The 288,358-nt window shown below is 35.9% G+C and overlaps 2 protein-coding genes across 6 annotated transcripts; both read right to left on the bottom strand.

Annotated features, from left to right (window-relative positions):
- Window positions 1-52,203: 52,203 nt before the first annotated feature.
- Window positions 52,204-130,793, bottom strand: usp (retinoid X receptor ultraspiracle). Of its 4 annotated transcripts, none has more exons than XM_089107112.1 (8): window positions 130,663-130,793; window positions 121,657-121,769; window positions 114,329-114,475; window positions 74,604-74,769; window positions 69,437-69,583; window positions 62,502-62,625; window positions 58,180-58,404; window positions 52,204-56,517 (listed from the first exon to the last, which is right to left on the bottom strand). In XM_089107112.1, the coding sequence occupies exons 2-8, from the start codon at window positions 121,758-121,760 to the stop codon at window positions 56,264-56,266; spliced, it is 1,167 nt and encodes a 388-aa protein (XP_088963238.1). In that variant the 5' UTR covers window positions 121,761-121,769; window positions 130,663-130,793; the 3' UTR covers window positions 52,204-56,263. The 4 variants fall into 4 exon arrangements, with proteins under 4 accessions (XP_088963238.1, XP_088963240.1, XP_088963239.1 ...); XM_089107114.1 differs by lacking the exon at window positions 130,663-130,793 and adding an exon at window positions 130,549-130,585; XM_089107113.1 differs by lacking the exon at window positions 130,663-130,793 and adding an exon at window positions 127,721-127,818.
- Window positions 130,794-138,641: 7,848 nt separating this feature from the next.
- LOC148939330 (serine protease 33-like) lies at window positions 138,642-285,153 on the bottom strand. 2 transcript variants are annotated; one of them, XM_089107110.1, is made up of 9 exons: window positions 285,011-285,153; window positions 219,051-219,197; window positions 195,463-195,668; window positions 160,990-161,235; window positions 157,758-157,840; window positions 153,270-153,485; window positions 151,791-151,935; window positions 142,956-143,113; window positions 138,642-139,131 (listed from the first exon to the last, which is right to left on the bottom strand). In XM_089107110.1, exons 1-9 carry the CDS (start codon window positions 285,049-285,051, stop codon window positions 138,973-138,975), a joined length of 1,401 nt encoding a protein of 466 aa, XP_088963236.1. In that variant the 5' UTR covers window positions 285,052-285,153; the 3' UTR covers window positions 138,642-138,972. The 2 variants fall into 2 exon arrangements, with proteins under 2 accessions (XP_088963236.1, XP_088963237.1); XM_089107111.1 differs by lacking the exons at window positions 219,051-219,197; window positions 285,011-285,153 and adding an exon at window positions 213,270-213,399.
- Between the last annotated feature and the right edge of the window lie 3,205 nt (window positions 285,154-288,358).

Genomic DNA, 288,358 nt, shown 5'->3' with positions numbered 1-288,358 from the left:
TTAATTAGAGTTGAAGTTTAGTTTAGTTATAGTTAAGGGTTTAGAGTTGAAGTTTAGTTTAGTTATAGTTAAGAGTTTAGAGTTTTAGCCTAGAGTCATAGCTTAGAGTTTTAGTTAGAGTTCTAGGTTAGTTTAGTTTTAGTTAAGAGTTTAGAGTTTTAGCTTATAATCTTAGCTTAGAGTTTCAGTTAAAGTTGAAGTTTAATTTAGTTATAGTTAAGGGTTTAGTTATAGCTTAGAGTCTTAGCTTAGAGTCTAAGTTAGAGTTCTAGTTTAGTTTAGTTTTAGTTTAGAGTTTTAGCTTAGAGTCTTAGCTTAGAGTTTTTTTTAGAGTTCTAGTTTAGTTTAGTTTGAGTTAAGAGTTTGGTGTCTCACATTAGAGTAATAGCTTAGAGTTTTAGTTAGAGTTGAAGTTTTGTTTAGTTTTAGTTAAGAGTTTAGAGCTTTAGCTTAGAGTCTTAACTTAGACTTTTTTTTAGAGTTCTAGTTTAGTTTATTTTTAGTCTAGAGTTTAGAGTTTTAGCTTAGAGTCTTAGCTTAGAGTTTTAGTTAGAGTTGAAGTTTAGTTATAGTTAAGAGTTTGGAGTTTTAGCTTAGAGTTTTAGTTAGAGTCAAAGTTTAGTTTAGCTTTAGTTAAGAGTTTGGAGTTTTAGATTAGAGTTTTGTTAGAGTTCTAGTTTAGTTTATTTTAGTTAAGAATTTAGAGTTTTACCTTAGAGTTTTAGTCAGAGTTGAAGTTTAGTTTAGTTTAGTTAGTACTTTATAGTTTTAGCTTAGAGTCTTTGCTTAGAATTTTAGTTAGAGTTCTACTTTAGTTTAGTTTTAGTTAAGAGTTTAGAGTTTTAGCTTGGAGTCTTAGCTTAGAGTTTTTGCTAGAGTTCTAGTTTAGTTTAGTTCTAGTTAAGAGTTTAGACTTTTACCTTAGAGTCTTAGCTTAGAGTTTTAGTTAGAGTTCTAGTTTAAGTTAGTTTTAGTTAAGAGTTTTGAGCTTTATCTTGGAGTCTTAGCTTAGAGTTTTAGTTAAGTTTAGTTTTAGTTAAGAGTTTTACGTTAGCTAAAACTCTTAACTAAAACTAAACTAAACTAGAACTCTAACTAAAACTCTCAGCTAAGACTCTAGGCTAAAACTCTAAACTCTTAACTAAAACTAAACTAAACTTCAACTCTAACTAAAACTGTAAGCTAAGACTCTAATGTAAAACTCCAAACTCTTAACTAAAACTAAACTAAACTAGAACTCTAACAAAAGCTCTAAGCTAAGACTCTAAGCTAAATCTCTAAACTAAAACTAAACTAGAACTCTAACTAAAAACTCTAAGCTAAGACTCTAAGCTAAAACTAAGCTCTTAACTATAACTAAACTAAACTTCAACTCTAACTAAAACTCTAAGATAATATTCTCATTTAAAACTCTAAATAAAAACTAAAGTACAGTAGAACTATAACTAAACCAGCAGCCATTAATACAGTATAAAAACTATAAATTATTAAATGAAACCAAGTTAAAGTAGAAATCTAAATTAATACCTATGCTAAGACTCTGTTCTAAAAATTTAACTTATAATCTAAAACTAAAGTAAACTTCAACTCTAACTAAAACTCTAAGCTAAGACTCCAAGCTAAAACTATAAACTAAAACTAAACTAAACTAGAACTCCAACAAAAACTCTATGCTAAGTCACTAATGTAAAACTCTTAACTATAACTAAACTAAACTTTAACTCTAACTAAAACTCTAAGCTAAGACTCTAAGCTAAAACTCAAAACTATTAACTGTATCTAAACTAAAGTACAACTCTAACTAAACTCTAAGCTAAGACTTTAGGCTAAAACTCTCAACTCTTAACTATAACTAAAGTAAACTTCATCTCTAACTAAAACTATAAGCTAAGACTCTTAGCTAAAATTCTAAACTCTTAACTATATCTAAACTAAACTTCAACTATAACTAAAACTCTAAGCTAAGACTCTAAGCTAACACTATAAACTCTTAACTAAAACTAAACTAAACTAGAACTCTAAAAAAAACTCTATGCTAAGACTCTAGCCTAAAACTCTCAACTCTTAACTATAACTAAACTAAACTAGAACTCTAACTAAAACTCTAAGCTATGACTCTAAGCTAGAACTCTAAACTTTTAACTATAATTAGATTAAACTTCAACTCTAACTAAAACTCTAAGATAATACTCAAAGGTAAAACTCCAAAGTAAAAATAAACTAAACTAAACTTCAACTCTAACTAAAACTCTAAGCTAAGACTCAATGCTAAAACTGTAAAGTAAAAATAAACTAAACTAAACTTCAACTCTAACTAAAACTCTAAGCTAAGACTCTAAGCTAAAACTCTAATTTCTTAACTATAAATAAACTAAACTAGAACTCTAACAAAAACTCTAAGCTAAGACTCTAAGCTAAAAACTCTAAACTATTAACTATAACTAAACTAAACTTCAACTCTAACTAAAACTCTAAGCTATGACTCTATTCTAAAACTCTAGACTCTTAACTAAAACTAAACTAAACTAGAACTCTAACTAAAACTCTAAGCTATGACTCTATGCTAAAACTCTAAACTCTTAACTATAACTAAACTAAACTTCACCTCTAACTAAAACTCTAAGCTAAAACTCCAAGCTAAAACTATAAACTAAAACTAAGCTAAACTAGAACTCCAACTAAACACTCTATGCTAAGACTCTAAGGTAAAGCTCTAAACCCTTAACTATAACTAAACTAAACTTAAACTCTAACTAAAACTCTAAGCTAAGACTCTAAGGTAAAACTCTAAACTAAAACTAAACTAAACTTTAACTCTAACTAAAACTCTAAGCTAAGACTCTAAGCTAAAACTCAAAACTATTAACTGTATCTAAACTAAAGTACAACTCTAACTAAAATCTAAGCTAAGACTCTAGGCTAAAAGTCTCAACTCTTAACTATAACTAAACTAAACTTCAACTCTAACTAAAACTCTAAGCTAAGACTCTTAGCTAAAACTCTAAACTCTTAACTATAACTAAAACTAAACTTCAACCCTAACTAAAACTCTAAGCTAGGGCTCCAGGCTAACATTCTAAACTCTTAACTATAACTAAACTAAACTAGAACTCTAACAAAAACTCTAAGCTAAGACTCTAGACTAAATCTCTAATCTCTTGTCTAAAACTAAACTAAACTAGAAATCTAACTAAAACTCTAAGCTAAGACTCTAGGCTAAAACTCTAAACTCTTAACTAAAACTAGACTAAACTTCAACTCTAACTAAAACTCTAAGCTAATACTCAAAGCTAAAACTATAAAGTAAAAATAAACTAAACTAAACTTCAACTCTAACTAAAACTCTAAGCTAATACTCAAAGCTAAAACTGTAAAGTAAAAATAAACTAAACTAAACTTCAACTCTAACTAAAACTCGAAGCTAAGACTCTAAGCTAAAACTCTAATTTCTTAACTAAAACTAAACTAAACTAGAACTCTAACAAAAACTCTAAGATAAGACTCTAAGCTAAAAACTCTAAACTCTTAACTATAACTAAACTAAACTTCAACTCTAACTAAAATTCTAAGCTATGACTCTATGGTAAAACTCTAGACTCTTAACTAAAACTCTAAACTAGGACTCTAACTAAAACTCTAAGCTAAGACTCTAGGCTAAAACTCTAAACTCTTAACTAAAACTAAACTAATTTTCAACTCTAACTAAAACTCTGAGCTAAGACTCTAAGCTAAAACTATAAAGTAAAACTAAACTAAACTTCAACTCTAAGTAAAACTCTAAGCTAAGACTCTGAGGTAAAACTCTAAACTCTTAACTAAAAATAAACTAAACTAGAACCCTAAACTAGAAAGAATTGCCGGGGGTGGGGAGAGGGGGCCCTTTGCGGGCCCGGGGGATAGAGCCCTTTTGGGTTGGGGTAGGGGCCCTTTGGGGTTGGGGTAGGGGATCTCACAACATTGTTCAAATGGAATTTGTGTATTATAACGACTACAGAGTTTCACCCCAAATCATCTTCTAAAATGTCTCAAACGGTTTTGCCTAAATCATCTTCTAGAATGTCTCAAATGGTTTTGCCAAAATAATCCCCTAAGCGTGATTTCTGCGTGTTCCTTTGTTTTGGCATCCCTGCGCTGTCACATTTGAAATTCCCATGAAATCCTTTTCCGCGTTAATCTCTTCATCTCGAAGGTGTTCGTAGCTACACTATTATGGCTTTGATAGAATATCAATTTATCGCTCTGACCTAAAGATCGGAGAAGCCAGTAGAAAGCTATCTTATAGTCCGGTACGAACCACGTGGTTTATGGTTTTTCACACTGAGAATGAAAAAACAGGATTTTTCTCACTTGAAAAAACAGGAATTTTCTCACTTTTAAGGATGTTTCTTGGACAGTTATGAGTGTCGGTCAATTTATTTGTTGTTTTTCATGGATGTCAACATCAATTTATGTCTGTTTTATGGTTTTTGTCAGTGAGAATGAAAAAACAGGATTTTTCTCACTGTGATGGATGTTTTCTGGATTATTGAGTCTAACGGGGACAGAGTCAATGACACTTCTTTCAAGATCGATTTATTTGTTGTTGTTGTTTGGCCAAGTGCACACTAGGGGCAAATGTTAAGATCCAGGAATAGGAAACAGTTAGATCACGTGTTTCCTTCTTAACCAATCAGCGAGTCGGTTACATCTCCTTCTAGACCAATCAGAGGCTCGCTTACATATTAGCGGCGGAGGATTGCAGAGAATATGAGGAAAGGATTTTTGCTATAGTTTTATTAGTCTGTGAATAGAATTCAAAGGAGTGAGAAGAAGAACAGTTTGACTTTACTCATTTGGATATATATTTGTGTGTTGATGGCGAGGGAAATATTTACCCTATAAAAAGTTGATAGTGGAGCTGATGGCAATAATACAAGAGCACCAAACATGGCGGTGGAAATCACGAGAGGATCACGGCTTTGTCTGGAATGGGACGGAGTATATGCAAGATATGTGATATCATTGAGCAAATTTAAAATGGAGGATCAATTATGTTTCACTGCAAAAGTTGATATTGCACATGTGAATAGACTTCAATGTGCTTTAAGTGCATTAGTGAAACATATCGAAGACAATAAACTCTATCGCTAATTGTGCATGCTTAGTATTATTGTTGTTGTAATTATTCAATAAAATTGTTTCGAAATCGAAAATGTTCCCTTTCTGGTTTGGTTAGGTTAGGTTAGGGCTAACGAATCAGGGTATAGGCTGGGCAAAATACAAAATTTCATTTATTTTATGGGTTTGCCATTAGCCTTTTAAGCTGATTTATTAACAATAATTAGTTCTTAACATCAGTAGCTAATTTAACAAATACAACAACAGTATATTAACTAAGTTTTTTTAAATAGCTTAAGGCAAGACCTGTACTTTGTTATTTTAGGGGAAGGGACTGGGAAAAATTAAAAGTGTCTAATAGACCTCATCTCTTTGTATGGGTTAACTCATTTTACTGTTTTTTTTGTGTTTTCGCTTTATAGCAACAGTTCTAGAATCAAGTCTACTATTTAGCCTAGGGGTACCAATATAAATCTGAAGGTAGGGTCTGAGTACATTTAGAATGGTGGCAATTAGACTTTTTTAATAGCCTAGGGCAAAACCTATATCTTGCCATGTTAGGCTAAGGAGTGGGAACACATTAAAATATCAGTAATAATGACATTTAAAAATAGCTGTAAGTAAGAAATTAAATGGTATATTACATTTTTTCTTTTTTATTTCTTTTCTAGCTTAGAAACAAATTCACTAGCCTACTCAAAGGTGTGACTGCCAGAGTAGCCTGTCCCATGCAAGTCTATATATTTAGCTGCTATGTCCAATAAAGGCCTTTTTGTGCAGAACCTGGGCATTACTGTACATAACTAATAAACTAGTCTATATTTATTTTTAATTAGGCTAAACCATCTAAATTAGCAATTTATTCAACTTTTTTTTAATAGCCTAGGGCAAAACCTATATCTTGCCATGTTAGGCTAAGGAGTGGGAACACATTAAAAATATCAGTAATCATGACATTTAAAAATAACTGCAAGCAAGAAATCAAATGGTATTTTACATTTTTTCTTTGTGAGTTCTTTTCTAGCTCAGAAAGAAATTGACTAGCCTACTCAAAGGTGTGACTGCCAGAGTAGCCTGTCCCATGCAATTCTATATATTTAGCTGCTATGTCCAATAAAGGTCTTTTTGTGCAAAACCTGGGCTATACTGTACAAAACTAATAAACTAGTCTATATTTTTTTTAATTAGGCTAAACCATCTAAATTAGCAATTTATTCAACTTTTTTTTAATTTCCTAGGGCAAAACCTATATCTTGCCATGATAGGCTAAGGAGTGGGAACACATTAAAAATATCAGTTATCATGACATTTAAAAATAGCTTTAAGCAAGAAATCAAATGGTATTTTACATTTTTTCTTTGTGAGTTCTTTTCTAGCTCAGAAAAAAATTGACTAGCCTACTCAAAGGTGTGACTGCCAGAGTAGCCTGTCCCATGCAATTCTATATATTTAGGTGTTATGTCCAATAAAGGCCTTTTTGTGCAGAACCTGGGCTATACTGTACAAAACCAATAAACTAGTCTATATTTTTTTTAATTAGGCCAAACCATCTAAATTAGCAATTTATTCAATTTTTTTAATATCCTAGGGCAAAACCTATATCTTGCCATGATAGGCTAAGGAGTGGGAACACATTAAAAATATCAGTAATCATGACATTTAAAAATAGCTGTAAGCAAGAAATCAAATGGTATTTTACATTTTTTCTTTGTGACTTCTTTTTTTGCTGAGAAACAAATTGACTAGCCTACTCAAAAGTGTGACTGCCATAGTAGCCTGTCCCATGCAAGTCTATATATTTAGCTGCTATGTCCAATAAAGGCCTTTTTGTGCAGAACCTAGGCTATGCTGTACAAAACTAATAAACTAGTCAATATTTTTTTTTAATTAGGCCAAACCATCTAAATTAGCCTATTAATCTTACCTTCAACACCAATTTTTTCTGAGACTTTATCCCATGCTTTCATTACAAGCAACCTATTTTTATGGTTTTTATCAGCTTTAGAGTAGAGAACTTTGTTTACTATACAGCTTTTTTGGATACCTCAACACCAATCAATACCTTTCAAAAGGCATTTCAGAGCAAGTTCCTTTCTTAATCTCCCTCCTAAACCTATTTTCCAACTTGAAGTTCCCATCTTTCTCACCCACAACTTTACTTTACAGCTTTTTGGATACCTCAACACCAAGAAATACCTTTCAAAAGCCATTTCAGAGCAACTTCTTTTCTTTATGTCCCTTCTAAACCCATTTTCCAACTTGAAGTACCCATCCTTTTCACCCACAACTTTACTTTACAGTTTTTGGATACCTCAACACCAAGAAATACCTTTCAAAAGGCATTTCAGAGCAAGTTCCTTTCTTAATGTCCCTTCTAAACCCATTTTACAAGTTGAAGCATCCTTCCTTGTCACCCACAATTTTACTTTACAGCTTTTTGGATACCTCAAAACCAAGAAATACTTTTCAAAAGACATTTCAGAGCAAGTTCCTTTCTTAATGTCCATTCTAAACCCATTTTCCAACTTGAAGAATCCTTCCTTTTCACCCACAACCTTACAGCTTTTTGGATACCTCAACACCAAGAAATACTTTTCAAAAGACATTTCAGAGCAAGTTCCTTTCCTAATGTCCCTTCTAAACCCATTTTACAAGTTGAAGAATCCTTCCTTTTCACCCACAACTTTACTTTACAGCTTTTTGGATACCCCAGCACCAAGAAATACCTTTCAAAAGGCATTTCAGAGCCAATTCTTTTCTTTATGTCCATTCTTAACCCATTTTTACAAGTTGAGGTACCACTCCTTTCACCACAACTTTACTATAAGGATTTTGAATACCCCAACATCAAGCAATAGTTTTCAAAAGACATTTCAGAGCAACTTCTTTTCTTAATGTTCCCTTCTAAACCCATTTTCCAACTTGAAGTACCTGTCGTTTTCACCCACAACTTTACTTTACTGCTTTTTGGATACCTCAACACCAAGAAATACTTTTCAAAAGACATTTCAGAGCAATTTCCTTTCTTAATGTCTCTTCTAAACCCATTTTACAAGTTGTGTGGTAAAGCTTTCTAATTTAGTTAATTATTAATTGAGTAAAAATATATTAAGACGCAAAAACAAAGTTTCAAAATACCACTTTTTAAGATAAGGATACAAATCGTGAAATGTGTGGGCTTGAAGGAAACTTGCTCAATAACTAATTTCCTGGCTAAATGCGTCAATGTACCGGAAGGACGTGGTTGGTTTCTCATATATATACCCCGATTTTTGAGACTGAAGAGAGACCTTTAGACTTGCCGGGTGAACCTCTGTCCGTTTATTTTCTCATTAGAAATACCTTGGATTTTGTCGGATCATTGTAAGTGTCTATATCTTATTTATATATTATTGTTGTTTTTTAGACTTTTGGTCTACTTGGGACAGCCGGTTCCAGTAGAAAGTATATATCTGATTATTATTATATGTTAAATGAATAAAAGTATTGTATTTTAGACAACCTATCTACAATCTACCTTTAGCCCTCGAACATACCCAGTCGGTAGGGCTCAGTAGTTCGGTCACAGCCTAAGGCACGCTACCAAAGTTTAATTACCTTAGGGCCAGAGTTTATCTCCCCTATAAAGGGAGAATAAAGGCATCTACAACTAAAACACCCAAATACCACAAATAACACTTCACAACAACTGGTGGTCGCTGGAAAAACTGGGTCGAGAAGGCTAGATAAAAATAGTAGATTGAAATAAAATGGCTTTACCAGAAGGAAAAATGACTTCCCTATCAACAGTACTTGAAATTGCAAAAATTATACCAGAATACGTGGGAAATTCAGATGTAGATGAGTTTATCGAAAAATTAAAAATTTTCGACGAACTAACTGAATCATTTGAGGATAAGGTCAAAGAGCAATGCGTTGTAGTCAGATTAAAGGGAAGCACCCTTAAACATTTTGAGGCAATTAAGGAAAAAGAGCCCAAGGACCTCAGTACTCTAATTGAATCTTTTAAAACAAGATTCATAGAGACAAGCATCTCCGAAAGGCTAAGAACAGAGGTAGTCACATTCAATACCTCAGCTAGTATCAGGGAATATGCAGACAAAATTTGTAGATCCGTGTGTTTACAATTAGAGAAAGGAGGAAATGACGAGACAGTACAAAAAGTACAACTACACACTTTTACCCAAGGGTTCCTGAAAAAGTTATTAAGATTAATATTATCGCGGAAACCGTAAAATTCAGAGCAGGCTATAATACTAGTCGACACAGAGGTAAAAATTGACGAGGCTATGGAAAGGTTTGATCAGATTTCAATAAATAACACAGGAGCCCAAAAAAGTAAAAAATATGAAAGGGGACAGAAGAGGATGAACTTTTAGGAGCCGAATCATGAACCAAAAAGGCACGAGGAAGGCCAATCCTTCCCACAATGGACTGACTCCTCCACATTTGACGACCAATCCCATGGTATTAGATCTTTAATGACTTGGAATACCAAGTATTATGGACACCCACCTCCTCCTCCTGAGGAAAATTATAGAGCAAATGGTGGCAGGTCAAGAATATATAGAATTAGATATAGACCCGACGAGGAAGGGCAAATTACCAAGCAATATAGGAAAAGATTCAATTGCTATAAGTGTGGCAAACCAAATCACTATGCGGTAGATTGCTGGCATAAAATACCCAAAGAAGGCCAGACGTACAAAACAAAACGCCAGTTCAGAACGCAGGGGGACAGAAATTTAGAAAGGCAGGGAACAAATAATACTTGGCAAATACCTAATAATATTCCTCAATTTAGGCCTAGAAGGCAAACGGTTAACAATACCCAGGGTCAAAGTAGCAGCGCTGAAGAAAAGTGGGATAATCCCAGAAATTTTTGGCCAAACAGTGGGCATTTAAACGGAGAAACCAGCCTGTAAGGCTCGATAGAGCTTTTTCCTTACAAAGACCCTTATATAGTTTAGAATGTTGTGATACAAATGCAAATAATAATAATCTACCAATTCTGCGTTGTTTTAAAATTGAGTGTTTTCAAAATTTACCATGTTTACTAGATACAGGCGCATCTAAATCATTAATTCGAGAGGAAGCCATTAATAGGTTTCCTCCTAGTGTCAAAAATCGAGTAAGCAGATGCCAAAATACCCTAGCATCAGTGACAGGGCACAAGCTGACAATTTTGGGAGAATGTCCACTAAATTTAAAGCAGGGGATAAAGAAATAACAGTAATAGTAATAATATGCAAGCAGCTACCATTTCCTTGTATTCTAGGAGTAGATGCCATCAGAAAATATGGGATTGTAAGGGAACCCATATTCAATACAATCACAATAAACCAGACAAATGAAAGTAATAGGTAAATTTGCGTAACAACAAATAAAGAAAGTGAATATTCGAATTATAACCTAAAAACAAGCGGAAAAATCACAATAGAAGGGGGAACGACAGCTCAAGTTCTAGCTACTTTAAATGAAAAAGAAGGAAAGGTTAAAACGATGAATGCCGTGATAGGGGGGTACACCATAAAAGAATACCCAATGATTTTCGTGGAAAATCAAGTTATAAAAATTGAAAATGGTATAACATACTTAAAACTATCAAATCTAAGTAATGATAAAATAAAACTGAACCAGGTAGAATTTGGATCAGTAGAAAAGATTTCAAATTCAGAAATAAAATCTCTAAGCAGTCCAGAATTAAGCGTAAACTTCACTTCTAGCCACGAACATTTATCCTCATTAAAACCGCAACCACAAGAAGAATATGGAATGGCGAAAACAGATTTTTTGCAACAATTTGATTTAAAACATTTACCGGAAAACGTAAAAAATAGGGTGGAAAATATTCTTTGGGATTTTAAATGGACTTTTGCAAGACACACAGCAGATTACGGATTAACTCATTTAATCACGCACAAGATATCAACAGAGGGCCCTCCAATCAAAAAGTCACCGTATAAAACACCTTATCATTTAAAGCCATGGCTAGAAAGCAAAATAAAAGAAATGGAAGATCACGGTATAATTAAAGAAAGCATTAGTGATTGGTGCTTTCCATTAGTAAGTCAGAAAAAAGATAATACCTGAAGACTATGTATAGACTTTAGATTACTAAACGCCGTCACGATTAAAGACGTGTTGAAGGTACCAAGAATTGATTTGAATTCATATTTTTTAGGGGGTTCAATATATCATACTAGTTTTGATTAAATAGCAAGAAATTGGCAAATTACGGTAGATGCAGAAACTAAGCATAAGGCTACAGTAATCTTAGACGATGGGAGAACGTTCACATTTGAACGTGTGCCATTTGGCTTATCATTTAGTCCAAATTGTTTTAGTCGCCTAATGAACTTGGTGTTAAAAGATAACGAACCAGGGAAGGAAAAAAGATACCTTCGCTTATTTAGATGATGTAATTCTGTTTAATGAAAACTCGGAAGACCACTTGGTCCGACTTAGAAAAATACTGGAAAAGTTTGAAAAAGCAGGCTTAAAATTAAAACCAGAAAAGTTAAAAATAGTAGTACCAAAATTAGTATTTCTTTGACACCTGATAAACCAAGGTACTAGTTCACCAAATCCAGAAAAATTTACAGTCATAGAAAATTTACAGCCTCCTAAAGATCAAAAAAGCTGCAGATCAGTTTGTGGGTTGCTAAGCTATTTCAGACGATATATTAAAAATTATGCCACAATAGCACAACCTTTGACGAACCTTTCAAAGAAATCAGGTAAATTCGTATGTCCAGAGGACGCAAAACAAGCGCTAAATGAAATAAAAAGGCAATTATTCCTGGCACCAATACTAAAACTACCAGATTTGTCACAAGACTTCTGTTTGCAAACAGACGCTTCGGGGTACGGTATAGGGGCCATATTATTAAACATAAATTGTGAAGGAGTAGAATCAATAGTTCAATACACCAGTAGGTCACTGACGGAAGCAGAAAAAAAAATACTCGACAGTTAAAAGGGAGTGTTTAGCAGTCGTAGTATTTACAGAATATTTTCGACAATTCTTATTTGGAAAAAAATTTATTTTACGCGTTGACCAAAAATCATTAGTTTGGCCATATACGATGCAAAATACTTCAGCCCGGCTGACACGGTGGATACTACGTCTGCAAGCATATTCATATACCCCAATATATATAAAGGGCCGTACAAATATTTTACCAGACTATTTGTCTTGTAATCCAGATAAGGAAGAAAATGTAATAGCAACCATCCAGAACGAACTGGAAGGGGTAGAAATATTGTTTAATGAAAATATTTCGAAGCATCAAAATAAAGATGATTTTTGTTTAGCAATGAAATCCTTTTTATCAAAAGAAACGGAAGGGCCAAAGCACTTTAAACATTTTTTAAAGGACTTAGATAATTTTGATATGGACGAAAGTAAAAATCTTCTAGTAAGATACCATAGACCATCGCAAGAATATAGAAAAAATGACTTTAAAATTATTCCAGTAATTCCAAAATATCTGGAAGGAGAAGTCTTACAGATGGCACATGCAACGATTGGCTGTCACATGGGAGAAGCAAAAACTATGGGGAGACTGAAAGGAAATTTTAAGTTTCGAAAAATGTACTCAAAAGTAAAAGCTTTTTACAAAGCTACCACGAGTGCGTCAAACAAAAGTCGGCACAAAATACACCTAGGGCTAAATTAAGGAAATACCCCACCTCTTCAGGGGTAGGAAAATTAATGTCAATAAACGTTTGGTGAACCGGAGGACGTTTACCAGTTTCCAAGAAAGGAAAAAGGTGCGTACTAACCATAGTAGACCATTTTAATTCATATTTATACGCTTTCCAATTAAAGACGAAAAGACAAAAACCATTCCGAAAGTTTTGGTCAATCGCCTATTTCTGGAATACGGGATTTTCCCTAGAGTTTTACTTAGCGACAATGGGCCATGTTTTAGAGCCAAATGATTAGACGAAATTACAGACTATCTGAGGGTTAGACGATGGTTTACCTCGTCTTACCTGGCAGCAGCTAATGGAAAGGTTGAACGTAAACATAGGGAATTACCTTACATACTGGGAATACATGCAAGAGAGGAAAACGAAAATTGGGATGAACATTTACCATTTTTAGTCTTTGCAATAAATACGGCTTTTTCAAGTACCTTAAAAGAAACGCAATTTTTTTTGCAACATATAAGAGATCCCAAAATTTTTTTATATGAAATAAAAAATGACAGAATATATTACAACCGAGACCAATATAAGCAAGAGATGGTGATGCGAATGAAAAAAGCTATGGAACAAGTTAAAGACAATCTGGAAGATGCGAAAACAGAACAAAAAGAAAAATATGATAGAACTAGCAAAAATAAAACGAGTTACTATTTAGGAGATTTGGTTTATGTTTACAAAACAAATCTGGAAGGAACAAAAAAGTTAAAACCGAAATGGGAGGGACCCTATAGGATTATAAAAATTCTACCAAATAACTTAACATATGTTCTAAAGCATCAGCATAAGGAAAAGGAAGAAATAGTGCACCATAATAGAATGAAAAAGGGATATTTTTCAAAACCGTGGAAAACAGAGCCTATACTTTCAGAAGAAGAAATAGAAGACACGATCTCACCAGTATATATCAGAAGACCATACAAATTTTATAAACCTTTTTAACGACCACAACAGTTGGGAGAAGTGGAAGGAATATTTAGCCCAGTCTTGGCTACAAACGTTCCACAACAAACAAGAGAAAAAAAGAAAAGTTCAATATTCATCGGATACTGGCGATGAAAGCGACAGAGAAGAGCCTCAAACACAACCTACTGGTTTAAGACATAATAAACCAGAGGTTAGATCCAAAGAGGAAGAAAAATTGGAAGAAACCAAAGAATTATCTGATTTTCATACACTAGACTCACCTACAGTTGTAGCGCAAAAATGGCTCTTGGAACAAACGTCATCTACCAGACGCGAGCTAACAGAATGTGACACCGAAAATTCTTCGACAGAAACCGATATAGCTAAACCTGGGCCATCGTCAAGGAAACCTTCCTTGAGAGAAAAATTATGGAGAACAGTAAAGAAACCAAAGGGGCAGCAAGAAGTTCCTTTGTCAGCAGCACAAGTCACTAAAACACTTATGAAAAAGGCCAAACATCAAGAGAAACAACGATTAAAGATATTTGACGAGGCAACAAAACAGCACTTGGACTCAGAGCCTTGTAAGCCACACTATAGAAACCACGGGAAAACTTGCCAATATTATAAAGAAGAAAAGCAAAAATTTGGAGTCCAGAACTCGGACCAGGAAACGGAGAAAGGCAGAACAAGTGCAGCCCCCAGCAGATTAATATTTGAATAAAATAATAATAACAAAAAAAAACGAAGGAGGTTAGTTTACTGAAATAGGGTCATGGGAAGCTAGCAAATTTGGAGTTGAGCTCAACCACTGCTGGCCTCTCGTTGTTAAGTACATGCAATGCATCTACTGACCTTTGACTCTCTGAGGTGACACTTTCAGTCGAATTTGAAAAAAAAATTGTTTTTGAAGAATTTTAAAATAATTGTAATAGGAAAAACAGCAAGAGTTTACATTAAGTGCGCACTACATGTACAAGCTAGCTGTAGTCTTGTTATAAATAGTATAATATATAATAAATTAAACACTTACCAATAAGGAAAATATGTAAAAACAAGAAGCCGTAGATAAAATGGGTCACAATTTAAAAAGTATAGCACAATGTAAAGCAAAGTTTTTCTCGGGAATAATCAATTTCACATATTAAATAAAGCCACAACATACCATTAACAGAAATAACAGGACGACGACATTGCAGGTTAAAAACACCAATGACAGGATAATTGGCATTTGAAGACGAAACTGCTAAACGTCTTGTCATTGGGGGGATCCTCCAAGCTAATCAAATATATATCATAAATAAAAATCAAAATTTGGAGGAGGTTTGAGCTGAATGCTCGGCTTAGTTGTTGCACCATGGGAGAAGACATGATGCACTAACTCTGCCAATGCACTAAACCCATACACTGGTAGAACAGAGTAATAGTCAAAATATCACAAAAGGGACAAATTACACTCAATTACCTTATAAAACTAAGGCGCAAATTAAACTGAGGAAAATTCCTGACACAAATAATATAAAAAAAAATTATAAGGAAACCACAAAAAGATAACCCCTATTTATAAGTAACCTTTGGCACGACATAGGCACTATTTCTTGGTAAAAATACCACAGACATGGAATAGGTGTCTGCGATGAAAACCACACAATTTTGTGGGAATCAATTGAAAGTAAGGCACATAATAGCCTTAAGAATTTGAAGTTGAAACCTAACACAAGACCCCTAAAAGTGGGGAAGTTAAAGGGAAAATAGTCATGGTCACTTGTATGTCAAAAACAGAATTACTGTGTGCCATGAAGGCCAGGTATTTTCTGCAGAAGGGCCACTTTTTCTGGAAAAAGAATAGCCCAAGATAAAATTGTGCCACAAATTATTAAATAATTAATTATTTGGTGTGCAGGTTCATAATAGTCTTTTTAGCTGTATTTGATGACAAGAGAACTTAGAAACGTTATAGGAGCTACCAGAAGGCAACCCTGGTAAGCAAACCTTCAGGGTACGGGCACAAATCAATTGGTAGTGCCAAAACAGGTAAAAAGACGAATAGCTAAAATTTTTAGCTTATCGGATATAAGCTGTAAATAAAAGCCTTAAACCAAAAAGACATTAAAGCTGAAAAAAAGAGAGATTACAGACAAAAACGTTATAAAACTTTCTAAAGTACCTAGAAATTCGACAAGAATTGAAAAGTTTAAAAACCTGAATAGACAAACAGGCTTATAAGATAATGACAGTTAATGACACAAGTGGGTTCGAAGTAGAACCAAAATTTTAAAACAAAATGTATATAGTTGTATATGGGAAAAGTTATATGGTTGTAACAAATGTAATTGAGAAAAAATATACTATTATAAATATATTTCGGAAACCGTTTAGAAACAGAGAATTATATTAAAAAAAAAATTATTATAGAAATGTAAATAGAAAAGTTATGTTATATGAAATAATGCCAAGCCCTTATATAGAGGCTAATACATTTATTAGTTATAGTGCCTAAATCTATTTGTTGGAGTTGCTTTTGTTTTGTAAATATTTTAATTGCAGCTAGGACTTATCATATAAAAGTCTTGACGGACTTATTTAAAAGTTGTACAACGAATAAATATTGCAGTGATTAAATAAATTATGAAAGTACATAATTATTATTTGTTTTTAATAATTAAGTTATGTATCAACATAACTTTTGTTAATATATATATATATACTATATATATATATATATATATATATATATATATATATATATATATATATATATATATATATATATATATATATATATATATATATATATATCCTAAACTATCCATGTAAATAGAGTGAATTAAATGTTGAGTATTTGTGTTTATTTTTTATTTTTATATCACGCAAGAAGTATTCTACATTGATACTTCATAAACAATTGACAAAATAATAATTGGAATTAATTCCAATGTTTATCTATACCGGGTTTAATTTTTTTAATGCTTTAAGTTTTAAACAGTAGTTAAACATCCTATCTAGTTTTACGACTTAAATACTTGTGTAAGTTATTACACAATGCTTATTTATATATACGCTGTTTTAATTTACTTTAAATTTTAACTAGTGATGTAATGTTATATGTAAATGTTTGACCTCGAGTCAAAGTATTAATAATTTTTTTATTGTAAAATAATCTGTTTAGTATTAAGTTTGAAAGAATAATCCAGCAAGGAACATAATGTTTCGATTTAAGCGGGTTATTATTTTTGGAGTAATTAAAAAAGTGGAGAAAGTAATTAAAAGTAATTAACTTTCGAATGCATTGATATATACGAATATTAAGTGTTTCATTCTACTATGTATGTAAAGATACATGCTTTATATGCATACTAATGTGGATATTTATTTTAGATACAGACGTTGCTATTTTTTTGGAAATCAAATTTTTCGTAGCATCTTTTCGGATCCATTTTTATTTCAATCATAAATTGACACATTTTTGGGAAGTAACAAAATTTTGAACACACTTCAAATATATCCTGATACAAGCATCTCATACTCGATCAACTCACATTTTGGAAACTATAGCAGTAATACAGACTTTACTACAAGTTCGTCAAAAAGGGATATAAAATCAGAAGTTAATTTAGTTATAGAAAATGTGCTACATAGCCCAATGGCTTGTGTTATTAAAATAAGTAAAAATAAATTGTGGTGGAATAATTTGTGAAAATTTAAAGATGAAAATGTTATATGTAATTTATCAAGGCATTTCTAAAACGAAAAATAAACGGTATATCAACCACGTCACACTAATAAATTAAATTATTAAAGGGAATTAAATTTAAACTCAAATAATTCATAATCTCGTCTAATATAACTTGAAATCTAATTTTAGCAAAACCATTAATATTATGTTTAAGCCATTGGGGTCAAGTTAAAACGGAAGGTGCATATGAAGAGGGTAAAAGAGTAATTGTCAGTCCTAGAGACAGAGAAAAAGAGAAACAAGGATGAATTTCAAATTGAAATCCTTCGACAAAAAAAAGGAACATGGCCAATGACCAGAAACATAACCCTAAGGAAACCCATTGAGGGTAGATGCACATAATGACCCAAAGATGGCAGTATAATAGCTTTAAACAATACTAAATTGTTCTAAAAGTAAAATATTGAGAATTGGGACAATGCTTCTTTAAATGGGGAGTGTTGCGGTAAAGCTTTCTAATTTAGTTAATTATTAATTGAGTAAAAATAAATTAAGACGCAAAAACGAAGTTTCAAAATACCACTTTTTAAGATAAGGATACAAATCGTGAAATGTGTGGGCTTGAAGGGAACTTGCTGAATAATCAATTTCCTGGCTAAATGCGTCAATGTACCGGAAGGACGTGGTTGATTTCTCACATATATACCCCGATTTTTGAGACTGAAGGGAGACCTTTTGACTTGCCGGGTGAACCTCTGTCCGTTTATTTTCTCATTAGAAATACCTTGGATATTGTCGGAACATTGTAAGTGTCTGTATCTTATTTATATATTATTGTTGTTTTTGAGATTCGTGGTCTACTTGGGACAGCCGGTCCCAGTAGAAAGTATATATCTGATTATTATTATATGTTAAATGAATAAAAGTATTGTATTTTAGACAACCTATCTACAATCTACCTTTAGCCCTCGAACATACCCAGTCGGTACGGCTCATTAGTTCGGTCATAGCCTAAGGCACGCTACCAAAGTTTAATTACCTTAGGGCCAGAGTTTATCTCCCCCATAAAGGGAGAATAAAGGCATTAACGATTACAACCCCCAAATACCACAAATAACACTTCACAACAGTTGAAGCATCCTTCCTTTTCACCCACAACTTTACTTTACAGCTTTTTGGATACCTCAACACCAAGAAATACCTTTCAAAAGATATTTCAGAGCAAGTTCCTTTCTCAATGTCCCTCCTAAACCCATTTTACAAGTTGAAGCATCCTTCCTTTTCACCCACAACTTTACTTTGCAGCTTTTTGGATACCTCAACACCAGAAAATACCTTTCAAAAGGCATTTCAGAGCAACTTCTTTTCTTTATGTCCCTTCTAAACCCATTTTCCAACTTGAAGTACCCATCCTTTTCACCCACAACTTCACTTTACAGCTTCTTGGATACCTCAACACCAAGAAATACTTTTCAAAAGGCATTTCAGAGCAAGTTCTTTTCTTAATGTCCATCCTAAACCCATTTTACAAGTTGAAGCATCCATCCTTTTCACACAAAACTTTACTTAACAGGTTTTTGGATACCTCAACACAAAGAAATACTTTTCAAAAGACATTTCAGAGCAAGTTCATTTCTTTATGTCCCTTTTAAACCCATTTTCCAACTTGAAGAACCCATCATTTTCACCCAAAACTATACTTAACAGCTTTTTGGATCCCTCAACACCAAGCAATACCTTTCAAAAGGCATTTCAGAGCAACTACTTTTCTTAATATCCCTTCTAAACCCATTTTCCACCTTGAAGTACCCATCTTTTTCACCCAGAACTATACTTCACAGCTTTTTGGATACCTCAACACCAAGCAATACTTTTCAAAAGTCATTTCAGAGCAAGTTCCTTTCTTAATGTCTCTCCTATACCCATTTCACGAGTTGAAGCTTTTATCCTTTTCACCCAAAACTTTGATTTGTAACTTTTTTGCGTTACAAAATATCATTCAAGATTCCACATCAGTTCAGATTTTTCTCAAAGAGATGAAAAAATTTAAAATAATGCTCCAAATTTTTCATAGAAAATAGAAAGTTCAAGTTACCTTCTGAATTTTATCAAAGAACTTACAGTTCAATTTCAATTTCTCCAGAGAAAATAAAAATCTTCCACTTCAGTTCTTAATTTCACAAAGTCACAAGGAAATTTAAAGTTCTATTTGAAATTTTTCCGTAGAAGATAGAAAAAGCTATACCATACTTGTCAATATTTTCCAGGAAGATAAAATGTTCTACTTCAATTTTAAATTTTCTCAACGAAGTGAAGAAAAGTTCAAGTTCTAGTCTGAATTTTCTCAATGAAAAAGAAATTAGTTATTGATCAATTCAATTTTTTCCAAATAATGTAGAAAGGTTCCACTTCAGTTCAGATTTTTCTCAAAGAGATGAAAAAATTTAAAATACTGTTCCAAATTTTTCATAGAACATAGAAAAGTTCAAGTTCTTTTCTGAATTTTACCAAAGAACACACTTCAATTCTAATTTCTCCAGAGAAAATAAAAATCTTCCACTTCAATTATTTATTTCACAAAGACACAAAGAAATTTAAAGTTATATTCTAAATTTTTCCATAGAAGATAGAAAATTTATACCCTATTTGTTAATATTTTCCCGGAAGATTTTAAGTTAGGTTAGCTTAGGTTAACTTATCATGAGCGCTCATGATAAGTTAACCTAACCTTTTCCGGTGAGTATGGTTAGGTTAGGTTAGGCTAGATTAAGTTAGGTTAGAATAGGTTAGGTTACGTTAGCTTAGGTTAACCTACGTGCGCTTCACTTAGGTTAGATTAGATTAGGTGAGAGACAGGCAAAAAGTTAGGTGTATGGTTAGGTTAGGTTAGGTTAGATTATGTTAGGCTAATTTAGGTTAGTTTAGGTTAGCCTACGTACGCGCGCGTACGTAGGCTAACCTAGCCTAACCTAAATTAACCTAACATAATCTAACCTAACCTAACCATACACCTAACTTTTTGCCTGTCTCTCACCTAATCTAATCTAACCTAAGTGATGCGTACGTAGGTTAACCTAAGCTAACGTAACCTAACCTATTCTAACCTAACTTAATCTAGCCTAACCTAACCTAACCATACTCACCGGAAAAGGTTAGGTTAACTTATCATGAGCGCGCATGATAAGTTAACCTAAGCTAACCTAACTTAAATTCTTCCGGGAAAATATTCACAACTACGGTATAACTTGTCTATCTTCTATGGAAATATTTATAAAAGAACTTTAAACTTCTTTGTATCTTTATGAAATAAATAATTGAAGGGGAAGATTTTTGTTTTGTCTGGAGAAAATAGAATTGAAGTGTGCTCTTTGGTAAAGTTCAAAAAAGAACTTGAACTTCTCTATGTTCTAAGACAAATTTGGAACAATATTTTAAATTTTTTCATCTCTTTGAGAAAAATCTGAACTGAAGTGGAACCTTTTTACATTATTTGGAAAAAATAGAATTGATCAATAGCTAATTTCTTTTTCATTGAGAAAATTCAGACTAAAACTTGAACTTTTCTTTACTTCGTTGAGAAAATTTAAAATTGAAGTAGAACTTTTTATCTTCCTGGAAAATATTCACAAGTATGGTATAGTTTTTTCTATCTTCTACATAAAAATTTCAAATAGAACTTTAAATTTCCTTGTGTCTTTGTGAAATTAAGAACTGAAGTGGAAGATTTTTATTTTCTCTGGAGAAATTAAAATTGAACTGTAAGTTCTTTGATAAAATTCAGAAGATAACTTGAACTTTCTCTCTTCTATGAAAAATTTGGAACAGTATTTTAAATTTTTTCATCTGTTTGAAAAAAATCTGAACTGAAGTGGAATCTTGTATGACAATTTGTCGTGTAAAAAAGTTGTAAAGTAAAGTTGTGGGTGAAAAGGATGGATGCTTCAACTTGTGAAATGGGTTTAGGAGGGACATTAAGAAAGTAACTTGCTCTGAAATACCTTTTGAAAAGTATTGCTTGGTGTTGAGGTATCCAAAAAACTCTGAAGTATAGTTCTGGGTAAAAAAGATGGGCACTTCAAGTTGAAAAATGGGTTTAGAAGGGACATTAAGAAAAGTAGTTGCTCTGAAATGCCTTTTGAAAGGTATTTCTTGGTGTTGAGATATCCAAAAAGCTGTAAAGTAAAGTTGTGGGTGAAAAGGAAGGCTGCTTCAACTTGGAAAATGGGTCTAGGAGGGACGTTAAGAAAGAAACTTGCTCTGAAATGCCCTTTGAAAAGTATTTCTTGGTGTTGAGGTATCCAAAAAGCTGTAAAGTAAAGTTATGGGTGAAAAGGATGGGTAATTCAAGTTGGAAAATGGGTTTAGAAGGCACATTAAGAAAAGAAGTTGCTCTGAAATGCCTTTTGAAAGGTATTTCCTTGTGTTGAGGATTCCAAAAAGCTGTAAAGTAAAGTTGTGGGTGAAAAGGAAGGATGCTTCAACTTGTAAAACGAGTTTAGGAGGGATATTAAGAAAAGAACTTGATCTGAAATATCCTTTGAAAGGTATTTCTTGGTGTTGAGGTATCCAAAAAGCTGTAATGTAAAGTTGTGGGTGAAAAGGATGGTTACTTCAAGTTGAAAAATGGGTTTAGTAGGGACATTAAGAAAGGAACTTGCTCTGACATGCCATTTTAAAAGTATTTCCTGGTGTTAAGGTATCCAAAAAGCTGTAAAGTAAAGTTGTGGGTGTAAAGGATGTATGCTTTAACTTGTAAAATGGGTTTAGGAGGGACATTAAGAAAGGAACTTGCTATGAATTGTCTTCTGAAAAGTATTTCCGGGTGTTGGGGTATCCAAAAAGCTGTAAAGTAAAGTTTTGGTTGAAAAGAATGGGTACTTCAAGCTGGAAAATAGGTTTAGAAGGGACATTAAGAAAGGAACTTGCTCTGAACTGCCTTTTGAAGGGTATTTCTTGGTGTTGAGGTATCCAAAAATCTGTTAAGTAAAGTTGTGGGTGAAAAGGATGGATGCTTCAACTTGTAAAATGGGTTTAGGAGGGACATTAAGAAAGTAACTTGCTCTGAAATGTCTTTTGAACAGTATTTCTTAGTGTTGAGGTATCCAAAAAGTTTTAAAGTAAAGTTGTGGGTGAAAAGGATGGGTACTTCAACTTGTAAAATGGGTTTAGAAGGGACATTAAGAAAGGAACTTGCTCTGAAATGCCTTTTGAAAGGTATTTCTTGGTGTTGAGGTATCCAAAAAGCTGTAAAGTATAGTTGTGGGTGAAAAGGATGGATGCTTTAACTTGGAAAATGGGTCTAGAAGGGACATTAACAAAGGAACTTGCTCTGAAATGTCTTTTGAAAAGTATTTATTGGTGTTGGATCCAAAAAGTCGTAAAGTAAAGTTGTGGGTGAGAAGGATGGGAACTTCAACTTGTAAAATGGGTTTAGGAGGGATATTAAGAAAATAACTTGCTCTGAAATGTCTTTTGAAAAGTATTTCTTGGTGTTGAGGTATCCAAAAAGCTGTAAAGTATAGTTGTGGGTGAAAAGGATGGCTACTTCAAGTTCGAAAATGGGTTTAGAAGGGACATTAAGAAAGGAACTTGCTCTGAAATGTCATTTGAAAAGTATTTCTTGATGGTGAGCTATCCAAAAAGCAGAAAAATATAGTTTTTGGTGAAGAGGATGGATGCTTCTACCTGTAAAATGGTTTTAGACTGGACATTAAGAAATGAACTTGCTCTGAAATGCCTTTTGAAAAGTATTTCTTGGTGTTGAGGTATCCAAAAAGCTGTAAAGTATAGTTCTGGGTGAAAAGGATGGGTACTTCAAGTCGGAAAATGGGTTTAGAATGGACATAAAGAAAAGAAGTTGCTCTGAAATGCCTTTTAAAAGGTATTTCTTGGTGCTGGGGTATCCAAAAAGCTGTAAAGTTAAGTTTTGGGTGAAAATTTAGGACGCTTCAACTTGTAAAATTGGTTTAGAAGGGAAATTAAGAAAGGAACTTGATCTGAAATGTCTTTTGAAAACTATTTCTTGGTGTTGAGGTATCCAAAAAGCTCTAAAGTAAAGTTGTGGGTGAAAAGGACAGGTACTTCAAGCTGGAAAATGGGTTTAAAAGGGAACATTAAGAAAGGAACTTGCTCTGAAATGTCTTTTGAAAACTATTGCTTGATGTTGGGGTATTCGAAAAGCCTTATAGTAAAGTTGTGGTGAAAGGATTGGTACTTCAACTTGTAAAAATGGGTTGAGAATGGACATAAAGAAAAGAAGTTGCTCTGAAATGCCTTTTGAAAGGTATTTCTTGGTGTTGGGGTATCCAAAAAGCTGTAAAGTAAAGTTGTGGGTGAAAAGGAAGGACGCTTCAACTTGTAAAATGGGTTTAGAAGGGAAATTAAGAAAGGAACTTGCTCTGAAATGCCTTTTGAAAGGTATTGCTTGGTGTTGAGAGATCCAAAAGCTGAAAAGTATAGTTGTGGGTGAAAAGAATTGATACTTTAACTTTTTAAATGGGTTTAGAAGGGACATTAAGAAAGGAACTTGATCTGAAATGTCTTTGAAAGGTACTTATTGGTGTTGAGGTATCCAAAAAGCTCTAAAGTATAGTTGTGGGTGAAAAGGACAGGTACTTCATGTTGGAAAATGGGTTTAAAAGGGAGCATTAAGAAAAGAAGTTGCTCTGAAATGTCTTTTGAAAACTATTGCTTGATGTTGGGGTATTCGAAAAGCCTTATAGTAAAGTTGTGGTGAAAGGATTGGTACTTCAACTTGTAAAAATGGGTTAAGAATGGACATAAAGAAAAGAAGTTGCTCTGAAATGCCTTTTGAAAGGTATTTCTTGGTGTTGGGATATCCAAAAAGCTTTAAAGTAAAGTTGTGGGTGAAAAGGAAGGATGCTTCAACTTGTAAAATGGGTTTAGAAGGGACATTAAGAAAGGACCTTGCTCTGAAATGTCTTTTGAAAAGTATTTCTTGGTGTTGAGGTATCCAAAAGCTGTAAAGTAAAGTTGTGGGTGAAAAGGATGGGTACTTCAAGTTGAAAAATGGGTTTAGAAGGGACATTAAGAAAGGACCTTGCTCTGAAATGCCTTTTGAAAAGTATTTCCTGGTGTTGAGGTATCCAAAAAGCTGTAAAGTAAATATATGGGTGAAAAGGATGAATGCTTCAACTTGTAAAATGGGTTTAGAATGGCCATTAAGAAAAGAAATTGCTCTGAAATTCCATTTGAAAGGTATTTCTTGGTGTTGATGTATCCAAAAAGCTGTAAAGTATAGTTGTGGGTGAAACGGACGGATGCTTCAAGTTGTAAAACGGTTTTAGAAGGGACATTAAGAAAGGAACTTGCTCTGAAATGTCTTTTGAAAAGTATTTCTTGGTGTTGAGGTATCCAAAAAGCTGTAAAGTATAGTTGTGGGTGAGAAGGATGGGAACTTCAAGTTGGAAAATGGGTTTAGAATGGACATTAAGAAAACAACTTGTTCTGAAATGTCTTTTGAAAAGTATTTCTTTGTGTTGAGGTATCCAAAAAGCTGTAAAGTAAAGTTGTGGGTGAAAAGGATGGGAACTTCAAGTTGGAAAATGGGTTTAGAATTGAAATTAAGAAAGGAAGTTGCTATGAAATGCCTTTTGAAAGGTATTGCTTTGTTTGGGGGTATCAAAAAAGCTGTAAAGTAAAGTTGTGGGTGAAAAGGAAGGGTGCTTGAACTTGTAAAATGGGATTAGAAGGGACATTCAGACAGAAACCTGCTCTGAAATGTGTTTTGAAAAGTATTTCTTGGTGTTGAGGCATCCAAAAATCTGTAAAGTATAGTTCTGGGTAAAAAGGATGGGTTCTTAAACTTGGAAAATGGGTTTAGAAGGGATTTTAACAAAGGAACTTGCTCTGAAATGTCTTTTGAAAAGTATTTATTGGTGTTGGATCCAAAAAGTCGTAAAGTAAAGTTGTGGGTGAGAAGGATGGGAAGTTCAACTTGTAAAATGGGTTTAGGATGGACATTAAGAAAATAACTTGCTCTGAAATGTCTTTTGAAAAGTATTTCTTGGTGTTGAGGTATCCAAAAAGCTGTAAAGTAAAGTTGTGGGTGAAAAGGATGGCTACTTCAAGTTGGAAAATGGGTTTAGAAGGGACATTAAGAAAGGAACTTGCCCTGAAATGCCTTTTGAAAAGTATTTCTTGGTGTTGAGGTATCCAAAAAGCTGAAAAGTATAGTTGTGGGTGAAAAGGATGGATGCTTCAACTTGTAAAATGGTTTTAGAAGGGATTTAAGAAAGGAACTTGCTCTGAAATGCCTTTTGAAAGGTATTTCTTGGTGTTGAGGTATCCGAAAAGTTGTAATGTATAGTTCTGGGTGAAAAGGATGGGTACTTCAAGTCGGAAAATGGGTTTAGAATGGACATAAAGAAAAGAAGTTGCTCTGAAATGCCTTTTAAAAGGTATTTCTTGGTGCTGGGGTATCCAAAAAGCTGTAAAGTTAAGTTTTGGGTGAAAAGTTAGGACGCTTCAACTTGGAAAATGGGTTTAGGAGGGACAATATGTAAGTAACTTTATCTGATATGTACTTTAAAAGCTACTTCTCTTTGTTGAGGTATAAAAACATCACTATTTTAAAGTTTTTGGTGAAGACGCCAGTAACGTCACATTGGAAAACGGACTTGAAAGGGACCATTAAGAAAAGAAGTTGATCTGAAGTGTCTTATGAAAAGTATTTATTGGTGTTTAGGTATTCGAAAAGCCTTATAGTAAAGTTGTGGTGAAAGAATGGGAACTTCAACTCGTAAAAATGGGTTAAGAATGGACATAAAGAAAAGAAGTTGCTCTGAAATGCCTTTTGAAAGGTATTTCTTGGTGTTGAGGTATCCAAAAGCTGTAAAGTAAAGTTGTGGATGAAAAGGAAGGATACTTCAAGTTGTAAAATGGGCTTAGAAGGGACATAAAGAAAGGAACTTGCTCTGAAATGTCTTTTGAAAGGTATTTCTTGGTGTTGAGGCATCCAAAAAGTTGTAATGAATAGTTATGGGTGAAAAGGATTGGTACTTCAACTTGGAAAATGGGTTTAGAAGGGACATTAAGAAATGAACTTGCTCTGAAATGTCTTTTGAAATGTATTTCTTGGTGCTGAGGTATCCAAGAAGCTGTAAAGTAAAGTTGTGGGTGAAAAGGATAGGTACTTCATGTTGGAAAATTGGTTTAGAAGGGAACATTAAGAAAAGAAGTTGCTCTGAAATGTCTTTTGAAAACTATTGCTTGATGTTGGGGTATTCGAAAAGCCTTATAGTAAAGTTGTGGTGAAAGGATTGGTACTTCAACTTGTAAAAATGGGTTAAGAATGGACATAAAGAAAAGAAGTTGCTCTGAAATGCCTTTTGAAAGGTATTTCTTGGTGCTGGGGTATCCAAAAAGCTGTAAAGTAAAGTTGTGGGTGAAAAGGAAGGATACTTCAACTTGGAAAATAGATTTAGAAGGGACATTTAAAAAGGAACTTGCTCTGAAATGTCTTTTGAAAAGTATTTCTTTGTGTTGAGGTATCCAAAAAGCTGTGAAGTAAAGTTGTGAGTGAAAAGGATGGGTACTTCAAGTTGGAAAAATTGGTTTAAGAGAGACATTAACAAAGGACCTTGCTCTGAAATGCCTTTTGAAAAGTATTTCCTGGTGTTGAGGTATCCAAAAAGCTGTAAAGTAAAAATGTGGGTGAAAAGGAAGGATGCTTCAACTTGTAAAATGGGTTTAGAAGGGACATTAAGAAAGGAACTTGCTCTGAAATGCCTTTTGAAAGGTATTTCTTGGTGTTGAGGTATCCAAAGAAACTGTAAAGTAAAGTTGTGGGTGAAAAGGATGGGTACTTCAAGTTGGAAAATGGGTTTAGAAGTGACATTAAGAAAAGAACTTGCTCTGAAATGCCTTTTGAAAGGTATTTCTTGGTGTTGAGGTATCCAAAAAGCTGTAAAGTAAAGTTGTGGGTGAAAAGGATGGGTACTTCAACTTGTAAAATGGTTTTAGAAGGGACATTAAGAAAGGAACTTGCTCTGAAATGCCTTTTGAAAGGTATTTCTTGGTGTTGAGGTATCCAAAAAGCTGTAAAGTATAGTTGTGGGTGAGAAGGATGGGAACTTCAAGTTGGAAAATGGGTTTAGGATGGACATTAAGAAAACAACTTGTTCTGAAATGTCTTTTGAAAAGTATTTCTTGGTGTTGAGGTATCCAAAAAGCTGTAAAGTAAAGTTGTGGGTGAAAAGGATGGGTACTTCAAGTTGGAAAATGGGTTTAGAAGTGACATTAAGAAAGTAAGTTGCTCTGAAATGTCTTTTGAAAAGTATTTCTTGGTGTTGAGGTATCCAAAAACTGTAAAGTAAAGTTGTGGGTGAAAAGGATGGGTACTTCAAGTTGTAAAATGGGCTTAGAAGGGACATTAAGAAAGGAACTTGCTATGAAATGTTTCTTGAAAAGTATTTCTTGGTGTTGAGGTATCCAAAAAGCTGTAAAGTAAAGTTGTGGGTGAATAGGATGGATGCTTCAACTTGTAAAATGGTTTTAGAAGGGACATTAAGAAAGGAACTTGCTCTGAAATGCCTTTTGAAAGGTATTTCTTGGTGTTGAGGTATCTAAAAAAGCTGTAAAGTAAACAAAGTTCTCTACTCTAAAGCTGATAAAAACCATAAAAATAGGTTGCTTGTAATGAAAGCATGGGATAAAGTCTCATAAGAAGTTGGAGTTGAAGGTAAGATTAATAGGCTAATTTAGATGGTTTGGCCTAATTAAAAAAAAGTATAGACTAGTTTATTAGTTTTGTACAGTATAGCCCAGGTTCTGCACAAAAAGGCCTTTATTGGATATAGCAGCTAAATATATAGACTTGCATGGGACAGGCTACTATGGCAGTCACACCTTTGAGTTGGCTAGTCAATTTGTTTCTGAGCTAGAAAAGAACTCACAAAGAAAAAATTTAAAATACCATTTGATTTCTTGCTTACAGCTATTTTTAAATATCATGATTACTGATATTTTTAATGTGTTCCCACTCCTTAGCCTAACATGGCAAGATATAGGTTTTGCCCTAGGAAATTAAAAAAAAGTTGAATAAATTGCTAATTTAGATGGTTTAGCCTAATTGAAAAAAAAAATATAGACTAGTTTATTTGTTTTGTACAGTATAGCCCAGGTTCTGCACAAAAAGGCCTTTATTGGACATAGCAGCTAAATATATAGAATTGCATGGGACAGGCTACTCTGATAGTCACACCTTTGAGTAGGCTAGTCAATTTGTTTCTCAGCTAGAAAAGAACTCACAACGAAAAAATGTAAAATACCATTTTATTTCTTGCTTACAGTTATTTTTAAATGTCATGATTACTGATATTTTTAATGTGTTCCCACTCCTTAGTCTAACATGGCAAGATATAGGTTTTGCCCTAGGCTATTAAAAAAAAGGTTGAATAAATTGCTAATTTAGATGGTTTGGCCTAATTAAAAGAAATATAGACTAGTTTATTAGTTTTGTACAGTAGAGCCCAGGTTCTGCACAAAAAGGCCTTTAGTGGACATAGCAGCTAAATACATAGACCTGCATGGGAAAGGCTATTCTGGCAGTCAAACCTTTGAGCAGGCCAGTCAATTGGTTTCTGAGTTAGAAAAGAACTCACAAAGAAAAAATGTAAGATGCCATTTGATTTCTTGCCTACAGCTATTTTTCAATGTCAAGATAACTGATATTTTAATGTGTTCCCACTCCTTAGCCTAACATGGCAAGATATAGGTTTTGCCCTAGGCTATTAAAAAGTCTAATTGCCACCATTCTAAATGTACCCAGAACTTACCTTCAGATTTCGATTGGTACCCCTAGGCTAAATAGTAGAATTGATTCTAGAACTGTTGCTATAAAGCAAAAACAAAAAAAAACAGTAAAATAAGTTAACCCATGCAAAGAGATGAGGTCTATTGGACGCTTTTAATTTTTCCCAATCCCTTCCCCTAAAATAACAAAGTATAGGTCTTGCCTTAATCTATTAAAAAAGCTTAGTTAATATGCTGTTGTTGTATTTGTTAAATTAGCTTTACTGATGTTATGAACTAATTATTGTTAATAAATCAGCTTAAAAGGATAATGGCAAACCCATAAAATAAATGAAATTTTGTATTTTGCCAAGGCTAGACCCTGATTCGTTAGCTCTAACCTAACCTGATCAGAAAAGGAACATTTTCAATTTCAAAACAATTTTATTTAATAATTACAACAACAATAATACTAAGCATGTGCAATTATCGATAGAGTTTATTGCCTTTAATATGTTTCACCAATGCACTTAAAGCACATTGAAGTCTATTCATATGTGCTATATCAACTTTTGCAGCGAAACATAATTGATCCTCCATTTTAAATTTGCTCAATGATATCACATATCTTGCATATACTTCATCCCGTTCCAGACAAAGCCGTGATCCTCTCGTGATTTCCACCGCAATGTTTGGTGTTATTGTATTATTGCCGTCAACCCTTCTATCGACTTCTAGGAGGGTAAACATTCCACTCGCTATCATCAACTCACAAATATATATCCAAATAAGTAAAGTCAAACTGTTCTTCTTCTCACTCCTTTGAATTCTCTTCACAGACTAATAAAACTATAGCAAAAATGCTTTCCTCATATTCTCTGCAAACCTCCACCGGTAATATGTAAGCGAGCCTCTGATTGGTCTAGAAGGAGATGTAACCGACTCGCTGATTGGTTAAGAAGGAAACACGTGACCTAACTGTTTCCTATTGCTGGATCTTAGCATTTGACCCTAGCGAGCACTTGGCCAAACAACAACAACGACAAAACAAATCGATCTTGAAAGAAGTGTCATTGACTCTGTCTCCGTTAGACTCAATAATCAAGAAAACATCCTTCAAAGTGAGAAAAATCCTCTTTTTCCATTTTCAGTGACATAAACCATAAAACAGACATAAATTGATGTTGACATACATGAAAAACAACAAATAAATTGACCGAAACTCATAACCGTCCAAGAAACATTCATAAAAGTGAGAAAATTCTTGTTTTTTCCAGCGAGAAAAATCCTGTTTTTTCATTCTCAGTGAGAAAAACCATAAACCACGTGGTTAGTACGGGACTTTAAGATAGCTTTCTACTGAAGCAATATTTAAAAAGAGAATATCAACTTATCTCTGTCACTAAGGATCAGAGAAGCCATATTTAAAAATAGAATTTCTATCCCTTTAGAGTCCCGTATAATTCATAGGAAACAAGTTGTCATTTCTAAGTCCGATGGCTTTGATAGAATATTAAGGAATTTAGCACTAAGTCTAAAGAACAGAGAATAAATATTTAAAAATAGAGTTTATATCTCTTGAGAGTCCCTCATAAGTTCTAGGAAACAAGTGATGTCATTTCTAATTACTTTTGTTGATAAATAATTCCAATTATAAAAAAAAAATAAATTAACCATTCATTGATCAATAAATACCCATAGAAACAACTAATAAATTACCCTTTCGTGGATCAATACATTCCCTTTAGAAACAACAAATTAATTTCCCTTTCGTGAATCAATACATTTCCCACCGATTATGTAAATCAATTTCTCAGAAATCTTCCCCCTCGTGTTGTGGATCAATACATCTCTCCCCCGTTAATGCACATGTGCAAACTTCGCCCTGGAGTCATTACACCTACACGAACAACAACAAATAAATCGACCTTGACCCATAAGACTCGATCGATAATCCTTGAATAAATTATGTACGTACGGGAGTCATTAGGCCATTCCTACTTCCGGCGTCCCCTTCATAGTAATGTCCCTTCCCCCTTGAAAACTTCCTTCATGGAAAGATCCTTCCACATAACCCCGTTCCCCCAACTAACAGAAAAATCCCCCTTGAAAACAGTTCATAACTTTCAGCGCTCCCCCCAGGAACTTCAGGGGATTAAGTCATACTAAAAGACATACTTATAATATTTCCGAACATGGTGAAAGAAATGGTTATCTCAAAATTTTGATCGGGTGACTTTGGGGGAAAAAATAAGTGTGGGAGGGGGTCTTGTTGCCCTCCATTTTTTGGTCACTTAAAAAGGGAACTAGAACTTATAATTTCCATTCCAATGAGCCCTCTCACGAAATTCTTGGACTACTGGGTCGATACGATCACCCCTGGAAAAAAAACAACAAATAAACACGCATCCGTGATCTTTCTTGTGACAAAAAATGCAAAATTCCACATTTTTGCAGATAGGAGCTTGAAACCTCTACAGTAGGGTTCTCTGATATGCTGAATATGATGATGTGATTTTCATTAATGTTCTATAATTTTTAGGCGGTCTTTCTCACTTTTTTCGAAAATCAGCCAAATTTTCTCAGGCGCGTAACTTTTGATGGGTAGGACTAAATTTGATGAAACTTATACATTTGAAATTAGCATTAAAATCTGATTCTTTTGATGTATCAATTGGTAGCAAAATACCGTTTTCTAGAGTTTCGGCTACCATTAGCTGGGTCGCTCCTTACTCACAGTTCGTTAACACGAACTGTTTGATTACTCGAAATGAAGAACATATCAACCGAAACATAAACTCTGGAAATACAGTTTGTTTTTTTTCTCTGTGAAATGCAGAATTTCAAGTTGTGATACAAATTCTGTAGTTGCACTTCAAACTTGTCTACAAAATTAAATAATTTGTTTTTTAACTGAAAGTAAGGAACGACATTAAAACTTAAAACGATCAGAAATTATTCCGTATATGAAATGGGGTATCCCCTCCTCAACGCCTCGCCCTTTACGCTAAAGTTTTTTATTGTTTAAAAAAATAGAGTTGTGAGAAAGGGTCTAACTTCAGCGTAGAGAGCGAGGCGTTGTGGAGGGGACAGCCTCTTTCATATACAGAATAATTTCTGTTCGTTTTAAGTTTTAATGTCGCTCCTTACTTTCAGTTAAAAAAAATTGTTTTTTTAATTTAATTTTTGAACGTTTTTGAATTAATGCAGGTTTTGGTTTTGGCTCACCGTACATGAATTATTAAAGCAAAAGGTACACATTAATTTTACTTTTATTTGGTCAAATGGCTTTCTCGAAAGTTGTTCAATTTTATTTACGAATATTTTTATTAGTAATTAATGTACGTAACTTATGAATTAACATGCGTAACAAACTTCTATATTCAAATATTAGTAATACGTACATTAGTGGGTTCGACCCCAAGTCAATACCTCGCTCTTCACGCTAGATTTTGAATTTTGTTCCAATTCTTTAAAAATGACCCCTTAATCATAAAGGCCCCTAATTAGAATAAATAGCTCTTATAAAAGTACTAAAAAATCTTTGCCTTAAAGAGCAAGGTATTGATTAGAGGGTGAACCCAATCATATACGTAATAATTTATGTTCGTTTTAAGTTTTGATGTTTTTCCTTACTTTCAGTTGAAAATGTTTTTATTATTTAATTTCTGATCGTTCTTTAAATAATCCTGGGAAATCCGGCGCCCCCTTCATATTAATGTCCCTTCCCCCATGAAAAATTCTCTATGGAAAGATCCTCCCACATAACTCCTGACTCACCCCCCACTACCAGAAAAAATCTCCCCTGAAAACGTCTGTATACTTTCCAATAATCAATACTATAAGTAAACATGGGGTTTACATATAGTATTGAACAGATTCAATCAAAATTTTGGAGATAGCCACTTTGTTCAGCTTGGTTGAAAGTTTCAGTAAGTATGTCTGAGTATATCAACCCCTCTCCTCGCCCACAACCCTAAGGGCAAGGGTTGTAGGTTATGCATGTCCCCTTTGCATATAGTATTTTTTATTGAGAAAGCCAGGCATGTTTGACTTTTAGTATCCAAAAAGACGAAGGGCATTCAGGTGAACCTTTCAGAGAAGGTTGAGGGTAGTGTTGAATTAAATCAAAACACGTTATGTGAATACGGGTTGTCAAAAGGGCGTAACTCAAGAATGACTGAGTGTATTAATTTGGAACTTTCAGGAAATGATGAGGAGGATGATCGAAAAGGTAATATATGCAGGCCATTCCTGCTGTTACAACCAGGGCCGTCAAGTATGGGGGGAGCGGGACGTTCCCGCCCTAATGTTTTGGGTCTCTTGGTAAAAAAAATCAGTCGGTAAAATCGTGGCGCGAAGCTTCACGGTTTTTCAGACGCCGCTAAAATTCTTTGTTCAGTTCAATAAAGACCACGAGAATACTGACATTTCATCTACAGAAATTTTGAACTTTGTCGGTAACCGCAGCAGTTTTACCGACTCCTGTCCTGATTTTACGGCTGGTGCCACAATTTTCCATTTGGTTAAATAAACAGCATTAAAACAGTTACCGCTAGTAAAGCTATTACCGCTATCAGTAATATCTAAAACTGTTACCGCTAGTAAATCTCAGGCTACTGCTAGTAGAATGCTTCGTCTGGATTCTGAGACCGCCATAGCAATTTCTACATTATTCTATAGAAGCTCTTTACCTTTTCAAAGAGATTCAGAGCTCCCTCATATGGCCTAATACTTTGGGTAGACTATGCTCCATCTTGTGCTAGTTAGGAATTGCGTAATATGTTATGAAAGACAAGTTTTTCTGACATAAATTACATAGACTAGATTTCTACTTTATGATATATATATATATATATATATATATATATATATATATATATATATATATTGTATATATCTCTTCCGTGTCAGAAAACCAGCGCGTCTTGTTTAGCTGCCAATATATTCAATTATTTTTTGTATATAGTCTGGTTTAGTTTTTCAAAGAGAGTGAGTATTTGACATTTTTGCAAAAAGAGATTCGCAAATTGGACACTATGAACGATATTAATTAATGTTTTGAATAATAGGAGTGTGAATGATTCTAATTAGCGATTGGATTGTATGAAGGTGGAGAAAAAAAGGATTAAACTGATTAACAGTTAAGGCAACCCTGAAAGGGCTGTTAACTCAGGTAATTTGTTACAAATTTGAAACAACAGTCTATGAAAATGACTAACGATGATAGAATGACATTGTGAGTTGACCTAGCTTCACCTCTCCGATGTGGTCTGTATAATACACAAGTGATGTTTGATAAGTATTGTCAATTTAAAATAGGATCTAACGTTCCCTTCGTCACCCCATATCTGAGAGCTGGGGAGGGGGGATGTCGATTTTGGAGGGAAAACCAAAAATACTCAGAATCGAAAATAAACGGGAATCTGCCTCAAGGGGAAGGCTCAAAGACCCTTCGTTCCCACATTTTTGAGGGCAGGAGAGGGAGAGGGGGAGTCAATTTCAGAGGGAAAACCAAAAATACTCAGAATCGAAAATAAACAGGATCTGTCTCATGGGCAAAGCTCAGTGGTCCTCCGTTCCTCCATTTCTGAGGGGCTGGAGTGGGCGGGGTCAATTTTGGAGGGAAAACCAAAAATACTTAGAATCGAAAATAAACGGGATCTGCCTCAAGGGGAAGGCTCAAAGACCCTTCATTCCCACATCTCTGAGGGCAGGGGAGGGAGAGGGGGAAGTCAATTTCAGAGGGAAAACCAAAAATACTCAGAATCGTAAATAAACAGGATCTGTCTCATGGGCAAAGCTCAGAGGTCCTTCGTTCCTCCCTTTCTGAGGGGCAGGAGAGGGAGGGGGTCAATTTTGGAGGGAAAACCAAAAATACTCAGAATCGAAAATAAACGGGAATCTGCCTCAAAGGGAAGGCTCAGAGGCCCTTTGTTCCCCCATTTCTGAGGGGCAGGAGAGATGGGGGGTCAATTTTGGAGGGTAAACCAAAAATAATCAGAATCGAAAATAAATGAGATCTGCCTCAAGGAGAAGACTCAGAGGCCCTTCTTTCCCACATTTCTGAGGGTAGGGGAGGGAGAGGGGGAGCAAATTTCAGAGGGAAAACCAAAAATACTCAGAATCGAAAATAAACGGGATCTGCCTCAAGGGGAAGGCTCACAGACCCTTCGTTCCCACATTTCTGAGGGCAGGGGAGTGCGGGGGTCAGTTTTGGAGGGAAAACCAAAAATACTCAGAATCGAAAATAAAGCGTGATCTGCCTCAAGGGGAAGGCTCAGAGGCCCTTCGTTCCCCCATTTCTGAGGGGCAGGGGGGGTCAATTTTGGAGGGAAAACCAAAAATAATCAGAATCGAAAATAAATGAGATCTGCCTCAAGGGGAAGACTCAGAGGCCCTTCGTTCCCACATATCTGAGGGCAGGAAGGGGAGGGGAGTCAATTTCAGAGGAAAAACCAAAAATACTCAGAATCGAAAATAAACAGGATCTGTCTCATGGGCAAAGCTCAGAGGTCCTTGGTTCCTCCATTTCGGTGGGGCAGGTGAGGGATGGGGTCAATTTTGGAAAGAAAACCAAAAATACTCAGAATCGAAAATAAACGGGAATCTGCCTCAAGGGGAAGGCTCAGAGACCCTTCGTTCCCACATTTCCGAGGGCAGGGGGGAGAGGGGGAGTCAATTTCAGAGGGAAAACCAAAAATACTCAGAATTGAAAATAAACAGGATCTGTCTCATGGGCAAAGCTCAGAGGTCCTTCGTTCCTCCATTTCTGAGGGGCAGGAGAGGGAGGGGTCAATTTTGGAGGGAAAACCAAAAATACTCAGAATCGAAAATAAACGGGATCTGCCTCAAGGGGAAGGCTCAAAGACCCTTCGGTCCCACATTTCTGAGGGCAGAGGGGGAGAGGGGGAAGTCAATTTCAGAGGGAAAACCAAAAATACTCAGAATCGTAAATAAACAGGATCTGTCTCATGGGCAAGGCTCAGAGGTCCTTCGTTCCTCCATTTCTGAGGGGCAGGAGAGGGTGTGGGTCAATTTTGGAGGGAAAACAAAAAATACTCAGAATCGAATTTAAACGGGCATCTGCCTCAAAGGGAAGGCTCAGAGGTCCTTTGTTCCCCCATTTCTGAGGGGCAGGAGAGGTGGGGGGTCAATTTTGGAGGGTAAACCAAAAATAATCAGACTCGAAAATAAATGAGATCTGCCTCAAGGAGAAGACTCAGAGGCCCTTCTTTCCTACATTTCTGAGGGCAGGGGAGGGAGAGGGGGAGCAAATTTCAGAGGGAAAACCAAAAATACTCAGAATCGAAAATAAACGGGATCTGCCTCAAGGGGAAGGCTCAAAGACCCTTCGTTCCCACATTTCTGAGGGCAGGGGAGTGCGGGGGTCAGTTTTGGAGGGAAAACCAAAAATACTCAGAATCGAAAATAAAGCGTGATCTGCCTCAAGGGGAAGGCTCAGAGGCCCTTCGTTCCCCCATTTCTGAGGGGCAGGGGGGGGTCAATTTTGGAGGGAAAACCAAAAATAATCAGAATCGAAAATAAATGAGATCTGCCTCAAGGGGAAGACTCAGAGGCCCTTCGTTCCCATATATCTGAGGGCAGGAAGGGGGAGGGGGAGTCAATTTCAGAGGAAAAACCAAAAATACTCAGAATCGAAAATAAACAGGATCTGTCTCATGGGCGAAGCTCAGAGGTCCTTCGTTCCTCCATTTCTGAGGGGCAGGAGAGGGAGGGGCTCAATTTTGAAGGGAAAACCAAAAATACTCAGAATCGAAAATAAATTAGATCTGCCTCAAGGGGAAGGCTCAAAGGTCCTTCGTTCCCCCATTTCTGAGGGTATGGGAGGGGGGAGTCAATTTTGGAGGGAAAACCAAAAAATGCTCAGAATCGAAAATAATGCATGATCTGCCTCAAGGGGAAGTCCCAGAGGCCCTTCGTTCCCCTATTTCTGAGGGCAGGGGAGGGAGAGGGGGAAGTCAATTTCAGAGGGAAAATCAAAAATACTCAGAATCAAAAATAAACAGGATCTGTCTCATGGGCAAAGCTCAGAGGTCCTTCGTTCCTCCATTTCTGAGGGGCAGGAGAGGGAGGGGGTCAATTTTGGAGGGAAAACCAAAAATACTCAGAATCGAAAATAAATGAGATCTGCCTCAAGGGGAAGACTCTGAGGCCCTTCGTTCCCATATTTCTGAGGGCAGGAAGGGGGAGGGGGAGTCAATTTCAGAGGGAAAACCAAAAATACTCAGAATCGAAAATAAACGGGATCTGTCTCATGGGCAAGGCTCAGATGACGTTCGTTCCTCCATTTCTGTGGGGCAGGAGAGGGAGGGGTCAATTTTTGAAGGAAAAACAAAAATAATCAGAATCGAAAATAAATGAGATCTGCCTCACGGGGAAGACTCAGAGGCCCTTCGTGCCCACATTTCGGAGGGCAGGGGAGGGGGGAATTCAATTTTGGAGGGAAAACCAAAAAATGCTCAGAATCGAAAATAAAGCATGATCTGCCTCAAGGGGAAGCCCCAGAGGCCCTTCTTTCCCTATTTCTGAGGGCAGGGGAGGGAGAGGGGGAAGTTAATTTCAGAGGGAAAACCAAAAATACTCAGAATCGTAAATAAACAGGATCTGCCTCAAGGGGAAGGCTCAGTTGATTTTTTGTCGTGTTACTTATGTAATAATGGAACATTTAGTATTTTTTCTAATGTAAGTGTTTTCTTAAGAAAATGGCCCATCTTTAACAAATATAGCCTTAGCTAGTTAAAACTGCGCATAAATTCTTGATTTTTGTCTTGTTACTTAGGTAATAAAGGAACATTTAGTATTTCTTTTCTAATGTAAGTGTTTTTTTAAGAAAATGGCCCATCTTTAACAAATATAGCCTTAGCTAGTTAAAACTGCGCATAAATTCTTGATTTTTTTATCATGTTACTTAGGTAATAAAGGAACATTTAGTATTTTTTTCCAATGTAAGTGTTTTCTTAAGAAAATGGCCAATCTTTAACAAATATAGACTTAGCTAGTTAAAACTGAGCATAAATTATTGATTTTTTGTCTTTTTAATTATGTAATAATTGAACATTTAGTATTTTGTCTAATGTTAGTGTTTGTTCTTAAGAAAATGGTCTATCTTTAACTATTATAGCATTAACTTGTTAAAACTTCATATAAATACTTAATTCTTTGGATAAGATTTTTCTTAATAAAATGGCCTATCTTTTCAAAATATATACTAAGTTATTTTTTATATTGTAAGTGTTTTCTTAAGAAATTGATTCATCTTTAACAAATATTACCTTAGTTAATTAAAACTACGCATAAATTCCTCATTTCTTGTCGTGTTACTTAGGTAATTTTGGAACATTTAATATTTTTTCTAATGTAAGTGTTTTTCTTAAGAAATTCCCACTGGAGGTTTTATGACTCCTCCCCACAACGAATTCAGATGGTTTTAGGACTCGTCTCACTCGCCATAACTCCATTCAACCTTGAGCGAAGGTATATAAGTTTGATGAAGTATTTTTCCACTTAACAGCTACATTAATAGCCTCCAAGATGATAGGACTGTATGACACAGAATTTATTGGATTAAAAAAATCATCTTGTGGTGTTATATTTGAATGTGCTTTTTTGTTATTGTCTATGGATCTCGAAGAAATTGACTGTTATCATTGAATAGTGAACTATAATCTGTTTGAGTATGATAAAAGCTTGTGGAGTACTACATTACGTTATATAAACAGACTGGGATTCTATGATAGAGTGATTACACCACTTAATAATACTGGTCAGGAACTGAGAAATGTTCAGGAGGAAGTCAGTGAAATTTGCAGCTTTTTTGGGGTTGAAGCACTCTACGTAAAGGGTAATGTACCTACAGATAAAGTTTTAATTCAAAAGTGTGACCCTAGGATTCCACTTTTCAATCTAGAAGAGTTTAAGTTTCCTAAATTTGAAGGGGGTTATCACCATCCTGAAGACGAGGTTAGGTTCTTCGCGCAGTGCATACCTAAGGACATACCTGATCGTGATAAATCCATAAGACATGGTTAAGAAACCTATTCTATATCATGGGATCATCGTTTCTGGATGTTTAAGTTTGAGCTCTAAGTACTATTTTTATGTAAATATGTGGTGTTGTTTTTTTTTCTGAAAAAAAAATATGTTAATACGTTTAAGCAATAAATATCTTTAAGCTTAACCCGTCGTAAGAAGCAACTTCTTTCTTGAATTCGCCTCCTAGATAAATAAAAAAAGACATTTCATTCAAGAAATTATGACAATATTCTAAGTAAGCAACAAACTCTTTCTTGAAGTTACCTCATGGATACACAATGCAGAAATTTCATTTAAGAAATTATCAAAAATTGTAAGTAAGTAGCAAATTCTTTCAAAAATATATTAATACCTTTAAGCAATAAATATCTTTAAGCTTAACCTGTCTTTATTCTTTAGAATAGTTTTATTCATTTCATTAAATTATGAATAAATTGTAAGTAAGTAACAATAGCTTTCTTGAATTCGCTTCCTGGACACAATACAGATATTTAATTTTTAGAAATCATAATAAAATCGCAAGTAAGTAATAAAGTCTTTATTGTTTTCACCTATTGGATACACAATACTGAAATTTAATTCAAGAAATTATGACGGAACTGTAAATAGGTAACACACTCATTCTTGAAGTCACCTCTTGTATACAAAATGCAGAGATTTCATTTAAGAAATTATCAAAAATTGTAAGTAAGTAGCAAATTCTTTCTTGAATTCGCCTCCTGGGTAAATAAAAAAGACAGTTCATTAAAGAAATTATGACAAAATTCTAAGTAAGTAACAAACTCTTTCTTGAAGTTACCTCATGAATACACAATGCAGAAATTTCATTTCAGAAATTATGAAAAAATTGTAAGCAAGTAACAAACTCTTTCATGAAGTCACCTCGTGGATACACAATGCAGAAATTTCATTAAAGAAATTATGAAAAAATTGTAAGTAAGTAGAAAATTCTTTCTTGAATTCACCTGTTGGATAAACAAAAAAGACATTTCGTTCAAAAAATTATGACAAAATTCCAAGTAAGTAACAAACTCTTTATTGTTTTCATGACTTAGATACACAATGTAGAAATTTAATTCAAGAAATTATGAAAAAAATTCTCAGTAAGTAACATACGAAAATTTCATTTAAGAAATAATGAAAAAATTTTAAGCATGTAATAAACTCTTTCCTGAAGTCACCTCTTGGATACAGAATGCAGAAACTTCATTTAAGAAACTATGAAAAAATTTTAAGAAAGAAACAAATTCTTTCTTTAAGCCACCTCATGGATACATAATAAATAAATTTAATTAAAGAAATTAGGAAAAAATTTTAAGTAAGTAGCAAATTCTTTCTTGAATTCACCTGCTGGATAAACAAAAAGACATTTCGTTCAAGAAATTATGACAAAATTCTAAGTAAGTAACAAACTCTTTATTGTTTTCACGACTTAAATATACGATGTAGAAATTTAATTCAAGATATTATGAAAAAATTCTCAGTAAGTAACAATTTCTTTCTTGAAGTCAACTCTTGGATACACAATACGGAAATTTCATTCAAGAAATTATGAAAATATTTGTAAGTAAGTAACAAACTCTTTATCGATTTCACCTCTTGAATATACAGTACAGATACTTCATTCAAGAAATTATGAAGAAATCACAAGTAAGTAACTTGTTTTTTCTCTCTATCACAAACAATTTTCACTTAGCTACACGATGTAGAAATTTTATTCTGCAAAAAAGTGAGCAGTACGAAAACTCCACGTTTTCAACCAGACTGGTTTTTTAGACAACACCCATTTTTAGGGACCAATCAGAGACAGCGGAGTTTGCCCAATATACAATAACTTGATTGGTGATTGGTTACACACCGCGACGGCGCATACATAGTGAGAGAGACATGCAAAGTCGACATAGCTTTATTTCATTTTTTTAAGGTTAATTTAGACGAGGTTACGTGCGCGCACGTAACCTTGTCTAAATTAACCTTAAAAAAATGAAATAAAGCTATGTCGACTTTGCATGTCTCTCTCACTATGTATGCGCCGTCGCGGTGTGTAACCAATCACCAATCAAGTTATTGTATAATGAGTAACCTCCGCTGTCTCTGATTGGTCCCTAAAAAATGGGTGTTGTCTAAAAAACCAGCCTGGTTGAAAACGTGGAGTTTTTGTACTGCTCACATTTTTGCAGAATTAAATTTCTACATCGTGTAGCTAAGTGAAAATTGTTTGTGATAGAGAGAAAAAACAAGTTACTTACTTGCGATTTTTTCATAATTTCTTGAATGAAATATCTGTATTGTATATCCAAGAGGTGAAATCGATAAAGAGTTTGTTACTTACTTACAAATATTTTCATAATTTCTTGAATGAAATTTCCGTATTGTGTATCCAAGAGTTGACTTCAAGAAAGAAATTGTTACTTAATGAGAATTTTTTCATTATTTCTTGAATTAAATTTCTACATCGTATATCTAATTCGGGAAAATAATAAAGAGTTTGTTACTTACTTAGAATTTTGTCATAATTTCTTGAACGAAATGTCTTTGTTTATCCAGCAGGTGAATTCAAGAAAGAATTTGCTACTTACTTACAATTTTTTCATAATTTCTTTAATGAAATTTCTGTACTGTGTATCCGAGAGGTGAATTCAGGAAAGAGTTTGTTACTTGCTTACAATTTTTTCATAGTTTCTTAAATGAAGTTTCTGCATTGTGTATCCAAGAGGTGACTTCAGGAAAGAGTTTGTTACTTACTTATAATTTTTTCATAATTTCTTTAATGAAATTTCTGTATTGTGTATCCAAGAGTTGACTTGAAGAAAGAATTTATTACTTACTTACAATTTTTTTCATAATTTCTTGAATGAAATTTCTACATTGTGTATCTAAGTCATGAAAACAATAAAGAGTTTGTTACTTACTTGGAATTTTGTCATAATTTCTTGAACGAAATGTCTTTTTTGTTTATTCAACAGGTGAATTCAAGAAAGAATTTGCTACTTACTTACAATTTTTCATAATTTCTTCAATGAAATTTCTGCATTGTGTATTCACGAGGTGACTTCAGGAAAGAGTTTGTTACTTGCTTACAATTTTTTCATAATTTCTGAAATGAAAATTTCTGCATTGTGTATTCATGAGGTAACTTCAAGAAAGAGTTTGTTACTTACTTAGAATTTTGTCATAATTTCTTGAATGAAATGTCTGTTTTATTTACCCAGGAGGCGAATTCAAGAAAGAATTTACTACTTACTTACAATTTTTGATAATTTCTTAAATGAAATTTCTGCATTGTGTATCCATGAGGTAATTTCAAGAAAGAGTTTATTGCTTACTTAGAATTTTGTCAAAATTTCTTGAGTGAAATGTCTTTTTTATTTATCCAGGAGGTGAATTCAAAAAAGAATTTGCTACTTACTTACAATTTTTGATAATTTCTTAAATGAAATTTCTGTATTGTGTATACAAGAGGTGACCACAAGAATGAGTGTGTTACCTATTTAAAATTCCTTCATAATTTCTTGAATGAAATTTCAGTATTTTGTATCCAATAGGTTAAAACAATAAAGACTTTATTACTTACTTGCGATTTTATTATGATTTCTAAAAATTAAATATCTGTATTGTGTCCAGGAAGCGAATTCAATAAATATATTTTTACTTACTTACAATTTATTCATAATTTAATGAAATGTATAAAACTATTCTAAAGAATAAAGACGGGTTAAGCTTAAATATATTTATTGATTAAACGTATTAACATATTTTTGAAAGAATTTGCTACTTACTTACAATTTTTGATAATTTCTTAAAGGAAATTTCTGCATTGTGTATCCATGAGGTAACTTCAAGAAAGAGTTTGCTGCTTACTTAGAATATTGTCATAATTTCTTGAATGAAATGTCTTTTTTTATTTATCCAGGAGGCGAATTCAAGAAAGAATTTGCTACTTACGACGGGTTAAGCTTAAAGATATTTATTGCTTAAACATATTAACATATTTTTTTTTGAGAAAAAAAACACATATTTACATAAAAATAGTACTTAGAGTTCACACTTAAACATCCAGAAACGATGATCCCATGATATAGAATAGTTTTTTTTTACCATGTCTTATGGATTTATCACGATCAGGTATGTCCTTAGGTATCCACTGCGCGAAGAACCTAACCTCGTCTTCAGGACGGTGATAACCCCCTTCAAATTTAGGACACTTAAACTCTTCTAGATTGAAAATTGGAATCCTAGGGTCACAATTTGGAATTAAAACTTTATCTGTAGGTACATTATCCTTTACGTAGAGTGCTTCAACCCCGAAAAAGCTGCAAATTTCACTGACTTCCTCCTGAACATTTCTCAGTTCCTGACCAGTATTATTAAGTGGTGTAATCACTCTATCATAGAATCCCAGTCTGTTTATATAACGTAATATAGTACTCCACAAGCTTTTATCATACTCAAACAGATTATAGTTCACTATCCAATGATAACAGTCAATTTCTTCGAGATCCATAGACAATAATAAAAAAGCACATTCAAATATAACACCACAAGATGATTTTCTTAATCCGATAAATTCTGTGTCATACAGTCCTATCATCTTGGAGGCTATTAATGTAGTTGTTAAGTAGAGAAATACTTCATCAAACTTTTATACCTTCGCTCAAGGTTGAATGGAGTTATGGCTAGTGAGATGAGTCCTAAAACCATCTTAATTCGTTGTGGGGAGGAGTCATAAAACCTCCAGTGGGAATTTCTTAAGAAAAACACTTACATTATAAAAAATACTAAATTTTCCATTATTACCTAAATAACACGACAAAAATCAAGAATTTATGCGCAGTTTTAACTAGCTAAGGCTATATTTGTTAAAGATGGGCCATTTTCTTAAGAAAACACTTACATTAGAAAAAATAGCTAAGGCTATATTTGTTAAAGATGGGCGATTTTCTTAAGAAAACACTTACCAAAAAATCAAAAATTTATGCGCAGTTTTAACTAGCTAAGGCTATATTTATTAAAGATGGGCCATTTTCTTAAGAAAAACACTTACATTAGAAAAAATACTAAATGTTCCATTGTTACCTAAGTAACACGACAAATAATCAAGAATTTATGCGCAGTTTTAACTAGCTAAGGCTATATTTGTTAAAGATGGCCCATTTTCTTAAGAAAACACTTACATTAGAAAAAAACACTAAATTTTCCTTTATTACCTAAGTAACATGACAAAAAATCAAGAATTTATGCGCAGTTTTAACTAGCTAAGGCTATATTTGTTAAAGATGGGCCATTTTCTTAAAAAAACACTTACATTAGAAAAAAAAATACTAAATGTTACTTTATTACCTAAGTAACACGACAAAAAATCAAGAATTTATGCACAGTTTTAACTAGCTAAGGCTATATTTGTTAAAGATGGGCCATTTTCTAAAGAAAACACTTAAATTAGAAAAAAAAATACTAAATGTCTCATTATTACCTAAGTAACAAGACAAAAAATCAACTGAGCCTTCCCCTTGAGGCAGATCCTGTTTATTTACGATTCTGAGTATTTTTGATTTTCCCTCTGAAATTGACTTCCCCCTCTCCCCCTCTGCCCTCAGAAATTGGGGAACGAAGGGCCTCTGGGTCTTCCCCTTGAGGCAGATCATGCATTATTTTCGCTTCTGCGCATTTTTTGGTTTTCCCTCCACAATTGACCCCCCCCCTACCAAACCCTCAGAAATGTGGGAACGAAGGGCCTCTGAGTCTTCCCCTTGAGGCAGATCTCATTTATTTTCGATTCTGAGTATTTTTGGTTTTCCCTCCAAAATTAACCCCTTCTCTTGCCTGCCCCTCAGAAATGGAGGAACGAAGGACCTCTGAGCTTTGCCCATGAGACAGATCCTGTTTATTTTCGATTCTGAGTATTTTTGGTTTTCCCTCTGAAATTGACTTCCCCTTCTCCCTCCCCTGCCCTCAGAAATAGGGGAACGAAGGGCCTCTGGAGCTTCCCCTCGAGGCAGATCATGCTTTATTTTCGATTCTGCGCATTGTTTGATTTTCCCTCCAAAATTGACTTCCTCCCTCCCCTGCCCTCAAAAACGTGGGAAAGAAGGGCCTCTGAGTCTTCCCCTTGAGGAAGATCTCATTTATTTTCGATTCTGAGTATTTTTGGTTTTCCCTCCAAAATTGACCCCCTCCCTCTCCTGCCCCTCAGAAATGGAGGAACGAAGGACCTCTGAGCTTTACCCATGAGACAGATCCTGTTTATTTTCGATTCTGATTATTTTTGGTTTTCCCTCTGAAATTGACTCCTCACCTCTCCGCTCCCACAGTATTTGGGGAACTAAGGGCCTTCGAGCCGTCCCTTTGATGCATATTCCCGTTTATTTGCGGAACTGTGTATTATTGTTTTCCCTTATAAAATTGGGCCCCTCCCTCTCATTCCCCGCAGACAGGGGGGACAGACGGACCTCTCAGCTTTGACCAGTAGGCCGAGCCCGTTTATATACGATTGTGAGTATTTTTGGTTGTTCCTACTAATTAGACTTCCTCTTCTCCCTTCCTGAACCAAAGAGATATGTGACCAAAGGGCCTTTTGTACTTCCACTTTATGACGATTCCTGAGTATTTACGATTCTATGTCATGTTTGTTTTCCCTCCAAAATTGACCCCTCCCTCTCCTGCCCTTCAGAAATGGCGGACCGAAGGACCTATGAGCTTTGCCTATGAGATAGATCCTGTTTATTTTCGATTCTGAGTATTTTGGTTTTCCCTCCAAAATTGACCCCTCCCTCCCCTGCCCCTCAGAAATGGAGGAACGAAGGACCTCTGAGCGTTGCCCATGAGACAGATCCTTTTTATTTTCGATTCTGAGTATTTTTGGTTTTACCTCTGAAATTCACTTCCCCCACTCCCTCGCCGGCCCTCAGAAATGTGGGAACGAAGGGTCTTTGGGCCTTCCCCTTGAGGCAGATTCCTGTTTATTTTCGATTCTGAGTATTTTTGGTTTTCCCTCCAAAATCGACCTCCCCCCTCCCGTCAGAAAAACTTGTCCTTCATAACATATTATGTAACTAGCACAAGATGGAGAAGAGTCTACCCAAAGTATTAGGCCATGTGAGGGAGCTCTGAATCTCTTTGAAAAGGTGAAGAGCTTCTATAGAATAATGTAGAAATTGCTATGGCGGTCTCAGAATCAAGACGAAGCATTCTACTACTGCTATTAATTCTACAGCCACTGCTATTACTCCTGGGTACTTCTACTATTGCTACTTAAGTTAAGTGTATTAAGATGAAAATTTTGTGGTATGTTGAAACAGTGTTAAGCTAAATAAAAACACAATATGCGTATACAGTTTGTCAAGATGACCTATCAATTTGTCAAGATGAGTATTAAAGTTGAAAGTTTCAGCGTCTGTTAAGTGGGATGTTGGAAAAAAAACCAAAGGTACCATGTGCATACTACTATTACTACTACGACTATTGGTACTACTAAAGATAAGGGCATTGAGGCGAAGGTTTCAAGGAATGTTTAGGCTGATGCTGAACGAAAGAAAACGAAATATGAACATATAGATTTTCAAAAGTGTGTAACAGTTAGAGGGAGTTTCAATTAAACGTAAAGATGCTTGCAGTTTTTCAAAATAGCATATAAGCAGTATCATAGGCAGCGCAGCGCTATCACAGAAACTTTTAAAGGATTGCATTCATTTTTAGAGGCAACGCTATAGCGTTGCCTATAGTAAAGGCACCAATGTTTTATTATTTTTTTTTGTCCAAAGGCACTTCATATGGAAGGGGTCGTCGTAAAAACTTCAAAGGGTGCTCATTCGATTGGGAATCGAGATTTCTAGTGTCCTTCTTAAGGGTCAAAAGTGATTGGAAGCCAACGAACACCCCTTCCGCGCCCACCATTTCCCCAAACGCGTCCAATCATAATTTTGAGATAGCCAGTTTGTTCTAAGTAGTTGATTTCCAGATAGAAATTATATTTTTGAGGAGGACACTCCCCCACAGCCATCAGGGCAAGGGTTGTACGTTATGCCCTGTAGGCATATAAGGTTTTATAGAAAGCGTTGTCGTAGAAACTTCAAAAACGGCTCATTCTATTGGAAATTTAAATGGCTAGTGCCCTTTTTAATAATGGAAAGTAATTGGAACGCAACTAACACCCCTTCCACGTCCACCATTTCCCCAAACACATCGAATCAAAATGTTGATAGCCATTTTGTTCAACGTAGTTGAAAGTTCTGGAAATTATATCTTTGAGCATGACACTCCCCCCAAGGTCTTCAGGGCAAGGGTTATAAGTTATGCCCTGGGGGCATATATGGTTCTTATGGAAGGAATGCTCGTATAAACTTCAGAGAGGGCTCATTTGATAGGAAATTGAAAATTCTAGTTCATTTTTTAAGCGTCAAAAGATATTGGAGGGTAACCAGCCCCCCACGCCTTTTTGTTTGGGATACTCGTATAAACTTCAAAGAAGGCTCATTGGATTGGAAATTGAAAGTTCTAGTTCAATTTTTAAGAGTCAAAAGAGATTGGAGGGCACCTAGCCCCCAATTACTGTTTTAAAAAAAGTTCAAAGACCATATAACGAAAACTTCGGGGTCGACACAGCCCCCCAGGGCCCGAAGGCAGGCGTTGTAGGTTGCACCCTGGGGGAATATATGGTTCTTACGAAAGGGATACTCGTATAAACTTCAGAGGGCTCATTTGATTGGGAATTGGAAGTTCTAGTTCCCTTTTTAATAGTCAAAAGAGATCCGAAGGCAACTAGTCCCCCCCCCCCGCCTCCTTTTTCCAAACCCATCTGGGGAAAATTTTGAGATAGACATTTTGTTAAATAAAATAGTTCAAAGGTCGGATAAGAAAAAAAATCCAGTGTCAATACAATCCCCCAGGGCCCCGGAGAAGGCGTTCTAAGTTATGCCCTAAGGGCATGTATGGTTCTTATGAAAGAGATGCTCGTATAAACTTCATAGAGAGGTAATTTGACTCAAAATTGAATGTTTTAGTTACTATTTTAAGAGTTAAAAGAGTGAAGGGCACCTCGGCCCCCCCCCCCCATACCATTTTTCCCCAAGCCCGTCTACTACAAATTTTGAGATAGCCAGTATTTTAAAAAATTGCTCAAAAATTAAATATTAAAAATTCCGGTGTCAACAAAGCCCCCCAGGGCCCAGGGAGTCGGTGTTGTAAGTGTTGTACTGGGGGCGTCTATGGTTCTTATGAGAGGGATGCTTGTATAAACTTCGGAGAGGGTTCACTTGATTGGAAATTGAAAGTTCTCGTTCACTTTTTAAGAGTCAAAAGAGATTGGAGGGCAACTATTCCCCCCTCCATGCCGTAAATGCATCAGATAAAATTTTCTGATGACAATATGCCCTGGGGGCATATATGGTTCTTATGGAAGGGATGCTCGTATAAACTTCATAGAGGGCTCATTTGATTGGAAATTGAAAGTTGTAATTCACTTTTATGAGTAAAAAGTGATCAGAGGGCAGCTAGCCTCCCCCCACACTCCATTTATTTTTTTTCCCAAGACAAACTTCATATAGAAGGGGTCGTCGTATAAACTTCAAAGGGGGCAGACTTTTTTCACTTTGATATTGTTCCTTTGATACCAGTTGATTTCATTTTTTTTTTAAGTTTGATTTTGAAATAAGGAATTTTTAAAAACTTGAAACTTTTTGCAATCAAAAACGAACAAAAATTAATTACAAAAAACTTCCCGAAAAAAAAAGTTCTTCAAAGAACAGTAAAGGCCATTTTATACTTAAACTCAGCAGATACAAATACCTTTTAAAATTCAAACTCAAAACGACCAGAAATTACTATTAAAGAATAAATGAAACCCAAAACGAACAGAAATTAAATAAGTAATAATATAAGCGAATAAATAGATCTTAAACCCAGTAATGCTTAGACTGAATATGAAAATCAAGCTTAAAACGAAAAAAAATATTTCACTATTGAAGCATAAATGAAAACTTAAAACCAACAGAAATTAAATAAACAATCAACGCAAACAAACATACAATAGATATTAATGTAAATTAAGAAATAAATCTTAAGTGAAACTTAAATTGAATACACAAATCAAGCTTGAAACGAACAAAAATCACTACAAACAAGAGTTTGGGTAAAAGAGTTTCACTGTAAAAGTCTAAAACCTACTGCGTCATTGGCGCTTTACTCAAAACCTATATGCGTCTTGAACAGTCTTGGAAAGTATAAACAACATCAAATTGAATATTTGATATATAATGATATTAGTTGTTGAAAGATCCATCAGTTAACTAATTTTTTTCAATATAATTTTTTTTTTTTTTCAATGATTAAATAGCTGTAAAATATATTAATTTTAATATACTTCAGTTGCATTGAAACACCAGTGGCGTAGTAGACTTTTGGTTTATTTACAGTTAAGGAAGGGGGTAGTACCCAATTTCTCGTTTGCGGTGAAACTATATTCGTCTTGAACAACTTTAGAAAGAACTAATAAATTAAACTGAATATCTGGTATATAATGATATTAATTAAGCTCATCAGTTCAAAATTTTCCTATAATTTTATGTTTATTTTCAATATTAAGTACAAAAGAAAATATTTGTAATGAAATTGGTTTTCAGTAAAGCACCAATGACGCAGTAGATCTGACTTTTACAGTGAGAGAAGAAGGCGATACCCACTCTTGTTTGTAGAGATTTTTGTTCGTTTCAAGCTTGATTTGCACATTCAATTTAAGTTTCACTCGTTTTAACATTTATTTATTCACTTATATTAACATTTATTGTATGTTTGTTTGCATTGATTGTTTATTTAATTAAATTAAAAGTTCTATCGCCCTTTCTAAGAGTCAAAAGTGATTAGAGGGCAAGCTGCCTCATTCTCAAGCCCATTAATTCTCCAAACATATGTCAACCCCACACAGCCCTCAGAGCAAGGGCTGTAATCTATTCAATTTGTCAGTTGTTTGTATACAGTATTTATAATTGGGAAATAATAAATAATAAATATATTATTTATTATTGACCTTTGGTGTTCAAAAACACCAAGTGCATTCAAGTGAAGCTTTCATAAAATATTGAAGGAAGTGATGAACTAAATCAAAACGTGTTACGTGCATACAGGTTATCAAAAGGGAGAAACTCAGGAATGATCGAGCATTAAGTTGAAACTTTAAGGGAATGATGAGAGGGATAATCAATGGACTAAGGGCATGTTGAGGGGAATGTTGAAATAACCAAATGAAACTATGTACATTTTACTGCTATTGCTACTATTACGACTGATATGACTACTAACTCTACAGAGGTTAAGGGTATTAAGGTGAAACTTACAGGGAGCATTTAGAGGTTGTTAAAGTAAACCAAAACACAGTGTATGCATTCAGGTTACCAAAAAGATATATGAGCAATTTCTCAGGAAACGATTAGAATATTAAGTTGAAACTTTCAGTGAGTGTTGAGAGGGATGTCGAACTAACCAAAAGGCACTCTGGGCATACTGTTACAACTACTACTGCTTAAGCTATTACTAATATTATTTTACGACTACTACTACTGAGGCTAAGGGTAGGAAGTTGAATAATTTACAGAATGTTTAGGGGCATCTTGAGCTAAATAAAAACACACACTATACAAGCAGGCTGTCAATTTGTTCTTTTCTTAAATGAATCCAAAATTCTGATTAAGGATCGACGTTTCCTTCTCAGTCCTATCCTAAAAATCGCAAGTTGGAAAAAAAATATTTAATGCAACATATTAAAAAACAATAATATCTCACTTTTACAACAACAATATTAGGTAAAAATAAATTCCAACACCAGTACACAATTAAGTGAATAAAATTTAGAATAAATCAACGGATCTATAAACCGACTCCTTTAAAACAAAACGATGAAAAAATATATGCATTGAATATAAATGAACACAATCAAGGAAGCGTCGTATAGTTCCTGAACTATCACGAATAGGAAAAAGCTTGTGCAGAAAAATCTTAACAGTAGAAAAAGCGTTTAACAATACTGAACTATTTTGCAAAACGGTGTTCATTCCACTTTTTGAGGAAAATAAGTTAGAAAACGACACATATTTTTCTAGTTGGTATTATCCACGGTGCAGCAATTAAAGAGGGGGAAGAGACCAGCCTTTACAGGGACAAATACAAGTTGCTTTACCTCATCATTTTTTACCTCTATCCAAGCCCCCGTCCAGGTGGGGTTCTTCAGGGTCTGAAAAGTGTCTATTGGGTAATGGGTCATTAGCCAACAATCAAAAGTTTAGTCTTTAACATTAGCTTTAAAAAACAAGCTTGTTTACAAAATAATCTAGGTAATTATTGCTGAGAAATGGTACTCTTACGACGCACTAACCAGCCAAAAATTCATATAAAGTTTGTTATAGGAAGTCCTAGATTTTTCTCGGAGAAACTATTTTATCATACCCATCAGAGTTACTCAGGAATGAGGGCCAGCCAGCCACCGCCCCAAATAGCATGAACGAATTTTACGATTTCCATCCATATTTTCATAGAAATTGCCAGTTTTGTGTTATTCTGATCAATTAAAATTACGCATACATTGTACGTGCTGTCGTCTCATGGACGAAAATTGTGCATACCAGGCCGACACTCATAGTTACAAAAAGGACATACAACCCAGATTTTACAAACGTTCAGTATTACTTTTCCTTTTTAATTGGGTGTAAAATTGGTTTAGTAAACATAAATGTTTCATTCTGACTCATTACTATGGTAGGCGCCCCTATTAATTTTTCTCCCTCGTACACACTTCTAGTAATTTTTGTCCAACATTACTTTTTTATTGCTTCGGCCGACACGCACTAAGTTCATAAGCTACTATTTGAAGCAATAAAAAGGAAAAGAAAAGTTAGTATCCTAAATGTTCAAAAAACTGAAAAAAAATAAGAACAAACCGAGTGAAGACGCGATTAGTGGTAAGCACGTTTATGGTACTATTTAAAAGAATACGAGTAACTTACAAGAGTGGGAACTGCCGCTAGTATTGGCGAAGAAAACCTCAACACCATCTAACATTTGGTGCCACTTGGCATTTTTTTCAGTATTATTATAAGAATAACTAAATTAAATTGCATGCTTGGTTGAATTAGTGGATTAACACGTTTTTTTTTTTTTTTTTTTTTTTTTTTTTTTTTTTTTTTGCCGGCACTAGCACCCAGATTCCACTCTTATAAATTAACATTCGGTGCTACTAAACCAAGAAAACAAAAGGAAATTCAGGAAAAAAACAACTGAACGCTAAGAGATTTGTACTAATAATGAGCTAAATCAGCCTGAAATTTAGATTATGGTTGAAAATAAAGATAGCATAATTGGCAAACGAAAAAGCGAAATCTCAAACCTAAAAGTAAGAACACTCAGAAACAAGCACTCAAAATATCATTCGATTTCATTAAAATTGGCTCAGAGTCCACTGTTTACAACTTTAATGGTAGCTAGTAAATCAAACTGACAAGTATGTTGAATTCTCGAAATCAATGAAATGAAGAAACATAACTGCAATCCAGAAATTTAAAACAATAGTTTTTGTTCTATCAGTTGAATCTTAAATATCTTTTTCCTTTTTTTGCAATGCACCAGGCAATTTTTGACACAGCAAGCGTGGAAAGAGAGGGTGGGGGTCAAATTTCAAAACTAATTAAGAAATTAAATAATTGCGAAATTCTCTCACTACTGCTTTTCTAGCCAAGAGAAGTTTTTTGTCGGAACTCGCATTCAAAAAACGTATTTAAACTCAAATAGAAAACCGGACCATAGCACTATAGGGCATGGAATAGGAAATAATCAAAAACCAGCGTAGCAAGTCAAGCGCTCTTAAAGTGGTGTCTACCCCCGCCCTCAAACTCCTGGGCATTGAAGATAGAAATTCCAAAAACAACCAAAAAAATTTCTTTTTGACTATGATAAATTCAAAAAAGGTTTTAGTTTTTGAGCGAAGAGGTTTTTAGTTAAGTACTGTTTTGAGAAAGGAAAATTTTAGATTTAATTTGGCAGCATATACACTGCAATTGCTTTCTTTATGGACAGCAAATGTATTATTCGTAATATTTGCAACCGATCCATATAAAACAAAACAAAAATCTATTTGAAATCTTCTTAAGGTAGGAGGATTGAGAAAATACCACCTGACATCTTTTTGTATTTCAATTTATTAGTTTTTTAATTCAGAGTATGTTTCTACGTTACCGTTCAAATTTATAATCATAATCCAGAATCGGCAACGACTTGCAAGAAACTGATAAAATTTAACAGCTATGAAAGTATACAAAAAAATTGTTTTAAGTCTTAGAAATGCCACAAAAAAAAGTATGGATCATTCAACGAAAAAAGAGTAAATAAAACAATACGATAAAAATTAACGCTGAACAAATAAATTGAATAGTATAAGCAAAAAAAAACTTTGAAAACAATGGTAGAGGCACAAAATAAACGCATTACGTGGCAACACATTAAAACATTACGGGGGGAACAATCTTAGGAGAGGGAGTTCCTCTTACTCTCATTCCCTGTGTACCGGTTAAATGCAACGAATATATAACCATGGTAACTTCAGCACACACACAAAACATCTAAACCAAAAATCCGTAAGGATTATACCTCAGGGTTTTAACATCCTGAGGTCATTCAGCGTTCACCCGGGTCATTCAGCGTTTAACATCCTGACGCCAGAAACGTACTCAGGAATTTAGTTTGAGATTGGCTCAGAAGATATAAATACAATTTGATGTGTACTAACACCCCTCACCCTGTGTACGACCCGAGTTAACAAGTATATGTATTATATTGAATGTATTAATAAAAACAGAAATTCTGCAGCCACAACAAATAAATCCGCAAAAACTACTAAAGTACAGACAATTCTTTCATGAGCCAGGTAAAAAAGGGATATATACAAATGGTGAAACGAATAACAAATGTAAGCTCTTTCCAGTAGGAATATTACCTTTAGAGATATGCACAAGCAGGCACGTACACAAGGGGAAGGGGGTCTTCAGATATTACCCCCTCCTCACTGAAACCACAAGATTTTGAACGGTTTCTCTGATCTTTTGCATTATTTTTCAATTGTTTTGCCTACTTTGAATCTGTTTTTAGCTTTCTTATAAAACTATGGACGTCAGATAAGCACTTTAGTTAGGAGTCCGTCGATATTACTTCTCAAACAAGCGCTTAGTTTACTTCCATCATGAGTGACAAACCAGCATATGAACAAAAAAATGGTATCCTGCAAGCGCGGATCCAGGATTTTTTTTTTTTTTGGGGGGGGGGGGGGTACTAATTTTCGACTAATTGTACTGATTTTTACCTAAGTTTTACTAATTTTCAACTTATTTTCGACTCGGTCAAAAATTTCGGGGGGGGGAGGGGTTCAAACCGGGTAATCCCCCCCTCCCTGAATACGGCCTTGGTATCCTGAATGTATGTTTGCATTATAAATTCTTTGTCTCTCCATATCGCGGTCGTCACTTTTTCTATTGGCCACAAGTATGGGTTGTACTGACCACAAGTATTAGCCACAAGTTTCAGACATCGACACTTACTTTATCGACTTAAGTGATACAGAAACTTTTATTTTACAGATATTCTCTAGATTTTAATATTTGAGAGGAAAGCTGAAACTATCTGAAATTTAGCAGTTTTTATAACCCTTACCTTTGGTTCACGTTGATGGAATTTTTTTAACGCAAAACGGCTCACAGATAACGGATGCAGGAAAATCACAAAGTGTTCACACAGAAACGGTTCACTGCAGCCGTTGAAACGCATTATGAGATATTTAAAAGCATATACTTAGGAATAGGCTAAATCAAGTTCTAGAAGACAAGAAAAATATCCAAAGGATTAACCTGAATCAGCCTTGGCTAGCTATGCCTAATGAAAAATATAATTCTTATCTTCTAGGCTAATTTCCCTCAAAATACCCCCCCCCCCAGGCCTCAAGTATTAAATCTTGTATTAAAGAAACATGACCCTCATGTTTTTTGTCAAAAATTAATGGAAAACTTCTGATAAACATGGTTACTTTCTCAGGTACTTGCAATCTATGGTTCTATATAACGTTCAATTCAGAATAACGGATGCGCTTTTCAACGACTCAGTAGAAATATTTCAACGCAGTTGCCGAACCGTTATGACGCATAAAATGGCAGCAAAAAATGGAGGAAATTTCACGGGACACGCAAAAACGGCCGTTTTGCGCGAAATCACACCAGTGGGAATCCAAGGTTAAGTTTTAGAAAATGTCCTTTCTAGAGTAGGAATCTCCTCTCTTAAGAGAATGTGACCTATAGATATCTACCAGAACTCGGCACACTGTTAAATTATACCAAAATTCAGAAACAAAGGTTGATTTTCGTGTTATGCTGATCTCCAACTGACTGAAGGAGGTTTCTCTAAAATTCAGCTTAATTTTACTAACATTATTTCAAATTTAATCGAAACATGCCTAATTAAGTTTCGGGACTTGTCACCTGTAGCATATTTCTTAGCTTACCCAAATATATTCCAACAGTTTCGGGAAGCATTCGAAAATTAACGACAATACCCCTCATAATAAAAGAAAAAAATCACAATAAATTGGTAATGATTAAGACAGAGAAGGTACAAATACAAATTTTTCTAATCTATAAAAAAGATTTTTATTGGCAGATGCTTTTTCTTTATTTAGGTTTTACCATTCGAAGCGCCTTGAAAAGTTGAATATTTTGAACCTTTCAGTTATATTTTGCACAAATTGTCACATACACAAATTATTTAAGCGACGACCATAATATATTTTGAAGTAAACATAGAATAGCTTTAATTCAACTTTAGAACTTGAAATTCTGACGTAGACTTTGGACACTTAAAAACGAAGTTTTTCGCTACAAATACGTTTAAATCCTTCCATATGACAACGATGATATAGAGACAACAATAATAGCTATATATATACGTAATAAAAAAAAACTAAAATTTGCTACCGAACGTATCTACCCCATTGCAATTTAAAACAAATTAAAATAATTAAAAAATAAAAATAAACTTAAAACATCACGAATCCATAACAGGAGCCTCCAAGACCTCCATTAAAAACTGATCAATATTAGTTTGGGAAGACATATGGAAGAAAAACAGGTAATCTAAACACTTCAGACCAACAGATCTGAGTGACGGTAATCGAATAAGAAGTTTTGCAAATCGGCCAGGTTCTTCAGGGTGTGAGTTTCGACAGTACTCCTCCAGAGCTATGTAAATCTGCTCCCGAACTTTTTCCACCTTTTCAATGGCTTTCAGTCCTTTGGTATCTACAAGATGATAAATTATTTTTAAAATAAAAAACTGATTAATTTTAAATAATTTAATGTTATTTAAGTTCATTAATCAATATTAAAAGTAAGCTTTAAAAATTACAATTATTTTTAAAACGGCTGTGAAAATAACGCACACTGACATTTGAATTTTCCGGTTTCAGTGCAGACGATTGTAGTAGATCTTTAGCGAAATTTCACCGAGATCCATTTCCAAAAACGTATTTCTAGAGGGGTAGAGGACAAAAAAAAGCCATCAAGATAAACAACTCATAAGGGACTAGAATATGCTTGAATTAAGGAAAAATTCACTATTTGATTTATTTTTGTAAGATTTAAGTATTTTTATAGGACATAGGCAAAGTTATTAACCTTCAGTTATAGTTTTTTTTAAGTAGGTTGCGACATCTTTGTCAACCCAAGTGACCAGATCCGACTACAGCACTATTCTAGTGCATTTTCCAATTATAAACCTATGTTTGGATTAAGACTATAAACAATGGAGACTGAAATACATTGCGATATCTTTTGTTCATCTTTCGGAGATGTTTCTTCCCTACATAGGCGTCTGTATAAACCACAAGTCCAAGGCCGTATCAAGAGGGGTTGGGTTCAAAGTATGATTTCCCCCCCCCCTGAAATGTTGTCCAACTCGTGAAAACGCGACAAAAAAATGTTTGATACATTTAAGGTTTTTTTTTAAACCCCACCACCCCCGAAAAATACCCCCCCTCCCACCGAACAAAATCCTGAATACGCCCTTGATAAAGTCACAGCCTCACACAGATCGGCAACCTCATAGTCGGGAATTTTGTAAACCATATTATTAAAAATTTACTAACAGTATCTCCTTCAGTTAATAGTGAGTATGTTTTATGTTTTTGGGGCTTCTCAAGCCTAGTGGGATTTTCTTGATATTTCAGCTAAGCACTCAAAAGACTCAGTGTTGAACTAGAATAGGGGGGGGGGGCAACGATCTCATTTCAATTGCGTTCCTCAGATGACCACTTAAGGCAAATAGCTAGTGGTTTGGTGCCTAATGTTATTGGGTTATGTGAAGAATTTCTGGATCCCAGCAATTAAATGCTGTTTCAGGATGGAACTCTTGAGCCGATGGGGGATGACCGAAGGTGGTATTGCCGTGTAATTATCCAGAAACTTTCGGTATTCCTTTAATCTAAGCAGTAAAGTCAGTTTATGCGCTTCAATGTCCTCTTTCATGGAAGACAGTGCAGAGTGCGAGAATCAATGGAAAACGAATTTATCTTTCAAATCTAGACGGCCCAAGCCATGTTCACTTTATACAAAGAATTTGGATTCTCCTTCCAAGACCAAAGCACAAGGATCAATATCATGGTTTTCCCTATGTAGGCGAGCTACGAAATGCGAATAGAGTGCAAAAATGCGAATTAGAGTGCAAAAGTTACATATTACTACTCCTGCTAACAACTCACCGCAGCACAAAGACGCCTGAGGCCAACACAGCTACGCACACTCCTTCATCTTCATTCAAAGCCTCCCTCTTTACACCCTCCCAAGAAGTTCCATTTCCTTTAAATCTTTGTTTACGCACCCTCCCATCCCATTAGGGGACAATCTGTCCCTGATATTAAACCCGAAGAACAGGCCAGAACAAATGCCTAATGACGAAATACTTACCCGGATTCATCAAAACAATAGCTCTGAGGCATCCCAGCTCAACAAGGTCAAGTCTCATTTCTCTGAACTTAGCTACAAGTTCGCCAAGTATTCTTTCATAGATATTTTCGAAGCCAACTGAATGTGCAGATCTTCTATCGATAACAAGACCTGTGGCCAGAACGATTCCATCATTTAAAACAACAGATCGGTGAGATATTCCTGCTATTAATAGCTCATTCCAGCCTGAAAATAACAAATTCATTATACCATATGTTTTCAATGCTAAAACACAGTAAATGTGAATATTCAGCTTATACGTTTACAAAGACAAACAAAAGTAAGAAAGAGGACATATTTCGTTGCGTAAAGAAAAACAAAATGAAAAAGCGAAAATATTTCATGTGTGTGGGGCTAAACGGTGGTAGACCTACGTGATCCACGAGCGCCACTTTTAGTTAGAAGAATTGGAATTTCACAATTTTTGAACATTAAAACAGCATTGTCTGGTTGAAATAATTATTGGCCTGAAAAATACACAAATACGTGACCTTTCGGTACCGTCAGTCGACCCTCGATGGCTCGCAATCCTTGATATTCCAAATTATTTCCAATTCCCTTGGAAAAACCTGTCTACGTCAAAGAAAAAACCACGCATAACTTGAAATAATGTTGCGGTTATATTTTACCTCTGTAAGTCGAGGTGACCCGAAAATTACTTCTATAACTCGAAATTCAGTAGATAAGCCATTATTTAATTTTCGCTTTACCTCCACAAGTTAAGTTTACCTCTGTGTCTTGAAGTTTTTTCAATGGACCTCTGTTAGTTGAAACCCCGGTATGCAGGTTGCAACGTTTAAACTTTGATGTGTATTAATTGTATTTAACATATTTTAGAATCAGATTCTGTTAATGTTCAGGTGTCTATCTCGTAGCAAACTAAATTTATAATTGATATTTGAAAGCTAAGTCTTGACATTTGAAAGTCAAGCCTTGATATGTCAAGTCTATAACACAATAATAACGTTATTCTTAACTTTGTAGTGGCAGTAAGGATTAATAGCGATTTTATACCTCTTCAACTAGAATTTTCCTTTGGCTTACCTCTATAACTCGTTACCTTTTTAAGTCGAGTTTTATGTAGAATTACCTCTATAACTCGAACTATGCATAATTTAAACTATATAAAACTGGAAGAAAAATCGTCGTCCCATAAATTTCGAGCTAGCAAGAGTTGAGTGCATAGTCAATATATCGACGGTCAATAGAGCATTTTTTCTGTATTTCAAATCTGCATTTGCTGTCCTTTTTTTTCTTGCAATGCGCATCGGTTAATATTGCAAATTTCTGAGAGGGAAATCTCAAAGGCAGTTTTTACAGACAGTGTTTAAAAGATGCCCGAAAATACTTCATCGCCTGGGTTCTAATTTTGGCAGCATAAAATTATAAAGAGGACATTTTTATTCGAAATTTTTTTAACAATCTCTACTTTAGCCAACTTAGCTAGCTCGGGTGCGATGTTAATGCTAGCAACGGACAATCTGAATGGCACGTGGATTTCACAATGATGAGTGTTAAGTAACAGAAGATGTAATTGCCGAATGTCCATAACTCTCAGCCAATCACAAATCTTCAGCTCTGAAATCTGTTGAATCTGGCGTTACATAATAGATACTAGAAGCTAGGCGAGTATTTCTCATTATTCTACTGTCAGTTGATTTCATTGAATGTGAAAAATTCAAATTCATTTAATTCAAAAACAAGACATAGCTCTCGTGGGCAAAGCCCAAATATGATGTCTCTTAGTCATAAATAGCAAAGTAAAGTTTTCTGATAAAACTTCGTCAGGATAAATAAACTAAAGGACAAAAACAATGATTGAGAATAAAATTGTCTGATAAAACTTCGTCAGGAAAAAATAAACTAAACAATAAACACACTAGAGATCATTGTAATACTTCACAAAGCTTGGCACAAAGCTTTTACTGTAGCGTATGGTGTTACAGTGGACTGGGGTTAGTTTTGGAACCTTCTCAGCCACTTCCCTGGGGGGACGAGATCTTATAGGGATAAGAGGTTGGGGAAGGAAATATCGGTAGATGGGTTGTTGGAGGAGCAAAATCTCTGGCATAATTTTTCTCGGCGGGAAGAAAGGGATTCAAATTTAAATTCCTTGAGATAAAAGGATAAGGTAGAGGGGAACGGCTATAAATGATTTGCAGGGATCTCTCCTGAACTAGTTCTAATTTATCAGTTTCATCCTGGGTAAGGGCAAAGTGCCAAACCGGACAAGCATATACAACTAAGGGGCAGATGAAAGAGCAAAATATTAGTTTCAGCTTGTCCTTAGGAACGCGACATTTTTCATTGTTTTTAGTATTTGGATTGCGCCGTTAGCTTTTTTTACAATTGTCTTTGTATTCTCCCGCCATGAGAGGTCAGAAGAAATCACCACACCAAGTAAAGTTATTTTATGAATTATTAGCTCGGAAGCGATAGGAGGTTCGAAAGACGGTTGAGTATTCCGAAGAAAAGAAAATGTTGTGACCGAGCATTTGTCTTTATTCACGACCATGTTTTGTGCAGCCGCCTCTAAGGTAACTTGGTCGATGAAACCAGCAGCATTGCTCTTCGAATCCTCAGATACGACTTCCGTTAAGGACAAGTCATCAACGTATTTCCATCTGTCCCCCAGCTCAGCAGCAATTTCATTTATCATGAGGAGGAAGCCCAGCAGCCGGATCACAGTTCCTTGTGGAATTCTAAGAAAAACTGGCAGAGAAGTGGAAAATTGGTCTTTATACTTTACAGTTTGCTCTCTATTTGTTAAGAAGCTCTTGATGATTTTAATAATAAAGCTGGGTATATTTTTTGCCGCCATTTTATGTCTCACTGCTAGAATATCAAGTTAGAACTTTAAAAAATAATTAGTTGTTTTTCTTTTTCTGGAAAGAGGGAAAGGAAATCAGACTTATGAGTCTTAGGAAAGGAAGAAAAATATTGTTTCTCCAGTCCTTACAAAAGGGTATATATTACGGTTATATTTTCTGTTCTTTCAGACAGGCTTATTTTATTATTTTAAAAAATATTATTTATTTGACTATTATATTGTTATTTTATTTATTACTACACTATTATATTTTTCTTCGATAGGCTCTTTAGCTCGAATGTTCAAACGAAATGTTTCTAACTTCTTCTAAATTTTCAAAGAATTTTCCCAGGACAGTAATAACAAACACTTATGTTTAGTAAAAAAAATTCACAAAATCTAAAATTGGTTTTCGTACTCTTCAATGGGAATTTTTAATTACGTAAGTCACAATTAAAAAGCGGTTACAGTTAAAGCTTGAATACAGTGATAATAGACATTCGATAAATTGTAATTTGCAATTGACGTTGACACTTCAAGAAGAAAAATGGATTTGTTTTAAAATTCAACACTTAAAAAAATCCTCTAAAGAAGAATCTAAAAAAACTCCTCTAAAGAGAGAAATCTTACAAAAGGAAATAATTTTTGGCTTTCAGTTAGTTTCATTAGGAAACTAACTGAAAGTTAGAAAAACTAACTTTTTCTATTTATTTTCATTAGAAAATAAATAGAAATCGAGATGAATAGCATTTAAAAACATGACAAATTGCACTTGAAAGAAAATGTTTATGTTCAAAACAACTTTTAAAAAACTAGTAATTTTCCAAACAGAAATAGCCCAGTTAGTTTACAATCCTAACATTTGGGTTCTAGCGATATTGCCTTCTTCTAAAAAAAAGATGGCGGAAACAAAGCTTGTCGAAGAGACAATTGGAAATCCTGAACATATACTGACAAACATCCGAATTGAGCAGATGTTAACTTCAATTCGATGTAATCTGCGATGTAATTCCAATACAGCTATAACATAAGCACATGGCATTGGATCCTCTGCGGATGAAAATGTCATCTCAATGAATTGTTTGTACACCATGTCATTGGTGCCAGTTTGTACTTATTTCTCAAACTTATGTCGATAAAAGTCTGATTTGGGTGACAGAATTTTTCAAACTATATACAACAAAAACAAACAAGTGCGAAGCAGTATATTTGCTAGGTTAACTATGAAAGGTTTCGTCGCCTAGTAAGAGTTCTACCAACATAATTTCGGAAAATTAGACGTATGTTGAAAACTTTACATAAACACTTTATACTCAACACCTTGACATAGAGCATCCGATTTTTTCGTCTTCGGAACTAAAGTTGTTTTTTTTTCTTTTTTTTACTATTGCAACGACATAGGATTTCACGAGGTTCCCTCAAAATCCTACTGAATTTTCATTCTCAAGGGTTAATGGCATAAAAGAAAGCTTACCACTTTTAAGCAGAAGGACTTGATCTTCAATAGACAAATCAGAAAAATGAGGAATATGTTTGGCCCAGTCAACCAGGAGATATAATTGTTTATCAGATGTTTGAACCAAATCAGTGTTGCCATTCTAAAAGGAAAAGAAAATTGTATCGACACATGGAAGGAACAAAATGCAAGCTAGGAGAAATTAGATATAAACCTCATCATGGTTTTATAAACAAAACTCAAACAGAAATAGCAGGATTTCATTTTTTAAACTGGACAAGACTTAAGATTTAATCCTTACCAAAAATGTTAAGGATTAGTTACTAAGCATGATTTTCCTTTTTTCGGGAGGGAGGGGGGATAATTTTTTGTCCCTGTCCCCTTTTTAGTGTATCGGCTAGAGCTAGGTCTAACCCGCTTCCCCCCTTTCATTTTGTTTCTTCCCTGTGTTATTTGTATAATACACTACACTAATTTGTTCTTACTTAATCAATTCGATTTTAAAAGAGTTTTGGACTATATTTAAAACATGAAGGTTAAAATAGGAGACAGGCATGAAAATTTACAGAAATTAGGTTCGAACCTAAATAGCATGGGAGAGGAGTACAGGGAAGATTTCACGATTTTTAAGAACTCTGCCTTAATTTCCCAGACCTGGGGAATAATTGACCTGATGTTTGCGGTATTTTTTAAAGTTGTTCCACCCACTTATGTAAGATCCTCTCGATCCATATTCCCCAAATCTTATATTGTTTTTGTTCTTAAAAATGGAATTGAAAGGACTTGATGAGGGGAAAAAAGGTGCCCAAATACTTATTGCGAAAAAATGCTTCCATTGCTCTTCAATTGTATGTGCAAATTAATAGCTCAATATTAAAATGCATTTGTCACGGCTTAGTTATTATGACCACATGGCACTACTGCTCCATTCATACCCCCAGGAATAGAGTTTCATATACTTGCACATTTTAAAAACATTTTCGCATGTTGACCAATAGGTCTGCGTAACGCACGTACCAATCTCCCGATTCACTGTCTTCGGCCGGGGTACAATTCGTGGCTAGGACCAAATCACCCGGCCCTCCCTGTGTTTTATCCCCATGTTTCTCCAACCACCATTTTGAGCTGGGTCGACTCTGACTGAGCTTACAGAGCCAAACCGCTAACTCCCGTTCAAACCAAATGAACAGCTACATCAGGACTCAAACTCCTGTCCATACGGACAAAGGATTTAATAATAATAATTTATTTATAGCCCACTGCACAAACAATGTAATAAAAAGTGGAGTAAAGAGAAAAAAGAAGAAAATAAACACACACAGCACTTAAAGTAAAATAAACGAATAAAAAGAACATTTAGTTAAACAAACGAATAATAATAATATATTTCTTACCACTAACAAACAGAAAAAAAGTGAAGTACCAGGAAAGAAAACAAAAACTACAAATAAACAAAAAATACACAAAAAAGAAACAACAAATTAGCTAAACAGGCGGATAAGACGATGGTTAGGACCAAGACGGATTGGTGCATCATCAATTAATTTCGAATTTAATTTTTCAACTGAAAGAACAATATCTGTTGCCTGATACTGACTCATTAACTTCATGTTCTGGAATGATCGCAGTAAATACAGAAAAAACTTGCAACAGCGATAGTAATCAGTCTTGGCCCTTTTTACGTCACCTTTATTCAGAAGCATATACACAACAGAGTAATATAACACGGAATGGTCGCAGAAATTTGAGCACAGCTTTGTTAGCGCTTGTCGCCGGAAATGTCCACGATTTCCAACAATTTTAGAATATCCCAGTTTAAGCTTATTCTTAAAATTCACGAATTATCTGAAACCGAAAAGAACTTAGTAAATTGCAGACAGAGATCCCGAGCCATCGAAAAGAGGTGACTTGAGGTATAGAAAAAGGGATGCAATCCAAAGGATGAGACGAACTGATCCCATTAAAAATAAGATATTCATATTTATCAACATTAAGGAATAACCCAATACTTGCAACGGCGACGGATCGGACAGAACGCGCTAAACCAAACTCAGTTCGGCTAATAAGAAGCAAATCGTCAGCATAAGCTAAGTATGATACGTCTGTGAATCCCGTAAGGCAAGAACTACGTATACCAGACAAAACATGTTCAGGCAATAAAGATATGGGGAAAGAGAACTCCTCCCTGCCTAACTCCACACTTAACTGGTATATGTCCGAAGAAATCCCCACTTCCTGACTTTAATCTTAGATATGATTTTGAATACCAAAACTTTAGAACAAGAATCACAGAAGCATTCACACCGAGTTGACTAAGAGCATAGAAAGCTTGGGCATGGCAAATACTATCGAATGCTTTAGATATATCAAGGGTACAAAAATGAAGACTATAACTATTTCGAGTGGCTTCCTTAATAAGCTGCGCTAAAACGCGGTGAGCATGTTGACAACTCAAACCTGACCTGAATCCAAATTGGTTAGCCTCATAATTTGCAAATTCACCAATGTGTGGAAGCAATACATACTCAAATAATTTACTTAGAGTACAGGCGACAGTAATCGGCATATACGAATTACATGAATGTAGATCCTTTCCTTTTTTTAGTATAGAAGTAACGCTGCTACATAAAAATGAATCAGGGACAATAGACCTAGAAAGGCACATTTGAAATAACAACTGGAGATGCGATACAAGTTCAGTGGAACGCGGATCAAGATGAGCCGCACAAATACTATCAAGGTCACAAACCTTTGACTTCAACCGTCGAAGAGATTTATCAATATTAGATTTTTCAACAGGAATAATATGTCTTTGGCTCACCCTATTAGGAAGAACCTTTGCCAGTAAAGCAGAAAAACGGCCATGAACAGCATAATCAATCCCGGAAAAGAAGCATGTATAGTGATTCACGACAATCTTGGAATAATATCACCGGAGAAAGAATCTTCGAGTTTTGACGCATTCAGCACACTTTTCCACTGTTTACCATTAGACGGGAATTCAGCAACCGCAAACCGAACTGCACGAAGATGACGCTTATAAGCCGGTTTTGTTTTCTGCTTGATACTAAAAACTTGCCCACTAGAAGGTCTATCACAAGCAATCCACAACTTTAACCAAAACTTGGCTTGGTTCTTAACTTTCTTAAGTTCCGGATCACAGTTCCAAAAAGTCTTGCGGATGTTAAGTCGCACGCGAATAAACGGAACAGCTATCGCTTCAGCTTGTTTAATTGAAGAGATGATGTTTCTATAATAAGCATTTAGCTGACCACGGACATCATTGACAAAATAACTGGCACCAAGAAGATGAAAAGACACAGATATACTGGATAGCAGCAAAGCGAGAGTCGAAAGATAGAGTGACCAATTTGCATTACCCCAATCACGTTTGCAAGTCCATTTTTGAGGCTTAGGAGGAGCACTGAAGCTAATTGTAGAGCTAATAAATAGATCAAAAATAAGAGGTAGGTGGTCATAGTCTCCCTCCTCATCGTCGACATGAACATCAGAGGAATGAAGAAGGGGCGAACACACACAATGGCCTAAATCAGAAACTGCACCAATATTGTGGATATATGAGAAGCTGCAATCTTTATTTATAATCCTATGTGCAGCTGGTAGAGCATTTAGCAGGGTATCAGAACGACAGGATGGTAAGTGAATGTTGCAATTCAGATCACCAACAAGTAGCCATGAGTAGCCAAGAGATTTGATGCCATTAATTAGACCTTGTAGCTTATCACAAGACTTGGCAAAGCTCGAGAACGACTGTACCGACTTTTTATCATGCGGCAGGTAAGCATTTATTAGGACATTGTCACCAAGTCTTACAGCTAGAAAGGGCTCAGATGAGTGGTGGCACAGCGCGGATAAATCTGCAAGAGTCCGTCTGATATAACACGCGAAACCACCAGAAGGCCTACCCCGAGTCCGTCTAGCGTTGGTACTAACGACAATGTGATCACGATTCCTTCGCAAAAAGTTCACGCTACAGGCAGGACGCAAATGTTCCTGCAGGAAAAGGACATCAAGATGGCTTAACTTTTCTTCCAGGCTTGGCACTTTACCTTTAGTCCCGTTAATGTTAAACGAACACACAGAGATTTTGCGACAGTTCATTTATGAAGGCACCCAGTAACGTTCTTAACAAGAGCTTGAAGACGGGGACAGCGAAAACTAAATGCCACACGATCACCTCCACAATTTGAACATTTTATGGGATTTGTACAAGGGGTTTCCTTGCAGTACTCATGAGGACCGGAGCATCTGGAACATTTATGAGAGGTACTGGGACAGTTAGCTATTAGATGTTCAGGAGACTGGCATTTTCTACAGCATCTTGGGATTTTCTTAAATTCATAGACACGGATCAGTTCATATTCAACTTTCAGTTCCAATCTACGAGTCGAAATAAGAGATCCTTGATCACTAAAAGCAATCTTGAAATACAGTGAATTGCCAATCCGGGTGGCTTCAATAACCCCAGAACGGTTCTTGAACAGAGATAAATCAAACGAATCGCCAATCCCTTTCGCGATTCCGTACAACTTCTTTTCCACAACCTTAACATCCGATCCGCGCAAGACCAAAAGGGCTGAATCGGAAAAGCCACGACACTGTCAATATTCACTATTATTCTGTCCCCCAAGGCGCGAATATTCTCAAAACATTCATGTCCGTTAATTTTATGAATCACAGCTTTTCGTTTCGACGGATTGTCAAGATCACGCGGTGTCTTCGTGATAACGATTGTCGCTTTATTCGTTTCAACTGGAATAGGAGCACCATCGTCCCTTGGTAACCCATGGAAATGTAGGTCATAAGCAGTCACCTTGTCTTTAATTTGCAGCAAAGTCTATTGAAGGGTATTCATTTTTGCCGTGGGCCTAGAATAGACTACTGTAGGTAAAGATGGAACCTCTGTGGGGGAACGTATCATAAAAACGAGCAGGATAGGATTAGACCCAGTTTTCATTCTCTGAATCAGTTCTAGCATGTCCTTCAGGTGATTAATTGGAGCATTTGGTCCAGTACGTTTAGGACAAGCCTCCGAAATCAACAGCTTTTCCCACAGCAATTTCTTCCCTTTCGCAATGTCGGTCAGCTCAAAAAAGTCTACAGCTGATTTCAAAATAACTGCATCTTCTGCTCCTGTCTCCAAATTATAGTGAAGAAAGTTCAGAACAGGGGAATACACTAAACAGTCCGATGGTCCAAAATCAAAGTCCATTTTCCGTACAAATTTGTTAATCCAAAAGAGTAATAAGTTTATCCGTAAAACAAAGCGTCTACTAACGTCTAATTTCTTGCTAAAAACTAGTCAGACAAGTTTCACACAATACCGCTATAAGCGACCTTCATTTGTTGACTGATTATAAAATAAGTTCATTTAAAATCCAGAGAAGTTATTCGTTGTTCACTGAATGAATTATTTTTTTTTTAAGTCTAGCGAGCTTACCTCTCGGCTAGTACGACTCAGTTCATATACAATTGTTGGAAATAACTAAATTTAAAAAGGCGATTTTTGAGAAAGACTTTCCGGAGATTACAGCAATACTTATTCAAGTGCTATTCTTGCTCATGATCTACTGAAGTCTTTAAAATTTGAAGGACGGTCTTTAAAATTTGTAATAAACACATATACTAACTGGTTCAAACACACAAGAGCTTTTTGGGGGGGAGGGAAAAAGCATCAAAAACATCTAAAATAGGTGAATTCTAGGCAAAACCTAAGAAATCATGAGGCCCACAAATCTCAAGTAAAGAAGGGGGGGACATTATAGTACATACTTCCTGTGGAATGGAGCCAGGCAAGGATGCTCGGTTGGAGAGCCCGTGAGCCAGTGCTCTTTTGTACCAGAACTCACGACTTTTTACAATCTAACCACAATCTGTTGTATTTTCCATTCAATTCGACTTTATCCGAAAGGAAATTTTTCTTTATTTCCTTTTTTTACGAATTAGCACCTCCTCCTCAAAAATCAAATCCTGTGTAGAGGCCTAGGGCAACTCACTTCCTTCACTACGAAACGTGTTTGGCTCCAAATAGTCATGCTTTACGAAAAATTAGAGCTCATCGAGCCTTTTATCATCTAACTAGCTTCAACAATTCTAAAAAAGGTTTTTGTTTTCGTTTTTGTCTAATACACTAAGGCTGCCATCTACAGAAGATTTACCTCTGGGAATAATTTTGAGAGTAGATTCTTGGAAACAATGGTTTGTATTTTTATTGTATTCAAAATTTAAAAAAAAACAGAAGATAGATTAGCCATGTATCGAATAGTTAGGGAATAACAACTGGGGCAAATTTTTATTTCAATAACAGAAAAACCGACATATTTCCTGTGTATATTCTGCATAAAAGTTTACCATAGATTAAAAGAATTAGTTGCTGTAAAATCAAAACATTTCAACGTCAAAAAAATTATCTTAATTCATGTTATATTTGGTTAGACTGGGCTAGGCTAGCTTCAACAAAATTATACAAGTGGTTTTAGTTCTGTTTTTGACTTTATTTCAACAGCCAGGTTAGCGATACATCAATTCCTCAACAACATTCAACCAGCAATGTCAAATACACGATATCAATAATTAAATAATTAGGTGTTACGGTGGCAACTTTCTAGACAGTTCCAATTAAGTTTCAATGTACCCAGCACTCATTTGACTTCAAGCATTTTGTCTCAGAACGAAAGTAATAACAGAGACATTATATATATTTATTTTTACTCGATCTTCTACTCAATTTCATTGTTTTTACATTACTTATACTTAAACAACCAAGTATCTTGGGGCTTTAACTGTTTTAACTGCTGTTACCCATGAACCATATGATAGAGTTGTTGACTTTTGATTTGGGACAGCCTAGAACAGCTTAGCAAATACTCTTGTAACGTGTCAATTCCCCCTCCATTAAACAAAAGATAGGGTGTGCCATACAAAAATCAAACCTCAAAAGCAATTAATTGATCTTCTCTCCCTTCGCCTCGCTGTTCAGCCTCAATAATCCGATCAATAGGGACATCATATTGGTTGCCACTTGTTGATTCCACCTCATTGTCACCAATTCTATCGGCCCGATTTCTTTGCCTTTCCTCCTAAATTGTAAAATTACGCAATTAAAGCTGGAAATCACATATAATATTTTTTTCACAGACACAGAGTAAATACTTTTGGAATATTTTACTTTATAGCGAGCTTCAGATTTCGATGATTCACCATTGACAATTCCAACAAACAAGATTCAGGACTCCGATTCCAGAAATAACTGAACTTTTTGCAAAAAGAAACGAACTAAAGAGCATCTAGGCACGTACACATGAGTTTTTTCGGCGGATGGAGGGTAATTTCAAAAAGGCCGAGAATAGGCAAATTATAGAGAATTATATTAGAAGACATTGAAAAAATCAATAAACCTTGTAATTTTGAGGGAGAAGGCAAAGACGTGCGAGCGTGCTAAAACTATTATTCTCAAAAAAACTAGATGTTATAAAATTGTTTTTTCCCTTCTAAATACTTTTCCCAAAATATCTATAATATATAAAAACAAGTAATTATCCTAGTCAGGGCGTTATGTTGTTCATTCTTTCATTGAACTGTTGCGCCACATGCTAACCATTTTAAAAAGAGCTTTTATTCTGGAAAAAAAACTGAGAACGAAATAAAAGAAGATTTTCAGATCAGTTGTGTTTATCATACGTAAAAAATAACGAACAGACATTTCACAGAAATTTTGCTCACAGAAAAGGAAAAACCACTGAAAGAACCAAACAAAAAGACCAGATTGAATGCTAAAAATAAACAGTCCAAAATAAATGAAAACTATTACAAAGGGATAGCAATCAATAGTTTCAATAACATGAGAGAGAAATTCATTTAATTTAATTTTAATTAAAATTCTTTAATTTAATTAAAGACCAATATTCACAAAAAAATCATATCAAACAGACCTACCACGTGAAAATGTATAGAGATTTGTTTGTGGCATGACTCAATATTTTACTCACTTACTACAAATATATTAGAAAAAAAAAATGCAATTTTATAAATAAATAAAAAATAAAACTCGTGGGAACCGTGAACCATAACCTACAGAAGAACCAATACCTAACAACAGAATATTACGAACGAATCAGTAGTTTTGCAGAAAATTACGAAAGAAATCTCTTACAGATCTCTATATTGCAAACAGAGGAGGTGAATGCTCAGCTTATGAATTTCTTTCCTTTGACTAGGACCTTGTTAAGCTCTAAAAAACGTCTATATGTCCATAAAAAATCACCAAATAATGTCGCAACACAAGCACGTCATCGTGGTATATTCGCTATCTTACCGAGTAGTGGTAAAACATTTAAGAGTTGCATAAGGTTAGCCCCTTATCTTATGGTAAGCTTATATCAAAATACTCTGTTTTAAATAAGCAATTAAACACCACGGAATGTTAAAAACTTGTAAGCCTTGAATGGAGCTGCAACAACTCAGAAAATGAAGCAGAAAACTTGTGAAGTTTCCTGCTTATTGTTTGTACCTAAAATAATGATAAAGTTCTGTTTATATTAGTGGTGTTATACTGGATACACTTAAGTCAAGGTCAATCTAAACAATGTCAAAGATAGCCTATCTATTTCATGCAAAAACCAATTATTTAGCATCCATTTTCTTTTTCATTCCATTGGAATTTAAAGAAAATGTGTGGTCGTTTTACGTGATCCTTAGTAAAACGCACGATCACAAATTCCCCACGTTGATCCTAAAATCTACGATTTTTGACCGTAGATTTTCACCAGGGACAAGGAATACAATACTCTTCAGCTCAAGACTGAAACAAATGTGAATATACATTTGGCTGAGGGACATCAAATTTAGCACCCAAGCAAAATTCAGCTCTAGTCAAAATTTGACTTGACTTGCTTTATTTCCTACAAATTACAAAATAAACTATATACAAGCAACCGCCGGGGGAAGGCTCTAAAAGCCTGATGAAGGACGGCTGCAATCCTTTAATTCTCAACCATTTACAAAATTCCTTTTAAAAAATAAGACCTGAACACTCTCTCTCTCAATTAACCAATAATATCAAAATCTACACAAAAAAAAAAAAAAAAAAAAAAAAAAAAAAAAAAAAAAAAAAAAAAACTGAGACATTAAGAATAAAAATGACAATAATAATAAATTATCTCCCCTCTCCCAATAAATGTTTTTTTATTTTTACTTTAAACGACCCAATGTGTTCAGCTTCCCGAACGCCAACTGGGATATCATTCCAAATAGCCGGAGCCAAATACCGAATTCCAAAACCTGCACGTGTGGTGTCTCTATACTCAACCGTAAAATTTTCCGCCTCTCTAGTCGCATACCTGTGGAGTGAACTATTTACGCGAAAAAAATTTGTAAAAACTGGAGGACATACATCATTCCAACATCTATAGGCAAAAATAGCAGCTTGGTTATCGCGAATCTGACCAATGTTAAGCACACTTAATTCTTTAAAACATGACGCGGTATCATTCACATTTTCTATAAAATTCCCGAGAAGACGTACTGTTTAAAATTAAGTTGTATGCTGTTTTATCAAGAAAACGGCGGAACGGATAAAACGAGACTTATAGCTCCAAACTGAGGCTATATTAAAGCGTAAATTTCAGCTGAAACCAGTTTTGGAAATAAGCTTTCCCAGAGTCCCAATACTTGTAACTCAAAGTCTTTTGCTAATATACCGTCAATTAAGTGGCTTTTTGAGGTTTCACCTTTTCTTTTTACGCAAACGGTTTATTTAATCATTACTTCCTCCTTTCTTAACTACGCTTAAGATCAAATAAGTTGGACATTGATATTTTGACATGCTTCTTCCATTTTATTCAGTTTGGTTTTATTAGTAAAATTTCCTCTTTTTGACTTATTTTTAAACCTCGGTATTGCTTGATTTATTTGAAAAAAAAAAAAATGTATATCACCTTTCCTATGTTTCTCAAACCATCGAATATAGTTCACTCGACTTCAAAGGCCCCTGTAGAGGAAGCAGGATATTCAAATTAAAACCTGCATATATGTCCCACATTATGAAGCCCGTGTGCCCTCCTTTACGGTTGTGAGACTTGGCCTCTGAAAGCAACAGAGGTATACGCACTGAATGCCTTTGATCATAGATACCTAAGGCAAATACCTGGCTTCCAAGTTGGTGGGCGATATTCAAACGACTTGGTCCGTTAACGTTGTGAGATGAAGCTTAACATCAGAATTGCGCTGCTCGCCGTCATCTACTCTGGTTTGTCTACATCAGGTCAAGACTAGACAAAACGCTGGCGAACAAAAAATAATGCTGCTAGCCACTTTCAGGGTGGAAGAAGCGTAAGGGCAAACAACTCAAGAGATGGATAAACAGTGTCGAGACAGACGTCAAATCTATCGGTGGTTTCTGTCGTCACGGCCGCTGGTGCGACCCTGATAGCAAGAAATAGTCAGCCCACAGACCCACAATGAAGAAAAGGGGAATCTAACCGTCAGCAACGTCTTCGAGCCAGGCAGAGCTGCCGCCCAGCTCGTGTCTAATTCAAGTATAAAGAAAATAAGTGTTAAATATTTATAGAGGGACAAACAGACAAGGATTTGTGGGACCTGCTTTTGTCTTTCCTGACATCAAAGGGCTTTGGTGGCTGATTTTGCTCATGATCAAAATCCTTTAAAGCAAAAAAATTGAAACAGAGTCCGACAGCCCGAGTCAATGAAGGATGTGCATTTTTTCCTGTATGTTTGTTTAATAGCTCTATGATTTCGAAACCTAAATGTAGCAATTTTTAAATTACACGAAATGTTCTTTCCCAAGACGGTCCATTTTATTTTTAGATTTCATTATTTCAAAACAATTCTCACTTTTCTCACCCAAAATCCGATCAGAAAGTCGCACGACATCACGTCAAAAAGAAAAAAATGAACATCAAGTATATGCTATCAGCCCTCAAAATACGTAGAAAATCATCTCTTACTGTGTTGGCTCCATAGATCGTTTTTCCTTGAACACAGAAGTAATAGAATGAATCACAAAGGAATAATTTTTTGACTGTGTTAAGGTTGCTTCCGACGAAACGTTTACGTCCTTCAGTTGCTCATAAATGTGATCTTAAAGACGATCACTTTTGCTTTAACTCGGAATCCATGTCCATTCAAGCCTAAGGAGATAAAAAAAAAAGGCCAGAAGAGGGCCAACATTTTCTATACTGTTTAGGCTTAATTTTGTCGTATAGCTTTTTTAATTTTTAGGAAAAAACTTTTCATCAAATTTCCTTTAATGATTTAACTAAGGCAAGAACCAGGAGCGTGTTTGTATACAGTAGGGCTTGGAATATCTTATAAAGGAGTATGTGTCTTATGCATGGGCAACTGCGCCTACTAATCTCCCTTTACCCTGGAATTTTATCCATAAAATAGTTGAACCATAAATTAAATTATATCTGACAACAGCCCTTTGAAAAGTATTGGCAGGATACAAATTTTAGTCGTGATTCACAGTTTTAAAATTAGCTCTACAGAAGTCTACATTATTGTATTGTTGTTTCTATACTTTTTCTGCAGAAAAACCAGAAGCAATGAGTCTGATAAGCAGTGTAAATTTTTTAACCTGGTAAATTTTTTAACCTGGTAAATTTTTTGAAGGTTGTCATCTGTAAAAGCGAGAATATGTGGACAGATTTTTTTTTCTGGACGTCACTTGACAGCTCTATTCAATTGACGATAAAATAAAAAGTTCAAAATAGGGATAAAATCCTTTTTAATAGACAGTGTATAATAAATTTCACAAAAAAATACCAGATATTTCGGTCACATATACAGGACCGTCATCAGCAGTAAAACTGACTACTGATGTCAGTTTTACTACTGATGACGGTCACTGTATATGTGACCGAAATATCTGGTATTTTTTGTGAAATTTAGTATACACTGTCTATTAAAAAGGATTTTATCCCTATTTTGAACTTTTTATTTTATCGTCATGGAAAGACAGTGTGGTCTCCGAAATTATCTATTCAATTGAAAGTAAGACTAAGAAGCTCTTAAGATCTAGAGCCCCATCAAGAATGTCAAATCTAGAGGATAAGCAGTACTCATGCATTTTAACATTACCTGTACAGCTTCCCTCTTCATTCCCATTTCTAGACATTTCTGATACCGACAATACTGGCATCTATTCCTCTGTCTTTTATCAATTGTGCATTGACGATCTTCACGGCAGGCATAGGTCAAGTCTTTCCGAACTGTTCGCTTGAAAAATCCTTTACATCCTTCACAACTGAAAAAAAAGAGACGAAATTATATTAATTCTTAGCAGTTAATAGCTGTTCGTTCTGGTAAGGTCAAACTGTTCGATGCCATGACCGTGACTGTCACCACCAAGACAATATTTACGTTAAAAAATAACCTAAAACCAATAAGTAATATAAGACCCTTGAGGGCGATATTAGATGTCAAACCTTAACATAGGATAAGAAAAATACAAATACGTACATTTTAGACAAATTTTCGCAGAAGGCGGGAGATGATCCTTTAAACCACTTTCAGGGGGGGGGTCCCTCTGGCATCTAATCTAATAAAATTATCAGACTCAAGATTTAAAAATCCGACATTATCCCTTCCACAAAAGTTCTAATTCCTCGTGTCCTGTTTTATCAACGTTCTTCTGAATGTATAGGATATGTTCGTCTGTCCTATATGCAAAAGCGCAACATTTCGTTTTATCCAATATTTCTACGGAATCTACTCATAGTTTTACTGACAGATCATCTTTTTACAAAGCTACCTGAGGCCAACACACGGAAGAACTCTGTCAGTTTTCGGGGTATATTTACTTGAAGAGTCGCCACTCTTTGAGAGATAGAGAGAGAGAGAGAGAGAGAGGGGGAGAGAGAGAGAGGAGAGAGAGAGAGAGAGAGAGACCCAATGCATAAAACATACATATTAAAAACACCCATACAACAAACATACATATTAAAAATACATGTGTTTTAAACTCCTCGGTGACTCAGTTCAGAGCTGAGAGCTTCGGCACAGAACATTTTTAAACGATGGAAGCATTTTTACTAAAGTAGGGTCAAAATTGAAAAATATATTTAGAAGCCAGTAGGTGGTCCTGGGGGGAAATTTTCCTCTCTGTATTACCCTGGAATGAAGATATGGTACCCAGTACGTTGCATCATAAATTAATGCGTTCCGATAAACGTTTCACTGCCTTCCCTATAGAGCCAAAGCTTCAATTTTTGTCCTGTTTAATTATTTTTAAACATTTTTTGTAAGAAGGTAAAGATCGCCGTTGAAAGTTAAACGACCCCAAGTTACCTTGAATAAAAAGGAGGCAGTTGCCCATTCGTTTTTTACACTAAAGTTTTATTTATCCCCATATAGTTTGCCCGTCGTGCGATGCTGCGATTTCATATGAAAGGAAATTCAATGAAAATCCCCCCTCCTTAGAAAATTCTCCCCAATAGACCACAATCCCGTATATTAATAACGACTGTATTTTTAAATATAAAAAGTATTTGAAAAATTCCCCCCGCGAACTCCTTCCCCACAGAAAATTCCCCCATATGGAGAATACACCCCTGTGGAAAACTCATTCTCCACCCCTGCCCCATTGAAAAATACCCCCGATAATTCCTCCACTCGAAAATTTTCCCACATGTAAAATAACGATCTTATTTTAAATTTAAGAGTACTTAAAAAACTAGGTTAGGACTTACCCGTCGGGCGTTGTTGGATATTTAATAACTAGAAAATGCAAGTAATGTGAACATAAACAATCGTCAAGTATTTGTGTTCAGGGGTCTCTAATATCAGTCAGCGAGAAAAGTATTAAAAGATTAAGAGGGTCTTAAGCAGGGGGGGGGGGGAGCGAAAACATGTTTATACCTAAAACCTTCACAAGAGGACTCAACAACTTCTTAGAGTTTCACGGCGATCTGATGAACAGTGTAGTAATGCAAACAGGGCATATTGATATACATTCGATTTCATATATGTAGATTGACAGTGGGAATAAAGTCTATAATATGTTAACATTTATTAGCGAAAACAATAGATGGCTTAAGGGATGGGTTCCCCCATCATATTTAGAGAAATTTAATCAATGATTCTGTGATCCTGATTACAATTATATTCGTAAGCATTGGACATCAATTCCATGAAAAATTTTCATCATTTTTTTTCTTCTTTTTTTTTGTAAAAACGTTCATGTTCTTGTAAAAATGTAAGTAAATAGCCCTCATTCTAAAGCACTGAAGTACCGAATTGGACATGAACTCTCGTACATCTTATCACATTTTTTTAAGAGACACAACGGGGGGGGGGGGGTATCCCCTTACTCTTCAGGGAAGACAGAAAAACTTCATAAACATCGTTTGTCAAGACACAGCTATGTCAGGTTATGGTACGGGTCGAGATCCCCCCCCCCCCGATGAGTTATCACGATTTTGGCATTTGTAAAATATTGTAAAATATTGTAAATACAAATAAGTTAGTTTAAGCTGCGTTTCTTTCTTCTTTGATTTTTAAGCTCAAGAAATCAGCTGAAGAAATATTTCAGTTACCGAAAAACAATATGTTAAAATAGGATGAAAAGCTAAGGTCTCCGGGAGAAATCAAGCAAATTTGTTTCAAACATTCGCGGAAAAAAGTACATTTCGTTCCCTATGCTTAAAGAAAACAAAGAAAAAACCTTTAAAACTACAGCAGGGATATATTAAACTCAATCGACCACACATCGAAGTGGAAAGGATAGTAGGCGCAAGCCAAAAGCTAAAAAAATGACAAAAAATTATGTCAAAGGTGAAAAAATGTCGTAAAAATGGGACAGGAAAAAGCTTTTTACGCATTATGGACCCTCTCACCTCCCCTCTAACTTAACCCTCGATGACAATTGTGTTATCTATTTTTGCCATCACTTAGATTTTTGCGAAAGTCACAAAAATAAATCCAAAGGCTAAACAATGTACTTTCAGCAGTCATTTAGATAGATGACACATAAAACAGCGGTTAGCCAAAATAAAAACACATTAAATTCGTTTTTGTTTAAGTTTTAAATTAAATCTATAATATACTATTGTCAATTGATCAAGAATTAGAAGCGTGTTATAGTTTCCGTCTTTTCAGTAGATTCCAATTCAAACCAAATTGTGCCATCCTTTTCTATACAAGCTCAGTTAATGCTAGTTAGATTTAATGGAAAATAAAAAAAAGCGTAAAATAACCAAATTTGAGCATTTTCAACAATTAAAATCCTTATACGACAATATACATTCCTTTCATTTTTCATAGTTTGATTAGGATACACAATATATCAGTATCGACCTTGCTGTACCGATTGGTGGAGTTTGAAAATCCACAACACGTCTCGTTTTCAGTTTATCACAAGGTGAAGCATAACAAGTCCCATTATTTGTTTAGAATTAATTAATCAGTTAATTTTCTATACAACTCGGCACGTTCACTAAAAAATGGCTTTTACATCATGTGTTTTGCTATCGAGTCGATGACCATTTAATAAAAAAGCTACTCACAGAACATAGCCTGTAGGTACGATCATAGCTAAAACCTCCGATGTCACCTAGTTCTAATAGAAAACTGAAAGGAAAAAGGCCTGGGGCTGAACTGAAACCTGAGGTCAGTACTCCCGATTCTAATAGCCAAGATAAAATTTTATCACATGTCTGACGTCGAGGCAGATAGATACTCTTTTCTCACAATTCTTTGCTTCTCTCTCTTTGATTGAGGTTTTTTAATTGAATTCCAGAGGTGCATTGACCTATTGAGAGAGAAAATCCTAACTTTAGAAGAAGAGATTAGAGTGAAAGGGATTTGACAGATTCGATTTACATGTTATTTCTCTTTTCTTTCTTCTTCTTTCATTAGAGAGTAAACAAAACAAAATATATAGTATACAGTCAAATAATTATACACAAGAACAATTTCTTTGCAATAATCCTAACTGCAGATCACGTCTAGATAGTTTAAACAACTAAATTTGTGTATGGGAGAGGGGTAGGGCTCATTTTGCAGAAAAGATATCTGACGTCGTATACCTGATGCAGAATTTTTGAGACTTTTATTACCATTTTTATTAAGATTTATGATTGGGTGCCAAGTTTGCATTGCCCTGTGAAAAGAGAAAATCTTAGCTCTGGAGAAAGATTCCACCCAAAAGAAATTAAAGTACGGAGTGATTGGTGAGATGTAATTTCACGAGTTGTGTTCTTTCTTTTTTTTCAAAAACTTACAAAGCCACCATAAAAATTGAGGGGGACTCACTGGCGCCTTAAGATATAAAAGAGTACGCGCCTCCAGCCCTGTTCCCTTTGTTCCATATGATGTACACAAAAGTGTCCAGTAAGTCCCCTCTCAGTCGAAAAAAAAAATAAGCTAAAACATTGGTTTCTAAACAATGTCCATCATAGATCACGCATTGTTTAAGTAATTTGAATTAAGAGGGATACGGTGGGGAGATGGGGGAGGTGCTGAGACACATAATCATCAGAAATAGACCGCGTATGACGTCACATGTCTGACGTTGAAAAGGTGCATACTCTTTTCTCTTCAATTGAAGTTTTTATTTCGATGCCAACAGTACATTGACCTATTGACGGAGAAAATCATATCTTTAGAACGTTTCACATAAAAGATACTAAAATGAAAACATATTGTGAGATAAGATTTTATAGCCATTTTTTTCTTTTTAAAAAATTAAATTGATAGTTCAAAGTTCCAAACAACTGTTTTAAAACAATATCCATTTTAGATCTTCCATTTTAAACACTTTTTATTGTTTTTTTTAGGTTGGCCTCCACCTCGGTTGTGTAATGCCAAATTTTTTTTCTTTCTCGATCAGCATTAAATTTCATGAGCTTCTTATTCTGATGTGGTAGCCCACCAGAAGAAATTAAGTAATACAGCCTTTGAACTTTCTAATACAGCCTATGAAGTAAATACGGTGTGAAACAACTTGGAACAACTTAGATTAGGATTAATCAGGTTAGCTTCACACAGAGACAAACTGTCTCAGATCTTTTTTTAGGTTTGTAAGAAACGAATTTATCACTTTGATCTAAACTCTTGGATATAATTCCATACTGGATAACCGCAGGGGAAAGAGAGAAGTTGGCTAATTCAATATATTGTGTGAGTAAAGGGGCGCCTGACCTTGCATATTTACATAGAATTATATAAGTCCATCTGTTTCTCTTTCTGCGCAGTTTTTATTTGAACTCAAAAAATAAATTGAACTACTAAAAAATAAAAAAGAGAATCCTAGCTCTGAAAAAAATTGCGTAAAACTTCAATCAGAATACAGTTAAGTTCCAATATAATAGCATGTGACGACTTTTTTCTTCCGTTTTCAACTCTTTTAGTAGGATAAGGTTAGTGGCTTTCAAACTAAATTCAGTTTAAATCTTCCAACCTAGTCTTGACACTTGTACCGTCTACCTTGTGCAAGATTATATAGAGGGAGTATATTCTCCGTGGAAGAGGGAAGCATTAGACGTCGGAGTATAGCGAAATTACTTTTTTCCGTTGTTTGAAGTTTTGTATTTGGATTCCGAGAGCACATTGACCTATTGAAAGAGTTCTGTCTGGAAAATATGCTATTCTGAGCAGGTCTGCTTAGAAATAACTTAGATAACATTTTATGGCTAGAATTGATTCAGTTTCAAAAACATTTTTAAGAGAAAAGGGTAGTAGAGAATTCACCAACTATATACAAAACCAAGTTTTTACATAGTTTTTTACCCTGATTTTAACATTTGTAGCAGCGTGGGACGAAGAGGCAAGAGGGTTGAGACAGTGGCGGACCCAGGGGAGGGGCGAGGGGGCGCGCACCGCTCCTCCCTAACGTAGTCTAAAGTATTGTAATTTACTTAATTAACGCAATATTGCGTTAATTAAACTTGTTCCTAACGCAAGTTTATCGGATCAACGTTTTTTGCCCCCCCCCCTAAGCAATTCCTGGATCTACCCTGGGTTGAGAAATATGCATGTCAGAGCTAGGGGGATGCGTCTGGCACTGAAGCAAATAAAGACTATTTCCATGTGGATTTCTTTCTCGCTTTAATCCAGATTTAATTGGATGCCGAGCGTTCACTGACCTATAGAAGGATAAAAATCGTTCCTCTGTGGAAAACACTCCATTTGAGAAATAATAACGAACGAGATTTGAAAGATAATACTCATTGCGTAGGCGGGAGGATATCAATTTTTATCTGAGACCAATACGTATTCTCCTTATTTTAGTCCTGATTCCGATCCTTGACAGATTTAAAATGTATTAATGTCTGTAATTCCCAATCGCAAAATTTTCCGCCGGTTAACTGCTAATTATATGCTTTGTAACTTTACTTTAAAAAAGTAAGCAATTAATCTTGTCTATTTGAAAGGTATGTGTTTTGGAGGTAAGGTGAATTATAGGGTAGTTCAAAGGGAGTTACTAATTCAATTTCAGGTCTCAATTTTCATGAATTTAGCAGGGGGGATCTCGGAGGGAATCCCTCTTGTGTTCAGGTGGCGGTTCATCCTCTAGATTAGCTGATTCGTCTTTACTGTTTGAAAAATAATTTGCTTTCGAAAAGGAAGATTCACGCTTTCTTTTACGGTTAACAAGAGCGATAGCTAAACTGATTCCATATATGAGTAGAGAGGGGTCAGGAGGCGCGATCACGCACCCCTGCTGCCACCTATAACTTTTTTTTACAGAATTCATGGATGGTTATGTGTGTCAGTCGATTTATTTGATGTTTTTCATGGATGTTTAATGGTTTTTGTCAGTGAGAATTTGAAAAACAGGAACTTTGTCACATTTATGGATGTCAACAGCAATTCCTGTCTGTTATATGGTTTTCTCAGTGAGAATGAAAAAACAGGAATTTTCTCACTTGGCAAAACAGGAACTTTCCCACTTGGAAAACCATAAACCACGTGGTCCTGTCACGAGTAGCGCCTGAGAACTTGATTTACATAATCGCTAGGGGAAATTATTGATTCACGAAGGGGAGAATTAAGAAACATTAAGGCTTCTTTAATCTTAGGTCTGAGGGATAAACGTTCTTTAGGTCAGAGAGAAAAATTAATATTCTATTTTTAAATAGGGCTTCATTGATCTTTAGTGTCAGGAATTATAATTGACATCACTTGTTATCTTGGAATTATGCGGGAGTCTAAAGAAATAGAAATTCTATTTTTAAATACGGCTTCACGGAGCTTTAAGTCGGAGAGATAAATTGATATTCTAACGAAACCCTAATAGTTTAGCTAGGAAAATTTATGAGATGAAGAGATTAACGTAGGAAAGGGTTTCCTAGAAATTTGAAATGCGTTAGCGCAGAGATGCCAAACAAAAGGAACACGCTGAAATTACGTTTAGGGATTATTTGGGCGAAACCGTTTTATCCATTTTATGGGATTATTTCGGCGAAACAGTTAGAGACATTTTGAAAGAAGATTTTAGGAAAGGTTTTAGAAGAGAATTTGAGGGTGAAACTCTCTGGTCGTTATAATACACAAGTTCCATTTGAACAGTGTTGTGAGGTCCTCTACCACTACCCCAACGGGTTCCAATCCCCCACCCAACCCCGAAGGAAGCCCTCCGGTACTCAAAGGTCCCCCAAGCTCCCATAGAGCCCCAACCCCCCAAACGCCCTCCTCAGACCCTCAAAGGCCCTCCTCTGGTCCTCAAAGGGCCCCCCGGACCCCCAAAGGGCACCCCGGACCCCAAAGGCCCTCCCCCCGGTCCTCAAAGTTCCCCGGGCTCCCAAAGAGCCACCGGCGCCCCCAAAGGCCCACCCAGACCCTCAAAGGCCATCCCCGGGCCTCCCAAAGGCCCATCGAGCACCCAAAGGACCAACGGGGGCCCAAAGGCCCGCCACCTGGCCCCAAATGGCCCCCAGGCCCCCACCTGTCCCCCCCGGCCCCCAAAGGTCCACCCCCGGCCCCCAAAGGGCCAACCGGCTCCCAAAGGACCAATCGATCCTCAAGTGTCCCCCAGACACCCAAAGGCCCCCCTGTGCCCCAAAGGCCCTCCCCCGGTCCCCAAAGGTCCCCCGGGCCAGAGAAGCGCCGCCGGGATGCGCCTTGGGCCAGGAAAGCGCCGCAGGATGTGCCGCAGGGATGCGCCGCGGGTCAGGAAAGCGCCGCGGGGGATGCGCCGCAGGGAGGCACCGCAGGAAAGCGCCGCAGGATGTGCCGCAGGGATGCGCCGCAAAAAAGTAAACTAAAAAGTAAAAATTTCGAAATGTTATCCCCCAAACGCCCACCGCAGACCCCCCAAGGCCCTCCCCAGGTCCTCCAAGGTCCCACGGGCTCCCAAAGGGGTAACCGGCCCCCCCAAGGGTCCCCCAAACACCCTCCCTGGGCCCCCCAAAGAGTCCCCACTCCATTTTTTTAATACTTTTTTATGGCTTTATTATATCTTTTCTGAACAAGATCCATTCATAATGTCATTCCTAAGCCCATTTTCCAACCTCAAAGAGTCCCCTCCCCAATTCGTAAATACTTTCTTGAATTTTTTAACATGGTATTTTTTTAACTTTTTTACGTATCTTAAAATGACATGAAATATGCTTACGGCTCTACCAATCATACTCTGTGTTTGTTCATGGACACGACGTGGCTTTCCCATTGGTACTCTATGGCAGGTTATTGACACTACCTAGTTTATTGCATGCATTAAATCAGTATTTTTTACGCAGTGGAAGGATAAACACACAATTCATATCTGTAAAAAAGTGAGGATGAATTATTCGATGAACGTATGTGCACATGATAAAATCATTGTCGTATTGAATGCTGACAAGGAGAAATACCTGAACTATGAAACGAGTGCAAGCGGTAACACTATTGGAAATGTATGCATGCGTTGTCATGACAGCGAGAAGTTAGATTTCTTTGGAGTACACAAGAATTTCAATAGTGTAAACGATGGATATTAAAGAGCATCATTACCAGAGAACTTAGTGCTCAAAGAAAATGCAAACTTAAAAATAATTGGCGATGATCGGGGACAACTCCTTGCTAGGGTTTTCTGGTAACACATTACCTGTTGATAAATCCTATCATCATCTTTCCGGTATTAGCATTTTAAAGAGAACAAGAAGGAGAAGACAAGCATACTCCTGCAATAATGTCATTAATCATATCTTGTCAATATGCCAAAACTGGCATCTATGTAAAAATAATGTGACAGTAGCCAGTGAAATCACAGGCAGAATAAAAAGGACATTAGCAGACAATATCATCAATGAATATAAAGATGAATTGACGGAAAGTGAAGCGCAAGTGTACTAATAATGTGTAATAATGCATTTAACGTATTTTTATATTAATATTCTACATCTCATTATTTCATTAAAAATATTTTATGCGTTATTTTGTTAATTGTTCATTATTTTAGGGTATGCTAGAACTTCAAACGTTAAGAATATCTATTAAAAAGGTCAGAGATGAAAGAAAAATAATTTTTAGAGATAAAGATACTACTAGCAGGCTCAATGTTTCATAGAAGACAGAAAAGTTCAAGATCTCTTCTGAATTTTACCAAAGAACACAATTCACTTCTAATTTCACCAGAGAAAATAAAATTCTTCCTCTTCAGTCTTAAGTTCACCGAGACATAAAAAATTTAAAGTTAACCTATAAATATTTCTTTAGAAGATAGGAAAAGTTATGCTATGATTATGATTATTTTCCATGAAGATAAAAAGTTTCACTTTAATTCTAAATTTTCTTAAATTCAATTCCGACCTTTCTTAAAGAGTCAAATTTAAAGTTCTGTTCTAAATATTTCCCCGGAAGACGAAAAGTTCAACTTCGATTCTGAAATTTTCTCAATGAAAATGAAATAAGCTATTGATCATTTCTATTTTCCCAAAATAATATAAAAATTTTCCACTTCAGTTCAGATTTTTCTCAAACAGATGAAAAAATTTAAGATACTGTTCCAAATTTTTCATATAAGATAGAAAAGTTCAACTTCTCTTCAGAATTTTATCAATAAAAATGAAATAAGTTACTGATCAATTCTAATTCCACCAGAGAAAATAAAAAGCTTCCACGTCAGTTTTAAGTTCACCAAGACATACAAATTTTTAAGTTCAATTCTAAATTTTTCTGCAGAAGATAGGAAAAGTTATCCTATGATTGTGTTTATTTTCCAGGAAGATAAAAAGTTTCACTTTAATTCTAAATTTTCTTAAATTCAATTCCACCCTTTCTCAAAGAGTCAAATTTAAAGTTCTGTTCTAAATATTTCCCCGGGAGAAGAAAAGTTCAACTTCGATTCTGAATTTTCTCAATGAAAATGAAATAAGATATTGATAATTTCTATTTTCCCAAAATAAATATAAAAATTTTCCACTTCAGTTCAGATTTTTATCAAACAGATGAAAAAATTTAAAATAATGTTTCAAATTTTTAATAGAATATAGAAAAGTTAAATTTATCTTATTAATTTTAATACAGAACACAATTCATTTCTAATTTAACCAGATAGATAAAAAGCGTACACATCGGATTTAAGTTCACCAAGACATATAAAATTTTATGTTCAATTAATAATTTTTCCGAAAAAGAAAGAACAAGCTCTCCTATGATTGTGATTATTTTCCATGAAGATGAAAATTTTCACTTTAATTCTAAATTATCTTCAATTCAGTTCCGTTCTTTCTCGAAGAGTCAAATTTAAAGTTCTATTCTAAATATTTTTCTGGGAGAAGAAAAGTTCAACTTCGATTCTGAATTTTCTCAATGAAAATGAAATAAGTTATTGATCATTTCTATTTTCCCAAAATAAATATAAAAATTTTCCACTTCAGTTCAGATTTTTCTCAAGCATATTAAAAAATTTAAAATACTGTTCCAAATTTTTAATAGAAGTTAAAAAATTACAATTTCTATTCTGAATTTTACCAAAGAACACATTTAAATTATATTTTCACCAGAGAAAATAAAAAGTTTACACGTCAGTTCTTTATTTCACAAAGACATAAAGAAATTTAAAGTTCAATTCTATATTTTTCGGTGGAAGATAGGAAAAGTTATACTATGATTGTAATTATTTTCCATGAAGATGAAAAGTTTCACTTTAATTCTAATTATCTTAAATCCTGAAATGACATGAAATATGCTTACGGCTCTGCCAATCGTACTCTGTGCTTGTTCATGGACACGACGCGGCTTTCCCACTGGTACTCTATGGTAGGTTATCGACACTACCTAGTTTATTGCATGCATTAAATCAGTATTTTTTACGCAGTGGAAGGATAAACACCCAATTCATATCTGTAAAAAAGTGAGGATGAATTATTCGACGAACGTATGTGCACATGATAAAATCATTGTCATATTGAATGCTGACAAGGAGAAATACCTGAACTATGAAACGAGTGCAAGCGGTAACACTATTGGAAATGTATGCATGCGTTGTCATGACAGCGAGAAGTTAGATTTCTTTGGACTATCGAAATCATTCAAAATTGCTCAAGGTGGATATGCGAGAGTGAGAGCACCAGAGATGATAGTGCTAAAGGAGAATGCCAACTTAAAAATAATTGTCGATGATTGGGGACAACTTCTTGCTTACAGTTCTGGTAGCACGATACCTATTGATAGATCCTATTCCCATCGTTCTGGTATTACTATTCAAATGAAAGCAAAGAAGAAAAGAAAGGCCTACTGCTGCACGAATGTAAGAAATCATATCATGTCTACCTGCCAGAACTGCCATCTATGTAAAAATAATGTGAGAATAGACAGTGAAATCACAGGCAGAATAAAAAGGACATTAGCAGACAATATCATCAATGAATATAAAGATGAATTGACGGAAAGTGAAGCGCAAGTGTACTAATAATGTGTAATAATGTATTTAACGTATTTATATATTAAAATTCTACATCTCATTATTTCATTAAAAATATTTTATGCATTATTTTGTTAAGTGTTCATTATTTTAGGGTATGCTAGAACGTCAAACACTCAGAATATCTATTAAAAATGTCAGAGATGAAAGAAAAAGAATTTTTAGAGATAAAGATACTACTAGCAGACTCAATGTTTCATAGAAGATAGAAAAGTTCAAGATCTCTTCTGAATTTTACCAAAGAACACGATTCAATTCTAATTTCACCAGAGAAAACAAAAATCTTCCACTTAAGTTCATTATTTCACAAAGACATAAAGAAATTTAAAGTTCAATTCTAAATTTTTCTGCAGAAGATAGGAAAAGTTATGCTATGATTGTGATTATTTTCCATGGAGATAAAAAGTTTCACTATAATTCTAAATTTTCTTAAATTCAATCCCGACCTATCTCAAAGATTCAAATTTAAAGTTCTGTTCCAAAAGTTTACCCTAAAAGGTTAAAGAATTTATCTGAAATTATCTTAAGCCTGATACGTTTTTATTATTTAGAATATTACTTACCCGCGAAAAATATGGATTAATATTCAAAATTTCAGGGCACACAAATTAAAGTTCGAAATGTTTGAGAACCCTAATTAGTCATCCAAAAAAAAATAAGTTAACCCGAATAGGTTAAAGAATTTTTCTGAAATTACTCTTTCAGATCCAGTATGTCAGGGAACACACTTTCAGGTTCAGCATGTAGGAGAACCCTAAATGCTCATCCCTAAAAAGGTAAGTTAGCCCTAAATGGTTAAAGAATTTCTCTATTTATGTAGAGTTTCAACTAGCTATGGCTAAGTTTGTTAAAGACAAACTATTTTCTTGCGAAAACACACAAAATCAGAAAAAATGTTCAATGTTCCTTTAGTACCTACGCAATTAGGCTTAAATGAAGATATTTATGCAGTTTCAACTAGCTATGGCTACGTTTGCTAAAGACAAGCTATTTTCTTGCGAAAACACACAAAATCAGAAAAAATGTTCAATGTTCCTTTAGTACCTACGCAACTAAACTAAAAATGGAGATATCTATTAAGCGTTTCATCTAAGTTTGAGTGAGTTTGCTAAAGACAAGCTATTTTAGTCCGAAAAAACACAAAATCAGAAAAAAATGTTAGAAACTCCTTTAGTACATACGCACCTAGGCTTAAAATGAAGATATCTATGCAGAGTTTCAACTAGCTATTTTCTTGTTGATAAAGACAAGCTATTTTCTTGTGAAAACACACAAAATCAGAAAAATGTTCAATTTTCAATTAGTACCTACGCAATTAGACTAAAAATGAAGATATTTATGTAGAGTTTCAACTATCTATGGCTAAGTTTGCTAAAGACAAGCTATTTTCTAGTGAAAACACACAAAATCAGAAAAAATGTTCAATGTTCCTTTAGTACCTACACAATTAGACTAAAAATGAAGATATTTATGCAGAGTTTCAACTAACTATGGCTAAGTTTACTAAAGACAAGCTATTTTCTTATGAAAACACACAAAATCAGAAAAAATGATCAATGTTCCTTTAGTACCTACGCAATTAGACTTAAATGAAGATATTTATGCAGAGTTTCAACGAGCTATGGCTAAGTTTGCTAAAGACAAGCTATTTTCTTGTGAAAACACACAAAATCAGAAAAAATTATCAATGTTCCTTTACTACCTACGCAATTAGACTAAAAATGAAGATATCTATGCAGAGTTTCAACTATCTTCAGCTAAGTTTACTAAAGACAAGCTATTTTCTTGTGAAAACACACAAAATAAGAAAAAATGATCAATGTTCATTTAGTACATCCGCATTAATACTCCACATGAAGATAAATCTGAAGAGTGTCAACTAGAGATGGATAAATTTGATAAAGAAAAGCTATTTTCTTGTGAAAACACACAAAATCAGAAAAAATGTTCAATGTTCCTTTAGTACCTACGCAATTAGACTAAAAATGAAGATGTCTATTCAGAGTCTTAACTATCTGTGGCTAATTTTGCTAAAAACAAGCTATTTTCTTGCTAAAACACACAAAATCAGAAGAAATGTTCAATGTTCCTTTAGTACCTACACACGTAGACTTAAAATGAAGATATCTATGAAGAATATCAACTAGCTATGGATAAGTTTACTAAAGACATGCCATTTTCTTGCGAAAACTCACAAAATCAGAAAAAATGTTCAATGTTCCTTTAGTACCTACACAATTAGACTAAAATGAAGATATCTATGCAGAGTTTCAACTATCTATGGCTAAGTTTTCTAAAGACAAGCTATTTTCTTGCGAAAACACACAAACTCAGAAAATATGTTCAATGTTCCTTTAGTACCTACGCAATTATTATTAAATGAATATATTTATGCAGAGTTTCAACTATCTATGGCTAAGTTTTCTAAAGACAATCTATTTTCTTGCAAAAACACAAAATAAGAAAAAAAAAATGTTCATTTTTCCTCTAGTACCTAAGCAATTAGGCTGACATGAGGATATATATGCAGCGTTTAAACTAGCTTTGGCTTATTTTTCTAAATACAAACTATTTTATTGCGAATACACACAAAATCAGAAAAAATATCGTTAGGTTAGGTTAAGTTAGATTAGGTTAGGTTAGCCTCCGTACGCGCGCATATAGGTGAGGTTATACTAGGTTGGATTAAGTTAGGTTAGGTTAAGCTAGGTTAGGTTAGATTAAGTTAGGTTAGGTTAAGTTAGGTTAGGATAGGTTAGATTAAGTTAGGTTAGGCTAAGTTAGGTTAGGCTAGGTTAGCCTACGTACGCGCGCGTACGTAGGCTAACCTAGCCTAATCTAACCTATCCTAACCTAACTTAATCTAACCTATCCTAACCTAACTTAATCTAACCTAACCTAACTTAACCTAACTTAATCCAACCTAACCTAACCTAACCTATATGCGCGCGTACGTAGGCTAACCTAACCTAATCTAACTTAATCTAACCTAACAATATTTTTTCTGATTTTGTATGTTTTCGCAAGAAAATAGCTTGTCTTTAGCAAACTTAGCCATAGCTAGTTGAAACTCTGCATATATATCTTCATTTCAGCCTAATTGCGTAGGTACTAGAGGAACATTGAACATTTTTTTTTCTGATTTTGTGTGTTTTCGCAAGAAAAAAACTTGTCTTTAGCAAACTTAGCCATAGCTAGTTGAAACTCTGCATAAATATCTTCATTTAAGCCTAATTGCGTCGGTACTAAAGGAACATTGAAAATTTTTTGTGAGTTTGTGTGTTTTCGCAAGAAAATAGCTTGTCTTTAGTAAACTTAGCCATAGTTAGTTGAAACTCTGCATAGATATCTTCATTTTTAGTCTAATTGTATAGGTACTAATGGAACATTGAACATTTTTTCTGATTTTGTGGGTTTTCGCAAGAAAATAGCTTGTCTTTAGCAAACTTAGCTATAGCTAGTTGAAACTCTGCATAAATATCTTCATTTTTAGTCTAATTGCGTAGGTACTAATGGAACATTGATCATTTTTTCTGATTTTGTGTGTTTTCACAAGAAAATAGCTTGTCTTTAGCAAACTTAGCCATAGCTAGTTGAAAATCTCCATACATATCTTCATTTAAAGTCTCAGTGAGTAGGTCCTAAAGGAACATTGAACATTTTTTCTGAGTTTGTGTGTTTTCACAAGAAAATAGCTTGTCTTTAGCAAACTTAGCCATAGCTAGTTGAAACTCTGCATATATATCTTCATTTTTAGTCTAATTGCGTAGGTACTAAAGGAACATTGATCATTTTTTCTGATTTTCTGTGTTTTCACAAGAAAATATATAGTCTTTATCAAAATTAGCCATAGCTAGATGAAACTATGCAAAAAAATAAACATAGATAGTCTAAGTGATTAGGTACTAAATTAACATAGATAATATTTTCTGATTGTTTGTTTTTTCACAAGAAAATATCTTGTCTTTATAAAACTTAGCCATAGCTAGTTGAAACTCTGCATAAATATCTTCATTTAAGTCTAATTGCGTAGGTACTAAAGGAACATTGAACATTTTTTCTGATTATGTGTGTTTTCACAAGAAAATAGCTTGTCTTTAGTAAACTTAGCCATAGTTAGTTGAAACTCTGCATAAATATCTTCATTTTTAGTCTAATTGTGTAGGTACTAAAGGAACATTGAACATTTTTTCTGATTTTGTGTGTTTTCACAAGAAAATAGCTTGTCTTTAGCAAACTTAGCCATAGATAGTTGAAACTCTACATAAATATCTTCATTTTTAGTCTAATTGCGTAGGTACTAATGGAACATTGAACATTTTTCTGATTTTGTGTGTTTTCACAAGAAAATAGCTTGTCTTTATCAACAAGAAAATAGCTAGTTGAAACTCTGCATAGATATCTTCATTTTTAGTCTAATTGCGTAGGTACTAAAGGAACATTGAACATTTTTTTTCTGATTTTGTGTGTTTTCACAAGAAAATAGCTTGTCTTTAGCAAACTTAGCCATAGCTAGTTGAAACTCTGCATAAATATCTTCATTTTAAGTCTAATTGCGTAGGTACTAAAGGAACATTGATCATTTTTTCTGAGTTTGTGTGTTTTCGCAAGATAATAGCTTGTCTTTAGCAAACTTAGCCATAGCTAGTTGAAACTCTGCATAAATATCTTCATTTAAGCCTAATTGCGTAGGTACTAAAGGAATATTGAACATTTTTTCTGATTTTGTGTGTTTTCGCAAGAGAATAGTTTGTCTTTAACAAACTTAGACATAGCTAGTTGAAACTCTACATAAATAGAGAAATTCTTTAACCATTTAGGGTTAACTTCCCTTTTTAGGGATGAGCATTTAGGGTTCTCCTACATGCTGAACCTGAAATTGTGTTTCCTGACATACTGGATCTGAAAGTGTAATTTCAGAAAAAATCTTTAACCTTTTAGGGTTAACTTACCTTTTTATGGATGACTATTTAGGGTTCTCCAACATGTTGAACTTGAATGTGTGTTCCCTGACATGTTGAATTTTAATGTATAATTTTCGCGGCTATGGACTATTCTAAAGAATAAAAACGTCTCAGGCTTAAGATAATTTCAGAAAAATTTTTTAACCTTTTAGGGTTAACTTTTGGAACAGAACTTTAAATTTGAATCTTTGAGATAGGTCGTGATTGAATTTAAGAAAATTTAGAATTAAAGTGAAACTTTTTATCTCCATGGAAAATAATCACAGTCATAGCATAACTTTTCCTATCTTCTGCGGACAAATTTAGAATTGAACTTTAAATTTCTTTATGTCTTTGTGAAATAATGAACTAAAGTGGAAGATTTTTGTTTTCTCTGGTGAAATTAGAATTGAATTGTTTTTTGGTAAAATTCAGAAGAGATCTTGAAATTTTCTATCTTCTATGAAACATTGAGCCTGCTAGTAGTATCTTTATCTCTAAAAATTCTTTTTCTTTCATCTCTGACCTTTTTAATAGATATTCTGAGCGTTTGACGTTCTAGCATACCCTAAAATATTGAACACTTAACAAAATAATGCCTAAAATATTTTTAATGAAATAATGAGATGTAGAATATTAATATATAAGTACGTTAAATACATTATTACACATTATTAGTACACTTGCGCTTCACTTTCCGTCAATTCATCTTTATATTCATTGATGATATTGTCTGCTAATGCCCTTTTTATTCTGCCTGTGATTTCACTGTCTATTCTCACATTATTTTTACATAGATGGCAGTTCTGGCAGGTAGACATGATATGATTTCTTACACTAGTGCAGCAGTAGGCCTTTCTTTTCTTCTTTGCTTTCATTTGAATAGTAATACCAGAACGATGGGAATAGGATCTATCAATAGGTATCGTGCTACCAGAACTGTAAGCAAGAAGTTGTCCCCGATCATCGATAATTATTTTTAAGTTGGCATTCTCCTTTAGCACTATCATCTCTGGTGCTCTCACTCTCGCATACCCACCTTGAGCAATTTTGAATGATTTCGATAGTGCAAAGAAATCTAACTTCTCGCTGTCATGACAACGCATGCATACATTTCCAATAGTGTTACCGCTGGCACTCGTTTCATAGCTCAGGTATTTATCCTTGTCAGCATTCAATACGAAAATGATTTTTTAATGTGCACATAAGATCTTCGAATAATTCATCCTCACTATTTTAAATATATGAATTGTGTGTTTATCCTTCCACTGCGTAAAAAATACTGATTTAATGCATGCAATAAACTAGGTAGTGTCGATAACCTGCCATAGAGTACCAGTGGGAAAGCCGCGTCGTGTCCATGAACAAGCACAGAGTACGATTGGCAGAGCCGTAAGCATATTTCATGTCATTTCAGGATTTAAGAAAATTAGAATTAAAGTGAAACTTTTCATCTTCATGGAAAATAATTACAATCATAGGATAACTTTTCCTATCTTCCACCGAAAAATTTAAAATTGAACTTTAAATTTCTTTATGTCTTTGTGAAATAAATAACTGACGTGGAAGATTTTTGTTTTCTTTGGTGAAATTAGAATTGAATTGTGTTTTTTGGTAAAATTCTGAAGAGAACTTGAACATTTTTAACTTCTATGAAAAATTTGGAACAGTATTTTAAATTTTTTTATCTGTTTGAGAAAAATCTGAACTGAAGTGGAAAATTTTTATATTTATTTTGGGAAAATAGAAATGATCAATAACTTATTTAATTTTCATTGAGAAAATTCAGAATCGAAGTTGAACTTTTCTTCTCCCAGAAAAATATTTAGAACAGAACTTTAAATTTGACTCTTCGAGAAAGAATGGAACTGAATTGAAGATAATTTAGAATTAAAGTGAAAATTTTTATCTTCATGGAAAATAATCACAATCATAGGATAACTTTTCCTATCTTCTACGGAAAAATTTAGAATTGAACTTAAAATTTTTTATGTCTTGGTGAACTTAAAACTGATGTGTACGCTTTTTATTTCTCTGGTTAAATTAGAATTGAATTGTGTTCTTTAGTAAAATTCAGAAGACAACTTTAACTTTTCTATCTTCTATGAAAAATTTGAAACAGTATTTTCAATTGTTTCATCTGTTTGAGAAAAATCTTATCTGAAGTGGAAAATTTTTACATTTATTTTGGGAAAATAGAAATGATCAATAACTTATTTCATGTTCATTGAGAAAATTCAGAATCGGAGTTGAAATTTTCTTCTCCCGTGGAAATATTTAGAACATAACTGTAAATTTGACTCTTTGAGAAAGGTTGGAATTGAATCTAAGAAAATTTAGAATTAAAGTGAAACTTTTTATCTTCATGGAAAATAAACACAATCATAGGATAACTTTTCCTATCTTCTACTGAAAAATTTAGAAGTGAACTTAAAATTTTTTATGTCTTGGTGAACTTAAAACTGACGTGGAAGCTTTTTATTTTCTATTGTGAAATTAGAATTGATCAGTAACTTATTTCATTTTTATTGATAAAATTCAGAAGAGAACTTGAACTTTTCAATCTTTTATGAAAAATTTGAAATAGTATTTTAAATTTTTTCATCTGTTTGAGAAAAATCTGAACTGAAGGGGAAAATTTTTTTATTATTTTGGGAAAATAGAAATGATCAATAGATTATTTCATTTTCATTGAGATAATTTCAGAATCGAAGTTGAACTTTTCGTCTTCCGGGGAAATATTTAGAACAGAACTTTAAATTTGACTCTTTAAGAAAGGTCGGAATTGAATTTAAGAAAATTTAGAATTAAAGTGAAACTTTTTATCTTCATGGAAAATAATCATAATCATAGCATAACTTTTCCTATCTTCTACAGAAAAATTTAGAGGTTAACTTTAAATTTTTTATGTCTCGGTGAACTTAAGACTGAAGTGGAAGCATTTTATTTTCTCTGGTGAAATTAGAAGTGAATTGTGTTCTTTGGTAAAATTCAGAAGAGATCTTGAACTTTTCTATCTTCTATGAAACATTGAGCCTGCTAGTAGTATCTTTATCTGTAAAAATTCTTTTTCTTTCATCTCTGACCTTTTTAATAGATATTCTGAACGTTTGACGTTCTAGCATACCCTAAAATAATGAACACTTAACAAAATAATGCATAAAATATTTTTAATGAAATAATGACATGTAGAATATTAATATAAAAATACGTTAAATACATTATTACACATTATTAGTACACTTGCGCGTCACTTTCCGTCAATTCATCTTTATATTCATTGATGATATTGTCTGCTAATGTCCTTTTTATTCTGCCTGTGATTTCACTGTCTACTGTCACATTCTTTTTACATAGATGCCAGTTTTGGCATATTGACAAGATATGATTAATGACATTATTGCAGGAGTATGCTTGTCTTCTCCTTCTTGTTCTCTTTAAAATGCTAAGACCGGAAAGATGATGATAGGATTTATCAACAGGTAATGTGTTACCAGAAAACCCTAGCAAGGAGTTGTCCCCGATCATCGACAATTATTTTTAAGTTTGCATTTTCTTTGAGCACTAATTTCTCTGGTAATGATACTCTTGAATATCCACCGTTTACACGATTGAAATTCTTGGGTACTCCAAAGAAATCTAACTTCTCGCTGTCATGACCACTCATGCATACATTTCCAATAGTGTTACCGCTTGCACTCGTTTCATAGTTCAGGTATTTCTCCTTGTCAGCATTCAATACGACAATGATTTTTTCATGTGCACATACGTTCATTGAATAATTCATCCTCACTTTTTTACAGATATGAATTGTGTGTTTATCCTTCCACTGCGTAAAAAATGCTGATTTAATGCATGCAATAAACTAGGTAGTGTCGATAACCTGCCATAGAGTACCAGTGGGAAAGCCACGTCGTTTCCATAAACAAGCACAGATTATGATTTTTAGATGCTTAAGAATATTTACTGTGATTTTAGGATACATAAAAAATTTAAAAAAATACCATGTTTAGAAATTCAAGAAAGTATTTACGAATTGGGTAGGGGACTCTTTGAGGTTGGAAAAGGGGTTTAGGAATGACATTATGAATGGAACTTGTTCAGAAAAGATATAATAAAGCCATAAAAAAGTATTAAAAAAATGGAGTGGACTCTTTGGGGGGCCCCGGGCGGGTGTTTGGGGGCCCCTGGGAGGGCCGGTTGGCCCTTTGGGAGCCCGCGGGACCTTTGAGGCCCAGGGGAGGGCGTTTGGGGGTCTGAGGAGTGCGTTTTGGGGATAACATTTCGAAATTTTTACTTTTTAGTTTACTTTTTTTTTGCGGCGCATCCCTGCGGCGCATCCTGCGGCGCTTTCCTGCGGAGCCTCCCAGCGCCGCATCCCCGCGGCGCATCCCTGCGGCCCATCCTGCGGCACTTTCCTGGCCCACGGCACATCCCGGCGGCGCTTCTCTGGCCTGGGGGACCTTTGGGGACCAGGGGAGGGCCTTTGGGGCACAGGGGGCCTTTGGGAGTCTGGGGGACACTTGAGGATCGATTGGTCCTTTGGGAGCCGGTTGGCCCTTTGGGGGCCCGGGGAGGGCCTTGGGGGGTCGGGGGGGCCCGTGGGGGCCGTGGGGCACATTGGGGGACCGGTGGAGGGCCTTTGGGACCCCGTTGGTCCTTTGGGAGCTCGATGGGCCTTTGGGGGGCCCGGGGATGGCCTTTGGAGGTCTGGGTGGGCCTTTGGGGGCGCCGGTGGCTCTTTGGGAGCCCGGGGGACTTTGAGGAACGGGGGGAGGGCCTTTGAGGTCCGGGGTGCCCTTTGGGGGTCCGGGGGGCCCTTTGAGGACCAGAGGAGGGCCTTTGAGGGTCTGAGGAGGGCGTTTGGGGGGTTGGGGCTCTATGGGAGCTTGGGGGACCTTTGAGTACCGGGGGCTTCCTTCGGGGTTGGGGTGGGGGATCGGAAACCTTTGGGGTTGGGGTAGAGGACCTCACAACACTGTTCAAATGGAACTTGTGTATTATAACGACCACAGAGTTTCACCCTCAAATTCTCTTCTAAAACCTTTCCTAAAATCTTCTTTCAAAATGTCTCTAACTGTTTCGCCGAAATAATCCCATAAAATGGATAAAACGGTTTCGCCCAAATAATCCCTAAACGTAATTTCAGCGTGTTCCTTTTGTTTGGCATCTCTGCGCTAACGCATTTCAAATTTCTAGGAAACCCTTTCCTACGTTAAACTCTTCATCTCATAAATTTTCCTAGCTAAACTATTAGGGTTTCGTTAGAATATCAATTTATCTCTCCGACTTAAAGCTCCGTGAAGCCGTATTTAAAAATAGAATTTCTATCTCTTTAGACTCCCGCATAATTCCAAGATAACAAGTGATGTCAATTATAATTCCTGACACTAAAGATCAATGAAGCCCTATTTAAAAATAGAATATTAATTTTTCTCTCTGACCTAAAGAACGTTTATCCCTCAGACCTAAGATTAAAGAAGCCTTAATGTTTCTTAATTCTCCCCTTCGTGAATCAATAAATTCCCCTAGCGATTATGTAAATCAAGTTCTCAGGCGCTATTCGTGACAGGACCAAGGGGTGTATGGTTTTACAAGTGTGAAATTTGCTGTTTTGCCAAGTGAGAAAATTCCTGTTTTTTCATTCTCACTGAGAAAACCATATAACAGACATGAATTGCTGTTGACATCCATATATGTGACATAGTTCCTGTTTTTCAAATTCTCACTGACAAAAACCATTAAACATTCATGAAAAACATCAAATAAATCGACCGACACACATAACCATCCATGAATTATGTAAAAAAAGTTATAGGTGGCAGCAGGGGTGCGTGATCGCGCCTTCTGACCCCTCTCTACTTATATGGACACATATAGACTCCTTGTCCATATTTGTACATATATATGATCCAAAAAACAAATCTCAAGATTGTTACCACCCTTACTGTTTTCTATACGACTTGTCTCTTTTAGCCGAACTTGGACCCATGCCGGACTAAAACCATGCTTAGGTGCCTGCCTGTATGTGTAAATGCATGTCAACTAGATTTCTATATTAAAAATATGATATTTTATTCTTTAATATGTAACGGCTTTTACCTGTTTTGGCTTTTAATCGTTCCTTCATTTAAATAAATATGAGAAAAAACAATTTCTTGAAAAGCAAAGATCAAACTTAAAGCGAGAAAAGATCAAATTTAAAGCTAGCAAAAATTGACCTAGATAGTAGATAAAACAGTTCGTAGTCACGAACTGTAGGTAAGGAGCGACTCGGCTCAATTGTAACCTAAACTCTAAAAAATGGAATTTGGTACCACTAGATATAACAAAAGAATTGGTTTTTTATGTTGATTCCAAATATATAAGATTCATTAAGTTTACTGTTAATCATCTAAAGCTACGAGCCTGAGAAGATGTGCCTGATTTTCGTAAAGGAGGCAAATATCCCCAAAAAATCATAGAATCTTAATGAAAATTGCACCATCAGATCTCCAATAATGTGGAATCTTGTATTTTTTTTTGCCAGAACAAAAATCACGAATAAGGGTTTTTGCAAGGGCGATCGTATCGAACCAACGGTCCAAAAATATCGGGAGAGGGCGTATTCTAACCAAAATTAATAGTTCTAGTGTCCTTTTTACGCGATTAAAAAGATTGGAGAGCAAATATCCGCTCCCACACCCCTTCTCCCCCAAAGTCAAACTGTTTGTTCTGTTTGCTTCGTGTCTGACATCTTATAAAAGCTCACTTCTGCTGGTTTTATGTTTTTTTTTTCGGTTCGGATTTAAGTTGGCCAATATTTATGAATATTTTAACGTAGCAATATTGGCTTCAACTTGCGACCGAATGGGTCCTTACCCAAGTTTCTGCAAACCTAAGTTCTATGTGATGTGGCCGGATGACACATCATGATAGACACATCGTTCTACACTTAACTAATTAAACGCTAACGTATGGACTACCGTATTTAATGTTTTACAAAAAAAAAGTGGGAATGGAGGCATGCAGTGGCTCCTTAGAAGTTACCAAAATTTACATCAAGGCAATTAATAGAAAACCACAAAAACATTTTGCGTTTAAATTATATATTTTATTCGGCATAATCTGTATAAATATATTAAAAGTCGTAATATTGGCCAGTAAGCTTTTATTAATAATAGCTTGTATTTTTCTATAATCGTGGCGACTAATGTTAACTGACAGTAGACACCTGGTAGTAGGAGTGTTAGTAAAAGTGGTCATTGTAGGAGTAGTCAGACAATGATTTAACCTTCTATATTGTTCTGTCTCATATTGTTCTGTCTCTGTCTATATTGTTCAGCCTCAGCTTTGAAATCCATAGCTCAAAAATCCTTATTTATCAACTTTGGTAGAAACCATACACTTACTTGTGAAATCGGTACTCAACACGCATAGCATACACATTTTTATATTGGAATTTTACATTGTGATACTAGTCTCATGTTTATACTGATTTCACAAGTCCTCAAATACTAACTCTGGTGAGTACAAAACACTATTTGTGAAACATGTACTTAGTTTGTTAAGAATTCGAACTTCTATATTGCAGCATTAACCCCAGACCTCTAATCAACACGCTCAAAATCCTCAAAATACCGACTTCGGAAAAAAAATTTTTTTTACATCAAATTGAAAACCAGATTAATTAAAACTCTTGAAATACTATTAAGAATTAAGAATACGATTAAGAAAAAAATTACTTCATATCCAAAATGTATCCTATTGAGATTAATTTTCCGATGGGACTACAATTAAACAAAACGTATTAGTCTTCTTTTTCACCCCCAAATGTCAAAATGTTCCGCATATCTCGCAACTATGCACTTCTTGCACATTTTTCCATTGTAAGCAGGGGCAAGGGAATAAACCAATCCTTTTCCTCTATTGTGGGTTCCTCTATCACCTTAAAATAACAACCTCGATATTCTTTACTATAAATATTTGCATTGCATACTGAACCTTCAACCTTCCGGTCGTATCTCAATTCTCAAGTGATTTTGTTCAGAGAATTTGAGTGGTTTATTCGTATTGAATACCATTGAGGCGCCGCAGATAGTGCGGCCACATTTGACGCCCCCGAGACAATTATACGACCAAAAACACCAAAAGTTGGCGTTGCTCACCATATGGAAGTAGAGGATCAGAAAAGAAGCATAGTTTGTCGCTATAAGAGCTGATGCGATCAATTAGGATTTCAAAATCAGATAACCATAGAAACCGAACTGGTTGAAAAATTATAGTGTTTCGCAATGAACACAACTTTAAGGAGAAAAGCAGGGCAGCATTTGGTAGACACTGCGACGAGGCCTTAGATGGCGTACAAGTGACAGAGGCTCTTGGTCAACATTCCCGAGACTCTACGCAGGCATGCCTTTCCAAAAACTAACAAACAAGTACGTGTCCAATAAGACAGTCATGCATACTCCTGCCACTTACCCGTGCCCTAGCCATTTAAACATTTGCCTCTCAATTACTTGGACTATCTGTCTTGGCTATTCTCTGTCTACAATTAGCCGTGTCTTGATGCAACCTATGCAACCTACTGCAAATTACTTTATAACTTCAATTCAAAATCAACGGTACAAACAATCAATTCAAAAGTACAAACATATCAGAAATTCCCCCAAAAATCAAAATTTCAGTCAAAAACAACGGTATCCCCGGAAATCCAGCGGCATATAAATATGTAGCCTACCAGTCGTCCAAAAAGGAAAAAAAAACATGTAGCCTTGTTTTCTCCTATTTTCTTCAAGGGATGCTTTATAGCCAGCAATACCTGTACACGACTTGGCGCGTCCAAATGTGTTCTTAAGCCACTTCGTTTCTGTTTTAGGGTCTCTTGTGCAGGCTACAATAGCTGTCCTATTAATTACCCTCTTTTCGTATCATCAGATTCACTAATTAGGGCCATCAGTAGCATTGCATTGATGGATGATGTCTGATAAACCGCTACGTCTCTTTTTGTCCATTTGCCAAATTTCAGCACATAACGTGCATCATCTTTGCTTTGAGTAAGAAACTGCATATGCGTAAAGGTCTGCTGTATCGATTAATGATGTCCGAGAATACCCTATATGTCTCACTGTCAATTTGTACCAATTCAAAGCAGTATATACATCAGATTAGAATTAACTCGGACACACCATATATGACAGGGGGTCTTCTGTATCGATTTGTAGGATCTGAGGTACTACTAGATCTCCTTTGTCAATTTGCCCTGGTTCAAAACAGAATGTGACTTACTGGTTTAGGCTCTGAAACCATCCTAGGTCTGAGATATATCTAAGAGGCCGCCAGATCTCTCACTGTCATGTTTTTTCCGTTCAAAATGCAATACCACATGTAGGTATACCACATACATAATATATATACCCAGCTGTATCGATTGATGATGTCAAAGAAACATCAATATACATCTTTTTTCATTTGTTTCAGTTCAAACACAATATATATCATCATTTTTCACCTAACCTGTTTTTCACCTTTTTGGTTTCACCTAACTTGTCTGGGCCACTTATTTATTATGGATATTTACAACGTAGACAATAAAATAGGTCACAGTTCTGTTGACACTACATTTTAAAACATTTGTTTTCATTATTCCTTTAAGCTGGCTTGCATCCCAATAAGAGACCGATTCAACTGTTTATAGTGTCTGGATATCCTTTTTCCAAAAAAAAATGGTCTCCGTAAATTTAAGAAATTGGAGAGGTCAATGAACCCAAAACGCTAGAAATTTATTTCTGGCTTCAGGTGATAAACGCCAATTATAGAACGGAAATGAAAAAATGAAACGCATTGAAGGGATTAATAAAAGGGATAAAGAGACACGTGATTCGGGCACCCCTCGTTAGCTTTCTCAATTACAAATCCAGATAATCTACAGTCTAGAGGACTACGCCCTAACCAAGGGTGAACACACAGCAACATCTTCTATTTTCCCAAGAAATACCAAAAACACACATAGAGTAAAAATATTTACACAATTTGCAAAAAAAGGGACTTTTCAAGCAACAAGACTGTTTTTAGAACTAACCTTAATAAGACGTTTCTCCAGCCCCTCGCCCCCCCCCCACCGGGAAGATGTCTCTGTAAGTTCTTGTACAAGACATTATGCATGACATTTCTCGACTAAAGAGGTACAACCCAAAAGAAACGTACAGTAGACAAAATAATGTATGGGATTATTGAATTCTATTAAAATTACTAGTGTTGAGGAGTTGAGGGAGAAATTTGGAAAATAATGATTAAAAATTACAATATTAAAGAGGCAGAAAAAGTGAAACAGCAGAAGTCTTTCGCGTGACGCAGGTCTTTTAATTTTTATTCGGTTCAATTACACAGAATACACCCAGGGAGGGTTTAAGCCACGGACGCTGAACTGGGCGAAAGGTTGGAGGCACAGCCAAGGTACACATTTTCTCATAGAACACTTACAGAGTAGCTTATATTTTCTACTTACTTAATATTTTCCATTAGAAAGTATCAACTCTTTTTTATGCTCTTAGGGATACCCCTAATACTGTCGTTATCGTGTCTTAAGCCAAAATGGGCTAGTTTCTATCAAAAATATTCCTTCCACGAATTCAGGATTCTGTTCTTTATTACAGTTAAAACACAGTCGCTTGACGAGAAAATAATCTGGATTATTGAAACTAGACACCCTTGACAATCGAACCAGGGAAGAGCCTTATTTTATGGATTTCTACAAACAAATATTCACGCACAAGAAGCAATAGACCACAGTGAACCTTTGAATTTAGTCGTGCTATGACTTTTGGTGATGTAAATTAAGAATAATAACATAAAAAGGCCTCATTGCTTAAGTTTCTATTTAATCGACGCTTCCTATATCGAAGTCCATGAATTTTTACTTGTCAAGTGTTTTTTTGCTTAAATTTTACTTGACAAGTGTTCCATGAATTCCGTTGTGGTTTCTGGTACACAATCCAAATTAGCCTCGATAGATACAAAATCCAAGGTCCTCAAAGTAATCTAGATTTTAAATGCTGGTTTAAGGCTATTTAAGCTTTTTGAGTAACCTTTGTGGCGATCTTTCCGATCTGCCATGTGTTACGCTATTTCTCGTTTAAAAATGAAACCTGACTTCGCAAAAACTCGACCAAAGCATGTTTCTAGGTACTTTTTTAAATTGTCATTTTTTAAAGCGTGTGTCTGGGGAAATTTTGGTGCTTCTCTAAAAAAATTTTATGATCACCGTTTGATCTATTTATACCTGCTTTGAGATTTTGTGTGTTTTTTTGCTCCGTCGAGCGATGAACTGGATGCACAAAACCGAATTAACAGCTTTACCAAATTCTGTGTCTGGATGTAATACAGAATAGAGGCAGGTCTAAAAATGGTAACCCTAAGGTAGTTTAATGCACTTGGCAAAGAATCACCATAGATGGAACTGAAGCTGAAATCACTTGTATTCTAGGGTTAGTAAGTTTCCAAACCTTCATAACGTTGAAACTATGAGCGACGGTAAAATCAAAATTGCCCTTTTGAACTCAAACTAGGATTTCCATCTCGATAAAATGACAGGTATAAATAGATAAAACGGTGATCATAAAATCTTTTAGAGAAGCACCAAAATTTCCCCAGACACACGCTTTAACAAATGGAAATTTTAAAAATAGCCTTTACAGACATAATGACAAACACAAAATTTAATTGTCAAAAGAATAAAAATCTCCCAAAATTAAGCAAACTTTAAATTCAAACAATCCACGAATACAATGACAGGTATTAATAGATAAAAAGCGATCATAAAGATCTTTTAGAGACGCACCAAAATTTCCCAAAACACATGCTTAAAAATGACAATTTAAAAAATAATTTCAAATCAAAGTAATAGAAGCTAAATTTAATTGTCAAAAGAATGAAAATCACCTAAAATAAAGCGAACTTTAAATTTCAAACAATATTTACAAAGGTTCTTAACATTTTTACACAAAAATTGTACTTGACAAAAAAATTATTTACACTTTTGTTTCTATTGAATTCACATATTACAATCCCAGATACAAAAAGCTAATATACAAAAAGCTCGAATTTTTAATTGGGGCCATTAATTAACCTAATTCGGCTAAAGCTAGTCGAAAAGAGTCTTAAAAAAACAGTAGAGCGGAAAAACTGGAAAATTTCACATGCTCTACGATTCTTCCATTTTTCCTAGGAAATCGTGGGCCAATTGTGGTCTTTTTCGATATTTAATTATGTTAAATAAGAAAACAAGTTTTTTTTTCAACTGAAGGTAAGGAGCAACATTAAAACTTAAAATGAACAGAAATTATTACGTATATGAAGGGGTTCGCCCCCTAGTCAATACCTCGTTCTTTACGCTAACGCCCAAATTTTGTTCCTTTATGAAAATTCTTTAGGAATGACCCCTGAATCACCAAGGCCGTTTAATTAGAATAAATAGCTCTTTTGGAAGTACTAAGAAAACTTTATCGTAAAGAGCGAGGTATTGACTAGGGGGCGAACCCCCTCATATACGCAATAATTTCTATTCGTTTTAAATTTTAATGTTGCTCCTTACTTTCAATTCTCAGGCTCGTAACTTTTGATGGGTAAGACTAAACTTGATGAAACTTGTATATTTGAAATGAACATAAAAATCCGAAAATTTTAATGTATCTATTGGTATCAGAATTCCGTTTTTTAGAGTTTCGGTTACTATTGAGCTGGGTCGCTCCTTACTGATAGTTCATTACCACACTGTTTGAAAATTGACTGCGTTATATGATTACGATGCAAACACATCATTCTGAAATGCCATCGTCACTTTACAACTCAATTGTTGTGCAAAATGCGTGTCCATAAACGTAAAAACTAACTCAATTTAAAATTTTAAAGGTGTTTTAAAATCCTGCCAAAATTGCCCTACTTGACTTCCCTGTAAATTATGCTCAAATACTCGTGTTTTGTTCAAAACATGCAAGTTTTAAGGCATTAATTAAAAAAAAAATTTGCCACGAAATAAGCTTTTCAAAGAAAAGTAAAGAACTCCATTAAACAAAAATGAGCAAAAATAAAATCAAATAATCTACCAAGCTCGAAGCTACCATAAATCAGCATCGATCAATAAATGAAACCCAAAACGAACAGAAATTACAATAAATAACTGAGTCAAACTCAAAACGAGCAGAAATTAACATAATTTGGGCGCAAAACTCCTATGCCTTCTCAAGGCCAGAACAAAATTTGCACTTTACTGAAAAAAAATAAACGTTTTTACTTTTATAACTTTAATAAATCAAATTAATTTTAACATTTTGATTACTAAATATAAATACATGTATATTAAACTGACAATGCACATTCATTTGCATTTTTTCAGTAAAGTGCAAATTTTGTTCTGGCCTTGGGAAGGCATAGGGGTTTTGCGCTAAACTTATGTTAATTTCTGCTCGTTTTGAGTTTGACTCGGTTATTTATTGTAATTTCTGTTCGTTTTGGGTTTCATTTATTTATCGATGCTGATTTGTAGTAGTTTCGAGCTAGGTAGATTATTTGATTTTATTTTTGCTCATTTTTTGTTTAATGGAGTTCTTTACTCTTCTTTGAAACACTTATTTTGTGGAAAAAGTTTTTTTAATTAATTTCTGTTCGTTTTATGTTGACATAGTCTTTTCAGGGAAAAAGAAAATAATACCTTAAATCTTTTCGTTTTTTAAGACATTATAGTTTGGCCTGCAATTTGTATGTTGGAGAAAAATTTTCAGCAATTTTTAACAACGTACACCATTTTAAAAATCTGGACACAAACAGTACTGTTTAACTTAGTTTCATACCTCCTCTAGTTGACCTGAAATGGAAAACTTGATACCATTCGCAAAAAATCTGTTTAGTTTCTTTGATAGCTTGGATACACTTAAACTATTTTGATTTGGTTAAATTTTAAGAGCAGAGGTAGCCTCGAAAGTTTGAACATAATACCCTCATTCGTTCTTGGGATACTGCTGAGATGCCTTATTGGGAATTAGCATTATCACAGTGCATTTTCATTTAATCTTAAGGCAACAACTAGTTTTTAAACATAATGGGCAAATGGGAGGGTGGGAGTGGAAAGGGGATTAGTTGCCCTCCAGTCACTTTCGACTATTAAAAAGAGCTTCAGCCCTTTCTATTTTCAATCAAATGAGCCCCTTTCGAAGTTCCCACGACAACTCCTTCGATACGAAGTGCCCTGGTCTAAACAACAACAACAACAAAAAATATTACTAATCACTTTCGAATGTTAAAAAGGGCACTAGCCTTTGAATTTCCAATCAAATTAGCCTTTTTTGAAGTTTCTACGACAACACCTTCTATAAAAACCTTATATGCGCCCAGGGCTAAACTTAAAACTCTTGCCCTGAGAGTTGTGGGGGAATGTCCTTCTCAAAACCATATTTTCTATCTGGAAATCAACTAGCCTATGCTAAACAAAATAGCTATCTCAAAATTTGGATTGGATGAGTTTGGGTGAATGATGGACGCGGGGGGGAGGCTAGTTTCCCTCCAATCACTTTCGAATATCAAAAAGGTCCCTAGCTCTTTAAATTCCTAATCACATAAGCCTCTTTTGAAGTTTTTAAGACAACACCTTCTATAAAAACTTTATATACCCCAGGACATAACTTAAAACCCTTGCCCTGAGGGTTGTTGGGAAATTTCCTCCTCAAAAACATATTTTCTATCTGGAAATCAACTACGCTGAACAAATGGGCTATCTCTAATTTTTGATTGGATGTGTTTGGGGGAATGATGGGCGTGGGGCAGGGCAAGTTCCCCTCCAATCACTTTCGACTATTAAGAAGGGAACTAGCCCTTTCAATTTCCAATCGAATGAGCCTGTTTTGAAGTTTCTACGACAACACCTTCTTATAAATCCTTATATGCCCCCAGGGCATAACTTAAAACCCTTGCCCTGAGGGTTGTGGCGGAGTGTCCTCTGGGGGAGTGTCCTCCTAAAAAACTTATTTTCTATCTGGAAATCAACTAGCCTACGCTGAACAAAATGGTTATCTCAAAATTCTGATTGGATGTGTTTGGGGGAATGATAGGCGTGGGGGGCTAGTTGCCCTCCAATCACTTTCATCTATTAAAAAGGGCATTAGCCCTTTGAATTCCCAAGCGAATGATCCTGTTTCGAAGTTTCTATGACAACGCCTTCTGTAAAAACCTTATATGCACCCAGGCCATAACTTAAAACCCTTGCCCCGAGGGTTGTGGGGGAGTGTCCTCCTAAAAAACAAATTTTCCAGCTGGAAATAACCTACGATGACAAAATGACTATCTAAAAATTTTGATGGGCTGGGTTGGGGGGAATGAGGGGCGGGGGGGGGGGGCTAGTTGCCCTCCAATCCCTTTCGACTATTAAAAAGGGCACTGGCCCTTTGAATTTCCAATCGAAGGAGTCTTTTTTATAAAAGCCTTATAGGCCTTCTGGGCATAGCTTAAAACTCTTGCCCTGAGGGTTGTGGGGGAGTGTCCTACTCCAAAACCTATTTTCTATCTGGAAATCAACTACGTTGAACAAAATGGCTATCTCACAATTTTGATTGGATGTTTTTGGGGGAAAGATGGGCGAAGGGGGGGGGCTAGTTGCCCTCCAATCACTTTCGACTATTAAAAAGGGCACTAGCCCTTTGAATTTTCAATTAAATGAGCCTTTTTTGAAGTTTCTACGACAACGCCTTCTATAAAAACCTTATATGCCCCCAGGGCATAACTTAAAACCCTTGCCCTGAGGGTTGTGGGGGAGTGTCCTACTCAGAAACCTATTTTCTATCTGGAAATCAACTACGCTGAACAAAAAGGCTACCTCAAAATTTTGATTGGATGTGATTGGGGGAATGATGGGCGTGGGGGAGACTAGTTACCCTCCAATCCCTTTCGACTATTAAAAAGGGCACTAGCCCTTTGAATTTCCAATCGAATGAGCCTTTTTTGAAGTTTCTACGACAACGCCTTCTATAAAAACCTTATATGCCCCCAGGCCATAACTTAAAACACTTGCCCTGAGGGTTGTGGGGGAGCCTCCTCCTCAAAAACATATTTGCTATGTGGAAATCAACTACGCTGAACAAAATGGCTATCTCACAATTTTGATTGGATGTGTTTGGGCGAATGATGGGCGTGAGGGGGGGGGGCTAGTTGCCCTCCAATCACTTCGACTATTAAAAAGGGCACGAGCCCTCGGAATGTCCAATCGAATGAGCCTGTTTTGAAGTTTCTACGCCTTCTACACAAACCTCATATGCCCCCAGGGCATAGCTTAAAACCCTTGCCCTGAGGGTTGTGGGGGAGTGTCCTCCTCAAAAACATATTTTCTATCTGTAAATCAACTACGCTGAACAAAATGGCAATCTCAAATTTCGATTGGATGTGTTTGGGGAATGATTGGCGTGAGGGGGGGGGGGGGGGCTAGTTGCCCTCCAATCACTTTCGACTATTAAAAAGGGCACTTGAACTCTCAATTTCTAATCGAATGAGCCCCTTTTGAAGTTATTACGGTAGTTCATACTACAAACACCATAAATGCCCTCAGGTAATAAAGTAAAACTATTTCCCCGTGCATTGTGGGGGATTCTCCTCCTAAAAAAGATATTTTCTATCAGAAAATCAGCAAAGATGAACAAAATGTCTGTTTCAAACTTTTAATTAGATGTGGTTGGGGGACCGAAGGGCGGGGGGGGGGCTAGTTGCCCTCCAATCACTTTCGACTATTAAAAAGGGCACTAGGCACTCCGATTTCCAATCGAATGAGCCCTTTTCGAAATTTCTACAACAACTCCTTCCATACGAAGTTCCCGGGTATGGAGAAAAAACCAAAAACACAGTGCCCACATCGTTCTTTACTTAGGCAGCGCTGGCGCGCTGCCTATGTAAATGTGGAACGTGGAACTTGGTGGAGTTTGGAAAAAAATAATACTATAATACTGATTAATAATACTGAAGCATGAAAAGAAAGAGGATTGAGGAGGGCATTAGTCTACAGGAACAACTCCTTTTCCCAGCAGTGATCCCTGCTAGTTCTAATTAAGTTTTATGTAACCTTGAATGACACTTGGACAGGAACCTTAGACAAAAATCGAAATAAGTACCTCTTTAACTGGTTGTAACACGTTTTAAACAAATATATCCTGACCAAGAAAGAGTGACTCAAAGAAAAATAAAGAGCTTTTTTAACATATTAAATAAAAAAAAGAAGTTTTTTTACTGAAAGTAAGGAGCGACATTAAAACTTAAAACCAACAGAAATTATTCCGTATATGAAAAGGGCTGTCCCCTCCTCAACATTTCGCTCTTTACTCTAAAGTTTTTTATTGTTTTAAAAAATAGAGTTGCGAGACAGAGTCAAACTTTAGCGCAAAGAGCTAGGCGTTGAGGAGGGGACAAAAACTTCTTGAAAACGTCTGTATACTTCCAAATAACCAATACTATATGTAAACAAAGGGCAAAGTTCAAAACTTGCAGCCCTTCCCCCGGGAACTGTGTGGGATGAAGTCATCCTCAAAGACATATTTATAATATTTTCAACTATGCTCAACAAAATGGCTATCTCAAAATTTTGATCAGGTGACATCGGGAAAAAATTGGCGTGGAAGGGGGCCTAGTTGCCCTCTAATCTTTCTGGTCATTTAAAAAGGGCGCTAGAACTTTTAATTTTTGTTTGAATGAGTTCTGTCACTATATTCTAGGACCACTTGTTCGATACGATTACCCCTGGAAAAAAAAAAAAAAAAAAAAAAAAACACGCACAAATAAACACGCATCCGTGATCTTTGTTCTGGCAAAAAAAATCCACTTTTTTGCAGGTAGGAACTTGAAACCTCTAGCAGGGTTTCCTGATATACTTAATCTGATGGGATGATTTTCATTAAGATTCTACCACTTTTAGGGGGTTGTTTCCCTCTTTTTTTCGAAAATAAGGCATAATTTTTCAGGCGCGTAACTATTGATGGGTAAGACTAAACTTGATGAAACTTATATATTTGAAATCAGCATAAAAGTCCAATGCTTTTGATGTATCTACTGGTATCGAAAATCCGTTATTTAGAGTTTCGATTAGCTTACTATTGAGCCGTGTCGATCCTCACTTACAGTTCGTTCCCACGAACTGTTTGATGGAGACACCGAACTTAAATACTTCTTTTTATTCTGTCATACACAGATCACAGATCCGCACGTCCATAATAGAAGACAAGAATACAGTTCGCTTCATCGCTTGCTAAAATTTGCCCTTGACAGTGTCACATCGAATGGGTACCCTTTCTCTGACGATATAACAACCCATATTAAAACACGAAACAATGTAAGGCCAGCAAATTCAGTTGGGAGCTTCTGGCTATCACATTAAGGATGCAGGCTTAAACGAATGCGCTGCAAGTTAATGCAAGAAAGACAATAGTTTTTTTATAACTAGAGGAAGACGAGTGAGGGATAACACATATTTCGTTTTTGAAGGCGAACGTATTGTTAGGGATAAATCCTAATGTCTTATAAGGTTTGATAGGTTCTTAACGTCTGTCCTGGTAAACATTTGTCCTTGAAATAAAAGTGAAACCATCACAATCTAGAAAAGTGGCCGTTATTGTGCCTTGCAAAGACTTTATTCTAGATAATTCTGTTCAATCATTTTACACTTCTTGCACCAGATTCATAATTTAGCATACTCTTCCTCTTTTCCCTGGGGCACCAGCTCCACCGGAATGTCCGTAAAATTGAGAAATATGAGTATCAACCTCGGGCGATAATCGTCTAAGGTCCCTTCCTAGCTTCAGAAGCATCTTAACGTGGCAGCTGCGTCGCTATTCTGCAAGTATAAGTTTTATCCTCGTTCTGAGGCTATTTCCAACATAATCTCTACCAGAATCGAGATGAAGAAAATAAATCGCCGTAAGCTCACTCGGACTGATTACCATACCAGGAAACATGTAGAGAGGAATACCAGAAAGCTTTATGTGACGTTAAGTTAGATGTCACGTGGAACAAACTCCTAGCAGGCGTAATCTACAGAAAGTCATTTCTAAACTTCTTCGCCAACGGTTTCAACCGTTCTATACGGTGAGTTAAGCTTAATGCGACAATTCCAACGAAGATAGTCTGAGATTCCAAGTCTTCTTCTATATAATCGAAGCATAAATACTAGCAAACAAGTCTCCGTACCCAGTAAAAGCAGAAGAGAAAGACTTTACGGACGAAGAAAAACTCCTATTTCTTTTATAGAAGAAATAGAGCTTAGTGCGAAAATGTATCGTCTACAAGTAAAATTCTACAACTTTGATTAACAAACTTTTTTTATGGGCTTTTGGGGAAATTTTACCAAAACCTCACTGATTATTACCGAGTATGGTAAACTTTCACCGAAACTAATCAGTAAATGAAACAAGAAAAGAAATATCAGTTACTTGTTGTAAAAAAAAACTTCGCTTTTTGACCCTAGAGGGGATGGGGAAAATAAATTACGTTATACTTTCTAAAACATAAAGAAAAAGGATGAAAATTACAAGAATTTCAATTGGCAGTAAAATCTAGCGAAAACTAATTCATTTGCAGATTAAAACATTAAACTGAGAACAAGAAGTTGTTTCTTCTGAACTACAAATGCTTTTATTTTCTACTAATGGTAATGAAACTCAAAAGAGATTCGCACAATAGTATTTCCTTATTTGAGATTTTGTTTTTTAAGTAGCCTTTGGAAAATGTTGAAACAAAATAACGTATAATTCACCGGAACTTTTAGACTCTAAAGTTCAAGCTTTATTTTGAATAGAACATAAACATATCTAGGATATAAGCACAGTTTGCTTATCTTGAAATGAAATCTTCTGCGTAATGTTTTCCAATTTCGAAGTCTATTCAACACAAAAATCCATTAGACACAGTTTCAAAAGTTTTGTTTCCAACACTTCATTTTCTAAGACCACATTATTGACGTCTGCTTAGAGCATAAGCTATTTTAGAAACCTCTCTGCTTAAACTAAAAGAGAACTATTATTGCATTGTCAACGCCCACCCAACGTTATGTCATTCAACCTTATCTCTGGTACCAGCCTTTATACTAACATACAGGAGGAGGAAGGGGGCGGGGGCTCCTTCTCTCGGAGAAGTTTGAAAATAACACCAGCTTAAATGTAATCTAATTAATTTTAGATCCCCTAAAAATTTTATCTAATGTTATTTGTTCTATTTTGGCTGTTCTGCGCCTCTGCCAGCCTCACCACAATGAAGATTACAATTTGTGAACTATTAAAAATTAAATTATTTGGAATTACTCGTAAACTGCTCAATTTGCCTTGTCAACCTTTTTCTTCTTAGTCGATTTACATAGATTAACATAGACGATTTAACTTTTCTTCTCTTGAAGTAGATCACATTTAGTACCTTAGACTCACAGAGTAAGAGAAAAAAAAAGAGAGGGATTTACAAAATTGTTCCAAGAAGTGTTGAGCATTAGAGATTCCCATTTAGCCTTTTAGCACCAACAGGTTACCAAGGGGTGAGGGCATTGATCGGTACGGGTACTTTAGGGGTACCCCAGTTTCGTAATTGCACAGTGGAGGTCAAGAATTTTCTTTTTCGTCCTTGCTGCACCAATTATTTTCCGGTTTCCTCTTCTTTGTTTTAACACTATTCATGGATAATGTGAACTTTAAGTGGCGTACAATGATATATTGCGTTTCCTGCATAAGCTGCCTCGTTATGTTAGTGCTACTGAGTTGTGTGCTGATTTTCATTTGCCAACATTTAACCAGATACACGTATTCACTCGCTTTTTGTTACGTGAGCGTCTTTTAGCATCAGATAATGAGCTTATTGACCCATTATATGCCCCTTTTTTACGCCTTTCATTGTCAATATGACAAAAACTATATGATCCTGATGATTCTGGCTAGGCTATTTTTTTCTGCATTTTACTTATTCTAATTTTCTTGTGTTACTTTTCATAGGTGTTTCGCTGGAGTAAAATTACTGAATTGAATTCCTGGCTTATAGTAAGGAGTGGGCGGATTAGAAAATTTCTTCTGAGACTGCTGAGGAGGATTGTACACTCAAAAGTGCACATTTTTGGTTTTGAAAAAAAAAATCTTTTGAAAGGAAATTAGTCACAGAGAAGTATGAAAACTTGTTTCACACAACTGTGACAAACACGTTAAGAGTGCATTTCACGCTGTTTTTGTATTATGCAAAGAAATTCACTATCCACGGGCTGATGTTTCCATAGAGGTCTTTCCAGACGAATCTACTTATTCCCGTCCCCCAAAGGTCCCTTCACACAGCGATGACACCACAGCAGGTACGTAAAAAGGAATGTGTATCAGGGAATTACAATCTGGGGGAGGGGGACAAGTTCCTCAAGAAAACAATTCAAGCAAGTTATATGGAAGTGAAACTTACTCATGAAGAAAATCGTCAACACCCTGTAATATCAGAGGGATATGAAAAACTTCTCCCACGTACGTGCCAATGCCGTGATTACATATTTATTGTTTATCTAGACGAGTTCCAGTCTTAAATTTTATTATTAACCCAAAATCCCCAACAAGAACTAATGTATGAAAGATTATGGTTGAAAATAAAACTCCGAGGACTAGAATTAATAAATAATTATTTTTGGTCATAAAGCTTTGCTTTCTTGGCAAAATTCTTATGCAAAACAGTCAAAGATCTTATTACAAAATATGACGATAAGGAATTTTACATGATAGAATTACAAATAGATTTAATCTAGTGCCTATATAAATTAAAGCTGAAGGAAAACAGGAGAAAAGGAAAACAGGAGAAAAGGAGAAAAGGAAAACAGGAGAAAAGGAAAAAAGAAACTCGAGACATAGGGGTCTATGATTGCATTTTTAATTATTTTAATCCCCGCCTCCCTCTTGATGATTAAAACTATGTACATCAATACTTAAGGCTTAGGTGGACCAATCCAACAGCTCTTTTATTTTAAGATTCCTTATACCATCAAGGGAGAGCAAAGCCAAATCAACAGTTACATTGCGTCTGGCTTTTTTCAGAGGCCGCAAAGATTAGAGACGTTCAATACTATTGGATGGCAATAACGTATAGACACAAGAAGAGTCGTTAGACGACTGTCAACTGCGGCGAGCTATTAGTAACAGTAGTTTATCATCATTCTGGGTTCAAGTTCACACATCTGCCATATTTTTTTTATGAATATAATAAGATGTTACACAAAATTGTAAAATCAAGCAAAAATTGTTCCTAATTCCACAGCAAATTTATTTCGTCACAGCTATTCGTGAAAAAAGTCGAATTATTTCTCTTAAATATTTATCCTGCAAAGAAGTTGTACTTTTATTTCATTGGCATAGCCTTGATCCCAATAAATGCCAGGCTAGTCCAATTCAGTCTCGTGTTCTTGTCGAATTTTCTCGAATGTCTCCTTCTATGCTTTTATAGTTATCCATCCTTTCTCGTAATATTCACCTCTTTTGACTCTGGGATTGGTTCTGACACTTTGGGAATAAAAATTTTGAATGGTCAGGTTTTTTTCCCAGCAAGTTCACATCCTTCCCCTTCTTGTTAACTGTTTTAATTCACCTAGTTCAAAGACTATCTGGCATAATGTTTATATTTTTTCCGGCAAGTTAACACCCCCTCCCCTGTTCTTAACTGTTTCAATACGTCTAGTTTATAAATTATATGGCATGATTTTATACCTTTTATTCGAAAAACTAGTTACATTATGCATCTACAAACTGAAATTCTTGTTTTTTTTTATTTTTTCAAACATAAGCAGCTACTTCAGGGGCGGTGAATTCGAAAAAATGTGAGGTTGGTATCATATTCGAACAGGCTCAGTGGTAAATTGAATCAATCAATTCAATCAATTTATTCAATCAATAAACTTAACAAAATACACTTCAATATAAACTCCCCCGTAAGGCTCTATGGCCAGGAAAAAAAAGGGGAGAATCTACTCAATTATAACACTTTCAATGAAATATAAAAGAATCGCAGAGGATTACCTATAAACTCCGTAATGTTTGCCACTAGCTCGATCTCCACATATAGAGCACAAATGTTTCGATCCAGAAAGAGGATGATTTGGAGGGAAAGCTGGATTTGTCTGACCAAAAGTATTATGGGGAAGCCCAAAAGGCGATGGTGCTAAGCTATAAAAAGAAAGAGAATTATTATAATACATAAAATTAGTTGCAACACTGTATTGAAATTAAGGGGAATGCAGAGGAGTTTTAGTAGGACTGCAACACTGATATTTCATTAGTCTTTGCTCATATTAGTCTTTGGTTGCATATACTAGAGAATGAATTTTTTCTGTCTGGCCATTCAATATCCCACCCAGTCTTTCAGTTTTTTTTTTTTTTTTTTTTTTTTACAATCGTAGCTATCAAATAGATATTTTTTTAAGTTTTGAAGAAACAACCATCTCCAATGCACTGAAAAGTAAAAACAAATAATTTTTTCCTACTAACCAGAAAACCTAAAAATTTTTACAACCAAAAATGAAATCATGGGGCGTTAGTGACATAAAAATTGTCCTCGAAAAGTTTTAAACAAATTTTGAATGTCCTACGCTTACTTATTTTTTTACTGTTTACTGCATTTGGAGATACGAGCATTTTTTAAATACTTTCGTTATACTCATTTCTAATTTATGGCAAACCTTGCAATAAAATTTCGACCTCAATATTCCACAATAGCAAATCATACTTCACACAAACGGCATTGTAAAACTTGATCTCGAGACCTACCTCTCCTTCAAAACAACCAATAGCCATACCGTTGTCTGTAACGGTTCTCGATGTTCAAGGTTTGACCATCTTAACCGAAACCGACGAAACTAATTAAAAATACTTCGAAAGCTGAGCAATCACTATTATAATTGAACTAGAAATTTAGAATACCTTCCTGAAATTTTGCATAGGATCTGCTGAGCTAAGCAGCTAATGTTATCGATATTAACACATTGATTGACCTCTAAACAAGTAGAATTATTGCTGAAAATTAGACTTATTACAAGCATGAGTTATAACTAAATAATTTCTCAGTTTTCAAAATCAAATAGTGCATAATATTTTGAATGTTTTGGCTCCACTAGCGTCCACTAGAACCAAAAATATACTGAAATACTGACTGCAATATTCACTCTCTAGAAATCCAGGTTATTACTGATACTATTAACGTTGGTGTGTGAGCCACTTGCATCTAATTTTTTTTTTCAGCTATCCAATAGTGGTTTTCAAGCATGCCTTTTGTGACCCAGACCACTCCCCACTCCACCATTGAAATCTTGATATTTGTATTTACATCACAATCTTTATAACCTTCATATATTGTTTTAATAATTTGCTTTCTTTTCGTTTCTTCTATATTTCTCCCTGTCCCCTTGAAGGAAATATCCGTGTAAGGGGCTTGGTATCTTCAATCGTTGGTAAATATGAGATATCCAAATAAATTATGTTTTTAGTCCTTCCCCTATACACTTTAACTCTTAGTTTAACTTGCCTAAATTAGCCTCTAACTAAAAAAATAAATAACAAATGACTATGAATGCCAGATAAGATTTAAAAACGTATAAATAGTTTTCGAAGGTTGTGCCCAGGGGCGTTGCCAGCCAATTTTTTTTTTTGGGGGGGGGGGCGAGAGATTTCACCGACTGACTGGTCCTTTATACCGACTGATTTTTTATCAATAATTAGCATAATGTCCAGTTTGAATACGGAACTTGACAACAAAGCTTAGCCAAAAGAATCGTATAGCCTGAAGAAGATTAGCATCTTAGTTCAGTTTCTCATAAGAATCATGCGTACAACTACTTGGTGATCTAGTGGAGAAATGAGTAATACAAGAGGAATAAAGCGATAATATGATTTATACAAACAAAACTCAGAAGTGAGAAACTGACAATTTCAATTAAAACATACGGATTAAGCACAGGATGAAGGCAATTTAACAACAAAACTTCAGTTAAAAAGTCAAACGTCTTGGTTCGGTAACCTCAAAGCACATCACGACGAGGTGATCGAAACGGTCATCGTCCATCGTAGTACGTAAACATGTCATGACCAGTTTGAGTTTGCTGAAACTTCTTTTCACCATGGTCAAAGGTGCTGATGCTTTCACAATCCACTGGAAAGCTGACCAGATAGTCGGGAACACAGTTTATAGAATTATCCAGTAAGTTTATCGCAGATCATTTCTGGTCTTCATTCTCGGTGCGAACAAAAAGCTCCTCCCACTTAATTCTGCATTAGCGGGTTAGTGTGTTTTCGTCAATCAATGAGAAATGGTTACAAAGTGCATTGTTCGTAATTGCGAAAGCAGAAAAAAACTTGGTGAGCCAGCCAAGTGGTTGGCAAGTTTCCCATCTCACAATTATTAATTAATTTATATAAAAATTATTACTTATTATATTATTTACATACTGTTGATTCAACTGTTTGGCCTATTTAGTATTTTAAAAAAAATAAAGAGGGGTGGGGGGTTGATGAAATTTATGAAAATAAGGAATTTTTTCTTCTTCTAATAACTGGTGGAATAGGTGTGATGGTTTCAGGAGCGGATCCAGGATTTTTTTTTTTTGGGGGGGGGGGGCGCTAAATAAGTTGATATGATAAAATTTCGTTAGGAGCAAATTTAATTATTGCAAAATTGCGTTAATTAGGTAAATTACACTACTTTAGACTACTATAGGGGGGGGGGGGGCAACCCTCGCCCCCCCTCTGGATCCGCCACTAGATGGTTTATCATTTTTTTTCACGTCGTGATGTTTATTTTCTACGATATTTCTTTTCTAGATAAGACTACTTTCGTTTTCAATCAATGTTTTCATATGAAATGGGCAGACCTTTCCTGAACTTTAAACAATAAACACCTCTGTTTGAAAATCTTTGCACTTTGTGAATTTAGATAGCAATAAGGGTTCCTGATTGAGACCAATTTTAGGACTTGGATTCTAATTATTAGTTGCTGTGGTAAAAGTTGCCATAATAGCCCTATCCAAGAAAATACCAAACGTCTGTTAAGAAGTGTTTTTCGTAAAATTCTTAGGGAACTTTCAGAAAAATTTATTTCTACTGATCTTAAGTTTAATATGGCCTTTACTTTTCTTTAAAAAAAACTTTCTTTTTCGTAAAGTTTTCGTAGTGTATGTATATATATATATATATATATATATATATATATATATATATATATATATATATATATATATATATATATATATATATATATATATATATATATATATATATATATATATATATATATATATATATATATATATATATATATATATATATATATATATATATATATTATATATATATATATATATATATATAAATATATATATAATATATTATATATATATTATATATATATATATATTATATATATATATATATATATATATATATATATATATATATATATATATATATATATATATATATATATATATATATATATATATTTGATCTGCCGTCAGCGGTCCAATTACCCTGGAACACGTATTTTGGCAGAAACTTTCTCAAAATGCCTTTGAAACCAACTTGAGACTTCGAAACCTATTTTTAATTCCTAAAAACATCTAATAATAACATTGCACTACTAACTACCGATTTTCATGTATGTATTGGAATAAATTAATTTAAAATTAGTTTCTTCAAAATTAGTGTTCCAACGTTGAAGCCAAGTTTCGCGTCCAAGAGAAATCTGACTTATCTACCCGTAAAAAGATCTGATGCCGCTTTTGTTTTTATCTGCAAAAACGATCTCTGGAGCACTTAAGACCTGGTTCGGGTTTTTATAATGGGTGAGATAGGGAATGATCATACTGCTAATTCTATAAACTGTGGTCGGGAATATCAATTTAACCGCATAAATTTCACAGAATTACAAGGATGGTATGATCAATGACTTTATAGCTTTCGACCTCAGTCCTCGCTAATAGCTCTAGCATGAGTTCCGCGGGATCTAGGTCTTTTCCTGGAAAAATCTTCGTGGCTTCGGAAAGGCTTTCATAGCTCTCGTCCATTTTGCCCAGTAGACTTCGGTAGGCTAGATCCAGAGAAAAGGAGTTAACGTGGATTGCATCGTCCAATCTACTGATTAGGGCTCTATGGCCGCCGCAGAGTTCCTTGGCATAGAACAATTTCCAGTCATCCAGCGGTCGGCTCCAGGATTAGAGATTGCCTCTGAATAACGAGAAGCTGGACGCCTAGGATATCGTTTAAGTTGGGACTTATTTTTGGCTAGTGAACCAACTTTTTTCCACTCCTGCTTTTGTTGCCTCGGTTTCCCTCACTATCGGATCAGTCTTGGAGGAGAGCATAAAAGGTGTCACGTGTCGCCCTGAGTCTTGGACTTGCAATCAACAAATCAAGTTATTCAGTCTGAAGCTTTTCTGCAAGGATCTTCGTCTTAAACAGGACTTAGCGTATGAACATAATAATCAGAAAAGAAATCAAAGCAGGTAATGTGGCGATACAGAAGTTGGACTTTTTCTTTTATTATCTTGTCTTTGTTCAGTTCTATCAGCTCCTTGAGGACTTCAACAATAGTGTCAAATCTAATCCAAAACACTGTCAAACTCTCTGGCTTGGACGTCCATCTTCTCACTGACAGATTCTTAGGCTTCAGTGTTGATTCAGCCTTCTCAATTGCTCGTTTCTAAGCACTCACTCGTTTCATTCGACCCGTAAAGAAGACGTACAATTCCTGTAAGATTTTAAACATTTTGGGACTATGAAGCAGTTGCTGCAAGCGTGTTCCTTGCTGAGATTCTCTCAATGAACCATGGATAGAATTTAGCGTACTCCTCTTCCCACTTCGGCCCATATGTGTTCTTGGACACCCCGTCGAATACCAGACACAATGCTTGTATAATCACAGCTTTGAAACATAAGTAGATCTTTGCTTGCGCCTTCCTTTTCTAAGACTTCTAGAATTTTTTCGGCAGTAATACACGGCCAATTTGATTTTTTTGGTTGCTTATGTGGCAAATGGGTCGCTGACAATCTGCTCAACAGCTAAAATCCATTTAGGCTCGGTTTTTTTTAGAATGGTATTGATCCGTTTACGATAGTCTCAGTCGAATATATTCATGCACCCCAACACTTTATTTTTACCCGGTTTGTTTTTAAACTAAGCATATCTAATTCCTTTCATTAATCTATTCCTTTGCACTTGATATCGATCATCCAACTCGCGTAATTTGTGAATTTTGAAATTGACATGTCGTTGCCTTGTATGGACGTCGCTCTCTTTACCACCCAAAGCTCTTAATCTACTAACCACCAAACCTGTTTTAAAACGTTACTGCAACCTTAATGCCCTGCAAGTAACTGGTACTAGTTTCTACCAAATGAGGTTTCCACCCACTCTTTCCATTCAGTAAAACTGCTGCATTTACCGACCAAAATTGAGATTTTTTTAGATGTCATGTCATTATTTTCCTATTCTTTATTTAACTAAATAGAAAATGGTGGTGTTATCCGTAAAATCACTAAATGAGTTGGAAAGCTGCTACATTTACCGACCAAGATCATAATTATGGTACACGTCATGTCATTATTTTCATGTTCTTTATTTAACTGGATGAAAAATTTTGGCACCGTCCGTAAAGTCATGACACGAGTCGGTAAAATCGCTGCATTTACCGACCTAGATTGAGATTTCATTAGATGTCATGTCAGTATTTTCACGTTCTTTATTTTACCGAATGGAAAACTGTGGAGTCATCCGTAAAATCACTGCCCGAGTCCCTAAAACCTCTGCATTTACCAACCGAGATTGAGATTTCGGTATATGTCATGTCAATATTTTCATGGTTTTGATTTAACCAAATGGGAAATAGTGGCACCATTAATAAAATTACGGCAGGAGTCAGTAAAACTGCTGCGTTTACCGACCAAGTTTGAGATTTCTGTAGATGACATGGTCAGTATTTTCGTGGCCTTGATTTAACCGAATAAAAAATTTTGGTGGCGTCAGAAAAATCGTGGCGAAAGGCGCCACGATATTAACGACTCTTTTTTTACCGCATGGCTAAAATATTACCCCCCCCCCCATTCGTGACGGCCTTGGTTGCGCCACTCTTGACAAATATTGTAATTATCATGGAGCAAAACTGGAATACATACACTTAAGGCTGTTCTTGGGATGCCATTATTCAGTAAAACTAATTGCTATGAAGTGCATTCCTAATATGCTTTAGTTTCGGGTTCCCTGGTTCAGGTTCATACAATAACAAACTACACTAATCCCCACAAAGGTTCCCTGGCCTATAAAGCAAGAGGAAGATATACAAGTCACTTACCCAGAGAAAAAAGTCACTTACAGAGAAAAAAATATATAGAACATATAAATTAAAACCAAATAGATCTTATAAATTATGTAAGTTAAATAGACTACAATGAATCCTGCGCAAAAAAAAAAGAAAGAAAAAATAGCTTCAAAAAGCCAAAAATAAGCCAATAGGCAAGAAGTCAATCCCCAGTGTAAATAATGAGTTTATTAGTCTTATTTTGAACATCACCTTTTTTTTATATTTGCATTATTTTTCTGATTAGAAGAAAAAGAAAAAAAAATTATTTTCTCTCGGATACTTTTTTAAAATACAAGTAGTCTATTGAAAAAAAAGCAACAAAAAAACATGAGAAACTGAAACTACACTGGCTGTTACAATAGAACTGACTTTCTACCCTACAAAATGAAGAAAATGAGAAGAAGAAAAACGGGAGCAAATGAAATGGAGAAGAGTCATGTCAAGAAGAATTGTAGAAGAGTCTTGTCAAGCTTCTCTTTTTTGGCAGAATTAGCCCAAACTTTGGCCGTCGTCTTTTTTACCCTCGTTTTATTATTTTTTTCATTTAAGATAAGATTTATTAACCAACACACAAAAAAAAGAAACAAAACGTCCAACGTGGTAGACACCAGCTGGGGTATTGCTATATTTTAACTCTATAATATCTGGTAGCTAATTACGTAAAAAATACATAGTCAAAGCAAACAGATATAGAGCATAACGTAGCCCTTTTCTCTCTATATAATATTACCAAGCCAAAAAGGTGCTTCACCTCTCCTTATACATTCCACAGATTAAAATCAGATTTTACAGGAACAATTAAAAAATAAAAATATACAAAAAAAAAGCAATTCATATATGTTTGTGTCATTTAATATATCAGCATTTGATATAACTGCATATAAGTAAAGGGGTCATAAAATACATTTCATTTGTGATTTTACCCCATCTCAACTAGGAAAAATCTTCGTCCTCCTACGATAGGTCAAATCATTGAGCACCTATAATTTAATAAAAGCTTACCTAGGACTATCAGGGCCACCATTTTTCAGTCCATTTGCATACGAAAGGAGAGTTGCAGTGTCTGGCTTTATTTCCAATGGTGATTGTGGCCCTATACTTGACATACTTCAAAACTGAAAAAAGGTAAGTAATTATCACAGTGAACAACAGTAAGATTTTTTAATCTTACTAAATAATATCTATGTTGGACTGAACATATCTATATCTATGTAACGTTTATATAGCAGAAAGATACAGTAACTAAGGGTCTCTCTCATAGGATTGGTCAAAGGATATTACCTACCCCAACTAGAGAATTTGAAAATTATGAGATGAGCTTTTTTTACCTCAGGCATACAGAAACGCTTTCTTGCAGCTCTTAAAAGAGGAAAAGGTTATAATGGCATGTCATATCTATTTTAAATTTCTAGTAAATGTGTGAAATTTTCTTTCTACTCAAAGTAAAAAAAAATTCAAATTTTCACTCAAACTTATTTCAAAACAAAACTATTGTTTATAGTGGGGCTATTAAGCATAAGAATCATGCACTTCTGGCAAACAGCATGAAAATTGGTGGGAATATAGATTAAAGCACGGGAAATCTAATGATGACAGGAAGCACGTCGAGCGGACGCTCTAAAGCAAATTTACAAGCACACAAAGCGCTATAAAATGCGCAAGTTTACCAGCTGAATTTACATTTTAAGATATTGCAATTCCAATGGCCACTATATAAAAAGCAAAGAATCGCTCTGAAGCGCGCAATAGAGCGCTAAAAAAGCGTGTAAAGCGCAAAATAGGAGCACTTATCCCATGTAATACCTAAACAGGCAAAAATATAGTCTAGATTACTAGATGTCCAAAGATTACAAGCAGCAGCTCGAGTCTGCGCGTCAAAGCGCAAATTTGTGCACTCAAAAGCAAAGAAGCATGGTATGGTATTCCCCATACAAAGTATGGGGGACCCAATAATCACAGGTAGAAAGTCAGGCGATTGCTTTATAGCACCTTTACAATGGCTCAAAAGAGCGCTAAAAGCGCAAAACTCATCTGCTTGTTACAGAATGTTCAGATTTGGTTGAAACACAGTTTAAAATACCAAGTGTCAGGTAGTGTTGAAAAGAAGGTGAATCTATAAGCCAGAATCTGGTCCTGGCATGTCTTAATGCCCGCTTCAAGTGCAAAAATAGAAAGATTTACAAAACATTAGTTTCTTAAAACAAGTGATAATTTGAAATGGCATCAAACATGCAATAACAAAGCGTGATTTAGAGCATCCAGCAGAGCCCACAATGCTTAATGACATGAAAAGAACAAAGGATTTCGGACCCACATAGAGACCTACATGGCACTTTTTCAGAGATGCACAATCAAAAAGCCATTTCTGTTTGCTATTTTAGCTAACTTGTCTTGATTGTCACTGTTATTGGAAAATGGAGCACAAAATAAAGCAATAATTATCACATAATAAGATACTTTGCTGTGATATCAGATCACATGTTGAACAACTGAGATTCTAAGTTAGGCTTAAGCCTTAAAAGGGACACCAAAATACATAATACATAAAAATTGATTATGCTTGGCAGGACCCGTGGCAAGAACATAACTCAGTGCACGCAAGTGAGCTGCTCTTGCAGTTGCAGCACCCAGAGCATTACTTTTTGCACCTGCATTGCACAAACTCTCAACAGGTGACAGAAGCTTGGGGCTTGGTTGACCATTGCGGAGCCCAAAACCCATTGCTAGTCTTTCCCCATCTGTAGTCATTGGGGTTCTTTTCGGGAATAATGACAAGATGAGAACTGGACCATACCTGGACTTGAATGTAACCATGCCAAATGGTCTGGTTTAGCACATCCTGGATTGGTGGAAATCTGTCCATAGATGATCCTTTTTTTGTGAACAGATACTTCCTCAACTTGTTTACCAACTCTCTACCCCTGGATATGTCATATACAAGCACAATGAACTTTACAATCTATACAAAGTTGTTTTCAGTGAGCTCTTGAACAGGAGAAGACAGGCGGTTGAAGACTGGTGTTATGGCACTGCGTGCTTCCCATGCTTTCCAAAACCCTCCTTTGCCATGCTACAGGAGTGCAGACACAGTGTCGCCGCCACTTAGAGCATGGGGAAAAAAGCAGTGACTGCACCTTCTCTTCGCCAAGTGCAGTTGCTATGTCATGAACAGGAATGTAGCAGAAACTCTTCCCTTGGCCACAGGCTACATACAGTTGATCATCCTCAATAAAAAAGTACTTTGCAATGAGCAGAACAACAATATCTAAATCAACCATTATGACAGTGACGAATTTCATGTTGCAGCATGCTTGATGAAGGCAGTGCAGGACTATCCTGCTATCTCTCTCCTTGTGGTTGCTAGGATGAATTTGAGCCAAGTCAGTTGGAATTGTACTTCTTTCACTATCACCAGAAGTCACAAAAGCCAAATAAATGGTAACAGTGTTGTATATCTTTTTGGCCATGAACTCAAATAGGCCCTGCTTGTTTTCTGAACACTAAAAGAAACTAGTCCTATTTTTGGAATTGGCTTTCTTTCTTCAACCTTTATCCAATACATAGCCTTGCTGCACTTTTCTCATGTAGAAGTTTTCAAGCTGTCAGACTTAAAAACACCAAAGATGATGTCAACTCACTGTGTTTCACTACTGAACTGCTTACAAAGGTATTGGCAGATTTCTTCTGTAACATATTCGGCAAGCGTCTTGCTTTTTAGCTTTATAAAGTGGACTAGGACAGCACCATCAGAAGCCTTGGACAGTGTGAGGTTTCTTGGTCACAACTTCAGAAGAATAAGCTGTGAGCAGCGTTACAATATCTGACTTCGTGCCAGATCTCAGATTACCCTGATCAGAGATTGAAGGGGGGGGGGGAAGGCTGGTTCTTGTTTTTGAAAAACTCTTCCAAGTCAGTGCCTCTGATGTTGCAGTCAATGCAGAGTTTGGCAAATAGGGCTGAATCTGACTTGGCCATCTGAAGGATCGATTTTGACTTTGGTATCAATGATGAGCACCCCCAACTGCATTACAGGAACAGTTAACTGCATATGAGAAGGACTTACCAGAGATTGAAGGAGTTGTGACCATTTGTCTCACCAGTGTCAAAACTTATCCAGCTCCCTCCACTGTCAAAGAGAAAGGCTACAAATTGGAAGGGAAGTAGTATGCAGTCAAAGGTACTTAAATCTACGTTGTGAAAGATGCTATTCAGTTTCCAGAAACTGAAAGGAGACTGAAACAAAGGTGGAGGGAGCCAAATATGAAAGAACAAAACTATTTCACAAGAAGGCAAAGAAACAAGCCAAAAGAAAGGTCTGGGTATCTCACTATCAGCCAAGAGCCTAGCCAACTATACCTGCACACAGAGCACAGAAATAGATATATATCATCTTATATTTGAACTCCTTGAGTCAAAAGATCTACTGAAAGATATCTGAGAATATCTAATAAATAAGAGACAACCAAGACAGTAGCTCTGTAGCCCACAGAGTGAAGCAAAAAGAAAAGGGCTAAATAGTACCAACTGAATAGCCCACCTGCTGTGAGTTAGAAGAAGAAGGGTAAAAAAAAATACTTGCCCTCATTGATAATAGTAAAAAGGAGCATGATTTTGTTCATAACAATAACTTAGAAGACTCTTTTGGATCTGAATATCCACAGGATGCTATGGAAATAAACAAGACAGATGCAATAAAACCTGACAATTTTGTTTTGGTAGAATGAAAATGCAAAGGGTTCAAAATTTCACACTGCTGAGGTCCTAGAGAAAATAGGAGATGGTTACTTTGTCAACTTCCTGAAAAGGCAACTCTCATCTTGGAAGTTTGTGTTCCCTAGTGAACAAGATAAGGCTTTTGTGGATGTTATAGAGGTTAAATTAGTGTATCTTACTTCCTAGGCTCTGTGGTGGGACTTAAGGAAGATAGTTTTAAATACTAATGTATCTACATTTGTGGTTGAATGGCAGAAACTGGCAAAATTATGTTACTTTTGCACCAACATTTCTGACTCATTAAAAAAAGGTTGAAATATATAATTTCTCTTAATAACTGGTAATAATTTTCAATTTAAAACTATGTCCCAACAGTCCACTTCTTGGTGTTTAATTCTTTTTTTTTCTTTCCTCTTTGTAAAATATAAGTTTTGCTTTCTTTTGTGTTCTTTAAATAGCCTTCCTTTCTTCTCCTTTATTAAGGTCCTAAGTTTAAGCATTTAGCTTCCTAAAGCTTTGTTTATGAGCCTTATTTCTTAGTTTTATTGAACTTTGTTAAGCTACTTAAGACTAATAAATGAATGAAGGGTTTTCTAATGTGATGTTATGAGACATTACTGTTGAAATATTTGAGTCTCTTACTTAAAATTAATGTTGAAACATTTGAACCTCTTACTTATATCATTAATTTATCAGTAACTTCTAGTTGGTGTACTTTTGGATGGAAAAGGGCTCTGATGAAGCCAAAGTACAAGAAAGGGTTTAAACTGGATTTTAATAGAAATTGGCAGTTTTAATTATATCAATATTTTGTATTTAAAGACATTTTTTAGGCTGAATTCAAAGGCAATTGATGATGATAAGCACTGGAACCCTAAACATGGTTATTGTAAGCAAGTATCTTGAGGTTGTTTTGGATTTCCAGTATTTTTCTTATTTGGGTGTTGTTTTTGATTCCATGTACATTTAATTTTTTAAGGCATTTGAGGCCCCAGAACTTAGCAAGTTGTAGTTGGCAGAAGTGTCTCTCTCTCAGTTGATGTTTTGAGTAGGGTTTGTCAGCATAGTTGCCTATACTATTTTGTCTTTTTATTATTGACCTACCTTCTTCAATTACAAATTCTGCTTTAACAATATTAGCTGAAATATAAAAGCTTACTTATATGTAAAAAAGGTGTGTGGTTTGGTGATATTACAAAATGCCTTTAATTTCTTTACTAAATAGTGTGATGGTAATTCAAAGTTTTAAACACATCCAAATATGTTGTACTTCACTTTGGATGTGTTTCATTGCCTGATTATTTTATTTTTTCTGGCAAAAAGATATCTTTAAAAGAGACAATCCCAGATTTGAGTTTGTATTTTCCTAGCTGTTTAAAACTTGGTAAAGATGTTTCTGAAGCTATGAAAACTACCAATTTTGTTCTTGTCTCCAAAAACATAATTTAAGAAGCTTAATATTCATGATTTCCTTACACTTTATAAAACTACTGTGCAATATCATTTAGAGCATAACCCTTTAATTTTGATTCCAATTACATTACAGATGAACACAAAGTTGGAAAAATACAGAGGCAGGCTAATAAATCAATCCCTTATTTTTCTAATCTCCTATGCTCCCAAATGCTTTCTTGGCTCCAATCCCTTTGATTCAGTTCTACAAGAAATTTACTAATTAGTTAATAATTATAAAATTATCAAGGGGATTGATGATGTTCAGCTAAGTCATCTTTTATTTTTAACAATTCAACCCCCCCCTGGATATGGCCTTGCAACAAACTTTGGAAATATAGGGTAAGATACTCAGTAGCACTTCAACAGTTAAACCATTGTGAAATCTCTAAAAGTGAATTGTTCTACTATTGGATTTTTAAAATCTTCTTAATAAGTACATGATTAGCTTGAATATATTAACCATATGCAATACTCACAATTTTAAACATACTGATAGACAACAGTGGAACCTAATCTTAGAAACACATTTAAAGCTTAAGCCCAAAATTGGCCACAAGATCTTGAAGTTAGAGCAAAATCTAAAAATCATAGATAGAGTCAATCTTTAACAAATTAAGCAAAGATAAGTGTTATGAAACAGAATAATTGCATTTAAATAGGCTAGGCTGTAGGGGTTACTTTTCTCTAAATTCAAATGCTGAAAAAACAGAAGTTTCCTAAGATTGTAGTCAGCCAATTTCAACCAGTCCAGTCATAACTATTTGCAAATCAGGATTTGTCCAGGATAAGAGATCTGGGTATAAGCCTAGAATTTTGTCCAGGATTAGAGACCTGGGTATAGCCTAAGCCTAGGGTTTTACTGATACATAAGGAAATGTGTTAAGAAAACAATTCTTACTTCAGAATATCCAGAATAATCTCAGGTAACACATTTGCAGAGGGAGAACCATTATCTTCACTTCTTTCACTGTTGTACATTTTTTTTTTTAACAAATTCTGAAAAATAAACATTGATTCAATGCATTTTTCCATTTTTAAATAATCTATATATGTAATTAAACACCATCAGTGACCAGGGGTATCCCAAGACTCATTTCATTGGAGGGGCAATCTTCATAAATTTTACCAAATTGCTACCTGATTTATGCTGAATTTTCTGCAGGAATCAAGAATCTTGCTAAATTTCAGGCAATTTTGCAAATTTTTGCCTTTGCAAAAATTTTACCAAATGCCAAAAACGTTGGAAGGGTGACGCGCCCCTCCCTGCCCCCCTCGGGACGCCCCTGTCAGTGACATCTATAAAATTCCCATAAAAAGAAATTAATAGACAAATACTGATAAATTAGGTTAGTTAGATGGGGGTTGGGTGTTTGTTTATTCATGATTTTCATAGAGAACAGACATGAATATTTTAAAATGTGACAGAAAAACTGAAAATACAAGGAAAATAGTGAAGATAAAGGTTTTTCCCTCTGAAAAATATGTTAACTAGGATTATTCTGCATATTATGAAGTGAGAATTGTTTTCTTAACATATGTCCTTATGCACTGGTAAAAACCTAGGCTTATACCAAAACCTGTTGTCTATGTATAGGAAAAAGATCTTTTATTCAGGATATCTGTCTGAGAGTAGACACTGCAACCAGAGCAGTTCCTATGGTTGGTGGTGCCCATACAAAAATTAATTACAGTGCCTGCCCCCCAACTCAAATATATGCAAAAAAGCTTAAGCAGAGTGAAAATTTTGATTAAACTGGACAACCCTCCAGCTGCCGCACCCCCTCCTCCAGCCACAGCAACCAGGGCAGCCACCCCAGTTGCCTTCTCCCCCTTTGAATTTAACATCATTAGTGGAGGCTAGTCAGGATAAATTGCAACAGCAGTGATTATTGTACTTGAAAAGAGCATTGAAAAAAACATCTACAGCCATACTCAACTAGCTTAAACCACCTACTTTCCATCCAGGAGTAGCAACCTGATGTCTATATTTATAAACAATATAGCCTATTTTGACCAAAATGTGGTAAAATTCTAGTTTAGCTACTTTTTGCTATCTTGGAAAGGGGTTAGGTTAGAAAAATCAAACTTTCAGTGACAAGTCCAGGTCTAAAAACATACTCTGGGAAGGTATTGCCAAGCTTCCATGTTAAACCTCTTTTGATTTCTAAATCTTAGAAATTTGCCTACTTGACAGGTCTATACCAATTAAAATTTTGACAAAACAACACTTTCCTTTAATTTTCAGTTGTCAGCTCCTTTTTCTGATGCTTTAGTTCTAAAAATACAATTCCTGTTATTTGAGTAGAATTTTAAGCCATATTAATGGGTCTTTTCTAAAATTAGGAAATGTATTTGCAGATCTTTAAACCTCATAAATTGGGATTGAGCAAAGTTGTGAAGCTGAAAACAATCTTGCTGTGTTTCATTTAAGCAGAAGATCTGTTAGCAAGGTTTCACTTTTATAACATGGAGATTTGGACACCAAAGGTCAGGGGCATATAGAGGGAAGGAGGTAGATAATTCAAATGCCTTCCTGGGATATACTTTAGACTGTAGACCCATCCCTGAAAGATTCATTTTCTTAACCTAACACCTTCCCAAGACAGCAAAAAGTAGCTAAACTAGAATTTTACCCAAAATATTTGTGAAGATTGGACATAAGTAGTCTAGGTCAATATATACCAAATCATATTATTGAGTTAGGACTAAAGTGAATACACCATTTGATGCCTTTTTTTATACTGATTACGAACATAATAAGCATTTCTATCAGAAATGAATTTCAGCCCCCCTATATATGCCAATTCAGGGTTATGTTAGGTTAAGCTAGGTATAGCCTATATAGGGGGGGCTGAAATTCATTTCCGATAGAAATGCTTATTATATTCGTAATCAGCATAAAAAAAGGCATCGAATGGTGTATTCACTTTATTTGAAACTCAATAATATGATTTGGTATATATTGATCATAGTCTATCCTAAAGGATTATTTCTCTCCTTTAAGCAAACTTAACATCTATATCTGGTGAATATCTTGCAAAAATAACAATAATAACCTCATTATATTGGGACCAGTGTTGAACAGGGGGTAAATTTTTACCAAATCATATTATTGAGTTTCAAACAAAGTGAATATACCATTTGATGCCTTTTTATGCTGTTTACAAATATAACAATCATTTCTATCGGAAATGAATTTTAGAAACCCCCCCCCCCCTATATATGTCAATTCAGGTAATCAGCATAAAATTTTTAATCAGCATAAAAAAGGCATCAAATGGTGTATTCACTTTATTCCTAACTCTATAATATGACTTGATAAAAATTTACCAAACAGGGAACTTTATTAGTAGCCTATTAGGTGACTGTCTTGTTACTAGGCTATAGCATTTAGCCTAGGCCTATTTTAGAAAGAGTGCCATGAACAAGAGTGCTGTTAATTGTCAGAAATAGTATTGAATAGTACATTTATTATTTTTTTTCTATTAGATTTTTGTCATAGAGCCTAGGCTACTGTAAATTTACTGACTTAGCCTAGCCTATCTCTATCAAAACCTAGGTCTGGTCTACACTCTTTTGAAGAGCTTTTCTCATAATAATTTCCTATCTAATCTCATGCAGAAACCCCATTATCAAAACTTACCACCCTCCATAGCACCTAGACTAAATCTGGGCAGACTAGCATAGGCTACTTGGAACTGAAAGGTGCAATAGTAGCCTACCAACCTCAATTAAATGACTTTGAAGCCCAGAATATGATCTTTCTGGAGAGTAGTTGTAATCTACTGCCAGCAAACAGAATAAAAATATGAAAAGCCTCCTTAGCCAAGCTTGACCTACTTTTTTAAAATTTTGATCTGTTGACAGGCAGTCTTCTTCTTCTATTTAACAGCAGGCGGGCTTTTCAGTATAACTATTTAGCCCTTTTCCTTTTGCTTCACTCTGTGGGCTACAGAGCTACTGGCTTGATTGCCTCATATTTATTAGATATATTCAGATATCTTTCAGCAGATCTTTCGACTCTAGGAGTTCAAATATAAGATGATAGATGTCGATTTCTATGCTCTGTGTGCAGATACAGTTGGCTAGGCTCTTGGCTGATAGTGGGATTTTGTGGTGTTTGAAGTATTTTAACAGTTTACAAAGCAAGGTATGTTGTGCAGACGTCAGCATATTACATTCAAATAGGCAATGGTCAATTGTTTCATTATTCATATTACAATGCCTGCAAAGAGGGGACAGGGGAATTGAACCACTTGAATTAGAAAGCTTATATGAGAATGCAAGGAAATTTAGTCCATTTGTTCCAGAACGAATTCTATGATAAATTTTAGAAAGATACTTATTGGGAAAGGGGGAAAGGATAGGATTAATCTTATTAAAATTAATATCTGATAGCCTCCATCGGTAAATATCTCTAATTGGGATTGGTCTCCCACTTGGCTGGTCAATATTTATAGCATTTTTTGCTATTTCATCAACCTGCTGATTACCACTTATGCCAGAGTGGCTAGGAATGTACTGAAAGTAAGTTTTTATGCCACTTGAAGCAAGATTATCAATAATACTGAGACAATGATAAGTGTCAATGTCCAACTTATATTTAGGAGCTGAGGCCAGCAACTCAAGGCTTGATAAAGAGTCGGAATAGATGATAATATTATTCGAATTTTCAATCAAAGGTTGGTTTTGCTTAAGGTGTTCTAATGCCATGATTATGGCATTTAACTCAGCTGACATTATAGATAAAATTATTAAATAATCTCTCTCCCATTGCTATTTTCAGGTGAGGAAGGAAAACACCACTTGCAACTTTCTCATCCATTTTTGACCCATCAACAAATATTTGGAAGTGATTTTTATAGGTAATTGTATTAAGCTCTGCAAATTTTTTCTTGACAAAAGCAATGGGGGTTAAATCTTTATTCCATTTTGAAAATTCAGTATTTATTATGGGAAATGACCAATTCCATGGAGGGGATTGGGGGAAAGTAGGTGCAATAGATTTTGCTGGTACAGGGAACTTCTTTTGAATATTGGCATACTCATCTGCAATACCTCTATACATGGCCGGATTTCTTAACCAATTATGTAATGTGTGTGAGCTATTTGAATCAATTTTTGTAAGATGTTTTATCAAGAGAAACCTACGTCTCTCCCTTATTGTTGTTAATCCACTCTCCATAAGCAGAAACTTGGTGCTTGTGGGTTTTCTAAGACCAAATATGAGACGTATTATATCATTTTGTGTTGTTTCAATTTTTTGCATCTGGGTCTTTGCACATGCACCATAGACAATGAGCCCATAGTCAATATGGGGTCTTATTTTTGATTTATAAAACTCGAGTAAGGTTTTCTCCTTACAACCCCAGGGTGTGGAAAGAAGTCTTTTTAGTAAATTTGCTTTTCTATAGCATTTTCTTATTGTGTTTGAAATGTGGAGGTGGAAATTAAGTTTTTGGTCAAGCATTAGACCTAGGTAATTAATATTATTATCTTCTGGAATAGTTTTTTTATTTAGAGTTAGTTTTTCATTAACATGGTTTAGCTTCCGGTGAAATTGGATTATTTTTGAATTGGTGGGTGCAATGGGTAAATCTGAATGTTGAGAGAATTTTTCAAACTGGAAAAGTGACTTTTGCAGATTTGACTGTGCTATCTGAAAGGTGTTGCCAGATGACCATAGCACCAGATCATCAGCATATTGTAGATTCGTGTGGGGTAGGTTCATGTCCCAGAGATATAGGGCAAAAAGGAGGCAACTGAGGACTGCTCCCTGAGGTAGGCCTTTGGAAATTGTCTTTTGGGGTGAAGAGGCTGAACCAACACAAACAATGAAACTTCGCACTTCTATGAATGATTTAAAAAAGGATACTAGCTTAGGAGGTACTCCGAGGTTTGCAAGTTTATTTAAAAGGATTTGGTGGTTCACATTGTCATAAGCTCCTTCAAAATCTAGGAAAGCTGCCACTAGGATATTATTTTTTGAGAAAGATTGATTTATTGCATTTGTTAGCAAAATGAAAGCATCCGTTGAGGAGTGGTATTTCCTGAATCCAGTTCGAGTGTGTGGGATCTTGTTATTTTTATCAACAAACCAGAGAAGTCTGTGATAAATCATTTTCTCCATTATTTTCCCCATCACAGGTGTAATCATTATGGGCCTATAGGACTCAGGGTTATCTGTTGGTTTATTTTTCTTTAGAATTGGTAGGAGGGACGAACAATTCCATATATTGGGGAACCTAGAAGATGCCCAAGCGTGATTATAACAATTTAGCAGTTCTTGTTTGTATGAAGGTGTGAGATTCTTTATCCATGTAGGGTGTATATTGTAATAGCTACTGCTAGTTTTGGACCTAATATGATGTATTGCATTATTCAATTCCTGGATTGAAAATGGATTAGTTATTTACTCGGATCCTGGGCGTGGTTGGTAACTAGGGTTCATAGGAATTGTGGACAGTTTGCTTTGATTATTTGATGTTAGCTTATTAACAAAAAGAGTTGCAAATAGGTTAGCCTTTTCATTATCATTGTCATAGTGGGTATTATTATATATAAGCTCATACAGGAGTGGGTTGGGAGAAGTCTTTTTCCCACATATGTGGCTTATGACTTTGTGTATAATTGGCTCATTTGTTTCTCTGGAGAGATTATTTGCAAAATTATTCCAGTATTTATATTTAGCATCTATTATAGTCCTTTTTAGATTAGATTCTGCTTGTAATTTTTTTAAATATGTAGTAGGTGTTGGTTTTTTTATGAATTCTGTCCTAGCTGCCTTTTTTATCCTCCATTTATTTAGGCACTCATTTGTCCACCATGCTTTAGGAATTTGTTTAGGGAATGTTTTCTTAGGTGTTGTCCTTGGGATAGCATGATTAGCTGTATTTATTAGTAAAGATTTCAACGCTTCAGCATGTGTGTCAACTGTTGTGTTAGAAATGCATGAACTTTGGGTGAAACTTGTAATTTCATCATTTAGCTTATTTTGGAAAATAGACCAATTTGCTTTAGTGTTGATATATTTGGATGTATGAGATAAAGTTTCAGCAGGTTCATTTAGGGAGCAAAGTATAGCAAAGTGGTCTGTACATAGACTATCAATTTTATTTATGTAAATTTTGTTCAAAAAATTTAAAGACACAATTTGTAGGTCAATTGTGGAGAAATTGCCACTTTTGGGGTTGAAATAAGTATTCAGGTTTGGAGGGGTAGCAACAACTAATTCATTATTATTTGAAGTCATATGCTCAATAAATTTACCAGCTTTATTTGCTGGTTTATTCCCCCACAAAAGGCTGTGGGCATTGAAATCACCACAAATAATGATATTTTTTAACATATTAGAATTATTTATATAATTAAAGAAATCCTTGGCATCTGTAGTTTGGCCATTAGGGTTATAAAAGCTTATTATGTAGGTTTTTAAATTATTCAGCCAAACACTTATACCAATTACATCAACATCATTTTCAAAATCTGGAAAATTGATGCCACAAAATTTTATATTATTATTAACTAATAAAGCTACACCACCTCCTTTTCTCTCTGAAGATCTATCCTTTCTCAGAATAGTATATCCCAGAGACTTAATTTGTTGATTTTGGGTTAAATGAGTTTCCTGGAGGCAAGCAATATTAATTGAATTATTATTCATAAATGATATTAGTTCATTTAGCTTATTTTCTGTGAGTGATCTTACATTCCATTGGAGTATTGATAAATGTTGTGTTGTCGATTTATTCTTCATATGACTGTGTATCAATGTTCAGCTTTGTTAAGAGTAAAGCAAGATCTTTTTTTGCTTGAATGAGCATATCATCTGGGATGTATATTTTTGCCAATTCTGCAATAATTTTTGTTTTCTGTAGTTGATGTATGTTCATGGCCTGAACTGCATTACAGTTTAGAATGAATAAGCATATATTTGGGGATTGCATTTTTGGTAGTGCATCCTGTTTGTTGGTTAAGGGATAGATTCCTGGTAGTGTTTCTGGTTTGTTTCTTCTTGGGAGGGAGGGCCAGGCTGGCCTCATCTCACCGGAAAAGGAGGCTTGCTGGCTGGGTGATGGCGTCTGCTAGGGAATTGAGCGAGGGGGCTTAGAAGATGGTGTTTTATATGGGATGCTGGATGCATTGGGGGCATTTGACTTGGGGGTTTTGGTTTGTTTCATTACAGGCTTTATTTGGTATTTTTGGTCAGCATTTGCTTCCATTGCTACAAAGGGGTATGGGATGGCCTTCTCTATTGATATTTGGAGTGTTAGAGCTCTTTTCTTGTATGCAGGGCATAATGATTTATTTGTAGATTCATGTGGGCCTTTGCAATTGATGCATGTAGGCTGGGTGTTGTTGCAAGTTGTCAGCTCTTTAGGATGGAAAGATTTACAATTACTACACTCTTGGAGAATTTCATTGCATTTGTTTGTTGTGTGTCCCAGTTTGAAACACTTCTGACACTGAATAGGCTTAGGTTTGTATTCCTTGTGTGGTTTGATTTGCCCAAAAAGGAATAATTTTTCTGGGATATCAATTTTATCCTTCAGTGTGAATAAGAAGGATCTACTAGTTTTTAATCCATTAGAGTTGGGTTTTCCAAGTTGGGTAACATCCTCAACTGGGATTGTGTTTCCAGCCCTATCTGAAAGGCCTTCTTTTAACTCCTGAGTAGATATCTCTGGGGGAACATTATAAACTACAATTTTTGTTGGTGATTGTTTTGGGTTCCAATTAGATGCAATAATTGGGCTATTCAGAAGGGATTTAAGGTTAATTATTGTATCTGCTGATTTCTGATCTTCTACAGCTATTAGCAGAGATCCATCACGGTTAATGTTAAGAGAGAACATTGATTTTAGCAGTTTAAAAATTGCAACTCTTATTGAAGTGATCATTTTTATTTCAAAGGGGGTAGTGGGAGTAATTTTAAGGTAAATTCCTAAGTTTTTGGAGGGAGGATCCTGGGCAGGGAGAGGGGAAATGCTTTTAATTGGGGAGATTTTTTTCCTTTTTTAGAACTTCTAGAGAGGACCTCTTGAAACCCATTATCATCATTTATGGTTACATTAGCCCCTACACTTATCATTGTCTTATTCTCCGAATTGGAGCTATCACTAGAACTTTGAGATAGGGTGCTTGACCAGCCAGGATGGGTATCTTTCACTATGACACTTTCACTGGAATTTGATTTGGGATCTGGGGGAACTTTTTTTTTGGAGGACTTCTAATCATTGCCTATTGGAAAAAGCTTTAAACACAAAAATAAAACCAAAACAAGAAGGGAAAATAGATGATATCAAACCGTCTGCACTATACTATAGGGAGGATAAACACCACAGTATAGCCCTGAGGATGACTTGAGCAGAATTGGTTTAGTACAACTGATATTGGTTCAATGAAAAAAAAAAAAAAAAACATCATCCAATCCAACATCACCTGAAATGAGTTCATCTTCTTCCAGAACTGCTACCGTCACCACTTAAGCAATTATTTCCACAAGCGTATGAAATTCGTAGTTTTAACAAGAGATCTTTAGTAGACATTTGTTTATCCCCAACACCAACATTTAGGTTTATATTTTCCCTAGATTTACGTGTACTAGGGTATTGGTCTCTCGGCTGTTTGAAAGAGAAGGCAAAGCCATATCTAAATGGTGCTGTGTATTATGATTATCTATAATATCTGTTTCTTTTATTTAAACTCTTTCTTTCAAGGGGTGTCGAATTTATTGTTATTGAATTATATTACGAAGTTGAAACTGGAAAACGGAGGAGATCACGGTGGGCTTAGAGTCTGTTACCACCAAGACCCCAGACATGCACCAGTGCAAGAGGAATTATGTTGAATATATAACTTCTTTTTAGATTCAAACCCTAATGAAAGAAATTGAAAAGTAGGAGATCAAGAAATAGTAAAGATACAAATTAACCCTTCAAAAAAAGTTTTCTTGGGTTTTATTTTGTGGGATTGAACACATTGCTTTGAAAAGGCGTCTATAGCGTTATTGTCGACAAAAGCCAAATAAGGGGCTGACCCCTGGTTCAAAACATCCCTTGTAACTGAAAATCCAAAGCCATCGCTTCAGTTCGTATATTGTGTAGTAGCTCATTGAATCTATGATTACTCTTTGGATTTTTCGTATCAAATAATCTCGGGGTCCAAAATTCCTTAAATAACCTAATAGTGGCCCAAATAAAAGTTTTATAATCTGTTACACAGCAACAGAGTTGTTGAAAAATAAACTCGGCTTTGATGAATTTTCTAGTTAAGGTACAAAACATCATGCTTTTGTATTGAGGAATTAGAATATGCAACCGGCATCTGGAAGATTCTTCGTGAAACTTATCAACTGGAATGATATTTTTTTGTTATAAAAAAATGGGGAATCTTTTATAACGTAGATGACCGGGTGATCAGCAAAAACGAGATTTTTCTGCCCATTGGAGGTTTTTCTAAAGTTTCGTAAAAGTTTAATGCAGTTTTGAGAAAGAACAAAAGTTTTGTAACAGGTTTGTCAATACTGCTACTATTACTACTACTGACAACTCAAAGTAGTATCAAGTAGCCTGATGCCAGCATAGCTGCGTACGTTCCTCTTCCATTCCAATATATTCAATTCTCCATCTTTATACCCTCCCACCCCATTCGGGAACGACCTGCTTTTTGTTTGGTCGACAATAAGAATCTTTGTCAATCTGTCATCTTTAATCCGCACAGCGTGCCCTAGCCACCTCAACCTTTCTTTCATTATAGCCCTAGAGAGTGGTATTGAACCAATTTTTCGTATAGCCTACTGTTTGACATACGGTCAATCAGCCGGGTACCCAGAACAATCCTTAAGCAATTTCTCTGGAAAACATCTAGGAAATCTTCATCCGCTTTTCGGAGCGTCCATGCTTCAGAGCCATATTTAATCACTGTCATCACTGTAGCTTCTAATATTTTAATCTTGGTTTGCGGACTTATCTTCTTATTCTTCCAAACTTTTTTTAACTTCGAAAAAAAAAACACCCTGAGCCTTGGCTATTCTACTTTTAGCATCTTCACTGCTCCCGCCGTCTTTGCTAATAATACTACCAAAATAAGTGAAGTTTCCGCTCTGGTCAATGTTTTCAATACCCAGCGTCACCTTTTCATCTTTTATTATTCCTAGCCTTAGCGACTTAGTATTTTTACAATCAATTTTCAAACCTATACTAGCACAATGAAGTCGCGGAACCTCTAAGAGTCCATTCATTTTGTTCACACTTTCATCTAGGATGCTTAAATCATCAGCATAATCTAAGTCCAGAAGACTTTTTCCTCCCCATTTGATTTCGTGGTCACCCATTGCCTTTCTTGTGCTCCTTAAGACAAAGTCCATCAAAATGATCCATATAAAGGGGGATAGAACACATCCCTGCTTAACTCCTGATTTCATACAAAACCAGCTACTAACCTCATTTCCTACCTTAACCGCAGCAGTGTTATTCTCATACATAGCACTAATCACTTTAGTGTATTTGTCTGGTATATCATATTGTCATTTAATATACATTTTAAACCGAGAGATGAAGCAGGACCACCATTTTCTAAGGCAATATAGGTCTTTTAGATGATGAATGTCAATTTAGAACGGTCTCCTTGACATAGTTCCTAAACAAGACAAGATCATAGATGTCTATTGTTCCCTTCAAACAACGGTTCGACTGAAACATATAACTTTGAGAAGGAGAAACATAAAAGGCTGAAGGTTATCAGATAACTCTTACATGACCGCCGTCACGAATCATGGCATGCGAAATAAAACAAATAACACAAAAAAAACTCTCGAGCGAGCCATAATAAAACCTTTTTTTATTATAACGATTTACAAAAAATATCTTTATAAATATAATCTATACAATAATTTACGTCACAGGGCGATAAAAAAGATAAAGCTGGAGGCACTGGCCGCAATAGACCTTTAAGTAAATTTTCATCATCACTGGAATTTCACTAAAGAAGACAGTAATTGAGCAGAACTTAAAAGGGTTTTTATTTTCAAAACATAACCATCTTCTTCTTTAATGGCAGAGATTAGTTTTGCCAATTTCAGAAGGTTCTATGGATTGTAGGACTCATTGAGCCGAATAACACAAATTTGCGACCGATAATTTCACAGTTCTATGACCATGCAACTGATGATATCCAGTCAGTTGTTGCAGAAACTCGATGGTAAATACCCGGTTGACCAGGCTGAGCACAGGAGAACCCTGCTGAGACTATGCCGACGAGTGTCCATCGTCCTCCATCTTCTAACATCAGTGGACCCCCAGAGTCTCCCTGAAAATATGTATTATATTACTTGTCTGTTAAGGACTTTTGGCGTCATTTAACGTCTTAGATGGCGTAGTAATGATTATAACTTGTCTACCTTTAAAAAGCTATACTTTTTCCTGTGCGAGGGTAACCATCAATCTAGTGCCATGTCAATGGGTCAGGCGAATAGGAAAGATTTATTGTTTAATGCCAAAATGTAGCCTCAAACTTGCTTTTGAGGATTTTTCTTGAAGGAAGAGGAATGAGTTTATAAGGAGACCAGAGGCTAATCTGACCTATTGCCATGACCCTAGATTAACGTTTACCCCCTAACACAGGAAACAAGAGTGTAGAATACTTATGACACTTATTACACCAACCAAGACATAGCATAATATCTAAATCGGTGTATTAAGTGTTATAAGCATTCTAATGGTTTGAAAAGCTTATACAAAAGTTGAGGAGACCAGATTTATAAGACAATCAGAACGGACTAAGCCTTCCGAACTAGCTGCAATTACCAGCAACAATGCATTATTTTAATACTTAGATAAGAAAAATAGAGCTGTGTTGTGGTATTTGCCTTATTCACGTTATTACGCAAAACTGAAGTATCCTGATTACCATTATTCGCGAAATAAGACAAGCCACTACTAAACCAATTAATAAAAGGTTGTATTTTAACAATAGAGTCATACATCAAATTATTTAATTCAATTTATTTCTACTAAAACGACAAATTTGTGTCATCCTTTTCCATTCTTTAAGGATTTATACCTCCCTTTCCCGCCCACATCTTCAATATGCTTTCCTGGTTTGACCATGGCATTTAAAACAGTTCGCGGTAACGAACTGTAAGTAAGTCCCAATAGCAACCGAAACTCTAAAAAAAATGGAATTTTGATACAAGTAGATATATAAAAACAATTTAATTATTATGCTGATTCTAAATATGTAAGTTTCATTAAGTTTAGTCTTAACCATCAAAAGCTACGAGCCTAAGAAAATTGGTCTGATTTTCAAAAACAGGGGGAAACACCCCTTAGAAGTTACATAATTTTAATAAAAATCATACCATCAGATTCAGCGTATCAAAGACCCCTGTTGTAGAGGTTTCAAGCTCCTATCTGAAAAAATGCGGAGCTTTGTAATTTTTGCCAGAAGAAAGATTACGGATGCATATTTATTTTTTTCCCCCAGGGATGATCGCACCGGCCCAGTGGGCCTAGAACATCAGGAGAGGGTTCATTCTAACGGAAATGAAAAGTCTGAAAGCCCTTTTTAAGTGACCAAAAAAATTGGAGGGTGACTATGTCCCCTCCCACGCCACTTTTTTCCCCAAAATCGTTCGATCAAAATTTTTGAGACAGCTATTTTGTTCAGCATAATTGAAAGGCCCAATAACTATGTCTTTGGGGATAACATGACCCCCCCCCCCCCCCCCGCTGCCTCTGAGAAAAGATCTTTCAATTATAAAATTTGCCCATTGCTTACGTACAGTATTTTTTATTGGGAAGTGCATACATTTTTCGGGTGGGGAGGGGGGAACGAATTTTATGCTGGGGGGATTTTGGGTATAATTTTTCATGGAAAACGAAGTTTCCAGGAGGTGAACTTTTCAGGACAAATTTACGCTGCGGGAATTTGCCAGAATTCCTATTATAATTTTTTTTATATGTCTTGCTTTCTCTTTACCGATTCGATTTTACGCGTGAAGATGTTAAGGATAATTGTCCGGAGTAAATTTTTGCCAGGATTGAATTGTGCAGAGGATATTTCCGTGAGGAGGGGTATTTCTCCGTTGAGGTGGAGCCAGCTATCCTGGGGTTATTTAAAAAAACGATCAGAAATTGAATAAAAAAAACAAGCTTTTTCAATTGAAAGTAAGGGGCAACATTAAACATTAAAACGAACAGAAATTATTACGTATCTGAGGGGGTTGTCCCCTCCTCAACACCTCGGTCTTTAAGCTAAAGTTCAAATTTTGTCCCAATTCTTTAAAAAAGATTTCCGAAACACAAGGGTCGTTTAATTAGAGCAATAAGTAACTTTTTTAAAATACCGAAAAACTTTAGCGTGAAGAGCGAGGTTTTGAAGAGGGGGCAGCCCCCTCATATTAGTAATAATTTCTGTTCATTTTAATTTTTGATATTGCTCCTTACTTTCATTTGAATTTTTTTTTTTTAATCTCAGAATGAGTCAGAAAAAATTGAATATATCCAAAAAAGAGCCTTACGAATATTTTTCAGAGAAGGTAAAATTCTATATTCATTTCTTCTAAAAAAGCTAGGTTAGATATAATTGAGTGCAGAAGAGTCAAGTTGTGCCTCCGTTGACAAGAAATACAATACCAAGCCTTTGCACAAACATTTTTTTCCCCACATGACGCTAACCACCTAGACTCCCTTCCCCCTGGGCCGTTTCTCAACCCGTTCCTATCTTGTCCCCTATTTGATGCTTGACTTCAAGATACGAACAAAATCGTCCCTTATATTACAGAAAAAAATTAATAAAATATGCTTCTAATATAATTCTTGTTGTTCGTATAAGTTCGTTTTTCTCTTCCACTTTTATGTTTTTAATAACCTTTTTAACTTTTTATATGATTTAGCCAGTTTTATTTATTTAAATTTTTTAGTATGTTATGGCCCGTGTATATGTATATATATATATATATATGTATATATATATATATATATATATATATATATATATATATATATATATATATATATATATATATATATATATATATATATATATATATATATATATATATATATATATATATATATATATATATATATATATATATATATATATATATATATTAGACTAACTTGATAAAATGACGGTGCATCCTTTTGCCAGTTCTAAGTGTATGATTGTTTTTAAACCCTGTTCAATGTTAATTTCCTGCTTTTGTTTGACTCCGAAACACTGCTTGTTCCAGCTGGGCTTGTGATAGTAATATTTTGAAATGAATACCTTATCTCCAAAGCAGATTTTTTCCCACAAATTCCATGATTTTGCATGGAATTCTCCTGGGCCGTTTCTCAACCCGTTCCTATCTTGTCCCCTATTTGCTGCTTGACTTCAAGATACGAAAAAAATCGTCCCTTATATTACAGAAAAAAATTAATAAAATATTCTTCTAATATAATTCTTGTTGTTCGTATAAGTTCGTTTTTCTCTTCCACTTTAATGATGTTTTTAATAACCTTTTTAACTTTGTATAGGATTTAGCCAGTTTTATTTATTTAAATTTTTTAGTATGTTATGGCCCGTGTATATATATATATATATATATATATATATATATATATATATATATATATATATATATATATATATATATGTATATATGTATATATGTATATATATATATATATATATATATATATATATATATATATATATATATATATATATATATATATATATATATATATATATATATATATATATATATATATATATATATATATATATATTAGACCAACTTGATAAAATGATGGTGCATCCTTTTGCCAGTTCTAAGCGTATGGTTGTTTTTAAACCCTGTTCAATGCTAATTTCCTGCTTTTGTTTGACTCCGAAATACGGCTCGTTCCAGCTGGGCTTGTGATAGTTTTGGCAATATTTTGAAATGAATAACTTATCTCCAAAGCAGATTTTTTCCCACAAATTCCATGATTTTGCATGTAAAACTCTATGTACCATTATCATGTACTTGGTTCGGAGGCAAACTTAGTATGTAAGAGATCTCAGGCTCGAATTCCACAAATGACCCATTTGATGGATATTTTTAAATTATTTGATGAACCATAGGTAACTTTGGTACTTACCTGACATGAATCTTTGCTCCCATATCTATATCCGGCACAAACCATTTCAGTGTGTATTTTGACATTGATTCCTCTACTTTTGTGCCAAGTTTCACACTGAGCGTTGTTTATTATTGGTACATCAACAGCCTGTAGCGTCTTTGGACGTATTTTTGACCCTAAAAAGTGAACAAAAATTGAGTTTTCTGTCGAAGCAAAGAGGTACGAAAATAGGACACTGACTTTACAGTTACTACCGGTGTTACTGTTCTCCGTTTCGTGGTCCTAGAGCCAGGAAGTGCAATAGGGGGTTGGGTGCCATCCATCCTGTGCTTCCGCACACCCTTCCTGTTTACCTTCCCCCGGATTTCTCTAGGTACCCATTTAGAGCTGGGACGACTCTTGCTGAGCTTACAGAGTCACGCCACTTACCACCGTTCCAAGCCAAATAACCAGCCACACTAGGACTCGGGCCCCTCTCCTCCCGGCAAAAGGTTTTCAAGTCTAACGTGCTAACCACTCGGCTAGAACGACTCTTCTGTCGTCACAAGACTTAAGATATTCAATTAACGTGACAAATATATTGTAAAGTCAAGATAAACTCGTTACAGTTATGAGATTCGTATTTTGTTACAGGCCAACAATAACACACAGAAAACAAAAATAGTATTAAAGGGGAGAGGCCAGAGATCATTCAAAATTGTGAAAAGAATTCCCTTTGAGGTGGCAAAGTCCTTAGTTTTATATAGGGGGGGGGGAGACAAGTTTGTAGCAGGTATCCTCTTACTATTTAGCTTAATATTTTTTAATTGATTTCAATTTTTTTTAAATAGAATTCCAAAAAAGGCTACTTACTTGTTTAGGCTGAATTTTAGTTTCTTAGCTTTAGTTAAGGTTGCATTCCTTATTTCATCATAATTAATTAAAAAAACTTTTTCTACAAAATAAGTTTTTCAAAGAAAAGTAAAGAACTCCATTAAACAAAAAATGAGGAAAAATAAAATCAAATAATCTACCCAGCGTGAAACTACCACAAATCAGCATCGATAAATGAATGAAACCCAAATCGAACAGAAAACACAATAAATAACCGAGTAAAACTCAAAACGAGCAGAAATTAATATAAGTTGGGCTCAAAACTCCTATGCCTTCCCAAGGCCAGAATATAATTTGCACTTTACTGAAAAAATATAAATGTTTTTACTTTCATAACTTTAATAAATCAAATAATTTTTTACGCTATTTTGATTTGGTTAAATTTTAAGAGCAGAAGTAGCCCCGAAAGTTTGAACATAACACCCTCAGTCGTTCGTGGGATACTGCTGAGATGCTTTATTGGGAATTAGCATTAACACAGTGGATTTTGCTTTAATCTTAAGGAAAAATTTATTTTTAGAAATAATGGACAAATGAGAGGGTTGGTGTGGGAGAGGGACTAGTCATCCTCTAATCACTTTTGACTATTAAAAGGGGCATCAGCCCTTTCTATTTTCAATCGAATGAGCCCTTTTCGAAGTTACCATGACAACTGCTACGATACGAAGTGCCCTGGTCTAAACAACAACAACAACAAAAATAATACATTTTACCCACATCGATCTTTACTATAAAAATGTCAAGCCTTCCAATCATTTTGGACTATTAAAAAGGGCACTGAGCATTTCGATTTTGAATCGATTAAGCCATTTTTGAAACAATAACGCTTTCTATAAGCACCTGATATGCCCACAGGGCATAAATTACAATCCTTACCCTAAGAGCTGCTAGGATGGTTGTCATCCTCTAAGACCTGGGGGGTGTCATTCTCAAAGACCCAATTTCCAGAACTTTCTACTACGTTGAACTTCGACTATTAAAAAGGGCAGTAGCCCTCTCAACGTCCAACTAAATGAGCCCCTTTAGAAGTTTGACGACAACTCTATCTATAAGAACCTTATATGCCCCCGGGTATAACTTACAACCTTTGCCCTAAGGGCTCTGGGGAGTTTATCATCCTTGAATCCATAATTCCAGAACTTTCAACTACGTTGAACAAAATGGCTATCTCTAAACTTTGATTGAATGTTTTTGGGGAAATGGTGGGCATGAGAGAGGGGCTAGTTGCTTTCCACTTACTTTCGACTATTAAAAAGGGCAATTTCAATTTCCAATCAAATGAACCCTATTTGAAATTTCTACAACAACTTTCTATATAAACCTTATGTGCCCCCAGGGCATAACTTACAACCCTTGCACTGAAGGCTCTGAGGGAGTTATCATACTAAAAGACCTAAGTTCCAGAACTTTCAACTACGTTGAACAAAATGGATATCTCAAAACTTTGATTGGATGTGTTTGGGAAAATGGTGGGCACGAGAGGAGCGATAGTCGCTCTCCAATCACTTTCAACTATTAACTTACAACCCTTGCACTGAAGGCTCTGAGGGGGTTATCATACTAAAAGACCTAAGTTCCAGAACTTTCAACTACGTTGAACAAAATGGATATCTCAAAACTTTGATTGGATGTGTTTGGGAAAATGGTGGGCACGAGAGGAGCGATAGTGGCTCTCCTATCACTTTCAACTATTAAAAAAGGCACTAGCCCTTTCAATTTCCAATTCAATGAGCCCTTTTGAAGTTTCTACGATAACGCTTTCAATAAAAACCGTATATGCCCCCAGGACATAGCTTACAGCCCTTGCCCTGAGGGCTGTGGGGGGGGGAGGGGAGTTGTCATCCTCAAAGACCTAATTTCCAGAACTTAAAACTACGTTGAATAAAATGGCTATCTCAGAGTCTTGATTAGATGAGTTTGGGGAAATGGTGGGCATGAGAGGGGAATTGGTTGCCCTCCAATCACTTTTGACTATTAAAAAGAGCACTAGCCCTTTGAATTTCCAATCGAATGAGCCTTTTTTTTAAGTTTCCACGACAACGCCTTATATAAAAACCTTATATACCCCCAGGTCGTAACTTACAACCCTTGCCCTGAAGGCTGTGGGGGAGCTTCTTCCTCAAAAACATATTTCCATTTGGACATCAATTACGCAGAACAAGAGGGCTATCTCAGAATTCTGAGTGTAGATATTATGTGAAATGGTGTGCGTGTAAGGGGTGTTAGTTGCCTTCCAATTACTTTCGACTATTGAATAATGCACAAGCCACTCCAATTTCCAATTGAATGAGCCCTTTTCGAAGTTTCTACGACCACTTCTTCGATACAAAGTGCCCTGCTATAAAGGAAAGAAATAATAAATAATGCATTGGGCCAACATCGCTCTTAAATGCCCCCAGGGCATAACTTAAAACCCTTGCCCCGAGGGATGTGGGGGTGTGTCCTCCTCAAAAAAATTTTTTCTATGTTGAAATCAACTACTCTGAACAAAATTGCTTTCTCAAAATTTTGTTTTGATGTGTTTGGGGAAATGATGGGCGTGGGGGGGCTAGTTGCCCTCCAATTACTTTTGACTATTAAAAAGAGCACTAGCCACTCCAATCTCCCATCGAATGAGCCCTTTTCGAAGTTCCTATTACAACTCCTTCGATACGAAGTGCCCTGGTATGCAAAAAAAAAAAAAAAAAAAAAAAAAAAAAAAAAAAAAACAATTTGCCAACATCGTCCTTTACTTAGGCAGCGCCATTGCACTGCCTATGATACGTATCGTATCTGCGTTAGCAGACAAAAACATTTTTAACGTTCTTCTTTCAATGTTTTGATTTAGGTAGACTCCTGTTGGCTCCTGTGCATATATTTGGTTTGTGTATTAAAATTAAATCTTAAGTCTGAAAACCCACATAAATCGAAAAATAGGGTTTATCTACCCGACAGAACTCAACAAATTCAATTCATGAAAATAATTTTTTGTCTTAATAAGCTTCCAGAGATGTATTAGAGTGTGTAGAGAGATTGCTCACGTTGATTATTAAATCACCTAAAATCACGAAAATGATGCAAATTACAGAAATCCCCTTGAAAATTAATCCCCTTTATTGTAATAGTTTTACGGAGCCCTACTAATAAGCGGCCCCATATGAGGTTTTATCATTTGTTTTAATTTAAAGCTCAGTATAGCGAGATATCTGAGAGGCATGTGTATAAGACAGGAGGAAGGGGAGCGTAATTTCACCGCATTTGCAGTGCTTCAAGCAGGGGCGTAGACCTTCAAATTTACATTAGATATGGCTGAAAAAGCAGATGGTTTGGAAAAAGCAGTTGATAAAACTCCATCCCACTATCGACGCCCCCCCCCCCTAGACAATATGCTGCCTAATACTGCCTACGCCCATGGCTTCAAGGTCTCTTTTTGTGGAAAAAGATTGATGAACAGAATTTATCCATAATTTTTCTCTTTGTTTTTTAATGACCGTCCAATTCTTTTTTTTAGCATTTAGCTTAGGCCAAATTAAAATTGTCAATTTTTAAAGCTTTAGACTTAATTCCATTTTCATATCATTTCTAGCGTCTACAATTAGTTGGTTTAATTTTCAAGTCATTGATCATTCACTTAATTAAGAAATAAAATCTACATCTCTCGCACACGCATCTATGCAGTTACTGATAAGTTTACTTTAAGCGAAGACAACTATTAATTATCGGCTAGTCACTAGTGCATAGCGGGGCACAAGTCTCACTACGCCACCAATTGTGCAAAGGTAACTCCATTTTAAAAATCTGTTAAACATCTCCATCAAGTTCACACGTACTGATACACAGATGTATAGCTATTCCAATCTAGAAATTCCATAATAAACCATTAAAAGTGGATAAGATACGGTTTGAAAGACCAAGTCTTTCAATTGAATCTGAAAACTTAGCTATAAGTTTAGTGCTACAACAACACAGATCTTTTATTCAAAGTGTTCAAACTGTTTGCAAGCAGAACATCATAAAAAAAGGAGATAAGATAATAACTATACTAAGAAAACTAATTCAATGGGTGAAGATGATCCTCAACTATAAAAGTCAATACTAAAAGTACAACTTTACCATTGATTGAGGTAAAGTTGAAATTCTCTACGAATAGACTCAGTAATTAGGCAACTCAAGGCATAGTAGATCAAAAATTAAAAAAAATAAATAGCTTATAATCAAAATAATTTTCAAAATATTGTTTGATTGACAGTTAAATTATAAAACACAGGATTGTAATTGCAATTCAAATTGTTAAAAAATTATACTTTTATTAAAAATTTGACAAAAAAGGAACAACAGCTAGACTTATACAACTAGATGAGAAGAACTGAAATTATTTTTGTATACGGATTAATTATTGAAAATGCGGTCAAGCTTTGATTCGACTTGAACAAAATGTAACCAAACCTACCTTTCTCATTTTTCTAGAGTATGAAAAAATATCCACAGTCTTCCCAAATCTGTATTTCAAAATGACATATTCCTCGACCCGAATTTAAATTTTTGTTGGCATCAATCTGATGCTTCACATAACCTTAAAGCATCAGATTGATGCCAACAAAGATTTCTAGGAAAACGATTTTAAAATTAAAGGACACTTCTCCAAGGTTAATCAGGGAACTTACTTTCTATAGTTCACATGTAAATGCATGTAATGTATTGTTTAACTAATTTTTTTGTTTTTTGAGAGCCAGTAAAAAAAATCTTTTTCAGTCCCTCCCATCTATTTTTAAGGTTCGAAAAATTCCAAAATACCTAGAACTCAAAATTGCTACTACCTTTGATGGAACACTGATTTCTCAGTGTTTATCCCACGGAACACTTATTAGCTCCTTTAAATTTAAATTATATTCACTTTTTTTAATCTTTCATATTTTTTCAATTTGTAAATTTAGAATTCTTCCTCGAATATTTTATCAATTTCTTGAGATTCTTTTTGATGAATTATCAGGCATATGTGTCTTTTGTCTGAATCAAATAAAAAAAACAATGTTTTTATTAACTGAAAGTAAGGAACGAAGTTAAAACTTAAAACGAACAGAAATTATTCCGTATATGAAAAGGCTGTGCCCTCCTCAACGCCTTGCTCTTTACGCTAAAGTTTTTATTGTTTAAACAAAAATAGAGTTGTGAGAAAGTCAAACTTTAGCGTAAAGAGCGAGGCGTTGAGGAGGGCACAGCCCCTTTCATATACGGAATAATTTCCGTTCGTTTTAAGTTTTAACATCGTTCCTTACTTTCAGTTAAAAAAACTTGTTTTTTTTTATTTAAATTTTAATGTTTTTGAATTAATACAGGTTTTGATTTTGGCTCATCGTACATGAATAATTAAAACAAAATTTGCATATTAAATTTACTTTTTTTTTGGTTAAATGGCTTTCTTGAAACTTGTTTAATTTTATTTACGAACGTTTTTATTAGTAATAAATATACGTAACTACGTAACTTACGAATTAACTTACGTAACGAACTTCTATATTCATTGATTTTTAATACGTATATTAGGGGGTTAATACCTTGCTCTTTAAGCTAAAGTTCGAATTTTGTTCCAATTCTTTAAAAATGACCCCTTAATCATAAAGGCCGTTAATTAGAATAAATATCTCTTACGAAAGTACTAACCAATTCTTGACTTAAAGAGCGAGGTTGTGACAAGGGGTTGAACCGAATCATAAACGTAATATTTTCTGTTCGTTTTAAGTTTTGATGTTGCTCCTTACTTTCAGTTGAAAAACTTTTTTTTTAATTTTAATTTCTGATCTTTTTCTTTAATAATGCAGGGAAATCCGGCGCCCCCTTCATAGCAATGTCCCTACCCCCATGAAAACTTCCTTCACAGAAAGATCCTCCCAAATAACCCTCGACCCCCCCCCCACCTACCAGAATAAATCCCCTCTAAAAACATCTGCATACTTCTTAATAACCAATACTATATGTTAACATTTGGCGATGTTCATAGCTTTCAGCCCTCCCCCCGGGGACTTCGGGGAATTAAGTCATTCTAAAAGACATAGTCGTTACATTTTCAACCATGTTAAACTAAATCTCAAAATTGTGATCGGGTGACTTCGAGAAAAAAATGAGCGTGGGAGGGGGCCTAGTTGTCCTCCATTTTTTTGGTCACTTAAAATGGGCACTAAAACTTTTAATTTCCGTTCCAATGAGCCCTCCCACGATATTCTAGGACCACTGGATCGATACGATCACCCCTGGGGAAAAAAAACAAACTAAAAAAAACAAAAAAAAACAAAACAAATAGACACGCATCCGTGATCTTTCTTCTGGCAAAAAATGCAAAATTCCACATTTTTGTAGATAGGTGCTTGAAACCTCTACAGTAGGGTTCTCTGATACGCTGAATATGATGGTGTGATTTGCATTAAGGTTCTATAGTGTTTAGGGGTATTTCCTTCTTTTTTCTAAAATCAGCCAAATTTTCTCAGGCGCGTAACTTTTGATGGGTAAGACTAAACTTGATGAAACTTATATATTTGAAATCAAAATTAAAATCTGATTCTTTTGATGTATCTATTGGTATCAAAATTCCGTTTTTTAGAGTTTCGGTTACCATTGAGCCGGGTCGATCCTTACTTACAGTTCGTTACCACGAACTGGTGAATTATTAGGCAGATGTGGCTTTTTAATAATATTAATGTCTGGTTCTCTTCCTGCCAGGGGGGGGTCAAATGAAGACTGTCTATTGGAATAAACGGTTGATAAACGTTTGATTTTTTAAGGATGAAAAGTATAGTAAAATTTAAGTAATTATTTTTGATCATTTGTTTTCACAATTCCAAATGACAGCAATGACGAAAATGTAGTACGGCCCTAAAAACTTCACCAAAGACAGTCAAATCGTCATTTGGAAGGAGGGAAAGTAGGGTTCTGTTGCCCCCCCCCCAATAATTTGAGTAAAAACTCATTATATAGCCCACGCACCTTGATTATCCAGATATGGAACCCTCTTCCCCCCACCCTCAATAAAAATGCCGGAGCTACGCTCCTACTTCTGTAGCTACGCTGCTAATGAGTGCCAAACTTCAAACCCACTAAAGAGAGTGTGATTTTAGTCGTATTATAGCAATAATTCTGTTTGGAGTGGCTTAGAAACTAATTAAATTTTCCATTCTTTTGGGAGTGTCAACTGGATGGAATGGTGTTTTTTTCAATAAGAAAGTTTCAATATCTATTCATATTTATTTAGTTTTTTGTGCATCCCATTTTCCTTTCTTGCTAGAATTGCACTGCTCGTATTTTCATTTTTATTATTTTGATTGTATTGGCGTACCCAATTGTGGCTCAACGTTTGTTTTTTTTTGTTTATGTCGACTAGTTGGATATTTAGTTTTTATTGTTTTGCACTGCTATTTAAGCCGAGTGGTTGGCAGGCTGGACTTGCAATCCTGTGTCCGTAAGAGAAAGGTTTTGAGTCTTGGTGTTATTTATTGTTTGGTTTGGAACAGGGTCAGCAGTGTGAGTCTGTTAGCTCAGCCAGAGTCGACCCAGCTCCAAATGGGTACCTGGAAAAATATGGGGAAAACGCGAGAGGAGGCACAGAATCTCCTGATTCTGTCTACATGGATCATTGTCTGCATGCAAAAAGTTTTTTTCCTTATTAAGCTTTGAATTGCTATTTTGCCCCCTTCAACTGGCCAATGAGCCAAATGAGGCGATTTCGCGTTCTTATTTGCATCTTATTTTTTCAAGATTTAGTTTTCCTTGCTCTGGTATTGCTATTTTGCTTCCTTTTACAACTAGCTAAGGAGCCAATTGAAGAGATTGTGCGTACTTATTTGTGTGTATTTTATTCATTTATTTGGATAAACTAGCTTCCATTTTTGTTTCAGCCATGCCTCCCTAAAGGCAAAAGACATCAAGTGTGTACGATAAACCGTTTTTCTTTTTAAATCAAACCTTTTTAGGAGGCACAGAGTAAAGGGAATATGATTAGGAAAGGCATACCTGCTTGCATGGCACCCCAACCGGCAGCCCATGCATAATCCCCTTCAAAATCGTCTCCTTTATCCGGAAGGCATATTGGTGATATGTGAGGTTGATAAGACACGGGTCTGGATAATGTTAGAACAGCAACGTCGTATCTATCAGCCTTAAAAAAAGAGTGTAGTTTATCAATTATTCTTTTCACTTTAAGGGTCACAAAAAAAGATGAGAACCTGACAAAAAAAAAAAAAATTCTTGGTGCTATAAGCAGACAATGAAATTAAAGTGAAAAAAATTTTCTGATGCCCTGAATGGGAAAGAAATTTATGCAGGGATATTATAAAGCCTCAACAATCTCCCCCAAAAATTTACCTACATCTTTTTATTACTCACAGCGAACAAAAAGTGCATTCCCAAGCACGTTTTGAGCAGGGTACTATCTCTTAGATATGATTCGATTCAACCTAAGCACCATTCAATCTGAGAGCTCTGCCGATATGACTGAGAGCTTGCGCCTTCGACTTAAATTAATTTTGACGATACAAGTGTTCGAACTTTCTCTTTTGGCAGAATGTTAATGTTAACATTTATTTCGAATGGGAATAGTCCAAAATTGTTCCTTTTAAAATAGGGCATGCCTAATAGCGTGTTTCTGCCGTTTAAAAACAACTCATTGCCAACAAACAGTTTTCTATAAACCAACCTGTAGTCGCTACCAGCATCTGTTGGTTTAATTTTCCAGAAAACAGTTGTTTGGAAAATTATTCGGTCGATTTCTGGTTTTGGGGGATTTTTTGGCGGATTTTGAGCCATAGACTCCAAAGATTTGAAACATGGAAAATAATTTTTAATTTCATTATTTAAGAAACAATTATCAATTGATTTTTATATTAGAGCTGCATATATTATTTATTCATGAGCATTTTAATAGTCATGCTCTGACCTTTGTATATATTGAAAATTTTCTTTCAGAATTCAATACCAAATGACATGTTTCCTAAGGCCCTGATTAAATCATTTTTAAGATAAACACTTGTTCTTATTAAATTTTGCAACTTGACTAACAGGGCTGAAGTTGAGCAGTTTTGATGCCCAGGACAGGAGATTACAAATATTTCAAATTAGACTTGATTTTGAGCACAGTCTATTATCTGAAAACCAGGTCTGATGTGGACAATGCAAACAACTCAACTTTATAGTGCCCTACCATAACTAAAGGTTCTTGACCTATAAGTGGGACCTTTCAATATATTTTGGTTAAGTGTTTCCTCTCAATCAAGAGTTATCATGTTTCGAAACGGCGTACTATGGTCAGCCTAATAGAACATAAAGCAAATGATATTTGATAATTTGGCTTAACCTTTCTTATGACCTTATAATATCTAGCCTTAAGCCTTATAACTTCAAACTTAGTTTGCTCAAAAGTAATTTTTTTGCTGGGATCATATCTGAGTCAATTTTCAATATCAAAACAAGGTATGGTTAAAGCTATCTACTCACCTGTGGCGTAAATTTAAAAAGTGGATGGACGTTTATCTGCGAAGCACCAACAATGACAGGTGGGAAGGGTTCTACTTCACTATTCAGTGTATATTCTCCCAAGTAGATACGTACTTTGTCTGGCGTTGCCCTGGCCACACAATGACCAGCTGTTATCACATGGTAGTGGTTTACGAGAGATCCACCGCAACGACTCGTACCAATACGTATATAAGCCTGGAATTTCATGCACAGATTAGTCTTTTAAGAAGAACTGGCATATTTCTGGAGGCAATTAACCTCGCTTTGAAATGGTTTTTGTTTTGTTCTACCCTTTGTCAGCATAGCAGCCCTAGTGTCTACATGTAGTTTGTCTACCCTAGCAAACTTACCTGGTCTGTTGCATGCTGGTAAAAAAGATAATTGTGAAAACAGGTTTAACAAAGAAAATAATAATGCATATTGTTATTTGGAAAAATATATAAATCAAAATACTGCAAAACACATTAGGTGTTTTAATCATGTTTTGAAACAAAAATAAATAAAATAAGAAGGGAATCAGATCCTACAGACCGAAAGTCTAGTTTCCAACCCTAAGAAATACTAACAATTTGGATGAGATATAAAATAGCACTAACTCCTTATTTATGCACTCATGGAAAAATTATCAAGAAAATAGGTTTAACTTTTTATAATCATTATAGGGGAAAACAAAAAATCAGGAGAGAATCCAATGAAGTATCACAGCATCCCCGATGTTTAATTCGACGGGATCCTGGTCAATCTAAATTCTGTCCTTTCCATTATTGTTAATACATTTGCTTGTTATCTAATCAATATTGAGTTCAGGGTAACCTCCAAGATAATCTTGGAGGCAAGTCAAAGTCGATATTGTTCGTCACGAGTCAACCCAAAAATCTCGATCATCCATAAAGTTCCATGACTATCTATTTTAGTTCTGCCCTAAGATGGATGAATGGTTTGCCTCCTAGAGTATATCTAAGATTTTTGTCCTCGGGAGGGGGGGAGCATTTTTACAGGGGAGGATTTTTACACATAATTCCAAAAAACACATCAAAAATCTGTTGTATAATTTTTTTTACTTTTTTACGAGTCGAAAAAAAATTCGAGAGGGGGCCTCCGAACCCGGAACCCCCCTCACATGAATACGGCCTTGTTTTCTTCCCAAGGGGTATAATATACGCCAAGAAACTTTCATTGTACCTTAGTTTATATTTCCAGACAATTAATCTTTTACTTCTTACTTCTTAAAACTTCGAAAATAATACAAAGTTTTAGAAAAAGGGATTGGTTTAATTGAAGTAATCAAAAATCCAATGCCAGCTTTTCACCAGTATTCAAATTCATAGAAAAAAATATTTAGAGGATATTGCTGTCTTTTGAGAGTAAAATTACGATTTGAGTTCTGCCCTAAAAGATGCCCTTCGACTGAGAACGCAAATGGTGGTGGATTGTTTGATGCCATCAATGCGTTAGATGGTATCCATTTATTTTTTGTTGTTTACTTTTCATTCAAAAATGCGTACACGAAATAAACAAAAAAAATCGGGTCATTTTTGACAAGCAAATACAAGCAAATGCTTGTATAGAATGGCATTATATAACTGACAATAAAGAAACATCACATTTAATAAGGATTTTATGAAACAAACAAAACAGCAAAAAACAAGAAAATTAAACAGCTACCGTTTCTTCTCTTCTTTTTCCTTTTCCTCCATCCCAAGCCCCAAAGATGAACCCCAGCCTACCAGGTGATAAAACCCTCAAAAAACCCAGAACCCGCTCCTAGAATCAAATAAGACTTACACACTTCCTCCATTCAAGAAAACCTCATAGCTTCATCCTGAGACATTTGAACATTTACCATAAATCTAAAATACCCGTACCATTCTTCTGTCAAGGAGGACCCACCACAATGTTAAGCGATTTCCGGTCCTAGCGGTCGCAGAGAGACGGCAGTGATCGCATTTTGTAGCCTAAGCTCAAACTAGGAAACATGCAAAATTTCACCCCCTCCGACTTTATCTTCATGGGGGAAAGTGGGCCAGAAGTTTCGACCCGCCCATCCCAGCCCCCCCCCCCTTTAACGTTGTCTGATCGAGCTGAAATTTAAAGGATAACCTTTTCTAGGGCCTGGAAGCTTATTCTTAAAATTTCATCTCAATCTGATTATCCCTTCCCTGTTGTGCAAAAACCAAATATAACCTCAGAATTTTGATCAAGTTATTTTCTTTTATCACCCACCCCGACATGCTACAGTTCGCAATAGATTCGTGTCAATGAGAACTCAATTGAAACGGAATTTGACCTATTAGGGGCTTTTGATATTTTCAGACCGAAAAAATTATCCCCCAAATTTACATTTACGAAAAACCTCGTTTTCCTATAAGAGCCCATGTTAATTTTTGAAATTCCTAAAAGCATAGTATTTCATTATTAAATTAGATCAAAATAGTCCTCTTAACCTGACAAGACCGACTGCAAGCTTCCGAAAATTCCAGCTCTTTCCAAGAAGTTTTTTTTGTCGAAAAACGAAAATCTTACTTTGTATTTGCTTGCGTCGAAAATAGATTGCAGAGACTAAAAATAATTCAACAAGAATCTCTGATAGTACAGTGGTCAATATTCCTGTCTGTAATGCGGAAGATCTGGGTTTGATTCCCCGTCAGAGTACATTTTTTATATAATGAATTTAAAGTAGTATCTCTTAAATTTAAATTTTAAAAAAGAAACTCAGTTTCTTTTCTAAATACTATCTTCTAAATTCTTCAGATTTACATGCGTCTCCAGAAGAATATCACAGTCGGCCTTCAGCTTACAAGTAAGTCTTCCCTGCTTTCAAAACATGCCGTCTACTCGTAAGCTCGAAGAAAAGTTGAAAAAAGAAAATTTTACTGTGCATTTGATTTGAGTATTCAGGAATTAAAAGTTTTAACACAAGAATCTTGAAAAGCGGGGGGTTGGGGGGGGGGGCAGCCCCCCAACTTTAACTCCTGACACGATCAGCTAACAGTTAGTCAAGCAATAATAAGCAATAAACTGTACAAAAACGTGCAGAAATTATTTGAAAAAAAAGTTTTCGAAAGAGTTAAAGAGGCTGAGTCACAAGTTCAAACCTTAAAACTTACAGGGATTAGAAGGTACAGTTGGGGGGCTACCGCCCCCCACCCCCCCCCCTTTTCCAGTCTCTTTTGTTTTTTGGGGGTCTACCTCCCCCCTCAACCCCCGCTTTTTCCCTTGCAAAGAAATTCTTTGCAACACGAACGAAGTCTGCTTGAATTTTTTACCGTAAGAACATCCTATTGCATCTCTTTGATTAGAAACAGTACTGAGCCTGTTTGCTGGATTTTTTACAGAAGATTTTTCCTTAACCGATAACAAGCTATAATGTGATCAACTTGGTACGACCAACTGATTGCAGGCTACAGGACTTAAAAAACCTTAACAAAAGAGGCTGCAAAAGCAGCCCCCCAACTGTACCTCCTAATCCCTGTACGTTTTAAGGTTCGAACTTGTAACTCAGCCACTTTAACTCTTTCGAAAACGTAGTTTCTTTCAAATAATCTCCCAAAGTAATTACGTAAACATTAACATGTCAACGAGGCACGAAGCTCCCTTGCTTCCTCCACTCACTTCAGTTCATCTGAAAAGTCACCCCACACTAAATGTCCAAGACGACGGATAGAAAATGAATATCTCATCGTAATACCCTTCAGTTTCCTTAGTTTCTAGAATTCCATGTGTCATACCCATATAAACTGGGGTTAAAACTAGTTGAAAATCAATCCGAAGGAGCACCATTATTAAACTTAAACAGAAATAAGGTCATTAGAATTTATGATTCTATAAAAAGATAAAGTATATACGTTTTTATAATCATCTCACAGATTTTCTTGGATTTTTATCAGTCAATAGTCGCATAGCTTTATTCTGGCAAATATATAAAATTTATAGCTGCAAAGAAATAGTATATAACCGTACATTCACGCAATATACGATATAATCTTGTATTTATGAAACAAGTGACATCCTTAGAACAGCTGGTGGAAACATATGCTTCGATTAACACGTCGTGCCAATATTCCTCGCTAGTTTACAACCAATAAATCCAGTATGGTCATTAAAAGATAGAAAATCATCAACAAATTCTCTAAGATATTCTAAGAATTTTTCCCAGTATTACGCTACACCATTAACCACAAATAACTATGTTTGCTACCATGTTCCTGGACATATAAAAATATATTTTAAACGGTAAATTACATTAAATTTATTCCTAACTGTTTAATTTGGGGATTTGAAGCATCACCCTTAATCTGTTGAATGTTCATTGATTGAATAAGAAATTATTAGTAAGTGATTGAAGGATGATAGACCACCGAAAAATGTGCTTCTTGGCCAAACAAAAAGAACATACTAGAATGAAGTGATGAGAAAAGAAAATTGAAACTGGGATATTTTCTTCTAAATAAATCATTATACTCTTACTTGCCATGGAAAGCTTCCAAAGCCTGCCTCTTCGCCACCTACAATTCGACGGGTGGCCGTCTGTGCATTTGGTTGTCCACAAGCTGAAAAAAAAATATATTTGAAAATCCCAAACAATGTATTCGATTACATCATTTCTAAGCAGAATATATATTTGCATTTCCAGAAAATTGAGCTTTTTCTGCCATACACAGAAGCACCTTAAAAAACGGTCAGTTTCGAGAAGTTTGGATCTCAAGAAACTGCTTAAGTTCCAAAAATAAATTATACAGTTCCAATATCTTTGTGATTTGCGGAGTAAAACCATCATTGAATGTGTAAAGTGGCCGATAATAGGTGCTAAATTGTAAATTTAGTCAAGGGTCATTCACTTTACTACAATGCCATCTATGACTACGAAGCAAAATAACATATGCAAATACTTTTTTTCTTATCGTTTAATATTGTCCGAAAATGAAATACTTTCATAAAAAGAGCGCAATAAACTAAAGGTGAATAGAAGCATTTTTTTCCTTAACTAGCCAGCGTTCTGCACACCATCTCTATTTTCTTCGTCTCTTTTCCAATTGCTCGTGTATTGCCACAATGATTATAATCACTCCTTAAACTGCCATTTTTTTTTTCTTTGTGATGTTTGTTGAACTCTAGCTTTATTTATTTCAAGTTTTGAATTCTATTTTAAATTTCTTTTTTTTTTACCAAAGCCGTTTTGTAGGTATCAGCTTTTTCTAATTGTGTCTCTTATTCTTAATGATTTAGGTTATGCTAATGATTCTTGTTTTGATTAGAATACTGTTTGACTTGAAACGCGAATCCAGCAGTGTTTTTTTAGCTCGTGATAGTCGTTTATTGATAAAATAAACCGTTATCTCATCGTAACCTACACGAATTTATTTCATAACTAACAAAATATAGTCTTAAACAAAAGAGTTGCTTCCTGGAAAATAGGGAAGTCTCTGGATGGACCTATTGTGAATTTTAGCATTTAGTTGTATTTCAGATTTTATTAAATCATTATTTAATAAATTTCGAAAAGTGTCAGTTCCACTGTATAATGTAATATTGGCAACGGTGCTTGTGCTTTTAATTAATATCCAAGTTAAAGCTTCCTCTCTCATCAGCTTCCCATACTCTTTGACTTTTAGTATAATCTCAAGTAACAATAGACGTTCGTTGTGACTAGTTTGTCATCCAGCCTCCTAACGAAAAATTTACCTCGCAGCACTGTGATAACGCAATATAATATATGAACGTAATTCGTGTGATCATTTATATGAAGTACAATGCGACTGCTGCCCCTTGCTAAAAATTCCTCACTACGGGGCTGTTTTAACCTTCTACATTGTGAATATATGCTATCAACTGAAATTGCATCGCAAATTTTGACATAGACAGACCACTAATGCTTTTAATTTCAACTCTACAGATGTTAGTTCAACCCACCAAACTAGAAGTGAAAGAAGAATAAATCCTTCAATACTTACGAATTGAAAGCTAAAGTGTAGTTCATCTTCAAATTTGCGCATACACCAGTAGTTACTATCACTTACTATGGCGAGCAACTATAGTAGGCTATTGTTGACTATGTTGGGTGGGTTGAAACGAAAATCATAAAAAGGCGGAGGCAAATACTAAAGTATAGTTCCTCTTCAAATTTTATGCATACACCAGTTGTTACTGTCCCTCTCTATGTTCAGCAACTATAGCAGGCTATTGCTGACTATGGTGGGTGAGTTGAAACGAAATATAAAGAATGTGAAGCCAAATTCTCGCAAATATCAAAGATCGGAGTCATTGCACCAAATCAAAGTAGATGTGAAGCACATTAAAGAATGATAGGATGTGTCGTGAGCTTTTCCTAAATTCGCCGCTAAAAAAAATGCTGAATATTTAGGTTTGGCACGAAAAATGAAGCATACTTGTCAAAGAAATTATAAAAATATTACAGTTTAAAGTTATAAGCCCAACGCTCTACAGGAGGAACTTTTCGGACGAATGATACCTAATAATTATTGGTGATATTTAAATTAAGCAAGTGAACACCAAACAACATCTTGTTAAAGATGAGGGCAATTTACAATTTGACAAGTTTAACGTGTAACATTTCACTTTTCTCTCCTTGCAGAATGTCTTCATACCGGCTAGCAGAAATCTTCCACGACATATGCATTAACGATCCTCTTCACCAGATACCACCAGGTACAACTCCAGGGAAAAAAAATGTCGCACATTTTTGTACAGTGAAGGTGTCCATTTAAGTTGTTATAAGCCAACATGTTGAAACTAAGCATAAAGCCAGTAATATTAATTTTTAATGTAGATAAAACTTAGAAGGAAAGATAAATACGTGATTTAACAGCATGATCACCGCCAACAAATTTATTTTAGGGAGGGAGGAGATTAAGTACTATCAGAAGCTATGTCTTTACCAGTGTTTAAATATTTTACTATTTCCCATGGGTTGTCGTTACAGCCCACGCCCCTATCAATGCTCAAGCTTACAAGGGGCTAAGTTCCTTTTTCAGGGAGCCCATGGGATAATTAAAATTTAAAATGTTGCAACGCATCAAGTATTACATATCCAAAAATTATTAGGAAAAGGGATATTTTTGCCTGATAAATCAGCTTGGGAAAATCTACCTTCAGATAGGAGTTGGAAAAATATTGATTGGGAGGCAACCAGGAGTAAACTCAAAATTTAGAGAGGAACTCCCTACTAAATATAACATATTTAAAAGCTATAAGGGTCAAATATTATTCCTCAATTTTACGGTTCTGTTATACATGTTCAAAAAAGAAATTATATTGCGATACCGATGAAGCCTTGGCACAAAATTGAAGCATCTACTTCTTTTTCTCTGTCTTATGTAGCGACATTTTTTCCTTGGAATCCGAAAAAAACTAGTAAACTATAATTTAAATATTATTTTAAAGATCAATTAATGCTTATTAGGGATCCTAATCTCACCCTAGTAGGGTCTCTTAACACTCTTTAGGGAGCAGCTCCATCCATTTTGGGAGTCTAAGGTTTAGTTATCAAAACGATAACTTTACGATGAGGTTAGGCAACTGCCTGAAAGGGCTTGCTTTGCCCCGAAGCGTTAGGTTTATTCTCCCTCTGGAATTTCAAGATTCTGATGGTTTTCCCTGCAGTGTCTTCTTCCTTGAGGTGAATCAATAAACTAACACGGTTATCACAAGACAAACAAATTAAGCAATAGAAGCGTCATACCTGGATCGTTAATGACTGGTCCGTAATTCTTTTGGGACGAATAATCCAGCTCAGGGTAAGAGGTTGGTGACGGAGCACTCAGCCCATTCCCATTAGTTCTTGGTCTTACACAACATGCATAGAAAAATCCCCCACAGCCACTCTCAACGAGACCCCCAGTGAGCCAGCAGAGGACGAAAAATTCGCATTTCCCTGCATAACATTTGTTATTGTCACCGAAGAGCCACCTTCGTTTGTCTGCATTGACTAAAAATAAATCCGAGTTATTATTTATCCAACATAACTTTGGAAAAATAGATAACGGTAACCTCCCATGGTTACAATAATAGAGAGACAATTGTCACAGATATATGTAAAGATTTTAAGAATAATATAAAATATATTCAGACATCGAAAATCAAAACACATTCCGACCAAAATACAAGTTGAGCATTAGCAATTTGAATATACTAGATACTAAAAATATAAATACTAAAGCAAAACGATAGGAGAATCTCTTCCGCTGCGAGTATATGTCACTTCTTCGTGATTTTGCAGCAGGACTAGGCGTTTCTCGCCTCACCTAGCATCTGAAATTCATGTGTTACGTGGGAATTTGTTTAACCGTAAGCTCCCCAGACTTACGGGGGCTGAGCTTGCAGAGTCAAGCCACTGATACCCACCCCAAGGTAAAAAAAAATTGAGTATTTTTCGAATTCCAGTCACTGTTAGTTAGAACGGACTTCAATCCCCTGACTTTCTTTCATGCTGCCTGGGATACTCTGTCCGAGTCAGTTAAAAAAGTGCCTTTCCTTCGGTACCTTAAAAAATTGCAAAAAAAAATTCTGGGTACTTTTTTTTAGCATTTTTTTCAAGAATATGATGACGTATTTGTCTTGAGATAATTGTTTAATAAAACTATCAATCGATCCTACTTTTAAACTGTTTTTTTTTTCAGTGAAGTTATGTTTTCTATCATACTTTGAATAGAATCATTCTAAAGAAGGGAAGGGAATATGAGAGGTCTCTGAAACTCACAAATATTATTATCATTAGAAAAATTTGGATTGATCACCATAAATATGCCTAATATTGAAGAAATAGGGAGCGCTATCAACTTAACTTCACCTGGTATATAAGGAAAGCAGGGGCGAAATTTGCAAAAGGAGCAAGGAGCAATCACCCCCTTCAGCCCCAGCCTCAGTTTGCCTTCCCAGCTGAAATTTATCTTCTGCAAAAATCTTGTCAAAACTAAGATAAGCCTGCATAATTCAAGCATCCACAGAAACAGGTCAATTTTCTGTAGTATATCTTTGCCTTTATGCTAATATATGGCTAATTTTTCAGTTTTCAATGTCATTTTCACTGGACTTGGGAAAATTGGCCCCGACTTTGCCCCTCCCCAACCCCCCCCCACGATTTTGACAAAATTGCGCCACTGAAGGAAAGTCTTCATTTATCGCTTTCCAGAAAAATTAACTAAGTGAGATTAGAATCAATGCGTGTTTAGAACATTACGGGTTAACTAAATATTACACTAGCTAAAATGCGTTTGAAATCTGCTATTTTGGTATATGAACAGAAAACAGCAATAGCATTCTAAAAGGAACCTGTGCTGAAGACAAGTTCCAGCAGGATATGGACACTCATAGGTCAAAGTCTGGCTGAAAGGAGTCTTTTGAAAATTGTTCCAGTGCTGATTGGTGCCGGAAAAGAGTCTCTAGTTTCCACCATAAGTCAGTAAGCAATGTAGACACAAGTAAGGTTTCCATTGTAAGTAATTAATTGAAAACAAATTGTAGCCTGTTATGGACACTCTGTCCGTGAAAATTATTTTTTCGCAATAAATGAAAATAAAAGATTCATAGCGGCAGGTTCAAAGTTCTTTGGTAAGAGAGCATTTCACTTATATACAGCGTAAGTGGAAACAATACAACAAGGAAACAAAACAAAAACGCCAATTATCCTTTTTTTTCTTTTTGTATGGGTGTTTCCAAGATGAAACATCAGGTATTAAAATATCTTCTTGTTTGCAGTTCAACCCGACTATTACCCTGGTACTGGTGTAGTGGATGTACAGTACTCGTTCCTGCCAACCGTGGGTTATGAGATCAGGGGCGGATCCAGGATTTTTTGAGGGGGGCAAAATAGGTTGATCCGAAAAAAATAATTTGGGGAGGGGGGGCGCAAAATAGGTAGATCCGACAAACTTGCGTTAGGAGCAAGTTTAATTAATGCAAACTTGAGTTAAATAAGTAAATTACACTACTTTAGACTATGTTAGGGGGAGGAGGGCAAGCGCCCCCCTCGCCCCCACCCTTGGATGCACCATTGTATGTGATTCGGTCGCGTACAGTGCCAGGGAATTCTTTAAGGATCTTTTTTATGGTTCTATCCGATGTTACTTGATTACTTCACTAGCTTTTTCAGGAAAAGGCAGATTAAGACGCAGCTATCTGCTTTAGAAATAGGGCATCGGCTGCGAAGAAAAAAGGATATTTAGCTTTAAGTAACCCTTTCTGTTTGATTGGAGATAGTTTATATTTGGCAGACGTAATCCCACTCATTTATAGACGTAATCAAGGGGAAGGTTTTAAGGGTGTATTCCCCAAACTCATGTATTTTTCATTACGCTTCACTCTCCTTTAATTTTTTCAAAATGTCAGACTGCATATCCGTTTCGGTGATTCTTATTCCTCTATGTTTAATTTTGCAAAGAGGCACACCCTATTTTTGCTTCAATAAAGGAATAAAAAATAATAATTTTTGTCAAGATTATTTGACAAATTTTAGGATTCACTAGCATATTTGGGAAGTATGGCGTATGAAAATAAAGAAACACCAATAAAACGACCATTTAGGGTATGTAAAAACAAGTTGAGACAGTACTGATTTGAATGCTCTTACGACCATTAAACTAAAATGTAATAATGCTATTTGAAGATTTAAATCCTAAATAATTATTATCATATATTTTTACCGAAAACCTCAATAAAAACTCTTTATATTCTATTTGTCCTAAATTTGTCAGTTCATAATATGCATATGCACAGAGAAACATAGTATACGCAGTATGTTATACGAGAACTTTGCTAAAGTTGCAGAATCTTTCATATATCGTGAACTTCTCAGGGACATTTCACCGTCACTTGACCCCTTCCAGTATGGTTGCTTGAAGGGATGCAGCACGTCTGTTTATTTAGTACGGCTTTATCACCTAGTAGTTGAATGGTTGGAGTTTGGAAGCTCGTTTGTAGATTTACTTCTGGTAGACTACCGAAATGCATTTGATTTGATCAAGCACCCTCTTGCCGCCCAGAATCTCAAGTCAATGGGTGCCCGTAAGCACATCCTCCAATTAGTAGTTGATTTCTGACGTCACAGGTATCAAAAAGTGTACGCCCATTTTCCCGATGATATTGAATCGGAAAGGGTGGAAATTACATGTGGCGCCCCACAAGGTACCATATTAGCAGCTCTTCTTTTCCTGGCTGTTATCAACTATGTACTTTCTGACTTTGACGATCGTTTTAAATTCGTCGATGATTTGTCTGCGCTTCTTAAATACCACGTAAAGGATTCGCAAGCTGTAGCCCAGTTCGACCCAAATTTTTTCGATCAGTTTAAATCACAGTGTACTGCTAACAGTCTTCAAATTAATGAGAATAAATCAAAGGTTTTCAGGTTCAACCCACTTAAACGCGATTTTACCTGCCCCGCAACTTTGTTCCCTTCTGCTTCGTGTGCGACTATCTTGGGCGTCACCTTTAGTGTGGACTGTTCGTTCTCTATTCATGTACAAGAGCTGGTTAAGAAGGGACATTATGCTATGCGGACACTGGTGGCGATGCGCCGCCTAGGTTTTCCAGTGCATCAGCTGAAAACAGCGTACCTCACTTTTATTCGACCCATCCTTGAATATGCGTGTCCCGTCTGGGGCCCATAAGTTCATCACATAGATTACTTAAGTGATGATTTGGAGGGGATCCAGAAACGAGCTGTAAAGATCACTCTTTGTGACAAATATGAAGATTACAGCTCCGCTCTAAAGTCACTTAAAATACCAAGCCTTAGTGATCGCCATTTTCAGCTGATGATTCGTTTTGGCCAGTTTTTATTGTCTAGTCCTGTACATAGGACAATATTACCACCTAAAACGCCTGTCCGCGCAAATACCAGAAGCAAAAGCAAACTTATGCCCGTATCGTGCCGCACAAACAGACTTAGTAACTCCTTTGTTCCTTTTTTTACAAGTGCTTTTAATGAAATGTAGAGAAATGTTTTCATGTAAAAAAGTTTTCATGTAAAAAACAGCGCCTTTTAGTGCATTTTTTTTAATGTGTCTATGACAGCTGTTTTCATTAAAATGATTCTGATTCTGATAAAACTAATCAGGTTTCTCGTTTTCTATACCGGTCTAAAATTTGAGATAGCGACAGCAGCTAAATACAATAAGGGTAAAAATCTGTGGTACTCCCCTTTCTGGCTAGCACTGAAAAATGATGCGAATGGCTTAGAAAACAGGTCAAAAAAATATACCAATGAAATTAAAGCATATTTTCAAACACAGAGGACAATAATCGCTCTTTTTCTTATTGGGTGTACCCATAATGTTATACAAAATATATTATACACTATTTTATATATGTAGATTAATTTCAAGATACTTGTAACTTTTTATTTGAGTTAATCCTGAAGAACTTTTCTAACATATGTTTTATTTTTCACCTAAATCTTAATCTCATTCAGGTTACAGTTTCAAATTTCAAAGATGCCCCCTACACCCGTAAAGAGGTATTAGCCCCTTATAAACCAGGTTCTTATTCATTCTGTAAAGTAAACCAAGTATTTAACGAAAAAAGAACAAACTAATAAATGCTTGATTTTTGAGGCATTTAGTAATGTGACAACCATTCAGCCATAGAATTACACATAGAGCTGGTAACTACAATAGATCCCAAGACTATAGGACATAATAAAAAAATTGCATGTACTACAAATTTCACTATACGAAATTAGAGTTTTATTTTTTTTTTTATTTTTTTTTTTTTACAAAATATATGTAGAGTTCTTTAGAACATATAATAGAAGTGTAACAGCCTGTATTTGTGAGATACCGTAACGACCATTGCAGCTCAAAGAATGTCAACAAACTTCTCGATATTACAGTTTTTATATCCAGAATTTCCAAATTTATAAATAAGGAGAGCGCTCTGTTATATATTTTGTGTTTTCTCGTATTATGCTCAGGACAACCTTAATAACTATAAATAAACTATTTGGCGCTTGCTTCTTTCGTTTTCTTATAAAATTGCTATTACTTTACTAAAATTCTGCTAATGACCCCAAATCTCTCCCCATAAGATTAATCCATACAAGCACTAATGAGTCGTTCTATTTAAAGATGGTATTCCGTCCTACCAGTTTGTTCAACGTGTAATCTTCCCCAACACGCTTTTGCTCCTTGAAATACTGTTCTTCCTGAAACAGACAATGATAAATCTATAACTTTCAAAATTCCCCAGGCATGCTAATTAAAATTCAAATAAACTTCAACTATCCTTACTGAAATTTTTTCAATCAAAAAAAAAACGATTAAGATGGAAAGTTCTTACTACCTTGCAAAATTTACTGAAAATCCAAGATATGGACACAAACACAGTTTTATAAATTCCAACTTTTCGTTTTTCAACATACAAGATTAGAAAAACTGCCCGGCTCCAACAGGAACAACTATTCGACCTTCTCCTTGAAGGAACTCGCCTCCCCCGCAATAGCTTGAAGTATTTTTGGTTTGATTCATTCACCTGACAATTGAGCCGTTCAAAGGCCAAGCTGATTGAGTACACTATGCACATATACAGCGTGGGGGACCTCGGGTCCTTCATCATAAATTTCGAGCCTTTTACGACATTTCCATTAGTTTCTTATGTTTTTAGCATAATTCGCCTATATTTGTTCTAATCTGTGCCTTCCCCAATTTTGTGTCCCTCCAAAATATATTCCCGTGTGCACCTGAGGTCTATTATTCTCATTTTAGTCTCAAAGTACTCAATTCAATCTTAACTTTGTGCGTTTATTAGGATATTCCTCTAGGATAAGGGTCGATACCAAAATATGAGAAAAATGTTCTGATCATGTAAGTTATCGAGTGACTTTTTAAGAAGCGTACATGGATAATTCCATACTGACATATTGAAAAAAATTAAACACTACAATGTCAATAATGGCACATTCACCATGAGTGGGGGCCTTTGGACCAATTACCCCATTCATTCTCAAAACCTTGATATTTATCCAATAGTTTCTTATATTTTCCACATGGTCAGTTTATTTATAGTATATCTTTTAAGCTGTTCTCCCTGCTTCAAGATAAATACTCATGTAAGTGCCTGACTGGAACGTACGTTTACTGTATGCGTGTCCAGTAGCTAACAGAATATGCTTGTCCTATTTACAGGGGCGAATCTCCAGCATTTTGTTGGAGGCGGGGGGGAGGGGCAAGAGGGGTCCATATCCGGATAGTCAAGTTTAGTCAAATAATAATTTTTTACTCACATTATTGAGGGGAGAAACTGCCCCACCCCATCCAAACGACGCCCCTGCCTATTTGGCACGCAGGTCTAATTGCTGTGCAAATGGAAAAGCTTGAAAATATTCGGAAGCGGGCGTTCCAAACAATGCTTGAGGCAAATTACACATCTTATTATGAGGAAAGCCTGCAGACACTAACGCTTCAGAAGCTATCTGAAAGGTGCTACCATCTTCCTATGTGTTTTGGAAAAGAATGCCTAAACTCTGATGCCCAACACAAACTTTTAACGGATTTTCAACAGGCACAAATCAGTCGGCCAAAAACACGCAGATGAGTCTCACTTTGTCATGCCAATTTATTTGTCCTCCACTCAAAACGGCATCAAAATGACATCTATCGTCCTTTGTGAATAGCCACAATGATGAACTTCTTGAAAATTCTTTGTAAAGTTTTGCAAATTCAATTTTACATTTATTCATTTTACTGTTTTCATTTATTCTTGTTGTGTGACGTCTGCTGCTAGGTGTGTGCTGATATGGTAATAAAGAATATTTATTTATAAACAATCCTGAACATTTCCTGGTATTGGATTGGACAAGATCTTTGCCCTTGAAAAATAAGCTTTTTATTTAAACTTTTTGTAATGATTGTCCCGCCGATTAGCGCGTGTTATGAAAGGAAATATCGTCGGTTAGAGTATGTTGTGATGATCTCCCACTTATAGAAGGTAGGGGAGACATCAAGGTACAGCCAGGGTTGCCTCCCTAGTGATTTTTTATATTGTCTTAAAAAACCACTAAATCAGGGTTACCACCCCTAGTCATTTTCTATATTGCCTTTAAAAAAAATCACTAAATCAGCTCAAGAATCACTAGATTATTGAAGAAAATCACTAAATCAACCGAAAAATCACTAAGATCTAGTGATTTCTGTTTTCGCTGGGTGGCAACCCTGGTTACAGTCGTAAATTTCCCTCAGCGGGAACGCTTGGCTTTAGAGGCTTCAACTGGAACGACTATTCAACCAAACAGGCCTGAGTGGGATCAATCGCTTTTATACTCGTTTAAGTTACAGCAATCGAATGCGAAAGTATTTGCTGAAAAATCGTTGATTACTTTTTCTTATAAGAATAACAAAGAGGAGTATGGGGTACTAGTTACAAAAATCAGTCTCATTCTTGGCTCACACCAAAACAATGCTTGCTTTTCATGGCCAATTACTTACCATACCAATTAAGGAATATTTTCACTCTCAAGCGAGTGATTTCGCGACAAGCCTAGTAGCTATAAATTACACCAAAAAGGACAAGATATTCATATCACTGGATTCCTTGATTTCAGACTTATTCTTTTACCGAGCCAGAAATATGATATTGCTTAGACTTTTTCAAGAAGTTCCTAAACGATCTTAAAAAAAGGAGGAGAAAAGGATGTCCTTCTTCATCATTTTCAACTAGCTTCCACTGGCAACAAACAAAACAAACTTGCAACAAACAAAAGGTTGTATACCAAAACTTGCACGTGCAATATAAACCTTAAGCAATTTTAGTAGCTTTATCAAGCAATTTATTCAGTTGTAAAAATTCAACTTTTATTGGAAAACTAGAAAATTTTTCTACGCAAGAGGAACAACCATGTAAATTATTTAGTTTTTTTAAATTAGTATTTTTGTTTTACTTTTTTATCTTATTCTTAATTTAACTCAGTTTAATTTGATTTTTTAGTTTTTAATTTTTTAATCTAGTTTTAGTTTTTTTTTGTTACAGTCATCAAAACGGCAAAAAAAAAACTGTTCATTGATGCAATTCGCGAATATTTGTTTCAGGCGGACAAGTTACAACACAGTTTGCATTAAATGTTCAGAAATATCTGGAGAATAACATGCTTTGTTTTACATGACTGCAAAGCATCAAATGACTAAATAATGTGACTGTTTTCCTTTTTTCCATTTGTATAAATTTAGGGAGCATCCGAACTGAGAGGGGTGGGGGGGGGGGGGCTAGGTGGTCGTTAGGTTAGGTTATTAGATTATTATTTTTATTGAAGACTATTTTTGTGTCATAATGAAGTTTTATTCGCGCTGAATTCAGTTGGAGCACTGATTGGTTGAGGGGTTGCACAAACTAATGGTTGCGGGGAGGAATAAACGCGTGCAAAGGGTTATCAAAAATTATATTGGTCAGATTTTTCCGTCGAATTTTTTAATTAAACATGTAAAAATAATGTGTGACACATTTTCTATAAAATAATAAGATACCTTTTTTTTTAATCATCGCTTTGCTAGAAAAGGGAATGAAATAGGAGGGAATGAAAAAGGGAATGGGAATGGGAAATTAAAAAAGGGAATGAAATAGGAGGACAGCTCAGTACTAAAGATGAAATAAGTCAGTAATAAAGATAAATAAAGATGAACAATAAACAAACTGATAAAATAAATTTTTAGACTAAAACTATAAATTAAATTTTGAAAGTCTAAGCTACCTCACCTCAAGTGGGTTTAGCCAAACTGAGACTCTTTCAGATTTATCTTATGATTTTAGTTTTAAAATTTATTTTTTCGATGAGATTTTTTGAGCATGTTTGTTTTCTTTGTTTTATATTGTATTTCACTGATTACGGCTGTTTCATATACAGCTGAAATATCCACCTAGCTTGCATTCAATTCACGGTCTTCACAAATGTCCTCGTTATCTTCTCTAGTTTTGTGTGATGGAAAGGCAGTGTTGTCTTTATTAGTATTTGAAATAAAAAATCCAGTCGTAATGCTTTTATTTTATTAAAATTTTTCTTTTTGTGGAGCCGCCAAACTAGAATGTAACCTGACTTATTTTTGAATACATGAGGTTAGAATAAGTAGTGGTAGGGGCACTCTCACTCGTTCCCATGAGAAGCTGTACCCCAAGGAGATAGGATATGGCTGAAAAAAAAATGGACCTTTTCCGTTATAATAATAATAATTATTAATTTATTTATTACCCACTATGAAAAAGAAGCGGAGTACATCGTGAACAAAAAAAAAAAAAAAAAAAAAAAGCAAACTCGCACACTTAACAATTATTTACATAAAACGACGTAAATTATGGTGCGCAGTAAGACCTGCAGATAACGACAGCTTTCCCGCAAGCACAGTCACTTTTTACCGTAGATCTGGGAGGCCGAATCGCGATATTAGATGCCGGATCCGGAACCACCGAGGAAGGCACAAAAGGTACCGATAAAATTTAAAATAATAAGTCCGGATAGAATTCAGATCTTTAGGCTTCAGAATTGGAAGAAAACCAGATAAAAAAAGAATAGAATGATCGCAAAATGAAGAATATAATTTCCCAAGCGCTTTTCTATTGTACCTCCCTCTATTTGCAACAATTTTTGAATATCCTATCTGAATTTTTTTTTTTTCATTAGAAACTGTCAGAGCCCGAAGTGTTTTGAGATTATTAGTAATGTGAAGACCAAGCCACCGAAAAGAAGAGACACAGGGAATAGAGAAAAAACCACAGTTAAGAGGGAGACTCGCACTCGAATTAAATGAAGTTTATTCGCACTTATAAACGTTCAACATAAGCCCAATCCGTCTGAACTGGTCTGAGATCCAGCTGACAAAATGTGGGAGCCCAGCCCTAGAACGACTGCCAAGGAGAACATGGTCCACATAAGCAAGATACAAGACATCAATTACATCAGAAATGAAAGTCGAAGGCAAGGATGAAAGGATAGGAGCAATAAATAACTTAAAAATATTTGGAGAAACCACACCACCTTGACGGACCCCACGCCAAAGAAATACCTTTGAAGCAGAAACTACTCCATTACATTTTACCCGAATAAAAGAGTTAGAATACCAGTACAGTAACAAAACAACAATAGAAAGGTAAATATTGTTGGAAAAAAGGGAATGGAGGGCATGTGAGTGGACTATACTATCGAAAGCTTTCGAAAGATTAAGAGCACAGATATGAAGAGGAGATTTATCATTAACAGATTGCAACAGGAGGGAAGCTAGAACACGATGGGCGTGCTGACATCCCAGCCTTTTTTGAAAGCCAAACTGGTTTTCACCAAAATTAACATTTTTTGAAATGAAAGGGAGAAGAATATATTCAAATATTTTGCTAATAGTGCACGAAACAGTAATTGGTCGATAAGAACTACACACTGACGAAGTTTTTCCACGCTTCAAAACCGAGGTGACTCTGCCACAGAGAAAACTGTCGGGAACCATAGAAGTAGATAAACATCTGAAACAGTAGCTGAAGGTGATCTATCAAAGTTGGGAAAACTACTTTTAGATGATAAGACGAAATTCCGTCTTGATCATCAGAGCTAGATTGCATGTTCTTAATAGCTTGACCAATATCAAAAGTAGAGACTGGTAATACATTACTCTGAGAAATACGATTAGGCAAACACGACTCAAGAAGGTTACTAAAAAGCTTTTCAACTTCCCGATTCACCTTGCCGAAAATATCATTATAATACGACACCCAAGTATGAACTGCTATAGGACTTTCAGAAAAATCATTACTAAGCTTATCCGAATTCGAAACATGAGACCACTCCTTTCTCGACGCAGGAAAATCAAAACCAGATACCCTAGACTGCCGTAAACATTTTTTATAAGAACGCTTGCTTTGCTTCAGATCGAAGTCAACTCCTCGATTTGGCCGACCGCAAGACACCCATATTCGTAGCCAAAACTTAGCTTTATTCTTTACAACTTTTAATTCTGGGTCCAAAACCCGTTCTGGTTTTCTAGTTTTAACTTTAATCTTTTCTAGAGGAACAGCAGTCGTCTCTGCTTGTTTTAAGCACCAAATTATTTTATCATAATAATCATTTAGAAACTGCTTATTATTTCAGTAGCATTCACTAACTTGAAGCAAATGGTAAGGAACTATTTAAAGAACCCAATAACGAAGAAACCGTAGTAATAAAAAATGCAAAATTAGCTCTACCCCATTTATCCCTGAAAAACCTATTCGAACTTTGTGCAAATGGTCTAGTAGAACAGAAAGCGACTAGTGAAGCAAAGAACGAAATCAGGAGGTGGTCAATATCACGATCGTCTTCATGAGCAAGAACAATCGATACATTAATATTTGGCGAGGAAACTACATGGTCGATATTAGACAAACTTTCGGATTGGTGAATATATGAATAATCAACGCTTTTCTTGACTATTTTATAAGCGAAAAAAGCATCAAGGACTATATCGGATCGAACTGACTTATTTGTAATATCTGTGTTGAAGTCACCAACCACTATGAAATCATAACCAGTCGATACAACAGACGCAAGAATAGCCTTAAGATTTGCCGAGGCTTTCACATACGCGTTTAAAGTGGAAATAGTTTTTTTGTTACACGGGAGATACACATTTATCAGCACAGTATTACCGAACCGAACCGCAAGGATGAATTCATCACTGCGATAACACACTGGAGAGAGCAAACTCAGGTTATTCTTAACAATGCACGCGAGGCCTCCAGAAGGTCTACCAAAAGTGACCTCAGCATTAGTTGTAAAAACGGAATGATTACGACTCCTTTTTAACACGTTAATACTAGTAGAAGTCAGGAGGTTTTCTTGAAGGCATACTATGTCAAACTGGTCACACAATTCCTCAATCATATGCTCCTTTAAACGAGTACCATTTATATTAAGCGAAACAATCGAAACAGGCCCTATCATTTCTTCTTGGCAATATCTCTCAGCACTTTGCATCTAAGACTAAAGGAGGCATGATTTTCACCACAATTGACACATCTTGCATCAAGCTGGCGGGGAGAATCCTTGGGGGATATATGAGGGCCCGCACAGCGTGCACACTTCGCAACCAAACTAACACAATCAGCTACTCTATGGTCTGGCGAACGGTATTTTAGACAGCACCGAGGTGCCGACAGATATTCTTTCACAGATAAATATTCATATCGAAGTTTAACACCATTTTGCATAGCCTTGGCATTTGGACTAATGATTTTATGTTCTTCCTATACAGTTAAAGTTAGGTTCTTGACGCCCCCCCCCCCTCTGATGGTCCCCATTTAAAAGTTCCCTTTTCCACTCGTATGTTTCTTTTCAACATAAGTCATTACCCTTACAATCCACCAGATGAAGGAGGACCCCGAGGGCACATATAATAGCCCTAATTATATATCTATTTTTGGTCTTTCCATTGTTTGATCCGTTGTAAAACCGGTTACCCTGTGTGACTCCAGGTGCAGCGTTATACGTAAAACGGAAAACATCCAAAAAAACTTCTTGGGTAAATCAAAGCTTATTGGACAGAACTTAATTTAATATTTAATCCATAGCATATGAATTTTTGCTCCTTTCTGACGTTTGTCCCATTCTTGGGCGAAAAGATACTCGGTCATTACGTTCTTATTATTTTCGGTTTTCGCGTTTTCTACTGTATTTGCCCCCGCGGTACCGGAACCGTAACCTTGTCTCAGTTTGTAGGCTTCCAGATATAATTGAAAAGCTAGTTGGGCTTGCTGACAAACTCCCCCAGACAGTGAAGGCTCTCCCAGCTAATCATGGGTTTGTCCTCCTCCTTCTTTAATTTCGTGCTTTTACTGTGCTTCTACTGTGTATTTAGTGTTTTATTGTGTATTACTGTGTATTTAGTCACTTTGTATGCATTTTTTGTTTTTTCTTCTATTTATACTCCGCTTTTGTTACTTTAGCGGGTTAAAGATAAAATACTATTATTATTATTATTATTATATGGAAACTAAAGAAAAGGAATGGGAAAATATTTACATAGTCATTAATACTATCGTCTCTATAGTGGCGCAACTTTTATCTTTTACGCTTTCCAAAAATTAAACCGCCTTCTAATTGATCAATACATGTTAACTAATTGATCAACTACTGGTGTTGCAAAGCACACGATCGATATTACAAAAAATTAATTATGATCGGTATCGTATCATTAGATTACTAGTCTTGAAAAATTCGATAGTTTCGATACACAGATATGGGAGCCATTTTCATGGGAGCATCTCCGCTAGGAAAAAACTGAAGTAGCTCATTGTTTAGCGAATAAAAGATCTACATATAACTGGAATTTAGGCTGAGCTTTAACTCCTTTCTACCCAAGGCCGTACCCAGAGGGGGGGGTAGGGGGTTTGAATCCCTCCCGAAATGTTTTTTTGACTCGTAAAAACGCAACACAAATGGATATAAACAAATTTTGTATAAGTTTCTTGAGGTTTTTTCGTATAAACCCCCCCCCCCCTGAAAAAAAAACTTTGAGTAAAACCCCCGCCGATAAAAATTCTGGACGCGGCCTTGTTTCTACCATTTTCCAACATGTGGTCGCGTTGCTTACCCACTCGCGGAATGTAGCTTTTATATGAGTAGTTTAAGGTTAGAATAGATGGAGTAGTGAAAGGAAATGTAGGAAAACTATGTGAGAAATATATGAAGGTAACAAATTTATTTTCTAGAAAATGAAAATGCAGAGGAATTAAGGAAAGATGTTATATCCAGGATACTTCAGTATGGACCGAATACCACAGGAAAAAAAAAGAAGAAGAATTTAAAAATATATATAAGAAACAGATTTTGTATATTTTTGGAAAAAAGGCTAAGGAGCTTCTGTTTCGATCAAGATGACATATCACTAGTGGAGAACCAAAACCATAATGCTTTATTTTTGTTTTTGTTTTTATCTTTTTTTTATGAAGCTGATTCAGGAATGGTAACTATTATTTCGATTAATCTTAGTTCTAAAAGTTTATTCCGAAAATAAACTCATGTGAATTTGAAGATGAGCCTGAAACTCCTCGAAAATGGTGACAGATCAAAATCAAAAGTGCACCATTGGATTCACCATGATCAAAAAACCTTATACAGGGGAATCACTTGAAAAAAACGGAGAATCACTTTCTTGTATGGGAACCACTCATGTGTCTCCTTCTTTTCTTTTCTTTTTTATACCAGGGACGACCGTATCGAACCAGTCGTTTGCAGAATATTGGGAAAGGGCTTATTCAAAATAAAATCGTTATATCTAGTGTCCTTTTCAAGTAATTGAATAAAAAACAAGTGTTTTCAACTTAAAGTAAGAAGCAACGTTAAAACTTAAAATTACTACGTATATGAAAGGAGCTGTCCCATCCTAAATACACTGCTCTCTACGCTAATGTGTTTAGTAATTTAAAAAGAAGCATCTGATTCTAACTAAATAAGCCCCTGTGTTTTAGGAGTTGCTCTTAAAGAATTGGGACATAAGGTCAAACTTCAGAGCAAAGAGCAGGGTATTGAGGAGGGGACAGTCCCTATCATATACGGAATACTTTCTGTCCGTTTTAAGTTTAAACGTTTCTCCTTACTTTCAGCTCAAAAAATTGTTGTTTTTTTTATTTAATTTCTGATCGTTTTTCAGTTAATGCCGGGAAACCCGCCTCCCTCTACATGGAAAGTTTCCCCCTCCCGCACAATAGAAAGTAGTTCCCGCTTAAAATTCTCAGCCTTTGGGAAATTATCCCCGGGCAATTCTATCCCTGCTGGGGATTCCCCCACCCAGAAAATTTCTTGCGGACGACTTAGTCTGAAAAATTCTCCGGGCCATTTTTTTATTTGAAAAAAAGACCGGTTATTTAATGTATTTCTGATCATTCTTATGAATCATGCCAGAAATCCCCCATGTGGTGGATTTTTTACGTAAATAACCCCCCCCCCTATTCCAATGGAAAGTTTCTCACGCGGAAAATTTCCCCGTGGAGAATTTCTCCTGGGGATAACACTTCCATAGAAAATTTCTGCCGTGGAATAACCCCTAATCCCCTGCCCCCTCCACAGCAAAATCACAAGAGAATTCCAATCTCGCTGAAAATTTGCCAATGACAAATAAATCATTGTAAACAAGGGGCGAATTTTCATAACTTGCCGCCTTTCCCCGGGGGCTGTGGGGGTCATGTCATCCCCAAAGGTGCATTTATTGGACCCTTCAACTATGTAGAACAAAATGACTATCTCAAAATTTTGATCAGACATTTAGGGGGAGGTGTGGGAGGGGGGCTAGTTGCCCTCCAATCTTTTTGGTCACTTAAAAGGGGCACTAGAACTTTTAGTTTCCATTCAAATGAGCTCTCTCCTAATGTTCTATTACTATTGGCTCGATAAAATCATCCCTGGGAAGAACAAAGAATGTCTTTTTTGGGGCAAAAAATACAAAATTCTAAATTTTGCAGATGGGAGCTTCAAACCTCCAGACTAGGGTTCGCTGATAAGCTGAATCTTATGTTGCGATTTTCAATAAGGTTCTTTAAATTTTAGGGAATGTCTCTTCTCTTTTTCGACGCAAATTTTCTCAGGCTCGTAGCTTTTGAAGGTAACACTAAACTTATTGAATCTTATATATTTGGAATCAGCATAAAAAGCCAATTCTTTTGATACATCTTTTGTTATCAAAATTATTTTTACCTTTCGAGTTTCAGTTATTATTGGGCCGAGTTGGTCTTTACTTACAGTTCGTTAGCATTGACTGTTTGACAATGGAGAGTTGTGCCAAAGCAAGGTACCTGTTTTCTGCTTTTTCTGCCCATGAAACTTAAAAATAACAAATATTTGCTTCACAGATTACGCAAGACATATTTACCGAACTTGCTCAAATAAACTGACTTGTGATATTTTCCAATGTTTTTAGAATACTAAAACTAGTGCTTTACATAAATAGAAAAAAACAACTAAAAAAAAGGATTTTCTCTTTGGAGCAGAAAATTCTATGAGTAAACTTGCAAGAAATAAAGAAGACCGTAAAGTTTCTCAATAGTCTTTCACCGACAATAATATCTACGTTCTATTATATAATTATAGATCTCTAAAAAACTGAAGTAAACTCAATTTTCGGCAAAGCGCTAGTTTTATATATTCAACTGATATTGGATAATGTCACTAGTCACTTTATTTGAGCAAGTTCTGTAGATATGTCCTGCGTAATGAAGCAATAGTTTTTGTTCGTTATCAATTTCAACTTCGCTCTTCAATTCCGTAAGAAAAGCTTCGTTTTTCTTTTGAAAGACTTTGATTAAAATTAATCGATTTGAAAGAATCATTCTCTGGAACAATTTGAAAGAATCCAAATAAGAGATTTTCACAGTCCACTAGTGACATCTTTGCGTTCGCCTGCTGTAAATTGCCTCGGGAGCACTTTTCCATTGGCCAGTATAATAGGCCTGTTTTTTCGCTCGTCATTGATCTTACATTTTTTGTCAGAAAACGTTTAAAAGTGAAGTCTTTGAACTAAGATCTTACATCTTTTGTCGTCTTTTTGCAAACGTCTTTAATCATTCGGCTCTGATCAGCAGTCTGAGAACAATGATGAGTATATCATCAAAGTTCTCTCATCATTGTTCTATATAGCAGAAGAGTGGCGTTCTTCACACTTTTTGCTAACATTAGTGAGCTGTAAGATCTTAGAAAAAGATGAGTTAAAAAACAATAATCTTTGCAGAAAGATGTAAGATCTTAGTGCTAAAAATGGCCCCATTGTTCTATATGGCAGAACAGAGGCGTTCTTCACACTTTTTGCTAACATCAGTGAGCTGTAAGATCTTAAAACAAAGATGAGTTAAAAAACGATAATCTTTGCAGAAAGATGCAAAATGTTAGTGCTAAAAAATGGCCCTATTGTTCTATATGGCAGAACAGTGGCGGTCTTCACACTTTTGCTAACATCAGTGAGCTGTAAGATCTTAGAAAAAGATGAGTTAAAAAACGATAATCTTTGCAGAAAGATGCAAGATCTTAGTGCTAAAAAATGGCCCCATTGTTCTATATGGCAGAACAGTGGCGTTCTTCACACTTTTTGCTAACATCAGTGAGCTGTAAGATCTTAGAACAAAGATGAGTTAAAAAACGATAATCTTTGCAGAAAGATGTAAGATCTTAGATGTAAGATCTTAGTGCTAAAAAACAGGCATATTCTAAACTTATTTAAGAGGGTTTCAATTTGACCTTCATTTTACCGTTTAAATAGGCAAAGGTTTAGGATGCTTTACGTGTTCTTGTGAATTTCAGCACTTCATTTGTACTAAGATGACCTCCCGAACCTCTTGAGCATTCGTATCTTGTTTGTTTGAACACAAAATTCTTTATTAAATCCATTCTTGGAATTACAGCAATAAACCCAATGTAATCTACGTAGAGTCAATTTGGTAAATCTTGCTATATAATGACGTGAATACACTTTTCATGTCGAGTGAAACTCACCATCTTGAAAAACGAAACAAAGGACACGAAGGACATGTAAATCCGCCTAGTTTCTACAATGTGATCTCATCATGATAATACAAAATCATGTCGCCTATAAAAAAGATAAATTGAAACATGAATCCTCAATAATCATTTGTTGGCACAGGCCGGTATACAGGAAGTTATTTCTGGGTGCAGAAGCAGTTTTAGACCTCACAATCTAGGGTGCAGGCAAGGTAGAAGGAATTTAATGTCATATGTCATAAAAACTGGGGTGGGGACAACTGCCCCCTCCCCCTGCCCAGGCATAGAACCGTCACTGTCTGGGTTTATATATTTCAGAAGGGAAGGGGGCAATGATCAAAACAGTAAAATGAGACAGATTTGAGTATTATTCAAAGATGTTGAAACAATTATATCCCAAGACATTTTGGAGGATAGGCCTGTAGGCAGGGGTTTAATTTGCTATGGGAGAGGGGGCAACTGCCCCTGCCAGACCTCAGTTTGTCCTCCCCCCCCCCAGACCCGAGTTTGCCCCGCCAACTGAAATTTAGTTTCCTCCAAAATCTCGTCAAAATTAAGATAAACCTGCATAATTCAAGCATCAACAGAATCAGATGAGTTTTTTTTAGTACATACTTACCTTTATTGTACTATAAGGTACCTTTATAGTACTTTTATAGTACTAAAAAGTACCTTTAGCGCATCAAATGGCTTATTTATTTGGTGTTTACTGTCAATTTCACTTGATTTAGGAAAATTGACTCCAAATTTACCCCCCCCCCCTGGACTTTGACGAATTACGCCACTGCCTGTAGGTCCTTCTGAGAGTGCTTCTTTTAGGGATGGCATCATCCCATTCCAGTCGATTGCCCAAATAGCCTTAAATTCACTCTCGGGGCCCAGGTTCTTGAACCTGGTTAGTCTTTGCGAGTTTCTGATATCTCCGTAGTGTTTGCACATCCACAGTAGAGTGTTTCGGACTCCAGCGAATTCAATAACCGATGTAGACATTAACACATTGAATAAAACAAAATATTTTAAGCCTAGCAAGCTGTTTACAAGCTGAGTTGATTCTTTGTGTTTTTCTAACTTTAAAAAAATGTTGTACAAGGAATTAATTAACATTCATTATTTCCTGGGGGGCTAAGCTTTGAAGAAATTTATGGAGAGATAAATATTTATTTGAATATAAAAAAGTCCACTAGTCTAATAAAAACTGAACCTTGGTAAAGAGACAAGAGTTATCAATTACATTGTCGATTGTGAGCGATTAAAATAGGATAAATTTTTCACTCTTTCGACTTCTTATACGAATATGAGGCTGGAAAAGCTAATGAAATAAAAAGAGAGTTGGAAGATTGGGAGATCAAACAAGGCTAATTAAACTATTAGTGCGTTAAAAGTACGCATATAAGGTTCATTGTGATTTGGTTTAAGTGAGCGGAGCAATCAAACTTGAAAAAGACTTCGCCAGAAATTCTGAAAGTGAGTATTTTCCTAAACTACATTTATATGCCAAATCCCGGTGTAGAATGTACTCATATTGATAAAATTTGCCGTTTTTAGCTTGATAAATAGGGTACCATGTGTGGCAGGGCTTTTTTTTTGTTTATTATGGAGATCATTAATAAGCAGCCTTATTGTCTAGTAGTATCTCCTCGCCTTCTTTTGGCTTCCATGTTTAAATTCCTTCTTGATTAACAGTATTATCTAGAACTAACGGCTTCCCATATTTTTGCTTTGAAGCTTACGCAGTCTTTTTTAGCAATCCCAAAAAAACCTGGGGCCTTCACTTATATGAATTATTATTTAGGAAAAGTTTATTTTTATAGTTACGATATTTCTTACAGGCAGACTCCCTGTTTCTCGGTGGTAAATTGCAGTTAAATACGATTATGATCGTCAGCACACAAACAAACAACAAGGAAGGATTGCTAATGTTTTTTCCCATCTGATGGTTGTCACAGTGTAATCAAACAGTTCGTTATAACGACCTGCAAGCAACTCGCGCTAATAGTACCCAAAACACTAAAACAAGTTCTATAAAAAATATATAATACCAGGGGACTGAGCTTCACTCGATGAAACAAACATTAGACATAAAAACGATGTTCGGCTTCCTCCCTTGAAATCCTCCTAGCGGAAATTCAATCCCCCCTCACCCTAATTCTCACCAGAGAAAACCTTTTTATGTAATTTTTCTAGATTTATTGTATTGACATTGGTTTTATTTCTTTGCTTAGTCAATTCGTGAATTGGTGCTCTCGCATTATACAAAGCAAAAATCAAACTCACTTTACCAAAACTCCAGTCCAAAATAACAATACTTTTAGTTGAATATCTTGTTAAGATGACTCAAATTTCAATTGACCTGTTCAGTCAACCTGCAAGGTTCAATTGTCCAGCAAGGCAGCTAATTGATTAAAAAATCGGTGCATAGGAATTGCATACAAATAAATCAAACATAACGCAAAATTAATCCGGGTCGGAACGCTTAAGGATAGTAATGACGTGGTTGATATTCACTCACCCTTACCTAACTGTCAAACTTCATTTCAACAGTTTTCCGGTATAGGGGTTTATAATTTCAGTTAGTAGAGAATTTAAGAAAATATATTAAGGGCGCTGGGAGGGGGAAACAAATTTTCCATTATATAAGGCTTTCTATATATATATATATATATATATATTATATATATATATATATATATATATATATATATATATATATATATATATATATATATATATATATATATATATATATATATATATATATATATATATAAATATATATATAAATATATATATAAATATATACTATATATATATATATATATATATATATATATATATATATATATATATATATATATATATATATATATATATATATATATATATATATATATATATATATATATATATATATATATATATATATATATATATATATATATATATATATATATATATATATAATTATTGCTCGTATAAAAACATAAAATATAAAAAGAATTGGCTTTTAATGTTGATTCTAAATATATAAAATTAATTAAATACGTAAAATCCTTATTGTTTATCAGGCTAGACTACTTTATTTCTTCTTTTTCTGTAAACAATGGATCAATTATAGTAAATTCTCTCTTTCTTTTTATTATTACTGTTTTCATTTTTTCTTCCAAACTTCAGGGCTTGATATATATGTACTATCTCACTGTTTTTGACATTGCTAATAATTTTCGTTTTTCTTTCATACCATGATTCTGCTCTTAGATCATTGCACAAATACTTTTTCTATTAATTATCTGTTCATTCTCCCCTTATCTGCACATTCCTCTTTAATTATATCTAGATTTTTGTTACATCTGATTCTTATAAATGACAGCTGTTGATGATGATCACTCTAGTTACGATAACTCTATTCCCATTCAATTTAAGTTGCTTGAGAAGACTCCTATAAACCTTTTGAATTTAATTGGTAGCTCATCTGGGACCCCACCCAATATCTCTTTTTGACTAGTAAATCTACTGCAAATTGTGTCTATAGATATGACACGACCAAAAATGTAAATTCTGGTATTAATTTCTCAGTTCTTCATTTAAACATTCAAGGACTCCCTTCTTCTCTAAATAATTTGAAGTTTCTCATAGCTAATTCCTTTCCTTAGATTAGTGGACTCTGTGAAACATTTCTTCACAAGGGTAACGATATGCTTTTAGATATTTCCGGATATAACTAGGAGTTTGTAAATAGATTGGAGAGAAAAAAAGGTGGCTTAGCATTTTATATTGCTGATTACCTGGATTATAATTTGTGTAGTGATCTGTGTAAACACTTGGATGGAATTTTTGAGTGTATTTTCATTGAAATTTTGATTAACGACAAGAAAACTATGATTGGGGAAATATAACGCCCACCAAGTGGATCGCTTCCTTCTTTCCTAGAAATTTTTATTATATCTGAAATATGCAGAAGTAATTATGAAATTATCCTTTTAGGAGACTTCAATATCGACGTGTTAAAAACTTGATCTAGAACTTCTTATGATTTTTATCCTCTGCTTTGTCCTTTAATATGTTTCATTGTATCACTATTCCTACTTCAGCTAAGGAAAGGCTATTTTAAATATTGTAAATTCCTGCTATATTTACCAAGGTGGTGCAGAAATCACAAGATTATTTCTCATTTTGGACTTATCGACCCTCTAGTGCTGCTAAGACAACATCGCTAAGAATCTGAGGATCAATACTCCAAGGAAGATATGTGCCAGTGACCGCCTCACTTATTTTTTCCCAGATTAGTGATTCTATGGATATTATTACGTTATTTATGTTGTGTTTTCCTTATTATTTCCTTGTGGATTATATTATTTTGTTTTTTTCCTTTTTTACTCTGCATTTATTTAATTTTGCGAGTTACAAATAAACTTACTTGCTTACTTACTTACTTACTAGAATTACTGACACATCTGCCACATTAATTGACAATTTTTTTCTTTCTATTTTAATGCCTAATTCAAGCTTTGTTATCGCGTTTGACATCTCTGACGACCTTCCATATTTTACAAATTATTCAGTCTCTGGTCTACCTTCAACTCCTTGTAATTTGCCATTGCGTCACCAACAACATCAACTTCAACAGTTTAAATTTCGATTGTCTGAATTCCGATTGTTATCACCGATTCAAGTCAGTCTGCTGATAGTATTTTCAACCAATTTTATTGTTTGATCAAAGAGACCTTTGATGATAGTTGCTGTGTAACCTCAGCTTCTAAAATCTCCGAACGTCTACATCCTCGTGACACTTGGATGACTGCAGCTCTTCTTAAGAGTAAAAAAAAGAAAGACTTATTTGTGGAAGACATTCAAGTCCTCTGGCTCTCATCATCATCTTGAAAAGTATAAAAAATGCAAGTTTATTGAACCTCCCAATTCGTAAAGCCAAGTGTATTTATTGGTCCCAGATAGTCTCCAAATTCGGCAAGAGTATGACAAAATCCTGAAAACTTATAAACACAGTTCTTCATCCCAATTCCAAAAGAAATAATTTGCCAAATAAATTAATTTCTAAGGGGGCAGTAATAACTAATAATAAGGTCATAATGGATGAATTTTGCTCTTACTTTGCATCCATAAGGAAATCAATTTCGGAAAATATTTTGATTAGTGCTTATTCTGCCAGTGAATTTAAAAAGTCCCTCGGTCGGTCTTGTATAAAATCGATGGCTCTGGACCCTGTTTCCGAGTTCGAAGTCAGAGAACCGTCTCTGAGCTAATATCTTCCTCTTGTGGACCTGACCAAATTCCTCCAAAGGCTTCAAAGTTTATATTATTCTCTATTCTATCTCACCTCACCATTCTTGTGAACTTATTATTTTTGAATGGACCTTTCCCTAGTGCCCTAAAATCTGCCATATTAGTTGTTCTCCATAAGGATGGCTCCAGCGATGATCCTTCTAATTATCGACCAATTTCTCTTTTATCAGCCTTTGGTAAATTTTTTGAAAAATTTATAAACTCTGAACTTCTGTCGTTTTTTTTTATAAAATTAACAAAAAAAAAAGTTTTTTTTAACTGAAAGTAAGTAGCGACATTATAACTTAAAACGAACAGAAATTATTCCGTATATGAAAGGGGCTGTCCCCTCCTCAACGCCTCGCTCTTTACGCTAACTGTCTTACAACTTTATTTTTTGAAACAATAAAAACTTGAGCGTAAAGAGCGAGGCGTTGAGGAGGGGACAACCCCTTTCATATACGGAATAATTTCTGTTCGTTTTAAGTTTTAATGTCGCTCCTTACTTTCGGTTAAAAAAAAACTTTTTTTTCTTATTTAATTTCTGAACGTTTTTGAATTAATGCAGCTTTGATTTTGGCTCACCGTACATCAATAATTAAAACGAAATTGGCATATTAATTTTCCTTCTTTTGGCTAATTGGCTTTCTCGAAATTTTGTTCTGACGTAACTTACGAATTTACTTACGTAACGAATTTCTATATTCGTATGTTTTTATTACGTATACTAGGGAGTTCGCTCCCTAGTCAATGCCTCGCTCTTTACACCAAAGTTCGAATTTTGGTCGAATCACAAACCCCTGAATCACAAAGGCCGAATAATTAAAATAGATAGCTCTTTTGAAAGTACTAAATAAACTTTAGCGTAAAGAGCGAGGTATTGACTAGGGGGCGAACCCTGTCATATACGTAATAATTTCTGTTTGTTTTAAGTTTTAATGTTGCTCCTTACTTCAAGTTGAAAAAACTTGTTTTTTTATTTAATTTCTGATCGTTCTTTAAATAATGCTGGGAAATCTGGCACCCCCTTCATGGAAATGTCCCTTCTCCCAATGAAATATCCTCCATGGAAAGATCCCCCCCGTAACCCCTTATCCGCCCCCGCCCCCCCCCCCCCTAGAAACATTCCTCCTGGAAACACCTGTATACTTCCCAATAACCAATACTATATATAAAAAACGGGAAAAGCTTATAGCTTGCAGCCCCTCCCCCGGGAACAGTTGGGGATTAAGTTAACCTGAAAGACATATTTATTAGATTTTCGACTATGTTGAAAAGAATGGCTATCTCAAAATTTTTATTGGGTGACTTCGGGAAAAAAATGAGCGTGGGGGGGGCCAAGTTGCCCTCACATTTTTGGTCCCTTAAAAAGGGCACTAGAACTTTTAATTTCCGTTCGAATGAGCACTCCCACGATATTCTAGGACTACTGGATCGATACGATCACCCCTAGGAAAAAAAAATAAATAAAAAAAATAAACAAACAAATAAACACTCATCCGTGATCTTTCTTCTGGCAAAAAATACAAAATTCCACATTATTGCAGATAGGAGCTTGAAACTTCTACAGTAGGGTTCTCTGATACGCTGAATCTGATGTTTGATTTTCATTAAAGTCCTATGACTTTCAGGGGATGTTTCCTCCTTTTTTCGAAAATAAGGCAAATTTCCTTAGGGACGTAACTTTTGATGAGTAAAACAAAACTTGATGAAGCTTATATATTTGAAATCAGCATAGAAATCTTATTCTTATGATGTATCTATTGGTATCAAAGTTTTGCGTTTTAGAGTTTCGGTTACTATTGAGCCGGGTCGCTCCTTACTTACAGTTTGTTACCACGAACTGTTTGAAAAAGTCCATTACAATCAGTTTGATTTTTGGCCTTAACGCTCAATAAAACATACTTGCATGGCCTTGCCCTAAATATAGCTAAATCTAGTCTACTTATTTTTTCCAGATCAGGCACTTCTTGTCCTTTGGTTCAAACTATTTCTACCACTTATGGTGATATAACTCGTCCCCCTGAAAGACATGCTCAATTCCTGGGTGTTTTATTGAAATCTTGTGAAATATGGGGATGAAGTTATATCTGCCCCCTAAGCAAGAACAGAAAATCCAAATATGCCTGCAGTTCGTGCCAAAAATGTATGTATGAAATATGCCAAGTTCCTCTGCCCTAAATGCGAATAGTGGAATGAAATTGTTTTTTAGTATTTCTAACTAACTAGGCTCTCCAGATACCTAGGACTTCTTTGGAAGCTTCGTCATTGTCTCCCCGGTTCAATATTAAAGCTCCTCTTTGACTCTCTCATTCAACCTTATATGTACTACTGTCCAACAGTATGGCTATCAACATTCTCTTCTTTTACCCTCCCTGTCATGGGCGCCCATATGGGGGGGCTCCCGCCCCCCCCCCCTGGTTGAATGATGCTGCCTTATTTTTATATTTTTGTTCTGAGATTTCTATTATATAGCATTAAAAGTGCCAATTAGATGAGGTTTGCCCCCCCTGGAATTCAGCTTATGGGCGCCCATGCTCCCTGTTTTCAAAATATATATTAGAACAATTAAATTAGTATTTGAGATGACAGGCTAGCTCAGCATGAATTTATTGGATTCCTCCCTAATTTCTTCAAACAATTATATCTTTTAAATTCTGAACTATAAAAGGAATCTTGTGTTTCTTTTTCTCTCAGATATGACATGGCTATTTCGGCAGACCCCACCTAGCAGTTTCTGTAACTGTTTTGCGGCTTAGCAGAGACATCAACTTTAGTTTTTACGAGCTTTTTAGAGAACAATTACTTTGATTTCAACTTATTTACATCCTACATTCGTCCTACAATCCCACACTTACATTCCTACTTATTTACGTCCTACAGCCTACATTTAAGTCCTACATTCGAGAGGAAAAGATTTTCGTTTTTACTAGACCCATTTTACTTTATTTATTTGGGTAATTTCAATTTTCTTTGGTTTTTAGAGCTAGAAAATATCATTTATAGCTAGAATATGGTCTTCTATAAAACAAATGACAATCTGGAGCAATGCTACGAACAAGCCAGATACTTCTTACAGACGAGACACTGGAGCCGGTAATCTTGTTTTCCACTTTTCAGGTCTCACAGAACACAAAGAGCTAAAATCCCCTGAAGATGCATGGGACCTTTTCATTACAGCCAAGATTCTTGAGAAGACCATCCTTCACACCAATGCCAAGACTGACAAGTACCAACTGTATTATAAATTTTGTATTGTAGATGAGCAAACGTACTTGAAACTTGTCAACGTCATAGAGATGCGAGCCTTTTTAGACCTTCTGTATCTCTCTAGAGTATTCAAGCCATGCAGTGAAGAATGCGAAGGTCTCTTTGCAGCTGATGAAACTGGGCCGGACATTTTCCACGCTACGACGAGCCTGAAGCGATTCTAGTATCTGGAAAACGGTCTTCAGTTCAGTGATAGGCACACAAGTCACGAAAGAGGCGGACCTCTAGCTCCCATCAAAGAATTTTTTGACCTCTTCATCGCAAACTGCAAAGCAAATTACTCATCAGGCGAGTACTCGCCGATTGATGAAATGCTAGTTGCATTTAGAGGACCGTGAAAATTCAAAAAGTAAATTTGTTCTAAACGAAACAAGCTTTGATTCAAGATTTAATGTCTAGAGGTCATTGAAGACATTTTATCTGTCTAATGTCTTTTTCTTCACTGGAAAGAAAACACCTATAGTTGACACCTACAGTGCTTCAGTTCCAACGTGAACATGACCCTTGTCGATCTCTTGAAGAGCTGGAACACCAACATCACAGCCGGTATCTGGTTCACGTCCATAGATCTCATTGAAATGATCAGACCCTTGAGAATGACATACGTAAACACGATGAAAAAGAACGAAAGAGAGATCCACCCTTTTTCCTTGATAGTCTTACAAGGGAATCCAACTCGTCCATCTTCGAATTTAGAGACCATCTGAACCTGGTGTCGTATTTTCCAAAGAAAAAGAACCAGATATTCTTGCTTCATCAATCCCCTTTTTTCAGCAGCAATTGAACATGAGATTTGTAAACCAGAGATTATCATGACGTATATCGAAACAAAAAATAGAGTGGACTCTCTAGACCAAAAGTGGTCAATCTACATGACTCGCCACCGCACGAGAAGATAGTCCAAGGAGGTGTGGCATTTGATCATGGACACAGGTGGAGTCAGTGCCAATGCCATTATGAGCTACTCAACACCCCAAGAAAAGACTTGACCTGAAGAAAATGCTGATAGAGCTAGGACGATCCCTCATCGACCCGTAACTTAGCAACAGAGCAACCCTCCAAAGGATCCCACGAGATCTGCGTAATTTGATCAAGAACCATACATGATTTTCAGCTGAGAATGTCCCCCATGTGTGTTCTTCAGGTTCCAATGACCAAAAAAGTCGTTGCATCATTTGCCCCCTCTGCAAGGACAGAAAATCCAAATATACATGCAGTTCGTGCCAAAAAATGTTTGTATGGAATATGCCAAGTTCTTCTGCCCCAAATACGAATAGTGGAATGATTTTTGGATTTTAGTATTTCTAACTGATATATCTTGATATTTTGTAAGCGAAATGTTGGATAAATTTGCAACAGTATTCTCTCGAATTTTAAAAACTGGGGTCCCGCAGACGCAAATTTGCAGTTAGTGTAAGTTTTTTTTTCTCCCAGCGAGTTAAGTGTTAAAGGTGGGCAATATTAAAAATCAAAATTGATATATTTATCTATCGGAGTAAAAATCAATATTGAATATCAAAACATAAATATCGATATCGGAAACAATATTTGGAAATTCGTTATGTCCAGCTTTTTCAACCATCTAGCAGTGAACATCCAACATACGAAAATTTCTCGTTAATATCTAGTGTAAATTTGAAGTCCAGGGAGGGGGGCCCCCCCTGACCCCTTCTCTACGCCCATATCGTAAGATCAGATTTTAATACAGTTTGTTGTTGTGCCTCCACATTGAATTCCCTACCTGTTAAAATTCGGCTATGTCATTCTTATGGACAATTTAAAAAAAAGCTAACCGACCACCTCTTATGCCTAGGGAGTTAGTTCTCTCCTCCCTTCTTTTTTTCCCCTCTATCTTTCCTTTCCAATTTCTTTAATTCGTTTATTTCGATTGGTATGGTAGTTTTTGTTGTTGTTGTTGTTAATTTTTTTTCTTTTTTTCTTCTTGTCCTTCTGTTTGATTTTAGTGCTATTATTTAATGTTATGTTTAGTCTCCCCCTCTCACAAGCCAAAGAGCCTTTGTGGGGGGGTCTAAAGTTCTGTAATTTTTTCTCTCTTTCCTTTAAAATAAACTGATTGACTCATTGATTGGTGAAATTTAAAGGTACCCAACAAAAGTTAGGAACCTAACAAAATTTGCCTTATTTTCGAAAAGGAGCAAAATCTCCCCAAAAGAGTGAGCAAGTGATTTTGATAAAAATTGCACCATCCAATTAAGCACAGCAGAGGTTCCTATGAGGTCCAAGCTCCTATCTATAAAAGTGCAAAATTCTGCATTTTTTTTCCCAAGAAGAATGAGCGATGAATTAACGAAACACTAATGACAGAGCCATGTTTACTAGTTTATCTTTTTTCCCTGGGGTGATCGTGTTGAAGCAATGGTCCTAAAAAATCAAGATAGGCTAAGGCTCAATCGAACGCAAATTAAAAGTTCTAGTGCCCTTTGGAAGTAGAAGAAAAGATTGCGCTACAGCATTTTGTGGTCCAAAACATCAATTTTGCCACAAAGATGGAGAAAAAGCTATCGATGGAAAGTTCTAAGATAGCAAGTAAATGTTAAATCATCAGAAAATTGCGTAATGAGCTTCTCAGTTTCAGAGGCAGTAATACTACGTGGTGGACCATTCGCTCCTGAAAATGCACGTAGTCCATACAAAATAAACGGATAAGATTGATATTTAGTTTAAAGCTTCATTTAACTAAGTTGATGCATTTGAAACTCAATAAAAACATGCACAGTGATGGTGATGCTTGATGTATGATGCATGTTGTGTAGGTGAGGCGGAGGAATTGTGCTTAAAACCTGAAAAAGTGCAATCTTATATCCAAGTTTCTAGCTTTTCGTGAGCCTTCAGATGAATATAGATGGAGTTTCCTTAGGGAGGGTGATAGGGTTGAAATTAACCTTTAATCTCCTTTCATATGTGGGAATATTGTGAAATCAAGTCTGTAATATACGTGTTGCAGGATCATAGCTCACTTATTATTGAAGAAAAAAATTCTGTGTATCAGAAGAGATTCGATTCTTATACTGAATGTCGCAAATAGAGGAGACACGGGGTAGGGCATCAGAGCACCACAAAGAAATTTCCCAGAAGACAAAGGGCATGCACTATCATGAGGTTTGTATTTATCAGAATTCAAATTGGAATATTTTTCGTTTTATTAATTATATACATATTTCAATTTCTACTTGTTGGCCAGGGGCACTGACCTTCTTGCACCCCTACCGGGTTCCACAGGAGACATCCAAATGAAAAGGTTTGCTAGAAGAATTTACCTTGAAAACCATGGAAATGGTTACTCTATATGCATTGTCGATATTTAAACCCTCCCCTTGCCAATAGAAGTTTTGAAGGGTGCACTTTTTCAAGGATGATTATCATCATTCTTGAAATACTTTTATACGAATATTAAGCTTGATTGTAAGAAACGAGGATTGAAAGAGGAAATAAAAGCCTCTTTCAAACAGTTCGTGGTAACGAACTGCAAGTAAGGAGCGACCCGGCTCAATGGTAACTGAAACTCTAGAAAACGGGTTTTTGATACCAATAGATACATCAAAAGAATCAGATTTCAATGCTGATTTCAAATATGTAACTTTCATCAAGTTTAGTGCTACCCATCAAAAGTTACGTGCCTGAAAAAATTTGGCTGATTTTCGAAAAAAGGGGGAAAGACCCCCTAAAAGCTATAGAACCTTAATGGAAATCACACCATCATATTCAGCGTATCAGAGAACCCTACTGTAGAGGTTTCAAGCTCCTATCTACAAAAATGTGGAATTTTGCATTTTTTGCCAGAAGAAAGATCACGGATGCGTGTTAATTTGTTTTTTTTTGTTTTTTTTTTTTTTCCAGGGGTGGTCGTATCGACCAAGTGGTCCTAGAAAATCGTGGGAGGTCTCATTGGAAAGGAGATTAAAAGTTCTATTTCCCTTTTTAAGTGACCAAAAAAATGGAGGGCAACTAGGCTCCTTCCCACGCTCATTCTTTCCACAAAGTCACCCGATCAAAATTTTGATATAGCCATTTTGTTCAGCATTGTCGAAAATATGATAAATATGTCTTTTAGGATGACTTAATCCCCCGAAGTCCCCAGGGGAGGGCTAAAAGTTATGAACTTTACCCAATGTTAACATATAGTATTGGTTATTGGGAAGTATACAGAAGATTTCAGGAGGGTTTTTTGCTGGTAGGGGGTGGGTCAGGGGTTTTGTTGGTGGACCTGTCCATCAAGGAAGTTTTCTTTGGGGCAGGGGAATTGCCATGAAGGTGGTGCCAGACTTGCCAGCATTATTTATTGGTCATTGGGACGTATACAGACATTTTCAGGAAGGATTTTTTTCTGGAGGGGCGGGGGCTAGAGGAGGGGTTTACTCTGGAGAATCTTTCGTGGAGGATATTTTTTTGGGATAAGGGACATTTCTATGAAGCGGGCGCCGGAATTCAAAGCATTATTTAAAAAAAGATCAGAAGTTGAATAAAAAAAAAACAAGTTTTATCAACTGAAAGCAAGACGGAACATTAGAACTTAAATCGAATAGGAATTATAACGTATATGAGGGGGTTCTCACCTAAGACTATGCCTCGCTCTTTGCGCAAAAGTTTTTTTTAGTGATTTCAAAAGAGCTATCTATTCTAATTAAACGGCCTTTGTGATTCAGGGGTTTGTGAATCAAATTTTTTTTTTAACTTTTAACGTAAAGAGCATGGTATTGACTAAGGGGAGAACCCTCTCATATACGTAATAACATATACGTAACAAAAAAAAAGCAATAAAAAAAACAAGCGATACGGCTCAATAGTAATCGAAACTTTTAAAAACGGAACTTTGATGTAAATAAATGTATCAAAAGAATGTGTTTATATTGCTGACTCTAAATATATAAATTTTATTAAGTTTAGTATTACTCATCAAAGGCTACGAGCCTGAGAAAATTTACCCGATTTTTTAAAGAGCGGGGAAACATCCCCTACAAGTGAAAGAATTTTAATGAAAATCACACCGTCAGATTCAGCGTATCAGAAAACCCTATTAGATAGGTTTCAAGCTCATATCTGCAAAAATCTGAAATTTTGTATTTTTTGCCAGAAGAAAAATATACGAATATAGAAGTTAGTTACGTAAGTTAATTTGTAAATTACGTCATAACCAAATTTAGAGACAGCCATTTAGCAAAAGAAAAGTAAAATTCTTATGCAAATTTTGTTTACTTATTCAATCACGGTGAGCCAAAATAAAAGCTGAATTAACTAAAAAACGATCAGAAATTAAATAAAAAAAACATGTTTTTTAAACTGAAAGTAAGGAGCGATATTAAAACTTAAAACTAACAGAAATTATTCTGTATATGAAAGGGGCTGTCCCCTCCTCAACGCCTCGCTCTTTACGCTAAAGTTTGACTCTGTCTCACAACTTTATTTTTAAAAACCTTAGCGTAAAGAGCGAGGCGTCGAGGAGGGGACAGCCCCTTTCATATACAGAATAATTTCTGTTCGTTTTAAGTTTTAATGTCGCTCCTTACTTTCAGTTTAAAAAACTTATTTTTTTTTATTTAATCATAATTAAGAAAGGTTTGGGTCAAACAGTTTGTAGTAGCAAACTGTAAGTGAGAAATGCTCCTTTTCAATAAATCAAATAAATAAAAAAAAAAGTTTGTTCAACTGATATTAAGGAACAACATTAAAAGTTGGAGCGAGTAAAAATTATTCCGTACATGAGGGGTCACCCCCTCCACAATCACTCGCTCATTTTACTAAAGTTTTTAATAAAAAAAAAAAAACTTCTTACTCCAACTGAATGGCCCTTGAGTTTCAGCAGTCGCTCTTAAAGAATAGGGACGAAAATCAAACTATGTCATAAAGAGTGAGGATTGAAAAGGGAGCGGCTCTCCTTATATTCGGAACGATTTCTGCTAGTTTTAAGCTTTAATTTTGCTTCTTATTTTCAGTTGAAAAAACTTGTTTTTTTTCCTTCAATTTCTGATCGTTTTTCAAATCTTGCCCAGGCCTAACCAAGATATGATCTCGGCCATCGGCCCCATAAATCCTAGTTTTTCTGCTGTTATATTGTACATACTAATCATTGTAAACTCCTGCTTTTTCTTTTTTTTTATTATTAAGAATTCAAATATTGGACTGTAATTACAGCTTTGGACAAAACTCGAATATTTAGTCAGAATTTCCGATGAACAGTAGTTTCGTTGAATAAATCCTTAATAGTATTTTTATTGCAGAATTTCGGGGGGACAGAAAGGGCTATTGTTGTTCTTATAGACGGAAATTTTTCGTCGTTTTGATTTTCTAAGCGGCTGAAGCCATCGCGACCTCTACAAAAGGGTTGTCTGATGTTTAATTACATTGTATACATATGCTTAAACACTTTGAAGCTCAATATATAATTTTTTGGTACTTCTAAATCCATTGGCTATCTCAGAATTCTTTATCGACAACAACTTAGTCCTCTTTCGGGCAAAATCGTAGTTTGATTCCACAAAATGGCAGAAAACGCCATTTCCCAGCAACACAATCTTTTTGGTCACTTCAAAGTGCACTAGAACTTTAATTTTCGCTCAAAAGAGCCCTTTCCCAATCTTTTAGGGCATTGGTTTGATACGATCACTCTTGGAAAAAAAATACATAAACAAAAAGCAAATAAAGAAGCATCTGTAATAAATGTGATGCAATGTCTACATTACGTTTCTCTGACATGCTGAATCTAGTGGTGTGTGTTTGCTTAATATCGTTTGACTTTTTTGGGGGGGGGGGTTCTTCTTAACTCCCAGCACTTAACACTGAAGTTTGAATTTTTTTTTCCTCAATATCTTAAGAATGACTGCTCAAATACAAGGGTAACTGAAATGAAACAAAAGGCATTTTTCACAGTGCCTCAAGAACGGAAAAGCTTATGAATGCGCATTTATTTTAAACAATCGAATTTTCAGCTGAAATGCTTTAAATCGCAATCGGTAAGAGAAACAATTGAAATTACCCATTAATTACATTCGTTGCACTCAAAAATGCTTTCAGTCAATCGCTATAAAACTTTAGCGTAAAGAGCTCTTATAGCCACAACACTCAAGAAGTGAAGTTAGGTTAATCCTAATGAAATATACCTAAATATGATGAAAATATAATACTTTAGTGACAAAATTATGGAAACTACATCAGAAAATTATGGAAATCAGGCCGTCCAGAACGCATTATATTAGATGGTTTCAAACCTAACCTAACCAAAATACCAAGTAAAATATTTAATTAAAATATCCCTACACTGTAGTTTATCTCTTTCACACTAAACTGATTTTCCCGGGTATCTACTGAAATAAAGAAAGAAACCGGTTCTACTCAGACCAAGAACTTGAGTGTAGTGGCTATAAGACATTAGTGCCGAGCGGGAAATTAAGGAGGAGCAGTCTCTATCATAAGAGCATAAAATTCCTCCAGAGTTATCAACGGGTCTATTAGCTGGGTATTTTTACACACATACAGATGGCAGACATGTCGCCTAAGATTATGACAGTAGAATCGAACCCCGGGCCCTGTGTTGCCAGTCGCTCTTTAATTTCGTTTAAAAAACGGTACTTTTGTATTAGCCAGAAAAAAACGCGAGACGTGAAGACTGGTTAATGGCAATGAAATAAAACAAAATATGATGAAAATATAATAGTTTAGAAACAAATCTGGACTATATATTTGCATATTAGGGGTGGGGTGGGGGTAAAACATTGCATATATAAAATACATAACCTAACCTAGGTACCTTTTTTTGCCCCACAACCCCAAAAAACTAAAGTTTAAATATTGTTCACGGAGTGAGAAACCCCTGTTTGCCTAGCGAACCAAAGGAATTCTCTAAGCTGCTTGGCTAGTTTCTTGTATCATGTTCGCTATACAATTCCTCGCGTGTTTTCTGGCTAATACATATGTACCAAAAAAACTTCACTTATTTTATTCAATCAACAGCTAAGTCGAATAGGGAACATTTTCTTTGAAACAAATTTTGAGTTAGTGACAACATTCTGTACACACGCAAGTGCGATATATTTCGTGTTTGCATCTGCGTTAGTGCCTAATATTGCAAAAATTATACACGATGTGTAAAAGGTATTATATCTTCTTTTCAACTTAGCGATAAATATCATGTGTGATTTCAGTGTTATTATTTATCATGTAACTTACGATCGGCACTCCGAGACCGCAGTCCACCATCATGTTGAGACTCTAATATACGGCTCCTAATAAGCTCCATGTGAGCCTTAGTTGCGGGGTCACGGATATCCATTTTCAGCATTTTTCTTAAAATTAGTTCAGAATCTTCTTGCTCTTCGAATCTAAATGGCATATTAAGTTCTGACGTGATGTTCTGCAGCATTCTTTCTCGTATTCTGTTAAAGAAAGAAAGAAGAAAGTTAGACAAAAACTAGAGCATAATCGTAGGAATGTTATGACATAATCAGTGTTATGACATAATCTATAGCGTTGCCTATAGTAAAGAGCCATGAGGCTTCAATGTTTATTATTATTTTTTCCCCAAAGGCACTTAATATGGAAAGGTACTCGTATAAACTTCGAATGGGGCTCATTCAATTGGAAATCGGAAGTTCTAGTGCCCCTTTTTGACTCAAAAGTAATCGGAGGGCAGCTATCCGCCCCACGATCTCTTTTCCCCAAATACATCCGATCAAAGTTTTGACACAGCCATTTTGTTCAAAATAGTCCGAAGGACAAATAAATGGTTCCAGATTTGACATCCCCCCAAGCCCCAAGACAAGGGCTGCAAGTTATGGGAGTAGCTTATTGTTAACATATCAGGTTTTTATGAAAGGGATGGTGGTATAAACTTCAGAGGAGGCTCATTCTACTGAAAATCACAGAAGTTCTAATGCCCTAAATAAGAGTCAAAAATGATTAGCGGGAAACCAGCTCCCCCTCACGCCCTTTTTTCCTCAAAAGAATACGAACAAAATTTTGTGATAGCCATTTTGTTCAAAATAGTGCAAAGGGAAAATAACTATGCCTCCGGGTTTTACAAAACTCCTCACAGCCCCCAGGGCAAGGGCTGTATGCAAATTGTCCATTGTTAACCTATAATTTTTTTTTTCTGAAGGGGTGGTCGTAATAAATTTGAAGGGAGTTCATTCGATTACAAATCGAAAGTTCTAGTTATTTTTAAGGGCCCACTTTCATCCCCCCCCCGTGTGACAACCAGCCCCCCTCCCGTGCCATTTTCCTCTAAATACATTTAATCAAAATTTTTCGATAGCCATTTTGTTCAAAATAGTTCAAAATTCGAATAATTGTACTTTCGGGTTTGACAATCCCCCCCCCATGCCCACGGGGCAAGGACTGTAAGTTATGAATGCTGTCCATTGTTAACATATAAGGATTTAATGGAAGGGGTGGTTGTACGAGCTTCAGAGGAGACTCATTCGATCGGAAATCGAAAGCCCTAGTTCCCTTTTTAAGAGTCAAAAGTGATCGGAGGGTAACCAACCCTCCCCTCCTGCGTCCTTTTTTCCTCAAATACATACGATCGAAACTAGGAGAAAACCATTTTGTTCAAAATAGTCAGATGGTAAAATACCTATGCTTCCAGGGTTGCACCACCTGGTGCAACCCTGTTAAGAGTTAAAAGTGATCGAAGGGCAACCAGCCCCCCTTTCCCTTTTCCCCCAAATGATCAGATCAAAATCAGAGATAGCTATTTTGTTCAAAATAGTTCAAAGGTCAAATAGCTGTGCCTCCGGGGTTGACACACCTCCCCCAGCCTCTGGGGCAATGGCTGTAAGTTACGAATTTTGACCATTGTTGACATATAAGGATTTTCATTGGAAAAGACGCTTGCTTAATCCTGGGTCTCCTAAAAGTCTTATGGTATTAAGATGAAAATTTAAGGAAATGTTGAGAGGGGTGCCAAGCACAATCAAAAGACACTATGTGCTTGCTGGTTGTGAAAAGGGAATATCCGCAATATCAAAACAACGACACAGGATATTAAGTTGAAAATTTCAAGGCATGTTGAGGAGATGTTGAAGAGAGGTTTGAGGGCAACCAGCCCCCGGCCCCCTGCTTGCTCTTTTTAGTAGCCCCTTCTGGACAACACTGACCAAAACTTAGGAATTTTTATTTTCTTCAATCTAGACAAAAGGTCTAATAGCTATACTTCCAGAGATACCATGCCCTCATAGCCCTGAGGCAAAGAATGAAAATTATGCAATTTACCCATTGTTTACATGCAAGATTTATCATTAGGAAAAGGGGAAACACTGATTATGAGTGTATACGAAAAAGCTAAGGGCATTAAGATGATGCATTGGAGAATGTTTAGGGGCATATTATACTAAATCAAAAGGCACTATGTGCGTCCAGTTTATCAAAGTTTGAAATTTGAAAAGTTTGAAAGTTAAAGTTTGATCTAAAAGCCTAGATCTAAAAGCATCTATTCAAAAGAGATACAACATCCTTACATACGGTTTTAGACCACATATGATTTTTTAATAGACAGTGAGTACTGTTGCAGTTTTTACTCATCTAGTTGTTATTCAACCCAATAATGAGCTATTATGTATTACCTTGCAGGACTACTGGTTGTGTAGTAGCTATCACTTACACTATATGTGTTATTAAATTTACTTGCTCGAAAATTTTACAGAGTTTGCCAAATCACATTTCGAAAAACGTTTGAGCTTCTTGCTCATAAGGGGCCCTACAGGGGGGGCTTCCTTTTTTCATATAGGGATCCTTACAAGTAATTATCTTTCCAAGCTCTTTATAAAACCTTTGATTGCATACAAGAACTATAGCTGGTAGTTATGACACTCAATAAACAACTTTCCGATGTGCAAATGGACAAAATACTATAGAAGATTACAAGCTAAAAAAAAAAAAAAAAAAAAAAAAAAAAAAAAAAAAAAATCCTATGCCTTCTCAAGGCCAGAACAAAATTTGCCCTTTACTGAAAAAAATATAAATGTTATTATTTAGATTATTACTTTAATAAGTCAAACAATAATAACATTTTGACTACTAAATATCAGTATATGTATATTAAACTGACAATGCACATTCATTTGTATTTTTTCAGTAAAGTGCAAATTTTGTTCAGGCCTTGGGAAGGCATCGGGGTTTTGCACCCAACTTATGTTAATTTCTACTCGTTTTGAGTTTGACTCGGTTATTTATTGCAATTTCTGTTCGTTTCGGGTTTCATTTATTTATCGATGTTGATTTGTCGTATTTTAACGCTTGGTTGATTATTCAATTCTAATTTTGCTCATGTTTGTTTTAGTGAAGTTCTTTACTTTTCTTTGAAAAACTTATTTTGCGGAAAAAGTTTTTTTTTAATTAATTTCTGTTCGTTTTATATTGACATAGTCTTTTCAGGGAAAAAGAAAATAATACTTTAAATCTTTTAGTTTTTTAAGACTTTATAGTTTGGTCTGCTATTTGTATGCTGGAGAAAAATTTTCAGCAATTTTTAATAATATACACCCTTTTAAAAATCTGGACAAAAATAGTACTGTTTAATTTAGTTTCATACCTCCTCTAGTTGACCTGAAATGGAAAACTTGAAACCATTCACAAAAAAATCTGTTTACTTTCTTTGATAGTTTGGATACACTTGCGCTATTTGATTTGGTTAATTTTTTTTTAAGAGCAGAAGTAGCCCCGAAATTTTGAACATAATACCTCAGTCGTTCTTGGGATACTGCTGAGATGCCTTTGGGAATTAACTTTATCACAGTGCCTTTTGATTTAATCTTAAGGCAACATTTAGTTGTTAAACATAATGGGCAATTGTTTGGTTGGGGGTGGGGGGGGGGGAGTGGAAGGGGGATTAGTTGCCCTCCAATCTCTTTCGACTATTAAAAAGGGCATCAGCCATTTCTATTTTCAATCGAATGAGCCCTTTTCGAAGTTCCCACGACAACTCCTTCGATACGAAGTGCCCTGGTCTAAACAACAACAACAACAAAAAATATCAATAATCACTTTCGTCCATTAAAAAGGGTACTAGCCCTTTGGATTTCAAATCAAATGAGCCTTTTTTCAAGTTTCTACGACAAAGATTTCAATAAAAACTTTATATGCCCCCAGGGCATAACTTATAACCCTTGCCCTGAAGACTCTGATTGGAGTGTCCTGCTCAAAGGTATAATTTCCTGAACTTTGCACTGCATGGAACAAAATGGCTATCTTATTGGATGTAACATAAAATCTTTATTGGATGTGTTTGGGAAAATGGTGGGCGTGAGAGGGGCGTTAGTCGCTCTCCAATCACTTTTAACTATTAAAAAGGGCACGAGCCCTTTCAATTTCAATTGAATGAGCCCTTTTGAAGTTTCTACGCTTTCAATAAAAATCTTATATGCCCCCTGAACATCGTTAACAGTCATTTCCCTGAGGGATGTGGGGGTTGTCATCCTCGAAGACCAAATTTTCCGAGCTTAAAACTACGTTAAATGAACTGGATGTCTCAAAGTTTTGATTCGATGTTTTCGGGTAAAAGATGGGCGCGAGAGGCTGGATGGGTGTCCTTAAATCACTTTCGACTATTAAAAAGGGCACTAGCCCTTTGAATTTCCAATCTAATGAGCCTTTTTTGAAGTTTCTACGACAACGCCTTCTATACAAAACCTTATATGCCCCAGGGCATAACTTACAACCCTTGTCGTAAGAGCTGTGGGGGACTATCCACAAGAACATAATTTCTATCTGGAAATCAACTACGCTGAACAAAATGGCTATCTCAAAATTTTGATTGGTTGTATTTCGGGAAATGGTGGGCGTGGAAGGGATGTCAGTCGCCTTCCAATCACTTTCGACTATTAAAAAGGGCACAAGCCATTCCAATTCCAAATTGAATGAGTGCTTTTCGAAGTTTCTAAAACAACTTCTTCTATACGAAGTGCCCTGCTCTAAAGGAAAAAATTAATAAATAATACTTTCCGCCAACATCGTTCCTATAAACCCTTGAGATCGAACTTAAAACCCTTGCCCAGAGGGTTATGGGGAAGTGTCCTCCTCTTTTCTTAGTCCTCGTTTCTTTTCTCGTTCTTGGTTGTCCCCGTTCTTTACTTATGCAGCGTAATCGCGCTGCCTATGATTTTTGCAACAACTTTCTATATTAACTTTATATGCCCCTAAGGCATAAATTAAAACCCTTGCACTGAGGGCTCTGAGGGGGTTATCATCTTAAAAGACCTAATCTCCAGAACTTTCAACTACGTTGAACAAAATGGATATCTCAAAATTTTGATTGGAGGTGTTTTGGAAAATGGTGGGAGTGAGAGGAGCGTTAGTCGCTATCCAATCACTTTCAACTATTAAAAAAGGCAATAGTCCTTTCAATTTCCAATTGAATGAGCCCTTTTGGCTCATTGGAAGTTTTTACAACACCGCTTTCAATAAAAACTTTATATGCCCCAGGGCACAACTCACAAACCTTGCATTGATGACTCTGAGGGGGTTATAATCATAAAAGACAAAATTTCCAAAATTTTCAACAGCTCTGAACAAAATGGATACTTCAAAATTTAATTCGATGTGTTTGGGAAAATGGTGGGCATGAGAGGGGCGTTGGTCGCTATCCAATCACTTTCAACTATTCAAAAAGGCATTAGCCTTTTCAATTTCTAATTGAATGAGCGCTTTTGAAGTTTCTACGACAACGCTTTCAATAAAAACTTTATATGCCCCCAAGGCATAACTTACAACCCTTGCCCTGGGGAGGGGTTGTCATCCTTAAAGACCTAATTTCCAAAACTTTCAACTACGTTGAATAACCTGGCTATCTATAAATTTTAATTGGATGTGTTTGGGGGAATGAGGGGCGTGGGGGAGGGGGGCTAGTTACCATCCAATCACTTTTGACTATTTAAAAGGGCACTAGCCCTTTGAATTTCCAATCAAAAGAGCCCCTTTTGAAGTTTCTACGACAACGCCTTCTATAAAAAACCTTATATGCCCCCAGGGCATAACTTAAAACCCTTGCCCTGAGGGTTGTGGGGGAGTGTCCTCCTCAAAAATATATCTTGGAGTGGGCACTAGCCACTCCAATTTCCAATCGAATGAGCCCTTTTCGAAGTTTCTACAACAACTCCTTCAATACAAAATGCCCTGGTATGGAGAAAAAAAAACATATTTTGCCCACATCTTTCTTTACCTAGGCAGCGCTAGCACGCTGCCTATGATTTTCTGATTGAATCAAATATTCCATGAAAAATTCTGATTGACTTAAATTACCAATAGTTGAATCTTGATATTAGTGAAATCTCATCGTGAATGCGGAATACACCAATCGTTTTATTTCCAATCAGTTAATTGTTATAAGTAACAACAACTATTAAAAAGGGCACTAGCCCTTTGAATATTCAATCGAATGAGCCTGTTTTGAAGTTTCTACGACAGCGTCTTCTATAAAAACCTTACATGCCCCCAGGGCATAACTTAAAACCCTTGCCCTGAGGGTTGGGGGGAGTGTCCTCCTCAATAATATATTTTTTATGTGGAAATCAACTGCGCTGAACAAAATGGCTATCTCAAAATTTTGATTGGTTGTGTTTGGGGGAATGATGGGTTGGGGGGGGGGCTAGTGGCCCTCCAATCAACTTCGCCTATTAAAAACGGCACTAGAACTCTCAATTTCCAACGGAATGAGCCCCTTTCGAAGTTTCTACGACGACCCCTTCCATTTGAAGTGCCCAGCTCTAAAGGAAGAAAAAATAAAAAATAGTACATTGTCCCAACATTGTTCTTATATACCCTCAGGGCATAACTTAAAACCCTTGCCCCGGGGGTTGTGGGGGAGTGTCCTCCTCAAAAACATTTTCTATCAGGAAATCAACTACGCTGAATAAAATGGCTATCTCAAAATTTTGATTGGATGTGTTTGGGGACATGATAGGCGTGGGGGGGGGGGGGGGGCTAGTTGCCCTCCAATCACTTTCGACTATTAAAAAAGGCACTAGCCCTTTGAATTTCCAATTGAATGAGCCCCTTTTGAAGTTTATACGACAACGCCTTCTATAAAAACCCTATATGCCCCCAGGGCAATACTTAAAACCCTTGCCCTGAGGGTTTTGGGTGAGTGGCCTCCTCAAAAACATATTTTCTATCAGAAAATCAACTACGCTGAACAAAATCGTTATCTCAAAATTTTGAGTGGATGTGTTTGGGGGAATGATGGCCATGGAGGGGGGGCTAGTTGCCCTCCAATCTCTTTCGACTATTCAAAAGGGTACTAGCACTTCAAATTTTCAATCGAATGAGCCTGTTTTTAAGTTTCTACGAACACGCCTTTTATAAAAACCTTATATGCCCCTTAGGTCTGATATAAAACCCGGGGCCCGAAAGCTGTGGGGTAGTGTTTTCCATCAGAACACACTTACTATCTGTTTTTTAACTATTATAACCGAATACGCTACCTCGAAATTCTGAGTTCGGGTATTTGGGGGAATAATGTGTATGGGGGGGGGGGTATTAAAAAGTGCTCTAGAACTCTCAATTTCCTATCGAATGAGCCCCTTTTGAAGTTTCTATGACGAACCCTTCCATATGAACTGCCCTGTTCTAAAGGAAAAAAATAATAAATAGTACATTGTGCCAACATCGTTCTTATATGCCCTCAGGGCATATCTTAAAACCCTTACCCCGAGCGTTGGGGGGGAGTTTCCTCCTTAAAAACATATTTTCTATGTGGAAATCAACTACGCTGAACAAAATGGCTATCTCAAAATTTTGATTGGATGTGTTTGGGGAAATGATGGGCGTGAGGGGGGGCTAGTTGCCCTCCAGTCACTTTCGACTATTAAAAAGGGCACTAGCCACTCCAATTTCCAATCGAAAGAGACTTTTTCGATGTTTCTACGACAACTCCTTTGATACGAAGTGCCCTGCTGAAGAATAAAAAAAGCACACAATGCATCCACATCGTTCTTTACTTAGGCGGCGCTAGCGCGCTGCCAATGATGGACGTCCTGCGCCTTGATATGATCAGAGTCGTGGAAAAACTTTAATTTGCATGATTGAAAAACAAAAAGAGGGGTGCTTAGGTCCAAGCTCCTTCCAACTTTCCACCGCTTCCAACTTGACAACAAAGGTGTGAAATATCTATATATTTCTATAATTAAATATCTATAATATTGAATATAAATATTGAAATATCTATATATCTATATATATATATATATATATATATATATATATATATATATATATATATATATATATATATATATATAGCGCCATCTGTATTATTTCCAGAGTGTATGTGTATGTGCCTGAGTTTGCTTGTTTGCTGTTAATGGGATAAAGTTATAGCACTACTTTGAGGTTGTTTTCATATTGATTTGTACCCTTTAATAGACAATTTTACAGTTAAGTTAAATTGAGTGATTCTCCAATCCCTAGAATAGGTCTTTCTTTTCGAACATCTTCACCAGCGCCATCTTTTTTCTTAAGTTGATTGGGGCGCCATCTATAAAGACAATTTCTCCCATATCATTAAGGTGCTGATTTCTACTGGGAGCAAGCAGAAGAGGGGAAGGAACCCCCCGCAAGCGCCGTACTGTACCCGCTGGTATTCAGTTACCCGAAAATTGCGGGGAAAAGGTGAGGGGGTACTTACGCTTCCCTTGTTCCTGGGTGATTTCAGTAGGCGATCATTCAGCGCTCGACGCGTGAAGGTGTATTGTGTGCGAAAGAAAATAAAACGTTCAAGATTCTGGACTACTTTCAGCTCTCGAGCAGTGAAGTTCGTTGGTATGACACAAGAGACTATTTACGAATATATATACGCGCCTGTCCTGAATTTCGCTCAGACAAGTTTGCGATATGCCGATATTTCCCGTGATGCGGTGGTTGCTACGGGAAGTAAATTTTACGGAAAAGACATTCTGTACGCTGCGCATTGCAAACTGAACGATATTTTGCGGCAACTTGGAGATGAATATGTAATGAAGGACCGCCGAGCTGGTTTGCAGAGTGATGTTTTCATGGGTGATTTATACGATGCTATCAAGAATGCAGAAAACTCAGCCAATTTCACCTATAGATTTACTATCTGGAAAATTGGCGAAGTGCCTAGAATACCGCAAGATGTGCTGACTTCTCTTTCAATTAGAGTTAACGAGTGCACAGAGAAAATAGAGGGACTAATCGATCAGTGTAAGTTCTACCTTCCGTCAGGCCCTACTGTCTGGCCCCTGCTACCGAAACCAGAAAGACTTGAGAATCCTGTAGTGATAGCGAATGTGCCGGCGGAAAGCCTTGAATCATGTGCCAAACAGAAGGAGTTTATCGAAAAGAACGGTGGAAAAGGACATATTCGCCAGATCACTCAACGAAAAGGTGGGTTAGTTGCCTTTCTCGATACGGCGGATTCAGCTCAAATCCTCGCAGACATGTTGAAAGAAAATGTCCGTGATGTCAAGGTTTCTTACCGGAAACCAAAGTTTTTAGCGGTGGCAAGATTCGTTCCTCCGGCAACCACAGAGGAAGAAATTATTGCTGCGAACTCCGAAGTTACGGAAGTCCACCGGTTCGGCACCTCTGGCACAGTGAAACTTGTATTTAAAGACTCGTTCGCGCGAGATCAGACAATTAAACGCGGAATATTTGTAGACTACACTCACTTCCGGGTTGAGGCCTATAAAGAGCTCCCCAAGAGATGTTTTAACTGTCAATCTTTCGAGCACCTCTCTAGTGCCTGCAGCAACGCTCCGAAGTGCTCTAAGTGCGCCGGTGCCCACGTCGCATCACGGACGTCCCCATGCACGTCCACCACAGTTAAATGTGCTCTATGCCCAGAAGGCCACAACACCCACCCCTCATACAGCATGAGATGCCCACTAGTTAGAAATGCTATGAAAAAGCCCACTACAACGAAATGACTTCTCTCTCCATCATCTGCCGAAATATCTATGGGCACAATTCAGTCAAACTAGACTACGTTAAAGAACTATGCCGTCAATTTAATGTTGTGTGCTTACAAGAACATTTACTCACCTCCGAAAATTTTGGTCTTTTCGAACAGTTGAATCAAAAATCTGTGTTCATGCATGAAGCAAAAAGGTCCTCAGTCCGTGGTCGACCTAGTGGGGGCACTGCTATCATAACGGACAGTTCGCTTGAATGTCAAAAGCTGGAATCGTGTGAGTTCTTCCTCGCTGTAGATTTTCCTGGCCCCGGGGGTTTTGTTTTGATCACGGTTTATCTACCAACAAACCTAAACACCCTCTCTTCCGAAAAACGGTTCTCGGAAGCTTGTGGCCGCCTCTCGCGCTTACTTATTAGGCTGGGCAATCAAAGAGTGCTAGTCTGCGGTGACTTTCAGTGCGACTTAACGAACCCATCAAATAAGCTCTCCGAAATCTTCTTCTCAGTAATCCCAGCTGGGTATGATCTCTGTGAAAAGACTGACACATATACGTACATCCATAATTCCGGGTCAACGACAAACATTGACCATGTGCTATGTAACTTCTCTCTAGGTGCTCCAGTCACCGTGGACTCTGAGCACACAGTAAGTGATCACCTTGGCTTGTGCTTTAAGGCTAACTTCTTCCCGTGTAGGCCGAATAAGCCCCAAATTTTTGCTACCAAGACTGAGTGGAATAAAATAAACGCCGACCAGTATAAACAGACATGTGATGAGATTCTCGGAAAGATAAAAGTTCCCTTTCAGCTCTTGATGCATGGCTCGAGTGATTTGGTAGCACTAGACATTTATTGTACTGAGATTATACATGCAATGAAAACGGCTGAGCAGGCTTCTGTACCCACTCGCCGTTTTAAACCTGGAATCAGCAAGCCTGGCTGGAGTCGCTCTCCAAAAGTAAGGCAAGCCAAAGCTCGTGCTAAGTTTTGGCTGAGATTATGGCGCGATTGCGAGAGGCCGAGGTCAGGTGTAGTGTTTGAGCAGTTCCGCAACACGAAAAAAACTTATAATAAGTCTGTAAGTGATCTTAAAGCTGCCGAAGCCGAACTTGCTTCCCAAGAAGCAGCAAATAATCCTGTATCTATGTGGAAGTCTTTTAGACAGTCTAAACCAGTGACAAACCCTGCTAGTAACATACCTGAGGAGCAGTGGGTAAAACATTATAGTGAAGTTTTTGGGATTAAACATGCCCAACTAACAACCGAAAGTGATAGTGAGCTCTCACGAGCTTTTGCGTCCCTCTTGAGCCAACGGAACTATTTTACCGTCTCAATAGGCGAAGTGCTCCAGGTTATTAAGCAGCTGAGAAAGGGCAAGGCTCCCGGGCACGACGGAATTGTGACTGAACACCTCCGCTGTGGCTCACCTCTGCTCATTGAGCACTTGACGCTGCTATATCAAATGTGCCTTGATTCTGGTGCAGTCCCTAGGTCGTTTGCCCTAGGTATTGTGTCTAACGTCTTGTAGAAGGGAAAAAATCGTAACCTCTGCTCTAGCTATAGGCCTATAACAGTTTCTAGTACATTAAGCAAAGTGTTAGAGAGACTTCTGTTACCTGAGCTGTTACGAAAGTGTAAAATTGATAATCGACAATTCGGGTTCCGTCGCCACCTCGGTTGTGCATTTGCACATCGCCTTCTTACGCGTATAGTATCGAAAGCTCAGAATCAATCACGGACTCTTTTAATTTGTGCAGTAGATGTGTCCGCGGCGTTCGATTCGGTAATTCATTCAAAGTTAATTTTGAACCTGCTGCACCAAGGTGTGAACCCACATGTAGCGGCCGTCCTATGGCACTGGTATTCGAGTAGCCTTATCCGTGTTAAGTTGAGTAGTGAACTCCTGTCGAAACCGATTAAGCTTCACCGGGGACTGCGTCAAGGGTCGGTTTTAAGCCCTGTACTCTTCAATTCACTAACCTCGTCGGTAACAAAAAAGATTAACGGTGGTTTTAACACTGAATGTATGGATGTGAGCCTACTGTGCTACGCAGACGACATATTACTGGTGAGCACATCGCTTTGTAACCTTCAAGCTAATATCGATCTCCTAAGTCGAGGTTATACTAATATTGGTCTGGTTATTAACCCTGCTAAAACAGAATTTCTTGTATTTGAACCCCCGCGTGCGCCGTCTGAAGTTGCCCGTCGCGAGGCTACCCGTGTTACCGTTGCAGGGCAAGTAGTACTTCCAAGCCGCAAGTTGAAGTACCTAGGTATCACATATGGAAGCGACCTCAGACGCTCGCGTGCTCTTTTTGTTGACCAGGTTCTGTCGGGTTTTCGGTCTGGGTATGCTAAACTTGCAGCCCTGAAGTTTAAATTTAATAAGCATATCCTTGCTAGGTTGTATCGTGCCGTCGCTCTTCCCTTAGCTCACTACATCTCACCCGTTTGGCATTGGCTATCGAATTCGGATATGTTGCGAATCCGTTCAGGCTTTTGCAAATATTTAAAGTTTCTGCTTGGTCTGCCACTTTACCTCCGTAACACTGGTCTGCTAGAAAAGTATCATATACCTGATCCTGTTGAGTTCATGCCGAATTTTGAAAAACAAGCTCTCGTGAAACACAGGGCACTATTATTTGATTTCCCAGCGACTTTCTTGCTTGATAGTTGAAGTGTGATTTGTTTGTATTTAGTAGATTATTATGTTCGGTTGATTTGTTTTCGTCTTTATTTTCTCTTTTCTTTTGTTTTGCTCCGCTTCTTCATGCTTCTTTTTTATAGCGGGTTTGTAATAAATTATTATTATTATACATATATATATATATATATATATATATATATATATATATATATATATATATATATATATATATATATATATATATACATATATACATATATACATATATACATATATATATATATATATATATATATATATATATATATATATATATATATATATATATATATATATATATATATATATATATATATATATATATATATATATATATATATATATATATATATATATATATATATATATATATATATATATATATATATATATATATATATATATATATATGTTTGACACCTTTTGCAACTCACGATCACTCAGGGATCATTTAGGAAACAGTCCTAAATGGATGAATGTTAACCGTTTAAGAATCGTAGTATGACTGTCTTAACGAAATCCATCCATACAAAGGAAATCCAAAGTTCTAATAGATGAAACAATACAAGCTAGACGTGTACGTGTGGGTGCTTCTCCTAAATATCTAAAGGCGTATTTGTTTTATAATAAATGTATTGTATTGTAATTATAATTATATATTGTCATTATATTTTCATATAATCTGCTTATTTTGCATCTTTTCCAATTTGATTTAAATTTTTCTTAGATCAAAGTACATATTACAACATGCAGTAAGAATGTTCAAACTTTTTTAAAGTCATACTGGCTTCTTATTGATTTTTTATTATTAATGTTTATTTTAAGATTAAATTTTCAAAATTAAAATTCAATTGTTAATATTCAATTTTTAACATTTATCATGGAGGACAAATCTAAAAAAAAATACTCGGGCGATCATAAGATGGAAGTGTGGCGGCGAGGTATCTAATTTACGAAGTTTTAGGGGCTGACGGAAATACAGGTCCACGGGTCCGCTTTTGGTCCTCACGGCTGAAAGGGCGAATCGTTGATACAGACTAAAATCCTTGCATGACTCTGATTTCAACAATTTTTATCTTGTCCAATTCTCCGCTAAAACCTATAATGAATCCTCTAAATTCAGAATCAAAATTCAAACATAGTTTGATTAACTTAAAGTAGCAAGAACACCAAAATGAAAACATAATTAGTCCTCTGGATCTATCTTAGGTCTATTCATATTTGAAAATCCGAGTTTCCTGTGAGTTTTCTTTTAGTTGCTATAAGCATTTTTAGTTAGACTTAGAACTCATAAAACAGTACAATGTTGCCGATGATAAAACAATGATAAACCGTGAAACTAAAAAACAAAATAGCGGAAACTATTTCCTATGAATCCGACAGTGCTTTTCATTCGTGAAAATTCAAAATTACAAAATCTGTTGATTGAAAAAATCCATTTTGTAAATAAATATGACCTCATCAAGTTCCGAAAGTGACTATTCTGATTTGTCAGAAGTGTAGTTGATGGTGACCAAGCACTAGATAGTATGCAAGACACCATTTCAGGATACTTGTTCCAGCCTCTTGTTATACCCAATATTGGCTAGCTTCTCTTGCTATCCAAGATGACAACAAGATTCCTAGGAGCCTAGAAGTTCATTTGAAGATTCATGATGGTAAGCAATATAAATAATAAGAATAATAGAATAAAATAAATAATGCTTCATTTCACAGGCCTGGCTAAGAAATAGACACATATTTAGTTGGAATTCCACTGTGAATCCAAATATAGCTAACTTTATCACCCCCCCCCCCTCCGTCCATAATGGCAAAGCATATAGCCTGAATTATTAATCTACACTAAATTTTTGGTACATAGCCTAGATACAGTTTTCAACAAAATTTAGCTTTTCAGCACAATTAAATGATGAATATTTTTCATGCTCTTTCATAATTCAGTAATCACTTGATGGAGACTATTTATTTGAGTACTTAAAGGGGCCAAAAGAGCTAAAAACAACCCATAATAGCCTAGTAACCCAAAGCTTAAAAATGTGTTTCTTTAAATAACTGGCTAGTGATAAGAATTTCTCATTTGTAGGTGATTAATGATTTAAGCAGACTCGGGCTATATATTTCCAGATTTGGGGGGGGGGAGAGTAAAGTATAGTGGAATCAACTTCAAAGTCTGTTACCACACAATAATTCTATTTATTATGAATTAACTAAGTAAGAGTCTCTTTAATTCAGGTTCCTCACTAAACAAATATAACCCAGTTGTGCTGGTGATTTGTATCTAGTAATTATGTCAGTGGTTCCAATTCATAAAATGTAAGGAGGGAGGGGGAAGTAACCAGTCAGCCATGATAAAACAGAAAATAGCTATGAAATAGAAATAAGAAGGTATTTTTCAAAGTCTAACTGTGATAATTCCCCCCTCCCACCCAATTAGTACACCAGAATTATGTAGCCTAATGCTAAATTAGAATAAACAGTGTACATTGGGAAGCATAAACAATACAATAATATTGTAACAATTTGTCTCTTCAAGGATATACTTCAAAAACCCAGGTTACAAAACCTTAAATAATATAATCATAAGAAAAGCATGAGCAATATATACCAGCATGCATACACAATTACAAGCAGGTAAGTAAGGAATGTTACAATATATCAAACATGATTCACAACATAATGGAATATATTACATAATAACAGTGACAGGTAATGATAATGATCTAATGATATTGTTTTATTTTATGAACATTTTTCATTCAGAGGAGCCATGTCTCTCTAATGTTGTCCATAACAATTCCTGTTTTTGTTCCATTTAAGTTTTCTTTTTTCTTGCATCACTTTAGGATAACAATCTGTTACAAGTAATTTTTTACTAGTGAATACCCATAATTTTCAGAAATGCCTATACGGTTAACATATTCAGAAAATCCTATACATTAAGTTTAGGTTGCTTGTTTGCCTGCAAGTCCAGGTAACTTTGTGCTGATTTGTTAATCCTAAAATTCAGTTACCCTTGCCTGAGACTATAGGCAGGTGGGCCTTATTAAACTTATGTCACTTGTTCACCAGCAAAATAACCTAACCCACCTGAGATTTTAGGTGGGTGGGCCTATTTAGGCTTATGAACCTTGTTTGCCTGCAAGTCCAAGTGACTTGTTGGTCAACCAATTTTTAATTAATGTTGCAGGAATGGAACTGCCTTGGCTCATAAATTGGGTTGCCTGACAGTTTAACTGTTTATATGCATGAAATTGTAGTATTATAAATAAAGGTGAACCAACTATTTGTCTTGTTTATTTCCTACAAGAATATTCTTTGCCTAATTTTTAGACTGATATACATTTTTTCCAAACCACACCTTCATACTATAAGTTTATTTACAAGTTCTTGGCCTATCTTAAGATCCTTGGTCCTAAAAGTGAGATTGAATATGTCAAAGTTTGGAGCCTTACATCTCCTGTCTGTTTAAAAAAACAGATTGATAATTACAGCTTTATTCATTTCCATCTTGTGTTTAATGTGCATTAAGGGGTATTTTTCTTCATGTATCTGTCTTGTTTGTTCTCTCCAATAATGTTTTTGTCTAATCTTTAAAACACATTTTTAACAAATGACCATCAAAATCTACTTGTTGAGGCAGGGGGAACCACCCACAAAATGATCCACCACCCATTCTTCATAATTGCTAAAATACGCTTATACATAATTATATCATAAACCGTATCAGTTTAGGTAGATAAAGCATTAAAATAAATGCAAGATAATTTTTTCTGTAATAACATTGGATGTATAAGCCCCAAAACAACCTTATTCAGGTTTAGTTTAAATGTAGGGAGATAAGAAATATATTCCTATACCCCCCCCCTATATAACTATACCAGTGTGAAGGCCCATTGAGAGTTGGACAATTTAAGCATCAAAATGTGTTTTATCAGGGATGTGATAACCCACTCCCCAACACAATAGCCTCCAACCATTTTATATAATAGCTGATGCATAATCATTTGTCACTGTGCATAATTTCATGAAAAATGTGGTAAATAGACTTAGTTAAGACAATGATTAAGATAATAAATGCTTATGTTAGTGTTTCTCTTATCTGGGCTAGACTACATTACTTTTCAGGTACAAATGTCCCATAGTGCAGCTTTATGTTCTTCACAACTGGGAAGATCAAAATGTATTTTTCAATGCTCATAAATTGATCTGCTATCTCAGAATTGACAATCAATGGCAAATTTGGCAAAGTTATAAGTGATTATTGGATTAAAAAAAAAAACATAAAAAAATCAAGTGATGTATTCTCCTTCATCATAGTCAAATTTTGTTGTAAACTGCAAATATCCACTGTAATATCCAAACGGAGTAATTTCCACTGTTTTTTGTCAATATAATTAGCATAATGTCTGTTTTAAATACAATATGTAAAGTCACTGCATGAGTTGGTAAAACTGCTGCATTTACCAACTGAGATCTAGATTTTGGTACAAATAATGTCACTGTTTTAATGCTGATTTTTAAACAAATAGAAAGTTGTGGCACCATCCTTAAAATTACTGCAGGAGTTGCTAAAACTGCTGTGTTTACAGATCAAGTTCAAAATTTCTGTAGATAACATGTGAGTATTGTTGTGGTCTTTATTGAACTGAATAAAGAATTTTAGCAGCATCGGAAAAATTGTGGTGTAAAGCACCATAATTTTAACAATTTTTTTTTACCAAGTGACCAAAAACCTTGGTAGGGGGGTGTCCCCCCATATGTGACAGGCCTGCCTAGGGTTAGTAATGCCTGAGGAAAATATAATTACATTGTACCCCTCCTGGCTCAAATATAAGCAGACAGCCAAATCAAAGTGAAAAATTTGATCCAAACTGGCAACCCCTCTGCCTTGCTGCCCAAAGCAGTGGCCCTGGTGGTCAATATATACCAAATCATATTATTGAGTTTCAAATAAAGTGAATACACCATTTGATGCCTTTTTTTATTCTGATTACAAATATAATAGCCTAAGCATTTCTATCAGAAATGAATTTCAGCCCCCCCTATAGGCTAAACCTAACCTAACCCTGAATTGGCATATATAGGGGGGGCTGAAATTAATTTCCAATCGAAATGCGTATTATATTCGTATTCAGCATAAAAAAAGGCATCGAATGTTGTATTTACTATAGTCCTAACTCAATAATATGATTTGGTAGATATTGACTGCCCTGGTTGCCCTGTCCCCTCTGAACAGTTCTAAATGTAGTTTGTTATGCTATGACTAGACAGTAGCCTAGGCTAATTGATGCTGTTTGTCAAAGTAATCTGTATTTCCATAAAAAAGCATAAAAGGTGTATGCTACTATTTTAAAATAACTATTAGGTAGATTTATATCAAAATATTCAAGCAAATCAGAAAGCTTACTAGGTATCTTACCTTAGCCTACATAAGGTATCAGTGAAAGGCATTGAGTCTGCAAAATTACCAATCTGGTACATCATGATACTTTCTTTTAGAGCCATTAATGTTTACCTTTAAACTGCTTCATGGGTAAAAGACCCTGGAGTGCCAAAAACTCTAGTAACATCAAGACTAGGCCTAGCCTAGCCAAGCTATTTTCAAGAAGCTTTGCTTGAAATTATTTTTCAATGGAAAGAGCTTTGCTGAAGTAGGTCCCGATTACTTTTTTACCAGAACAATCAAGAAAACAACAGTTTCTAATGTTATATGGTGCTTTACTTTTTTTTGCTCATTTTTTGCTGTTTATCAACACACGTTCTTTATTTTTAAAATTGGCTACGAACAAGGTTGCCACCCTGACCTGGAAGAATTTACTAAATCGGAGAGGAAAAATTTACTAGATCGCATCTGTTTTTACTAAATGCTAAAAAAAAAATTTGCGTTTGCGGCTACGCCGCACGCGCACGCCACACCATCAAGCATCGAATTTTACTATAGGAGGATAATCAATGCGATTTTCACAATCTTTTTTCCTTTTTCTTCTTTTTTTCTCTTTTCCTCTTTTCTTTCGTTTTCATAGTATGATTGAAAATTCTGGAAACCTACAAGTTCATATATTATATATATACATATATCTATAATTTCTACTTACTTTTAGTTTCTCTCAGCAGGCTCCTTTTTCCTCAATAAAAATTTTTAAACTGAGGAGATTCACCTAATCACCTTGGGTGGTTGGCTTTTGTTTTGATTCCAATAGATTCCCAATCATCACAAATCCAAGTGTCATTATAGCTTCATTTTTAGTTGGTAAGATTTGATACACAGAAAGCTGATTTTGTCGACCTTTAGACGCCGGAAGTGAATTGTCTGCTTATGAAAATAGGTGACTGCTTGTCTGTCTCTGAGACAGATAAGCAAAATTGTAAATTGTAAAACAGACAAACAAAAGTTGTAAATTGTCATATGTTTCCGACAATTTTTTTCCCTGAATTCAAGGAAAATAAAAAAAAGTTTTGTTTACTATAAATCATGACTTTTTACTAGTTTTTACTAGATTTCGGGACATTTACTAGATCCTCTAAATTTACTAGATTTTTTTTTTACTAGATCTAGTAAAATCTGACGGTGGCAACCCTGGCTAAGAACTTCTCAGACGGAATACAGTGTGTAAACTGGCGATCTTTCTCCTTAAAAAATGAACTGCCAGTTTTTCACATTTATTTAAGACGTATATGGCTGTGTAAGTTTCCACTTTACCAACTTAATTAATTAGTTTTCATATTAGGTGTCCTTGGTACTTTAAAGATCCAAAATCCACAGCAGATCTTGCTCGGAAGAGACAGTGTTGACAATCTCCACGAAAACCTGCTATTAGATGTGGGACGAAAATAAGATACAAATTTGATTTCTGAAGGAAAACCAAAGTCAGTGATCTAATAGTCAACTAAACCCTGAAACATCAAGGAAAAAGGTCAAATTTCTTGTGGTGTAAATATTTTCCGGTTTATGTAATTTTGTATACCAAACATAAATTTTTCCTCATTATAAACGGAAAATTCATGGCTAATAGCTAATATTAAATAGAAAAAATACAATAAAAATAAAAGGCATGAATGTTCAGATGGTACTTATGTATTATACGAGAAACACTCGAGAAGTCAAGTTCGGTTAATGCTAATAAAATAAAACGAAATATGATGAAAATAAATTACTTTATTAGCAAAATTAGGTTATGTAACAACCCCTTATCTTTGGAAACAGAGTTTCCTGTTCTTCGGTCCTTGGCAAATCCCAAATCTTAATTTGAACATCCATGGTGAGACACTATTCTCTATCACTATGCATTGCAAACCGGCTATTGCCCTATGTGATCCTCGCGATACAAATTCTCGAGTGTTTCTCGTATAATACATAAGTACCGCTCATATTAAAGTTTAAATTAAGGAAGTTAGTACAAAATAATAAACAACACAGCATCAAAAAATAAAACGCTTCGAACGAACAAAAGACTTGGGACCCCCCTGGAAAAACGAAAGATAAAAAATAGCCATATGAATACAAAAAAAATATATGTAGGAATGAAACCAGCAACATATGAGCATCAACAAAGAACTGGAATTGCTATTCTTTTTGTAGGCGTTGATCAAGAATAAGTTAAGGATTAAAAATTTTAAGTATTATTATTATCATTATCTATTGGAAACGGTGTTCATACAACAAAAATGGCGGAGCACTATTCAAGAAAGAAAAAATACACAAAAAAGCGCTATGCTTCTAGGACGAAAGACAATTCAATAAACACAAAAATAAAGAATAACACAGGCGCTTGCAATATAAGAGAAGAAGTTTAACTATGCCAATATATAAGTCATGATATGTAACTGAAATGAACATGAAATGAAATGTAACTAGTGTAAAAAGAGTTCTGCTAATTGTAGTCTGTTATTGAGCTTTGAACTGCGTGTCCAAATTGGACATCTCAATAAGTATTTTGCGAAACGGAAGAAAGTGGAGCGGATTTTCAATTTATCTGCGTGTACACTATATATACTATAATTAGTTCTTGCGATTTGATTTTTAAATGTCAGAATTTGTTTCAAGTGATCCTTTGGATATTGTTAATTTCCCAGTGTCAACAGTAAATAGCATCATTACCGAATTTGGTATTTTACCGTTTTTAGTAAAAGGATCCTTCAGTTATAAAACAATCAAACAGTTCGTGGAAACGAACTGTAAGTAAGGAGCGACCCGGCTCAATGGTAATCGAAAGTCTAAAAAACGGAATTTTGATACCAATAGATGCATCAAAAGAATCAGATTTTAATTGTAATTTCAAATAATAAGTTTCATCAAGTTTAATCTTACCCATCATAAGTTACGCGCCTGAGAAAATTTGGCTTTCTTTCGAAAAAAGGGGAAAAGACCCTCTAAAAGTTATGAAAACCACACCATCATATTCAGCGTATCAGAGAACCCTACTGTAGAGGTTTCAAGCTCCTATCTACAAAAATGTGAAATTTTCCATTTTTTGCCAGAAGAAATATCACGGATGCGGGTTTTTTTTTTTTTTCTTTTCTTTTCCCCAGGGGTAATCGTATTGACCCAGTGGTCCTAGAATGTCGTAGGAGGGCTCATTGGAACGGAAATTAAAAGTTCTAGTGCCCTTTCTAAGTGACCAAAAAAAATGGAGGGCAACTAGGCCTCCTCCCACGCTCATTTTTTTTTCCAAAGTAACCCCATCAAAATTTTGAGATAGCCATTTGTTTAGTATGGTCGAAAATGTGATAACTATGTCTTTTAGGATGACTTAATCCCCCGAAGCCCCCGCGGGGGGGCTGAAAGTTATGAACTTTACCCACTGTTAACTTAAAGCATTGGTTATTGGGAAGTATTCAGACGTTTTCAGGGGGACTGTTTTCTGGTAGTGGGGGGTGGGGGTGGGTCGGGGGTTATGTGGGAGGATCTTTCCATGAAGGAAGTTATCATGGGGGAAAGGACATTGCTATGAAGGGGGCGCCGGACTCCCCAGCATTTTTTTAGAAAAAAATAAGAAATTAAATATAAAAAAACAAGTTTTTCAACTGAAAGTAAGGAGCAACATCGAAACTTAAAACGAACAGAAAATATTAGCTATATGATTGGGTTCACCCCCTAGTCAATACCTCGCTCTTTAAGCCAAACATTTTTAAGTACTTTCATAAGAGCTATTTATTCTGATTAGCGGCCTTTGTGATTAAGGGGTCATTTTTAAAGAATTGGAACAAAATTCGAACTTTAGCTTAAAGAGCAAGGTACTGACTAGGGGGCAAACCCCCTAATATACGTATTTAAAAATATATGAATATAGAAGTTCGATACGTGAGTTAATTCGTAACTTAGGTATATTTATTACGAATAAAAACGTTCGTAAATAAAATTCAACAAGTTTCGAGAAAGCCATTTAACCAAATAAAAGTAAAATTAATATGCAAATTTTGTTTTAATTATTCATGTACGTTGAGCCAAAATTAAAATCTGCGTTGATTTAAAAACTTTCAGAAAGTAGATAAAAAAACAAGTTTTTTTAACTGAAAGTAAGGAGCGAAATAAAAACTTAAAACGAACAGAAATTATTCCGTATATGAAAGGGATTGTCCCCTCCTCAGCGCCTCAGTCTTTACGCTAAAGTTTTTTATTGTTTAAAAAAAAATAGAGTTGTAAGAAAGTCAAGTTGTAAGAAAAGGACCATCATGCAGGAAATTTTAGGAAGTTGGAGCGCCGCTCCTCTATCGCGTCTTTAAGGTAAGTGAGGACTGATAAATTATGAGAAAATCTAGCTTAATGGATTTTGAAAAAAAAAAAAATCATAGTAAATAAATTTCAGAATGTTTAAAATCTGAAAACACAGTTAAACGAGTGCTCAGAATCTGAAACTGTTGAATTTCCATAGTTATAATACTTTAAACTTTTTCATATGTTATAAAGTCTTCCTCCTCATTTACAGATTACGGTTACATTTATGACATGTGCAATCCACGACAATTTAGCCCATGTAAGCAGAGCCGTTCCTAGAGGTGGTGTGTGGTGTGCTCGGGGTAAAACCAATGACAGCGCCCCCTTCCCGACTCAAATACAAGCAAAAAAAAAATCCGAATCAAGGTGGAAAATTGGATCAAAGTGGGCAATTCCCCAGCCGTGACGCCCTAAAGTACGGTGCTCGGGGCCACTGCCCCGGTTGTCCTCCTCTGAACTGCCTTGCATATAAGTATAATGAAGGGCCTCCAGAAATAAAGCTATAACCAATAAACCCAAAGATAATTACTGCATGGGTGTTAATTGCTGCAAAATTAGCTATTGACAGCCTTTGTCATCATCAAGCAAACAAACAAAACACAAAAAGTGCAAGTTGTCCTCTAGAAGTAGTTATGGGCAGAATTTAAACTTTGCGATTCGAAGTTGACTTAAAAAGAGCCAGAAAACTCAACTAACATCTTTTGTGTGTGAGTGTGTGACCGTTTTTCCAGGAAAAAAAAAACATCGTAGTTGTTATTTCTTCAGGTTAAAGGATAACCACTCTTACCCTGATCGCCCTCACTCTATCAAAATGCTAGCTTGGGCTTTCCGGAGTATCTTAACCATTATTTGACAGACATAAGGTTAATGACGAACAAATAAATGTGCACTACCAATAGAAACTTTTCCAAAGAGGGACAAGCCTACAAAAATTTGTCTGCTAACCTATGTGGATGACCGAGAGACCCGTTTGGAACATTTACACTCAATTTTTATCGATCAGGTACAATAATGATTATTATAGTAATAATTATTAATATAGTATAATAACTATTCTTTTCTAAGTGACTGATTATAATCAGTTGCTTAGCAAAGGAATATTATTTAGTGATTTATAAATTTATTTGTTGATCTATAGGCTAACTAGTGAAACGTTGAAACAAAACCATCGACAGACGAATGAGAAATGAGAAGATGGATGAATGAGAAGAATAGAAGCGGAAAAAGAATTACTGAAATAATGTTATAACGAAGCCTTAAAATATTTCTAACAAAAAATAACATATATTTCTAGCAATACTTCTACATATATGTAGAAGTAAATATATATTTCATACATTTCTATTTTTATATATTTAACATATATTTCTTTATCTATTTCAATATTTCTATATATTTCTATTTCTACATTTAACATATATTTCTAAGTAATATTTCTAACAATAAAGTATTTCCATAAAAAATGTAAAATTCGCTTTAAAATACCTGTAAGCCTCGTTTCTCTCCATAATCTTTTTGAGTCCATTTTCTTCTGCTAGAACTAACCCGTATCTCCTACTGTTTGATGTTATTGCTTTTGAACTTGTGACGAAAGTGATGATTAACAACAATCTGAGTAAAGATTTCCTGGAACTGAAAAATTAAAACCATAACGCGTACTCTTTTGTAAGGATCATATATATATATATATATATATATATATATATATATATATATATATATATATATATATATATATATATATATATATATATATAAATTACCCTTCCCCGAAAGATGAAATTCCAAGTCCTCTTAACCCGCTTTCTCTAAAAAAAAACCTTTGCTGAATGTTTCACTGTATCTCTCACTCGTGAGAAAAAATAGGAAAAAAACCCACAAAACTACGTAACAAATTCGCCACCTTTTAATGAAATTACCATTCCCGAACTACATAAAAATGACGAAAATTCTTCACAAGACATTTTCTAAAAACACATTTTTAAACTTTTGGTTACTATGGGCCATTGTTTGCTCTTTATTGGGTTGCAGCTATCTCTGCAACCATGAAATGGGTTGGATTCCGTACGACGAACTGACTGTGTTTCTAGCCCCCCCCCCCTCCTAAAAAATGAAAATATGACATCATAGCAAAAAAGGCAAATGACAGATCCATATCTTCATGAATTAAATTTTTTTAAATGGCGACTGTAGAAGCATTTTCACATTTCTGGGTTGAATATCATGTCGTGTCATGTATTTTCATTTTTTAGGGCGAGAAGTGCGCAAAACAAATATTGAAAAAAAACATAAAAGTTATAAAAAACTGAAAACGTGACTTCGTTATAAAAATGGCAAAATTCATAAATGAATTTTATAAATTGTGTTTGTGTATCGTGGTTGCAGCCGTAGCTGCTAATAACTTAATAACAAACATGGTCCATAGTAACCAAAAATTGTTATTAAATCATTCGACTTAAGAAAGTTGAGAAACACAAAGAGGTAATAAAAATGTATTTCAGCTAAGAGACATAAGAGTTTAAAGTGTCTAATGCATACAAGTTAATATGACTGAAAAATTTCAAAATTATGAATCTGGATCAACTTTCTTTTACTTTTTGTCGTCTATTTTAGCATTTGTTCTTATATTTCTCACTTACTTTTTCTGGCTAAGAAACAAAAAGAAGATTTAGGAATGGACGTCAAGAAATGCAACTGTGAAAGATGCAAAACAAACGTCGAATTTTTAAATAAGGAAAAGGCTTCAACAAATTTCAGACGCTGTATAATTTAAGTCTATTGATACGTGGGTGGCTGCTTTTAGCATTTGTTGCCTATGAAACTCAACAATTTCACTACGAATCTCCTAAATTTGATCAATATGCCATCCTTGGTATAAATGCTGGAGCATCAAATCCTGAAATCAAGAAACCTTACAACAGGAAATCACTTACATTTCACTCTGACATGAAACTGGAGATGAAATGCTATTTATGATATCAAAAGAAGCTTATGATGCACAAACTAATGAAACTTGCAAAAATGAATTGGGAGCAATATGCTAATCCTGATGGCCCAAATGCAATAAGCTTTGGAATAGCTTTACCATCTTGGATTGAAGTAAAAAAAAAAAATCAATGTTGAATTTGCCAGTCTACTTTATGCTTTTTAATGTGGTTCTGCCTAGTAGCTTCCTATTTTTTTAATTAAACGAAACTTTTTTAAATAAAAGAAGAAGAAGGATATTTTCAAACAAGAAGAAGTGGAACAGAAAAAGAATATTTTCGAACAAAAGTAAAGAGCTCCAATAAACCAAAAGAGCAGAAATAAAGTAAAATACTCTGGGTATTTGGGGCAAGGCCGTATCCAGGGGGGGGGGAGAGTTACCCTGTTTAACCCCCCCCCCAAAAAAATTTTTGACCGAGTCAAAAATAAGTCGAAAATTAGTAAAACCTAGGTAAAAATCAGTAAAATTAATCAAAACTGAGTCAAAAATTAGTAACCCCCCCCCCGAAAAAAAAATCCTGGATCCGCCCTTGATTTGGGGGAACTGATCGATTGAATATTCAGGTGGAAGTGTTCTGTTGGATTTCATGTTAAAAGTAATTTCGAGATCCAAAAAAGACGCAGTGATAACAAAAAAAATCCCCATGTTGTTAAAGGCCTTACCACAATTGAATGACAAAAACGAAGATAAGACCCCCTCTTTGCCCTATTTGATTAAAGCAAGATCATTCATACATGACCATTTATCTCGTCTGCCCCATAATCCGCATACTTCGGAAAAGGATATGATAGCTGTCGTTAGGAATGGTTTATTTTAATTGGTGGCCGGCGTTTACCCCCCCCCCCCCCGGAAAATACCCCCAGTAAATACCCTCCCGTGGAAAATAAGGCTTTCCAAATTTAAGAATTTTATTTGAGTTGTATTATTTTCTATTTCCGTAGGGGGAAGGAATTTTGGTAGTTGTGTATTATGCGCCACTCACTCAAGTTTACGCTATATAAGACTCGAGAACAAATCGGTTTCCTCGTTAGTTTCTTTCATCTTAGCATGATACAAGACAAAGACAAGTGACAGAATAGATGGGAAATATATAATTTGGGCTATATATTTACACACAGGGGGGGGGGGGGTGGTGGTAAAGTATTTGGACAGTTTGAAGTCAGAAAACAATTCCGTCTAGATATGGCTACTAAAAAATTACAGAAGAATAGCATATCTGGAAATTTTGTTAACTAAAAAAAAAAATCAAAAAAAAAATCCCAGTATAACGTAAATGTAATGTTTCATTTATGTGTTTATTCCAAGTGTTAATTGTTTTTATTTTCAATTACCGATTTTCCAAGTATTAGGTACTATTATTAGGTTAATGTTAATCTAGTGTTTCATTTAAGTGTTTTATGATGATCGCTGATCAAAGTTTATGTTATTTGTGCCTTTTGTTTATGTTATTTTACTATGTTCATGACCGTATATTTTGGCTTTAAAATACACTTCTCTATCTATCTATCTAATGTGCAGAATAATTGTGTCAAACGCATTTTGCATTCAGACCCGCTATACTTTACCCCTCCCGCCCCCTAATATTCAAATGTATACGCCAAATTTATTTCTAAAGTAACGAAAAATCTGGTGTGTTCTCGAATTTTAGTACCAAAATTCGTTCCCCCTGCGGAAATAAATAAAAATAAAACTCAAATAAATTTCTCAAATTTGGAAAGCCATAATTTCCACGGGGGGTATTTGCCGGGGAGGGGGGGTATTTTCGGGGGGGGGGGTAAACGCCTAGAACCCTTATAGTCCCAAAGGGCCTGGACAGCCATAGGGCAGAGTTTCATAGCACACTCTAACAGACAGATAGGTTTATTTTCCATATAACAGTATAATAATTACACAATAATATGCATAAACTCGTCATTATGCTACTTTGTCCAGCTTGGGCTATCCGCTGACTAATACACTTTCATCTCTTTAATTAAAATGGTTCTAAACAGCCCTCCTACGCCTTCTTTCTCCAAACCCATCTGATGAAAATTTTGAGATAGATATTTTGTTAAAAAAGAATAGTTCAAAGGTCGGATAAGAAAAACTCCGGATTCAATATATCTCCCCAGGTTCCGGGGAAAGACATTTTAAATCTTTCCCTGAAGCGAAGTATGGTTCTTATGAAAAGGGCACTTGTATAAGCTTCATAGAGGACTCATCTGATTGGAAGTTAAAAGGTCTAGTTGACTTTTTAAGACTCAAGAGATTTAAGGGCAACTAGCCCCCCCATGCCGTTTTTCCCCAAACCCATCTGCTAGAAATTTTGAGATAGTTAGTTTTTTTAAAAATTGTTAAAAAATTAGATAACAAAAACTCCGGTGTCAACACAACCCCCCAGGGCCCAGGGGATAAGCGTTGTAATTGTTGTCCTGGGTGCGTGTATGGTTCTTATGAAAGGGATGCTCGAATAAACTTCAGAGAGGGCTCATTTGATTGAAAATTCAAAGTTTTATATTCACTTTTTAAGAGTAAAAAGATATCCGAGGGCAACTAGCCCCCCCCCCCACATACCCTTTTTCCCTGAAGCCTATCCGATAAAATTTTAAAATAGCCATTTCATTAAAAATAATTCAAAGGTAGATAGATAAAAAAAAACTCCTGTGTCGACGCAACCCCCCATGGCCCGGAGGCAGGCGTTGTAAGTAATGCTCTGGGAGCATACATCGTTTTTATGGAAGGGATTCTTGTATAAACTTTGGAGAGGGTTCACTTGATTGGAAATTGAAAGTTCTCGTTCACTTTTTAAGAGTCAAAAGAGATTGGAGGGCAAACCCCCCCCCCCTCCACGCCCTAAATGCGTCAGATCAAAATTTTGAGATATACAATTTGTTGAAAATAGTTAGAATTTACGATAACAAAAACTTCAGTGTCGACAAAGCCCCCAGGACCTGGGGGTATGCGTTGTAAGTAACGCCCTGGAAGCATATATGGTTGTTCTCAAAGGGATGCTCGTATAAACTTCATAGAGGGCTCATTTGATTGGAAATTGAAAGTTGTAACTTTTGAAAGTTCTTCACTTTTTAAGAGTAAAAAGTAATCGGCGGGCAGCTAGCCTCCCCCACACTCCATTTATTTTTTTTCAGACGCACTTCCTAAAGAAGGGGTCGTCCGATAAACTTCAAAGGGGGCTCATTTCAAAGGGGGCCAACTTTTTTCACTTTTATATTGTTACTTTGATACCAGTTTTGATACTTTGATGAAGATTTGACTTTTTTTTAAGTTTAATTTTTGAAATAAGGAATTTTCAAAAACATGAAACTTTTTGCAAAAAAAAACGAACAGAAATTAATTAAAAAAAACTTTACGAAAAATAAGTTTTTCAAAAAAAAGTAAAGGCCATTTTAAACTTAAGCTCAGCAGATACAAATACCTGTTAAAATTCAAACTCAAAACAACCAGAAACTACTATTAAAGAATAAATGAAACCCAAAACGAACAGAAATTAAATAAACAATCATAGGAAAAAACCACAGTATATAAATAATAGATTATCTATATACAGTGAAATAGATTCTTGAACGGATGGATTTTTCAACAATTAATATCATTATATATCAAATATTCAATTTGATGTTGTTTATACTTTCCAAGACTGTTCAAGACGCATATAGTTTTCAGTAAAGCACCGATGACGAAGTGGGTTTTGACTTAAAGAGAGAGAAGGAAGCGATACCCAAACTCTTGTTTGTAGTGATTTTTGTTCGTTTCAAGCTTTATTTGCATATTCAATTTAAGTGTCACTTGTTTTAAGATTTGTTTATTCATTTACATCAGTATCTAGTGTATGTTTGTTTGTATTGATTGTTTGTTTAATTTCAGTTAATTTTAAGTTTCATTTATGCTTCGGCAATAGCAAAATATATTTTTTCGTTTTAAGTTTGATTTTCATATTCAGTCTAAGCATTATTCGCTTTAAGATCTATTTATTCATTTATATTATTACTTGTTGTATGTTTTTTGCCATGATTGTTTATTTAATTTCTGTTCGTTTTGGGTTTCATTTATTCTTTAATTGTATTTAATTAAAAAAAAAATTTCCACAAAACGAGTTTTTCAAAGAAAAGTAAATAACGTCATCACAACAATAATGAACAAAAATAGAATCGAATAATATACCTTAAAACTGCCTTAAAGAAGCATTGATAAACAAACGAAACCCAAAACAAACTGATAGTACAATAAATAACCGAGTCTAACTCAAAACGAGCAGAAATTAACATGAGTAGGGCTCAAAACCCCTTTGCCTTCTCAAGACCAGAACATAACTTGCACTTTACTGAGTAATCAAATATTTTTATTTAGTAATCAAAATGTTAATATTATTTGATTTATTAAAGTTATAAAAGTAAAAGCAATAATATTTTTTCAGTAAAGGGCAAATTATGTTCTGGCCTTGGGAAGGCATAGGGTTTTTGAGCCGTACTCATGTTAATTTCTGCTCGTTTTGAGTTTGATTCTGTTATTTATTGTAATTTCTGTTCGTCTTGGGTTTCATTTATTTATCGATGCTGATTTGTGGTAATTTCACGATTGGTAGATTCTTTGATTTTATTTTCGCTCATTTTTGGTTAAATGGAGTTATTTACTTCTATTTTAAAAACCTATTTTGTGAAAGAAGTTTTTTTTAATTAATTTCTCTTCGTTTTATATTGACAAAGTCTTTTCAGGGAAAAAAAATAATTTTTTAAATCTTTTCGTTTTTTTAAGACTTTATGGTTTGGCCTTCTATTTGTATGCTGGAGAAAATTTTCAGCAATTTTTAACAATATACACCCTTGTAAAAACCTGGACACAAATAGTAGTGTTTAATTCAGTTTCATACCTCCTCTAGTTGACCTGAAATAGAAAACTTAATACCATTCGCAAAAAAAAATCTGTTTACTTTCTTTGATAGCTTGGATTCACTTACGCTATTTTGACTTGGTTAAATCTTAAGAGCAGAAGTAGCCCCGAAAGTTTGAACATAATACCCTCAGTCGTTCTTGGGATACTGTTGAGATGCCTTATTGGGAATTAGCATTAACACAGTACATTTTGATTTAATCTTAAGACAACATTTAGTTTTTAAACATAATGGGCAAATGGGAGATGGGTGTAGGAGGGGGAATAGTCGCCCTCCAATCACTTTTGACTATTAAAAAGGGCATTAGCCCTTTCTATTTTCAATGGAATGAGCCCTTTTCGAAGTTCCAACTCCTTCGATACGAAGTGCCCTGCTCTAAACAAAAAAAAGAAAAAAAAAGAATAATACATTGTACCCACATGGATCTTTATAAAAATGTCAAGCCTTCCAATCACTTTTAACTATTAAAAAGGGCGCTAGCCCTTTCAATTTCCAATCGAAAGAGCCCATTTTCAGTTTCTACGAAAACGTTTTATAAAATCGCGTTATATTCCCCCAGGGCATAAATTAGAACCCTTGCCCTGAGGGCTGTAAGGGGGTTGTCATCCTCAAAGACCTAATTTCCAGAACTTTCAACTACGTTAAATAAAATGGTTATCCAAAAATTTTGATTGGATGTGCTTGGGGAAATAGTGGGCGTGAGAGGGGCGTTAGTTACTCTCCAATCACTTGCATCAATCAAAAAAAGCACTAACCATTTCCATTCCCATCCAAGTGAGCCCTTTTTGAAGTGCTATCGACAACGCTTTCAATAAGAACCTTTTAGGCCTCCGGGACACAACTCACAGCCCGTGTCCCAAGGACTGGGGGGGGGTCATCCTCAAAGACCTAATTTCCAGGACTTTCAAGTACGTTGAAGAAAATTGTTATCTCTAAATTTTGATTGGATGTGTTTGGATAAATGGTGGGCGTGGAAAGGGTTTTAGTTGCCTTCCAATCACCTTCGTCTATCAAAAATGGCACTAGCCATTTCAATTTCCAATCAAATGAGCCATTTTTGAAGTTTCTACGACGACGCTTTCTATAAAAAAAAACTTATATGCCCTCAGGGCATTACTTACAACCCTTGCCCTGAGGGCTGTGAGGGGTTGTCATCCTCAAAGACATAATTTCCGGGCCTTTTAAGTACTTTGAACAAAATGGCTATGTCAAAGTTTTGACTGGATGGGTTTGGGGAAATGGTGGGCGTGAGAGGGGGGTTACTTACCATTCAATCACTTTCGAGTATTAGAAAGGGCACCAGCCGTTTCAATATCCAATCGAATGATTCCTTTTTGAAATTTCTAAGACTACGCTTTCTATAAAAAAAATCTTATATGCCCCAAGGGTATAAATTACAACCCTTACCAACAGGACTGTGGGGGAGTTTAATCCTCAAAAACAGAAATTCCAGATTTTTTAAATAAGTCGAAAAAATGGCTATACAAAAATTTGGATTAGATGCGTTTGGGGAAACGGTGGGTGTGAGAGGGGTGTTAGTTATCCTCCAATCACTTTTAACTATTAAAAAGGGCACACGCCCTTCTAATTTCCAATAGAATTAGCCGTTTTTGAAGTTTCTACAACATCACTTTCTATAAAAACCTTATATACCCGCAGAGCATAACTTTCAAACCTTGTCCCGAGGACTCTGAGGGTGTTATCATCCTCAAAAACCTAATTTCTAAGACTTTTAACTACGTTGAACAAAATTGCTATGTAAAAATTTTGATTGGATGTGTTTGGGGAAAAGTTGGGCGTGAGAGGGGGTTAGTTGCCCTCAAATCACTTTCGACTATTAAAAAGGGCACCAGCCCTTTGAATTTCGAATCGAATAAGCCCTTTTTTAAGTTTCTATGACAAAGCTATGAATAAAAACCTTATATGCCCCAGGGCACATACCTTACAACCCTTACTCTGAGGGCTGTAGGGGGAGTGTCATCCTCTTAGATATAATTTCCGGACCGGTCAATTACTTTGAACAAAATGGCTATCTCAAAATTTTGATTGGATGTGTTTGGATAAATGGTGGACGTAGAAAGGGTGTTGGTTGCTTTCCAATCATTTTCGACTATCAAAAAGGGCACTAACCATTTTAATTTCCAATCAAATGAGCCATTTATGAAATTTCTACGACGACGCTTTCTATAAAAAAAAACTTATATGCCCCCAGGGCATTACTTACAACCCTTGCCCTGAAGGCTGTGGAGGAGGGGGGTGTCATCCTCAAAGACCTAATTTCCAGAACTTTCAACTACGTTGAAAAAAATGGCTATCTCAAAATTTTGATTGGATGTATTTGGGGAAAAGGTGGGCGTGAGAGGGGGGATAGTTTCCATCCAATCACTTTCGACTATTAAAAGGGGCTCTAGCCCTTTGAATTTCCAATCGAACGAGCCTTTTTTGAAGTTTCTACGACAACGCTTTCTATAAAAAAAACCTTATTTGCCCCCAGGGCATAACTTACAACCCTTGCCCTGGAGCTGTGGGGTAGTATCCTTCTCAAAAACATAATTTATATCTGGAAATCAACTACGCTGAAGAAAATGGCTATCTCAAAATTTTGATTGGATGTGATTGGAGAATTGGTGGGCGTAGAAGGGGTGTTAGTTGCCTTCCAATCACTTTCGACTATCATAAAGTGCACTATCCACTCTAATGTCAAATCGAATGAGCCCTTTTCGAAGTTTCTATGACAACTCCTTCGATACGAAGTGCCCTGGTCTAAAACCAAGAAAAAAAAAATAATCATACATTGTGCCACCATCGTTCTTTACTTAGGCAACGCTATTGCGCTGCCTATGATTTCTGGTCGTTTTGGTTTAAAATGTTAACAGGTATTTGTATCTGCTGAGCTTAAGTTTAAAATGGCCTTTACTTTTCTTTGAAAAACTTATTTTTCGGAAAGATATTTTTTTAATTAATATGATGAAAATACAATAGCTTAGTAACAAAATTATGGAAACTTACAACAAAGAATTATGGAAGGGAGGCCGCCCAGAACGCATTATATTAAACACCTAACCTAATTCATCAAAATACCATCTTTATATATCAAATATTTAATAAAAACGTAGTTACAACGTAGATTCAACTGAGCCGAAGCTAACTGTCTGGTATACAGACCGTAAAAACCGCTTATTGTCTGATCTTCGCGAAACAAATTCTCTAGTGTGTCCTAGGGTGGAATAACTCCAGGGTGATAAAAGGGTAGGCCTACTTCCTTGTTAGCTAGGACTCCTAGCTAACAAGGAAGTAGGCCTACCCTTTTATCACCCTGGAGTTATTTATGCTTAACATTGCTGCTAGCTTTCATGGGATAGCCGTTTGTCTTTATTTATCAGTTTATTGATACTTTTGTACTACAGCGCAGAAAAAACTCAAGTTTACGCTGTGTAAACTCGAAAACAAACCGGTTTTATCTGACTGTATAAAGAAACAATTGGCTTGGGCTCAGTGAAAAAAACGTGGCGGGTGACATAATAAATTGGAATTATTTAATTTGGGTTAAATATTTACACATTAGGGGAGGTTACCCCCCCCCTTCCCCCAATGTAAAATATCCCATATAAAGCCCGAATTTGTTTCTAAAGTATTATGTTTTCATCATGTTTTGGTATTTTTAATTAGGATTAACCTAACTTCACTTCTTGAGGGTTGGCGGTATAATACATAAGCACCGATTTATTACACTAAATTTGTGATTAGACAATTTTACGGTGTTTCCTATTATGTCGACGAGCAATGAATTATGAATATGACGAACCGCATCAATTTGTTAAAGCATACGCACGCACACGCTCAAGGTTGTGTAAAGTATTTGGAACATAAATTCGAGAAGGCTTTTTCTGGTGTCTCGTTTCTTAGAGATTTGGCCATGTATATGTCAACGAGAACAGTCCAGGGGGGGCTTTTGGGACTAAGGCTAGTCGTGGGAAAGGGTCTGTTCCCAGGCATGGTTGAACAACCAATAGCTGGAACTTCCGTTCCAGGCAAGTTATATTCTTGGCTCATTTCTAAAGGGAGTCCATCTCTCGCCTTCGTCGTAGCTAGTTGTTCTTGTGCTACCTTATTTTCTCTATGTGTCTTCTCATGTTATTTCATAAATACAATGTACCAACATTCATCTTCTATCTTAGGAATTTACGTAAACCATTAGGCTACATCTGCCAATATAAAAGGCATACAAATAAAGAACTAAGCAGAGGTTTACAGTTGTTCGTCCCAAAAATAATATGAATCGTTCATCTAATTTTTCGCTTGGCGACATTACGTAGCATAATCATTAATAAAGTCATGAGCAGACTGACAAAACCAGTTATTGTCAGGATTGCACTTGACCTTGCTAGTGAACGAGAAAAATTTACAATTAAAACCACTTGAGGCTTTCACTTTGGGCCGGAAGTGTGCGTTTACATTATAAATGAATAAATCATATTGGTATACTTGGGAAAGGTAAATAACCGGCATTCTGGCTAATAAGGAAAATGAATTAACTGAATCTACGCTTAAATTATAATTTTAGTGTGGATTCAGCTAATTCATAATTAGATGTAGCTACGATTACATTTAACTAACTTGAAATGACGATGCATATACTGATTTGCAACATTTTGGATAAAAAACTTGTCAATGTTTATTGGGGCTTACAGAAAAAAAAAATCCTTGGGTGAAGTTTTCAAAAATTCGGCATAAACATTGGTAATGACACAAACCTCCCAGACAAAACATTGCTAATCAAACAATAATTCAATAGAATTAAAACCGCAATAAATTCTGAAAAAATTACAGAAAATAGAATAAAACAGGATAAACAGTGGTGATTCTGGCCTCTCTTGCGCGCGGGACAAAATCTTAATTAGCACCCCCTCCCTGTCTACCAAAAATTGTCAGGCCAAATTTCAAAAAATTTTTCATTCATTAACAAACTTAGTTTCAATTAATTAATAATTTAAAACAAGCAAGTCGTGCTAATTGTAATTTAAACTTTAAAAATAAGTTGTCCACCTGTCCAATGGTCTGCGGAGCGCAGGTACCAATTTCCTGAATCTCTACCACAGTTTATATAATATACCAGTAAGTTTACCGCAGAGGATTTCTGGCTCTTCATTCTCGGTGCGAACAAAAAGCTCCTCCCACTTTTAAGTTTTAACGTTTTTCCTTACTTTCAGTTAAAAAACTTATTTTTATTTTATTTAATCAAGTTAAGGGTTATTGATCAAAAGTTAGGACCCTGAGAATATTTGCCTGATTTTAGGAGTATCAACAAAAGTTACACCATCGAATTCAGCGTAACAGAAAAACCCTGATGCAGAGGCTTCAAGCTCATATCTACAAAAAAGAAAAATTCTGAATCTTTTAAACAGTTCGTGGTAACGAATCGTCAGGAGCAATTCGACCCACACCCAAAACTCTAAAAAAAAAAGAATTTTGATGACAATTAATACATCAAAAGAATTAGCTTTTCATGTTTCCAAATACATAAGAATCATTAAGTTTAGTGTTACCCACCAAAAGCTGCGAGCCTGAGAAGATTTGCCTGATTTTGAAGAAGGGAGGGTAATTAATGAAACTCCCACCATTAGATTCATCATGTCTGTTTCAATCTCCTATCTACAAAAATATGAATTTTTGTCAGAAATAAGATCATAAATGTTTGTCTCTTTACTAGCCCCCCTCCCATGCCCCTTTTCCCCAAAGACATCTGATCAGAGTTTTGAGATAGTCATTTGGTTCAGCATAATGGAAAGGTCCAATAACTATACCCTTGGGGATGACATGATCTCCACAGCCCCTGGGGAAAGGGCTGTAATTTATGGAATTTGCCCATAGTTTACAGATAGTATTTGTTAATAGGAAATATACGGAGAGTTTCTGGTGGGAATTTTCCGGGGGAAATTTATACGAGAAAATTTTCCAGGATTAACAAACGATTTTTTTTTCTTTTTTTTTGGCTTTGTTTGTTTTGTTTTTTTTTTGGCTGCTCAGTTTTACTTGTGGAGAAAATGTTCGAGGGGAATTGTCCGGGAAAAGTTTTCAGGGAGGGAGACAATTTTTGGGGGGATTTTTCTTGAGGGGAGAATTTTCCAGGAAAATTTCACACGGAGGGGAGAGGTGGATTTCCTGGGATGATTTGAAAAAGGATTAGAAATTGAATGAAAAACAGGTTTTTTCCCAAATGAAAGTAAGGAGCAACATTCATACAAACAGAAACTATTTAGTATATGAGGAGTCTGCGCTCTCCTTTATCCCTCGCTCTTTAGGCTAAAGCTTTACTTTTTGTCCTAATTCTTTAAGAACGATTCCTGAAATACAAGGACTGTTTAATAGGAACAAGAAGCTTTTTTAAAGCAAAACTTTAGCATAAAACGCGAGGGATTGAGGAGGGAGAGCCCCTTACATACAGAGCAATTTCTATTCGTTGTAGGTTTTAAAGTTACTCCTTACTTTCAGTTGAAATAACTTTTTTTTATCTAGACCAGAAGGATTGTCACGGTTGCGTGTTTACCTATTCGTTTATTTTTGTGTGTTTTCTTCTTTTTTTCCATGGAGGATCGAACTAATGGTCCTGGCATATCAAAAAAGGGATAGTCCGAACACAAATTGTAAGTTCTAGTACCCTTTCTAAGTAGAAAAAGCGATCACGCCACAGTAAAAGTGGATTTTGTATATTTTTATTTCTTTCTACGCCGATCACGATTTTAGCTCAAAGAGAACCAATATGCTATCAATTGAAAATTTTGAGATATCTACTCGCTTTAGAATTTTCAAAATACTCATTTATTTAGCTTCCCAGTGCCAGAAGTCATCGTTTCACACGGTGGTGCGTTCGATACCAAAGATCAGCGCGGTCCATACAAACTCCAACGGTTACATTTTTAAGCTTCATTTAACCAAGTTCATTTATTTGAGAATTAATTTTAAAAAACAAAGTTTTTCCGAGGGAAGTAAAGAGCGAAGTTGAAACTTAGAACGAACAAAAATATTACTTCGCAGCATATCTAACATATATCAATAAAACTATAGCAAATAAATCAACTGGTGATATTTTCCTATGTTTGTAGGATTACAGAACATTTCATGATTATTTTGTAGACAAGTTCGAAGGGAAGGAATTTTATTAGTATTAGGACTACAAACTTGCTGTAGAATTTGTATCACAACTTAAAATCCTCCGTTTTATCATGGTTGCAGCGGTAGCTGCAACCTAGTAACGAGCGACCCACAGCCCATAGCAACCAAAAGTTAAAAACGCGTTTTGAAAAAACTACCTAGTGAAAAAAATTGCCATCTGACACCGAATCAGGAATGGTAACTATTATTTAGGTTCGTCTTAAAAGTAAAAGTTTATTGCGAAAAGAAATTTATGGTGATTTCGAAAAAAGCCTCACACCCCTCGAAAATGGCGCCAGATCAAAATAGATAGTATACCATTGGAATCGGCAAGGTCGAAAACCTTTTACAGGAAAATTACTCCTTGAACAACAAGGAAAGTCACTTTTTTGCATCGGTAGCACAGACCTGTCGCCCTTTTTTTTCTTTTTTTTTTCAACAGGCCTAGCGGGCTACCAGAACATCATAGAGAGATTCTTAATAGCTCATTCAAAAGCTATTTCTCATATCTACGTGCTTTTTGTAAGTTCCGTCATCTGCAATTGCAATATGGCGCTAAAATAGCGCTTTTTGTGCTTTTTCTCAAGAGGAGGCACTAGTAGACTACCAGGACATCGTAGATAGAACTATTGTAGCTCGCATAAAAGATATGGCTTCCAGTTAGGTCCTTCATATAAATTCAACCCTAAGCAAGTACCAAATGGCACTAAAAACGTCACTTTTGATGCCATGTCTCAAGTGGAAAATCTGGGGCTATTGGGCTAGCAGAACTTATAAGAGTGATGTTTAATGACTCATTTGAAAGCTATTGCTTATATATGCGTGTTTTTTTATCAATATTACCATTCGTACGTGCGACATAGCACTGAAAACAACACTTTTGGTCCCACTTCTTAAGTGGAAAAGCTCTGAAGTACAAAACAAGGTACTATTGTAATAGTTATGTTCCAGAACACTTAACTGGAGGTTTACAAGAATCCCTCCCGTACACTCCCCCTCCCAGCCCTCTTTGCAAGTTTCATAAATTATCTGCTCATTAGTAAGCTACTGAAACATTAGCAGGCTACCACACCATCGTAGATACATGTATAATGGATCAATTAAAAGCTATTGGTTATATTTACTAGGCCTTTAAAAATTCTACCATCTACTAGATTTCACAGATTTTAATCCTAACTAGTTTCTGGGGAGAATTTGCAATGAACTCTTTGTCATGGTTGAAGCATTAGATGCAACCTAGTAAAGAGCGAACCACAGCCCTTTGTAACTATAAGTTAAAAATGTTAAAGCGGCCGTTTTTTTCTTTTTCTTTTTTTCCAGGCCTAGCGGCTTACTGGAGCATCATAGAGAGATGCTTAAGAGCTCATTCAAAAGCTATTTCTCATATGTACGTGGTTTCTATAAATTCGATCGTCTGCAAGTACCATATGACACGAAAAAAGGTACTTTTTATGCCGTTTCTCAAGGGGTTGGGCTAGCGGGCTACCAGGACATCTTAGATATATTTTTTTATAAAATATTGTTCATATCTACGTTCTTCCTATAAATTCCGCCGTCTGCAAGTTTCAAATGGCACTTAAAACGGCACTTATGGTGCCATGTCTCAAGTGGAAAAGCTGGGGCTAGTGGGCTACCAGAACTTTTTAGAGTGATGTTTAATGGTTCATTTGAAAAATTTTGCTCATATCTACGTGCTTTTTATCAATTCTACTATTCGTAAGTGAGATATAGCACCGACAACAACACTTTTGGTGCCACTTCTTAAGTGGAAAATCTGGAAACCATAAAACGGTGTCATTGTAATTAATATGGTCCAAAACCCTTAACTGGAGGTTTGCAAGAACACCTCCCAAAAATTCCTCCTCCAAGATCCCTTAATAAGCTACGCAATTGAAATCCTACAAACACCAATGTATTAAATTACATTATTAGAGGGGTGGTTATGTTAGTACAGCGCTGGACTTCAAATTAGATTATCATGCGTTCGATTCCAGCTTGGATTTTTTTTTTTCAATCGTGGTTTGTCCCTTCTTGTGATTACATTTCAGAAAATCCACTATTTTTGCAAATGTGATGCACTCATTTTTTAAAGCATATCCCGAGAAGGCTAATTTTAAACCTATTGCTCATATCTACGTGCTTTTTATCAATTTTACCATCCAAAAGTGCTATATAGCACTAAAAACGGCACTTTCGGTACCACTTCACATATAATCCCCTTCCAGAACCTCTTAGTAAGTTTCATAAATCGCCTATTCATCTTAAAAGTAAAAGATTATTGCGAAAAAAATTAACTAAAACTAAAAACTTTTCAACTGAAAATCTACCAAAATTAAACGTGATTGATCAACAGTTTCAAATTGAACCTTCAAAATTCATTCTGCGATGAAGCTTGTGTGCTAGTTCTAACGGCGGTAATTGAGGAGAAGGGACGTCCTTATCCCCTTAGTTTTTTTGCTCCTGCCTAGGTTTTGAAAAACACCTTTTTTTTTGGTCATTTTATTGGAAAAGGCACTCTTTTCATTTAAAAAAATGGAGGAAACAACTGAACGTGCACATTATGAAAATGTGCTATCAAGTCAAATTTATAAAAATCGATCAGGTATAAATATAAGCTTTTAAATGAGCCCTTAAGCAGCTCTCTTTTGTTAGAGCAGCCTTTTAGTTTCTGCTAGTCAGTAGGTGATTTATAAAGCCTTGTTTTCATTATGGCTTTTTCAGGCCAAGTCGGCCGAGTAAAAACAGCTTTTTGCTCAACGAAAAACAAACGTTCCTGAAAAACATTAATTTAAAAAATAAAGTTTTTCCAAGGGAAGTAAAGAGCGAAGTTGTAACTTAAAACGGACAAAAATTATTACTTCACAGCCTATTTAATATATATTAATATAACTAGTATAAATAAACCAACTAATTATGTTTCCCTATGCTTTTAGGATTATACAAAACTGGCGCTTTACTGAAAACACAAAATATTATAGGACTTTTGGTACAGTAAAAGCAAACCAATTAAGGACAATTTTTACATGATGAAAGTATTATCAATAAATCTTAGTATAAATCCCTTTTAAGATAAAATAAAAAAAACAAGTTTTTTAAACTGAAAGTAAGGAGCGACATTAAAACTTAAAACGAACAGAAATTATTCCGTATATGAAGGGGGCTGTCCCCTCCTCAACGCCTCGCTCTTTCCGCTAAAGTTTTTTTATTGTTTAGAAAAATAGAGTTGTGAGAAAGTCAAACATTAGCGTAAAGAGCGAGGCGTTGAGGAGGGGACAGCCCCCTTCATATACGGAATAATTTCTGTTCGTTTTAAGTTTTAATGTCGCTCCTTACTTTCAGTTTAAAAAACTTGTTTTTTTTATTTAATTTTTGAATGTTTTTGAATTAATGCAGGTTTTGATTTTGGCTCACCGTACATGAATAATTAAAACAAATTTTGCATATTATATTTGGTTAAATGGCTTTCTCGAAACTTGTTTAATTTTATTTACCAACGTTTTTATTAGTAATAAATATACGTAACTTAGAATTAACTTACGTAACGAACTTCTATATTCATAAAATTTTAACATGTATATTAGGGGGTTCGCCCCCTAGTCAATACCCTGCTCTTTAAACTATAGTTCGAATTTTTTTTCCAGTTCTTTAAAAATGACCTCTTAATCACAATCAGTTGATCAGTTGAAAAACTTGTTTTTTTTTATTTAATTCCTGATCTTTTTCTTTAATAATGCTGGGAAATCCGGCGCCCCCTTCATAGCAATGTCCCTTCCCACCTGCCAACTTCCAGAATGGAAAGATCCTTCCATATTGACCCCGCCCCGCTCCTTCACCCCCCAAACATAAAAAAACAACACTGAAAAAGTCTGTATACATCCCAATAACCAATACTATATGTAAACAGTGAGTAGCCTAAAGTTCATAACTTTCAGCCCTCCCCCTGGGGACTTTGGGGGATCAAGTCATTCTAAAAGACATTTTTATCATATTTTCGACCATGCTGAACAAAATGGCTATCTCAAAATTTTGATAGGGTGACTTTGGGGAAAAAATGAGCGTGGGAGGGGGCCTAGTTGCCCTCCATTTTTTTTGGTCACTTAAAAAGAACTTTTTTTGGTCACTAGAACTTTTAATTTCCGTTCCAATGAGCCCTCCCACGATATTCAAGGACCACTGGGTCGATACGATCACCCCTGGGGGAAAAAAAAAACAAAAAAAAAACAAATACAAACAAACAAATAAACACGCATCCGTGATCTTTCTTCTGGCAAAAATGCAAAATTCCACATTTTTGTAGATAGGAGCTTGAAACCTCTACAGTAGGGTTCTCTGATACGCTGAATATGATGGTGTGATTTTCATTAAGGTTCTATAACTTTTAGGGGGTCTTTCCCCCTTTTTGCGAAAATCAGCCAAATTTTCTCAGGCACGTAACTTTTGATGGGTAAGCTTAAACTTAATGAAGCTTATATATTTGAAATCAGAATTAAAATCTAATTCTTTTGATGTATCTATTGGTATCAAAAACCCGTTTTCTAGAGTTTCGGTTACCATTGAGCCGGGTCGCTCCTTACTTACAGTTCGTTACCACGAACTGTTTGATAAAGCAATAATCCATTTTAGGATTGTTGCTTTATTTATTTTTTACATTTAATTTGGTGTCACTTCTGCACAATGGCTCAGTTCAATGTCTGGATCTCGTTTTGGTTCTTAAAAGGACATGTCATGATTAGTTTGTACACAAGTTCGAAGTAATGTCATATTGTTAGTATTAAGACTATAGACTAGCATATTACCCTATATTATAAGTATTTTCATGGGTTTTTGGTAGCCTTGATGGAGCATTCTCCTTCTAAACTAGCTACACTAGCAACATTTTACCCTATATTATTAGTGTTTTCAAGGGTTTTTTGGTAGCCTTGATGGAGCATTTTCCTTCTAAACTAGCTAAAATAGCAACATTTTACCCTATATTATTAGTATTTTCAAGGGTTTTGATAGCCTTAATGGAGCATTCTCCTTCTAAACTAGCTACAATAGCAACATTTTACCCTATATTAATAGTTTTTTCAAGGGTTTTGGTAGCCTTAATGGAGCATTCTCCTTCTAAACCAGCTACAATAGCAACATTTTACCCTATATTATTAGTATTTTCAAGGGTTCATTTTACCCTATATTATTAGTATTTTCAAGGGTTTTGACAACCTTTCTTCTAAACTAGCAACATTAGCAACATTTTACCTTATATTATTGGTATTTTTAAGGGTTTTTGGTAGCCTTGATGGAGCATTCTCCTTCTAATCTAGCTACAATAGCAACATTTTACCCTATATTATTAGTTTTTCAAGGGTTTTGGTAGCCTTGATGGAGCATTTCCCTTCTAACCAACTTAAAAACCAACGATATAGTAATAAAAAGGTAGAGATGTACTAAAGAAAACTGACCTGTTTCAGTGGTTGCTTGAATTATACAGGCATATCTTAGTTTCGACAATATTTTTGGAGAAACTAAATTTCACCTGGGGGGGGGTCTGTAGGAAAACTGTGGTCTGGGAGAAGCAGTTTCTCCCTCTGTCCCGTAGAAAATTACGCTCCTGACCCCAACCCCTTGCCACTTCGTGGTTGTAGAAGTGTAGGCATGTGGTTCTGGAACCACTCAAAGTTGTATATTAAAAGAAGGATTACTTATTGTTGTACTTACTTGTTCAAATTAATTACTTGATAATTCCGCTGTAATATTCTCTCCATACACAAGAAAATTTTAGCAAATGCGAAAATTTCCAGTGCTAACTTCTGATCAACGCTGCAACAGGGAACTAGCCGGAATTTCACAAATAGTGGGAGAGGGATCTGCAAAGGAGCGGGCTTATTTGAAATTTGTCACAAAATGTTTTACCACAAAGGGGCAACCTAATAGTTTTACCGCCCTAAAATCGGTCCCAAATGACGATTTTAATACAAAGGAGGGGATAAATTGAATTTAAACCATGTATTCTTACAGAATATTGCCCAAAAGCAGTTGCTGGGAACTGTTTTTCCATTTAATAGTTTGCATACAAATCCCCCTTTTCCCTTTTCATGTAGATATCGATGGAGGAGAGGATCGCTCCTGTAGCCCTCCCCTAATATACGCTACCGCCTACAAACAATACAGGAAAAAATCTTTTTAAGTTGAGACTGATTAAAGAACTGACTTTGGGGGTTAGGGTCTGGTCTAAGTACTGGAGATTTTAATGTTGAAACAATATTTTTCTCCAAAATGCCTTTAAAAGATCCTTCACTCCTTTTGTAAGGTCGAGTTAAATATATCGCCACAAATGGTACAATAGAGACCATGTCTTTCACTATTTTTTTAAACACCTTAAACATCTAGATAACGGCATGTTTTATTTTTAAAACTGGAACTGCCTTTATAAACTTCGAGTTATCTGATGTACCAACTACTCTATGCTTATACTACAAAAACTATACATAAAAAAATGCACTAGCAGTTGCAGATTTTCTTTTAAAGTATTTCGCCAGTTGGTGTGTGTCACCATGCTCATGGGGGGAGGTCCAGTCCTTGGTAAATACGTGTTTAGCACCCTGAACAACATTAAGAGTAGTAAAGCCGAGTTTATTTCTCAAATTTTTTTTTTAAATTGACAGTTGAAAAGGCCCTCTCGGCACAAGCAGAAAAATGTGGTAGGATAAGCATTTTCATCATGAATTCAAACAAGAATGGAAAACTTTTGACTTGAGGACGATCTCATCGTTTTAGTACTTTAAACCAGAAATAAACTGGGTCAGAACTGCACATTTCTTGTGGTCAGCGCAAAATGGCAGCCTTTTTCATTCTTTGGCAATGTTTTCCACATCAGTGTCCTTTGCCAAATTTGGAAACTGGACGAGCAGCGGGACAATGCCTAAGTCTGAGTGATCAGGAGACATATCTATCTTTGTGTCCAGTCTGTCTTAGTTTATAGCCGACGAGTGTTTTGAACTTAAAAACCTTTTGCTTATTTTGTCGCTCAGTTCTATCATGTATTCTGTACACACTGTTTTGAAGGCAGTTGCAGTTGATAACAAAATTTTGTTGTTGATAAATATACTCTCCACACGACTGCCACAGTCTACTTCTTTCATGTCTCGAACGTGCTGTTGTTTTCTGAGCTGTATCAAAGGTGCTTCTGTCGTCTCAACGTAGCTTGCCTTCATAAAATGGTTGATAATCGCTTTATATAGTTCACTAACTCGACTGTACGATATGCGAAGTTGCGTATCCTCCGACTGAAACAACCGATTGAGGTCAGTAACAAATGGTAGAATATATGCGAGGAAAGCAAAATAAGCTTTGAATTTAGGGGACAGCAATTTTTGAGTATAGCTGTGGCTTTGGCTGGCTTGTTTCTTTCTTTTAAGCTTTCACTCCGAAAGAAAAGTATCAAACAATCCCATTGTTTGAGATAACGCATAATAACTGGAAGTCGGGAAAGCCACCTAGTTGTGAAATGGCGCAGGATTCTGTGTTCGTCAAGATCCATGAACTTCTGCATTTCGACAAACTCACCAGCCCTTTTTGGGGTTCTGCTATTGTAAATGAAGAGGGCTTGACAAAATCTTCGACGTCTGTAGGTAGCTTATGACTTGCTGCACTAGCACACAAATGGATGGAGTGGCATGTACACCCAAGAACAAATAGATTTAGTAAATCCAGCTAAAGCTTTGCTTGCACACCACAGTGTCCCCCCATCATCACAGATGCATTATCTGATGTAAAACCGATCATATTCTGCTTTGGCACTCCAATCTCTTTAAACAGAAGCTTTGTTAACACTGTATATAGATCTTTAGCTGTGCACTGCTGTACTTCAATCAATTGCAAGAATGAGTCCTTCACAACTTTCTTCCATCCCCCATTCTTAGCTTCTTTTACTTCATCGACATAGAGAATAACAACAACTAGGCTTTTCGAATTACTCACATCAGTACTTTCGTCAATGATTACCGAAAAACAGTTCTTTCTCATCAGGTTGTACAAGTCCACATAAGCTACTTCTCCAATTATTTTATTAATCACAAGTGTAGTTTTGTACGACCTCACTGATCACCCTTTGCTATTTATGAGTCAGGAAATGCTCTCTTTAAGGTTTCTGGAAGCTCTTTCATAATATTGATTGCCAAGGTATGTCTCGCCAGAAATTCACTTAAAATCCGTTCGGCCTGCCTGATTTTCTGACTTTTTAGAAGCCTGCCATTCGTTTCTATACTATCTATTGAGCACAGTGCCATGGGAGCAGTATTAAGTGTTACAGACACCTTTTTTAAATAAGTAGGATTGCTGAAGTGGCGCCTAATATGAAAACTAGTACCTGATAAGTCGGTATTACACAGAATACAGCGAGGCTGCCCTGTGTGCCCTTTGCCGATATAATGTTTACCCTCAAGGTAAGTATTCCAATTTGCTGTAAGTTTTCTTTTGTAATTCTGCTTCGTTGCAGTAGCTTTCCTAGCTCCAGCAGCTGCCCCAATGTGTGATTCTGCTTCATCAGTATCTGAAGACGTTTCGTCATCTTCTAAACTGTTGCTGCAGCTAGCAACAACAGTTAACCTATCTGACTGAATTTTCTCTTCCCTTGCTACAGCAGTGCTCGCAGACCGGCTCAACTCTGAATCTGCAATAACACTCCCAAGAGCAAGATTGCTTCTTATATTTTTGTCTCGATCTAAAACTTCCCCGTTAGAATACTTTTCTCTAATATTGGTCAAAATAGGTGAGGATATATCAGATGTGTTGGGGCTTCTTGTCCCTTTCTTTCGTTTCTCAGATAAATGACCTTTTACCCGTTTCTTATTTATACTTGGTTGGATTTTCCTGAGACGTAATTTTCAATTGTAATTTAAAGTATCGTCATCAAGGCAACCGTTTTACAAGAAAAAATTAGTTGACTGGATTATAATTCGGTATGAGTTATCACATGGGCTTGCTAGATCTCAAGCCATTAGTTCTGAAAATATGCGTAGATGAAATTCAATTGAGGGACTGGATACATTAGATTGGCCCACGTCACACTGAGCCACACCCCAAGTGCCAAGATTATTTTATGTGTTCAAATATTATTTTTTTTAGTTGATTTTGAGACCCCGCTTAGGGAGTATTGACAAGTGGATATATGTGTTTTTCTGCTTTTTTGGAAGAATTCAAGTAAGCTATTTTTTACAGCCATGTAGACTATTTTTTCAGGAACCCAGACAGGGTAGGAAAAGAGTTTGCGAGACATACCGTCATTTATTATATCGACAGGGAGTTTCCATCTACCCTCCAAAGAGATAGCTATAGATATTAGTAGTGGCCCAGGGCCTAGAGATTGGCCGTTTGACCGTTCAATTACGTTACCATACCCTGGAGCAGGGTATACCGTAAAAAGGGTACTAAAATACTCTATATTTACGGAACGCTAGTTGTGACCGCGGGCATTCCATTACAATATTTGGCGCCAGCGAGGCTTCCCCTCTAGTAAGTGGTGTAGCACCATTTTCGCACCAATATCTGGTGGTAGTCGTGGCTACCAGTACGAACAGGATTCTTCTTCACTGCTTATAGCCATGCTGTTCCTTTTTCTCACTGTTCCTGGAGTTCTACTAACTAGATAACCATTAACATTCTGGTAGCTCGTTGTTGGTCGTGGGCTGCGAGAAATCTCAATTATAGGGTCTGTAGGACTGGGAGACTGATTTTTGTCGATGCAAAAAATTTTGTTCTAAGGTGTTTGTCCTCCAATAGGCTTGGAAAAACTGTCCTTTCTCGGGATTCTTGAAAGATTCCCGACCATCAGGAATCCAAAGTGTCATTATAGCTTCATTGTTAGCTTTTTATTTTCAATCGGTAAGACTTGATACATAGAGAGATGTTTTTGTCTGACCTTTAGAAGCCGGAAGTGTCTGCTTACGAAAAAGGAAAATAGGTGACTGGTGACGGCTTATCTGTCTCTTATCTTGACTATGGAGAACAAGATCAGGGTTAAATATATTTATAGATTTAACCTATAATTATTTATAGATGAAAGAATACAAATATGAGTACAACAATTCTGCATTGTACCACATTGTACCATAATTTTGTAAAATGTACCATATTTTGTGGGATTGTACTAAATTGTACCAGTAGAGGTGAAATGTACCAAAATGGCACAATTGTATCACGTTTGGTACCACTGTTCCTTCCTAAGAAGGGGTATAATACGGATGAATATAGGATGAAACGTGCAGTACGGGTGCCGAGACGGCAGAAGCTCCTTTTTTATTTTAGAAACGATAGTTTATTCTGGAAGATTGCATTTCATTTCGGAAGACAGGTACGGTAATTGAGCTCGTTTTTCCTCAAAGCAATGTTCCGCAAAAGTAAAATATGGTGTAAAGAGTGTGGTTTGAGGGGCGGTAGGCCTTCTCATTTTTTATTTTAAACCAAGAATGGCGATTAAAGCGAACAGAACTTAGAGAAAAATGCAATTTTTTCCAAGTGAAAGTAATGACCGACAATATAAGTTAAAAATAAGAAAAAATATAATTTATGGGTACATAATGTATGTATGATAAATATAAAATATAATCGATTATCAATACACATATCAAAAGAACTGGCTTTTTATGCTGATTTCAAGTATGTAAAATTCATTAAGTTTAATTTTACCAATCAAAAGCTACGAGACTGAGAATATTTGCCTGATTTCCAAAAAAAGGGGAACACTCCCACAAAAACTCAAGGAATCTTAATGAAAATCACCCCATCAGATTCAGTATATCAATAACAGTACTGTAAAGGTTTCAAACTTCTATCTACAAAAATGTGGAATTTTGTTAATGTTTTTTTGGCCAAAAGAAAGAGCATGGATGCGTGCTTATTTGCTTTTTTTGTTTACTTTTGTTTTTCCCAGGGATGATTGTATAGGACCAATGGTCCTAGAAGATCAGGAGGTAGCTCATTTGAACACAAATCAGAAGTTCTGGTGCCATTTTTAAGTGACCGAAAAGATTGGAGGGCAACTAGCTCTCCTCCCCCCACACGCGTTTTCCCCATAGACATCCAATAAAAATCTTGAGATAGCCATTTGATTCAGCATAGTTGAAAAATACAATAAATATGTCTTTGGGGATGTCATGACTCACCATACTCCCTGAAGAAAGGGCTGTAACTTACCCAATTTGCCCATTGTTCCCAAATAGCATTTGTTATTGTGAGATATGCTGAAATTTCTGGCGTAATTTCCAGCAAGGAAACGGAGCAAGCTACGGGGGGAATTTTCCATGAGGAGGAAAGTCTCCGTGGGAAAATTTTACACGGGAGGGAAGCTGAAAGTAAGGAGCAACATTAAAACTCGAAACAAACAGAAACTATTCTATGTGTACGGGGGGCTGCACCTTCCTCAACCCTTGGACGTTACGCTAAATTTGACTTTTTGTCACAATTCTTTAAGAAAAACTGCTCAAACAGAAGGGCCGCTGAATTTAAGACTTTAGTGTAAAGAGTGAGGGTTGAGGAAGGGATGATCCCTCATTTCTGTTTTTTTTTAGTTTCAAAGCTGCTCCTAATATTCAATTGAAATTCTTGTTGTTTTATTTGACTTACTGTAAAGAGTTAGTGGGCATATAGTATGCAACACTGCCACGTAAATTAACAAAAGGATTTTCCCGCAGGTTGAGCGCATTGTTACGGTCAAAGCATGTTTTTGCATGATTGTATCGCAATTACACTGGAAGGGGGCCTCAGGCGGTCCTCAAGGGAAAAACACATACATCTCCTTGATTTCCGGATCGATTAACATTACCAAAATAAAACTTTGGGAAGATACTGAAGCATTACCAAGGGACAATAAAGAAGATGACACATCGTTATCTTCGTGACCATTTAATTTTCATTTTCGCTGATAGCCGACCTTGTCGTCCAAACCCGGCAAGAAAGTTGGAGAAACAGATCAAAAGAAAACCTGCTTGTAAACGTAAGATTTAGTAGCAGCTTTTTCTGATAACCTTGGTCCTTGACAGCGAATTCTACAGTGTCAATTTTTGTTGTAATATACAGAGCCATTAGTATCTATTAACAAAAATTACAGTCTTCCTGCCATAAAGACAAAACACAAATATTTCTGAAATGAGGCTTTCACAGAGTCGAAAAGTCCGAAGACCTTTCAAGAACTGGGTATTCTGGCCATATACTTAGCGACTGTCATCATAAGCGCAGAATACGGAGATAGATGTCCCCCCAGATGAAATTCAGAAGGCAGAAAGAGATCAATCCCCCTGCAAGAGACTCTGGTCTGAAATTTGTGAAAAAACCGTTATTTTCGGCAAGCGCCATAAACACCACTCCCTCTCTGTAGAAATCAACGCCCTGTGTTATTTTCGTTTGGTTAACTTCTTATTTTCTACTACTTTTACTAATAATCATTAAGCGCGGGTGTCATTAAGCGCGTATCATTAAGAAAGTTGGGTGTCATTAAGCGCGAATCGAAAACTACGTTCGTGACTCATAAGGGCAAAATTATGGCTAAACCACAGTGAAGGTCAGTTTTAGCATCCAATTTATCAAAATGTGGGTACAATTGCGTTCTTTACTTCTGGTCTGCAAATCACACCCATATGCACAAGTTATTGCAGTTTCATTTTTTGAAATTATTAATGAGGAAATTTGTCGAATAAGATATCTGATCTGTTCAGCAATAGAGCCATGCGTGATGACCGTTTTTCCAAGTATTAAGTACTATTATTAGGTTAATGTAGTGTTACATTTAAGTGTTTTATGCTGATCGCTAAATTCAAGTTTATGTTATTTGTGCCTTTCATTTTTGTTATTTTACTATGTTAATGGCCGTATATTTGGCTTTAAAATACACTTCTCTATCTATCTATCTAATATGCAGAATAATTCTACCAAACAAATTTTGCACGCCGACCCGCTATACTCCCCCCCCCCCCCAATATGCATTCTATAGCCCAAATTTGTTTCTAAAGTAACGAAGAAACTAGCGAAAAAACTGGCGTGTTCTCGAATTTTACACTGCGTAAACTTGAGTGAGCGGCGCATAATACACAAGTACCAAAATTCCTTCCCCTACGGAAATTAAAAAAATAAAAGTTTAATAAAATTCTCAAATTTTGAAAGTATTATTTTCCACAGGGGGGGGGGGGTATTTTCCGGGGAAGTATTTACCGGGGTATTTTTTGGGGGGAGGGTATTTTCCGCGGGGGTATTTTGCGGGGGGGTATTTTTCGGGTGGGGAGGGTAATCACCGGTGGGGGGGGGGTTAAATGCCTAGAACTGTCCCGGGATTCAGAGGGTTGATGGGTCTACAGCCTGGATAATCTGTAAGACCATCCTGCCTTTCCCTAAAAGGCTAAGAGTCACGTGCCTTCAACATATAGTCCATTTTTCCCCCGACAACTTAGTGTGGAAGTGTGGTCTAAGAACTTTAGGAGGGGGCACATTTGATTGTAAATTAAAAGTTCGAGTCACTTTTTAAGAATTAAAGTGAAGAAAAGTAAAGAATTTAAAAGGATATAATTTTAAGAATTTAAATTATATCCCTAAGTTCTTTTTTTTGCAACAGGACTAAGCGTTTCCACCTCACCCGGCACTCGAACAAAGCTTCTGGTGATAGTCTCCCTTGACGGCTGGTCTAGCACCAATTCTTCAGGGAACATTAACCATTGCTTGACTTGATACACCTGCGGCCGAATTTGCAGAAATCGCCAGGAGGCTCCAGATCTTGCTTTACTAACAATCACCAGTTTTTTAGTTGTCCTCCTTTTCTTCTACGCCATGTTGACAGGGGTTCAGTTAGAAGTGTCTGTTTAATGGGGCGATCACCGAGGCGTAAAACGTATCAAACCCAGCAGATTTCAGATTAAAAAAATTATCAAGCTTTTCAAGCTAGAGACTATTAGTGGCGAGTTGGTAGTTTGTTGTGTCGTTCAAATAAAGACCTTATGATTTCTTTGTATTTATTCGTAGACAGTTAGAAGTGTCTGTTTAATAAGGCGATCACCGAGGCAACGTAAAACGTATCGAACCCAGCAGATCTCAGATAAATAAAATTTTCAACTTTTTCAACCTAGAGCCTATTAATGGTGAGTTGGTAGTTTGTTGTGTCGTTCAAATAAAGAACTTATGATTTCTTTGTTTTTATTCGTAGCCCGTGGTCGGCTGCAAAATATGTCACTGCGTCAAGCATTTACTGGGTTGAGTTTGGGCCCGGCGCGAGAATGTTCACGCAGCTTCGTAGGCAAGGTCCATCTGCTGACGTTTCTACTAACTACTATTCCTTCAAATGTCTGGAGAGCGTAGTCATGGATCAAATCTTGATCGTAGTCATGGATCAAGTCATGGATCAAAGCAGTAATTGAAGAGGACCAATGAGAGTATATAGCCCTGTTTCACACCCCAATCCACATCGAATAGTGGTAACTATTCCCCATAGACCCTAGTTCGGGACGTACATCCTTCACATTAGGCTTCTACAAATTCTTGTGGCATCCCGTCTTCAGGAAGAATCTTCTACGGGGTTTGTCATTCAACTGAACCGAAGACGGCAACGTCGTCTATGAACGTAGTGATAAGAGGGAGGTTGTATCCAGGGTTGCCACCAGCTCAAGAAAAAATCCGTGGCAAGCATAAGAAAAAAAATCCATGGCAAGCGTAAGAAAAAATTCCATGGCTTGTCCATGGCAGCCCACCCCCAGGGTTTTCATAAGCCGAAGAAAAAATTCATGGCACGCCCTACTGCCAAAGGTAGGAACAAATTTGCCGCTCGCGACGCTTCGCGTCGCTCGCAGATATGGCTTTTCGATGACACAGATCTTCGTATACATGTAACGCAAAAGTGCACGTTTTTTTTTTTTTTTCATGTGATAGGTCGTCGAATACGCTGGATATTTCGACGTATCTCGCAAACCAGCAAAATTTAGAATATTCCGTCATTAGGGAGAAACCGTGAATAAATGCAAAAACCGTGAGATCGCATGTGTGTGAACCAAGAATAAAGCTAGGTTCTGACCAGAAGTAAATAACCGTTAAAGAAGTAAGAAACTGCCGTAAGCGCAATGAAGGTCTCAAATCAGGCTAGACCCGCGCGTCTGTTTTCTTCCGGTTGATTTCTTCGTACGAAAAGATAGGCGATTCAGCCGAAAAAAAACGTTTGCATGAAGAAACGTGGGGGGTATAGCCTGATTAGATGCGCTCGACTTTCTTACTTCTGTTACGGTTATTTACTTTTGGTTCTGACAGAGCGGGTTTCCGATTCGCGCCCCGACTCGACTGTTTTGCAACATGGAGATAAATGGCGTGTTGTCGCTAGGTGACGAGAATCAAAACTGTTGCGATTTCCCTCTCTGTTGATAGAAGTACTTTGTTGCACAAGAATGAATAGCTGAGTGACCTTGTGCCTTGAACAGAACTTAATCGATGCACGACATTTGGAAAATACAAAAAAAAAGAAAAATTATATATGCATTCTACATTCTATAACCAGTTTTCCAATCCCAATCAGAAATGGTTTATTCGTGAACTTCAAATAACAATAAAGACAAGTTTGCATAGCATAAACACTGACACGAACCTTGTAAATCCATATCATAATTTTGGAACACCGACTTATCTTAGGGAAGAAATTTGGTAGTACACTTAGTCACAGGTAGTACACAAGATTTTCCATGACTTCGTGAAGAAACTTGACTAAAACTAAAAACGTGGACGACTAAAACTAAAAATATCTGGAACAACTAGCTGCCTAAGCTATGGAGTGTACTATTACAGTGTGGCTTCTAGGATGCTTCAGTTTGTGTCATAAGTAAGGAAAGGGGAGAACTAGACGCGGCGATTAGGCGCGAAAAAAGCAGGGGTAGATTTATTTTTGTTTTGTTTTTGGGCATGGTTAAAACTGGTCAAAACAAATCACAAGCCAGAAGTTTTGAATTTCCCGCAATTCTTGAGCACTTCTGCTGGAGCACCATCTGCGGCCACAGATGTAAGAGTAGTGAGACAGCTGGTCCGCTAACCCATTTCAGCTCGCCGTAAAGATTAGTTTTCTGAGCGACACCAATTCCACACCATGTGAAAAAAAATCCATGTATTCTTGAAAAATCCATGTTTTTTATTGAAAAATCCATGGAAATCTATGGCGTTTCTAAAATCCATGGCAGGAGTTGAAAAATCTATGTTTTCATGGATAAATCCATGGCGGTGGCAACCCTGGTTGTATCTTCCGCATTGTTGTATGATCAAGTGGAGGGCGAAAATCGGATCTGAGCATCCTCTGAATGACCGGGATCTGGACCGGTTTTCCCGTGTTCACTTATCTCTCACTGTTTAAAATCTCTGTAGTAGAATAGCGACCAATAATTTGGCTGCGATGTCAATGAGAAATATCCCCCAATAATTAGCCAACTCTGTTTTTTTTTTTTTTTTTATAGACGGGGAGGAGCGTTGAAATTTTACAGTCCTTTGGGAAAATCTTGGTTTTCCATATTTCTGTAAATAACGGCAGTAGCTTGTTTGCAATTAGATACGGGGGAGTCGAAAGCCACCAGGAGATTTGTGTCGCCCGAGATTTCGAGTGGCATTGATATTTTGTCAAGATCTGGAGAGATGTGTTTATAACAACTGGCTCCTTCGATAGCAAGGGTGGCGTGTTTTCCCCTTCTACAGTCACATTTACATTACGGTATGGAAATTCACTAAAGTGTATTTTCCATCGCTTGAATTTTTGGGCATAATCGGTTATGGTGTTCCCTTGTTTATCTTTGATAGAGTCGGGTATAGAGGATTTCTTTCCAGTAGATTCTTTAAGAATTTGACATGTGGGTCTTGAGTCGTAGTTTCACGCTGCGTTTGGTAGTTTATGAGCGACTCCTTCCAGTAACGGATACGATCTTTTCTTACGCTTTACTTCATGCAGCTTCTCAGTTCCAGTCTACATTGTTTGCCTAGGTGGCATGAAGAACATCGTTATTCAATCAGCAGTAGAGATTTTTTTGAAATACAGCTCTATTAAAAGGGGTAGGAGTAGTCAAGCACATCGAAAACCCCTCCAGTAGTAGAGGTCTTAAACTACAGCCACTTTCCTTCAGGGTATTTTGGATCAGTTGGTAGTTTATCATATCTGGAGCTGAAGGTAAAACTCATGTTTCGCTTCATCAGAGTTCAGTTTGGCAATGTTTAGTCTTCTCAATGGTGTCTGCTTCTTCTTCGTGCTAAGGTGGAGAAGGATCTTTGCTCCCACGAAGGTAAGAGCGCTGCCTGCTCTGCATTCAGCATAGGCTCCCCTGAAGGCACGGGCAACTAAAGCATAGCTTTGCCATCTCCTATTGACTATAATATAATCTATCTGGGATGTGGTGACATTATCATTGGAGTATCAGGGGATGTGTTTCAAAGTCTTGTGTTGAAAGAGAGTTTTCAACCACTAGTTTATGGTCGTGAGCAGACTGGATGATGCGCTCATCATTTTCGTATCGTTTTCCATATTTGTATCGTATCTGATTGCATCTTGGAGTTACTGGTCAGCTAAGCCAACTCTGCCGTCCCGATCTCCTGCTACTATGAAGCAGTTCTGTTTTGGACAACTTTTTAGTGTATGCTCTAGCTCCATGTAGAATGAATCTTAAGGGGTCTTTGGCAGCATTACGGGTGTGCATATACTGCTATGAATACCTTAACTTTTAAGCAAACTTGATAGATTCTCACAGGGAAAGAGGAATAAGCGAAGGGCAGCTATCGACACAATAGGAACCCACTCAAGAAGGACGGAATGAGCTAAAGATTTCAGCATAAATCCCACTCTATGAAGTCCTGATCCATCCTGTACTCCAAAATTCAGAAATGGAAATTCTCATCTGATTCAGCTATGAATATCTCTTCATACAAGACACCTCTGATCCTCGTCTCGGAAATGCAGACGACATCTGATTTGTATTTATGCAATTCATAGGCCATAACCTGGTCGGTTGTCTGATCTTTCGTGGATCTTACGTTCCAAAAAACACTACAATAATCTTTTTGGTTTGATTGACTTGAGTTGGGATGGTTAGCTCATTTATCGGCAGTAGATTTCCAGCTATTGAGACCATTCATACTTTTACTCAGAAAATAAGCTGGAATTTATTTAGCCGGAAGCTTCCCGGGCTCACAGTACCCTGTATACGTTGGCATTCGACTGCGTCAGGCGTGTAACTCGTCAAAAGGTCTACCGGACAACAGCTTTGAGGTGCTCAATTCAGGCTTCCCATCGATTGTTAGGGACGGAGCAAATTCAACCAATAACTGCAAGCACCTCACAACCAGGATACAAACAACCTTTTCACACCCCATTGCTCGTGAAAGGGGGGGGCGGGGGTAAGGAGCAAAAGAAAAATTTTTGTCCACCAAAAAGTTTTGCACTATGGGTCCTATGGCACAATCTACGCAAGGTGAAGTAGTAAAGTAAATGAAAAATATTATGCATTGCCAGGTCATTAAAATAGCTTATCTGCAATATCTTGAGAACGGCTCGGGAGACCAAGTTGAACTTTCAAGGATTTTTCGTGTTCGGGGGGAAATGAGCCTGTGGATCTTGGATTCAACTTGCGGAAAGGGGCAGAGAAGTGCCAGGCACATTTTGACTCAAATCTTCCTGAAAGTTTTGGCGCTTTAAGCCCCAGTGAAACTAGATTCTCAGGGAAGTAGCTACGTAAAGGGAAAGACGCTACATGTGCTCAGGGTAACAAAATAAAGTTCTGGCCATATCTCAAGAACGGCTTGGAATATCAGGTCGAAACTTTCTTTGTGTATTGGGGTGTCAAGTGAACCCACAATTTTAAATTCGGGCAGGGAGTAGAGGTAACCCAAAGACACTGTGCGTATCTGTCATCAAAATAGAATATATTTAATATTTTGTAAGCAACAAGGGGGATACGGTTGAAAATGTCTGGTAGCGTATGTTGGTTTGTGGAGACATCAAATTTTGGGTGGGAAGGGGGGGGGGCGGGGGTAAATATTCTACGTCTCCGATTCACCTAAGAACTTTTGCAGTATAAGTGCTTACGGGAACTAGAATCTATTCACGTCCAAGCAGCAAGGTAAACCAAAAGAAACTATATGTTACCAGGTTATTAAAATAATGTATCTGAAATATTTTGGAAACAGCTTGAATTTTAAATATTCTACGTCTCCGATTCACCTAAGAACTTTTGCAGTATAAGTGCTTACGGGAACTAGAATCTATTCACGTCCAAGCAGCAAGGTAAACCAAAAGAAACTATATGTTACCAGGTTATTAAAATAATGTATCTGAAATATTTTGGAAACAGCTTGAATTTTAAGCAAATTTTGTAAGAATTCAGTCATTATGTTAGACTAGCAGTAGTTTCTTTGGAATAGATTTTAAATATCAGTTTTACTATAGAATTCCTGATGGATTGAGAGAGGATTATTATTCACACAAATTGATAATTTGCGGAAACAGTTGCCCTCTATAGGACTGAACCCTTTCTGACCTCCATCCTGTAAACAATCTTCAATATACACGTATCTTAGTCCTCCATTTTACTAACAGAATCTTTCTATGTTAGCTTTTATTGTTACTGTTTGTTCAAATAAATACACATCAAGGTCATTTATTAAACAGACTTCTGTTTTTTTTAACTAAGACAAAAAAAGACAACACGAATTAATATATCAAGATTTGTTTCCTCAAATTTTGTAATTTATTGTCCCCTTGTGCCTGAAATTTAAATTAAGTGTACATGACTTGAAATTTTAAGCAAATCACCGTGAAAATTTTGGTTTTTCGCCCTAAGAATCAACATAGCCACATTTTCTTCAATAATTAGTAGTCTTCGTCAAGGTCTCCTTGGTCCAGTCTACTTACCCTAAAAGTTTAACATCGATCTGAAGTGTGTTTGTTCCAGTATGCATGTTCCGTAATTTGCAATCCTGCAGGAGACAAAACAAACGCCGGCCTATTTTGGGCGTCATAGGTTGATGCAACAATTTTTTCCTCATAACTTTTGTGTTTACTAATGTTCCCTTGTTTCTCTGAACATGACCTGTAGGTAAGCCAATTGAGCCAAAGTGGACAAAAACAAATTTTGTTTACCTTGTTTCAGGTGTCGCACATCGAGACAGCCAGTTTTCAAATAATGTTTTCATCGAGACTTATCTGGCCCAGTCTATATGCTCTGTAAATTACAACCCTATCAGAAACGAAAAAAGCTTGGGACCATTATTGGACGTCATGAGCCAAATATAGCCAAAATTAATCTCAAATTTGTTTTCTGCAAAGGGGTTTACCTAACCAAGAAACTTGTATGTAATTTTCAGGAAGACTAGAAAGACAAAACTAAAGGCCTCGCTTTTTTGCGTCTAGAATCTTTCAGTTTCTAGAATCGAACCATTTTTTTCGAGTTTTCTGTACATGAGTCACCTTAACCCAAAACCTTATATTATGAGTTCCAAGCTCCCAGGGAAAAAATATCGGTATTTCTTCGGACGAACCAATATTAACGAGATAAAAACGCTTTAGCATTCTTGTCGCTTTCCCTAAAAATAATATGTGAAGTGCCCTTGCCCTTTCTAAACATTCTTTGAAAATTTTAGCTGGATCTTCCTTGTTGGTCCTTGCATAAAATAAGTGCGCCGTTTTGGTCAGTAGGCAACACATTAAGGGTAGACTCATAGTGGGAAGAGGCTCATGCGAGAAAGGTCCATTTCCCCAAGACAATTCACAATGTCTATGGAATTACCTCGCTACTTGACCATGAATATATTATAGGTCTCATAGGGACTTATAGTGCGAAAACCTTTATATCGGAAAAAAACCTTGTTACTCTTCCCCCGTTTACCCTCCCCTTCCAGCTAAAATCGGAGATACACTTTGCCCAGCTAATACTACCTTAAAAATTTAATTTGACAACTCAAGTAAAACCAAAGATACTGTATATAGGCTATTTTTATAGCTAAATGCCACATAATGTCCAAGATCATATCACTACTCAGACGCGAATAGATTCTCATTCCCACAAGGGCGTTTAGTGCAACAACTCTTTATGTGGATTGGAGACATTGAACTTTCAGCCTCTCCTCTTCTTCCTGACACCAAATTGGAAGTCCCTTTCCATTCCCATACTACTACTACTACTAACAACTCATCGCAGCACCAAGCCGCCTGAGGCCAACACAGCTACGCACGCTCCTCCTCCACCCCAATCTATTCAAAGCCTCCCTTGTTACACCCGCCCACGAAGTTCCCATTTCCTTTAAATCTTTCTTTATGACGTCCTCCCACCCCAGACGGGGAAGACCTGCTTTCCTTTTAGCCCTAGATGGTTCGCAGAAAAGAACAATCTTTGGAAATCTGTCATCCTTCATCCGCACAACATGCCCTAACCACCTCAACCTTTCTTTCATTATAGACCTAGAAAGCGGTATTGAACCACATTTTTCGTATAGCCTATTGTTTGAAATACGGTCAGTCAGCCAGGTACCCAGAACAATCCTTAAGCAATTTCTCTGGAAAACATCTAGCAAATCTTCATCCGCTTTTCGGAGCGTCCATGCTTCAGAGCCATATTTGACCACTGTCATTGACCACTGTCAAGATTCTAATCTTGGTTTGCAGACTTATCTTCCTATTCTTCCAGACTTTTTTTAACTGTGAAAAAACACCCTGAGCCTTGGCTATTCTATTTTTAACATCTTCACTGCTCCCACCATCTTTACTAATAATACTACCAAGGTAAGTGAAGCTGCCCACCTGATCAATCTTTTCATTACCCAACGTCACCTTTTCATCTTCACTTATTCCTAGCCTTAGTGACTTAGTCTTCCTAACATTGATTTTTAAACCAATACTAGCACCCTGAACTCGCAAAACCTCTAAAACTTCATTCATTTTGCTCACGCTTTCATCTAGGATGCATAAATTATCAGCATAATCCAAGTCCAGGAGATTTTTTCTTCCCCATTGATACCGTGGTCTCCCATTGCCTTTCCTGTGCTCCTTAAAACAAAGTCCATCAAAATAATCCATATAAAGGGGGATAGAACACAACCCTGCTATCTCCTGATTTAATACAAAACCAGCTGCTAGCCCCATTTCCTACCTTAACCGCAGCAGTGTTATTCTCGTACATAGCACTAATCACTTTAATATATTTGTCTGATATGCCATACAAGGATAAGACCTTTACTAAAGCTCTTCTACAAACAGAATTGAATGCTTGTATATAATCAATAAAACTGAGGACCAAAGGTGTTTGAAAACTCAGGCATTTCTCAATTATTAGCCTAAGAGTGAAAATTTGGTCAACACATCCTCTACCTTTTCTAAAACCACACTCCTCTTCTCTTAAAACTTTGTCTACGGCATCTCTCAGTCTAAAAAGTATCATATTACTAAGCAATTTGCTACCTACAGAGACCAGACTAATGCCTCGATAATTACCACACTCACTTTTATCATCTTTCTTATAAAGTGGCTTAATTAAGGTTTTTCCTAAAATCGTTAGGTACTTCCCCTTTTTCAAAAATCATATTCATAATCTTCAATAACTTATTTCTAACCTCAGAGCCACCATATTTAAGAAACTCATTTACTACCCTATCAGCACCTGGAGCCTTATTATTCTTTAATCCTTTTAGTACTGTTGCTAATTCCTCCTCACAAAACAAATTTTCCGTTACATCCAAAGGATCATCAACTTTCTCATTTTCCTCTATATTTTTTCATGTAACTCTATCTCAGTTAAGCAAGTTCTCAAAATGTTCGACCCATCTCGCTATAGCTTTTTCCTTATCGCTAATTGCCACTCCATTCCTATCTTTAACTGGGACAAGTCCAGATTGACAACTACCTCTCAATTTATTAACGTGCCAGTACAATATTTTACTATTATGCCGTCTAGCTGCATCTTCTAAATCCTCGGCAATTTTATCCATGGCCTCCACTTCACACCTCCTTAGTTCCTATTTCAATGCTTTCTCCACTTTCTTTACATTTCTTTTGTTTTCACGCGATCTATCACTCAGATAATTCTTGTACAAGTCCTTCCTCCTTTCTATTAAACATAAAGCTTTTTCACTAATATTCTTAGCTGCAGTTCTAGCTTTCTTCCCTAATACGCCTTCAGCGACTTCACAAATTATTTTTCTAAAATCATTCCAACCATCTTCCGCATTTTCAAATCTTAAACTCTCAAGTTTGGCATTCAACTGTTCCTGGAAAGTTTCTCTCAAATTATCACCCTGGAGTCTACCAACATCATAACTTCCTGGAAGGTAATTACCCTTCCGATATTTCAGCTTTAAATTAACCCTAGACACTACTAGATGGTGGTCTTTACTTTTAATATCAATAACAGCACTCATATATACCCTAGTATCTTGTATTGATCCTGCCAGTCTTCGGTTTACTATAACATAATCAATAAGGTTTGCTGTCTTACCATCACGTGATTACCATACATTCCCATAGTACCTAAAATTTTTATACTTCACCTGTCAGCCAGGTCCTGAGATACTGTAGATATGCTATTCTAATAGCCTGAATACGCACCGTGTCTTTAGATTTAGCTCTCCATGATCGCCTAAATCAAAATCTGAGTTTCGGTTAGCCTCTCAATTCCGCCAGAAGCTTCAAATTGATTTCCCAATCCAGTTATGGTGAATACCTTATTTTGTTAACCAGGATACAAATAGTGGCTTTTGATTTGCATTGCTGCTTCACGGTGAATATAAGCCACCACCCCCCAAGTTCCGATGACAACCCGTTCAATATGAAATGACATAGGAAAAAATAAATTTGGCCCTTTTCTGGTCCTAAGGTGGACCAAGAGTTCTGGGAAATCGATATAATTTTCCATTTTATCTTCTACACTGGGGTCCCTTTAGCCCAAGGATTCCCCTTAGTGATCAGGAAAAACACAAACAACAAACATCAAAATGTATAACACCTTTTTTATACCAAGAGAATAATCCCTAAAAGTTTCAAATCGATCCTACCCCCTACATGAAAAAATCCCCTGAATTTTTTTTTCTTCCTAACAGTTAAAGTCCTCGTCTTTTTTTTTTCATGTTGTAATGCCAACTTGGTCTCTCCTGTTTTCTCTACTTTCTTGGTTTCTGTTTATCGCTATCATTATTATTACTACCTGTTTTTTTAAGTTTTCGTTTTACTGTATTCTAGCGTTTATTCTCCTTTATCTTTACTTTATATGTATTGTGTGATTTAGCGTATTGTTTATGGTTCTTTCAGTGTTTTATTATTGCAGTGTGTGGCCTAGAGCAAACCAAGCTTCTTGGGCCGAGTAACGGTTTTATGTCTGTAATAGTTCTGAGTTCTTTATTTAACAATAAAATTCCTAAGCAAAACTTCAAAACAATCTCCCCCATAAGGCTCCATGGCCAGGAAAGAACAGGGGAGAATAAAATACCAACACAAAAAAATATAAACAAGATAAAAAAAAAATCCAGTCGTCCACCTTAATAATCCCCAAAATGACAAGCTAGGAAGCGGGTAGCGCATGATTTCACCAACTCAATTAAATATCCCACTCAATCGAGAGACACTAACTCCAAGGGAAACCGGAAGAAACTTACTTTCTAGCTAGAAATTCTCTAACATAATTTTTTAACATACTAAACGAGTGGCAGCTTCGTGCAGACTCTGGGAGTGTGTTCCAGATCCTGTTGCAAGCTGTCAGAGGGTTGAAGTCATACCTCACTGATGGTTTATGAAGAATCTGTAAATTGTTGGAAGTGCGTAGATGATAAGTCGATTGATCAGAAACAAAATATCTATTATAAAATAGGGCAGCAGGAAGATCACCGTGCAACTGTAAAAAAAAAAAAAAATGAAAGAAGAACAAGAAAAAAATAGAGATATTTCAAATCAAGCAAGGGTTTAAGTGAAGATTGGTTAGTTTCCTGAATAAGAGTTCTTGCTTTATCACAAAGTTTTGAAAGTGGCTTCAGAGACGAGGGAAAAGTTGACATCCAAGTAACAGAACAACATGAAACATAAGATTGAACTAGGCTACAGAACAAGATTCTAAGAATCAAACCATGAAATATGTGTTTGAGCTGTTTAAGGATTCCGATACAACTGGAGACTTTCATTTTAATCACGTCAATATGTTGTTTGAAGGAAAGATTTTCGTAAAGCAAGACGCCTAGGAATCGAACGTGCCAATCCTTAGGTTTACTTAGAGAACCTCTTGATACGTGTATTTCATTTGTCAGGGCAAGCCTTTGAGACTCTGGAGAAAATGAGAAAACATGACTTTCCGACATTTAAGGCAAGATAATTTACATCAAACCACTAGATAACTCTTTCAAAAAGGGCTATCATCTTTGAACGAAGATCAGACTCAGTTCTACCAGCTGTGGCAAGAGTACTGTCATCAGCAAAAGCTATAAGTGCATCCGGTAAAGACGAACTCCTGTCACAATTAGTGACGGATGCTGGTTGACAAAGACAACAAATGGTAGATCCTTGTGAAACGCCAAACTGCATTCCAGAAGGGTTAGAAAAGTGCAGATCAACCGATATGACTCGACCAGATAAATATGATAGAAACCAAGAACAAGCATTCCCTCTTATACCATTATGAGACAGTTTCCGAAGAAGAATCTTGTGTGTTAATGAGTCGAATGATTTTCTTACACTGAGGAAAAGAGCAGCAGGTATCAGACCAGAGTCAAGAGCTGAATTTAAATAATTCAAGAGATTTGCACGTACATGCTCAGTTGAGTGCTTTGCCCTGAAACCTTACTAAAAATCATGGAAAAATTGTTTGGCATTCAACGCAACAGTAGTTTTCTTCTGATTAATTAAAAAAACTTTTTCCACAAAATAAGTTTTTCAAAGAAAAGTAAAGAACTCCATTAAACAAAAAATGAGCAAAAATAAAATAAAATAATCTACCAAGCTCGAAAATGCCACAAATCAGCATCGATAAATAAATGAAACCCAAAACGAACAGAATTAACAATAAATAACCGAGTCAAACCCAAAACGAGCAGAAATTAACATAAATTGGGCTTAAAACCCCTATGCCCTCCCAATGCCAGAACAAAATTTGCACTTTACTAAAAAAAATACAAATGAATGTGCATTGTCAGCTTAATATACATATACTGATATTTAGTAAACAAAATGTTAAAATTATTCGATTTATTAAAGTTATAAAAGTAAAAACATTTATGTTTTTTTCAGTAAAGTGCAAATTTTGTTCTGGCCTTGGGAAGGCATAGGGGTTTTGCACCCAACTTATGTTAATTTCTGCTCGTTTTGAGTTTGACTCGGTTATTTATTGTAATTTCTGTTTGTTTTGGGTTTCATTTATTTATAGATGCTGATTTGTGGTAGTTTAGAGCTTGGTAGATTATTTTATTTTATTTATTCTAATTTTTTGTTTAATGGAGCTCTTTACATTTCTTTGAAAAACTTATTTTGTGGAAAAAGTTTTTTAATTAATTTCTGTTCGTTTTATATTGACATAGTCTTTTCAGGAAAAAAGAAAATAATACTTTAAATCTTTTCGTTTTTTAAAACTTTATAGTTTGGCTTGCTATTTGTATGCTGGAGAAAATATTTCAGCAAATTTTAACAACATACACCATTTTAAAAATCTGGACACAAATAGTACTGTTTAACTTAGTTTCATACCTCCTCTAGTTGACCTGAAATGGAAAGCTTGATACCATTCGCAAAAAAATCTGTTTACTTTCTTTGATAGCTTTGATACACTTACACTATTTTGATTTGGTTCAATTTTAAGAGCAGAAGTAGCCTCGAAAGTTTGAACACAATACCCTCAGTCGTTTTTGGGATACTACTGAGATGCCTTATTGGGAATTAGCATTATCAAAGTGCATTTTGATTTAATCTTGAGGCAACATTTAGTTTTTAAACATAATGGGCAAATGGGAGGGTGGGAGTGGAAGGGGGATTAGTAGCCCTCCAATCACTTTCGACTATTAAAAAGGGCATCAGCCCTTTCTCTTTCCAACCGATTGATTTCCTTTTAAAGTTCCCACGACAACTCCTTCGATATGAAATGTCCTGGTCTAAACAACAACAACAAATATCACCAATCACTTTCGACTATTAAAAATGGTACGAATTTCAAATTAAATGAGCCCTTTTCTGAAGTTTCTACGACAACGTCTTATATAAAAACCTTATTTGCCCCCAGGACATAACGTAAAACCCTTGCCCTGAGGACCGTGGCGGAGTATCCTCCTCAAAAACATATTTTCTATCCGTAAATCAACTACGCTGAACAAAATGGGTATCTCAAAATTTTTATTGGATGTGCTTGGGGGAATGATGGGCGTGCGGGGGGCTAGTTGCCCTCCAATCACTTTCGACTATTAAAAAGCGCACTAGCCCGTTGAATTTACAATCGAATGAGCTTTTTTTGATGTTTCTACGACAACACCTTCCAATCAACGCCTTTTGATTGGATGTGTTTGGATGAATGATGGACGTGGGGGGGGGATAGTTGCCCTCTAATCACTTTCAACTATTAAAACAGGCACTAGCCCTTTGAATTTCCAATCAAATGAGCCCCTTTTGAAGCTTCTATGACAACGCCTTCTATAAAAACCTTATATACCCCAGGATATAACTTAAAACCCTTGCCCTGAGGGTTGTTGGGGAGTGTCCTCCTCAAAAACGTATTTTCTATCTGCAAATCAACTACGCTGAACAAAATAGCCATCTCAAAATTTTAATTGGATGTGTTGGGGAGAATGATGGGCGTGGGGGAGGGGCTAGTTCCCCTCCAATCCCTTTCCATAATTGAGAATGGCACTATTTTTTCTAATGTCTCACCGAATAAGTCTGTTTTGAAGTATCTATAACGGTGCTTGATCTAAAACCTTAGTATGTCCCCAGGGCACAGATAACAATCATGACCCCTAGGACTTTGGGGGAGTTCCCTACTCAAAAACCCGTTTTATATCTGGAAATCAACTACGCTGAACAAAATGGGAATCTCAAAATTTTGATTGGATGTATTTGGGGTAATGATGGGCGTCGGGGGGACTATTTGCCCTCCAATCACTTTTGACTATTCAAAAGGGCACTAGCCCTTTGAATCTCCAATCGAATGAGCCTGTTTTGAAGTTTCTACGACAACGCCTTCAATAAAAACTTGATATGCCCCCATGGCAAGACTTAAAACCCTTGCCCTGAGGGTTGTGGGAGAGTGTCCTCCTCAAAAACATATTTTCTATCAGGAAATCAACTATGCTGAACAAAATGGCTATCTCAAAATTTTGATTGGATATTTTTGGGTGAATGATTGGCGTGGGGGGCTAGTTGCCCTCCAATCGCTTTCGACTATTAAAAAGGGCACTAGCCCGTTGAATTTCCAATCGAATGAGCTTTTTTGAAGTTTCTACGACAGCGCCTTCTACAAGAAATTATATGCCCCCTGGGCATAACTTAAAACCCTTTCCCTGAGGGTTGTGAGGGAGTGTCCTCCTCAAAAACATATTTTCTATCTGGAAATCAACTATGCTGAACAAATTGGCTATCTCAAAATTTTGATTGGATGTATTTGGGGGAATGATGGGCTAGGAGAGGGGGAGCTAGTTGCCCTCCAAACAGTTTCAACTATTAAAAAGGGCACTAGCCACTCCAATTTCCAATCGAATGAGCCCTTTTTGAAGTTTCTACGACAACTCCTTCGATACGAAGTGCCCGGATTGAGAAAAAAAACACATTACCCACATCGTTCTTTACTTAGGCAGCGCTAGCGCGCTGCCTATGATACACTTAAGACAAAAAAAATAATCTATTAGAGTTTCTGGGACACATAGTGAAAACTGGTAAGCATTATTCCTACCATTGATGCGTAATGAATACAAGTTGAATGAATCTGAATGAATACAAGTTGCATTCATTGAGAGACATTTTGACAAATAAAGCACACGGAGACACTTTTTCAGCTTTTGTTAGTAAGACTCTACTAGCAAAAATAATGAGTACATCTCAAGTTTCTCAGCTAAGGAAAGGTGATGTCAATAGATGCAGAGTTAACCGTGTATTAACGGAATTAACGCAGGGATATAACCTTGTACAGGCATGCAACTAGGAATCTGTTTCGGTGAAAGGCACAGGATTAGAAAAGGCATCAAAACTAGATAGAAAGGGGACAAAAATGTTTAAAAATTCGTAATAGTCTCCTAGATTTTTCGCCGGCACAAACTCCTTCCCTCCCCTGTATGGCCTTGTGCAGTAAAGTAACAGTTTATATTAAATTAAATTCTTTTGTCAAGTTACCTTGACATTTAGTGAGAGAGAAAAAAGAAACTTGTCTTGAGGCTTCCTGATCTCTGATTAATCTCTGCGATGAGATTAGAAGGTAAAATTCAAACTGCCCTTCCACAACGTTAGAAAGAGCAATGGACAATTTTCTTTCTAGTCGTTTGGTCTTGAAATTATATAAAGCCAGGTTATGACTCTTTTGCCACCAGCTTTTTTTTTAATTTAAGTTGTTGTTTTATTAAGTTGATTTCTTTTCAATTATTTCTTTTGTGTAGTAGAAAGCAGTGGCAATAATTGGGAGGGAGTGCATTTGAAAGCTTTAGATTTTGGAAAAACACCTCTAAGTGTTTTCATCAAAAATGTCTTCTTACGAACATTTTCATTGGAAAAAAACTGAAAAAATACCCTCCCCCCTACATTTAGCTGCTCCTTACATTTTCGTGAATTAACGCCACTGGCAGGCAGGCTAAGGCACAGATGAAATAAATCCATCGATACACATTGACAATTTCTTATCTCGGAAATTGCTTTCTAATTCTTTATGAGGCCTATGATCTTACAAAAGTATGTTTCATGAATCTGAGACCAAATACACTTCGGAATGGAAATGCTTTGACAACCCAGGCTTAATTATGGCAAATACATCCCAAAACTAAAGATGTGACTTTATTATTTGGCAGAAGGGGTGAGTAAAATAGAAATTACTGTCAGGAAAAAGTTCCTTAATCTTAAAGTAGTTAAGATAGGTGAATGAAACTTTAATATTTTTTCCGACACTTGAGGTGATTCCTGAAAGTTTCAGTCGCCTGGCTCTACTGCTTTCTTCAAATGTAAACATAAGCTTGTCTGGGAAGCGATTGTTTACCTTACTGCTAGAATTTGGTGAATTTGTCATGAAATTTATTTGAAAATCTCTTTTAAAGTGACAAGAATTATTTTAGGTGGCAAATTAGTCACATTTATTCTCCAAAATATAAACATTAAGCTTCGCTGATATGAATTTTGAAAAATGCAATATTTCGCAAAGGCAATTTTTTTAAGATGCATCAGGGGGGAGGGTAACTGGGAGATAGCATTCTGACTCTTTTCAATATGGCTTGAAAGACATCTTCGAAGTCGAAATTTATTGTTAGGCGGTGATTCCAAACAATTGAAAGTGATTAAATAACTACAACCACGATTCTGCTACGATAGCAACGAAGACGATGATGTCGTCCACAACAATGTTGACTATGAAAACCAAGGACTGTACGGTGATGATGTTTTTTCCTACTACAATTACATCGATGACGGCGACAACAAAAAAGGATATTGACGTCGACAACGACGACGTCAGTGGCAACATTCAGTGAAACCAATAACGGTGTTGACGACTGTTTTAATGATGAAAATCCTGATTCTGTCACTGTCATTATGATCATCTCTTCGGCACCATACACCCAACAGGATAATAAGGTCTCTCTCATATGATTCGTTTTAAACATCCCTTCCCAGAAACAAAGATAGAATTTACGCCTAAAATATTATTTTTGGTGTTTTAGATCTCCCACTCCTTCCTTCATACAATTTATAATTAACTAAACCTTTCCCAAAAATCTCGGCTCTGTCCACTCATGATCATTATAATTTCAGCCCCAGCATGACCATTTTATAGTTTCCTCAAAATATTTCTGTAAGCTTTTTCTCTCTATAGCCCCTGTCTCTCCCCCCAAAAAGCCTCCTCTATAAATTTGTCACACGAACCGTTTAAAAGTAAGTTTGACCTATTCTATAAACCAAATAGCAGTGAAAAGCCCGAACAAAATTAGTAGCTAGTTTAAAAGCTCAAATCCACTGAATTTTGAAGGCTCAAATGTTGTAACCTGACCAATTAAGTCAGAAATTGATTTTTATAAAAGCAATTAAAAATGCATCAACGCAAATTATAAGTTATAAAGAAGTTTGGAAATAATGGGTTCTAGATAAGAAGTTTTGAAATTGACCACCTAACTAAGAGCTGACAGAATTGCTGTGGATATAACGGATTTTGTAATACCAACTTCCTTGTTTCAAACAGAACGTATGGTCTGGGCATAAAGTATATATATCCCTGCTTTTACGATAACGCATCTTTGAACTATTTGTAGTACAAATTGATTTTTGGATCTTTTTGAAACTGTAAGTGTTTACAATATGATTTATTTATTTTTTCCATGTATTATGTTAGGGTTATGTTTATAACCAGAATCAAGTCCTGTATTATTGTCTGCTGTGAAGTAATAAAAGTTATCATATTATACCAGACCTCTCTATACAACATTATTTAAGCGTCTCGTCAATACTCAGTAGGTACGCTTCAGGCCGAACCTAAGGGTACGCTGCCCGAGTTTTAATCACCTTAGGGTCGTAACCATACCCCCTCCAAGGGCAAGGTTAACTTGACTTAATTCCCGTCCGGCCTTTGTGGCTGTGTTGGGGCTTCTTCTCTTCTGAGCAAATGATGAATGTGGCGACGGTAGTTCGCTCTGTCTGGCGCTAGACGAAGTAGCTGGGGGAGGTTATGGACCGGAAAATTGTCGGTCCATCTCTTAAGAGGTTGCCCTCTGGGCCGCGTGCCGTGATCCCGTCCTTCGAATGTGATTTTTGGAAGCTAGCTGACCGATATTCACTAGATATGGCCAAGCCAGAGGAGTTGTTGGCTTCTGACCAGGTCTATGATGGTACGGGGGTAACGGAGTAGTTTTCGGAGGTCTTCATTTGAGACTCGGTCAATGTAGGTAATCCTCGCAATGCATCTAAGGCATTTAGTTTCAAAAGCGGATATTCTTCACTCATCATCAGCCTTTATTGACCAAGTTTCACTTGAGTATAAGGCTATTGGGATTATGAGAGAGTTGAAGAGTCGCACCTTCAGAGAAGTTCATAGAGTCTTGTTTTTTCAGATTGGCAAGAGGTTCTTATAGCTGGCGCTTGCCCGGCCAAGTCTTCGTTTGATCAATCTCGAGCAGTCGTTATCAGAAGTTAGGAGGCTCCCTAGGTAGACGAAGGAGTCAGCATTTTCTACTGGCTCTTCTTTTATTGTTAGCTACACGTTTCTTGAAACAGGGTCTCTAGACACCCGCATAACCTTAGTTTGGAATGTATTAACGATCATCCCAAAGGCCTCGGTTGCTAACACTAGTTCGTCGGTGTCAGCTTGGAGTAGATGCTCTTGACTATTGAGTTTCTCGGCGTCATCTGCGTATGGCATTTTATCGATAAGCTTCCCTCCAATCTCTGCACCGTCAAAAGTTTCAGCAAATGATAGCGCTGCGTTGAGGAATCGGTTAAAGAGGTGGGGTGACAAGAGGTAACCTTGAAGAACACCCGCTGATGTCAGAAACTCCTCTGTCATTCTCTCGGGCGTCTGGACTTCGCTGACGAAATGTAAATACATGTCTCTTATTAGGATTACTATGTTTTCACGGGCTCCATAGCGTAGCAGGATGTGCCATAATCCATCTCGCCATATCAAGTCAAAAGCCGGATTGACATCGATGAAGAGTAGTAGCAGCTCTTTCGCAAACTCGATATGCTTCTCCATCATTTGCTGAGTGGAGAAAATCTGGTCTATGGTAGAGCGGTCTTTTCCGAAGCCTGCTTGGTATTCCTCTAAGATGAGGTTTGTCAGAGATTTCAGACGGTCAAGGAGCATTTTTGTAATAATCTTCGCCGGTTGGCTAGTTAAACTTATTGGTCTGTAGTTGTTACAGTCGCCCTTTTCCCCCTTTTTAAAAAGGGGGACGATGGTGGCTTTCGCCCAAAATCTGGGGAAGTGGTCCGTTTCCCAGATACTTGTTATGACTTTGTGATAGATATCGACCAGTTCTTCTGGGCCTGCTTTTAGTACTTCTGACTGAATACCATCCGGGCCTGGGGCTTTAGAATTTTTTGGAGACTTTATTGCTAAGAGCCCTTGATCTTGTAGTGGAAGAAGTCTTGGGTCTCCTGGGTACAGTGGTAGTGGAAAAGATAATAAGGTGTTCGGGTTGGGCGTTATTGTGAGTTTAAATTTTTTGCTGAAGTGGTCCTTCTGTCGTTTTCATCTTCCCTCGGAGTCCGGGATTGGGAGCCCATGTTTTTCTAACAGTATAGGAGCGGCCGAGGACTTCTTTTTTGACAGTTCACGGGCTTTTTTGTACATGAAGTGGCTATTACCTTTTTGAAAGGCACCTCTACAAAACCTACTTTACTACACAAATGTTTTTTGCTATCTTCAAATTAGTTTAGCTAAATGACTAAAATTTTCAGGAAGGAGTTCAGAATTTAAATTATTCAGGGAGAAAGTGTTTTAAGCTACTATATCAACCCCTTCCCTATTTCTAAGGCTTAGAAGATTATATAGAAGACACAGGCTGCCTGTCTTACCTTGGGTAAAATTTTGAATTTTTCGTTCGACTCTTCTTATTTTTGACTCTAGGTTTTTGAAAAAAAACGTTCTAATCATTCTGATAGGATTTTAAGCCATATTGAGATTTTGTCTCAGATTTGACTCACATTATTGCACAATCTTAAAAAATACTTAAAATCAAGATTTACGAATGAAGCTCAAAGCAGATTTCAAGGGTCATATTTGCGTTGTTAGGTCATTTTCAGTGCAATTTTTACTTTTATGACACGAGGTATGTCCAAGGCCACTAAAGGTCAGTGCCCCCTAGAAAGAAGAAGTATAGGGATGGATGCTTCTATAAACCTTGGTGAGGCGTAATGTAGGCCCTGGATCCATCAGTGGAAATTTCATTTCCCTAACTAGACTGCTTTCAAAGATAACACAAATCCTGTCTTGGCAAGTTTTACCCAGGTGACCTGTCTTCTATGCAGTTTTCTAAGCCTTAAAAAGATACTTACTTGGTATAGCGTGATATTGTTCTTGATCTGTAATGAAACCGGTTGTCTGTGTCCATTTGGAGATAATTAGCTTAGCCTGAGCGAGATTAACGGTAATTATGCAGGTATATCAGAGGCAACGCTGTAGCGTTGCCTATAGTAAAGGCCATACGGCTTCAATGTTTTATTATTTATTTATTATTTTTTTTCCCAAAGACACTTCATATGCAAGGGGTTCTCGAATAAGATTAAAAGCGGCTCGTTTGATCGCAAATCAAGAGTTCTATTTTCCTTTGTAATAGTCAAAAATGATTGAAGGGTACCTAGCCCCCCCCCCACGCCCATCATTCCCCCAAAAACATCCAATCAAAATTTTGAGATAGCCATTTTGTTCAGCGTAGTTGATTTCCAGATCGAAAAAATATTATTGAGGAAGACGCTCCTCCACAACCCTCAGGGCTGTGCCCTGTTATGTTATGCCCTGGGGGCATACAAGGTTTTTTATAGAAGGCGTTGTCGTAGAAACTTCAAAACAGGCTCATTCGATTGGAAATTCAAAGGGCTAGTGCCCTTTTTAATAGTCGAAAGTGATTCGAGGGCAACTATCCCCCCCACGCCCATCATTTCCCCAAACACATCCAATCAAAATTTTGAGATAGCCATTTTGTTCAGCGTAGTTGATTTCCACATAGAAAAAATGTTTTTGAGGAGGACACTCCCCCACAACCCTCAGGGCAAGGATTTTAAGTTATGCTCTGGGGGTATATAAGGTTTTTATAGAAGGCGTTGTCGTAGGAACTTCAAAGAATTAAATGCAGGTATATTTTAATTAAATACTTAATATATAGAGGGGGTTAGGTATTTAATACAATGTGTTCTAGGCGGCCTGCTTTCCATAAAGATCTGTCGTATTTTCTACAATTTTGTTACTAAACTATTGTATTTTCGTCATATTTTGGTATATTTTATTAGGACTAACCTAACTTCACTTCTTTGGTGTGGTCGCTATAACACGTAAGTACCCTTAAAATAGCGAAGGAATAAAGACAGGCGTTTTAAAACACTATTTCCCACTACGTCATGATTCAGGCTCTGGATCCATTACATGAGTAGAATGCGCCTTCTGGATTTGCTTAGACATATAGGAAATACCATGTTATTCTATAGAAGCTATAGGAAGACGTTTCTATAGAAGCTTTACACCATTTCAAAGAGATTCAGAGCTCCCTCACATGACCTTCTGGATTTGCTCGGAGGTATAGCAATTTCAATGCTATTTGCTCGGAGGTATAGCAATTTCTACATTATTCAATAGAAGCTTGACACCTTTTCAAAGATATTCAAAGCTCCCTCACATGGCCTTCTGGATTTGCCTAGACATATAGCAATTTCAATACTATTTGCTTGCCTGTATAGCAATTTCAACATTATTCTGGACCTTGCATAACGTATTATGAAGGACAAGTTTTTTCTGACGCAAATTACGAGATTTCTAGTTCATGATATATATGTCTTTTTTAGGGATAAACCTGTATTATAAAACCAGCGCGTCTTGTTTCGCTGTTAATATATTCAATTATTTTTTGTATATATTCAGCTTTCAGATTAGGATTTTCAACAGTTTGAATACTTCATTCAACCTATCAGTATCGGTATTTTTGCGATCATTTACATAGATATGGAAAATTCTAAGCAACTTCTGGAGAGTAAAATTTTCTCATTATTATAATAAAAAGAAATTGTCTCGTCATTAAGTTAAGGAAGAATTACCATCCCTATGTTTTTTTTTTTCACTGTGTTGTTACCTCTTTTAAAAAGCTTCCTTCTTTTAAATATTAAACGATCCATGTATTTCAATTTTAGTAAATATTCAAAAAAAAGAGAGGCATGTTCACTTTGATTTTCGGCTCGTTGTATATGAAAAATTGAAATAAAATTTGCATATTAGTTTCGGCAGATATGAAAGGTCGCCTCCCTCCTCAATATCTTGCTCTTTACACTAAAGTTCGAATTTCGTTCGAATCCCTAAGGTTGGTTAAGATATCTCTTTCGAAAAATGTTAAAAAAAAAGCGTATAGGGTGAGATATAGGCTAGAGGGTGAGTTCCTTATATACATAATAATTTTTTTAGTTTAGGCTATGTCCAGGAATCTTTTTCTTCCTTTTTTCCGTGATTTTAAGTATTTCGTAATTTAGGTATATAACTTTTAAAAGCTTTGCATATAATTGTCAACTTTTTTGTGTTTCGATACTATGGGATTGAGGGTTCAATGCCCCCTGTTAATATTTTGAATAAGTAAGAATTGAGCTAGCTAATTAAATTTTGTAATTTTTTTTTTATTTCAAATTTTGGGGGTTTAGTACCATAATATTCGTATGGACGCGAAGGAACATTTGAGCAGAAAAATATTGATTTGTAAAAAGTAGCAGGCATTCTAAAGCACTAATAGATTGAGCGCTACAAGTTTCAGAATCGACTTTATAGGTCAAATTATATCACGGGAAGAGGGTTTTAAAATCCCCCTTCCCTCCAAACTCAAAATTTTCCAAAATTCTACTTCAGAAGCTTTTTTAAATATTTGTAAAGCTTTAAGACATAGAGCACTACAAACATCAGAATTGACTTTATAGGTCAAATTATATCACGGGAAGAGGGTTTTAAAATCCCCCCTCCCTGCAAACTAAAAATTTTCAAAATTTCTATTTTAAAAGCTTTTTAAATATTTCTAAAGTGCTACAAACACCAGAATAAACTTTAGAGAGCAATTTATCTGTGAAAGAGGTTTTATTACGAAATTTTTTCTTCTTTTTTTTAAGAATGTTGAGCTGGATTCATGCCCTCCCTCCGAAAAGAGACCAAGACGGGATGATATCTCATCAATGCAAGTTGCAAGGCCAACAGTAATCAGATTTGTTTGTTCGTTGGACCAGCCGGGAGTCTCTATTCAACCTAGCAAGAAATTCGAGTCAGCCTCATCTGATCAAGATGGAGGGAACACTCATTTTTATGAATTGCCAGGGACTTCTGATGTACAAGTGCAGCCAGAACTTGTAAATGTATATATATTTTTTTTTTCTTTTCCGTATTTTTTTTTCAAAAATAAGACAAATTTTCTCAACCGCATAACTTAAATTTGTTTCTAAACTATTCTATATTCTTTCATTAACCAAATTAGCAGTATATAAAAGAATTGTTGTAACGCTGAAGTAGCAAATAGCTTATCATGCATTTCTATAAAACCTTACCTTGTAACTTCTCTTTTAAGCAAGATGTTTTTCTAATGCAATAATCCATTATTTCCTTAAACAAATAACTATTATTTCACAGTTGAAAATCGAACAATCATTCTTAAACTGAGATGCGTTTTGCAACCTAGCTTTTGTGTGTATATTTAATCCGTTTATAAAATGTCCCATCGAGAAGGGTGAATTTTTAATCCTACAGGTATAAATTGGAACCTTAATCGCTACAAAAGTGCATTTCAAACGACCGGATGTTTTTTATCTTCGACAAGATATTAACACGAGAAAAAAGGATTCTTAAAGGTTGTTTTCGAAAAGAATTTGAGACTGAAATTCTAGGGTCGTTATAATACACAAGTTCTATTTGAATGGTATTGGAAAGTCCTCTACCCTAGCTCAAAAGAGCACCAATCCTTCTACTCCCTAGGAAGCTCTCAGCCCTCTAAGGTCCCCCCCCCCTCCCTGTGTGAGCGGTACATGTGCCGCTTCTTTTTTTTCTGTATATCCGATAATTCCAATGCTTTACTACATATCAACTGAATTGTATTTTAACCCGTCAAAAAATTATGAGAAAATTAAGAATTTTTGAAGTAGAAATTCAAACATCGCATAAATTGTTTCCACAGCGCATTTCTATCTGACGCTGTTTCCGCAGCACGTTATAGGCTAATTGAATATAGGCTAAGGGGTTAGAAACGCAATTTCAACCTGTAAGAATATTTCGACGTGTGTGTGTGTGTGTTTGTGTCTGTGTATTTGTGTGTGTGTGTGTTCGTGTGTGTAAGTGTGTGTATATGTGTTTGTGTGTGTGTGAGAGAGTGTTTGTTTTGTGTGTGTGTTTGTGTGTGTGTGTGTGTGTGTTATTAACAAAATTTGTAATTTATTATACATTGTTTTGTAAATAATGCTATAAGCGAAAATTAGTAATTTATTATGCATTTCGTCAAAAACTTAATCCATTTATTTTCTAGTTTCAGGGGGAAGCTGTGAAAACTTCTGATTTCCCTGGTCCAGGATTTCAAAGTATCATGGTAATTGTACCTTTTCACAAGATGTTAGTGAAGGTACGTTATTTGATATCCACCTGGATTTTTAATTTACAGCTGAAGAAATGGACAGTCTTATGTAAATTGTTGGGCCTCATTCTTCCGGGGATACTTTTAATGAGAACTTTACTATTAGTGAATTAGATCCTGTACAAATAGGTACAGGACTTGAAAATAGTGCTATGTCCCGGAATTGCGTGAATTTTATTTGTTAGAGTCTGCTCTAAGTCATTTGCAAACATATAGGGTAGATTTTAGCTCCCCCGAGGAAAACGCGGGCATTATTTTAACTGACCCCGTGAAAGTTCTCCAAAGCTATATCGATAGAATTCGAGCACAAATTGAGATTCAGATTCAGAACTGGGGGGGTCAGGGAGGAAAAAAACCTTAAGTTAATCAAAAAGTGTACTGAAAAAAGGGGACATCCGGGTACATTTTTTATTTTCATTTTTCAACAAGTAGCTGGACATTCTATTCAGGTCTAAACAACTTTTAAAATAACTTCTTTAACTGCATAAAAAAACTAATTTTGACAATGGACACATTTAATGAGAGAGGAAGTGGGTCCACTATTTTATACATTGAACACATCGATCTGAATCTCATTAGATTTAAAAAAAACTTTATTTTAAGGAGAGGGCAAGGTAACAAAATAAAACACCACCCAGATTTGTTGACTACGGGAGGAGTTCAGGATTTCAATTCTGACACGGGGCTGCAATGTTTTAAATATGCATTTTTAATGGCAGCCAATAAAACATTATAAAATGGGTCAACAATGAAAAATATCGACAGACTTGCACGTAATGGTGGAAAAAATTTCCCTAAAGAATATTTTGATTGTTTAGAAGGAAAGTATCCGGTGTCCTTTAAAGAAATAAGCGAATTTAAAGAATTCGAGAAAGCAAATGAAAATCTTGGGGTGGGGGTGGTCGTTCTCCAGTATGACACTGAATTTGTATATGGGGGAAAAAACCAAATAAAAAAGGAGTTTTGTATTCAGTGAGGACACCATCGGTAGATAATGTTAAAAATTTGGTATGGAATATTTACGAGCTTCCCAAAGACGTTAATTCCTATGGTCAGTGTTTTACCGTTACTGCACTAAGTCGACTCCTAATAAGTCTCAAGGTAAAATATTTGGGGAACATTTTTATTGCCCCATGTGCCTTTCCCCATTTAGATCTGAGCGAACGTTCTCAGATCAGATGGGGCATTGCAAAATTCACGTAAATCAAAGAATAGAAATGTCTGCAGAAGGCAGACACTTTACTATTTAAAAATTTCCCAAAGTCACTTCTACAAGCTGATAAAGAGTCTTTGGACTGTGAAACAAGACTGGTTGAAGTATCAGGCCCATCAAAGCCAAAGATAGTCACGGAACACAAACTAGCTGCGTGTTCCTACGCACCTGCCCGTCATGATTCCAACAATAAAATGCAATTGGAAGTTTTTTTTTACTATGGACGAGGAGGGCAGCATGGACAAGTTATTGGTTTCTTTAATAAAAACAGAAAACGGGCCAATTTCACGATTACGTCATACCAATTACCCAATGAAATTGTCAGATAAAGAGCAGCTGGCGCTGGAAAAGGGGACAGTTTTCTGGGTCTGTAGGAATACTCTTACCCCAAAAGACGTAGTCCAGGACCATGATCACCTTATTGACCCTAATTAAACGGGGAAAATCAAATTTCTTGGGTGGGCTCACAATTCGTGTAATTTGAAAATTTAAGATCAAATTTTTCTACCTGTTTTTATACATAATACTAACTACGATCTAAAGTAAGTGCTACCTGCATTAACTCATCTTCGAAGAAATGCAATAATAGATGATGCAAGGGTGGTAAACGGCTTTACGTACAAAATCATAACTAAATAATCGGAAAAGTTGCTTGTTTTTAAATTTATGTGGAAACTTCTTGTAGCTGACATTGAATATACGCATAGATTTCATTGTTTAGATTCATGCGGTTTTTTCCCCAAATCATAGAGTAAATTAACTAAAGAGCAGAAAAAAAATAACAGCGGCAATGCTTCCGTCCTTCTCAAGCAAAAATTCCCAACTGGTTTGTATTACCTGTTAGTGGTCAAGGACATACAGCCTTAAGAACTTTATTTCTCTTTTTCAAGATCTGCCGAGGAAACTATTCCTTCAATTTAATTGTTTCACGACAGCATTCACGATCCTAGGTGCACTCCATAGGACTACATTATTGCTACAAAAGTTCGGGCAGAGGAAGGGTGTAAAAACTGCTTTGACTACTGCAAACTGTATTTGACGAGTGACGTCTTAAACCTGTTAGACATTATGTGTAAAAATACGGATAAAATCTATGAGGAATTTAATCTTGATTTGGGCTATTATTTTTCTTCGTCTCATCTAGTGATGGACCTTATCCTAAAAATTAGTGGGGAAAAAATTGGGCTAATCACTGAAATTGATCAGCACCTTTTAATAGAAATATCACTGAGCGGGGGTTTTGTTTTTCACGGGGACCGTATCTTGGAAACTGATCCAACAGGAGAGAAGACGGGAAAAAAATCAGCTTTATTTGTCCTTAAAATCAAGCCTCTCTACGCCTTAGCCAGGTCCCATAGGTGGCTACCTTGCGGTGACTATAAGTGACCCAATGACCGTCAAGCTCTCCATTTCCCCACCATTGAAATTGTTGAGAAGACTGGCCCAATTGGATGGTTTTTTGAAATTCATGGAGAGATACCAGTCGAGCTTCACGATTCAGTAAAGGATTTTGTTTTCCCATGCATCAATAGACCTGTGACTAAGGACTCTTTGAGCCCTCGCAATAGGCGTTTAGTCGAGGTGGACGGATTGCATTGGACACCTTCAAAACAAAAACTTATTGCTGACCTTCTACCAAAAAAAAACATAGTTGTACATCATGTAGCTTTAAAATGGATGTGCAACAACGGTTTCAACGTCACAAAGGTTCACCGAGCACTTCAGTTTGGTCAAAAAAAATATTTGAAAGCATTTGTAGACACTTTTGTCAACAAATGTTCTGCAGCACAGACGAAGACTGAAAAAGAAATTTATAAGCCCATTTTAAATTTGGCTTTCCGCAAAACATGTGAGAGTGTTCCGAATAGGACTCGTTTTGACGTCGTGACCGATCCTGAACAATGTGCTCGAATTATTGCCGATCCAAATTACACTTCATTTACAATCATTGGCCAGGATATGGTACTTTTGAATAGAAAAAAAAGATGCATTGTCTTGAATAAAAAAAATTGCTACAGGCAGTGCTATCTTGGAGATCTCAAAAAAGCTCATGTTGGAATTCTACTACAATGTGGCTAGGGTACAGTGGCCTGAAAAGGGGCAAGTAGAGGTCTGCTACGGGGACACGGATTCTCTCCTGTTAAAAGTAAACCCCCAAATCTAATTGATGATTTGGCGCACGGTGAAATTATAAGCTCACGTATGTACTACACCAATTGAAGGTTTATTTACTCAGAGATATTAAACCTTCAGGCATCATATAATATTTTGTTTTATGAATCAGAACCGGTGAGTTACTTAATTTCCAGTGGCAGGTTTCTTGGTCTGATTTTGTAATCTATACAAATAAGTGATGAGAGAATCAAGAATCGTTGCAAAGCATTGCCCAGGCGCTATGTGGATAAGAATTTCGACATGGACATTTATAGGAATTGTATTACTGACAATACAATTCGACGAGTCAAATTGCTGGCAATTCGTTCTCTCAAATACAAGAACTTTACTGTAACTTTAGAAAAAATCGCTATGAGTACCATTTCGGACAAGGTCTACGTTTGTCAAAATGGTGTGACCGCCCTCCCCCTTGGACGCTATTTAACTTCAGACTGCGCCGAATGTAGTGCCCATAGGGAAAGTCTCGGTTTAAATAAAGTCCTGTAAATTATTTCCTAAAACCTTTGGGGGGGGTGGGGGGGCCTCGCGGCCCGGCGGGCCTCGCGGCCCGGGGGTGGGGGGCTCGCGGCCCGGGGGGGGGGCCTCGAGGCCCGGGGAGGGCCGGCCGCCGCCAGCGGGGGGCGCACCGACACAATATCAAAGTTATCTTTTTGACTTAGAGCAGATTTTTTTTTGTAAATGTTTCATTAAAAAAAAGTGCTTTAATCTAATGTTGTATTTTTTTTCTCTATAAATAAATAAACAAAAAAAGTGTTTTTTCTCTCTGTGCACCCATGTAAATGTTGTATTTTTTTTTTATAAATAAATTTAAAAAAGTGTATTTTTTTAAGTATTGTTACTTTTTATGTATATAATAAAAGAAAAATATGATTCTTTATTCTTCTTGAAGAACAGAGTAGTCGGGAAATTATTTAGTCATTAGACATTTAGGGTCTGCAGTTAGTTGTCCAGTTAAATTGTTGAAGGGAATATGAATCAATTTAAAACGCAATTCAGATTATTTCTGTTTTACCCCTCAATGTCGGGGAAAACAACATTCTTAGGTAAAATAATAAAAAATTACGATAAAATGCTTGTGGAAAAGCCGAAAAAAATATTCTATTGCTATAGTATCTGGCAGGAGTCATATGATAAAATAAAAGCCATTGCAGCCACCATGTGATCGGTGTAGATAGAGTTTATACAGGGATTTGATTTTTTCAGCATTATTGAACCAAAGTCTTGGCTGATAATTGATGATATGTCTGAATCTATTTAACAATGGTCCCAGCAATTGCTGCACTTGTTCACTGTTCGCTCTCATTATGAACAGATTTCCGTTACTCTGGTTCTACACAATCTCTTTCATAAGAGCAAATGTATGCGAACACTTGCTTTGAACTGCACCTACTATATCATCTACTGAGTTGTTCGTGATTCTCTTTCGCTAATAACCCTCAATAAACCAATCTATCCAGGTGCCCCTAAATTTCTGCTCTCAGCATACAATCAGGCAACTAATAAACCCCATGGGTATATCCTATTGGATCTTAATCAAAATACACCCAAGGGTCCGCGTGTAGTCACAGATATTATCGACAATAAAATCACAGTACGTCTCCCCGTGAACGCTAAAAAGACTTATTTGTTGCTATCACAACACTAAAGAATCTACTTGAAAATCAGTACTTGTTTTCAGCTCTAAGCAATTCAAAACTTCAGCTTGGAAAAGCAATGCTAAAACATGGCATAGACAATTAATTCATTAATCTAATATATGAATTTTGTTTAAATTTGACCGATGGTAATTTTCAATTGCCAGAAGTAGTTAAGCAACAGGCAAAGCAACATCGTTCCATTGTACGTACTTTGGCCTGTAAAAAGAAAGGAAAAAATTTTAAAAAGAAACGTCTTCTTCAAGCAGGTGGTGGCTTTTTTACACTTTTGCTGTCAATTACCGCAGAGACTGTAGCCATATATCTCTATACGACTAATTCCTTTAACTAGAATACATTAAAACTCGTTTATTCACCCGTGGAAGATTTTGAGAACAATTTGAGTAAATTTATCGATAATGAAACTATTGAGGATGATAAAAACTGATTTTACTTCAAGATGCACTTCGCCGAGTGGACAAACACAGGTCCTATCGATCGAAGCCCACTGCTGCTGCTGATCCCAAAAAAAGAATCATCTCCTCAAGAGTCTGCTGCTGGAACCCAATTAAAGAAGGAGGAATTGGATTCGATTGTATTTAAATTCATAATCATAATGCCCATATAATATCGTGAAAAACTAACACTAATTCAAACTTATGTCTTGGAAAGTGGTGAAATTCAAGTTTAGAGCGATGGGGAAAGAATTATAATTGAAGACAAGATCTATAATCTACTCGCTTTAATGTAAGACATTGTTACAATACATAAAGGACTATTATCATTTGAGACTCATCTATACAACTTTTTAAATACATTAAAATTCCCCAAAAGTCTTATTGGCAATAGAAAAATTCTAAAAAATTTAAATGAAAATGCAACATCATCAACATTAACACCATTAAATTATGAACTTAAGAAGAATATTTTTAATCAATTTTGGAAAAGACTAGCACACCACTGGTAGTTAGACAAAAGCGAAGACGTATCAAGTCAGCGTCATCACCACCACCAACAGCCAGTATACAAAAGGGTAGCAGACATTACACAACGTGTTTACGTTCAAAATGGCTGAAGTTCTGAAAGGTTTTTATGAAAATATTGGTGAGGCGGGGAGTTTAAGTTCCCCCACCACTTTCCAAAGTCACGGGTGTTCGCACTAAAAGTGTACGAGACTATCTACAAAATGAACCAAGTTACACTCTGCGCAGAAATCAAAGACTTCGTGCCAATCAATATCGAAAAACTAAGGCCTTTTACCCATTGCTTATAATGAAAGCAGATCTCCTGACTCTAAATGAGATTCAAAGACGTCACAATACACCGTACAAGTACATTCTACTTGCAATCAGTGTTTTTAGTCGCTATGCATATGCAATTCAATTGCGATCAAAGAGAGGTGTTGAAGTTGCTCAGGCATTTGAAAGTAGTTTCGAAAAGTATTCATATAAAAAAAATTCAAACGGTTCGTGGTAGGGAATTCTTTATTCCTCATGTTCCAAAAATACTTGAGTAATATAGTATGCTTCTCAATCATTGTCACAGTCCTATAACGGTTGCTTTGGCCGAACGATTGATAAGAACTATTCGTCTTTTAATTTCAAGATTCTGTACTTTGAAAAATCCATTGAATATTATTCGTGATTTAGATAAGATTATATTGATTTAAATCCACGGCTTCATCGTTCATTGTCCAACTTTAAGCCAACAGAGGATCCTCATTCTGATCGCGATACAATAGATAGCTTTCTTAGACAATATTCTAATGAATCAAATGTCAAGAAGAAGAATAATTAATTCAATGTTGGTGATACTGTTCGAATTAATAGAACAACTAATGTTTTTGAAAAGGGGAATTACTTGTGGTCCACCGAACTTTTTTAAAGTGGCAAAAATCCTTGACACTTAACCCATAACTTATTTTCTGCATGATACCAAAGACGAATATAATTTCGGCGGCTTTTATGACAATGAAATGCAAAATGTCAAAAAGTCTGGTGAAATCTACCAAATTGAAAAGATATTGAAGAGACGTACTTGCAGGGGTTAAAAACAGTTTCTTGTTCTGTGGCAAGGATACAACTCTGATTTTGATTCTTGGATCGGTGTTGAAGATATTGACAATGCCTCATGATTTCTATGTAACTTTCATGTCCAACGTGTCCGATCCTCTCTACAATGACTTGAATATGACAAATGATTTTTGGAAAAAACTCTCAATCACCATCAAATTTGACGGTGCATATTAAGTAGCTCTTGTTGACTGTATTCTCAAAAATACCTATGAATTCCTGAAAAAGGATCGTGTCTATGATGTAAAACTTAAACCACTCAATCGGACTATGAATGGGTTGGGCTATGTCGACTATGAATGGGTTAAAGCACTTACATCCAATGATTATCCACATGTCAGTTATAAATATATTCAATATGCTAATGAGAGATTTTTATCGTAAAATGAATAGAACAATCTCATATCATCGGATTGGTATATTTCACTTTAATCATTCAGTGGAACATGATATGATATACATTAGCGGACCTGTTGACACTGAAACAATTATTCTTAATAATAATTTGAGAGATGTTCTTGGCTTTAAACAGAATATGATCAATGGGAAAAATGTTGGCACCGTTTACGGGATGGATCAAGTTATTTTTGCTGATTATCCACCTGGTTTTGCCTCAGACTTTTGCATATTTCTCTATGCATCCTTTGTGGAAACGTCGAGAGTTGGTAATTCAAATGTCCCCCTCCTTCGTGTTCTTGAATTAAAAACAACTTACGGACTTGTTCATCACTATAATATAAAGAATCTCCAGTGTGTTCCTGTAAACAATTCATATTTGGAACTCTGTCATTTAACACTAAGAAGTGACTTGTGTGATTCTCTAGTAATAACAATAGGCTTAGTAACGAGTGAAAGCCATTTTCATCCCAATATCAACGATTACATCACAGACACCTAAAGTGAACTATAGAAGAATTCTGTTTGTTTGCCCCGATATTGACTGTTATGTTGGTGCTTTGAGTCCACGTCAAATAGACAATGGAATGGACTATTACAAAGAGCGCACTACAATGTCTGGCTATGGTCTTGGTAGCTGGTTTGCTAGGCTATTTCGTTCTGTACTACCCCTTGCCAGAAAATATCTTGTGCGTGCTGCATCAAATTTTTCTGCCTCAAAACTACAGGACTGGGGGTCGGGCATGAATTTCAAGGAGTGTTAAGGAAAATATTAGATCTTCAGCAAGAGCCGTTGGTGAGCAATTAAAATCTCGACAAAATGGGGAGGGATTGAAAAGGATGCGTTCGCGTCATTCACTCATCAGTCTCCACCCAGGCAGGAAGCAAAGGACATCAACAAGGACTTTGAGAAATAAAACAACGAAGGCAAATAAGAAGAAGAAAAAGAAAAAGATTGTTAGATCAAAGAAGGATTTCCTCTCTTAAGATGACATATCTCCATTACAATGAATCATATTCATCAATTAGTTCATCATTAAATCTATTAAATGCTGAAAATGTTGATGTCAGTGTCAATTACGTCTACTATGAACAATTTCACCCCCAACAACCCCTCTCGGAAAATATACACTTTCAAATATTTTCTAATGAAAACTATTTCATTGATTTGTCGTCAACATTTATTGATTTAAATGTTGTTGTGAAGAAAAAGTCAGATAATACAACTCCAAATGCCGGTGATGGTCTCTCCTATGAAAACTGTGGTTTACAAAATATATTTAAACACATCTTTGCATTTATTGATTAAAGTATGGTGAGCAATCGCAATGATTTATCCATCTATGATATAGGAACAAACATTCGTATGCGGCCACAAATAGTGTGAAAAAATAGGGTAGAGCGAACGTCGGGCATATTCGCTAAATCGTACGCTGGTGCAACCGGCGCTTTAGACACTGCCTTGATTCAAGGACCTCATAAGGTTTGGCAATTAATTAGTGCTATATTAAATATCACACACCTGTCACCCCCCCAATGTCAATATTGACATAAAGTTACAGATGGCACCATCGAATTTTATTTTGAGAAAAACACTTCCTGCAGCACCCGATGCAAATGTCATTGTCACATCGGCAATTCTCCATGTCCGAAAACAACTAGTTCTGAGCTCTGTTACATTGGCAGTGGAAAAGCTAAGAACCAGGGGCAACAACATCTAACTTTTTGTCCCCCATACAATCACCAATCAACGTTACATTCCCGTTAAGTCTCGTAGCTATAGCGACTCATCATTTATCATTGGAAAAATCCCATCAAAATTGGAGTTGGCATTTGTTAAGAGTGGCAGTGCCGTTGGATCCTGGACTGAATCCCCCCATGATTTTAATTTTTTCGGTCTATCTAGCTTTGTGTGCAAAGTGAATGGTATTCCACTGTACACTTTTTCATTTGACAAAAAAACCTATAAAATTCTCCTCGAGTTGACTCTGAGGTCTCGGGATCCTGACTCTCAACGGTTTGAAAATGAAAAAATCGATTTAATTGGTTAAAATAACATTGTGGAGCTTGGTTTGGACGTTCCGGCCACTTAGGATAAAACTGACGCACGACCTGGGGCCACTTTTTTATAGTGTACATTTGTAAATGCTCTGACTGAAAGTATCACGCTAATATCACTGAGTCAATTTGAAACCTATTGGGAAATCACACCCGACGACAGTGTTCTACTAGACCTTGCACCATGAACACAAACCAAATAATCAAGGTATTTAGTATGGATCCATACATGTCCCAGTACACGTCCTATTGCATACCTTCGGACTTCATTGAAAAAATTCCAAGCGTTAACAATACCCTAATCATTTTTAATAGCAGTCCATCGAGTTTGAAGACCGGCCACTGGGTATGCATCTTTCAAACAGCGAAGAATATTGAATGTTTTGATCCTCTTGGCTTATCGTATAAATTCTACACGTTATACATCAGCAACTTGATTGAAAGCAGTGGGAAAATCATTATTCAAAATCAACGAAGAGTACAGGATTTAACAACTAAGACATATGGCTTTCATGCACTACTCTTTTTCATGTTCAGATGTCGTGGCTATACCTACAAGCAGTTTCTCGATATCTACGGTTACGGACCACAATTGAATTACTTACTTTAGGCGAACAATAGTAAAATTTATTTCATCATGGGTCCTGACACTATGAGAATTAAAAGTACTAAAAATGTATTTGAAATTGTTTATTAATAAAAAAAAAATTTTATAAATGATAAAACGACATTTATAATCTTTTTAATTCATCCACTACTGGGTATTTGTCGACAACAACTAGTGCAGGTAGATTATCTGAATTCACAGTGTACTGATCCTGATGTACTGCAATGTCAAGGTCACATTTACTACAGTAGAGTGTGACTTCATTCTTGTCATATCTCTTTGTATAGTCAATGATATTATTCTCATTCATTCTATAGAATTCACATGTTTCAATTTGCGTATTTGAAGCAATTTCACAAACAGTGTCCTCAAGTGTCGAATCACATTCCGTCACAGCCAAATAAAAATCAGTGGGCTTATAATCAAAACACCCTTTGTCTTCACAACAATGACGTAGAAACCATATTCTTTTGTTGTTCCAACAGTTGAATCGCTGACCTGGTTCCTCCTCCCAGAACAATTTAAAACCATGACGATACCAATCTTGTAGCAATAAACTAAACTCGCCGATAGGTTTATTTCCAATCATACCAGAATGTGTACTCTTCCATTCCTTACATTTATCATAATGACACTTGGAACATAGGTAACCGCTAGGATGAGAGTCGCATACCTCTTCAAGATAGGAATTATAATCTCAAATTTGTACAACATATCCTCTATGCACTTTACACGGTTTGCATAATCCACAATTTTCATCATTCTCTTCAATTACTGTGCAATTCTAACATGATGACCAGCTGCCCAGTGAGTACATACATAGTTTACATTTATAAAACATTTTTGTTGTGTGTTTAAGCTCTCACTGTCGCAGTGAATCTGAACTACCACCATCGAAAGTTGTCCGAGATAGAGAGAGAGAGAGAGGAGTAAATCGTCCTTGACCACCATCTTTCTTATGAAAAAGTCCTAAATTTCTAAACTAATGTTATATAATGCATATCCACAATATCATTTTGCCGTGTCGTGATCAATATATCAATAAATTTTGTAAATGCATTTGGACCACGATCTAGAAGCTTCGTGCATTGCTGTAATGATGGTGAATAAGTTTTCATTATATCGACAAACATTTCCCGAAAAAGTATCTGCCTTTGAATAGACGTCTCTAGAAATTTGTCATCTACAACCAAATGTTTTCCCATAAGATTCAGATTCCTGATGATTCAATCCTTGTTGAATATTTTCATTTTTTTTAGAGTCCTAACTCTCTCACAGCCAATTTCAGACTAACTAGAATTTTTTTTCTACTCTAAAAAATATAAGCTAGTCCATTATAGAAAGAAAAAAATATCATTGATTTAGAAACAATTGTTTTGAATATAATTACAATAATAATATTCACTGATACATATTGTTCTCATCAATACTTTTCGATAGGTTATCTAATGCTGACTGAACTGTATTTATATGGAGAATATTCACTTTTCAAGCAAAACTTGGCTGCTCCTCCTGCTTAAATTTGCTTAATGATATCACGTATCTGGCATACATAGTGTCCCATTCAAGAAATAGTCTACAAACAGCAGTTATTTCCACAGCCACATTGGGTACTCGTGTATAATTGCTGCTGTTGTCAGCTCCATTATTAATCTCCAATAATGTAAATGCATCACTTTTTTTTCCCTCTACTAATATCCTCGCCAATAAACTATTCTCTTTGAATTCAATTCTCTTACTAATATGAATTGTAAAGAAAACTATTCCTTTTATTCAAATCCCAATCACCAATCAAGTTATACTCGCTCTCTTTGAAAAGGTGTCAAGCTTCTATTGAATAATGTAGAAATTGCTATACCTCCGAGCAAATAGCATTGAAATTGCTATATGTCTAGGCAAATCCAGAAGGCCATGTGAGGGAGCTTTGAATATCTTTGAAAAGGTGTCAAGCTTCTATTGAATAATGTAGAAATTGCTATACCTCCGAGCAAATAGCATTGAAATTGCTATACCTCCGAGCAAATCCAGAAGGTCATGTGAGGGAGCTCTGAATCTCTTTGAAATGGTGTAAAGCTTCTATAGAAACGTCTTCCTATAGCTTCTATAGAATAACATGGTATTTCCTATATGTCTAAGCAAATCCAGAAGGCGCATTCTACTTACATGAAGTTTCAGTCACCTAACGGAACTGCTTTGCAAAATAGCAAATAGCCCATTATCTACAATTTTACCGGAATATTTAGGTTGACTTCAGGTAAGTAGAGCTTCGGCAATAAATAAGTTATTCGAGTTGAACTATTAGCGTTACCGACTTGGAGGTTCACTTGGATTTTAAAATATTCCGTTATCGAGGTTCTCCTGTATTTACTTTCTATAATAGTGGAAAAGAGAAGGGTATCAATGCCCAATCGGTGCTATTGAGAAGGAAACACTATAAAATTCTGAAAACAAGTTAAGAAAAATTCTAAAGTACTTATTTTTATTATTTGTAAAAGCGCTTCGCTTTACTTTAACCCCAAATCTTTTAATATACAATTATACAGCCTAAAGTATATGTTCCCCATGTATCTTTTTTTTATTACGTCACTTTCTGTTCAAATCAAACAGTTCGTGGTAACGAACTGTAAGGAAGGAGCGACCCGGCTCAATAGTAACCGAAACTCCAAAAAACGGAATTTTGATGCCAATAGATATATCAAAAGAATCGGATTTTTATACTGATTTCAAATATATAAGTTTCATCAAGTTTAGTCTTACCCATCAAACGTTAAGCGCCTGAGAAAATTTGCCTTATTTTCGAATAAAGAGGGAAACAACCCCTAAAAGTCATAGGATCACATCATCGGATTCAGCGTATCAGAGAAACCTACTGTAGAAGTTTCAAGCTCCTACCTGCAAAAATGTGGAATTTTGTATTTTTTGGTAGAAGAAATATCACGGATGCGTGTTTATTTGTTTGTTTTGTTTTTTTGTTTTTTTTTTCCCAGGGGTGATCGCATCGCTCCAGTATTCCTAGAATATCGTAAGAGGGCTCATTTGAATGGAATTTAAAGTTCTAGTGCCCTTTTTCAGTGACCGAAGAAATTGGAGGGCAACTTGGCCCCCGCCCACGCTCATTTTTTCCCAAAGTCACCCAATTAAAATTTTGAGATAGCCATTTCGTTCAGCATAGTCGAAAATCTAATAAATATGTCTTTGAGGACGACTTAATCCCCACACAGTTCCCGGGGAAAGAGCTGCAAAGTTATGAACTTTGCCCATTGTTTACAAATAGTATTGATTATTGGGAAGTGTACAGGCGTTTTCAGGAAGGATTTTTTCTGGTGGATATCTACGAAATCATATTATTGAGTTAGGAATAAAGTGAATACACCATTCGATGCCTTTTTTTTATGCTGATTACGAATATAATGATCATTTCTATAATAATTTTTTTTAAGCCCCCCCCCCCCATATAGGCTACACCAAACATAACCCAACCTAGCCAAACCAAACCCTGAATTGGCCGAGATAGGGGGGGGGCTGAAACTCATTTCCGATAGAAATGCTTATTATATTCGTAATCAGCATAAAAAAAGGCATCGAATGGTGTATTCACTTTTGTTCTAACTCAATAATATGATTTCGTAGATATTGACCCAAAATACCCTCCCGGGACATACTTTAGCCTATAGACCCATCCCCAAAAGTTCCATTTTTCCTAACCTAAACCTTTTCCAAGATAGCCAAAAGTATCTAAAGTAGAATTTTACCAACAAAGTTTACTAGGGTATATCAACGTTCATGGGAGATAGACTCAAAGAAATGGGTTGTACTAACCTGGTGCCCAGTGATATCTCATCTCGATTTTTTTCAACCATTCTAATCCAAAGAAGCAGAGCATGGATCTTCCTAAGCACAAGTCAAAAGCCACGGTAATCCATAGTGAAGACCTAACTCAAAAACAGACAACTGATAAATTTGTAAAGGAAAGTGAAAGCATTTTTAGTGGTGACGTATTCGGCTAGTACAACCAGAGAAAAACCAGTGCATCGGGTTGCATCAAAATTCGGCCTTGCTCTAAGCCATCCGTAAATTAAGATATAATTGGTTTTCCGCTACATAAAGATACATTTACAATAACGTTTTTTTTCTGCTAATATCCAAATTTAAGTACAAAAAAATCATTAAAAACCAGCTCAAACAGACACAACTTCAGGGGACAGGACAGGGGCTTGACACAACCCCAACCGGAAGGAGGGGGATTCAATTATCGAAAATTTGTTTGGCCAGTATAAATTAAGTATGAAGTGTTTAGCTTGCAAAGTTGCAATGTTTCATGGACAAGCTTAAGCCGACATTGAGTTGAAATAATCAGACCGGACCTTTCAAGATGTAGATTTATGCTTTAATCTGCAAAACTGACTCGACGCACATAAGAAGGGGGGATTCACTTGGCGTGGCGATTTATTTTTGGATCATGAATGGGATTCTCTTTCTGGCCATAAACCACAATGTATTTTTATTTTTCTAACAAACATTAGATTCCAGGTTGAGTTCATATTCATTTTGGCCCCATTTGAATTTATCACTCCATGTTTAAAGGTTCACTTAGACTTGCTTGCGTTGCGCACTCGAGCCCAACCCATTCCAGAGGAACATAGCTACTGCAAGATACATTGCATTACTTGCATTAAATAATGCCCAGGATAATGGTTTGTAAGCATTCTTAAAACAAAAAGCGAAAGAGCTGAAGTTAATTAACATAATTTTAATTTGTGGCAGATGCAAAAACACAGTTCTAAACGTAATTGGGGTTCAGTCAAAATTTCACGCTCTACAAGGTACAATTCCAGAGAGTTATCTGATATGGGAGAAATATCCGAATTTTGTGGTTAAAAACACAATCCAAATAAAAATTTGGATTTTATTTTCTAATTCTAGGGCAATATTTAGGGGATATATATTGCATTAAAGAAATATATCTTGATCTGGAACCTTAAATATCATGAATTTTGTGATTTTGTTAATAATTTCTATATAATTAGTCTATTGTTTGATGTTTTGAAAAATTCGTACTGTTCCCATGAACGTTTCCCTGTAATAGTGCAGGTATGATTTTGAGTATCCAACATTCTATAATTTCGTTTTTTACATAATTTTAGAGAAAGGGGAAAACACTCCCGAAAAAGAAGGGGGCTATCTTTGTGAAAATTACACAGTCATAATGATGTGTCTTTTATTTAATTGTTTGATTTTTTCTCGTACTGAATCAGTCATATATTATTAGAAGAAAATGCGTTCGAACGGGAATCTATTGCATCCTTTAAGTAATTTCTATATAACATATTACTACTAAGACTAACCGAGGTAATTATTATCATTTCTGAATTAGTTACGAATGCAAATTATTTCTCACAGGCCAGTTTTTATCAAAACGTGCCTATCAAAACCTTGTTTTGCAACGAATCAGGGCGTTTTTCAAACAGACAGACAGATTTAATTTTTATTTACTGTTTTAATCTTTGCTACAAAGCCCGACTGGGGCCGAAATACAATTGACTGGTAGTTCAAAGATTAACAAAAGGTTTAAGACTATCGAAAGATTATATAAATAGTTTTTCTCGCTTTTTGATCATTCCTCGGAAAAACAGTCGTTTGGTACTTTTTGTGCCCCAAAACCAAATTTTTAACGGCAAAATCAACGGCAAAAATGCTGTTGATTAAAAACTGAGTGACAGATAGTGAGAGGAAGAGACTATAGAGAGAGGACCTGCCGAAGCGGAGAGCAAAACAAAGGAAACAGAGAAATAGGTAAAAAGGGGACCATGCCCCTTGACTATCCGGATATGGACTTCTCTTGCCCCCCCCCCCAATAGAAATGCTGGAGCTACACCCCTGTTAAAGGCATACTGGAAAATATGGTGCAGGGGCTCCTTGAGATATGCATGTCAAGGGCTCCCCAGTCGCAGAAAGAATGAAAAATATTTGTATACATAAGAACTAAACAATCAAAACAGATTTGACGATGGAAGAAACTTTTGGAACCCAAAACCCTAACTCGGTATTCTATACAGATTTTACTGAATATTTTAGAATATCAACAATCCTAAATACTAATAGAAATTAGAAACCAAAATTTGGCCCATCTCTACATAAATACATGCTTCATATTCATGAAAACGTCAATATCACGTTAGAAAATTAAAGCTATAGATAAGTAGACTTAATACTGGTTTCACAAGCACAGATTATATTTATCCAAGCAAGTGCTACTGCTGCCTTACAATGGGTTGGAAATGTTGTCAAAATTACTTCGATTGCACGGAAAACAGATTATGGACATGTTGAGCATTATAATATTGACCTCGGCTACAACTTGTATGTGGAATGCAATGATCCCAACATAGGTGGGTCGGGTAAATAGTGGGTCCTTGTTTTTGTCAATTTTTGAAGATATGGGGAAGATAATTTGATTCTTCTTCTGAGTTTTCGTGAGAAACCAAGAGAACTGAGGGAGGACGCATTTCTGGCGTGTCTTTGAAAGGGAGTAACAGGTTGGTGTTACAAAAAGTGATAGAAGTATTAAGGGGATGAAGAAGTAGTGAAGGTTGGTTGTTGTGGGCATAGCATACTGGAACCATTTTCTTTAGTTTATTCATCCGGTTTGGAGCCAATGTTGATGAGTGTTTCTAAACTTTATTCGTATTTCATGATTTCAAGTCTAATTTTGTAACATTGCATATCAAACGGTAAATAAATTATGGAGTGTGAACTTAGTTGCTGAGTATAAGCATAAAAGCTGTGGAAAATTCTGCAGCCTCAATTCAATGTATCTCAGGACCATAAATAAGGCGAAAATTTGAAAAGGGGTCAGTGGCGGTCGGTTGGGGCAATTGTCCCCTGAATGTTTTTGCACTCTCGCTAAATTTAAAAGAATTCTTTTTCAGTATTCTCATGGAAAAAAGGAACGGTTTTGTGTATTTCCACTGGAAAAAATTGTCCCTCCCCCCAGATTGTATTGTTCCCTCGAATAATATATCCAGCCTACTTTTTCATGAATTGTCACCTATGAGAAGGTTTCTTTCTCCCAGTGTCAATTTTATATGTGATTTGTGAATATTTTTGGTCTTCCGGGAGGTGTGGAGGGGTCAATACGTATTTAACCATCCCAAGACTGTACCCTAA

This window comes from Artemia sp. Qi Xiang Cuo, chromosome 21 (assembly GCF_049724085.1).
Source record: "Artemia sp. Qi Xiang Cuo chromosome 21, ASM4972408v1, whole genome shotgun sequence".
Classification (NCBI taxonomy): domain Eukaryota; kingdom Metazoa; phylum Arthropoda; class Branchiopoda; order Anostraca; family Artemiidae; genus Artemia; species Artemia sp. Qi Xiang Cuo.
The sequence above is the reverse complement of the archived record's forward strand: the minus strand, read 5'-3'. Positions and strand labels throughout refer to the sequence as shown.

Coding starts and splice junctions, on each gene's coding strand:
- usp (XM_089107112.1), bottom strand. CDS start 121,760: ATGTCAAGTATAGGGCCACAATCACCATTGGAAATAAAGCCAGACACT. Junction 58,405..62,501: donor AGTCCTTCTGCTTAAAAGTG/GTAAGCTTTCTT, acceptor TGTTATTTTCAG/GCTGGAATGAGCTATTAATA. Junction 56,518..58,179: donor TATTGTTTTGATGAATCCGG/GTAAGTATTTCG, acceptor ATCATCTTGTAG/ATACCAAAGGACTGAAAGCC.
- LOC148939330 (XM_089107110.1), bottom strand. CDS start 285,051: ATGGTTGAAAAAAATCGAGATGAGATATCACTGGGCACCAG. Junction 157,841..160,989: donor ACCAGTCATTAACGATCCAG/GTATGACGCTTC, acceptor TTTTTTTTTCAG/CTTGTGGACAACCAAATGCA. Junction 151,936..153,269: donor TTTTTAAATTTACGCCACAG/GTGAGTAGATAG, acceptor TCTTTTTTTAAG/GCTGATAGATACGACGTTGC.